Source organism: Moschus berezovskii, chromosome 12 (genome assembly GCF_049115385.1).
Source record: "Moschus berezovskii isolate FMDL1 chromosome 12, NW_MosBer_1.0, whole genome shotgun sequence".
Lineage (NCBI taxonomy): Eukaryota > Metazoa > Chordata > Mammalia > Artiodactyla > Moschidae > Moschus > Moschus berezovskii.
The window spans coordinates 18182776-18471133 of record NC_142471.1 but is presented as its reverse complement, the minus strand read 5'-3'; the positions used below and the strand labels follow the sequence as shown (position 1 = coordinate 18471133).

General features: G+C 40.9%; 1 protein-coding gene across 2 annotated transcripts; it reads right to left on the bottom strand.

Annotated features, from left to right (window-relative positions):
• Positions 1-50613: 50613 nt before the first annotated feature.
• ARID5B (AT-rich interaction domain 5B) lies at positions 50614-247305 on the bottom strand. 2 transcript variants are annotated; one of them, XM_055425649.2, is made up of 10 exons: positions 247162-247305; positions 246488-246742; positions 213564-213789; positions 151612-151842; positions 96889-97001; positions 90290-90494; positions 88300-88352; positions 77640-77737; positions 59880-60078; positions 50614-56645 (listed from the first exon to the last, which is right to left on the bottom strand). In XM_055425649.2, the coding sequence occupies exons 1-10, from the start codon at positions 247180-247182 to the stop codon at positions 54489-54491; spliced, it is 3558 nt and encodes a 1185-aa protein (XP_055281624.1). In that variant the 5' UTR covers positions 247183-247305; the 3' UTR covers positions 50614-54488. The 2 variants fall into 2 exon arrangements, with proteins under 2 accessions (XP_055281624.1, XP_055281626.1); XM_055425651.2 differs by lacking the exons at positions 151612-151842; positions 213564-213789; positions 246488-246742; positions 247162-247305 and adding an exon at positions 98420-99100.
• Between the last annotated feature and the right edge of the window lie 41053 nt (positions 247306-288358).

Sequence of the window (288358 nt, the reverse complement as noted above, 5' to 3'; positions counted from 1 at the left end):
ATCCAGGTGGGGATTCCTAGAAACTTGATGGACTTTGAATAAGGAAAGGAGGACTGAAAGGGGTCCCTTTCAGATAGGGTCCAGCTGGGACTCGGGAGACCCATCCTTCCAGGTTCTGATAAAGACCTTTTCCCCAGATTAGTATCGTATGGCTGGCTGAGGGCTTGGAGGGTTGGTTTCCAGGTCAGTTTCCCCAAGGGCCTGTTGGAACATTGACAGTTTGGTTACATAAGATTGTAGTCCTAGGGTTTCCCTGTCCATAAGTAGGTCTAATGTTAGGAAAGGATGTCTGTATAAGGCTTCATATAGACTCAGTCTGAGGGGATCCTTTGGAGTTATTCTACTTCAAAAGAGGGAAACAGATAAGGGAGTTACCCAATTTATAACTGTGTTAGTTTTCAGAGGATGCTTTTGAGGAACTTATTGACTCTTTCTACCTTTCCTGAGGATTGGGGCCTCCAGGAACAATGTATTATAGAGCAAGCCCTTGTTGAGGGCTTTGGCGATGGACTGGGTTATAGTGGAAATAAATGAGGACTTGTTATTACTTGGAAGGAAGCAGGGAAGACCAAATCAGGCTATGATTTCTTGTAGAAGTTTATTGGTAATTTCTAGGGCTTTTTCTATCCTAGTTAGGTGGGCTTCTATCCATTCTATGAAGATGTCTACAAAGACTAGTAAATACCTGTAGCCCTAGGAAGGAGGCATCCAGGTGAAATCCACCTGCCAGTCTTCCCCAGGATAAGTCCCATGTCATTGGATGGCTTGGACCAAGGCAGGACATTTATTTCCCTGGGAGTTATTATAGGAACAGGTCGGACTAGAGCTGGATACCTGCCAGATTAGTTGATTAAGTTCTTTGCCTTTTGGAACTCTAGATACCATGACAGAGAAGGCATCCCTTCCCAGACGTATGAATTCATGGAGGGCATTAATGAGTTTCCATTGGAGGCTCCTGGGGACAAGAAGAGTCCCATCAGAGGTGTACCATCCAAATGAGTCTGGGTGGAAACCCTGTTGGGCTCCCCACGCCTTTCTTCCTCTGTATAGGTGAAGAGAGGAAGTGATAGTGGGGCAGGGATGAGAACTCCCTGTCATGGGGCTGCTTTAGAGGTGGCCTGCTTAGCAGCTTGGACTGCAAATTGATTTCCCTCTGTAGTGTCAGATGACCTTTTCAATGAACTATGGCTACCTCTATAGGCAGTTGGAGGCCGGGAGTAGCTGATAAATCTGAGGGCCATATTTAATAGGGCTGTTTTTGGAGGTTAGGTATCCTCTTTCTTTCCAACCGGTTGCATGGGCATGTCAGATCAAGAAAGCATGTTTAGAATCAGTTTAAATTGTGACCCTTTTCCCCTTTAGCCAATTCTAACACTCAGGTGAGTGCAGTGAGTTCAGCAAGTTTTGCAGATGAGCTCTGAGGCAGAGCTCGGGTGTCAGCGACCTTATGGGGGAACACAATGGCAAATCCAGCCTTGTGTTTTCCCTCTGCTGTGTAACTGTTTCCATCCATGATCCAGAGCTCATCAGTACTGTCCAAAGGTTGATCCCAGAGGTCCAGGTGGGCATTTAAGGAAATTGTCAAGACCTCGGAACAATATAGGAAAGACTTTTTTCCCCTGGTACAGGCAACAAGGTTGCTAGATTTAGAGTCCTACAAACACCCAGGGCTATCTGTGGGTCTTCAGAAAAAAAAGATTTGATATCTGAGGATCCTACTGTCTGAAAGCCAGGCTGAAGCCTGGTTATTAAGTAAATCTGATACCTGATGGGCAGTGAGAACCTGTATGGGTGCTTCCAGGGCAAACTTAAGGGCCTTCTGTTAGGAGGGATGGTGCTCCCAGTGCCCCAGGACAGGAGGCCTGCCCTTCACAGTGGGATCCAATTGTTTGGAAAGATGGGCTACTGGCTGAAGAGTTTTTCCTAGACTTTGGGTGAGGACCCCTAAGGCAACATTCCCTTTCTCGTGGGTGTAAAGTTGGAACAGGTTTTATGGGTTGAGTAAATACTAAAGCTGGAGCTCTTCAAAGGAGACTTTTTAAGGTTTCTATGGCCTTCTGTTGGGATGGCCCCATGTAAAGGGTATTTGATCATCTCTGCCTTTTAGGGATTCATATAGGGGCTTCTCTGTGAGACAGTAGTTGAGTATCCAAATCCTACAATACCCAGTTAGGCCCAGGAATACTTGCAGCTGTTTATGCAAGGTGGGAGTCTCTAGGTGGATATAGCCTTTGCTATCTGCTGAAAGGCTATGCCTGCCAGGGGTCAATATCCTTCTGAGATAGAAAACTTGTTATACTAGTTGAGCCTTAGATTTGGACACCTTATAACCCTGCTCAGCCAGGAAACTGAATGGCATGTTGAATGGCCTGGAGTTGAGAGGGGGAACAAATCAAGAGATCGTCTATATACTGTATGAAAGTTCCCCCCTCAAGTGTTGTTGTTGGTCAGTCACTAAGTCTTGTCCAACTCTTTGTGACCCCATGGGCTGCAGCATGCCAGGCTCCCCTGTCCTTCCCTGTCTCCCAGGGTTTGCTCATATTCATATCCATTGAGTCAGTGATGCGATCTAACCATCTCAGCCTTTGCCATCCTCTTCTCCTTTTGCCTTCTGTCTTTCCCAGCATCAGTCTTTTCCAATGAGTTGGCTCTTTGTGTCATGTGGCCAAAGTATTGGAGTTTCTGCCTCAGTCCTTACAATGAATATTGAGGGTTGATTTCCTTTAGAATTGATTGGTTTCATCTCCTTGCATTCAAGGGATTCTCAAGAGTCTTCTCCAGCACTTCAGTTCAAAAGGATCAGTTCTTTGGTGCTCAGCCTTTTTTACGGTCCAACTCACATCCACATATGACTATTGGAAAAACCATAGCTTTGACTAAATGGACCTTTATTAGCAAAGTGATGTCTCTACTTTTTAATATGCTGTCTAGGTTTGTCATAATTTTCCTTACTAGGACCTAGTGTCCTTTAATTTCATGGCTGCAGTCACCATCTGCAGTGATTTTGGAGCCTAGGATTTAAATCTTCTAAATCTCAGGCTAGTGCCTGTCCAAAGAGGTGGGAGCTATCCCTAAACCCCTGGGACAAAACAGTACAGCTCAGTTGTTGAGGAGCTTGTGGTGGAGATTCCCCTTCAAATGTGAACAAGTGTTGTGATTCTGGGGCCAATGGAATGCAGAAGAAAGCAGCTTTTTAATCTGGGGCTGAGAACCAGCTGTTATCTGGGAGTACTTTTCCTAAACGTGTGTAAGAATTGGGGACTGTCAAGTGTAGGGCAATTTTTGCCTCATTAATGATTCAGAAATCCTAGACCAGGCAGTTAAGTACCATCTTTTTTCTTCAGTGCTAGTATCAGGGTATTGGGGATAAGGAGTCTGTGGGACAGGAATTTTGAAAATGATGGGTTGATGTCCCAGGCGGGCTTCAGACCTAAGGGGAATTGGATCTTTTGGGGAAATTTGTGTGGATCCTTTAGAGCTGTTGTGACTGGCATTGCATTTTTAGCTTTTTCTGGGATCCCCTGGCCTCAGGCCAGTGGGTTGACTTGTTGTAGCCATCTGACCTGGAGGGAGTTTTTGATATCTTCATTAGTTAAGAGAGCTCCTAAAGTTTTCTGAAAGTTGCTCCCTGGATGGGGGGTTGGTCCATGTGACCCTCCTAGGGAGAGAGAGAGAGTGGCATCCCATTTTTGTAGTAGGTCCTCTTTAGGTAGGCTAGGGCAGTCAGGCATATGTAAAAAACTGTGGAAGAATCCAAATCCCTCCCAGACACAGAAGAGCGGTTAGTAAAAGCCCTGCCATGATGGTACAGCTCCGTGAGGAGTAGGGTCCAGAGAAGGAAGTCAAGACAGAACAAGTGGCCCCAGCATCGAGTAAGAACATGGTTGACTTACCCACCACATCCGTTTGTACCCTTGGCTCCAGTACAGTGATGTTGATCTCTTGTATTGGGGTCAACTGGAGGGGATCTCCTCAGTCCTGGGTAGCAGTCAGTGGTCCTCGGTCCCTTTAGATTGAGGGGCAAAGGGCCACTCAGTGTTCCAACTGATAGCATTGATAGCAAGCAGTCTTAGGAGGTTTATCCTGATTGGGGCACTTCTGTGCCCAGTGGCCATTTGGTGACAAATGCAACGTTTGTCTTTTTTGGGCAGTAAAGTCAGGGTACTCTTGGGGACAGCTGGACCCTCATTTGGGCAACTGGCAGCCATCATTTGGGCATGCCTGGATTCCTTCCTTCTTTCTTTCTCCCGGGACTTGGCCTCAGCCTTTTGGTCTCGGTTATAGAAGACCATGGAGGCTGCGTTCACCAGTTCATCTAAGGTGACACTAGGGTCTTGCATTAGTTTTTGTAATTTGTGTCTAATATCAGGTGCTGAGTTGAAAACTGATCTTTTATAATCTCTTGTCCCTCTTAAGAGTCCAGATCTAGATTGGTATATTTAATGAATGTTTCCCTCAGCCTATTAAGGAAAGCTGTTGGATTTTCCCTAGGCTGCTGGCTGATTGCTCTTCAGTTCAGTTCAGTTCAGTCGCTCAGTCGTGTCCGACTCTTTGTGACCCCATGAATCACTGCACACCAGGCCTCCCTGTCCATCACCAACTCCCGGAGTTCACTCAAACTCATGTCCATCGAGCTGGCGATGCCATCCAGCCATTGGATGATTGCTATTACTTGGGAGTAGTTTATGACTTTATGTTGGGCTACCTTAAAGCCTGTATCAAAATAGATGATAAAATGATTTATTTCCCATTGATGTTCTTTCTGGTTGTAGTCCCATTTGGGATTAAAGCTGAGGACTGCCATTTCCCTAATGGGGTATGTAGTATAAGAAAGGTGGAGTCCATCAGAAAATTTTTTGCCTCTCTTTTAACTCTTTCTATGTCAGTATCAGAGAGGGTCTGGTTTGGAATTATGGTGATATCTTTCCAGGTCATTTCATAAGCCATAGTGATATGTTGGAATCCCTCAATATATTTAGTGGGATTGTCTGAAAAGCTACCCAATTATTCCTTAATCTGTTTTAGTTCTACCAATAAGAAGAGTTTATGGACTAGTTGTGGGCCAAATTCGCCTCCTTGTGCTTCCAGCAAGGGACAGACTTTAGCTGATGGGGGTAATTGAGGTCCCTTGTAAGGTGGTGGGGCAGTGCAGGCTGGTGACATGGCTGGTGAAATTGAGGGATTTTCCTTAAGTATCAGGATGGCAAGGGTAGTAAGTTTACTGCTGCTGCTGCTGCGTCACTTCAGTCGTGTCCGACTCTGTCTGACCCCATAGACAGAAACCCACCAGGGTGCCCCGTCCCTGGGATTCTCCAGGCAAGAACACTGGAGTGGGTTGCCATTTCCTTCTCCAATGTGTGAAAGGAAATCCTGTTTATCCCATAGGATAAAGAAAAGTTGTGCATATGGAATCTCGGACCATTTGTTCTGCATTTTGCAGAATAAGTCGCCAAAATTTGCCTTTTGGAGAATGGTGTTATAATTAATGGTTCCAATTACGGGCCTGGATACCCCATCTGAAAGGTAATAGTGGGTCCAGATCATATTACAAAAGAAAATGAGTCTCCTCTTCTGTAGCGTGGCAGGGTCAAATTGTAACCAGTTTTGGAGGGTGCATTTCAAGGGTATCCCTTAGGGACAGATGGTTGGTTTCCCATCTGGAAAATAGTAGGACAGTTAGAGAGCTTGGTGTCCCAGGATCATAATCAACAGTATGGCTTACAGTCCAGCACTACATGGGAGCTGGGGAGGACATTTTCTGCTTGTACCCAACTGAAAATGTCCCAGATGCCGGGTGGCCAGTCAGGGTCTGGGGCGCTTCTTATTCTGATGGGAAAGTGGAGGCTTACCTGAATCTCTGACATTGTCTGAAGGGGAGGAGGTTGGGAGCAAGAGTCTGCTCCACTGATAGAGGATTGAGAGAGAATGGAAGAGCAGAGAAATCAGTAGTTCCTTTGTGCCTGCACGAAAGAGAGGAGTGCTAGAGATCTGGAGAGACAAGGTCTGTTACTTAGAGAAAATCTGAATCATGGCACCAAAATGTTAGCAGATAGAGTCTGGAGACCCTTCCTCCTATGGGCCTTGGTTCTTGGTAAGGATGCAAGAACCTAGGGTCTTATCTTTGCAAGAAAGTTTATTAACAGTAAGAGAACAGGTCACAAAGAATTGGACAGGACTGAGCACACACAAAGAAAGAACAGAAAGAACACTTCAAGAGAGAGGTGGGTCTTGCCAAGGGAGGCAAATGTCCCTGGAGGGCTGGGGTACAGAGTTTTTAAGACAGGGTCATTTGCATAATCCAAGGAGGCCATTGATTGACAACCTTGGTTGACAGCTGAAGGTTATATAACCAGATACTCTACCACACATATCCTTCCCATAATTCAGTCTGTTATAATTAGATGTATGTATTCATGGAATATTTATAAGCAGTTAATAAGTCCAGTGGCCACCAAAGGTTACTTTAGTACATGATAGTGTGAAGTGTGCCCATGTGCTGAAGTAGGAAAAGTCCTGTAAGCTAGGTGGGGTGTTTTTCCTGCTCCCTGATTATTTTGGAGTACTGGTGGGGGCGTATTAGGGGTGAGGCTGGTAAATTACTGGGTGGGATTAGGCCACTATTGGACAGTTAGCTGAAGGGGCTGCCTTGGTTGCTCTCAACTAACTTCCTGCCTGTCAGGTTCGTTTCAGTCCTGTCCAACTCTTTGTGACTCCATGAACTGTAGCCCGCCAGGCTCTTCTGTCCATGGGCTTCTCCAGGCAAGAATATTGGAGTGGGTTGCCATGCCCTCCTCCAGGGTATCTTCCTGACCCAGGGATTTAACCTGGTTCTCTTATATTGGCAGGTGGGTTCTTTACCACTGTGCCACCAGGGAAGCCCTAGTTTGGAGATCAAGGACCACTGAAAATATATCATGAATTCTTCCACACTTGGTGACTGGGTCCTTTCCCCACCTGATCATCTCCTTCATGCTAAATACTTTGCTAGTCTCCAGAGATAAATACTAAAATTACCATGGGGCAAAACAGTGTGGCTTGAACATGGTCACACTAACATTACATAGACTTTCTGGAAGTTGCATTCAAGCCATACACAATCAGATTTAACATGAAAGGCAGGAATAGATTGCAAAATGCCATACTTGTTTGTAGACTCTTTTTATAAATTTTATTGAAGTGTAATTGATTTACAGTGTTGTGTAAGAATCAGATGTACAGCAAAGTGATTCAGTTAATATATATACATATTTATTCATTTTCAGATTATTTTCCTTTATGGATATTTACAGAATGTTGAGTAGAGTTCTCTGCACTCTACAGTGGATCCTTGTTGGTTATCTATTTTACGTACAGTAATGTTATATTGCGGGAGACCCAGGTTCAATCCCTGGGTCGGTAAGATCCCCTGGAGAAGGAAATGACAACCTACTCCAGTACTCTTGCCTGGAAAATCCCATGGACCAAGGAGCCTGGTAGGCTACAGTTCATGGGGTCGCAAAGAGTCGGTCATGACTGAGCAACTTCACTAATGTTATATGTTAACCCCAAACTCCTTCACAGCCCCACATTTCCCCTTTGGTAACCATAAATTTGATTTCAAAATCAGTGTATTTCCATTTTGTATATAAAATTCATCCATGCCAGTTTTTACAAGTTGGATTTACTAACATTTTAGTGATGTTGTGTGATATTTGTCTTGCATTTAGGTTGCTTCCATGTCTTAGCTATTGTAAATAGTGCTATAATGAACATTGTAGTGCATGTATCTTTCTGAATTAGAGTTTTCTCCAGATAAATGCCCAGGAGTGGGATTACTGGAATATATAGTAGTTTTATTTTTAGTTTTTAAAGAATCTCCATACTGTTCTCTCTGGTGGTTATACCAATTTACATTCCCACCAACAGTATAGGAGGGTTCCCTTTTCCCTCTCCAGCATTTACTGTTTGTAGACTTTTTAAAAAATTGAAGTATAGTTGATTTGCAGTGTCATGCCAGTCTCTGCTGAACAACAGAATGTCTCAGTTATATAGATATATGAACCTTTTTTTTTTTAATATTCTTTCTCCGTTATGGTTTCTACCAAGAGATTATAGTTTTGATTTGCATTTCTCTATCAATTAACAGTGTTGAGCATCTTTTCATGTGCCTGTTGGCATCTCTATTTCTTCTTTGGAGAAATGTCTCTTCAGGCATGCCCAGTTTTTGATTGGATTTTGGTTGTTGTTGTTGAGTTGTATAAGCTGTTTGTATGTTTTGGAGATTAATCTCATTGTTTGCAAATATTTTCTCCCATTCTGTGGGTTATGTTTTTGTGGTTAACTTTGCCATGCAAAAGCTTTTCACTTTAATTAGGTCTCATTTGTTTGTTTTTATGTCAATTTCCTTTGGAGACTAACCTGAGGAAACATTGGTCAGAGAATGTTTTTCCTATGCTTTCTCCTAGGAGGAGTTTCATGGAGTCATGTCTTATGAATAAGTCTTGCCATTTTGAGTTTATTTTTGTGCATAGTGTGACGGTGTGTTCTAACTCCATTTATTTACATGCAACTTTCCAACTTGCCCAGTAACACTGGGTGAAGAGAATTTTTCACATTTTATATTTTGCCTTCTTTGTCAAAGATTAATTGACCATGGATGTGTGGGTTTATTTATGGGTTCTCTATTCTGTTCCATTGATTCATGTGTCTGATTTTTACCCATCAGTTCAGTTCAGTCGCTCAGTCGTGTCTGACTCTTTGAGACCCCGAGGACTGCAACACATCACGCCTGCCTGTCCATAACCAAATCCCGGAGTTGACTCAAGCTCATGTCCATTGAGCCAGTGATGCCATCCAACCATCTCATCCTCTGTAGTCCCCTTCTCCTCCCGCCTTCAGTCTTTCCTAGCATCAGGGTCTTTTCAAATGAGTCAGTTCTTCGCATCAGCTGACCAAAGTATTGGAGTTTCAGCTTCAGCATCAGTCCTTCCAATGAATATTCAGGACTAATTTCCTTTAATGGACTGATTGGATCTCCTTGCAGTCCAAGGGACTCTCAAGAGTCTCCTCCAACCCCACAGTCCAAAAGCATCAATTCTTCGGTGTTCAGCTTTCTTTATAGTCCAACTCTCACATCCAAACATGACTACTGGAAAACCCATAGCCTTGACTAGACGGACCTTTGTTGGCAAAGTAATCTCTGCTTTTTAATATGGTGTCTAGGTTGGTCATAACTTTCATTCCAAGGAGTAAGCACGTTTTAATTTCAAGGCTGCAGTCACCATCTGCAGTGACTTTGGAGCCCAAATAAATAAAGTCTCTCACTGTTTTCAATGTTTCCCCATCTATCTGCCATGAAGTGATGGGATCAGATGCCATGATCTTAGTTTTCTGAATGTTGAGCTTTAAGGCAACATTTTCACTCCCCTCTTTCACTTTCATCAAGAGGCCCTTTAGTTGCTCTTCACTTTCTGCCATAAGGGTGGTGTCATCTGCATATCTGAAGTTACTGATATTTCTCCCAGCAATCTTGATTTCAGCTTGTGCTTCATCCAACCCATCATTTCTCATGATGTACTCTGTTATAAGTTAAATAAGTCAGGTGACAATATACAGCCTTGACATATTCCTTTTACTGTTTGGAACCAGTCTGTTGTTCCACGTCCAGTTCTAACTGTTGCTTCCTGACCAGCATACAGATTTCTCAAGAGGCAGGTCAGGTGGTCTGGTATTCCCATCTCTTTCAGAATTTTCCAGTTTATTGTGATCCACACAGTCAAAGGCTTTGGCATAGTCAATGAAGCAGAAATAGATGTTTTTCTGGAACTCTCTTGCTTTCTCCATGATCCAGCGGATGTTGGCAATTTGATTTCTGGTTCCTCTGCATTTTCTGAAAACAGCTTGAACATCTGGAAGTTCACAGTTCACATATTGTTGAAGCCTGGCTTGGACAATTTTGAGCATTACTTTGATAGCGTGTGAGATGAGTGCAATTGTGCAGTAGTTTGAGCATTCTTTGGCATTGCCTTTCTTCAGGATTGGAATGAAAACTGACCTTTTCCAGTCCTGTGGCCACAGCTGAGTTTTCCAAATTTGCTGGCATATTGAGTTCAGCACCTTCACAACATCATCTTTTAGGATTTGAAATAGCTCAACTGGAATTCCATCACCTCCACTAGCTTTGTTTGTAGTGATGCTTCCTAAGGCCCATTGGACTTCACATTCCAGGATGTCTGGCTCTAGGTGAGTGATGACACCATCATGGTTATCTGCTTCATGAAGATCTTTTTTGTATAGTTCTTCTGTGTATTCTTGCCATCTCTTCTTAATATCTTCTGCTTCTGTTAGGTCCATACCATTTCTGTCCTTTATTGAGCCCATCTTTGCATGAAATGTTCCCTTGTATCTCTAATTTTCTTGAAGTGACCTCTAGTCTTTCCCATTCTATTATTTTCCTCTCTTGCTTTGCATTGATCACTGAGGAAGGCTTCCTTATCTCTCCTTGCTGTTCTTTGGAACTCTGCATTCAAATGGGTATATCTTTCCTTTTCTCCTTTGCTTTTTGCTTCTCTTCTTTTCTGAGGTATTTGTAAGACCTCCTCAGACAGACATTTTGCTTTTTTGCATTTCTTTTTCTTGGGGATGGTCTTGCTCCCTGTCTCCTGTACAGTGTCATGAACCTCCATCTTTAGTTCATCAGGCACTCTATCAGATCTAATTCCTTGTATCTATTTGTCACTTCCACTGTATAATTGTATGGGTTTTGATTTAGGTCATACCTGAATGGTCTAGTGGTTTTCCCTACTTTCTTCAATTTAAGTCTGAATTTGGCAATAAGGAGTTCATGATCTGAGCCACAGTCAGCTCCTGGTCTTATTTTTGCTAACTGTATAGAGCTTCTCCATCTTTGGCTGCAAAGAATATAATCAATCTGATTTCGGTGTTGACCATCTGGCGATGTCCATGTGCAGAGTCTTCTCTTGTGTTGTTGGAAGAAGGTGTTTGCTATGACCAGTGCATTCTTGGCAGAACTCCATTAGCCTTTGCCCTGCTTCATTCTGTACTCCAAGGCCAAATTTGCCTGTTATTCCAGGTGTTTCTTGACTTCCTACTTTTGCATTCCAGTCCCCTATAATGAAAAGGACATCTTATTTAGTGTTAGTTCTAGATGGCCTTGTAGGTCTTCATAGAACCATTCAACTTCAGCTTCTTCAGCATTACTGGTTGGGGCATAGACTTGGATTACTGTGATATTGAATGGTTTGCCTTGGAAACGAACAGAGATCATTCTGTTGTTTTTGAGATTGCATCGAAGTACTGCATTTCTGACTCTTTTGTTGACTATGATAGCTATTCCATTTCTTAAGGGATTCTTGCCCACAGTAGTAGATATAATGGTCATCTGAGTTAAATTCACACATTCCAGTCATTTTAGTTTGCTGATTCCTAAAATGTCGATGTTCACTTTTGCCATCTCCTGTTTGACCACTTCCAATTTGCCTTGATTCATGGACCTAACATTCCAGGTTCATATGCAGTATTGCTCTCTGTACCAGTACCACACTATTTTGATTACTGTAGCCTTATAGTATTATCTGAAACCTGAGAGAGTTATACCCCCTGCTTTTTTGTTTTTCCCTTAAGATTGCGTTGGCAATTCTGCATCTTTTATAGTTCCATATAAATGTTTGGATTATTTGTTCTAGTTCTATGAAAAATGTCATGGGTAATTGATAGGGATCACATTCCTTCTGTAAATTGCTTTGGATAGTACTGCCATTTAAAAAAATTTATGGACTATAGTTGATTTACAATGTTGTATTCATTTCAGGTCTACAGCAAAGTGAATCAGTTATCCATATACATACATTTACTCTTTTTATTTTATTTTTTTTCATTTACTCTTTTTAGATTCTTTTCCCATATAGGCCTTTACAGAGTATTGAGTAGAGTTCCCAGTGCTATACAGTAGTCCTCATAGTTATCAATTTTATATATAGTAGTGTGTATATGTCAACCCCAATCTTCCAGTGTACCCCTCCCTTCCTCCCTGGTAGCCATAAGTTCCTTCTCTAAGTCTCTGAGTCTGTTTCTGTTTTGTAGATAAGTTCACTTCTGTCTTTTTTTTAGATTCCACATATAAATGCTATCATGATATTTGTCTTTCTCTGTCTGACTTACTTCACTCAGTATTACAGTCTCTAGGTCCATCCATGTTGCTGCAAAAGGCATTATTTTGTTCTTTTCTATGACTGAGCAACATTCCATTGTATACTTGTACACCGACCCAGGGGTCAGACCCGGGTCTCCTGCATTGCAGGCAGATTCTTTACCATCTGAGCCACCAGGGAAGTCCCATTAGGTACCACATATTCTTTATCCATTTCACTGTTGACAGATGGTTGGGTTGCTTCCAACCTGGCTATTGGAAATAGTGATGCAGAATATTGGGGTGCATGTATCTTTTTCAACTATCATTTTCATATGGCTAGAAGTGGGGTTCCTAGGTCATATGGTAGTTCTGTTTTGATTTTAAGGAACCTCCATACTATTTTCCATAGTGGCTGTATCAATATAAATTCCCATCAACAGTACAAGAGGATTCCCTTTCCCTCACACCCTCTCCAGCAGTTATTATTTATATACTTTGTGATGGTGAACATTCTGATCAGTATGAGGTGATAACTCATTGTAGATTTGATTTGTATTTCTCTAATAATTAGTGATAGTATCTTTTCGCCACTGATTGATTGGTGGGTTTAGTTGGTTTCTTTGCAAATATTTTCTCCCATTGTGAGAGCTGTCTTCTTTGTAGTTTCCTTTGGTGTGCCAAAGTTTTTCAGTTTAATTGGGCCCCATTTGTTTATTTTTAATTTTATTTTCATTATTCTAGGAGGTGAGTTTAAAAAGATCTTGCTGCAATTTATTTTAGAGGATGTTCTGCCTATGTATTCTTCTAAGAGTTTTGTACTGCTCGGCCTTATACTTAGCTCTTTAATCCATTTAGAGTTTATTTTTCTTCATGGTGTTAGGGAGTGTTCTAATGCCATTCTTTTACATGTAGCTGTCCAGTTTTCACAGCACCACTTATTGAAGAGAGAGTCTTCTCTCAATTGGATATTCTCATTTCCTTTGGCATAGATTAGGTGACCACAGGTGCATGGGTCTATCTCTGAACTTTCTATCCAGTTTGACTGATCTATATTTCTGTTTCTGTGCCAGTACCATACTGTCATGATGACTTTGTAATGTAGTCTGAAGTCAGGGATCCTGATTCCTCTAGCTCCGATTTTCTTTCTCAAGATCGCTTTGGCTACTCGAGGTCTTTTGTGTTTCCATACAAGTTGTAAATTTTTTTTTGGTTCTAATTCTGTAAAAAAAAAAAAAAATGGCATTGTTAATTTGATAAGAATTGCATTGAATCTGTAAGGAGGAAAAGGACTGTACACAGAGAAGAATTTGCCTGATGCAAGAGACACAGGAGATATAGGTTTGGTCCCTGGGTCAGGAAGATCTCCTGGAGAAGGAAATGGCAACCCACTCCAATATTCTTGCCTGGAAAGTCCCATGGATGGAGGAGTCTGGTGGGCTACAGTCTGTGGGATCACAGAGAGTTGAATATGATGGAGCACACATTGAAACTGTAGATTGCTTTGGATAGTATAGTCATTTTCACAATATTGATTCTTCCAATCCAAGAACATTGTCTATCTCTTCATCTGTTTGTGTCATCTTTAAATTCTTATCTTATAGTTTTCTGCACATAGGTCTTTTGCCTGCTTATATAGGTTTATTCATAAGTATTTAATTCTTTTTGTTGCAATCATAAATAAGATTGTTCCTTAATTTCTCTTTCTGATCTTTCATTGTTAGAGTATAAGAATGCAAGAGATTTCTATGTATTAATTTTGTATCCTGTGACTTTACTAAATTCATTGATTAGGTCTACTAGATTTTTGGTGGCATCTTTAGGATTTCCTGTGTATACTATCATGTCATCTACAAACAGTGACAGTTTAACTTTTTTCCAGTTCGGATTCCTTTTATTTCTTTTACTTCTCTGATGGCCATGGCTAGGATTTCCAACACTGTGTTGAACAATAGTGATGAGAATGGACATCCTTGTCTGGTAACTAATTTTAGAGGAAATTCTTTCAATTTTTCACCATTGAGAATGATATTTGCTGTAGGTTTGTCATATATAGTCTAATAAAGAAGTAGGTTCTCGCTGTGTCCCTTCTGAAGAGTTTTTATCATAGATGGATATTTAATGTTATCAAATACTTTTTCTCCATCTACTGAGATGGTCATAATGGTTTTTATTCTTCAGTTTCTTAATGTGTATCACATTAATCGATTTCTGTATATTGAAGAATCCTTACATCCCTAGGTTCAATCCCACTGAATCATGGTATATGATCCCTTTAATGTATTGTCGTATTTGGTTTGCTAGTTTTTGTTGAGGATTTTTTCATCTATGTTCATCAGTGACATTGGCCTGTAGTTTTCTTTTTTGTGATATGTTTGCCTGGTTTTGGTATCAGGGTGATGGTGGCCACATACAATGACGCTGGGAGTGTTCCTCCTTCTGCAGCTTTTTGGAACAGTTTGAGAAGGACAGATGTTAGGTGTTATCTAAATGGTTGCTAGAACTCACTTGTGGTTCAAGTCCATCTGGTCTTGAACATTTGTTTCTTAAAAGATTTTTAATGACAGTTTCAGATTCATTACTTCTGATTGGTTTATTCCTAGTTTGTGTTTCTCTGTGGTTCAGTCTTGGAAGATTGTACTTTTCTACAGTCTTAGCCCATTTCTAGCAGGTTGTCCATTTTATTAGCAAATAGTTGCCTGTGGCAGTCTCTTTAGTTCAGTCGCTCAGTCGTGTCCGACTCTCCACAACCCCATGAACCACAGCACGCCAGGCCTCCCTGTCCATCACCAACTCCCGGAGTTCACTCAAACTCACGTCCATTGAGTCGGTGATGCCATCCAGCCATCTCATTCTCTGTCATCCCCTTCTCCTCCCGCCCCCAATCCCTCCCAGCATCAGACTCTTTTCCAGTGAGTCAACTCGTCGCATGAGGTGGCCAAAGTATTGGAGTTTCCACTTTAGCATCAGTCCTTCCAATGAACACCCAGGATTGATCTCCTTTAGAATGGACTGATTTGAGAGTCCCTTGGACTGGAGATCCAGAGTCTTCTCCAACACCACAGTTCAAAAGCATCAATTCTTCGGCGATCAGCCTTCTTCACAGTCCAACTCTTGCATCCATACATGACCACGGGAAAAACCATAGCCTTGACTAGACGGACCTTGGTTGGCAAAGTAATGTCTTTGCTTTTTAATATGCTATCTAGGTTGGTCATAACTTTCCTTCCAAGTAGTCTCTTATGATCCTTTAAATTTCTGTGGTCAGTTGTAACTTCTGGTTTTCAATTCTAATTGTACTAAATTGAGTCCTCTCCCTGTTTCATTGTCAATTCCAGCTAAAGGTTTCTCAATTTTATCTTCTCAAAGAACCAACTTTTAGTTTCATTGATATTTGCTATTCTTCCTTTCTATATCATTTATTTCTGCTCTGACCTTTATGATTTCTTTCTCTACAAAGTTTTATGGGGTTTTGCTCCTCTTTAGTTACTGTAGGTATAAGGTAGGTATAAGGTTAGGCTCTGTATTTGAGATTTTTCTTGTTTCTTGAGCTAGGAATATTCCTGTAAACTTTCCTTTTAGAATACTTTTGCTGAACCCCATATGTTTTGGGTTGTCATATTTCCATTGTCATTTGTTTCTAGGTGTTTATTTCCTCTCTGATTTCTACAGTGATCTCTTGGTTATTTGGTTGCATATTGTTTAGCCTCCATGTGTTTGTGCTTTTTACATATTTTTTTTTCTCTAATTGGTTTCTAATCTCATAGTGCTGTGGTCAAAAAAGATACACGATATGATTTCAGTTTTCTTAAATTTACTGAGGCTTGATTTGTGACTCCAGATGTAATCTATCCAGGAGAAAGTTCTATGTGTACTTGAGAAGACAGGGCATTCCACCTGAAAGCAGCAGAGTATACTATCAGTTCAGTTCAGTTTAGTCTGTCAGTCATATCCAAGCCTTTGTAACTCTATGGACTGCAGCACACCGGGCTTCCCTGTCCATCACCAACTCCTGGAGTTGTTCAAACTCATGTCCATTGAGTCAGTGATGCTATCCAACCATCTCATCCTCTGTCGTCCCCTTCTCCTTCGGCCTTCAATCTCTCCCAGCATCAGGGTCTTTACAAGTGAGTCAGTTCTTTGCATCAGGTGGCAGTTAAACAGGGTGACAATATACAGCCTTGATGTACTCCTTTCCCAATTTCAAACCAGTCTGTTGTTCCATGTCCAGTTCTAACTGTTTCTTCTTGACCTGCATACAGATTTCTCAGGAGGCAGGTCAGGTGCTGTGGCATTCTCATTTCTTTCAGAATTTTCCACAGTTTGTTGTGATCCACAGAGTCGAAGGCTTTGGCGTAGTCAATAAAGCAGAAGTAGATGCTTTTCTGGAACTCTAGCTTATTCTATGATCCAGTGGATGTTGGCAGTTTGATCTCTGGTTCCTCTGCCTTTTCTAAATGCATCTTGAACATCTGGAACTTCTTGGTTCACGTACTGTTGAAGCCTAGCTTGGAGAATTTTGAGCATTGTTATGCTAGCATGTGAGATGAGTGCAATTAATTGTGCAGTAGTTTGAACGTTCTTTGCCGTTGCCTTTCTTTGGGATTGGAATGAAAACTGGCCTTTTCCAGTGCTGTGGCCACTGCTGAGTTTTCCAAGTTTGCTGGCATATTGAGTTCAGCACTTTCACACCATCATCTTTTAGGATTTGAAAGAGCTCAACTGGAATTCCATCACCTCCATTAGCTTTGTTCGTAGTGATGCTTCCTAAGGCCTACTTGACTTTGCATTCCAGGATGTCTGGCTGTAGGTGAGTGATGACACCATCATGGTTATCTGGGTCATGAAGATCTTTTTTGTATAGTTCTTCTGTGTATTCTTGCCATCTCTTCTTAATATCTTCTGCTTCTGTTAGGTCCATACCATTTCTGTCCTTTTTGAGCCCATCTTTGCATGAAATGTTCCCTTGGTATCTCTGATTTTCTTGAAGAGATTTCTAGTCTTTCCCATTCTATTGTTTTCCTCTATTTCTTTGCATTGATCACTGAGGAAGGCTTTCTTATCTCTCCTTTCTATTCCTTGGAACTCTGCATTCAAAGGGGTATATCTTTCCTTTTCTCCTTTGCCTTTTGCTTCTCTTCTTTTCTCAGGTATTTTTAAGTCCTCCTCAGACAACCATTTTGCCTTTTTGCATTTCTTTTTCTTGGGGATGGATTTGATCACTGCCTTCTGTACGATGTCACAAACCTCCATCCGTAGTTCTTCAGGCACTCTATCAGATCTAGTCCCTTGTATCTATTTGCCACTTCCACTGTATAATCGTACGGGATTTGATTTGGATCATACCTGAATAGTCTAGTGGTTTTCCCTACTTTCTTCAATTTAAGTCTGAATTTGGCAATAAGGAGTTTATGATCTGAGCCACAGTCAGCTCCTGGTCTTTTTTTTTTTTCTCACTGTATAGAGCTTCTCCATCTTTGCTCCAAAGAATATAATCAGTCTGATTTCGGTGTTGACCATCTGGTGATGTCCTTGTCCAGAGTCTTCTCTTGTGTTGTTGGAAGAGGGTGTTTGGTATGAGCAGTGTGTTCTCTCTGCAAAACTCTGTTAGTCTTTGCCCTGCTTCAAGTTCATTGACAAACTTGCCTGTTGCTCCAGGCATCTCTTGATGTCCTATTTTTGCATTCAAGTCCCCTGTGATGAAAAGAACATCTTTTATTGGTGTTAGTTCTAGAAGGTCTTATAGGTCTTCATAGAACCGTTCAACTTCAGCTTCTTTGGCATTAGTGGTTGGAGCATAGACTTGGATTACTGTGATATTGAATGATTTGTCTTGGAAACTAACAGAAATCATTCTGTCATTTTTGAGATTGCACCCAGGTACTGCATTTCAGACTCTTATTTTTGAATATGAGGGCTGCTCCATTTCTTCTAAGGGATTCTTGCCCTCACTAGTAGATATATATAATGGTCATCTGAATTAAATTCACGCATTTCAATCCATTTTAGTTCGCTGATTCCTAAAATGTCGATGTTTACTCTTGCCGTCTCCTGTTTGAATACTTGCAATTTTTCTTGATTCTTGGAGTTAACATTCCAGGTTCCTATGCAGTATTGTTCTTTACAGCATTGGTCTTTACTTCCATCACTGGTCACATCCACAACTGGGCGTTGTTTTCACTTTGGCTCTGAAAACAGAGCCACTTTCTGGAATTGTTTCTCAAGTCTTCTCCTGTAGCCTATTGGGCACCTGCTGACCTGGGGAGTTCATCTTTCAGTGTCAGTGTCCTATCTTTTTGCCTTTTCATACTGTTCGTGGGGTTCTCAAAGCAAGAATACTGAAGTGGTTTGCCATTCCCTTCTCCAGTGGGCCAAGTTTTGTCAAAACTCTCCACTATGACCCAGACATCTTGGGTGCCCTACACAGCATGGCTCATAGTTTCATTGAGTTAGACAAAGCTGTGATCCAATGGATTAGTTTGATTAGTTTTCTGTGATTGTGGTTTTCATTCTTTCTGTCCTCTGATGGACAAGGATAAGAGGCTTATGGAAGCTTCCTGATGGGAGAGACTGTGGAGGAAACTGGGTCTTGTTCTGATGGGCGGGGCCATGCTCAATAAATTTTTAATCCAATTTTCTGTTGATGGCTGGGGCTGTGTTCCCTCCCTGTCGTTTGACCGGAGACCAGACTGTGGTGGGGGTAGTGAAGACAGTGGTGACCTCCTTCAAGAGGTCTTGTGCATGCACTCTTCTATTCAGTGCCCCAACCCTGCAGCAGACCAGTCTTGACCCACACCTCCACTGGAGACTCCTGGACATCACAGGTAAGTCTGGGTCAGTCTCTTGTGGGGTCATTGCTCCTTTCTCCTGGGTCCTGGGGCATACAAGGTTTTATTTGTGCCTTCCAAGAGTCTTTCCTCAGAATGTGTAAATTCTGTAATCAAATCCCACTGGCCTCCAAAGTCAAATTCCCTGGGGGTTCTCAGTCCCTTTGCCAGATCCCCAGGTTGGGAAATCTTTTGTGGGTCCTAGAACTTTCTTAGCAGTGCAGTAAGACTAGGCAAGATGGTACAGTAGAAGGATGTGCATGCATCTTCTCCTGCGAGAACTCCAAAATTGCAACTCACCTCTGAACAATCAACAGGAGAACGTTGGAATGCTCTATCTATTAAATCAATGTGCTCTAATGTGTCATTTACAGGTTTGTTTCCTTACTAACTTTCTGTCTTGATGATCTATCCATTGGTGTGAGTGGAATGTTAAAGTCACCCTTTTATGACTGTTGGCTCACTTTTTCATTTTTCTGCCTCAGGTACTCTGCTACTGATTCCTTCTAGTGTATTTTTCATTCCAGTTGTCGTTCACCTCTGTTCTTTAAATCTTCTAGTTCTTTGCATCTCTTGTGTCTTCTCAGTCTGTGCCTCCATTCTTTTTCTGAGATCTTGAGTCATCTTTAGTATCATTGTTGTTCAGTCATTGAGTTGTGTCCAGCTCTTCATGACCTGATGGACTGCAGTATGCCAGGCTCCTCTGTCCTCCACTATCTCCTGGAGTTTGTTCAATTTCATGTCCATTGAGTCAGTGATGCTATCTAGTCATTTCAGTAGTGTCATTACTCTAAATAATTTTTCAGTTAGGTTGCGTATCTCCACTTCATTTTAGGTGTTCTTGTGGGTGTTTATCTTTTTCTTTCATCTGGAACATACTTCTCTTTCATCTAATTTTGTCTAACGTTCTGGGTATGGTCTCCTTTCCTGCAGACTAGAGGATCATAACTCCTCTTGCTTCAGGTGTCTGCCCTTTGCTGGGTCAGGTTGATCCTGAGGCTTGTGCAGACTTCCTGGAAAGTAGCACTGGTGTCTACCCACAGATGGGTAGTTGGATCTTGTTCCTGTGGTGGGCAGGGGCTATGTCAAGCCTGTGTTTATAGGTGGCTGTGAGCTGAATTTTCTGTGGATGGGTAGAGCTGTGTTCCCTCCCTGCTATTTACCTGGGGCCGAACTAAGGTTGGAGGTAACAAGATAATGGTGACCTCCCTCAAAAGATCCCATGTATGTACTGCTACACTCAGTGCCCCCAACCCTGCAGCAGGCCACCGGAGGCTTCTAGACACCCACAGGCAAGTCCAGGGCAGTCTCCTGTGGGGTCACTGCTCCTTTCTTCTGGGTCCTGGTGCACAAGGTTCTGTTGTGCCCTCTGAGAATCTATTTCCCAGTCCTGTGCAAGTTCTTGTAGCTCTGTTGTGGGGTTAATGGCAACCTCCTCCAAGAGGGCTTATGCCATACCCAGGTCTGCTGCACCCAGAGCCTGTGTCCCTGCGGCAGACCACTGACGACCCGAACCTCCACAGGAGATGCTCAAACACAGTTCTGTCTCAGTCTCTGTGGGGTCCCTGGGTCCTGGTGTGCACAAGGTTTGCCCTCTGAAGGTCTCTGGCCAGAATGCGGTTTGATTCTAAACATGAATTCGCCCCTCCTACCATCTTGCTGGGGCTTCTTCTTTGCCCTTGGACGTGGGGTATCTCCTCACAGCTGCTTCGGTGCCTACTGTCTTACCGGGGTTTCTCTGACCTTGGATGTGGGTTATCTCCACAAAGCCGGTCCAGTGAAGCATAGCCGCTGCTCCTGACCTTGGACGTGGGTATCTCCTCTCAGCCACTCCAGTGCCGTGCAGCCCGCCCATCAGAACAAGACTCGGTTTCCCCCTCAGTCAATCTCTCCCACCAGGAAGCTTCCATAAGCCTCTTGTTCTTCTCCACAAGAGAGCAGACAGACTGAAAACCACAATCACAGAAAACTAACCAATCTAATCACATGAACCACAGCCTTGTCTAACTCAATGGAACTATGAGCCATGCCGTGTGGGGCCACCCAAGACAGGTCATGGTGGAGAGGTCTGACAGAATGTGGTCTGCTGGAGAAAGGAATGGCAAACCACTTCACTATTCATGCCTTGAGAACCCCATCAAGAGTATGAAAAGGCAAAAAGATAGGACACTGACACTGAGAGATGAACTCCACAGGTTGGTAGGTGCCCAGTATGCTACTGGAGATCAGTGGAGAAATAACTCAAGAAAGAATAAAGGGACAGAGCCAAAGCAAAAACAACACCCAGCTGTGGATGTGACTGGTGATGGAAGCAAGGTCCAATGCTGTAAAGAGCAGTAATGCATAGGAACCTGGAATGTTATGTCCATGAATCAAGGCAAATTGGAAGTGGTCAAACAGAAGATGGCAAGGGTGAACATCTATATTTTAGGAATCAGCGAATTGAAATGGACTGGAATGGGTGAATTTAACTCATTGACCATTATATCTATTACTGCAGGCAGGAATCCCTTAGAAGAAATGGAGTAGCCATCATAGTCACAAAAGAGTCCAAATGCAGTATTTGGATGCAATCCCAAAAATGACAAAATGATCTCTGTTCATCTCCAAGGCAAACCATTCAATATCATGGTAATCCAAATCTATGCCCCAACCAGTAATGCTGAAGCAGCTGAAGTTGAACAGTTCTATGAAGACCTAAAAGACCCACTAGAACTAACACCCCAAAAATATGTCCCTTCATTATAGGGGACTGGAATGCAAAAGTAGGAAATCAAGAAACACCTGGAGTAACAGACAAATTTGGCCTTGGAGCACGGAATGAAGCAGGGCAAAGGCTAATAGAGTTTTGCCAAGAGAACGCACTGGTCATAGCAAACATCCTCTTCCAACAACACAAGAGAAGACTCTACACATGGACATCACCAGACGGTCAACACCGAAATCAGATTGATTATATTCTTTGCAGCCAAAGATGGAGAAGCTCTATACAGTCAGCAAAAACAAGACCAGGAGCTGACTGTGGTTCAGATCATGAACTCCTTATTGCCAAATTCAGACTTAAATTGAGGAAAGTAGGGAAAACCATTAGACCATTCAGGTAAGACCAAAATCAAATCCTGTATGATTATACAGTGGAAGTGACAAAGAGATAGACAGAATGCCTGATGAACAATGGATGGAGGTTTGTGACATTGTACAGGAGACAGGGAGACCATCCCCAAGAAAAAGAAATGCAAAAAAGCAAAATGGCTGTCTGAGGAGGCCTTACAAATAACTGTGAAAAGAGAAGCAAAAAGCAAAGGAGAAAAGGAAAGATATACCCATTTGAATGCAGAGTTCGAAAGAATAGCAAGGAGAGATAAGAAAGCCTTCCTCAGTGATCAATGCAAAGAAATAGAGGAAAACAATAGAACGGGAAAGACTAGAGACCTCTTCAAGAAAATTAGAGATTCCAAGGGAACATTTCATGCAAAGATGGGCTCGATAAAGGACAGAACTGGTATGGACCTGATGGAACAGAAGATATTAAGAAGAGGTGGCAAGAATACACAGAACTGTACAAAAATGCTCTTCATGACCCAGATAATCACGATGGTGTGATCACTCACCTAGAACCAGACATCCTAGAATGGGAAGTCCAGTGGGCCTTAGGAAGCATCACTACAAACAAAGCTAGTGGAGGTGATGGAATTCCAGTTGAGCTATTTCAAATCCTAAAGGATGATGCTGTGAAAGTGCTGAACTCAGTTCAGTTCAGTCGCTCAGTCGTGTCCAACTCTTTGCGACCCCGTGAATCACAGCACGCCAGGCCTCCCTGTCCATCACCAACTCCCAGAGTTCACTCAAACTCATGTCCATTGAGTCGGTGATGCCATCCAGCCACCTCATTCTCTGTCATGCCCTTCTCCTCCCGCCCCCAATCCCTCCCAGCAACAGAGTCTTTTCCAGTGAGTCAACTCGTTGCATGAGGTGGCCAAAGTATTGGAGTTTCAGCTTTAACATCAGTCCTTCCAATGAACACCCAGGATTGATCTCCTTTAGAATGAACTGGTTGGATCTCCTTGCAGTCCAGGACTCTCAAGAGTCTTCTCTGCACCACAGTTCAAAAGCATCAATTCTTCGGCAATCAGCTTTCTTCACAGTCCAACTCTCACATCCATACATGACCACTGGAAAAACCATAGCCTTGACTAGATGGACCTTGGTTGGCAAAGTAATGTCTCTGCTTTTTAATATGCTATCTAGGTTGGTCATAACTTTCCTTCCAAGGAGTAAGTGTCTTTTAATTTCCTGGCTGCAATTGGCATCCTCAGTGATTTTGGAGCCCAAAAAAACAAAGTCTGACACTGTTTCCACTGTTTCCCCGTCTATTTCCCATGAAGTGTTGGGACCAGATGCCATGATCTTTGTTTGCTAAACTCAATATGCCAGCAAATTTGGAAAACTCAGCAATGGCCACAGGACTGGAAAAGGTCAGTCTTCATTCCAATCCCAAAGAAAGGCAATGCCAAAGAATGCTCAAACTACCGCACAATTGCACTCATCTCACACGCTAGTAAAGTCATGCTCAAAATTGTCCAAGCCAGGCTTCAGCAATATGTGAACCATGAACTTCCAGATGTTCAAGCTGATTTTAGAAAAGGCAGAAGCACCAGAGATCAAATTGCCAACATCCGCTGGATCATGGAGAAAGCAAGAGAGTTCCAGAAAAACATCTATTTCTGCTTCATTGACTATGCCAAAGCCTTTGACTGTGTGGATCACAATAAACTGTGGAAAGTTCTAAAAGAGATGGAAATACCAGACCACCTGATCTTGAGAAACCTGTATGCGTGTCAGGAAGTAACAGTTAGAACTGGACATGGAACAACAGACTGGTTCCAAATAGGAAAAGGAGTACGTCAAGGCTGTATACTGTCACCCTGCTTATTTAACTTATATGCAGAATATATCATGAGAAACGCTGGGCTGGATGAAGCACAAACTGGAATCAAGGTTGCTGGGAGAAATATCAATAACCTCATATATGCAGATGACACCACCCTTATGGCAGAAAGTGATTAAGAACGAAAGAGCTTCTTGATATAAGTCAAAGAAGAGAGTGAAAAGGTTGGCTTAAAACTCAACATTCAGAAAACTAAGATCATGGCATCTGGTCCCATCACTTCATGGCAAAAAAATGGGGAAACGGTGGAAACAGTGGCAGACTTTATTTTGGGGACCTCCAAAGTCCCTACAGAAGTTGACTGCAGCCATGAAATTAAAAGATCCTTACGCCTTGGAAGGAAAGTTATGACCAACCTAGACAGCATATTAAAAAGCAGACACATTACTTTGCCAAGAAAGATCCATCTAGTCAAGGCTATGGTTTTTCTAGTAGTCATGTATGAATGTGAGAGTTGAACTATAAAGAAAGCTGACTGCTGACGAATTGATGCTTTTGAACTGTGGTGTTAGAGAAGACTCTTGAGAGTTCCTTGAACTTAAGGAGATCCAGCCAGTCCATCCTAAAGGCAATCAGTCCTGAGTGTTCTTTGGAAGGACTGATATCGAAGCTGAAACTACAATACTTTGGCCACGTGATGCCAAGAGCTGAAGACCCTGATGCTGGGAAATTGAAGGCAGGAGGAGAAGGGGACGACAGAGGATGAGACGGTTGGATGGCATCACTGGCTCAATGAACATGAGTTTGGGAAAACTTCAGGAGTTGGTGATGGACAGGGTGGCCTGGCGTGCTGCAGTCCATGGGTTCACAGGGTTCGCAAAGAGTCAGACGTGACTGAGCTACTGAACTGAACTGTGAGCTCAAAATCGCTCTGGCACCCTATTTGCTGATGGGTGTGACTGTGTTCATATCTTACTGATTGTTTGGCCTGAGATATTTCAGCACTGGAAGCTGGAGGCTGTTTGGTGGGGCCAAGTCTTGATGCTAAAATTGCATCCTTCAGGAGAGGTCAGGCCTATCCTTATTCTCTGGGGCCTCTCCCACAAGTGTCCTTAACCCCCTACCCCACATTGAGTCACAGCCAATCCCAGACTCCCTCAGAGACCCTCCTAGATTTGTAGGTAGGTCCAACCCTACCTCCTGTGGGGTTACTGCTTCATGCTGTGCTCCAGTGTATGTGAATCCTTGTGTGCACGCTCCAAGAGTGGAGAGTTTCTGTTTTCCGCAGTCTTGTGGATCTCCTGCACTAAAGCCCTGCTGACCTGCAGGACCAAATTCTTCGAGGATTCCTACTCCTAAAGCCAGACCCTCAGGCCAGGGAGCCTGAGGTGAACCTGAGGACTCTGACCTCTACAATGTAAGTATTTTTCAGTTGTGCATCACCCACCTAACGTTATTTGACTGTGTCATGAAAGCACGCCTGCTGTTTTCTTGTTGTGGCTTCTTTGTTTTGAATGTAAGTTATCTTTTCTCACAATTTCCAGTCTTTTTTATCAGTCGTTTTCAGCAGTTAGCAGTGATTTTGGTGTTTTCATGAGAGGTAGTAAGCTCAAGTCCTACTCTGTTCCTTTGTTTTGTTGTTGTTGTTTTGTTTATTTCATTGCACGAGAGTATAAACATATTTAATACCACTGAACTGTACCCTTAAAAATGTTCAAGGTGATAAATATTCTTGTTTTATTACAGCAAAAAATTAGAAAAAATGAACAAGTATCTGGTATACAAAGAAACATGAATAATTTTCACAAACCTATTATACAGTAAATGATGCAAGATATCAGTAGCACATACCTTAACATTCCAATTATGTAATGATCAAATTAGATAATATGTTGTATTTAAGAAATCTTGTTTTGGTAGGAAAACAAGAAAGAGATGTAAGGAAATGATTACTATAAAATTCTTGTTATCTCTCAGGTGAAAAGAGAGTAGTTAGGAAGGGGCATGAAAGTATCTTCATGGATGCTATCTGTGTTGCTTTTATTTTTCATCCAAATGTTGTGCTTGTAGTGGTGATTACTTTATAATATATCTCTTTGCTGCATTGACTTCTAAATTTTGTACGATCTTCTGTATGCATGTGTGTTCTCAATGGCCTTGGCTATTCACTATTTACTGTCTTGTAAATTTGTCAGTGAGACATAATATCACAAAATATGTATACTAGGAGAAGAAGAGATGGCTACTGAGGCAGCTACAGATGTGAAGTTCACAGTTGGCTACCTAGAAAACCACTCATTTTGAGGTCCAAACCAGAAAGATTGTGAATACTGCCTAAGATTCTTATAAATTACAGCCACTTTCTAGAGGATTGTAGAGAACCATCTGTCTTCAAATTGCTGGCTACTGTGACCTTTCCTATTCTTGAAATGTATAAAGAGGGTTGTGTTTTCTGGAAGAAACTGATTTCTTATCTATATTTCTATCTATAGCTATATCTATTAAATATATCTGAATACCTACATTTATCAGGGTTGCATATGAGTTATATTTCACATTAAAACATATTGAAATGTTTGGAGCATCTTGTCTTTTTGGAAATCTTGAAGTCACTGAAAAAATAAAGAAAACCAATTCATAGCCATATGATCTTCTATACAGGCTTTCTTATTATATTTTAATTACTTTCCTATATTTATATGAATGTATATCTTTTAACTTAATAGCTTTAGCATTAACTGCATAACCTGAATTTGAAATTAACTGGTAATTATTGCATTTAAAATACCTCTTTATAAAAGATATGACTTATATTGAAACAGTTTGCACATAAAAGTGTTAAAGAATGCATTCTTTTTTTGTAGCTTCTCATTAGTTTATTATTTTATACATAGTAGTGTATATATGTGAATCTCAATCTCCCAATTCATCCCACCTACCCTTCCCCACTGATACCTATATGTCTGTTCTCTACATCTCTGTGCCTCTGTTTCTGCTTTGCAAATAAGATCATCTTTACCATTTTTCAAGACTCTGCTTATAAGCTTTGTTTTCTTCTTTCTGGCATACTTCGCTGTGTATGACAGCCTTTAGGTCCATGCACATCTCACAGGTGACACACTTTCATTCCTTTCAGCTAATACTCCATTGTATATATGTACCAGATCTTTATCCATTCCTCTGTTGATGAACTATTAAGTAGTTTCCATGTCCTGGCTGTTGAAAATAGTGCTGCAATGAACATTGGGGTACATGTATCCTTTTGAATTATGGTTTTATGTGGGCATATGCCCAGTAATAGGATTGTGGGATCATGCAGTAGTTCTAGTTTTAGTTTAAGAAACCTCCATACAGTTCTCCATAGTGGCTGTATCAATTTAAATTTCCACCTTGCAGTGCAAGAGGATTCACTTTTCTCCATGCCCTCTCCAGCATTTATTTGTAGACCTTTTTGGTTTGCAGACATTTTTGATGATGGTCATTCTGATCTGTGTTAGGTGATAAATCGTTGTAGTTTTGATTAGCATTTTTCTAATAATTGGTAATGTTGAGCATCTTTTCATGGCCCTCTTGGCATCTTTATGTCTTCTTTGGAGAAATGTCTATTTAGGTCTTCTGCCCATTTTGTGATTGGGTTGTTTGTTGTTTTGATATTGAGCTTCACGAGATGTTTGTATATTTTGGAGATTATTCCCTTGTCAGTTGCTTCATTTGCAAATATTTACCCCCCTTCTGAGGGTTGTCTTTTTGACTTGCTTATAGTTTCCTTTGCTGTGCAAAAGATTTTCAGCTTAATTCAGTTCAGTTCAGTTCAGTTCAGTCGCTCAGTCGTGTCCGACTCTCCGCGACCCCATGAATCACAGCACGCCAGGCCTCCCTGTCCATCACCAACTCCCGGAGTTCACTCAAACTCATGTCCACAGAATCGGTGATGCCATCCAGCCATCTCATTCTCCGTCGTCCCCTTCTCCTCCCGCCCCCAACCTTTCCCAGCATCAGAGTCTTTTCCAGTGAGTCAACTCGTCGCATGAGGTGGCCAAAGTATTGCAGTTTCAGCTTTAGCATCAGTCCCTCCAATGAACATCCAGGATTGATCTCCTCTAGAATGGACTGGTTGGATCTCCTTGCAGTATAAGGGACTCTCAAGAGTCTTCTCCAACACCACAGTTCAAAAGCATCGATTCTTCGGCGGTCAGCCTTCTTCACAGTCCAACTCTCACATCCATACATGACCACGGGAAAAACCATTGCCTTGACTAGACGGACCTTGGTTGGCAAAGTAATGTCTCTGCTTTTTAATATACTATCAAGGTTGGTCATAACTTTCCTTCCAAGGAGCAAGCGTCTTTTAATTTCATGGCTGCAATCAGCATCTGCAGTGATTTTGGAGCCCAAAAAAACAAAGTCTGACACTGTTTCCACTGTTTTTCCATCTATTTCCCATGAAGTGATGGGACCAGATGCCATGATCTTTGTTTTCTGAATGTTGAGCTTCAAGCCAACCTTTTCACTCTCCTCTTTCACTTTCATCAAGAGGCTTTTGAGTTCCTCTTCACTTTCTGCCATAAGGGTAGTGTCATCTGCATATCTGAGATTATTGATATTTCTCCCAGCAATCTTGATTCCAGCTTGTGCTTCTTCCAGCCCAGCGTTCCTCATGATGTACTCTGCATATAAGTTAAATAAGCAAGGTGACTTAGGTCCCATTTATTTATTTTTATGTTTATTTTCATTATTCTAGGAGATGGTTCAAAAAAGATCTTGCTGTGATTTATGTCAGTGAAGGTTCTGAATAAGTTTTTCTCTAAGAGTTTTATAGTGTCTGGTCTTACATTTAGGTTTTTAATCCATTTATAGTTTATTTTTCTTCTTAGTGTGCAGTTCAGTCCAGGTCACTCTGACATGACTGATTCTTCACAATCCCATGGACTGCAGCACAACAGGCTTCCCTATCCATAACCAACTTCTGGAGCTTACTCAAACTCATATCCATTGAGTCGGTGATGCCATCCAACCATCTCATCCTCTGTCATCCCCTTCAACTCTGGCCTTCAGTCTTTCCCAGCATCAGGGTCTTTTCAAAGGAGTCAATTCTTCGGATAAAGTGGCCACGTATTAGAGTTTCAGCTTCAGCATCAGTCCTTTCAATGAATATTCAGGCTGATTTCCTTTAGGATTGACTGGTTGGATCTCGTTGCAATCCAAGCGACTCTCAAGAGTCTTCTCCAAACCACAGTTCAAAAGCATCAATTTTTCAGTACTCAGCTTTCTTTGTAGTCCAACTCTCACATCCATACATGACCACTGGAAAAACCATAGCTTTGACCAGATGGACCTTTGTTAGCAAAGTAATGTCTCTGCTTTTTAATATGCTGTCTAGGTTGGTCATAGCTTTTCTTCCAAGGAGCGTCTTTTAATTTCATGGCTGCAGTCACCATCTGCAGTGATTTTGGAGGCCCCCTCCTCAAATAAAGTCTGTCACTGTTTCTATTGTTTCCCCATCTATTTGCCATGAAGTGATGGGACTGGATGCCATGATCTTAGTTTTCTGAATGTTGAGCTTTAAGCCAACTTTTTCACTCTCCTCTTTCACTTTCATCAAGAGGCTCTTTAATTCTTCTTTGTTCTCTGCTATAAGGGTGGTGTCATCTGCATATCTGAGGTTATTGATATTTCCCCTGGCATTCTTGATTCCAGCTTGTGCTTCACCCAGCCCAGCATTTCTCATGATGTACTCTGTATATAAGTTAAATAACCATGGTGACTATATACAGCGTTGACATATTCCTTTCCCGATTTGGAACCAGTCTATTGTTCCATGTCCGGTTTTAACTGTTGCTTCTTGACCTGCATACAGATTTCTCAGGAGGCAGGTCAGATGGTCTGGTATTACCATCTCTTTCAGAATTTTCCATAGTTTGTTGTGATCCACAGAGTCAAAGGCTTTGGTGTAGTCAATAAAGCAGAAGTAGATGTTTTTTGGAACTTTCTTGATTATTGTATGATGCAGCGAATGTTGGCAATTTGATCTCTGGTTCCTCTGCTTTTTCTAAATGCGGTTTGAACATCTGGAAGTTCACGATTCAGATACTGTTGAAGCCTGGCTTGGAGAATTTTGAGCATTAATTTGCTAGCGTGTGAGATGAGTGCAATTGTGCGGTAGTTTGAGCATTCTTTGGCATTGCCTTTCTTTGGGATTGGAATGAAAACTGACCTTTTCCAGTCTTGTGGCTACTGCTGAGTTTTCCAAATTTGCTGGCATATTGAGTTCAACACTTTCACACCATTGCCTTTTCGGGTTTGAATTAGCTCAACTGGAATTCCATCACCTCCACTAGCTTTATTCATAGTGATGCTTCCTAAGTCCCACTGGACTTCACATTCCAGGATGTCTGGCTCTAGATTACTGATCACACCATCATGGTTATCTGGGTCATAAAGATCATTTTTGTACAGTTCTTCTGTGTATTCTTGCCACCTCTTCTTAATATCTTCTGCTTCTATTAGGTCCATACCATTTCTGAACTTTATTGAGCCCATCTTTGCATGAAATGTTCCCTTGGTATCTCTAATTCTTTCTTGAAGAGATCTCTAGTCTTGCCCATTATTTTGTTTTCGTCTATTTCTTTGCACTGATCACTGTGGAAGATTTTCTTATCTTTCCTTTCTGTTCTTTGGAACTCTGCATTCAAATGGGTGTAACTTTCCTTTTCTCCTTGCCTTTTGCATCTTTTTTTTCTCAGCTCTTTGTAAGGCCTCCTCAGACAACCATTTTGCCTTTTTGCATTTCTTTTTCTTGGGGATAGTCTTGATCACAGCCTTCTGTACAATGTCATGAATCTCCATCCATAGTTCTTTAGGCACTCTATCAAATCTAATCCCTTGTATCTATTTGTCACTTCCACTGTATAATCATACGGGATATGATTTAGGTCGTATCTGAATGATCTAGTGGTTTCCCCTACTTTCTTCTATTTAAGTCTGAATTGAGCAATAAGGAGTTCATTTCTGAGCCACAGTCAGCTCCTGGTGTTTCTTTTTATTTCTGACTGTATAGAGCTTCTCCATCTTTGATGCAAAGAATATAATCAGTTTGATGTTGGTATTGACAATCTGGTGATGTCCATGTGCAGTTGTCTCTTGTGTTGTTGGAAGAGGGTGTTTGCTGTGACCAGTGTGTTCTTTTTACAAAACTCTGTTAGCCTTTGCCCTGCTTTGTTTTGTACTCCAAGGCCAAATTACGTTAGCAAGTAACCAAATCATAGTGTTAGGGAGTGTTTTAATGTCATTCTTTTACATGTAGCTGTCCAGTTTTCACAGCACCACTTATTGAAGAGACTGTCTTTACTCCACTGTATATTCTTCCATCCTTTGTCATAAATTAAATGACCACAGGTGCATGGGTTTCTCTCTGGGCTTTCTACCCTGTTCCAGTGATTTATATTTCTGATTTTGTACCAGTAGCATACTATCTCAATAACTGTAGCTTTGTAGTATAGTCTGAGGTCAGGGATCCTGATTACTCCAGCTCCATTTTTCTTTCTCAAGATCACTCTCTCTATACAAGATCTTTTGTGTTGCCTATAAATTACAATTTTTTAAATTAATTCTGTGAAAAATGGCCTTGGTAATTTGATAGGGATTGCACTGAGTCTGTAGATTGCCTTGAATAATATTGTCATTTTCACAATATTGATTCTTGCAATCCAAGAACGTAGTCTACCTATCCATAATTTTGAGTTATCTCTGATTTCTTTCACCACTATCTTATAGTTTTCTGCATACAGATCTTTTGCCTCCTTCCATAGGTTTATTCCTAGGTATTTTATTTTTTCACTGCAGTAATACGTGGGATTCATTCTTTAATTTCTCTTTCTGATCTCTCACTGTTAGTGTATGTGAATGCAAGAGATTTCCTCATATTAGTATTTTTAAATCTATCTTGAAGTTTTTTTTTTAATTTATTTTTAGTTGAAGATAATTGCTTTACAGTATTGTTGGTTTCTGCCATACATCAACATGAGTCAGTCATAGGTATACATATGTCCCCTCCCTCATGTGCCTCCCTCCCACCTGCCACACCATCACAACCCTCTAAGTTGTCACAGAGCTCCAATTTGAATAGCCTAAGTCATAGAAAGTTCCCACTGGCTATGTGTTTTACATATGGTAGTGCAGAATGCATAGTTGTGAAGTTTCCATGCTACTTTCTCCATTCATCCCACCTTCTCCTTCCCCCCACCTCCATTTCCATAAGTCTGTTATCTATGTCTGTCTCCATTGCTGCCCTGCAAATAGGTTTATCTGTACCATCTTTCTAGATTCCATATATATAGGTTAATATACGATACTTGTTTTTCTCTTTCTGACTTACTTCACTCTGTACAATAGACTCTAGATTCATCCACTTCATTAGGACTGACTCAAATGTGTTCCTTTTTATGGCTGAGTAATATTCCATTGTATATATGTACCACAACTTCTTTATCCATCTGTCAATAGACATCTAGGTTGCTTCCATGTTCTAGCTATTGAAAATATTGCTGCAGTCAACACTGGGATACATGTGTCTTTTTCAATTTTGGTTTCCTTGGGGTATATGCCTACGAGTGCAATTGTTGAGTCATATGTAGTTTTATTCCTACTTTTTAAGGAATCTCCATACTGTCTTCCATAGTGACTGTATCAATTTACATTCTCACCAACAGTGAAAGAGGGTTCCCTTTTCTCCACACCCTCTCCAGCATTTATTGTTTGTAGATTTTTTGATGATAGCCACTCTAACTGCTGTGAGGTAATATCTCATTGTAGTTTTGATTTATGTTACTCTATGATGAGAGATGTTGAGCACCTTTTCATGTGTTTATTAGCTATCTGTGTGTCTTCTTTCTTTATTCCTAGGTGGCGCAATGGTGAAGATCAGCCTGCAATGCAGGTGACTTGGGAGATATGGATTTGAGCCCTGTGTCAGGAAGATCCTAGAGAAGGAAATGGCAACCCACTCCAGTATTCTTGCCTGGAAAATTTCATGGACAGAGGAGCCTAACAGACTATAGTCAATGGGGTCACAAAGAGTTGGACACAACTGAACATGAGCATACGCACATCTTTAGAGAAATGTCAGGTTAGGTCTTTTGCCCACTTTTTGGTTGGGTTGTTTGTTTTTCTGATATTGAGTTGCATGAGCTGCTTGTATGTTTTGAAAATTAATCCTCTGTCATTTGTTTCATCTGCTATTATTTTCTCCCATTCTGAGGGTTGTCTTTCCACCTTGTTTATAGTTTCCTTTTCTGTGCAGAAACTTTTAAGTTTAATTAGGTCCCACTTGTTTGTTTATTTTTATTTTCATTACTCTGGGAGGTGGGTCATAAAGGATCTTGCTGTGATTCATGTCAAAGAGTGGTCTGCCTATTTTCTTCTAAGAGTTTTATGGTATCTTTCCTTAGATTTAGTTCTTTTAATCCATTTTGAGTTTATCTTTGTGTGTGGTGTTAGGAAGTATTCTAATTTCATTCTTTTATGCAGCGCTGTCCAGTTTTCCCGGCACCACTTACTAAAGAGACTGTCTTTTCCTCATTGTTTATTCTTGCCTCCTTTGTCATGACTATACCCATATATTCTTGCATGGGTTTATCTCTGGGCCTGTTGTCTTATTCCACTGATCTATATTTCTGATTTTGTGCCAGTACCATACTCTCTTGAAGACTGTAGCTTTCTAGTATAATCTGAAATCAGGAAGGTTGATTCCTCCAGCTCCTTTCTTCTTTCTCAAGACTGCTTTGGCTTTTGGGGGTCTTTTGTGTTTCCATCCAAATTGTGAAAATTTTTGTTCTAATTCTGTAAAAACTGCCATTGATAATTTGGTAGAGATTGCATTGAATCTGTAGATTGAATTTGGTAGTATAGTCATTTTCACAGTATTGATTCTTCCAGTCCAAGAACATGGAATATCTCTCCGTTTTGTTATGTTGTCTTGATTTCTTTCGTCAGTTTCTTATAGTTTTCTGTATACAGCTCTTTTGTCTCCTTAGGTTTGTTTATTCCTAGGCATTTTATTTTTGTTGCAGTGATAAATAGGATTGATTCCTTAATTTCTCTTTCTGATTTTTCATTGTTAGTGTATAGGAATACAAGTGATTCTGTGTATTGATTTTGTATCCTGCAACTTTACTAAATTCACTGTTTAGCTCTAGTAATTTTCTGATAGTATATTTAGGGTTTTCTGTGTATAGTATCATGTTGTCTGCAGACAGAGTTTTGCTTCTTCTTTTCCAACCTGGATTCCTTTTATTTCTTTTTCTTCTCTGTTTCCATTGCTGCTGCTGCTGCTGCGAACTCCAGTCGTGTCCGACTCTGTGTGATATAGATAGAAGCCCACCAGGCTCCTCCATCTACAGGATTCTCCAAGCAAGAATACTGGAGTGGGTTGCCATTTCCTTCTCCAGATTGCCATAACTAGGACTTCCAAAACTATGCTGAATAATAGTGGTGAGAGTGGGCACCCTTGTCTTGTTCCTGATCTTAGAAGGAATGCTTTCAGTTTTTCACCATTGAGAATAATTTTTGCTATGGGTTTTTCATGTATGGCCTTTATTATGTTGAGGTAGGTTCCTTCTATGCCCATATTTTGAAGAGTTTTTTTTTAAATCATAAATGGGTGCTGAATTTTGTCCTAAGCTTTTTCTGCATCTATTGAGATTATTGTGTGGTTTTTATCTTTCTGTTTTTTAATATGGTGTATCACATTGGTTGATTTGTATATATTGAAGAATCCTTGTATCCCTGGGATAAATCTGGCTTTATCATGATTGTGTATTAATTTTGTATCTTGCAACGTTATTCATTTCTTTGATCAGCTCTGGTAGTTTTCTGGTGGCATCTTTAGAATTTCTATGTGTCGTATCATGTCATCTGCAAACAGTAACAGTTTTACTTCTTCTTTTCCAGTTTGGATCCTTTTTATTTCTTTTTCCTTGCGACTGTGGCTAGGACCTCCAAAACTATCTTGACTAATAGTGACAAGAGTGGACATCTGTGTCTTGCTCCTGATCTTAGAGGAAAGGCTTTTAGTTTCTCACCATTGAGAATAATGTTTGCTGTGTGTGTTTGTTATATATAGTCTTTATTATGTTGAAATATGTTCTGTCTATGCCCCCTTTCTGGAGAGTTTTTATCATAAATGGGTGTTGAATTTTATCAAAAGCTTTTTCTGCATCTATTGAGATGATCATATGGTTTTTATTCTTCAGTTTGTTAATATGGTGTATCACATTGATTGATTTATGTATATTGATGAATTATTGTATCCCTGGGATATATCCCACTTGATCATGATATATGATCCTTTTAATGTATTGTTGGATTTGGTTTGCTAGTATTCTGTTGAGGATTTTTGTGTCAATGTTCATCAATGATTTTGGCCTATAATTTTGTGTTTTTTTGATATTTTTGTCTGATTTTGTATCAGGATGATGGTGGCCCCATAGAGGAGCTTGAGAGTGTTCCTGCCCCTGCTACTTTTTGGAAGAGCTTGAGAAGGATAGGTGTTAGCTCTTCTCTAAATATTTGATAAAACTTGCCTGTGAAGTCATCTGGTCCTAGAATTTTGTTTGTTGAAAGATTTTTAATGATAATTTCCTTTACTTGTGATTGACCTGTTCATAGTTTCTGTTTCTTCCTGGTTCAGTCTTAGAAGATTTTACTTTTCTAAGAATTTGGCCATTTCTTCCAGGTTGTCCATTTTATTGACATATAGTTGCTTGTAGTGGTCTCTTCTGATCCTTTGTATTTCTGCAATGTCAGGTATAACTTCTCCTTTTTCAGTTGTAATTTTGTTGATTTGAGTCCTGTCCCTTTTATCTTGATTGTGGCTATATCTCAATTTTGTTTATCTTACCAAATAATTAGATTTTAATTTTACCAATTTTTTTCTATTTTCTTTGTTTCTGTTTTATTTCTGTTCTGTTCTTTATGATTTTGTTCCTCTACTAACACTGGGATATTTTTGTTCTCCTTTCTCAGTTTGCTTTATATGTAAGGTTAGGCTCTTCCTTTGAGATTTTTCTTGTTTCTTGATACAGGGTTATATTGCTATAAACTTCTCTTTTCGAAATGCTTTTTTTGGAAAAAGGTTTTTGTTGTTGTTGTTGGCCAGGAGAGAGTCTCAAGAGGGAGGGGATATGTGTATGTGTGTGGCTGAGTTACATTATTGTTTGGCAGAAACTAATACAACATTGTAAAGCAATTATCCTCTCATTAAAAATAAATTTAGAAAATTTTTATTGTTGGGTTATAATTGCTTTACAATATTGTGTTAGTTTCTGCGGTGTAACAAAGTGAATCATCTATATGTAAGCATACATCCCTCTCCGCCACCATTCCACCCCTCTACGTCATGACAGAACACTGAGCTGTGCTGCTTGTGCTGCACAGTAGCTTCACACTAGCTATTTTACACATGGTAGTGTGTATATGTCAGTGCTGCTCTCCTAATCAGTCCACCATCCCTTTTCCCCTCTGTGTCCGGTCTCTCTCTGTCTGAGTCTCTATTCTTGCTGTGTAAATAGGTCCATCTGTATCATTTTCTAGATTCTGTATATATGCATTAATATTCAATATTTGTTTTTCTGACTTACTTCACTCTGTGTGACAGCCTCTAGGTCCATCCACATCACTACAAATCACTCAATTTTGTTCTTTTTAATGATTTAGTATTATTCTGTTGTATATGTGTGCCACATCTTTATTCATCTGTTGACAGACACTTAGGTTGCTTCCGTGTCCTGGCTCTTGTAAAAAGTGCTAAAATGAATACTCAGGTGCATGTATCTTTTCACATTATGGTTTTCTCCAGATACATACCAAAGAGTGGAATTTCTGAGTCATATGGTAGTTCCATTTTTAGTTTTCAAAGGAGCCTCCATGCATTATCCATAGTAACTGTATTAGTTTGCATTTCTGCCAACTGTGCAAGAGGGTTCCCTTTTTCTCCACACCCGCTCCAGCATTTATTTTTTGTACATTTTGTGATGATGGCCATTGTGAATGATGTGAGGTGATACCTCACTGTAGTTTTGATTTGTGTTTCTCTAATAGTGATGTTGAGCATTTTTTCATGTGTTTATTGGCTATCTGTATGTCTTCTTTGGAGAAATGTCTATTTACATTTTCTCCCCATTTTCTGATTGGCTTGTTTTTTTTTATTTGATACTGAGCTGCATATGCTATTTTTATATTTTGCAGATTAATCGTTTTCTCAGTTGCTTCGTTTGCAAGTATGTTCTCCCAGTCTGAGGGTTGTCTTTTCATCTTACAATTTGCTTTGTTGTGCAAATTTTTTGGTGTGATTGGGTCCCATTTTTTATTTTCATTACTCTATGAGGTTGTTCAGAGAGATCTTAGTGTGATTTATGTCAGAGTGTTCTGCCTACTTTTTTTCCAAGAGTTTTTTGGTTTTTTTTTTTTTTTTCTTTTTTAATAGTATCTGGCCTTACATTTAGGTTGTTAATCCATTTTTAGTTTATTTGTGTGCATGGTGTTAGGGAGCATTCTAATTCCATTCTTTTACACTTAACTGTCTATAGTTTTCACAGCACCACTTATTGAAGAGGGTGTGTTTTCTCCATTGTGCTTTCTCGCCTCCTGTGTCAAAGATTTGGTGACTGTAAGTGTGTGGGTTTATTTCTGGGCTTTGTATCCTGTTCCATTGATCTATATTTTTGTTTTTGTGCAAGTACCGTACTATCTTGACGACTGTAGCTTTGTAGTATATTGAAATGTAGGGGATCCAGATTTCTTCAGCTCTGTTTTTCATTCTCAGTATTGGTTTTACTAAGTGGGGTCTTTTGTGTTTCCATACAAACTATAAAATTTTTTGTTTTAATTCTGTGAAAAATGGCCTTGGTAATTTGATACAGGTTGCATTGAATCTGTAGATTGCATTGAATAGTATCTTACAGTTTTCTGGATACAGGTCTTTTGTCCCTTTAGGTATGTTTATTCCTAGGTGTTTTATTCTTTCTGTTGCAGGGGTGAATGGGATTATTGCCTTAATTTGTTTTACTAATTTTTCATTGTTAGTGTATAGGCATGCAAGAGATTTCTGTGTATTCATTTTGTGTCCTGTGACTTTACTAATTTCATTGTTTAGCTGTAGTAGTTTTCTGGTGGTATCTTTAGGATTTTCCATGTATAGTATCATGTCATCTGCAAACAGTGACAGTTTTACTTCTTTTCCAATTTGGCTTGCTTTTATTTCCTTTTCTTCTCTGATTGCCATAACTGAGACTTCCAAAACTATGTTGAATAATAGTGACAAGAGTGAGCATCTGTGTCTTGTTATTGATCTTCAAGGAAATTTTTTCATATTTCAGTGTTGAGAATGATGTTTCCTGTAGGGTTTATTATATATTGCCTTTATTATGTTGAGTATGTTCCATCTATGCCCAAATTCTGGACAGTTTTTTTTTTTTAATCATAAATAGATGTTGCTGTGCTGTGCTTAGTTGCTCAGTTGTGTCCAGCTCTTTGCAACCCCATAAACTGTAGCAAACCAGGCTCCTCTGTCCATGGGGTTTCTCCAGGCAAAAATACTGGAATGGGTTGCCATTCCCTCCTCCAGGGGATCTTCCCAACCTAAAGATCAAACCCAGGTCTTCCACGTTGCAGGAGGAATTTTTTTTTTACCATCAGAGCCACCAGGGAAGCCTAAGAATACTGGAGTGGGTAGCCTATACCTTCTCCATGGGATCTTCCTGACCCAGAAATCAAACCAGGGTCTCCTGCATTGATCGCAGATTCTTTACCAGCTGAGCTACCAGAGAAGCCCTAAATGCATTTTGAATTTTGTCAAAGCTTTTCTCCATATATTGAAATTATCATGGTTTTTACCCTTCTACTTGTTGATATGGTGTATCACATTAATTGATGTGCATATATTGAAGAATCTTTGCATTCTTTGTATAAACTTCACTTGATCATGGTGTATGTTCCCTTTAACATGTTGTTGGGTTTGAATTGCTAGTATTTTTTTTGAGGATTTTTAAGTCTATGTTTAATCAATGTTATTGGCCTGTAATTTGTGTGTGTGTGTACTTTCTTTGTCTGGTTTTGGTATCCGGGTGATGATGGCCCTGTAGGATGAGCTTGGGAATGTTCCTCCCTCTGAAATTTTTTGAGGAGTTTGAGAAGGATAAGTGTTAGATCTTCTATAAATATTTGCTAGAACATGCCTGAGAAGCCATTTGGTCTTTGACTTTTGTTTTTAGGCAGATTTTTAATCAGTCTCAATTTCATTATTTGTGATTGGTCTGTTCATAATTTTTATTTCTTCCTTGTTTAGTCTTGAAAGATTGTACTTTTTCAAGAATTTGTCCATTTCTTCTAGATGGTCCATTATGTTTGCATATAGTTGTTTGTAGTAGTCTCTATGTTCCTTTGTATTTCTGCAGTATCAATCGCATCTTCTTTTTTACTTCTAATTTTGTTTTTTAGTCCTCTCCCTTTTTTCTTCATGAGTCTGGATAAAGATTTATCAATTTTGTTTATCATCTCAAAGAAGCAGTTTTTATTTCATTGTTGTTATTGTTCAGTTGCTAAGTCGCATCCAACTCTTCGAGACTCCATGGACTTTAGCACACCGGGGTTCACTGTCCTTCACAATCTCCCAGAGTTTGCTCAAACTCGTATCCATTGAGTCAGTGATGCCATCCAACCATTTCATACTCTGTTGCCCCATTCTCCTTTTGACATTCCCCGCATTAACTGGGTTGATATCCTTGCAGTCTAAGAGTCTCTCAAGAGCCTTCTCCAGCACCACAATTCGAAAGCATCATATTTGGGGCAGTCACCCTTCTTTCTGGTCCAACTCTCATATCTGTACATGACCTATTGGAAAAACCATAGCTTTGATTATATGAACCTTCGTTGGCAAGGTGATGTCTCTGCTTTTTAATATGCTGTCTAATTTGTCAAAACTTTCCTTCCAAGGAGTAAGTGTCTTTTAATTTCATGGCTGCAATAACCATCTGCAGTGATTTTGGAGCCCAAGAAAATAAAATCTGTCACTGTTTCAACTTTTTCCCCTTCTATTGTTATGAAGTGATGGAACCAGATGTCATGATCTTAGTTTTTTGAATGTTGAGTTTTAAGCTAGCTTTTTCCCTCTTCTCTTTTACCGTCATCAAAAGGCTCTTTAGTTCCTCTTCACTTACTGCAATTCTAGTGGTATCATCTACATATCTGAAGTTGCTATCTCTCCTGGTAACCTTGCTCATGTGAAGAGTTGACTCACTGGAAAAGACTCTGATGCTGGGAGGGATTGGGGGCAGGAGACGGGGACGACAGAGGATGAGATGGCATCACCGACTCGATGGTTGTGAGTTTGAGTGAACTCCGGGAGTTGGTGATGGACAGGGAGGCCTGGCGTGCTGTGATTCATGGGGTCACATAGAGTTGGACACGACTGAGTAACTGAACTGAACTGAACCTTTCTTCCGGCTTGTGATTCATCCAGCCTGGCATTTCACATGATATACTCTGCATAGAGGTTAAATAAGCAGGGTGACAATATGCAGCCTGGTTGTAATCCTTTCCCAATTTTGAACCAGTCTGTTTTTCCATGTCAGGTTCTAACTGTTGCTTCTTGATCCATATACAGGTTTCTCAGGAGATAGGTAAGGTGGTTTGGAATTCCTATCTCTTTAAAAATTTTCCACAGTTGTGATCCACACAGTCAAAAGTTTTAGTGTAGTCAATGAAGCAGAAGTAGATGTTTTTGGGGAATTCCTTTGCTTTCTCTGTGACCCAGCGAATGTTGCCAATTTGATCTCTGGTTCCTCTGCCTTTTCTAATCCCAGTTTGTACATGTGGAACTTTTCAGTTCACATACTACTGAATCCTAGTTGGAAGGATTTTGAGCATAACTTTTTTGGGCTCCAAAATCACTGCAGATGCTGATTGCAGCCAGGAAATTAAAAGACACTTACTCCTTGGAAGGAAAGTTATGACCAACCTAGATAGCATATTAAAAAGCAGACATTACTTTGCCAACCAAGGTCCATCTAGTCAAGGCTATGGTTTTTCCCGTGGTCATGTATGGATGTGAGAGTTGGACTGTGAAGAAAGCTGATCGCTGAAGAATTGATGCTTTTGAACTATGGTGCTGGAGAAGACTCTTGAGAGTCCCTTGGACTGCAAGGAGGTCAAACCAGTCCATTCTAAAGGAGATCAATCCTGGGTGTTCATTGGAAGGACTGATGCTAAAGCTGAAACTCCAACACTTTGGCCACCTCATGCGACGAGTTGACTCACTGGAAAAGAGTCTGATGCTGGGAGGGACTGGGATGGGAGGAGACGGGGACGACAGAGAATGAGATGGCTGGATGGCATCACCGACTCGATGGACATGAGTTTGGGTGAGCTCCAGGAGTTGGTGATGGAGAGGGAGGCCTGGCATGCTGTGATTCATGGGGTCGCAAAGAGTCGGACACGACTGAGCCACTGAACTGAACTTGCTAGCTTGTGAAATAAGCTCAATTGTATGGTAGTTTGAACATTCTTTAGCATTGCCCTTCTTTGGGATTGGAATGAAAACACCTTTTGCAGTCCAGTGGTCTACTAAGGAAAACTATTAAGTTTTCCAAATTTGCTGACATATTGAACTTTAACAGCATTATCTTGTAGGATTTTAAATAGCTCAGCTGGCATTCTATCACCTCCACTAGCTTTGTTCATAATGATGCTTTCTAAAGCCCACTTGACTTCACACTCTAGGATGTCTGGCTCTAGGTGGGGGGAGCACACCATCATGATTATCCACGTTATTAAGATCTTTTTCATATAGTTCTGTGTATTCTTGCCACCTCTTTTTAATCTCTTCTACTTCTGTTAGGTCCTTACCATTTCTGCCCTTTATTGTGCCTACCCTTGCATGAAATGTTCCCTTGATATCTCCCAATTTTCGTAAGGAGATTTCTAGTCTTTCCCATTCTATTGTTTTCCTCTATTTCTTTGCATTGTTCACTTAAGAAGACCTTCTCTTGTCTCCTTGCTATTCTCTGGAACTTTGCATTCAGTTGGGTGTATCTTTCCCTTTCTTCCTTGCCTTTCACTTCTTTCTTTCCTCAGCTGTTTCTAAAGCCTCCTCAGACAACCACTTTGCCTTCTTGCCTTTCTTTTTCTTTGGGATGGTTTTGGTCACTGCCTCCTGTATAGTATTGGGAACCTCTGTCCATTGTTCTTCAGGCACTCTGTGTACTAGATTTAATCCCTTGAATCTGTTTGTCACCTCCACTGTGTAATCATAAGGGATATGATTTAGGGTCATACCTGAATGGCCTAATGGTTTTCCACTTAAGTTATTTTCTTCAATTTAAACTGAATTTTGCAATATGGAGCTGATGATCTGAGCCACAGTTAACTCCAGGTCTTGTTTTTGCTTACTGTGTAGAGCTTCTCCATCTTCGGCTGCAAAGAACATTATCAGTCTAATTTCGGAATTGACCCATCTGGTGATGTCCATGTGTAGAGTTATGTCTTGTATTATTGAAAGAAAATGTTTGCTACAACCAGTGTGTTGTTATGACTAAACTCTGTTAGCCTTTTCCCTGCTTCATTTTGTACTCCAAGGCAAAACTTGCCTGTTAGTCCACGTTTCTCTTGACTTCCTACTTTTGCATTCCAATTCCATTTGATGTAAAGGACATCCATTTTTGGTGTTAGTTCTAGAGGTCTTGTAGGTCTTCATAGAACTGGTCAACTTCAGTTTCTTTAGCATTAATGTTTGAGGCGTAGACTTGGATTCCTATGGTGTCAATCGCTTTGCCTTGGAAACGAACTGAACTCATTCTGTCGTTTTTGAGTTTGCACCCAAGTACTGTGTTTCCAACTTTTTTGTTGACATGAGGGCTACTCCAATTCTTCTAAAGGATTCTTGCCCACAGTAGTAAATAATCATGATTATCTGAATTAAATTTGTCCATTCTTGTCCATTTTAGTTCACTGGCTCCTAAGTTGTCGATGTTCACTCTTGGTCATCTCCTGCTTGACACATCCAGCTTACATTACGTCATGGACCTAACATTCATGTACCTATGTAATATTGTTCTTTATAGCATCACACTTAGTTTTCACCACCAGACACATCCACAATTGAATGTCCTTTCTGCTTTGGCCCTGCCTCTTCATTCTTTCTGGAGATATTAGTAATTCCCTTCTTTTCTTCCCCAATAACATATTGGACAACTTGGGGGGCTCATCTTCTAGTGTCATTTATTTTTGCCTTTTCATACTGTCCATAGGGTTGTGGTAAGAATACTGGAGTGGTTTGGCATTCTCTTCTCCTACGAACCACGTTTTGTCAGAACTGATTTAAATATCCCTGCTAGAACTTCTTTTGCTGCACCCCATAGAATTTGGGTCATTATGTTTTCATTGTCATTTATTTCTAGGTATTTCATTATTTCCACTTTGATTTCTTCAGTGACCCCTTGGTTATTTAATCTTATAATATTTAGTCTCCATATATTTGTGTTTTTTATATTATTTTTCCTGTAACTGATTTCTAATCTCATAGCATTTTGGTCCAAAAAGGTACTTGATATGATTTCATTTTTCTTAAATTTACCAAGGCTTGATTTGTGACTCAAGATGGGATCTCTCTTGGAGAATGTTCTGTGTACACCTGAGTTCAGTTCAGTTCAGTTCAGTAGAAAGTTTATTTTGCCACTTTCAGATGGAGTGTACTATAAATATCAAGTAAATCTGTGTGTCATTTAAAGGCTTGTATTTTCTTATTATTTTTCTGTCTGGATGATTTATCCATTGGTGTAAGCGGAGTGTTAAAGTCTCCCACTATTATTGTGTTTCTATTGATTTCCTCTTTTATGGCTGTTAGGTTTTGCCTTATGTATTGCGGTGCTCCTATGTTGGTTGCGTGAAAGTGTTAGTTGCTCATCTGTTGGTTGCATATATAATTGTTATATCTTCTTGGATTGATGTCTTGATCATTATGTAGTATCCTTCCTTGTCTCTTTTAATAGTACTTAAAGTGTGTTTTGTCTAATATGAGTACTGCTACTCCGACTTTCTTTTGATTTCTATTTGCTTGGAATATCATACTCCATCCCCTCACTTTCAGTCTATATGTGTCCCTTGGTCTGAAGTGGGTCTTTTGCAGACAGCATACTTATGGATTGTTTTTGTATCCATTCATCCTGTCTATATCTTTTGTTTGGAGCATTTACTCCATTTACGTTTAAGTTAATTATCGATAATGCATGTTCCTACAGCCATTTTCTTCATTGTTTTAGGCTTGTTTTTGTAAGTCTTCTAATTCTTTTATGTTTCCCAGCTAGAGAAGTTCCTTTAGCATTTGTGGTAAAACTGGTTTGGTGGTGCTAAATTCTGTGAGGTTTTGCCACTCCCTGAAGCTTCTGATTTCTCTGTTGAATGTGAATGAGATCCTTGCTGGGTAGAGTAATCTTGGTTGTAGGTTTTCCCCCTTTCATCATTTAAAATATATCCTGCCATTCCATTCTGGCCTGCAGAGTTTCTGCTGAAAATGTTGATAAACTTATGGGAATTCCCTTGCATGTTATACATTACTCGTTGCTTTTCCTTGGTGCTTTTAATATTTCATCTTTGTATTTATTTTTTGTTAGTATGATTAATATGTGTCTTAGAGTGTTTCTCCTTGGCACTGTATGTCATTCTCTGCACTGCCTGGATTTGATTGACGATTTCCTTTCCCCCATGTGAGGGAAGTTTTTTTACTATAATCTCTTCAAATATTTTCTCAGACTCTTGCTCTTTCTCAATTTCTTCTGCAGCCCCTATAATTCAAATATTGGTGCATTTAATATTCTCCTGGAGGTCTCTTGAGTCTGTTTTAATTTTTAAAAATTCTGTCTTTCAACTCACTTATTCATTATTCTGCCTCAGGTATTCTGCTATTGATTCTTTCTACTGTATTTTTCATTCCAGTATTTTATTGTTCATCTTTTTATATCTTCTAGCTTTTTGTTAAACATCTCTTGTATATTCTCTGTCTGTACCTCCATTCTTTTTTTTTTTTTTTTGGTTTATTGTTATCAGTGTTCAGTATCTGTTTTTAAAAAATGTATATATGTTATTGAAGTATAGTTGACTTACAATGTTTCAGGTGCACAGCAAGGTGATTAACTTTCATGAGGAACGCTGGGCTGGAAGAAGCACAAGCTGGAATCAAGATTGCTGGGAGAAATATCAATAACCTCAGATATGCAGATGACACTACCCTTATGACAGAAAGTGAAGAGGAACTCAAAAGCCTCTTGATGAAAGTGAAAGAGGGGAGTGAAAAGGTTGGCTTGAAGCTCAACATTCAGAAAACAAAGATCATGGCATCTGGTCCCATCACTTCATGGGAAATAGATGGAAAAACAGTGGAAACAGTGTCAGACTTTATTTTGGGGGGCTCCAAAATCACTGCAGATGCTGATTGAAGCCATGAAATTAAAAGACGCTTACTCCTTGGAAGGAAAGTTATGACCAACCTTGATAGTATATTAAAAAACAGAGACATTACTTTGCCAACCAAGGTCCGTCTAGTCAAGGCTATGGTTTTTCCCATGGTCTTGTATGGATGTGAGAGTTGGACTGTGAAGAAAGCTGATCGCTGAAGAATTGATGCTTTTGAACTGTGGTGTTGGAGAAGACTCTTGAGAGTCCCTTGGACTGCAAGGAGATCCAACCAGTCCATTCTAGAGGAGATCAATCCTGGGTGTTCATTGGAGGGACTGATGCTAAAGCTGAAACTGCAATACTTTGGCCACCTCATGCGATGAGTTGACTCACTGGAAAAGACTCTGATGCTGGGAAACGTTTGGGGGCGGGAGGAGAAGGGGATGACCGAGAATGAGATGGCTGGATGGCATCACCGACTCTGAGGACATGAGTTCGAGTGAACTCTGGGAGTTGGTGATGGACAGGGAGGCCTGGCGTGCTGTGATTCATGGGGTCGCGGAGAGTCGGACACGACTGAATGTCTGAACTGAACCGAATCAATTCAGTTCAGTCACTCAGTTGTGTCCGACTCTTTGCGACCCCATGAGCTGCAGCATGCCAGGCCTCACTGTCCGTCACCAACTCCCAGAGCTTGCTCAAACTCCTATCCATTGAGTTGGTGATGCCATCCAACCATCTCATCCTTTGTTGTCCCCTTCTGCTCCCACCTTCAGTCTTTCCCAGCATCAGGGTCTTTTCCAGTGAGTCGGTTCTTCATGTCATTTGGCCAAAGTATTGGAGCTTCAGCTTCAGAGTCAGTCCTTCCAATGAATATTCAGGATTGATTTCCTTTAGGGTGGACTGGTTGGATTTCCTTGCAGTCTAATGGACTCTCAAGAGTCTTCTCCAACACCACAGTTCAAAAGCATCGATTCTTCAGCGCTCAGCTTTCCTTATAGTCCAACTTTTATATCCATACACGACTACTCAAAAAACCATAGCCTTTGTTGGCAAAGTAATGTCTCTGCTTTTTAATGTGCTGTCTAGGTTAGTCGTGACTTTTCTCCCAAGGAGCAAGCATCTTTTAATTTCATGGCTGCAATCACTATCTGCAGTGATTTTAGAGCACCCAAAATAAAGTTTGTCACTGTTTTCACTGTTTCCCCATCTATTTCCAATTAAGTGATGGGACCAGATGCCATGATCTTAGTTTTCTGAATGTTGAGCTCTAAGCCAACTTTTTCACTTGCCTTTTGCACTTTCAAGAGGCTATTTAGTTCTTCTTAGTTTTCTGCCGTAAGTATCGTGTCATCTGCATATCTGAGGTTATTGATATTTCTCCCAGCAATCTTGATTCCAGCTTGAGCTTTATCCAGCCCAGTGTTTCTCATTATTTACTCTGCATATAAGTTAAATAAGCAGGGTGACAATATACAGCCTTGATGTACTCCTTTCCCAATTTCAAACCAGTTTGTTGTTCCATGTCCAGTTCTAACTGTTGCTTCCTAACCTGCATACAGATTTCTCAAGAGGCAGGTCAGGTGGTCTGGTATGCCCGTCTCTTTCAGAATTTTCCACAGTTTGTTGTGATCCACACAGTCAAAGGCTTTGGCATAGTAAATAAAGCGGAAGAAGATGTTTTTCTAGAACTCTCCTGCTTTTTGGATGATCCAATCAGTTCAGTTCAGTCGCTCAGTCGTGTCTGACTCTTTGCGACCCCATGAATCACAGCACACCAGGCCTGCCTGTCCATCACCAACTCCTGGATTTCACTCAAACTCATGTCCATCGAGTTGGTGATGCCATCCAGCCATCTCATTCTCTGTCGTCCCCGTCTCCTCCTACCCCCAATCCCTCCTAGCATCAGACTCTTTTCCAGTGAGTCAACTCGTCGCATGAGGTGGCCAAAGTGTTTCAGACTTAGCATCAGCCCTTCCAATGAACACCCAGGATTGATCTCCTTTAGAATGGACTGGTTGGATCTCCTTGTAGTCCAAGGGACTCTCAAGAGTCTTCTCCAACACCACAGTTCAAAAGCATCAATTTCTTTTCTCAGTGTGGCTTTAGGCACCCTGTTTGCTGATGGGTGTGGCTGTGTTTCTATCATGTTGGCTGGTTGGCCTGAAGCATTTCAGCACTGGAGGCTGTAGACTGTAGGGCCAAAATGGCAACCTCCAGTGGACTGGAGAGCACAGGCTGGGGAGCACAGGGCGGCAGTGCCAGCCTTTTGTGGAGGCTGTCCCATTTTGCCTTCTGCAGACTGGTTGCTGCACTCTCCTCCTGGGTTCGAAGCTCCTCTCTGTCCAAACTGATCTCCCCACCAAAGAGCAGACTTCCTGGGGACCCTTTCCTCCTTCACAGCTCCCTCTCTGCAGCACAAGCCCTGTCCTGATTCCTTCTTTCTCATTTTATTTGTTGTACAAGGTTACATGGAGGTTTTCTTGTTCTTTCCGAAGTCTGAGATCCTCTGTTGGAGTTTAGTAGATGTTTTGTGTGAATCGTTGCACTGGTAGATGTATTTTTAATGTTTTTGTGGGAGAAGATGGCCTCCACCATCTACTCCTCTGCCATCCTGTCTCCCCTCCATAATCACTGTTCCAATTTCAGTACTTGTGATTGGTCTGTTCACATTTTCTAGTTCTTTCTGGTTTGGTATTAGAAGGTTGAACCTTCCTAAGAATTTGTCCATTTCTTCTAGGTTGTCTATTTTATTGGTACATGCTCTCCCAATGATTTGTTTGTTCATTTAGTAAGTACTTAGATGCTTGTGATGTGTGTATCCTGAGAGAAAATAGTGTTAAATCTATAGTCACCCCCACAAAGGATTAACAAAGTTTTGCCCAGAAGAGATAGTATTGCCTGCTTTAGTGTCTATGTTAAAATTTATTTGCAGATTTTTTTCCCATCTCTGTGTCTGTATTAACACATGCTCACTGGCCATTTGTACCTTCTAGGACTGTGCTGTTATACTACCTACTAGCCACATGTGGTTGTTTAAGTGAATAAAAAGTAGAATTATAGAATCAGTTCCTCCATCACACTGGGCACATTTCAAGAGTTCAACCACTTTGGCTAGTAGCTATAGTATTGGAAAGCTCTGAATTATAGAATACTTCTGCCTTCCTAAGAAGTACCATAGGACAGTTATGTTCTAGAGAAAGTCAACAATAATGAAGTAGTAGTTATTCTTGGGTGGATGCCTCAGGGAGCAGATTACCTTGTCCTTACAAGGTTGGGAATGCCTATGGTTATGACTATAATGATTAAAATTGTTTGTTTGTTTAAGCAGGTTAAACAAATGCTTTGGAATGTCATATCAGGAATTAGCTGGAGATTCCCCAGTTCAGGAATTCTCTATTAGTGGGCCCAAGTTGGTGTCATTTACTCTCTAGGTCAACCTTGAAAGCTAGACTTTTTTTTTTTTTGCATTATTTCTTGCCAGAGGTCACACCCCACTCCAACCTCCTGCCACTGATGTACTTGTTGATGTAAATAATGACCTATTTCCTGGTCACTATCAGTCCTAAAACATTTGTCAACTTTGGCCACTTTCCTAGAAAAAAATCATTGGGCAGTTTCATGGCTTTTGCACCATGAGTGACATCTTTAGCAAAAGCACCCTCCTTCCCAACAGTATTAGCCAGGTCTGGTAAAAATAGATAACTTATCATGATGTTTCCTGTTGTATATGATTCAAGTATCTGAGCTTTAATTGCTGAATGTATCATAGATGGAAGAACATTCTTTTGATATACTCCTAACAATTCATATAGTGTGGTGAAATATAGATGAATCGGAATGAGGGTGAGGAGACCATGGGGTTGAGGCTTCTTTTTATGTTTGGTGTGTTTGGGTTAACAAAGGGATAAGGACCCTAACATGTTGCTGTAAGTCCTGCTGGTGTGAGAGGGGTGGGCAGGATCCTCCAGGGAGTCAACCATGATAATAGAAAGGGTCCTCAGTCTTTTATCAAAATGTTTTCTTGGCTTTTCTCCTAGAGTTGTGATATCATGCTTGTTAGCAGTTTAGTCTGTCCTATCTGTTCAAAGTCCATCCTGACCAGATGGTACAGGCTGTAAACTAAGACCGTCACCAAAGTCTGTCCACCCTGTCCCCTGGGACCCATTAAGAAGGGAGCACACAGCATGCTACTTTTTCAGTGTGGCACTTCAACTAATAATAAGCTGAGCAAAAGCAGGGGAAAGCTTGGCAGCAGAGGGCTCAGGGGGTGAGAGAAGAGAAGTCTTTGTCCATCATCACTAGAAATCAGAAAATGCCATTTTCCTGGTTTTTCAACCCCAAATATCCATCAGTTGTTCCATTTAATCCATCAAGGCTGTCCTTCCCTGCTTCCAAGTACCTCTGAAATGTATCCAACCTTCCCCCATTCCACCAACCCAATTGAGATGACCACCATCTTAAATTAGATTGCTCTGCATTCACACAGTACCAGAGAGTGGCATTGAAAAAGACAAATCTGAGTGTATCACCTCTCCACACAAACTTATTGTTCAGTATAAAGACCAAATGCTCAACCTGGTCTCTTAGGACCCATCTGGCTGAACCCTGCTATACTTTGTAACCTCAACTTCATTCCTTATTATTATGCTTCTGTCACACAGGCTTGATTCCTATAAAAAGTTTAACTTGTTCCTACCATGTGGTACCTTATGCTTGGAGAACTCTTCTCCTAATTCCCTCTCATCTCAACTCACACTCATCCTTCAGGTATCAGTTTAGTAATCACACTCCTATCCCTTGGAACTAGGTCAGCTTGCGGTTTTATATTTGTGTGGGTGACTATTTGATTAACTCTCTTTACCATTAGTCTTATCAGCTCCAGAGATGGTATATTTTATCTTCTACTCAAAACTGTAATCCCAGCTCCTAACAAATATGCCTGGCAGTTGAGACATGAATCAATCTTTGTTGACCAAGTAAGTAGTCACTTTTGTTACCTGCCAGGAGAGGAGCGTGGTATATAGAAGAAGCTGTCGATTTAAGAGCCCTGCGTTCATATCCCAGCTCTGCCAATTTGTTAGCTAGATGATCTTGGGCAAGTTGATTTACCAGTCTAAGCTTCAGTCTTTGCATTAGTAAAATGGGCAGAACCATATTTACAGGAGGGTGTGAAGGGTAAAGATATTGTATGCCAATTGGGCACCCAGTAGGTTCTCAACAAACAGACATCATCGTTATTATTCTATTTGGAGTCAGCCTGAAGGAAAGTACTCTGGCGGAGGCCACAGGGCGCCTCAGGAGGAAGTGACAGATTACACCCGAAAGGAAACAGATAGTAACATTTTTTATTAAATATTACAGTGGATCAAAAAGTACAAAATATCTCTTGCCTGCTATGTGATTGGGAAACTATTGGCACGTAATACAGTATCAAAAGCAGTAATAAGTACAATTTGGAAAACATACAAAATTGAGTGTTTATAGTTGGCTCAGCATTTTTCTGGTAGTGTTTAAACTAATGCAAAGGTTACTCAATAACCTCTCCATTGGGAAACTATATAATATCACTGGGCCATGTTGCTATATACAAATAATCACCTTACAGAGCATAGAGGTTACATAGCTGGAATCACCAAAAGTATACAATATTTACAACACAGGAAAGTTTAAAAAAGTATAAACAGCCAAGAGATTATGCTGCTATTCTTCAGACATATTTCAACCATGGGGAGACAAGCAGAATATCAAATACATCAACAGCCAACACTGGAATTTAAGTGCTCAAGATAATCATTGCAATGGTGTGGGTCTCACCAGGGCAAACTTGTTCCCATTTTTCTTTTAAAATTGGGACAAGAATAAAACTAAACCAAATGGGACTTGGCTGACCACCACCAAATGTGACTTTGTGGGACAACAAGTGAAGAGAAATAAAAGTTCTCTTTGAAGGCACACTACATAAAATATTTTTGTGGATCACCTTGAAATTTCCATCAGACACACCAACACAGTGAAATACAGTACTTGAGAATCATGCACCAGGTCAGAAAGTTGTAAAGTCAGTGTCGAGTTTTAACAAACCCTTTTGAATATGCCCTGATAAACAAGTGAACTTAAGAGCCTCCAGCTAGTAAATAAATCAGTCAGTCCTGTGGCAAATATTACAAGTTCCAATCACTTACTAGGAGAATACTTAATTCTGAAACTTGGTTAGGCTGTTTTTTTTTTTTTTTTCTTTAATGTTGAGTTGCCAAAAGCTAAACCAGAAGTTGCACGGAAAGGTTTTTAAAAAATATTATTTAGAATCTCCAAATCTCCAGTAAATCACGGTCTTAGTGCATTTTGAATTGCAACATTTCTTGGAAGCCGCACTTAGTAAATAGATTTATGACTCCACTGCCAATTAGATTCCACAGTTTCCTTTACAGAACTACCAATAACAATGGCTTGATTGCACAAAGAAAGGCTTGTGCAATGCCATTCAATAATAAGGCCCCTTGAACTCAAACAATGCAAACAAAGCCCTATTTAAGACTTTTTAAAATGTAGTTCTCAGCCAATGAAGAATTCAATGGTCTTTTTGAAAGATTTCCAAGATCTCTGTTCAGAGTTTTAAAACAAATAACACACTGCTTCTGTTGGGAATGTATACCCTCATCTCTCTGTACTTGTCCTGATGTTTTGCCGAGGGTATGAGCTTCCTCAGACAGAAACAGTGAGTCTCCTCTCGGAAGAGATGAGAAAAACAAAAGCTGGACTATGTTAACATTGTTTGAAAATGGTGTGATCAAATTCCAACATGATGAAACCAGACTGAAATCATTGCAGTGGGGAAAACAAATGCCCCCTCTTCAGAACGGATAGGTGAGCTCCACCGGGGACACATGCCCCGGTTTAGAGAAACAAACTCACAGACCCCATGTAGGATCTAGTCCATGTCAGCTGCAGAAACACTGGAGTTCCCCCCTTCTTCCATGTCCTCTGATTCTGTGACCATTCAGTCTAGTGCAACTTTCTTATATATGTTCTAGCCAGCATTTTGCCAGCTGCAATTGAGATTTTTCCCCCCCACTCTATCTTGTGCAATAGCAGGATAATCTGCATTCACACATTTATAATCTAAATTCTACTTGTCTATCTATGGTTCTATTAAATATATATATATGTATATATTATTCCACAGGAAGGTAAATAATTAATTGAAGCAAATGGAACTCTTAACACTAGATCTCTACATTCTTTTGTTTCCACCTTTGGATATTAAGTATGTTACATTGAATATTTGGCTTCGTATCATAGAGACATTTCAATACAAATGCACGGCATGCATGGCTTGGTTTAAGAGCCACAGTTTCATTGTTTACCAGTTTTGATTATTTTGCAGTCGAGTTACCTATTTAGAAGTTGAAATCAATTTTCATAGAATTAAATATCTCAGAGGTAAAAGACTTGGATAACTACGGTTCTAATGTCTACCAGTCGTTTTGGGGCAGGGGAGAGTTGGCTGGGGAGTTCATCAAAGCAGTCTTAGCGGGGCTTGCGACCTGGAAGGAAAGTCCACTCTGTATCGATAGACTTTTAACACACTTAGAAAAATGCGTCCACCTTGATGTTACATCTTATCAGCCTATAGGATAAAGTGGCAAGAATGACAATATACATTCTTTACATCTTTAGACTGCGTGAACAGCTTAACCATTTCTTTCCAACAGTAAAGAAAATCATTCAGTGGACCGTATTGGCAGGTGGTTAAAAACATGGCACAAAACTCTGTGTGCATATACACACAAATCTCATACCCCATAAACCCGAGGAGGATGGCTTGCTTGTGAAATGAGTAATCCAGTATGCCATTTACCCCCAAAGATGTGGCCTGTGAGGTTCTTCTTGGGAATAGCAAGAAACCAACCTGATGAGGCAATGTGAACCTATTACTGGAAAGACTGTGGCCCAGGGCAGGTATCTGGCACCTGGCCTCCCGCTGCTCACTCTCTTCTGGATAGTCAAGCTCCATCCTCTTCCCAGCCCCCTTTCCCAGACTGTTTAAAGGGATCTTTGCCAACACCAATGTAAATCATTTTGGCTTCTGTTCTAATTTCTGAAATTCCTAAAATATCTGTGCAGCCCACAAATATGTCCTCTAGACTCTAGTTATTCAGCAGCTTGCTGCCAGTGAGGTTTTTGTTTTTATGATTCCTCTGGTATGTAGGACAGTTTCACAGCCTAGATAAGGTAAGTACAATGCTCCATGTTTTCACATAACCCAATACTTCAAAGCAGAGCATTTGGCAGGGTAAGTAAGCAGTGTGTAAGCTCTTTCAACTATGCCATTTATGAGGAACAAAGTCCTTAAATTGCAGATCTGCAAAGGAAAGTTCTTTGCACTGTTGTGTGCTCAACTGTTTCTTTTTTCATTTGTTCCACTAGAATCAGTTGCTTCAATTTGTAAACAATAACATTACCACCCAAAGCTGCTCAAAATAAGATGTGGGAAAATTACAAACACACATCAACAACTGGGACAGTCAGTCTTTAAAACAAAATAAGACCTGCAAATAAAAGCGAAACTGTTTAATTATAAAAAGAAAAAAAAAAAAGACAAGAAACCGGGAGGAAAATAGGACTACCTGTATATAAATTAGGTGAGCAAACAGTGATATGGGTAGTTTTTAAGAAGCAAATATATACAGTCAGTTTAACAGTGTTTACTTCTCTGGATTGTTTAATAGTGTCAAAATGAAAGATCTATTGAAGTTTCACTATACATTGCATTGATTGAACCTTGGAGAGCTTTATGAAGAGGGGGCATCCCTTGGCATGTTTGCCAGTCTTCCTTGCCCCGTCCTCTGAAATGTCTACCCTTTTTTGCCCAGATTGTTTCCTGACCGTCAGAACTCAGATGGAGTCCTCTAAGTTCTTCTGGATACACGTGAATCCCTTCACAAGACCCCCGTGCAAAGTGAACCACCTAGGGTGCGAGGGCCTCTGTGTCGGAAGGGGCTCAAGATTGACCAGCCAAGGCCAGAATCATCCCAGAAATACCAGGTATGTTCACCTCCCATCCGGGCCCCTTAGGCCAGGACTGATCTCACCCCCAGATTAGAAGAAATACTGACTTCTAATTCTCTAAGCCATCACCCCAGGCGCAGGAGTGAAGCGCAGTTAACCATGTCGCCATTTGGGATGCTGAGCAGGGCCGGGCTTACAGTTTCGTACTGGGGTGTACGGATGACAGCTGAGAAGATGGGAAGGCGGCTTGAGGATTTATAGCAGCTAAAGGGTAAATGCTGTTGTGCAAAAGGTCCCCATATGAACTTCCTACGGGTGTGGCTGCAGCCAGGTGTCTGTATAGCTGCTGAGAATTTGTCGGCGATGTAAAAATTCCTCTTTGCATCACAAGCGAGTGGAAAGCGAGGGGCTGCATGAGTGGGGAGAGCACAGCCTGGTTTTTCAAGTACTGCAGAGAATGAGAGTACCCAGCCGGGAGCCTGGAGTTGAGGCCCGAGCTACACAGGCTCCCAGAATACAAACCTGGGAAGATAGGGGAGGAGAGGGGCAGCTTGTGGCTTTCCGAGGTGCCCCCAGAGTGCCCACTGTGCGCGGCCTTGCTGCCTTCGCTCTCCTGCTCCGAGGCCTTCTCCTTCCCAGAGACGTCCTTGGCGGGGTCCAGGGGAGACACAGCCCGGGCCTTTTTCCCAGCGATTACAAGGTCCAAATCCTCCAGGCTGCGCTTGATGGGCCGCGCTGCGCCAATGTTCTGAGGGCTCATTTTCCGGTGGAGGATGGGGTGGACCATGCCGTCCATCTTCCTGAAATTCTCCAGTCTCACAGGGTGGGGCTTTCCCGACCTGGAAAGCGATTCAGGGTATTTTTTAGGGGCCGACATGGTCATAGGCGATACCCGACAGGCCTTGGGGTGACAGTCTCGACTCTGGCTATTTATGACCTGGAACTGGGAGGTGCTCTTGCTCTCCTGGGGTCCAGGAGCTGAGTGGCCCAGGCCCTTGCTGGTGGGTTTGTGGGGGTTCTTGGGAAGGCTCAGATCTGTTGGCTGATCATCTGTGGGGGCTTCCACTGCAGCCGACTTTCTGTCTTGCAGATGTAGAGATGCCAGATAATTCACGTGGAGCTTCTCTTGATGTTTGTGGGAAGGAAAAGAACTGTTTTCCGTTTCCCTGTACATGTCCCTGCAGGGGTACTTGGACGTCTGTTCACTGTGCAGATGGTGTTCGGTGTGCCTATAGAGGCTGTGGAGGTGAGGAGATGAGTAGAAATCGGCCAGGAAGCTAGGCATATGGGAGTGGGGAAGTGCCCTTTTCTCTAACAGTTTCTCCTTGCCCTCCTGTATTTCTTGCTTTAGGACATAGGAGTCGGCCAGGGGGCTAAGGTGATGCTTGGAGAAGCTGAAGCGGTGGGGCTCCGATCGACTTAGTTTGTCATGCTTAAAAATGTCACTGATGCCCTTCCTCTCCTCTGAAGGCTTGCTTCGGAAACTCTGGACGTGCTGGATCACCGATGGCCGGTTGACTGCCATGTGGTCAGTGCTTTGGCCATGATGGGCCTGGGACAAACTCGAGCACCGGTCATCCCTCGCAATCACTTTCTTTTTGCTGATCAAAGGGGGTGGGGAGCCATAGGGGTAGCTGCTGGAGAGGCTGGCTCCGCTGACCTGGGACAGAAGCTTTTTCTTGGCCAACGGGGACATGATGCCTGGGTTCCCCCTTGAGTAAAGCAGTGGGGTGTAATTAAGTCCATGGTTCTCATTCATGGGCCCAGTCAAGTCTTTGTCCTTGAACACGTCAAACGACTGGACCACAAGGACCTTCGGGGTCTGCTTGAGTGCATTGTGGATGTCGTCACTGCCCAGCTGGTCCACCTTTACGGTGCAGTTGGCAATGTAATCCGCCATCGCAGGGAGCTTGTCATCCTCCACCTCACTCTGGTTTGCCAGTGGGGGCTGCGTGGTGGAGAAGCCAGGGAAGGATGCCTCTTGGAGCTCATTTTCAGGGCTCTCTGTGAAACAGCAGGGCTTGGGTTCTTTTGAGTCCACGAGAACACTGGGAGAGGTAAGGGACTGTTTGCCAGTCCCGGGAATCAGGGCCGGATCCCTTTCAGGGGCCAGAGGGGCACTCGCCAGTGGAGGGGCAGGCCCCTTCTCTCCTGCCTCCTCTGCCACCTTCTCACTGTTGGCACCTTGATCTGTTTCACTGTCCTTTTCTGGGTCTGCTTGGGACACTAAGGGCCTTGCTGCAAAATCCTGGTACCCTTCCAATTTTTTCTTTGTGTCTGTTATTGGGAGAGGCTCAGTGATGCTTTTCTGGTTTACAGTCTCTTGTTCCTTCTCTTGCTCTGACGAAACCTGGTAAGATATTGCAAAAGATGGTCAGAAGGAAGCCAAATGCATTGACACTTTATGCTATGAAATAAAATATTACACACAGCAGTTTTCTGAAAACAGGCTTGTCAGTCAGCTCATCGCGTTTCTGTAAAGCTTTATTACTCCCCAATCATGGCTCTAAACAAAGAAATCTAAATTACAGAAAGCATTAGGAGAAATATGCATATTCACTTCAGTCCCTTAAGAGATAACTATCAAAACAGCACAGTGTTACATACTGCTGCTGTACAATCATATCACTCCTTCTTGATTCTAATATACAGTTTAATTCTGAGGTTGTCTTCTTGTCAAATCAGTCAATTATCCAAATGGGTTTTAAATTACATGTTGTGCTTTATGACACTTTGGAGAGAGATTTTTTTTTTAAAGCATCTTTCAAAATCCAACCCCATGTCAACAAGCGACAAACTTACTACAATCATTTGTTTTTCTTTAGGAGAGCAAGTATCGTCCTAAAGTATTCAATTTTATGGTGCATAAAATTAGTGATGCTTAAGTGTTTATTTTATACCCAGAGCCAGATGACATGCAGGTAAGACTAAAATACTGAAAAATTATACAGATGCAAAATCAGCCTGTCTACCTGAGGGACAGAAGGACTCTAAGTCCTTCTAGGCTGCAGCAAACTACATGTCCATTAAAGCTGAAAATGAAGTTGTCAGAATTCAAGCAGTGAATGCCACCACAAATACAGCTTTTCTGCTCATTGGAATACATTGTAGTCAATGAGATGGATGCTCTTTAAGTGTCCCCGTTGACAGAAGTTGTGGGCACAATTCGACTCATTCATTGCATTATGTAGCTCTGCAAACTTTGACCTTAGAAGGTCATCTTAACTTTCCATCTGGGACCCAGCTGACGGGCAAGTTCTTTCAAAACTTCTGTCATTCTGCCCTGACATGTCTGGGTGGAGAACAGTCACAAAACAGTTGTATCAAGCTAGTGTTTTTTTTCTCCCTCCATTTTATTCATGAATGTTTTTCTTCTTTGATGTTAAGGAAAGAAGTGTCCACCACTTTAGTATTTTTGGGCAAGACTGAGGATGCTGGTGGAGGGATGCACAGGAACAAAAGTTTTAAGGAATCCTACCCATTTCATAGAGATTGTTCCTTAAATCCACTTCAAGATATCCCTGTTTTCCAAGGATGCTCATCATCTTTTCCTTTTTGCTGTTTGTACTAATAGCTGCCTTTTCCCGTACAAATATCATTATTTGTTCTACATTAACAATCATCATTGGTCTCTGGAGCTTATATATTAATGAAAATAAAGAAAAATGAGAACGGTAAGGGGAAGAGGCAAATTGGATTTAAATGAGATTCTTATGGGGCTGTGGGGGATTCTCAGTCCCACTGATGTTTATGTGACCTAGGCCTTGAGTTGCATGAAGTTCTAGTTTTTGGTATAGACGGTCTTTGAAAGCTAGGCAGAAAAAACATTAAGGGCCCTTTTTCTAGGATGGCATTTTATGATATATCTTGGTATGTTAAATGGTACCTTCCCTCACAAAGCTTGAAATCCGATTACTTGAAGATAGTGGGTTTGACTAGAAGTGCTTTTTATTCCACTGAGTTCACTGCTTCACATTGAAAACATCAAAAATTAAAAACAATGACAATAAAAACAATAAAACTCAAACTCCAAAACACAGTCAAGGAAAAGAAATATACTTGCTCAATAATATGAGTCTGTGTAGGTGAGAGGTGCAATTCTTACCTTTGGGTCAACCTTGGAGAGGGTGTGGGATTCCAGGTAGTTTAGGTAACCTGATCATAATGACCTTAGTCACTTAGATACTCATAGTTCCTGAGGGAACTTGTTGGGGCCTATAGGAAACAGGGAGTCTTAAGGCTTTCAGGGTTTCTGTGGCTCACAGGGCATCAGGCTTGACTCTTGACAATGGTCTTTCCCCAGCTGATGGGCTCTGGGCATGGCTGAGGATTCCTCCCTCAACTCACAAATCTTCATGCCCAGAGTGGAGCCATTCAAAGGTCAACTGGCCTCTGGGTCCTCAGTTTGTCCTCTTGTGCTTTGGCAATGCTGTGCATATGGTATCTAATAGAACTCACTGATCCCAAGCCCTGTAATAAATCAGCAGGCCAACAAGATCAAGGAAGAATGGAATGTAAGCCTTAACTTGGAATTTCCTTGCTTTTGGCCATTTATATTGCAAGCTTGCAGATGTTTAAAAACCTCTGCCTCATTTCCTTCTCCCCCTTTTAATTATTAGAGTTTAAAATAATTATGAAAGAAAAAAAACAAATTTCTCTTCCTGGTATTAATATCTTCTTACACAGGAGTCAGTTGGGTAAGTTAATTTCTAGTTAGGAGATTCGGGTGTGTGTTGTGTGTTTTAAGCCAATGTTTAATTAGGGAGTCTCTTATGTGTTCATTATAAACCTGATTTTTAGGGGGTGTTTAATATCAGCACCAAAATCCCCTCAGGGGTTGAATCTTAGAACATGCTGTCTCCAAATGTGGCTGCTAAGTTTTGTTGTTTTTTTTTTTTTTAATGGGCAGCAGAGTTTTTTATTATTCATGTTGAAACAGAGCCCAGATCAGCCCCCATGACTGGCTGGACACTGACAGTATGACTTCTACCAAAGGGCTGCTGGGGGCTGTGGGTAGCTGGGACTTATTTTAAAAGGTTCAGAAACTACCTGTTAACAAGAGAGATAATCATGGTTTCAGAGGAACCACTTCAAAATTCCCCTATAAATAATATGTACTTAAGATGTTTCTAAATTGGTCTCAACCCAAGGCTGTTGCACAGAGGTCAGTTAGGAGAGGCAAACAAACCTCTGAAGTTTCCCAAACAGTTCTGCAGAGACACAGCGGATCCCACGGGTGAGTGTTTTAAAGTCACACCCACTCCTGAGACAGACTGGCTGTGAAAGGGCACATTTTTCACATCAGAGTCCCTTGGCTTTCAGAGCTGAAGCTCTGACTCCTTCTGTCTCGAAGTCGGCCTCTGTACTCAGCTTTATACACCATGTTTTTGCTTTCTTCCAGATCCTATTCTTGGTCTATCCCATTCAACACTCGCCCTACCCCAGAAGGCCCACTCCTGGGGGACCTGTGAAGTTCAGACTGGTGTTGTCTTGGACAGGGATGAGGCTTTGAGTGCAAGGTTCCAGGAGACCCCGAGGCTGGACCCACCTCCCAGAGAGACTTCTGTGGAGGAGCCCAACTCACCTCTGATGCATCCTGGGGCTTTGGGGCATTCTCTTTTTCTTTCTTGCTCTTAGAGATTTCATGTTTGATGCGTTTGGTTCCTGATACTTTTGTCTTATTCTCGTTTTCCTGTGAATTGTTCTCCTGTTTTCGAGGTTTGATTGGAGGCAGGGGCTTATCTTCCTCTCCTTTAATAAACCTTTCATACGGCAGGATTAACCTGAAAGGGCATCAGAAGAGAGGATCAGCCAGGGCTGGCAATGCCAGGACCAATGTCGATGCTGTGGGGGTGTACGTTTTTCCTCAGTACAAGCAATTTATCAAGTGCCTTCATCTTTCCCGGTCAAAACCAGCACCTGGTAACTAACATAATTCTTTAAAAGACCTCTTTCTCATTTTGCGAATCTGTACACCGAGGATACCGCGGACACATCCAAAAATCACACCATTATCACTGTCCACGGAACCTGGCCAAATTCCAATAGCAACATCACAATAACAGCTACTATAACAATAGCTGCCTTTCATTACCATTCTGCCAAAAGCACTGAGCACTGACTATGTGTCAGGCAGTGTTCTATAAACCAAGATACAGCCGTGAATGAAAGAGTAATAGTCAAAGCCCCTGAGGCTTACATTCTGCCGGGTGATGGCCGAGACACATTGTATAGGTTATTTCATGTAATATCCACAGCACGCACATGTCCCTATGGAGTATTAGTATTACTGTTGTTGTCATTCCTGTTTAAACAGATGAGGCAACTAAGGCCCAAAAAAGATGAAATAATTTGCCTGAGTTACCCTATCTGTTAGATGTGGGATTTAAACCTAGTTCTGTCTGTCTCCAAAGTTTGTTTTCATTCATGTCAAAATATAGACCAGACACTTAAAGAGGTTACGCGAGGCAAACACAGCATAGTGGAGAGGCGGCTGTCTTAGCCAGAGCCCTGAGGTGGGAAGGGGACTCCAGGACCAGGAGCTCTGTTTTGGGGTGCCAAGTTAAAGAGGGCCCCAGAGAGAAGGAAGGCGGACAGAACATTCAAGCCACAAAAATCAGAGGGCTGAAAAATTCAAGCATTTTAATTATATAACTTTTAAAACAAAGTACATAAAATTGCTCTAAAAAGAGAAACATCAAACAGCTCTAGTTTTAATCTGTTTTCCCTTTGCGACATAGTGCTTGATCTGAAAGGGAAAAATAGCTGATGTAATTAAAAGGGATGGATTGCATTACAATCTCAGTTTCAACTTCAATGATTAAAGTTTTTATAATGCATTTGGTATGATTAATGACTCACTGTGGGATTAATACAAGACTCAGCCTTAAAAATATGAACTTTAATACAGCAAACATAATTTGTTTTAAATAAGACAAGTTGACTCAATGAAGAAAATGTACTTGGCTTATAAACAACATAAATCTGTTCAAATATGGGGAACCCTAATTATTTTTAAACTAAGACTCCCAGGCAAAACCTTGTTTGGTTTGAATGTTTGTTAGCTGTTCTGATATTGGTTTCTAACTATGCAATTTGGATCTCAACTACTTAAACATATACAAGTCTTCAGGTTTGTGAGTACAAACGTGGGGATAGTTGTGATCATAATATTTCAGTCTTTAATAAAATACCAAGTAAATTATGGGAAAGTCAAATCCCAATTTACAGCACAGTAGACAAAAAATTCATTTACTGAGCATGCTCGGACAAGGTATGTGCAAGAAGGCGTGAATAATAGTTTCGAGCCCTGCATCTGGCAGTGGGCCAGCCATGAAGATCAACACAGCCCATGGGGAATAGTTATCTTCAGATCCCATTACAAACTGAGTTTAAACATGTTACAGCTGCTAAAACTGGAAACTGTTCTCTCTATGTAGACTTACTAAAATAATATGTGGCTGCCAAATACCTGCTTCCCACTGTAATATTACAGTTAATGTTTATATAATAAAAAGCATAACTAAGCAGAAGAAGAGAGAAAAAAACAATCCTGTTCATACTTGAATGTATTCCGTCTCATCTGTGAAGTCCCCAACATTCCCCTAATTGCTTTTATCTGCATAGTTCTGCCAGCGACTTCATTCCCTTCAACAGTGGCAGGTTGGGGATTTTTGTCCAGGAGCAAAATGCATTGAATATTTTAAATTAGGAAGAATATGTTAAATTGACTTTAATGAAAACATATTTTTATTGTTAGGACAGATAGGTTTGTTTTACTTTTGTTTGGTTGCCATGGGAACCCAAGGAGCATTGAAGCCTGGGTATTTCAATGGTTATTGTTTGTTGGTACCACCCTCTCCCCTCCACTCCACTCTGTAATTGAGATGGTGACACCAGGAGGGGCTGAGGGTGGGGAAGGAGAGGACTCAGGCCGACAGAATAACACACGTGGCCGTGGCACTGAGAGTCCCCACACTCCCACAGGTCCTGAGAGTCCTGAGCCAACCCAGCTTTCTAGATGGGTGCTAAGGAGATTTTAATTTCCTTCTACAGTGTTGCAAGTTGAAGAGGCAGGGCAACATTTCTATTTAATTTCTTTTCCCTTTCTTTTTTTTCCTTCCCTTCACTCAACTCAGCAGCTGGCTGGACAGCAGCAATAAAAAATACATTTCACTTTGCTGGTCAAAGGCCTGAAGCCAGAAGCAGGAAATCTGGAATTAAATGTTTCTTGTATCTGGAAAGAGGCATGACTAAGGTAAAACTGAATCCAAACACAAACGCTGCTTGTTCAAGGCTTCCAGAGGGTGTGTGTGTGTGTGTGTGTGTGTATAAAGGTCAATTGAGTGGTTTTTATTTTTTTCCTTTCTAAATCACTGAAAGATAATTATAGTGGCTCAGGGAGTAAAAGCTCCCAAAATAAAACAAGAAAGGCAGCAGCTAAAAGGAAACAAGTAGAAATATGACCAGCTAAACCCTGAAGAACAGCTCACGATCTCTCACCCAGCACACAAACCATCGCTGTTCATATAGTGATTTCCGTTTGGTGCAATTTTCACTGAATGCTTTTTCAGTTACCCTGTCATGGTTCAACACAATTACTCCACAGGATATGATCTTATCATCTGATTATTAGAAGTTTTTACAGCACAAGAGGACAAAAGCTAGTATAGGTTTCTAAACATTGAAACGTTTAACGTACATGTGATACCATTAAAAACAGGGTAGCCAGCATAAGGTCAACAATGCCCAATGCAGGAAGCGTTGTATTGTATAAAGAATTTAGTATAATGCAACATGACTGCGCCTTGCGGAAGATTATTCCTCAAATATTTGTAGTACAACAAAGATTTAATCAGCTTCTAAACTGTACAGATAAAAGCAAAAATGCATTCAGCCCCCGAGAACTCATTACACAGAAGAAATATTTTCAATGGGCTGCAACTCTTAAGAATGTGGTTTGGGTTTTTGATGGTAGAAGTAATAGGGAAGAGAAGCAATATATTCATTAGGAAATCCAGAGAGATTCCCCGCCCCCCCACCCCCAACCTAATGTAGTCTGAGGATTGAAAGCTAGGCAGATAAATGGGCCTCTACTGTTACCCAGATTTCACATTTCAGATTAGCAAAATGCTTATTTACGATGCCATTAATGGATCTGAAATAGGTGAGCCACTATGGACTAAAAAATAACATTTTTCCATAGGCATAAGATTTGTAGCAGCATGAGATTTTATTTTTCCCTCGGAATAATACAAGAACAACATTTTCCACCCCAAAGCAGAAACAGTAGGGGAGTCTTTTGCTATCATGGAGATTCTTATTAAATTCAGTCGCTGTGAAAAGCAAGATTTTTTTCCTCCTCCTCCTTTTTTTTTTCCTTAAATAAAGATGACTTACAATCAACCCAAGTTAAAATTAACAAATCAATGGCATTATAACCTTGATTTATTAGCATCTGAGCCACTAAATTATCATCATACAAGAAACTGCTGGTTTGAAAAGATTTCGGCTTTGTTAAATCTCAAGTTAAATAATGATGCTCAGTATACGAGGGTTTTAGATCTGCCTCATCTGATATTATGAAAAATTCAATACATTTCTCTACAGCAGAAGTCAAGGGTCAGCAAATCTATTACTGTAATGTAAGTAATCTGGCAACCTGCCAACTCTTTCTCCCTTTTATTATTATTATTTTTAAACACGAAGGCAGATAATTTTATATTTACAAATTCTGAAATCCTCCAGGGCCTTGCCTCTTTTTCTCAACAAAAAGCAGCAGCCTCACATTCACGAAATGTATATTGCACATGTCCTCATCATTTGCATTTCATACAAAAGAAGCAAAGACCTTCATCTGTATTAAGCAACATTCCCTCCCCTCCTCATAGGCAGAGGAAGAATAATGTCAGATCTCATCAGAATGAGTGACCACTAATGTCTCCTGTATTGATTAATGCTTGCATGGGATGACTGAACTTTGGGGCCAAAACATTTAGCAAACAGTGCTTAAGAGGAGAAATGAGAATCTATCTATTTATAGAGCTTTGAAAAATGATATTATAATAATGTCTGGGGCTGATTCAGTCTGAAGAGTAGGAGAAGCAGCAAATCTTTAGGGTTGCATTTGAACCTCAGACTCACCCTAGTTACTTCATAGGCACTTTTCTGCTATCAAATCAGCCAAAAATTCCAGGCCGAGCAATCTACCAGTGCCCTTGGAGCAGAATATTTTAGGGGCAGAGGGAAAAATGTTTTGTATGTATCAGGACACAAATGCTACTACTACTATACTAAAAACCTATAACTAGTACGTTTTTCCACGTCAGTAGAAAACAAATGATACACTGGTTCCACTGGGGCTTCAGACCTGATATGATCCCAAATGGAGTCATTATACCTTCAAGTTGACTCCAGGGCTGATAAATTCTAAGGTTTGGCTGGACATTTCCCTTCTCAGCCAGAAACTGAAAATATACAACTTTGCTGTGAAGTGTGGGAAGCAATCTTTCACCAAATATGGAGCCAAGAGAAGGCATATTTTTCTTTTTTAAAGATTTAAAAATACACAAACTTGTTAAGGTTCCAGGAAATACGGTAAATTCTAATCTCACATACTGTTCACCTCCAGCTCAAGGTGTCAGACCATGACTCTAAAAATGGAGCAAGAGCATTAGCTGGGGCGGGGGGAAGCCAGGTACCAAAACTAAAGTCTAATACACAAATGAGTGATGTCGAGGTGAGGAGAAGTGGGACTGTTTCCTCAGGGGATGCGACACTGGTTGAGTATAACGGTAATTGTGCTGTTCTTCCCTGTCCTTGTATAAGCCAAGCTCCGTCTAAGACAAATGTGGGCTCTGGATGAAGATCTCTACCGTTTTACAGTGTGAGCTTCAGTGGAGCAGAAAGAATCGGTGTGCAGTGTGTGGGGAGCAAAGTGTCAGTAACAGAGAGAGATGAGAAACAGGACTTTGGTGTCACCTTCCAGCAGAGGAAGATGTGAGTGCAAAGCTTTCAACAGCAAACCATGGAAGGAGGTGCCATGCTGACAGGCAGGCCAGGGAGAACAAGTCAATGGCAGGACCCACCTGAGCAAAGAACATGGTGGGAGAACTCAACGTAGGTTCTGTGTGAAAGACTGAGGTTAAGCCATGAACTACCAAGGGTAAACTGACCAGAGCTCTTTGCAAAGGAAGTAGGTATAAAGAGCATCATTTATATTCTACCCTAAGATACCAAAAAGGTATGCAGTTCAGTTCAGTTCAGTCGCTCAGTCGTGTCCGACTCTCCGCGACATTAACAACAGAACATGACCACTTGTCTTCAGAGAAATCCCTTCCTTAAGAGAGTGATTAGTTTACCAGGGGCTTCATTTCTTACTCAGGGGGAAGCCGAAGATGAAGACCTTTTGAAGACACTAATAGTCTCCATTTGCCCCTGGAAGTGGCAGGAGGGGTGTTTCTTAGGCCCACTGATGACTCTGATACCTTCCAGTAGTCGTGGAGTGACTGTGAAGCTAACTAAGCAATGAAAGGAAAGACGTGCTGGGATCCATCAAGTCGGTGGCTTGACTCTGATGAAGGAGGGTCAGTGTGACAGACGAAGGTCCAGGATGAAAGGTCCCTGAACTGAAGTTACGTGGGCTGTGGGGGTAGGGGATGAGGTTGGAGCGTGGGGAAAGAAACTTCTGGTTGTCTTACATATTGATTAGGCATTACAGTATTAATAGCAGCTGGGTCATGTATTAAGTTCCTAATAACACCAGGCACTTTGTATACCTTATCATCTATTTGTTAAGTGTGAAATAACTACTAAAGGACTAGTGAAAAGCATATAGCTATTGTCTGCCAAAGTTTGAGTTCAAATACGATCTGCCTCTGGCCTGTCTTCACCTCAGCAAGGTAGCTGTGTATCTTCAGAAATTACCTGGGAAGCACCAACAGTGGGAAGATACCGAAATGATCGCCCCTGGGTTAAGGGACGTCCACGCTCCTCAGGCAGAATCAGGGTGAGCGCCCTCCTTTTCTCAGAGCCAGCAGACCTACAGAATACACACGTGGCCATTCCACCAAGGGCCACTGCAGTCCCACTGGAGCAGCCCAATGGCTGGAGCACTGGCCACACTACTCGTCCAGTACGCCAGGATAACCACGCCACGCCTCTCCAAAAGGTGGTAACCCTGGATGTACCCGGCACAACCTGATGCTAGACAGTAAGAGAAACTCGGGAATCACATCTCCCACTAACCCCAGCCTGCAGCCCTTAACTTTCACCCCATCTGAGGTTCCATGGCCTCCACACCTCGTGTTTTACTCCTGCAGTGCCTCCTTGCTTCTTCTAAGAGGGTCTAGACTGGCATTAGTCAGTCCCATAGCTTTCCATGAAGACCACATTGAAGAAAGTTGCCATGGATTTAAGAAAGGCTGACTTTACATCCCAGGGATTAAAACATGTGCTCACAACAGAGGGCATGGATGGCAAATAGCAACCCAGGCTTCCACAATGCCCCAGCAAACATGGTAACAATTCTTCTCAATTCAAAAACAATGACTGTCTCAGAATCAAGTTGCATGGATCTGTTTCAAGGGCAGATGAACATTATTTCAAGAATAATAGACAAATATAACTATAGTATTTTCAACATGATGTATACCACCTTTCCCCATGAAAGCAGGCAGTGTCCATATGTGAACGCAGATAAACAACTAATGCACTGAATTCCCATGTAAGTGAGATACCACAGGTTCCAGAGCTTCTAAAATGTTCAACAATCTCCCCAAACATGTATCATTTTGATCCAACTTTGTAATAACTTGTACGAAAACAAAATGTTCCAAGAGGTTTTCAGTGGAAGAGTTAAGGATATATTTTAATGGTAAACAATTACATTCTTCTGTCATCTGATACTTTTTTTTCCCCTTTCTTTTTTGGAAACATGCTTTCTGAATTTTCAATAGTTCCTTTGTGAAGGCATCTGTTACTCACATAATTGAAAAGATGTTTGTGCAGTGGCATGCTTGAGAATACAGTTATTTAATCTTAATGATAAAGCCCCGAGGACAGAAAATCATAAGCAGAAACCTCTTGTTATTTATCAAAAAGAAAAAGGGCTAAGATACCTAATCTATTCTCAAATTTAAATTCATGCTTGATGAAAACTATCAATAAAACCTGGAATCTGCAAAGTTTCTTGAATACTACAGTGAAGTTCAAAGAGGGTTGGGTGGGGGGAGTAGCAAGAAAACAAAAATGAGACAATAAAGGAACTTGACAAAAAAACTGCTGTTTGGCAAGCCTTTTTTGGGTCAAACAAAGAACTTGCTGTAGTTTATAGCATGACATACACACTTGATTAGTTTGTGCCTGAGGGTGTTTTTACACTCAACAGTGTAAACTCCAACTTCTAATAATTACAACTTGCATTTAGAGGCAAATTTAAGAATTTTTAAAGAGAGATTTTTCAAAGGCTGTTGTTTGTTTTTTCATTTTTTAAAAAACAGAAACCAATTTTTCTACTCCAGGCCCTGGCTACGGTTTTGTTTTCCTTTTTAAAAGTTTCTTGAAAAATCCAGGCATTGGAAAGTTATCAGAGCATTTTAGGCATGTTGAGCGATACAGAGAGGTGCTCTTATGAAATTACCTGACCGTCCTTTGGGGAGAGATTCTTTACTGATGAGAAGCTGCTCCAGGCCTAAGGGCTTACATTTACCCAGTTCAGGTCCCTTATAAGAACAAGCCTGAGGGGGTACCATTGAAAAAGCAACAGCAATACCTTAGTCTGCTTATATCTCAACACTGTGTCTTATAACAGTTTGGGTGGCTGCTGGTTGCCGATAAGGGCCTTCTGTGGGTGTGGGGAAAAGGGAGGTGAGAGTGCCTGAGTGGCAATGTTACAGAAGTGCCCCAGGCCAGAGCCCCCGTTACCAAGACAGTGTTTACAAAGAAGACGCCAAGTCCACAGACTGGCTGACCCAAAATGGATGAGGACAGCGCATGCTCTCCCCGCTGGACCTCAAGGCAGGAGACTGAACAGACGCTGAGAGGATCAACTGTAATACCTGCCTTTGGTGCATCCAGCTTGGAAATTCAGCCTTAGAACTCTACTGCCAGCCCCTTCCAGCACCTCGTTCCCTACTTCTTTGTACACATATCCTACAGGAAATGGTCCTTTTTGTTTGGATTTAATTCATTCTCGATATGTTCATGTTGCTGTACTGGGTGCACTGGTAAGTCTCAAGGAAAGCTAATACCACCTGGTCCTTGCCCTCAAATATAGTTTCTTTATTGTTTTTGAGTTCTACAACCGAATTATTTTAAGCAGTATACAGTGATCTACCTTAGATTCTAACCTAATCACTTTAAGATCCAGTTTATAAACTGGTACAGCCACTATGGAGAACAGTATGGAGGTTCCTAAAAAGACTAAAAATAGAACTACCATATGATCCAGCAATCCCACTCCTGGGCATACACCCAGAAGAAATCATATTTGAAAAGATACATGCACCCCAATGTTCACTGCAGCACTATTTACAGCGGCTAAGACATGGAAGCAATCTAAATGTCCATCAGCTGAGAAATGGATAAAGAAGATGTACATATATACATGGAATATTAGCCATAAAACAGAATGAAATAATATTTTTTGCAACAACATGCACAGACAGAGAGATTATCATACATAGACCTAGAGATTATCATACTGAGTGAAGTTAAGTCAGAGAACAACAAAAATCTTATGATATTACTTAAATGTAGAATTTATTTTTTTAAATGATGCAAATGTACTTATTTGCAAAACAAAAACAGACTTACAGGTACCAAAACAACTTATGGTTACCAAAGGGGAAACATGGTGGGGAGGGATAAATCAAGAGCTTGGGATGAACATATACACACACTATTATATATAGAATAGATAATCAAACAAGAATCCCTGTATAGCACAGGGAAGTCAATGTTCTGAGATAACCTATATAAGAAAAAGAATGAATATGTGTATTTTTATAACTGAATCACTCTGCTGTATACCTGAAATCAATGCAACATTGTAAATCAACTATACTTCAATACAAAAAAAATTCAGTTCAAATTCTAGATTCCTCTGAAAGACTTCGCTCATTTCATTTGAAAATTCTCTTCTTTCTTTGATCTCTATTACTTTGTGACTTAACTGGTAAAGAATCTGCCTGCAATTCGGGAAACCTGGGCTTGATCCCTGGGTTGGGAAGATCCTCTGGAGAAGGGAAAGGCTACCCACTCCAGTATTCTGACCTGGAGAATTCCATGGACTGTAAAGTCCATGGGGTCGCAAAGAGTCAGACATGATTGAGCGACTTTCACTTTCACTAACTTATTTGGGGGCGGGAGGAGAAGGGGACGACAGAGAATGAGATGGCTGGATGGCATCACCGACTCTGTGGACATGAGTTTGAGTGAACTCCGGGAGTTGGTGATGGACAGGGAGGCCTGGCGTGCTGTGATTCATGGGGTCGCGGGCGGAGAGTCAGACACAACTGAGTGACTAAACTGAACTGAACTGAACTGAACATAAGGTTTTTATAGCCTTAAGTATTTAACCCTTTTTCATGTATGTATTCTTGCCTGGAGAATCCCAGGGAGGGGAGACTAGTGGGCTGCTGCCTATGGGGTCACACAGAGTCGGACACGACTGACGTGACTTAGCAGCAGCATGTATGTATGGACTAGAAGTTCCATCATATGATAAGATAGGTAAGCCAAAGGTCACAGCACCTCCCTGTTCTAATGAGACGCCATACTGAGAATTCTGAGACTAAGCCTCGGTTCTTAGGAAACATCATCATGTTCCCTTAACAGACTGGTAGCATGGGCACCTCCTCATTGTTTGCAACCCAATCTTGGTAGATGTTCAGAAAACACCAATTGGCTCTTGAGGGCAATAGCAAAGGAAAAAGATAATCAATCAAATGGTAAATCTATCCCACCCAAGAAAAAGAAACTGGACAATAGGAGTGGGCTTCTTACCAATTTCAAAAGTCACCTTAGGCACTGTTGATAAGACTGACACTGCCCTCATCCCAGGAAATACTATATGCAACATCTGGAACAGCTTTGGATCTTCTGAGTGACACGAATGGGAGGCATTTACATGGGAGCAAGCCAAGCTGGTGAAAGCCCATAAACTGTGCCCTGAGGCTTGGATGAATGGAACAGGAAAACGTGACGTGAGAGGAGCTTTGCCAAGCATATGAAGGCCCATCACCGAGAAAATGGAGCATGTGGAATAAGTCAGCCCCAGAAGGTAAGGTAGGGTCGATGGGAAGCCACAGGTGTCTTGCTCAGTTTGAGGAAGAGGGTACAGATGAAGAGTGCCTTCCTTGCCCTCCCACTGCAGGGCGTCTAAGCAGAGACTGGATGAGCTCAGCACCAGAAGTCATTCAGTCCTCGCACAACAGGGCAGCCAGCAGGCTACATTGCGCTCACAGGTGTGTTTAGTTTACATAAAATATTTTCAGAAATATTGGAGCCAATATTTGTAAGTTGAGTGATTTCACATAAAAATTATCTCTAAGACATGGAAGGTCTGGAAGCACTGAGACTGCATCCTCTGAAGGCAGCAAGTGTCAGCTGGTCCCACTGGGCCTCCCTGGCCGGGCTGTGTGTACCGGTTTCCTGATGCCCAGCCTGGGCTGCCTGTGCTCACCATGCTACCTGCCCCCACCAACATGTGAGTTTGCGACCACTGATGTGGAGCGTTGCTGCTCCAGTGACTCTGGATTTCCTATTTCCGACTGATACATTTGTAAAATACCATAAAAAGGAACTGGATCTTCCCGGTAGCTCAGACGGTAAAGAATCTGCCTGCAAAGCAGGAGACCCGAGTTCGATCCCTGGGTTGGGAAGATCCTCTGGAGAAGGGAATGGCAACCCACTCCAGTATTCTTGCCTGGAGAACTGCATGGATAGAGGAGCCTGGCGAGCCACAGTCCATGGGATCGCAAAGAGTTGGACATGACTGAGCAAATAACATTATAGAAAAGAATTAGCAGGAAATGAAAATTTTAAAAGACATACAAAGTGCATAGCCTCATTTTAAAAAAAATTAGACACACACAAAATTATGCTGGTAAATTGCTATGTAAGTGTCTCAATGCTTATTCAGTGCTGCCCTGTTCACAGGAGAGCCTCACTTGAGTAACACTGTCTAGAGGATTGCTAGAGGCTGCCTGAGATCCATGCAGACTGCCTGTGGCCTTCGGAACTGTGTACTGATTAACTTCAAGGGCATCAAAATGAGCAAGAACACCCCACATCTTGTCCTAGACATGAACAGTACTGTAACTCCCCTTCCCTTGGCTTTTTCCCACAATATGACTAGCTGAGTTCCTTAGAACCTGATGTATTTTTGGCATTTTACCTTAAAGCACATTCTTAACTCAAAACGTGAACCTCCCACATCCTGGGTTCCACCTTCAGAGAGAAAAAGGCCGAGGCTGCAGCTCACTGTCACTTGGGCTCTGGCCAAATGCATGGGGCTTAGGTGCAGCTCATAATCCCCCCAGCCCCAACAAGTAACTGCAAAGGAAGCCAGCGGCATGACAGTCTCACCCAAGGAATGCTTATGGGCAAAGCAAAGGGGTAGAATTGGAAATTGGGCATTACATATGCAAGAAGATGAGGCATAATTGTTCATTTCCCCCACAAATACATTTGTTTATGATTTTGATTTTCTAAGTACTCAGAAAAGCACATCATAAAGTACTTCTGTCTTAATGCTCCTTTTAAAATCCCTAGTAACAGCTTCATGTGCTCCATAGAAACAGACCATGTAATTTATTCAGGAAAATTAAAACCAGTAATCTGGTATTCTGTGTAAAGACTTTCCCCCCCTTGCACGTGCTTAAAAAACATTAAAAGAAAAAGAAAACAAATCTGCATGTGAAAACAGCCTTTAAAATGAATTACTACGCCAGAAAATCAAGCTAAGAGAACTCTGTAAAGGTAACCATTTACCTTTCTTGTTGCCTTACTGATAAAAGAAACTGATTTGGGGCATCTTAAATAAAGAGTTGGACAAGAAAGAAAATGTTCCACCTAGAATAAAATGTTCCACCTAGAATTGTCTTGCACAGGAGGAGGTGGGTATTTTTCTTTGCATTGTAATCTGCAGTAATTTTATCTATAAATCCTGAACAAGAAGTGTCTAGAATAACCACACTTCATAAGCTTTGCTGAGTTGAGATATCTACACAGCAAGTCTTTCGATGGGGAAACATTAATGCTTTTTATATTAGTGATCATCTGTAACACGAGCAATTAAGTACAGTACTAATGGACTGTGGCCAGGAACCTGTTACTAATATTAAAAACTGACAGAGATGAATAGGTTTGGAAGCAAAACTAGGCTGACAAGGACATTTTTATGAAGTGCTTGGACCTATTTGCTTTAAACCAATCAGAGGCAAGTTTTGGACAAGTCAGGCCTTCAGCGACAATGATGCATACACAGGCATTGTACCATTTCTGCTATGCCTTAAATAAAAACACTGATTCTATTCAGCAACCTGTACTTTCATTATTACACTCATTAATAAACCAAAAGTGTCCAACTAATATACAAGTAACATTTACTGAGGAACCAGCTACTTTTTTCTTGTTGAAAAAAGAAAACATTTACTGGAAACATGAACCACACTGGGTGAAAAATAAATCAGTGGATAATGCGTAGTAATCACTCACTGCTTCTCCATCTTCTAGGAAAGCAAAGTTGGCGGTAGGGAAATAGGAGGAGGAGCCAGTCTCTGGATTAGAGTGAAACTGAGAGGCCAGGTAAACTGGCAGCAGAGCACGAACGCCAATCAGACTGTAAGGGCATCTCCAGACTAGAGGTTTGCTCACAAAAGCCTGGCCCTTCACAACTCCGTGAGCCCTGAATACGATGGCCTTTCCCCAGCCTAGTGATTTCTGTCTTAATTGTGCGAGCACAGCCTATAACTCGCAAGAATGAAGGAAATCTGCCAGTATCACCCAACACACCTAAGCATAAATGGTTCAGGTTCCAGGGCAGATCTGGGTGTACTCTTCCCTTCTTTGGCAGAAACATCAAAGAGAAGACATTGAGGGCAGCAATTCCCAGACATTTCTCCCCACCACATAACACAGGAGTATGGATGATTCCTTTGAAAACATAGTTCAAATAAGTGAGAGTGGCATGATGGGAAGTACAGTCTGATTAAAAAACAACAACACAAACCTACCAAAATTTGCAGATGACTGATGTAAACTATTATAAATGATTAATTATTCATTATAGTGACCACAACAATGCAAAACTTAGATGGTGAAAGGAAATGCCTACTATAAAACTCTTTCAGGAAAACATAGGCAGAACACACTTTGACATAAATCACAGCAGCATCTTTTCAGATCCACCTCCTAGAGTAGTAAAAATAAAAACAAACAGAAACAAACGGGACCTAATTAAACTTAAAAGCTTTTGTACAGCAAAAGAAACCATAAACAAAACAGAAAAGACAACCCACTGAATGGGAGAAAATATTTGCAAATGAAGTGACTGACAAGGGATTAATGTCCAAAATATACAAATAGCTCATGCAGCTCTATATGAAAATAATAACCCAATCAAAAAAAAGTGCAGAAGATCTAAACAGACATTTCTCCAAAGAAGACAGAAAGATGGCCAAAAGGCATATGAAAAGATACTCAACGCCACTCATTATTAGAGAAATGCAAATCAAAACTACAGTGAGGTATCACTTCTTACCAGTCAGAATGCCATCATCAAAAAAGTCTACAAACGACAGATACTGGAGAGTTAGGAGGAAAGGGAACTCTCCCACCTGTTGGTGGAGATGTAAACTGGTGCAGCCACTACAGACAATGGTATGGAGGTGCCTTTAAAAACTAAGAATTGCCATATGATCCAGTAATCCCACACCTGGGCATGTATCTGGAGAAAACCGTAATTTGAAGAGATACATGCACCCCCAATGCTCACTGCAGCACTGTTACAAGAGTCAAGACATGGAAGCTACCTAAATGTCCGTCCACAGAGGAAAGGATAAAGAAAATGTACAAAATACAATGGAATATTACTCAGCCACAGAAAGACTGAAATGATACCATTTGCAGCAATATGAATGGACCTAGAGACTACCATACTAAGTGAATCAGAAAAAGACATATCACTTATGAATAGAATTTAAAAAAAATTATATGAATGAACTTACTTACAAAACAGATACAGATTTCAAAAACAAACTTACGGTTCCAAACGGAACTGTGGGAGAAGGGATAAATTAGGAATTTGGGATTAAACTATACATACTACTATATATAAAATAGATAATCAAAAGGACCTGCTGTATGGCATAGGGAACTCTACTCAATATTCTGTAGTAACCTATATGGGAAAAGAACCTGAAAAAGAATGGACATACGTATATGTTTAACTGAATCACTTGGCTGTACACCAGGGACTAACAACTTTGTAATCAACTATACTCCAATATAAAATAAAAATTATATAAAAGAAAATGCCAGGAACCGGGATGATGACCTTGCTAATCACCCGGCAACAGCTGTGCTCTAACCTGGGTTTCAGGTTCTGTACAGCGATTTCTCTGTTGAGGTGCCATGTGCCCCCCCCCCCCACATAGTTGACTGCTGTCTCTCAGCTCCAAACCTACTCTTCTGCGCTCTGCTTGGTGATACTGGGATTGGGACAACACAAATTCCAAGTCTCTTTTGTGAGCCATCTTCCTGTTGGGGTTCTGCAAATGGTCCTTGCAGGCCAGGGCAAGGGAGAAGGGACTGCCCCCCATTTTGCTTGCCCTTCCTTTCAGTGTCAAGCCAGCAGTAACTTAGTAGCAGCTGCTGGTTCCAGCCTCTCGCTTCTTTCAGCTGTCCCTGAACAGTGTCCTCTGAGATGGTCTGGCATCAGCCACCTGCATCCAGCTCCACAGTGCCCGCCTTGAGCTCCTGAAGCACCAGCACTCACTGGGTGCCTCTACCTGTGAGGGATCTGAACCCCAGTCTGCTGAGACCACTGTCCCAACTTCTGGTTGGTGATAACATAAGCTCTTTATTCTCTCAGTCCTAGGAAACCTATGGTTAGTGCCTCTGTGAGTGGACTGCTTCACACCACTTGTTTAGGCAATTCCCTATAGTAAGTTCTTTTTGTTGAATACTTAACTGTGAATTTTTATTTTCCTCCCTGGATCCTGACTGATACAATGACCAAAGAAAATTCTAGATTTGGAAGAGTAACTGACATAGCTTTTCAAAAAATTTATTCCAGTGGGAGACCAAAGCTTTATGAATTCTGCTCCCAAGAATGAGAGAAGAAAAATCTCTAAAAATCTTTAATAATGCTTTTTAGTTGCTGAAGTTGGAGGTACTTCTATTAGAATTTTCCATTTTGACTGACTGCAGGCATGTGGGATTCTGCTACTCCAGGAAGAGGTAAATCATAATACAAAGTACACAACCTTCAAAAGAACGTATCTTGGCATTTGAGATTGAAGCTATTTTTATACACACAACTGCCTGAGTAAATTAAACACACAACCATACACATGTACCTGCTGCTATTAAATCCAAGCCTTTTTCTATCCCGAACTTTATCTGTTTTTGACCATGTGACGCTTTGTGATACATTTGATTACTTTTTCACTCCCATGAGCTGAGCTAGCTCACAGCTGAGATAACACTCCTTTCTCAAATTTTAATCACTATCTGGTTTTTAAGTGTGATGGGTCACATGTTGGGGACATTTGCACATGAAGCTAAGGGAGGTTCACTATCATAATAAAAACTGTTTGAAAGTAGAGACAGTGTTTCTAACGAAAATGTTTTGATTAAAGCTTTGACTCATGATCCAAACAAGAGGACTCTGATACCTCAGATGCCACTGACAGAACACTCACCCAAGATGCCAGTACTAGAACTTCAGTGCTGTACTCACTAGCTGCAGTGAGAGTGTGGTCTTTTGTATTAAATACTGAGAGAAATACACTCACTTAAAAAAACAACAACAATGCAGTATACTGCAACAATGCTATGAACAGTAATTTGAATTTCCATTATCAATTAAAAAAAATCTTTCTGGATTATATCACTGTCAAAGTAGTTTCTTGGGAATAGTTTGTGAGGCTTTTTCATGGGGCTCTAAACCCAACTTAATTTACTATGATTATACCTATAAAAACATTGTAAGTTTCACCGAATGGCCATATGAAAAGGGACTCTGTAAAGTGCAGTGCAGATAAAAATACAGTTGGACTTGAAATATGACTAAGAGCTGGTGTGTGCGGTGACGTTATCTGAAGATGCATTTGTGTGATCCAGAGATGGGGTGAAGCTGGGATGGTAACTGATGATGTGAAGAGCAACATTCAATTTAGCACGTGTGTTGTACTTTTCAAAGGAGCAAGCTATATGGCCCATTTGCTCAGCTGTGTCTTGACTTCATCCCATCCATGGCCATTATGAAAAACACACACAGACACCTCTGCTTGGATCTCACAAGCTCTGAATGTGAAACCAAGAAGCTGAGTCTGTCCGGACTTCTGCAGGGATATGCCAGCGATAAGGAAGTTGGTATGACCTAAACGAATATGGACTGAAAACACAGACCAATGATAACACCTGATTTATCCTAACTGGTCTTCAATTTTGTGGGGCACACAGTCCCAATGCAAAGGGGAAATTTCCCATGGATACAACCCACACAGTATGCTCATTTGGCATTATTTCTCATTTGCATATTATCATCATCTCCTTTCTGAAAGAAGCTGAAATTATCACAAAACCAAACTATACAGAGCTTGGCAAGAAAGGATTCCCTGGTCAAAGCTCAGAAGGAAAACACCAAGATGGGGAAAAAGACAACAGAGCGTATCTGGGACCAAGTTTCTCATTAAAGAAATGCGTACTGTTCAATATTAGCACTTTCAACATTAATACATTTCTATGCTTATACAGTTACATGGCAACTCCACAGTAATACTGCAGACTTGTTTTCCAGAAGCTGAAAGTTCTCATAGTGAATGAACCTACAGAGTACACAGAACATACTGAATAATCCATGCTTGTGGTGGGGGGGAAGTATCAGTATTGTCAGACAGGGTTATAGGATAAAACCAAACTAGAAGAACATCTAATTCTATTAGCTCCTGTAACCAGAGAAAGCCAGGTCCCCTAAAAATCACATGGCAGTATGCAAAGTAAAATGCCAAGGATGGATGTTTCCTGTTTCCTCAAAGGTCTTATGCTTGACCCGTTAACTTTGAATTAACACACTTTTCATTAAGCAACGACTTTTCGGGAAAGGGTGTCTTACCTTTCATAATGCCTGCGGGTACAAGTGGCGGCGCTGGTGCTCCCAGGATTACCACCTAACTCATCATAAATATGTTTCCACTGACGGCGGGCTGTTATCTGAAAAAGTGGCAATGAGAAATTCAGTCTTGCATCATAAGAGATTCGCAGTGCCAGGATTCAATGCATATGCAACAGTCAGAAGAGAACAACAGCCTGTCCTGGAAACCCAGAAACAAAGAAGTCCAAATGGGTCTGTGGGGAGACTCATGGGCTTCCAGTAAGATCTCACTTTTAGCACTTTTCTTTACAGTAAAAATGGAATTCTGCTTTGGGCTCTATACTTTGTCACCCTTAGAGCATTTTTATTGAAGATATCTCCCTGGATATTCATGTAGTTATTTGCGCCCAAGGTCCCACATGCATACTCTGTTCCTTTATATAATGTGATTAAAGCATCAAAATACAGAATTTCAGCTAAAATATGTCTTAGTATATCCATTTAAATGAATCAGAATTAACATCCCTCAGAATTGAGGGATATGGTAATGAGTGGCTCAGTACACAGGTAAACACAGAATTTCCATAAAACATACTGCTGTATCTTCTGATTTTTAAACTATTGTGATGTGTTGCTGCTGCTGCTGCTAAGTCACTTCAGTCGTGTCCGACTCTGTGTGACCCCATAGACGGAAGCCCACCAGGCTCCCCCGTCCCTTGGGATTCTCCAGGGAAGAACACTGGAGTGGGTTGCCATTTCCTTCTCCAATGTGTGAAAGTGAAAAGTGAAGTCGCTCAGTTGTGTCCGACCCTTAGCGACCCCACGGACTGCAGCCTGCCAGGCTCCTCCATCCATGGGATTTTCTAGGCAAGAGTACTGGAGTGGCTTGCCATTGCTACCTACTTAAATTACTATACAGATTAATTAAAATGATCAAGTTGGTTATGAAATTTCTAGTCCTCTCAGGCTGTATTTTTATGCCAGCTATGCTAACCACCAGAACAAAACCAAAATGTTAAACTGTCTTATGTCACAAGCTGTTTATTTTTCTTCCCTCAGGTCAGGAAAATGGGATATTGATGAAACCCTATGCAAGTTAACATATTCCAAAGTTAAAATGTAAGGTCCGTATTTCACTGAGTTGGGTGAATAAAAACAAACAGCTTGCAATATACTGAAAGGCACACTATGGGCTTGTTTTTCTTTAATTTTATTTTTATATATAAATTAAGATTTTAACAAAATAACAGATGTATGATCTGGCAAATGATTACTTTGGGGAAACCATATCATCTACTACATATGAGCAATCCATTGCTTCCTTGAAAATGGAGAGACAGAGCAAGTTCTGAGATCCTTGTGAACGGTTCCAAACAGGGCTCCGAGAAAACTCTTGTTATTGGAATGTGTAGGGAGCCGGGTGTGGCAGAGGTGCCGGTGGTACTTAAAACAAGCAGAACAGGAGGCATCTTTGGAAAAACACCCGCAGAGCTGACAGTGGAGTTCACTTAGGGCTGGAGGCGTGAAAAAAAAAACTCAGTGTGTAACCAGGGGCTCCATAATTGTGAACTAAGGAGGAAACGGGTGTTTAAATATCATCGGTTAAGTGGTACCCCTTTCAAATAAAAAGAACCCCTTCACTTCCATAAGCCCTTCTTAACAGGCCCAAGTAGGACCTCGTGACGGTGTGTGTTGCCCATTGTTCACTTCCCATGAAGCATTCTTAAATCAATTTGTTTCAATAGTTCTCATTAGACTGAACCACCCCTTACATCTACTAGCAGGTATAACTAAAAATCCTCCTGTATTTGTAGCTTGGTTTAGATTATAATAATAAATGTTTTCAAGGCCCTTTAAAAATACTCAAAATACATATTTTGGTAATTATTTTATATTTAATTACAGTCTCCCTCCAACCTTTTAAATAATACAGTTACAGGTTGGTCTATTCTAGACCTGTGTACAGAAGAAACAGGATACCCTTCTTCCAAGTATCTACATTATTCCTCAGAGCTCTTAGAATATGAACGCCCTTAAACAAATCTCCATATTTCCCTCCCTCAGATGAGGTGGCAGCTCTGGGGAGTCCCGCAGGGCTAGGAAACAAGATGGTGTGTGTTCCTGTGGTCACTGTAGAAGAAATCATCACTCTTGTCATCCTGTATCTCTGATGTGCCCTGTATTTTCTATTTTGTAAAGAGTTTTCATATCCACGATATCATTTAATCCTCCTATCAGCCTGTGAGGCAGCCTACAGGAATCTCATTCACAGACAAAGGAAACAAGTCTCAGAGAGGTTGCATGATTTGCCTAAGGACACACAGCAGCAGAGTGGGAAAGACGGGACTCATACTGATGTCTTATGGTCCCAAGAGCTGACTTTTTTCCACTACGTCAAAGCAGCCTCCATATCAGAATGACCTGGTGAATGGTGTAGCAGGGTGATAATACAGAACTCCAGGGACCTTTTGCCTCAAATGAGGGAGATAACTGCGGGAACCATTGCTTTTGCTACAAATTCTAAAATTCTCACTAGTGGGAAAATAGCACAGCTAGAAGGTCAGCAAGAATCTAAGGAAGGGGGCTGGGTTAATAGCTCTCTGAGATGTTACTCTCTCAAAGTTTCTGTTAGAACTGTGGTTGCTGCCACCCTGCCCACTTGTGCCTCTACAAACAGAGATTCACCATTAAATCATGGATAAGTCCCAATTTGATCAGAATCTGTCTATTCACCCATGCATCCACTCACCAAACATTTACTGAACATCTCCCACTTGTTGGGTTCTGTGCCAGCAGCTGGGTGGCCGCAGTGCAAACCCAGCACCTGAGATGCCTGCATCCTAGTGGCAGATTCCAAAAATCAACACATGACCAAATATATAAACAAAGGAATACTGATTGTGAAAAAGGCAGTGAACAAGAGGCCACTGCTGACAGGGATATGTAATGTGTGGAAACTGGCCATGCTCCCCACCCACAATCTATCATCCGAACTGAGGTATGCCCTGTTAAACACTTGCCTATCACAGAAATGACAAAACTTCTTTGAGAATAAATAATGAATTATCAAAAGCAACAAAAACAAAGTCTTCCTCACACTAGGACTGAAACTGTGGCAGCAGGAAGCCAGCATCAGTCACCCTTCGGCGTTAATAAGCCCTGTGCAGCTGGCTAGAGGCCTATGTTAGCCCCCTACTAGCAGATTCTGCTGTTTAAATACAGTTTCATTTTTTTTTTTTTTTAACCAGTGGAGAAAAGACAAGGGCCAGGCCTTTAAGGAACTGGGCTCTCTGTTTACTGAGCTTCCACTGGCCAGCCTAGATGAATCAGGCCATTTTGAGATATTTTCTTTCCACAGGAAAGTCATAAAATGTGCTCTTTCCAACTGCTAAATGGTTTTAAGTACACAGGTCTCCTGGGTATACATCTTTTTTGTGTGTCCAGATGCGCTTTTAATTCAAACACTGACCATAGGCTCTACAGCATGAAATGTCTCGATTCTCGCCTTGTCCAGACCTACAGGGGGCTGCAGAGCCCTGTGACGGGAGAGGGGAGGACAGATCCCTCCTTCCAGGACAGCCCTGGGCACCATGCTCCCGCCTGTGTGCGTCTGCCTTCTGTTCTAATTCGTGCTTTCGTCGTGCCTAGGTGTGCCTTTGCTCAGGGTTCTTATTCTGTTGTCCTCCGTGCATCTGTGTAAGCTTTAAACCCATCTAGGGGTATGAGCCGGAGAAGGCAATGGCAAGCCACTCCAGTACTCTTGCCTAGAAAATCCCATGGATGGAGGAGCCTGGTGGGCTGCAGTCCATGGGGTCGCTAAGGGTCGGACACGACTGAGCAACTTCACTTTCACTTTTCACTTTCACACATTGGAGAAGGAAATGGCAACCCACTCCAGTGTTCTTCCCTGGAGAATCCCAGGGACGGGGGAGCCTGGTGGGCTTCCATCTATGGGGTCACACAGAGTCGGACACGACTGAAGTGACTTAGCAGCTGCAGCAGCAGCAGGGGTATGAGCAGCGTCTGTCTCCTGGTATCTGGCCCCCAGCCCCATTCAGCTGGAAAGTTTGATCTAGCTGCGGAATCAGTTTGATCAACTGTTCATAAAGCCTCAGGCTTCCTGGTCATGTTAATGTTTCAACCTGACCCATTATTTTAGGTTTTTAAGGATACAAAGAACTCTGGCTCTCTACTTCCTAAAGAAAAACTCCATCTATGTGGTGACTTCTCTTCCATTTTGCTTCCCCTGTCCCCCCGTCAAGGGCCTCACTTAGACAGTAGGGATTCCTGCAGCGTGTCTTCTGCTGCTACTGTTCTAGGGCCCGTACTGGGTACAGAGGCTCGGAGGCGGAAGGAGAGGCTGGAGGGTTGAGGGTGGGATACGGCATAAAAAGAAAGAAATGGTACTGCTTTTAAGGGTTCACAATCTTGCAGGAATCATAATCCCATATGATTTAACCATAAAGCAAGATGAAAACCGAGCAGACCACACCCAAGAAAGCCAGTCTAGGTACACATGAAACTTAACCTCACTTTGAAGACACTTGGTTACTTCTCTCCTTAGTGTGGATAACACCCAAGAAACTGTGAAAAGTACTCTCAGTTCAGTTCAGTCGCTCAGTCGTGTCCGACTCTTTGCGACCCCATGAATCACAGCACGCCAGGCCTCCCTGTCCATCACCAACTCCCAGAGTTCACTCAAACTCATGTCCATCGAGTCGGTGATGCCATCCAGCCGTCTCATCCTCTGTCGTCCCCGTCTCCTCCAACCCCCAATCCCTCCCAGCATCTCTACACCTGTCATATTCACAAAGTTTTCATTCCTTTTAAATAGTCACCCCTCTGTTTCCAAGGACCTCCCCTGCCCTGTGGATACCAAAATTCGTGAATGCTCAAAGTCTCATATAAAATTTTCATATAACCTATGTACATCCTTCTGTGTACTTTAAATCATTTCTAGATTAGCTATAACACGAAATACCATGTAAATGCTGTATAAATAGTTGCCAGTGCTTGACAAATTCAAGTTTTGCTTTTTGGAACTTTCTGGGATTAATTATTTTTTTTTTCCTGATCAAAGATTGGTTGAATTTTCAGATGTGGAATCCACAGATACAGGGGGTAGACTGGAAAGTGGTTTTTAAACTCTCTTTAGAATTCAGGTAGTGTTTTAAAAGTGGCCTGAAACTAACTCTCAACAATGCCAGTCCTTGAGAAGAAAATGGACCCAGTGAGTAGGAAAGGAATCTGTGCCTCCTCTAATTTTATTTGATGAAAATGTTCTGTCACTTTAAAAATAAAAGTGGAAAAATATTTTAACCCAAAACATTCTTGGAGCCTTGATTTTCCTACCTTTGGAGTCACTAGGATGAAATAATTTTGGTATTTTGTGGCCTCGTGAGGAAACAGTCATTGGAAAACTTTTAGGACAACAGTGCTTCCACTACTGCATGGCTTGTAAGGGTGTGTAGCATGCATTTAGGAAGTCAAAAGGAGAGTTTGCCTGTGAGCAGTGTTGCCCGGGCTGTTGTGAGAAACAGCCTTTTTCTCTCAGGACACCTTGAGGGCGGGCTGAATTCAAGGAAGATGACTTTTTTTTCCTGGTAGTACTCCAGGAACTGGAGCCTTTCAAAGCTATGTGACATCATCTTTGGCCTTGAGAATTTTGAATTAAGCAAGAGGCTTTGTCTGTCCAGAGAACTAGGGTTAGATTCAGAGGATGTCTTGAAATGATGTCAAAGCCAGAATCTGATGTCAAGGCCTAATCTTTCCAGCAAGAAGACAAGTGGCTTCTTCCAGTTGTGAAATAGTGGTCCTGTCTCACCCCTGGGGAGAGGCGGGACTGCGAGCTGACATTCTTAGAAGGCAACACACTTGCTCTTGCATGGTCCTCTGCCTCTAGGATAAGATGTACTCAGCCCATTTCCCAACTCTGCTGCTGCTGCTAAGTCACTTCAGTCGTGTCCGACTCTGTGCGACCCCATAGACGGCAGCCCACCAGGCTCCCCCGTCCCTGGGATTCTCCAGGCAAGAGCACTGGAGTGGGTTGCCATTTCCTTCTCCAATGTGTGAAAGTGAAAAGTGAAAGTGAAGTTGCTCAGTCATGTCTGACTCGTAGCGACCCCATGGACTGCAGCCTACCAGGCTCCTCCGTTCCCAACTCTACCTCTCTCCAAATATTGCCTCTGGCTCGCCATCAAATGTTTAGCCAAAGGGAAATCACTTTAGCAAGCCACCGTCAACATGCTGCATGCTGGTAATACCCCAAGCTACTCTGCAAGGCTTAACTACTTCACCAGACACTGAAGTGAAGACCTTCTTAGCTCATCAGCAAAACTTTATTCAGCTCTGCCTCCTCCACTGTAGGTGACCCAGACTCTCAAATGTTTGGAAGGAGAAATCAGATATATGATTTTTAAAGAAGAGGTCTCATTGCCAACCAATCAAAATGCCAAGATGATGTTTTTAAGGAAATCAAATCCATTCAATACGTTTATGATCTCTAAACCTAGGGATGCAGAGACACGATATGTATTTCTAGCAAAGGCAGAAGAGGCCAAGAGAAGAGAACATAGCTATTAGTTGAATGCTATAAAGGCTTAAAATAGAACTTCTGCTCTTTAAAAAAAAAAAAATTCAATTTGAGGGCTGTGAAGGACTAAAATGAAATAATCCATAATCCGCAATTCAAACCAGAAGGTTTGGAATAGTTTATAACCACAAACAAAAACAAGCCAATTAAAATGGCCTCTTCTTATAACCAGAAGGAATTCCAGAGAGATCTCTTTATCCAATCATAAGTTAACAGCAGAAGAAATATATCTACAGATTTTAAACTTGCAAGTTTTTACTATTACTGAGTATTTACATCTTCCAGACTTCTTGACCCGTCTTCTAAGGTCACACATTTTTCTCAAGAATCAGAAAATCTCAAGTAGTTAGTTGGTGTATCAGGTAAGGTTTGTGTTAAGTTCAAAGAAATGACTGAAAGATGCTACCAATAAAGGTAGGTTATTAGATCTTTTCTTTCCCCAAAGCATCACCCCCAATACATAAAAATATACATAAGAGACTGCTGAGAATTCAAGACACAAAGAATTTATAAATTTCTTCCTCCTAGTGATGATGTTACAGAGGTTGAGATAATTGTGCACGAAATTCTCAGCAGTTCAGAATTTGAAGAATGCCAGGATGACCCCCATTCAATTCATTTCATCTCCTTGTGCCTCAGTTTCCATATATGGAGCAGGGCAAGGATCTTTTTCTGCACAAAGGCCAATTCATGAAAAATAAAAATGTGAGGGGGCTACAGTTTTCCTTATTCAAAATGAAAATAGCTCATCGAGTCCCAATTTAGATTGCCACTTTACCAAATGGAAAAATAATCGTTGGAAACTTTGTGCTGCTTTTGAGCCAAGGAATGTTAATATTCTGGCATGTTTATCGTGTTTATTTAGTAATGGCCCGAAGACAACCTCCTAATCTTTGATACTTAGATGGGGGCCTCATTTTGAAAATAGGAGTCCTGAAGTTTAATAATAATCATTGTTACCATTAGCTTTGAATTAACAGAATCTGGGCAGTTTTGGGTTTTTTTGAAAAAAAAAAAAAAAAAAAGGATTCTCAAATTCTCAGGCCCAGGCCCGACTCTAAGTTAATATATGAAAGACCTAGAAAACTACTTACACTTTAAAATTCCCCATTGAAAATTTGAGCTGCGGTTCTTGAGCAGCCTCTGGGAACCACTGATCTAGAAGATTCCAAGATCTCTTTTGAGCTCTAAATGACAAGTCTACACTTGCTTCTGATATCAGATGATCTCACAGATAAGTATCCTCTAGTAAGGCTGTGATGACAACTTAAGTCCTCAGACTTTGGATATTATTAATACATCTCCTGGACTGACTTCAAAACCGAATCCCCACTGAACATCTCACAATAGTCAAAATATACTAAAGAAAAATGTTTTCTATACTTCAGAGGTTCAAAAGCTTAAAGGTAAAATCAGAGTGGCAAACTCAAGTGCCTGCAGGGCCAACAGGTATTAGAGGCAGTTTTCAGAAAGGAAGGAGGGAAAGAAAAAAAGAAGGGGGAAAAAAAACCCGCCAGTTGGTTTTATTCAGTTTATGGCCTCAAATATAGATTTTATAGTGAGATAGTCACACAGATTCACTGCTTGAGATGAGATGGAAAATGTGGCATATTGTGAAGAATGCAGGGACCCAACAAAGGATGAAGGAGCTGAAGGGTGAAGTAGAGAGGAAAGGAGGAAAAGGACAGCCCCACAGGTCACCAGTCCCCTTTGTGGCTTGGCTCAAGAGATGTGAAGCACGTAACCAGATGGAAAGCAGATGCCAATCTGGTCTTCCATGTTTCCCAGCCCAGTCTTTCTCTCCACTCTGTCTAGCAAAATACAGTGCAGGCAATATAGGTGGCAAAACATAACACTTAACTTGCTGTCAATCTTCATGATCCCAACCCCTCACTGCCGGCATCCGAGGACCTCCTTCCCTAGGCTCCATCCTTCCCTCTGAATTCCCCTTCATGGTCATTTATCCCAGCCACCTAGTGACTCTAAGTTACTCAAACTTGCTATACCCAACTTCATTCTACCTACATTGTTTGTTTCCCCATTTGATTATCTCATCCGTAGAAGACCATAATCTTTCACATCTAAATTCCATCTGTTCTCCAATATTCTGCTCAAGTGGCATCACATCTGTAAGTCTTTTCCTCATCTCCAAATGAGGAAGTACTTTACCCAAACTGATCTTCTCCCACCCTGTCTTAAAACCGATGCCTTTCCTGGGTGGTAAGCAACTGGAACCCCTAGCCTAGATATTTTTATGTCCACCAGAGTGTCTAACACTACATATTATAAATGCTCAATAAATATGTGGTCAGGTGATCTGCTGGTTGTGTGATCATTCATTCAACAAAAGAATAATCACTGTTTGTTCAAAGAGTATTGCAAATGACTTGAAAGTCATCAGAAGTTTCTTTTATATTTTCTACACCAGTCTGCTGTTGCTTATTAAAAATCCTGGTGCAAATATATAAGATACAAAAGCAGGAAACACTGAGTCAGTGAAATTTGCTGGCTCTCTCCCTATCAGTGAGTAACAAAAAAATTCCTGGGTTTGAAGAGACATTTCATAATGTTGTGCAATATCATATAACTATCCGCAGTCAGAGTTCATACGAATGTGTATTCCTATTCTGAACATTAAAGGTTAGACTTAAAAGTCTAGGCTATGGGGCGGACTGCTAAATTTATGAGACTAACACTGAGTAAGTTATCATCTTTTTCACATGCACGAAAGCTATAATTAGCTCAACATTTTACAAAACTATGAGCCACAGTGGGAAAGAGTAAATCTCCCTGCCTTATCAACAGATCCAACCAAGTGAGAAACTGCATTATTTATTTTTCAGTAGGGCACTCAGTAAAACAGAAATTTTAAGCAAATTATGTCTATGAAATACATGTTTAAATATAGTTCATATAAGTATCTGATTTCCTTATAAACGTGTATTGCCTATATAGTAAACATTTCACATGCATATAGACTCACAAAGAATTCTTAGAATACCAGACTATTAATTACAGATTAATACCAGATTAATATATTAATTAATACCAGATTATCTGACTCACGTATTGCTTGCCATCTTTTCCCATCCCAAGCCCCTGACATCAAACCCTCATATTAGTTTGTGAAATAAAATGCTATATCTGGCAAGAAACACTAGTTATTATTTTTGGTTAAAATGAGTTTCGTTTTCTTGACTTTCTGTCTCTGGCATCTTACTTTGATACAGAGATATACCCCAGATTACTCTCTAAGGAAAAAAAAAATAATGTCTTCAATTGTAGAAGAAACTGCACAACTCAATCTGATCACTACGTGGAGGAGAAAATCTTTCCAATGACGACATCTTCCTATGTCACTTGATTTTATTACAGATGTCATCTCTGTATGCTATATTAGTGCAGCTCTTTCTTCTTCTTTTCAAGATTCTAATCTGAGTCTGTTGCTCTAACATTTTATCGGTTCAAAATTCATGCTGTAAAAATCCGTGGCCATCAAATTTTCCTGTAAGCTAAAAATAACCCGTTCCTGTCAGTTAGCATTAGCTGATAAAGAGTGTCAGAGCCTGTTCTGAGCAAGTTTGATAACTTCCTGTTTATGCAGCACTGACCCTTGTCTAATAAAGCTTCTCTGCTCTAGAATGAGAGGAGATTCTGCTGCATTGGATTCCTTAATGGCCAATCCTGATTACTTCTGAAAGCTTTTAATACATTTCCCATATTAGACATGAACAGATGTCAGGTATGTTGCCAAGGGAAATTTCTTTTATGCAATCTTGGCTTGTTGTACAATAATAGCCCTTTCTCAACATGGGAAAAAATTACAGACCTAACTAATTTCCCTGACAGGGGAGAGTTACATATGTTTTCCACTTGTAGTTTTTACGACAAGTTTACAGTTTTGCCAAACCTGGAACTAATTGGGACCGCTTCCAAAAGTGGCCCAATAAACCCCCAAAAGTGTAGAGCCATTTGAAAAGGCAGTCAGTGGTGGCCATGTTTGCATTTTCTCCATTTTGGTCAAAGCAGGGTGGGGGTAGGGGGAGTCAGATTGCAAAATTATTTCATTTAAGTTGCTTAAACACTTACTGTTTCATATCCTCCCAGTTTTTGAGCAGCTTGAAACATAGTCCAAAGGTTAACTGTTAGAGGGACAATAAGTATTTAGATAAGCATTGCATTAACATATTTCCAAGAAATGTCAATTAAAACATTTTGTTTTTTCAATGAGAAAGAGAAATAACAAGAAATATTAACGTAACCCAGAGAGCTAAGTTCTTGGGAAACGATTTGCCAAAGGGTATTCAACAACAGGGTATACTAGTACCACTTAAAATATTTCTTAAGAAACAGTCACAAATACGGAAACGGTTCTAATTGTAGGATAAAGGACAACACAATTTTTAGTCCTGTTGCCATCAGCAGACCAAGGGAAGCTATGTTACAGCCTCCTTGAGAAAAGCACAGGATTTCAAAACGGGGGTTTGTCTTATAGGACCCTTAGAAAGAAGCCATTGATTAAACAGTAATATGTAATGCCTCCTTCAGAGAAGAACTCTCCATAATCAATAAATACCAGCCACTTTAATATATGATTGTCTTAACAGAATTTCTGATGGCAGCAGTATATTAAAAGCTCATAGCATATTTCACCATCACATGGTGCCTTGCGCTGAGCAGGTAAATAAGTAAGTCACCCTTGAGTGTCCAGTGATACAATAAATCAAAGGAAAAGGGGATCGTTCATTCCCAAAGGAACTGAGAAATGTGCCCACCTCGTCCCCTAACTTACTTGCCTGTGTGACAGTACAAATATGTATTTTTAAAAACAAATTTTTCTTCACAGGCCGTGCGTATGTTTATGCTATTAATCATCTGTGCCAAATTACTGGTAACCCTGTTCATTTGTACTAAATACCATGGAATGGGGCTGCTGTGGATTTGATTCTTTCATAAGAGGGGAAAATTGAACTTCAAGTAATTCTTTGGTAAAGGAAATGAAGAATAAAAATTTTAAAAAAACAACAAAAAAAGGCTCTTTGACACAACACGTTCGAAAAGCCTCGTTGAACCTTGCACTATTTCAAAGCTATCAAGAGGCCTGCCTCAGCCTTGATTTAATCTGAACCAATGCATAATGCAACAAAGCTGTTCATAGTACATTAATTTTACTTCTATTTCAAGCAGCCAGTTTTCAGACAAACATTGTAACCATTCGCAGTTATAGAAGTTTATAACGGCTGCGAGCGTTCTCTTGCAATCAGTGCCAATTGCTATTAGGTATGTAAATTGTTATGTAAAACATACAGGTTTGACATTCTTCATCAGAATGACACATGGCTTTAATCTAGGAAGATACATTTGGAGAAAATACTATTTCAAACCAGGGGTTCATCGCTTTGTATGCCACAAAATCCAGACAGAGGTAAGATATATACTCAGTTGTGAAATCAGGACAGGGTCTGGGTTTCTTCTCTTTTTATACGGAATTCTGCTCAGCCATGAGTTCCCTGTTCTCTAAAATATATGATGATGCTTACACTTACATGTCAAAGTAATTCAAAATTGGGCCCTCAGTTCAAATGTGTGTATTTCTTGTTTTCTCTGAAGTCATCAGGTCTTTGTTATCTCTTAACAAATTTGGGGCTTAGGAAATATGTTTTCTCTTCATGGTTGTTTTGTCCATCTTTAAATGTCCTCCTTTTAAAAGCTGTCTTTTCACAGGCAACATCTGTGCCTGATAAAACTACGTCATGTTATTATCTCAGAAGAAAGGCTTACAGACACTCAAGATTGACAAAACAGAAAAATGAGAAACTTTCAACATGTCTATTTCCAGTCATAATCAGTGGATTCAAGCCTATAAATATCTCACTGCAACTGCCCCAGAAGGGAACCACGCAGCAGAAAGAGGTAGGGGGAAGAAATTCCCGGCCTGGATGATTTGTAGGTTTAGTATAAACAGAGTATCATCCCCAGTAGAGGGTTTCAACACAAGCCTGAGTCAAAAATGTCCAACCCCCAATTCAAAGAATCTGAGTAGCTCTGATATTTCAGAAATGAAAACAAGTATACTTACTCTGTTTAAAACCTAAATAGGGTATTCGTTCTATTGGCGTCTTTCTTTCTTTCATGTATTTATAAAGTGCCACCAGGAAGGCCTGCTCGTCGGCCCTACACTCTTCACCAATGGCAACCTTTGGTTTTTCTTCATTGGATACTTTTTTACAATTATTATGGTTATTCTTCGGTTTGTTCAAGGCTGACCTAGCCTCACATTTCACCTGGAAAAGAGGGGAAAAAAAAGGCCACGTCAAATCCAGCACAGCTCTGGGATTCCTCCAGGGACATAGCTAGAGACATCGACCATCAAGTGGGAAGCGGGGGAACCAGGAAACTATCCTGGCCCTGAAATAGCTCCTAGAGCATCACAGACCACGGATGGTAGATTTCTGAGAAGGGCCAGAAACTGTGGTCTGCTTCGGGGTACTATAACCTTGGTCACGACTACTCAACGCTAGACACGAGAGCCATCACGCATAATATGTAAACAAACGGATGAGGCTGTGTTCCAGTAACATCTTATTTATAGAAACAGGTGGCCAGTGGGCCATGGTTTGCCAAACTGCGCCAGCCCCTTTTAGACTCCTTAGCAGCATGTTGATGTGAAACCAGAAACAGTGTTCACATCTGCTGGGACCACTCTCCTGTCTCTTTACACACACTGTTTTCCTAAGGGGCACCAGTGGTTCCTGTCCTCATGGAAGCAACCCGGCGTTCTTAGTAAGCGTCCCAGATTCCGCACTTTGGATCAAGATGAAAGGCAAGTGCATTTCTTCATAGTAAACTGATCTTGTTGCTACTCTTCCCAGCAACCTGGAAAAACAGGCCAATGCTTTGGCTGATGTTGGGAGCACCAGCAAAGTCTCTGCCATCCATCACCCGAGTGCGATGCCCAGACACACCCTCAATAGGAAACCAGACACCCCACTCTTTAATGAGGGTGCCTAGCTTTTCAGTCAGCTCTGAAAATCTCCTAGATGTTAAGTGGCCACAAAGGAAAAAGTAGAGGTCAAGTAAAAACCCAGGAGGAGGAAGTGAAAAGCTTCAGAATTAAAAAATAAATGGTGGTAAATGGGCCACATGGAGCAGCTAACCCCATGTTCCTGCCTCACTGCCACGATCTACAAGAGGCCTTTGATGGTTGTTAAATAATACGCTAAGGTGCTGAGCTGTTTTAACTGTCCAAGGGGGAAGTACAAAGGGTCAAGCTTCGAGTTCAACTGCGCTCACGGGGAACGAGTAGGTTCCAATATTCTTTACATCTCCCGACCTAACATCGGCGAGGAGAGGATGAGTGCCCGGGAAATGCGGTGAATTAACATGTCCCAGACAGTCGACACGGTTTTCCATTTCAGATTCCTGACCCCTCTCTGTCTTTCCATTCAGATTCTCCTTTGCAAGCACTGAGAACATAAAGGGCTAGGCTTATTTATTAAAGGGAAACATCTCCTCTACAAGGTTTTCTTTATTGCTTATTCTCTCACATGAACACACCAGTTTAATATCTAGATGGGTCCTGAAAAAAAATAAATAAAACTTCTTGCACAACTTATTCAACCAGGCCTCTAGACAAGATTTTCATTTTTAAAGAGCAGTGGAAATGGGATGAAAACATTTTCCTGTGTAGGATTTCTACTTACAGTTATTTTCAAACTTTAGTTACTTTGTAACATTAGATTGAGGTGAGCATCCTGGGAAACTTTATGTTATCATCATTTTTCACTGCCAAATTTTAGATTGTTGGGTCTAAAGCTCTGATGAAATCTATAACAGCTCTTTGAAATCATAAAAATCACTCTAGCTCTAATCTGTATTGCTTCCCGGCTTTTTCTGAGTGCTTACTATGTAGTCCGGCTCTATTCTAAGCCCTTTTCTGGTGTTATCGCCTTTCATGTTCATGACCCTGACAAGGCAGGTTCTCACCCTCATATCAGAGATGGGGAAACTGAGGTACGAAAGGAAGAGTAACACGTCCAAGATCATAGGATCACGTCCATCATCCAGGTTAGTAAGCAGTGAGTTGGGGATTTGAACCCTAGAAGTCTCAACCCACTCCAGTATTCTTGCCTGGAGAATCCCATGGACAGAGGAGCCTGGTGGGCTACAGTCCATGGGGTTGCAAAGAGTCAGACACGACTGAAGTGACTCAGCACAGCATGGCATGGCAGTCTCACTCAAGGACTTATGGTTTTAAACACTATCTTTTACTGACACTCATAAAAATATTAAATTGATAGTCAAAATGTTGTTATTGTTCAGTTGCTCAGTCATGTCTGACTCTTTGCAACGCCACGGACTGCAGCACGCCAGGCTTCCCTGTCCTTCACTGTCTCCTGGAGTTTGCTCAAACTCCTGTCCATTGAGTCAATGATGCCATCCAACCATCTCATCCTCTGTCGCCCTCCTCTCCTCCTGCCCTCAATCTTTCCCAGCATCAGGGTCTTTTCCAATGAGTTAAAACATACTTCCAATTAAAAAGTGTATCTTATTACTAAGCATTACAAAACCTATAGCTTAGAAATGTGATTTACCAAGTGAGAAGTAGAAGATAAAGCTAGGTGATTTCCAGAGTGTAAAGGGCTCCATTCCTTCTGTTGTGTGTTGTGCAAAGGGAAAGAAACCAGTGTGAATGGAGTAGCCACAGTGAGCTGGGAACAGCGCTGTGGGCTTCATACAAGGATCCCTGAGTCCCATTTTACAGAGGAGGAAACTGAAGCTCAGTGAGGTGATGTATTTTGGCGTGTGGCTAGTGTCAGGTAGAACTCGGAGTCTAGAACTTAGATCTCCTCACTCTAAATCCTTTAAAAACAGGAGTTGATGTCAGGCTTCCCTGGTGGCTCAGCTGGTAAAGAATCCGCCTGCAATGTGAGAGACCTGGGTTCGATCCCTGGGTTGGGAAGATCCCCTGGAGAAGGGAAAGGCTACCCACTCCAGTATTCTGGCCTGGAGAATTCCATGGACTGTGTAGTCTATGGGGTCACAAAGAGTTGGACACGACTGAATGACTTTCACTTCACTTGCATATAAATTCAGGCTGAATCTTAAGTCTACAGTTATAATAGGCCAGGAATTAAGGGAGTATGAGCTTTGCCCCTCAGCGTCTAGGGAGCTGCCTCACCCAAGCGGAAACAACCAGAGACAAAAGGAAGCATGGAGAGCACACCCGACCCAGTCCAAAGCCATCAAACCCTGATAACAGGAAAGGCTCCACGTGGAGCCTGGCTGCCGCCTCCTGAATTGCATCCTGAGCCTCAGGGAGCTCCCTCTTGAGTCTGGGGGATTCGTAACGATACGAATGGTAGTTTCCCTTCACAGACTAACTGCATGCATTTCTCAACATACATGAGCCCTCTAGAGGATAATTCTGTTTCTGGGTAGGACCAGGTCAAGTTCCTCTGTACAATTTTTCACACTTACCAGAAACTGTCTCAGCATTTTAAGCTACTGAAATATTACATGGGGGCTAGTCTTCATGTAGACCTCGAGAAAGCCCAACCTTTTGATGGTAACAGGTAATCACTACAGTCTGTTTTTCCTGACCTGAGCGCCTTACACTTGTCGAGTTCAGTAAGAGCTTTGGGGTTTCCAAAGTGATTGAGGAAGTGCTAACTAAAGGATCCACATTTACCATTTGCAGTGAACCACCGCCTATTTGATATTAACCACATCCTTTCATGGGATTGAGTTGTAACTAATCCAGCCTTCAACCGAGGCAGCAGGATGTGCTGAACCAGCAGGAAAGGAACGAGAGTCTAATTTCTATTTGGTCACTAACTTCCTCGGAAATCCTCATTTTCCTCCTCAGGAAAGCAAGGAGGATAATCCTCGGGGTAAGTTCTTAGAACCAAATGGGATGAAAAATACTGAAAATAATGAAAGTATCACATTTGTAAAATAGTGAAAGTATGTTTATGATTTCAGTGAAAGAACATACTGCAGTTTCCTTTTCCAATGGTCCTTTTAGAATATAAGCCACCTGCTGTGTACTTCTGGCCATTGCAAAGTGCTTACAGGATGTGAAAAGTCATTTGCCTTCTATCAGTGGAGGCCTTTCATTTGAAAGCCAGGCTAAGACGACTTCTCTTATATAAGTCACCATGTGAATAAGTTTTTTGCCCCAGACCTGGATTTGGGTAGGACATGTTCTCGTCATCTTCAGAGAACTGGTAGCCTCTTCTCCATGAGGCTGTCATTGTAAAGCCATGACATTCTCTGTCCCTTGGAAAACAGAGTTGCAAAGCTAGTTTCCAGGTTCTCACTGAAAGAGGGCAAACTCTGGATGGCGACAGGCAAATTAACTTGACCTGCTTCTCCAGTCATGCAGACAACAAACTGAGTGGGTTCTTACTCTGAGAGTGCTTTGCTGCATGGAGCTGCAGAAAGCTGGTACTTATCCATAGTTAGAAGTGGTCTGTTTGAGGCACTTCTGAAAAAAACAGCCACATAGGTCTCGGTTAAAAAGCTCAACTGTCACCTGCAACATTGCTTCCAGTTCAGCAAGTGATTAGATGGTCACAGGCTTGTAACCTCTCCTGTAGTATTTCCTGAGAAGAGACCACTCGAAGACACACATGCCTTTTGCATGGTTGTCCTGGCCCCAGATGTGGCTTGTTTATTCTGCAGGGACTTTGCATCCATTCGTCAGTGACAACAGAAGCCCGCCATACTTCATAGCTACCAGTCTCTCTCTTCTGTGGTGAAGTGGTCTTTCCAGACCCAGTGGAAGCTGCCAAGGCAGGACTGTAATCCAAGACTCCCAAGAAGAGCAAGGCGTTCAGACTGTCCCTGGGAGCTGACTACAGAGTGATGTTCATCCACTCGCCACTGATATCTGTGATGGAAGGGCGATCCTCCTCCTTGTAAAGATGCTGAATGGCAGTGCTGGTGCAGAGCAGGTGGAAAGGGTCACTTAGAAAACCCAGGCTAGACTACCATTCCTCCTAAGAAGGAGGTGAGCAGCAAATACAGTCTCCAGTTCTCTTCAGTTTTGTGGGTCCCAGTATGAGTCCTGGGCTGCCTGCCATGGAAGGAGAGGTACTGTTCTTTCATGTCAATTGTATGAGTTCTGTAAAACTCCCAGAGGCATACTGTGGTGGTGGCTGCAAATGACTCAGGAAGGAGCTTCATCCTGCTGGGCTCAGGTGCAGAACATGCTGGGATAAACACATGACATCACCTTAGAGGTATGGGGCAGGACTCCAACATGAGATGCTGTCAGTACAAGCTCTGCTGAGGGCTATGATCTCTCTCGGCTCCATCCTGCAGTATCTTGCAAGCCACATCATAGGGAATAAACTGTTCCCACTGACATCCTTCAAGATCACAGAAGCCAAAGTCCTGGATAGGTAGCTGTAGGGCCACGATGTCCAAATTACGAGAAAATGTCACCCTCAGTATCTACATAGAATCCCTCGCAGAAGGTCAAAGGAATAGAACAAAAATAACTTTAGGCAAAAACAGATTCGTTTTTAGCCAGAAAATATACATCTCTACTAGGTGATCTTTTTAACCCTTTGCAATTTTGAAAGTCCTCAGAACTTCCTGATGCAACAGTCACGCTTGAAGATAAGATACAGAACGCGAATGTCTGTGAATTTGCTTCTTTACGCTTGAAGAGAAGTGGAAGGCATGGCAGAAAAACAGTCGACTGCCAACATAGAACTGAAGTCATGGTTTTCCACATCAGGATCTTCTAGATTCACGAAAAATGCTCCCATTTTCATAAGTTTAGTCCTTGGATCTGGAAATGTGGTGTCAGTTGAATTCTGGGCTTCAATTCAGGTCCTAAAGGGGCTATTGCTGTCTTTGGCACAGAAACAACACCCAAACGCAAACACCCCGTAAACGGAATCATGGAAATACGATCCAAGACCGCAAAAGTAAAAAAGATAAGCCTAAAAATATGAAGTGACACTTCACCCTTTGCGGTGCTAAATTCTTCAGGCATGCACTTTCAAGATTCCTAAGAATGCTAAGGCAAAACAGCCCCAGGTCCTGAAAGAGAGTCTAGAATTTGGACTTCCATTCCACATTACGAATGATCTTTAAAAACATATAAATCTGTGTACAAGTATATGTATACATGTAAGGACTGGGCTACGTGTCTTTAATCCTAAGGTCAATTAGAGGTGATTTGGAAAAAAATAACTTGAAAAAAAAACTCATTCTAGCCATTTCTAATTCCATCCAGTTTTCACCTCTGAAGCATATTTAGAGGAATACATTCAGAAAGAGGACGGCTCATCCAGCCTGCTTTTGATACCAGCGGAGTAAACTCTGTCATTGTGTCACCGACTATGAAATCTCAGCCTCAGTGACGTGGGCGCTTAATCATCTGTCCTTTACCCAACCCTCCAAGCCGGGAGGTGGGAAGTCTTTCTGTTGACTAATCAAAATGCCTGCACTGCCCCCTCCCCCAGCTCCCCCCTCAACCCTCGCCGGGGGAGGGGGTGGTGGGAACAGGCACGGCAGAGAGCTGTGAATACCAAAGTCAGATTCGGAATTGAAAACTGCCACCGAGACACAGGCGCAGAGAGATAAAGAGGAAAAGGGAAAAATAAAAAGATGCAGCAAAAAACGAATACCAGTGAATACTGGGGAGCCAAATGACTGTACCTTGGCAACGGATTTGCCATCGGAATTGTTGTTGGGATCTTTACCACCACTGAAAGAGTCTCTTCTCTGTGGGCATGGCTTCTTTTTGCGTGGTCTGCCTTTAAGATTTGGCGCTGAAAACAAATGGAGAACAATTGAGAGGCATTTTCATTTGCGTGGGTTTCCTTATTAAAAACTGAGACACTCACTCCAGCGGCGCCCTCTAATTGTTCTGAGAAATGTACACATCTGCAGTAGCCAAGCCTCCTTTCAGACGTCCCTCTCTGAAGGGCTGCGTCTACATAGCCTCTGCACTTCTGGACATGTTTCCCAAAGCTAACCTGTTACACTGGAACATGTCTAATTAATGTAAATAAAATGAAGCCCTCGGCTTTAAAGGACGATGATAAGGAAAACGCACTTCCCTGTTGTTACACAAGAAACACACTGGGCTTGAAAGACAGCCCAGAGCCAGGCTCATTCTTCGTGTTTTGTTCTGTATCTTGTTTTCAGAAACCCAAGTGATATGCCAGCCCATTATGGCATCACAGTAATGTAACATTTGAAAACCTCTCTCTTCAAAAGTGGAAAGGTAAGCATTTTCTCAAAATATGATACAAATAAGTAAGGGAGAGCTGTAGACAGAGGCATTCAAAATAATCTGAAAAATATTACTAAATGTATTTACTAACAGTATTGCAAACAGCATGTTTCAGATCTCAGCGAATCTGGCAGGTACATTTAAGTCAGTATGCTCTTTTTCTTTTCTATATATATATATATATAATGAAGATCTTGAGGGTTATTTAAAATAACTTCCAAAGATCATACTGGAGTTAGCCTGATTCCATGGAGATTATACTTTTTAAAAGCCACAGACAAGACACACATCAAAGTTATATTTCATCTTGGATGCTGAGGTTGAATCCCTTTAAGATCCATAAAAGAAGGAGGAAAAAAAAAGGCTGCTGTTTATTGAGTGCTGCTATGACTCTCCGGCATCAGTTTTCACATTTAACTTCATCAGTTACCCAGTCAAGCAAAATTAAAACAAACCAACTAACCGACTAGCCCTTGAAGAATTTCAAACTAACCAATTACACCCCAAGTAATTTCTTCAGGCCCTTTCAAGGTACCACACTTTTTTTATTATTATTATTGCTTTAAGGTATGATTATGGCCATGCGAAATCTGAACAACTCCAACCCTCTTAATTGTTGTTAATCTTACTTATGTCATGCAGTTAGCCAGTGGTTTTAGGACACTGTACATCATACTCATCTTACAAACACAATTAATCCCACTAATTTGATTTTCTACTGTGGATAACAGTCTTGCTGTTGACAAAGCACAATAAAGCAGAGCTGCCTTTCAAATCAGGCAAAAGTTTCAAAAGTGGTTTTGGGGCTAGACTCCCCGCTTCCCAAATCTGCTCTCCTCTCATCTCCCCACAATGTCTGTCTGAAAACCCATCTCAGAAAGCGATCCTGGCATTACCAAAGGGATACAAACTCACAAACAGAAAATCAAGCAAAGAGAAAGTGGCAATTACCCATTCCAGTCGGCAAACATCTGCTTGATGATGTCCGTGCTCATGAAAGCTACAGCATGTGACTGCTCCCCGGCCCCACGTCCCTGGAAGTCTCCACTCGACTTGGTGTGGATGTCAGCTTCCCTCCGAATGCGAGCTGCGAGGCTCAGCGCTCTGCTTACAACTCCCCTCCCCCGGCAGCTCCATTACTCATGTAAACACAAGCAGTGACTAGCACGGGGTGTGTGGGATGAGCTCCGAGGACTTGGCTGGAGCTGCCGGACTGGCAGGCAGGGCTCGCCTCTCTCCACCTCCCCAAATGGGGTAGGTGACTTCACCCAGCCTGTTTTGTGGCTCCTGACCTCCTGCTCCCCTGTCAGAGCCCGAGGCCACCTTCCATGAACTGATGAGGTTCTCTGCCTGGGCCAGGGTGGGGACTATTTTGATTTGAGGACTCTCGGTGTAGCACAGAAGTGTTTCCACAACTGACCCAAGTGCTAAGACTTTAATGACGGTGAAGGAAGGATGTACTTTCAAGTCCCTTATCAAAATAACAGCCCAGCAGAGAGCTGACAGAAACTGACAGAACTTGAGGTAGGTCTGGGGCATTTCATTAAAAAGAACAAAACAACATTGCCTCTGTTCTAAGACTTCTTACTATGATCTTTCCTTCCTAACAATTTTGGCAAAAAGCATTTAAACCTAAAAGGCATTTATTTCCAGAAAAGCTTTCAAATCCCAAAGGCCTTTTAGACAGAACTCGCATTGAACAGGCTGTTTTAAATAAAGTCAGAGGTTCCGGGAACTGACAATAAGTCATCCCCAAATCGGGTCTATTTTCTCCGTTCTTTGAGCTGCTCTTAGAACCCAGAGAGGCACATGCCCTTCCCCAGCAAATTCTGAGAATTACAAATTTAGAACAGACTAGCACCTAATAGTCTGGTCACACAAACTTAAGCTCTAAGTAGAATCTGATCAAGAGAAAAAGCCTTTTGTTCCTCAGAAGGCAAGTACACTGATATTTCAGGTATGGTTAGGTAAATCCCTCCAATCCCTTAAGTATCAAATTTGAATACCTCTGTTAGTCTCAACTCTGAGCTCCTTTTCTGACCTTCTCGTATGGAAGGTATCATTGTGTTATTTGTACTGTAGCTGGCTTATTCTTATACTGAGTCGCAGAGTCCTCAATGGCAGGACCATGTCCGATTCATCTCTCTCTGCCCCAGTACCCACCCAGGGGCAGTAATGACTAATACACTGTTGAATAATCAAGTGACTGCTGGAAATAAAGATGCCCGCATATATGCCCTTGGTGTCAAGAGCTAGACCCGTCAACTTGACCATGTGTATACCCATCACACTGGGCACCTGTAAATGGCATTCACCTTTCCTGCTCACCTGTGAGCTCTGGGAGCAAACACCAGTGACAGTGGGAGATGAGCCTTTGGTTCCTGCTTAGGGTAATTGTGTCTGGCATCTCAGTGGGGCCATGATCTTGTCCCACAAGCAATGAGCAAATAAACCGAATACCAGATATTAAAAGTACTGAGGGAAGCATGCAGGACCCCATACGGGGTAAGAGCCTCCACGATACAATTAAGAGAGTTTTTATATCCACAAGACCTAAGGTGAAGCTTTGGGACTGCAGGGCTGGCTTCTGGGGACAGCAAATATTGTCCCCAAATTACTTTTCCTACAGGGTCACAAAAACAAATTATTTGCTAGGTGGATGAATGAAAACAAATGCTTTATGGTATGGTGGTGGTCAGGGATGGGCTTGCTCTAGCCTTTGACTCTTTTATAAAAGAAACAGCCCACCTCCTCTCAGCTGCCCTGGACCAACTTACACCTGCCCTCTGCTCGACAGCTAAGGGCTGCAGACTTACTGAGAGAACACAAATCCTATAATTCCAGAATCACACCAGCTCCAGCTACTTTAGAGGAGGCCAGTCTCTACCAAGAAAATGATTCTTGGAAGCTAGCAATACATGTATTGACAGCATAGCTGGTTTAGTCAGTTCTACTTTAAAAAAATACAGAGCATGAAGCAATAAATGCACAGCTACTGTGACATGTGTACAGTATATACCCACAGGCCAACCCTGGCCTGGCTCATTCATAGAGTTCAATCAGTGCTCTTTGCACGAATGTTTTCAATATTATCCACAAATATTATTAATAATAACTGATGCTTACAGAGCACTTTTTCTTGCTAGTCAGAGCTTTGTATACAACAACTCATTTAAAACTCAAAACAAGCCCACAGGAAGGCACAATTTTTATTATCCCCATTTCATAGACCAGGTAACTGAGATAGAAATTATTTTGTCTTAGGTCATACCACTGGTCGCTGGTAGTAGAAAGCTTCCCACCCAGGCAACTGACTTTATCCAGAGTCCCTGCTTTCAGGAACTTCCCGTTACCATACACACTTGCTCTGTCTTATAACGACGTATTTACATTCTTAACTTGGGCTGGCAGACTCCCGGGAGCTATCCCCAGATGAAAACACTCTCAAATATCACACAGCGCGAGGGCGCTATAGCCCATCTCAGGCATCAAACAGCATTCCACAGCCCTGCTGGTGAGCACAGGGTCCCCACCAATCCTGACCAGGAGGTGATGAGACTTTCACCAAAGTCACAGAGTTCCAGTAAAACTTAGAGCCCCAAGTACACTACCCCTTGCAGTGTGCCATCGATGGACTCTTCTGCCTGATCCATGAATGATGTCTATGGTATTTTTTTAAAAAATATCTTCTCTGACTGCCCATCTGTTCCTCTTACTCAGTGCCATGAAATTAACACGTATTCACCATTGTGAAGTCACCACTATTTCTATAGGTGTTAATCCCAGGAGAAATTGGCTATTGCTAGTGCTGCAGGCTACTCTGACATTTAACCCATGTGTTTTGTTTATTCCCTTTTTTAAAAAAAACTCCTTCAACTATTAATGAATCTTAGTCTTTTTTTTTGACAGTAGAGCAAAACATGATTTTTTTTCCCCTTAAAGAGTCTAGAAGCTCAGAGTTGCAGGCACTCATTTATGTATTTACTTCACTGTGGGTTCTGACAAGTTATGTGTCAGGCAGTGCAGGTGTGGGAAACTTTCATATTGCAATAATAATAATAAAACAAAGGAAATGTAACCAGTTACTGGCAAAGTAAATTGCTTTTGGCTTAAACGTTTCTGTTTTTTTTCCTACTGTGTTCTTCCTGTCATGACCGTCTCTTTTTTTATAACATTTATGCTCTTGGAAATACCACGAAGATAAACTGCTATAAAAGCTGGATTGACTCATCAGTTAACAACTCTTTCTTCTCATTTTGCAGAGAGGATTTTGTTGCCAACAGAGCTACATAGTCTCTCGAGAAATTCTCTGTGAGCTTCCACTCAGAGATAGGACTTGCTCATTGGTAGGGACTAGAATTAGGGGAATGGAAAACCAGGCATCATTTTCCTAAGAGTTTGACCCCCAGGGTCAATGTCTAGAGGAAGCTAGCAGAGCATAAACTCATTTGATTTGCAAGTTGTGTGTGTGTTTTTTAAACACTAAACACAAGTCAGAAAACTAAACTCCACAGACTGAAGTATTAAAATAGGACTGGCAAACATTGTGCTATGTATAGAGTGCATTACTGATAATACTTTGCATTTCTTTAATGCCTTTCCTCTGAGCATCTCAATTCTTTGGTACATTTTCTTTATAGACAATAATCTTAAAATACTCTGGCAAGTTTCAGCATGGAGCATTGCTCTTTCTGGGAGGGGGGGAACCTACCCTAATTTAGTTATCATTTATTGTGTTCTATTTTCAACGTTTCCCTTTTGACTATTTAGAAACTTCCTCTTTCACTACAACAAAAATACGATGAGTGTTTTTAAAGTTATTAACATATGAGTAAAAGATTTAGAAACCAAGAATGGCAGAAAGCTTGATCAAAGCCACTCCTGAAATTTATGGGTGTAATAAAAGAAAGGCATTTCACAGATAATCTCTCAGAGAATTTCAGTTTTCAAATACTAGGGCAAAAAGAAAAGAAAAACAGAAGCTCTCAGCTCTCATGTTGGCTTTAACTTAAAGCCAACATTTTTGCTTTTAAATTCATAAATGATTCCCTGAAATTCTGTTTCAAATCCACAGTTACATTCCATATACTCCCCATTCCACACCTCACAGATCGGGGCCGGAAAACTGCAGCCGCTGGGACTCAGTGACTGATAATTGGTTGACTCTGTGAATTCACAAAGCATTAATTATTTATATGGATTTAAGATCATGCAAGTTTACTTTTATTCTGTTGGTCTATAAATAATTTTCCACACTCAACAGAAGTGTTTGAGAAGCAACTGTGCTGTCTGAGATGTGAACACATCAGGCCGTTAGCAAGCACAACTCCATCCTGGGGGACTTTCTGGCTTAAATGATGATTTCAGAACAATAGGCACAATTTAAACAAAATTTAAAAAGAAAAAAGCTGCAAGAGTGATATCATGTCCTATATTTTTTCTGACAGTTTCCTCTTTAAGAGTAATTTTTTTTTTTTCCCTCAAATAAAGTCATTAATAAGATGAGTCCAGAGTTGCGAGGAATTTCCCAGGTGGCACTAGTGGTAAAGAACCCGTTGCCAATGCAGGAGGCTTGGGTTCGATCCCTGGGTCAGGAAGATCCCCTGGAGGAAGGCATGGCAACCCATCCAGTATTCTTGCCTGGAGAATCCCATGGAGAGAGGAGACTGGCGGACTATAGTCCATGGGGTCACAAAGAGTTGGACATGATTGTAGCAACTTAGCAGCAGCAAAGTTGTGAACTGAGACCAGAGCCAGCCTCAAATGCGCTCACTCTTAAATGCCACCCAGAACAGACAGCCCTGAACAGGGACCAAGGGGGTGTGCCCCAGGGGAATGGTCACACTCGCTACTCTGGATGTCATGGCCTCTTTGAGTTTCCAAGTTTGCTTCAGCCCAAGCCATAGCTTAATGTTGCTTGAACCACAGTGCCTACTAACTACAATTTAGCATTTCCAATGAATTACATGAACTGAACACTCTCACAGAATCCAGGTCCTCTCCAACCACCCGTGGAAGGGTAAGCAGAAGTGTTATTAGAAAGAGGATGGAAAAAAAAAATGAAGCAGGCTTTATATGAGGTCCAGGCACTTTGGCTCTTTGTCAGTGAGGTCCCTAAGAGTCACTAATGAGAGTGGAACGTATTATTGCATTTGTCATACCTGGACTGCTCAGGCAACTTAAGTCCAAAACAGCAGTCGACTTCATTGACTGCTCAACAAACCACGTAAGCAAACACTTTTGTAATGCCTTTCCAACTTGCCCTGTCTTACTCACTCCATGTTTCATACTTGTGAATGCTGGAGCAATTGTTAATGCCTCTGATCAAAGTTTTAGTAATTTCATAGGCATGTGATTTGCATAGCTATTTCCTGATCCGCCTTCTCTCTGCCCTGGAGGTCTTCATTTCTCAGAAACACTTAACAACAGAGATTATTTTACTTCTCCCCTTCCCCCAGCCTATAAATGGAACTTGACTTGCTAGCTCATCTGTATTGCTAATTAGTCTGAAACCATGTGACTCCGTGCATTCTTGCCATTTATGCAGGAGCAAACCTCTTTTTCAGTCAGGTTTTACCACCAGTGATGGGCAGATCTCTATCTTTATTTCCCTTCTGTGCCTTGAGCGGGGAGACAGGATTTAAATGGTCAAATGTTATCTATATGTTATTCCAAAATGATGTAGGGAATTCTAAAGGAATGTAGAAACATTCTGGAGGTCTATGATAGGTATGATAGGCTTGTCTAAGAGGGCACTGGGCAAAGAAGAAAGGGATTATAGTTACTTTTCACCATCACGTTGGTGGGGAAAATCTAGGAGCTAGATCGAGGTGGAGAGTGAGGAGAGATTCTGGACCTTCAGAGGATTGAGTCTTTATGGAGAGAATTCTGAAAAAGGGAAGGTGACTGAAATCAATGCCAGACCTCTCGAACGTTGGTCTGTCTGGCGACCCACAGATTCTGTCAGGGGGACCATCTCAGATGAAAAAGCCCCTCAGATGAAAAAACCTGTAAGGGGATGGAGGCGGTGGCTCATAGCTGCTCTGCAAATGGTTATTCATCTTTGGGGTGATGGAGTCTATAGACCATGGTATCAGGAGCCTGTGGAAAGACTGGAATTCCAAATATTTTGTAAAGAGACATCGGGGCAGAGTGGGTACCTGAGGGCCTACCTTGGTCCTTAAGATCTAAAGGAGGCAGGGCTGTCCAGGTGCTCTGACTGTACACAAAGGGTCCCGTTTCCTCCCCCAGCTGCAAAGTCTTGTCATGAAGTCACCAACCCAGCAAAACTAACAAGTGGACTCTCAGATACCACAGTGGCTCCAGTGTGACTTTCACATCTACCTTGCAACTCATTTCTCCTGCTATTCATTCCCCCAGATGCCAGGTATCCACCAGCCAATTCCAAACCCCCGGCTCCTCAGTTAAAACGTAAGATCATGCTGGATGCTGATACACAACTACTACACTTAGAACAAATGTGTTGTCTCACTGCTCCCTGTATCCGCCTTCTTAAGAATGTGAAATAACTCGTGTTTGCAGTTTTTGATAACTATTCAATATACACAGATTTAACTCTTTTTCAATATGATTATCTGTAATATCAACAGAATATTAACTTAAGATACTAATGCTTTGTTTTAGGCTATTTAAAGATTCACTCTGGAAATGGTTTTAAAAGACATTTTGATGGCTATAATTTATGTAGTTTATAAAGACCTCTTAAGCATAGAGAATTAATTTTTGTCTCTTTTTCCTTTCTTTTTTTACAATCAATAAGCCTGCTTATTCTACTCCATGATTGATACGTTTTATGGTGTTACTACTGTATGTGACAGCACAGAAGTGAAATCTACATTTTTGTACTGAATAATCTTACAAGGAGCAGTAAATATCAAAACAATTCTTAAACTCATATATAAACAGAACTTTCTTGTTCAGCCATTTCTCCAGGTTTGGAAATGAGATATTCCATGTTCAACATTAAGGATAATTGATTTGCTACATCTCTAAAGAAAACATTCCCCACTTGGAAATAAGTAAAAGAGAATGTGTGTGTGGATTAACATGGAGATGTTTAACTTATTATAGACTTGGACTAACATAGTATAGGCTTTTCACTTTTTCAAACACATACACATAAGGAAAAGTAAAATATCATCATATAATAGTTTTCCAATTTCTTTTTTAAAGTCCCCAAAGGAATTTGTGCTGAAAGAAGATTTTTCACTCTCCATGTTTTTCTACCATTCAGAAAGAATAATTTAAGAAGTAGGATGTATGTGCACTCAGCCACTAAGTTGTGTCCGAGTCTTTGCAACCCCATGGAATGCAGCATGCCAACCTCCTCTGTCCATGGAATTTCCCAGGCAAGATTACTGGAGTGGGTTGTGATTTCCTTCTCCAGGGGTTCTTCCCAACCCAGGGACACTTCCTATGTCTCCTGCATTGTCAGGCAGATTCTTTACCACTGTGCCAGCTGGGAAGCCACAAGAAGTAGGATAGTTTCCAAGAATTCCCTTGAAGACTCGATGCTTTAACTGCCGAGGGCCCAGGTTCAGTTCCTGGTGGCAGAACTAAGATTCTGCATGCCACATGGCGCAGCCAAAAAGAAAGTGAAAAACAAGTAGGACAGTCTCTTACTTAGAAACAAAAAGATTACTATTCCTATTTGGCATTTTTCGGAACCCACAGGTGGCAGAGAATAGTGTGTGTTGCAGCCAAGTGGCGTGAGGAGAAAGGGCCTGGGGTATGTGTGGAGAAGTGGCAATAAGATCCACAGTGCCTGGTGGTATATTAAACAAGGTCAGCTCGTTGACCCCGGTGGGGTCAACTAGGGAGCTCAGCTCCTGGGAGTGAGAGGATGTCACACTGCAGGGAAAAGCAGAAAGATACCCATAGGAATCTCACACTGAACATGGAGAACACATGGAAAATGTTAGAAGTTATCCCACTTATTTCAGTGAAAGCTAAAACGTTTCTAGGACTGTTTAGAGTTGCTGTGTCCAATACAGCAACCACTATACACATAGGGCTCTTGGGCACCTAAGACATTGTCCGAATTGAGATGTGCTGTAAGTATAAAATACACACTGAGTTTCCAAGAATATACAAAAAATATAAAATAGGCCATTACTAACATGTTATAGTGATTATATACTAAAATATTTTGGATATACTGCATTACATTAAATGTTATTAAAATTAACTCTACCTGTTTCTTTTTACCCTTGAAAATGTGGTTACTGGGAAATTTTAATTCACATATGACTTGCATTATCTTTCTCTTGGGCAATGCTGGTTTAGCCAACAGTTCAATGTTACTATTATAGATAGTCCTTACAAACGTGTGTTAAAAAGCAGGCAGAATAAGATTAACATCTGAAGCTAAAATAATAAGCAAAAAATCATGATTCAAAGTTTCAGTACAATCTAGACTTTTATTCACTTTTATTCACTCTCATGCATAGATGTTAGTATCTGAACATTTTGCCAAACCTGAAATGTCTCCTTTGTAAAATTCAAATCTGGTAATCATTGACTCAAAGTAACTAAATGGCCCTGATGAAGATGTTATTTCATTAACTTCCTTAACTAAGATGCCAAAGCAAATTTTAAGCTTTGACATCAGATTTGGGGAGTGAGAGAGTGGAGGAAGGGGGAGCAAGTGAGAAAAAGAGCTAATTTTTTATTTTACTTACTATTCTTTCCTGTTGCCAGCATGAGCTGGGCATAAGGTAAGTCATTTGCAAACTGAATGAGAGAAAATAGATTCTGAGTGATTTTGACTCACTGGAAAGTAAAAGCTTCTCCATCACAAATTGTTGAGTAAGCTCATGGTCTGGATGTGTTTTTCTTTTTGGAGTTTTCATCTGCCAGTAAGTAGAGAGGTCTGATACAGTCAGGCCCAAAGGCAAGGGCATGGCCTTCATTGCTCTCCCAAGGTACTTGAAGTCCCACAACTTCATGACAGAGAAGTTGTTCAATGAAGACAGGAGCTCCAATAAGCCCAGAGAAGTTGACAGAACAAAAAGGTTTGAACTCTAGGGGGCAGGAGAATAGATGCATTCTTTTCCCAATCTTAGCACCCGAAAGACCAGGGGGCATCACCCTGAGAAGAGGGCTGGCCTAGGTCTCATCCTCCCAAATAACTTGTTACAGCTGCTGAATTTAAAGCCTGTCCCCTTCCCCTCCTCTGAGGGGAGGAACAGGGTTCTCCAAATATAACATGCCAATCAAAGGGTTACACACCTGCCTGGGTTCTTTTATAGAATTCCCCCACCCCCTTTTTAGGGTTATCATTGTAAAAATAAAAACAGCAACGGTAGCAGTGGAAATAAAGTTAGGAAATATTTTCTTTTCTTAGAAGGCAAGAGTTGACATAGCATTTAAGGCAATGACATGCAGAGAGATTCAGACTAAAATCTCCACAACATCAACAAAATGTGTAAGGACAATTATTCATTGCACCGTCTAATACTTGTAACAATTTTTATGAAATTATTTGGCAGGTCCAACTTACATCTAGAGAAGCAGTCTGCACACCTCTGGTATGTCTCTGATATCTAACTGTAGCAGTATTTGTCTTTACCCTCCAAGCTCTTTTATAGCACATGGTATACATAGTTCAGCATCCAACATTATTAACTCACGACCAACTGTCAGTCGATGGTTATCTAACACGTGGGGTCTCCACACAAGGATTCCTTATTTGGGCAAAAGCTCTTGTCTGGGCCAGTCTGTCTATATTTTCCCTCAGAAGAACTTTATTTGGATTATTATTCGCTGTTAGTGGAAACTCGGAGGCTGCATGTGTGGCAATTGGAAGGCGGGGAAATAAATCCTTAGCAAGTTAAAACACTTAGCTGATATTAAAACCATTTCTGGCTTTGGTGGCTGAAAGGAAACTCTCGGTTGCCCTCTTGTGGTCAATCTATGTGATGTGGTGGGAAAACCATAAAAACCCAGAAACTAACAAGAGAGTTTAATCAAATTCAGGTAAGAACATCCAGCCTCGACAGAAACAGTCACAAATCACAACCTTATGTTGTTTTATGTGTTTCAGAATTTACATTTAGCAGCCCTCCTATGTGGAGAGGGAAGGAGGCTGACTGGGAGGGGCTAATATGGAAATTGGAAATCAGTCTTTCTAGAATACAGTGACTTCACTATATTTACAACCATAACTGTTATATATGTGGTAAATTGATTTTCATGAGATTTAGAACCTTAAAAAAAATCAGGCCTACATTTTAAAAGTTTCTTCATAACCAAAAATAGACTGATGTTCCAACTGGCTTGGAATTATAGGAACCAAGGAAAGAAGCCTGAATAATTCCCTAATATGGAAGAAAACCACTTTTTTTCTTTTTAAATGAGGAACAGTTTATTTGTTTCTGACAATGGGCAACATATGGAAACTCGGAATTTAGAACAAGTACACGTATAGAACTTATCGTCTAAAAATAAAATTTTATAAAAATCTGAACTCCAAATTTAATCATCGGTTACTCAATTTGGTATTTAATTTTTAAAAACACCATTTAAATAAAAATTCTGCTGTAGGCCTTTCAACAATTTCCTGCCTAACAGGCCCATCCCCAAAAAGCAAACAAACCTGGTATTAAAACAGACTGAGCAGCTTAAGAAAAAGCTGGGGGCAAAGTACATGAGAACATAAACTATTTTTCATCTTATTACCAGTAAACGTACCATTTCCCTCTTTTATGTGTCTTCTCTTCAGATAAAAGCCGCTCCTCCAACCAGCATTAACAAAAACGTTCTGTATTTTTAATGTGATTTTAGGGGCAGATTAATCTTAACTTGGCTTTTCCGCTTACACGTGGAAATTCAGTGTTGCAACAACAGTTGTTTGGTTTTGTCTTTGAATTTGCAAAGTTCTTAAAGTAATTTTACTACAAAATTAAACAGCTGTGAGTTCTTTAGCAAACATGATGATTCTTGTTCTTCTTTGTACTATTGTGCAAGCTGAAATACTCTTTCTTTCATGTCTTTTTATTCCAAAATGAATTCCCTAGTTAGCCTTGTTAGCTTTAAAAAATAAAATGAAGAAAGGGGGTGGTGTTTGCTGACCTCTGAAATTCATCAGCATTTAAGTATGGTAAGTTTACACAAGGTGCATACTCAAAAGGGCTTTTGTTTCAGTCCCATTATGGAATGAAAAATGATATTCTGCCCCAATATAATGCCAATCCTTGTGTACCACAAAGCTGTCTGCAAATATTTCTGTGGAGCAAGGGATCTTAGGCCTATTTTGCAGATGAGAAAACTGAAACATCACTTAATGTTGAGAGAGCGAGGCACGAAGGCGTTCACAGAGGCTAGAATTAAATTTAGAATTTGACTCTTAGCCCAGGACTCTAACCACGTGAGGGCTCTGACTCTTTGGAATCAACAGAAGAGCAATTTTAAAACATTCTTTCGACGTTATTAACCTCAGCCTCAGGGCTCTGGGAGGTGGGGGCGGGATGGGGAGGAAAGGGGGGCGGGGCCTGGAAACAAATGGAGCTGCTAGGTGATAGCCTCCTGTGACACCACTAATGAAGTGGATTATTTGATCTATACCACCATATCTTCCAGGAGTATTCAGAAGCTTAGCAATTCCCTTTGTATCTTAAAAAATTAAAACCTAGATTTGAGTGATAGTGTAGACAGCCTTCTAAAATATAGAGCAAAGAAGACGTGAAGTGCAGAAAGTGGCCTGTGGGTTTCCTAGTGGATCTGGAACCAAAGATCACTGCTAGGAGCTGTGATGGCGGCAGGATTCTTCATTTGAGTAATTTAAAGAATGATGAAATTCCAGCGTAAGGTGAACCTCAGACACCATTGAGTCCAAATCCGTATTCTACTTGTCAGGAAAGGGAGGCCCAGAGACTGCAAACTTCCCACAGTCACACAGCTAGCGGCAGAGCATGACAGACACCCATGTCTGTTGGCTGCGAGGGCCCAGCAGTGGTGCCTTGGCAGCAGATGGCTTTGCAACAGGCCCCGAATACCTCCTCCTGGGTCTCTCTGCAGGGTGAGCTCTGTCATCCCAAGACCACGTAACTAAAACACACTTTCCAAGGAACTGCAATTAATAAAGTCAAATGGGAGCTGACAAGGACATTCCCGCTGTGTTCGAATGCCAAAACACACAACTGAGAAAGCTTACTTGGAGCATACGACCGTGGGTCCTCTGGCGGGACTTCTGCGCACCACACTCCCAGCTGTTTGCTCAGACCCAAATGGGAGGGACTAAAAGGAAAATGCTCATGAAGCCAGCAGGGCAATACTCTGCATTTGGCGTCAGCGCCTGCCACCTGCTTGCTTTTGCTGGGCTGGGCTGAAGGCAAGCCCAGGGGCCTCCTCATGTGAGGAAAGACTTTGGGAATTCAAGACCTGCAGGAGACATGACCTACTGCCCACCTTGCCTCAGAGCATCCTCATTACCTTCCAGTGGTAACAAATGCCCTAGAGGTTCCAGGCTCTTCACAAGGCTCCACGCCTGTGTGCCTGAGCTCTGACAACAATACCCTTCCTTCTTCACCTCTGTCCTTCCTGCCCCAACTTGTACTTGTTCCCCTAGACTTGCACTGGGAATTGCATCCCCTAAAACACTTCCTTATTTTCCGCGTCTCCTGCTGGGGGAGGATTTCTTTGTAACTTCTACCCCAGTACCTGGCACCCTGTACTGAAATCATCTGTGGGTCTCTCTGCCTCACTAGACTAAAGAGATGACATCAGTCTTAGTCACAGCAGCAGCACCATGCTACTGCTGCTGCTGCTGCTGCTAAGTCGCTTCAGTCGTGTCCGACTCTGTGCGACCCCATAGACGGCAGCCGATATACACTTACAGAACAGTTGACGATCATATTTTGAAAGCAGTGTATGGTACTTAGTGAGGGTCTGCTGCTGCTGCTGCTGCCAAGTCACTTCAGTCGTGTCCGACTCTGTGTGACCCCATAGGCGGAAGCCCACCAGGCTCCCTCATCCCTGGGATTCTCCAGGCAAGAACACTGGAGTGGGTTGCCATTTCCTTCTCCAATGTGTGAAAGTGAAAAGTGAAAGTGAAGTCGCTCAGTCATGTCCGACCCTTAGCGACCCCACAGACTGCAGCCTACCAGGCTCCTCCATCCATGGGATTTTCTGGGCAAGAATACTGGAGTGGCTTGCCATTGCCTTCTCCGAGTGAGGGTCTAGTAAATGTTTATTAAATTGCACTGACTGCTGATTCCATGAGAGAAGAGAAATATTTCTGAAGAGGGGAAAGTGGCTGGGCTGTTCACCTTCCTGTCTGTAGCACCTTCCCTTGGTCACATCACCATTAATAAGAGGGGAAATATGCGTTCACATTTTAACTCCCACTGTGTAACTTTGAGACCTAGCTATTGTCAACCACTTAAAAGCTTAACAGAGATGTGCCTTGTCTGCGAAAATCTATAAATCTGACTTGTTTTGCCAAGACCCTCCAAGCCCACAGGATGATGCTGGTTCTACTGGAGAGCCTAGACAGGGTGAAAGAGAGCAACACGGGAGACAAACAAAGTTCTCTGGGGAAGATGGCACACTGTCTGGTGAGAACTACTTTTTAATAAAACCCCATCCCTGCAAAGCTGCCTAAAAAAAAAGTGTTCCTGCAGGCCAAAGTCTCAGCAAATCTATAATGTAGAGATCAAATTTAAATTCTAATAAAGATTTTTAACAAAGATCAATAAAATAGGAAATTGATCTGCAGTTAAAAGTTCCCAGTAATGGGATAGCCTAGAAATTTCATAAATAATGCTTTTATCTTGATTGCAAAATAATCCCCTGCCACAAAAACAAGGCAAATCAAGGTAGGAAATTGTTCAGCGGGAATTAAAATGTCACACTTTACACAGAATAAAGTATTGCAATCACCAGGGAAACACACATTGCAAATGTGTTAACACAAAATTACATACATCACTTAATTATATAAGTGCATAGCTCCTTGAGTAAACCATTAGCTAAACATGTCGGGTTGTGGTTGAATATATACATGCAATATTTTTAGCACAAAGGGGATGTAACTATGTCAGGCCTGGCACCATAAAGCCTGAGATGGCAAGTGCTATTAAACTGAGATGCAATCATGTTGAAAAGGAAACATTAACAAACAGCAGACAATTGAGAAGAAAATACAGTGAGCTTGTGTTCTACTACATGTGCTTCCAAAACCTTATATAACTACTCATTGTCTATTTCGTCTGGCTTGGGTCCCGGGTTTGTTCTATGTGATACTAATTTTATAATAATAAACTGCTACACCAGTTTTATGAAATCACACACATGCAGAGAGGTTGCAAGATGACATTACATATGATTATCTCTGCCAGCAAAGGACACTGTTTTGAAATTAAACACAATCTCACTCAAAATCATTCACTTTGTTTAAAGCATCCCTTAGAGTTGGCTTTCTAAAAAAAGTTATACCTTTCACAGAAGGCTGATGAAGTTGGTTAAAGCTGTTGCTGGATCCCTAAGTTTCATAAGGAGGTTAAGAAGGCAGAGGCTTTGAGAGCAGATAGTTCTTCATAAAATTCACAAACCAAGCAACTGTGTGACCCTGGGCAAGTCCATCTCTCTCTGGGGTTGAATTTGCCCATTTATCCAAAAAAAAGGATTGAACAATTATGACTGAGAAAGACTATGAATGAGATAAAATGAGACAACGTGACTAGCACATTATCTGGTATTTAGAAAACACTAATAAATGGTGGACTTCATTATTATTACTATTACATGCACAGACACATGGAAGTAACACATCACTTCAAGCATTTCAAGAGGCCAGCAGTTCCCTAGTGGGTGTATTATTGACACGGTAGAAACACTTGAACCCTTGGCATAGGGGTAAGCACCTTATAGAACCCAAGAAGAAAGAGTAAGTGCAATGGAAGCCAGAGAATCACTCCACATCCGGTATACCTCCATGGAGGCTGAATGTTGTCCACTCTGGCTGAGTCTTCCAACACAGAGACAATAACCAGAGGTTGTTAAAAGTGAGGATGTCTTGGTGATAACTGATTCCATGTTTCGGACAAGATTAAATCTCAGGACAAAAAGTAAAGAAAGGAAATTTCCACACAGTGAAGTGTTGCCTAAAGAAGACCAAATTTTTTTTTAAAAAGAGAGAAATTGGGAGATTGGGATTGACATACATACACTATTGACACTATGCATAAAATAGCTAAGTAATGAGAATCTACTATATAGCTCAGGGAACTCTACTCAATTATCTGTGGACCTAAATGGGAAAGAAATTCAAGGAAGAGGGGCATACATGTTTGCATGTAGCTGAGTCACTGTGCTGCACAGCAGAAACTAACACAGCATTGTAAAGCAGGTACACTCCAATAAAGAAATGCTTTAAAAAGTAAATAAAAAGAGAGACTATGCCAAACGTCTTCATTCTCTAAATTATCACTGAACCCTGATCCCTCCCAGGTCCCCTGAATCCCCTATGTCTTGAAATCACCATACAGAGGCCTCCGCACATTGTAGGAGCTCAACAAATAGACAAATATTTGGATGGAATTGAATATGATAGGCCAAGAAAACCTATTGTTTGTAAGAGTCCCAGTATAGACAGATCTATGGAGAGGTTGAACTCCAGATAGAATCCAGGGTTTTTCCTCTGACATTTTCACTAGAACATTCCTATTAATCAAATACCACTTTAAAAAAGCCACAGTTATGGAAAAAGAGCAAGTTCTAGCTAAATAGAAGTTAATGAAGGTCACTTAGAAAGAAAATAAAATCATTTAGGAAAAAGCATTTAAGGTCCTGATTTCTTACTGGGCAAACCAAGTCCTGGTTTAGCTTCTAAGATCTAATATTTGTTGCTTCAATAAATACTTGTGGAGTTGCCATCACATGCCTGAAACTGTGCTAGTCCAGCTGGGGATAAAATAGCACAGTTCCTCACTTTAAGGAGTTCACATATTCATTAAATTTGAATAAATGTCCTCACTCACCAGGCCTCCCTCAGTTCCCTCATCTATATAACATGACAGCGTCATTAAATAAGACTGGTTCATAGACCAAATCTGCCTGGTATCATAGTTTACCTAGTTTGTAGATTTTTTAAAAAAATTTATTTGTCATCAATTGAAAATCATGATTTTTCACATAGAAATTGATATGCCTGGCTCTTCTTAAAGAGTTGAGAGATCTGACAACTCTGGGCTCTTATTCCTACAACACAGCGAAACACTGGAGCTGAAAACCAGCTGCTCCTTTAAGCAGAGCATGGGTATCTACTGCTTCCTGATTTCTCATAAGCCCCACCACCCTTCTCCCTCTAGGTTCTCTGCTGACACCTCTGGGCACCTGCATTTGTGACCTCTGATATAGAAGATCCCATAGATTGTTTTCATTTAGAATAACATATGACAATGAGAGCCAATCACTGGTATAAATCAATAACCTGAAGAGAAGAGGTTAATTCCTGGATTAACCCATGTTCTTTACCTAGTGGTCTCAATCCAAAGGCTGCAAGATTCCAAAATGGGTTACCCAGAGGAGGTGTTATAATCCTTCTTAAGTGTTTTCCAAAACCCCATTATCTACACATCCACATGGGATTAGGCAGGAGGCAGCCGGCCTGAAGGCAGAGAAGTGGATCAAACTATACTTAGAGGTTCCTCCTGTATCTTACACATTCCCTCTTTGCATGTGATCACTGTGAACAGGATATTTCAGTGGGTCTCTAAGTATGCCAAATCAGATCTTGTTACTCTTAAGGGATATCTAGCCTGATTCCTGGGGGATCTGCTTTGAACCCGGTATCAGAAACCTGGTCATTTCAGCTGCAACAAACTGTTTTTGCTCTTCATTCATTTTTAGACCCTTTGCGCTCCAAAAATGCTTCTTGATGGTTGCTAGGCAACTTTTGTTGACTACATGCAAGAGGCATTAATCGTGTGAACATTTTTGAAAATGGGGGAAAAAATTGTTTAAAACTGAGGACACTGCCATACCTAAAATAAAACATTTCCTCCTCAGGCTGCTGTCCAGAATAGGGACACTGCAGGCTGTTGGCTTCTGTCTGGACCCATCAAAACTGGGTCTGTCTGGTCTTCTTTGATGGGTAAGAAGACCCATCAAAACTGGTATATATAGGATGGATAAACAACAAGGTCATAGTGTATAGCACAGGGAACTATATTCAATATCCTGTGATAAACCATAATAGAAAAGAATATTTACATATACACACACACATACAGATATATGTATAACCGAGTCACTTTGCTGTGCAACAGTTAAGACAATATTATAATTCAATTATACTTCAATAAAAAATACAAAAGGAAGATTCACCAAAAATTACTCATCCATACTTCTCTGTCTCTTCTATCATCCGTCATCCACCTTCGACTCACACATATATGTAGCTTCATCTCATAACAAAGTCTCGTTCGTAGGATAATTGGGACCTGTCTTATTAAATATTTTCTGCTTTTCCTGTTGTGTGGTTCCTCACTGATTACATTTTTCCTGATGTGTATTTCATACTTGCATGTCCTCAGGGCAGGACAACTTGTGACTCTTCAATTATTACATCTAGCTTTAGAACCCACTAAAGCACTCTTGCCTGGAAAATCCCAAGGACAGAGGAGCCTGGTAGGCTGCAGTCCATGGGGTCATGAAGAGTCGGACACAACTGAGCAACTTCACATTCACTTTTCACTTTCATGCATTGGAGAAGGAAATGGCAACCCACTCCAGTGTTCTTGCCTGGAGAATCCCAGGGACGGGGGAGCCTGGTGGGCTGCCGTCTATGGGGTCGCACAGAGTCGGACACGACTGAAGCGACTTAGCAGCAGCAAACTTATAGAGCCATCATCTCTTTCTCTGACCCAAATGGAAACAGCAAGGACTCTTCTATTTTCCACATCAAAGACTAAGCTTTCTGCTGATGCCAAATGCTTTATGTTTCTTACCAGTAAAGGTAGATTTCACTTTATACTGTTTTCCCCTCTCTTTTACTATTTTTGACATTCCAATGTCATGATCAAGCTACAGAGATGTAGACGTGTATAAATTGAGTCAAATGTCTCAGCTAAACAAGGGGAGAACTTGTGGTAAGGTGATCTCTTTCTTTTGTTGGATATTAAACGGAGAAAAATACTTTTCTATTAGGATGCGGTTCTAAGGGCAAACTAAGCTAATTACATACTCTTTCCGCTATCTGGTTCACACGGGCAACTAGTTTCATCCTCTGCCAAATGGAGAAAATGATTCAGGGCTCAGATGAGTGCTTGGCATATAGTAAACAGCATATAAGCATCATCACCATCCTTCTCATTATTATTTTTGGGTTTTATGTCCTACAATTGTCTCTCCACTATTTTTTGGTCAGGTATGCTCCTGTTGGTTGTTGGTTGATTCCAAGGAAAGATTGTCTTCCCTATGAAATCAGTTTAGAAAAATATTGAGGATAATAAACAAAAAGAAAAAAAAAAACAGAGGCTGTTATAAGAGATTAAAAAAAATAGTGCTGAACAAGTAAATCTGATTCTAAACTTTCAAGTTGACTTGGAAAGCCACCAAGATAAGGGAGGGCATGGCACATCTGGAGCCGAGAGTGGTCCGCACTGTTGCACGCAAGCACTGGGCAGCAGTAGAGGGGGAGAGGATAAAAATGGAGGCAGGAACACGGTAGCTCTGGAATATTCTAGACAGATGAATCCTAGCTCTGTCTGTGTGCTGTCCCACCACCACCACCCAGGGAGCAGATGGAGGCTATCAGGTCTCTCTGGACTGAGGTGAGCACTGACAGATACTGCAGGTCACTAACAAATGTCTCATGCCTGGTGCTGTGCTGAGAACACTGCATGCAGCACTTCACTTTATCCTCAAGTAGAGCTGGTCCTCCATATCCGAGTGCTTCTGCATCCTCAGATTCAACAACCAAGGATCAAAATATCCATTAAAAAAAAAAAACTTCAGAAAGTTCCAAAAAGTGAAACTTGAATTTTCCACCTGTTAGCAACTGTTTACATAACATTTACCTTGTGTTTACAAATATTTACATATCATTAACATTGTATTAGGCGTTAAAAGTAATCTAAAGATGACATTTCTAATTAAAAAAAAAAAAAAAGATGCAACAAGCAAGAAAGGTTGACTGTATAGCAAAGGGAACTAGAGTCAATATCTTGTAATAACCTATAATGGAAAATAATCTGAAAAATAATATATGTATATATGTATAACTGAATCATTTTGTTGTACACCTGAAACACTGAAGTCAACTATGCCTCAATAAAGTATATATAAATATTTTAAAAAAGGTACATATATGTATAACTGAATTACTTTGCTGTACAGCAGAAACTAACATTGTAAATCAACTATGAGTAAAAATTGCTCAGTTGTGTTCGACTGTGACCCTATGGACTGTAGCCCACCAGGCTCCTCTGTCCATGGAGTTTTCTAGGCAAGAGTACTGAAGTGGGTAGCTATTCCCTTTTCCAGGGGATCTTCCCAACCCAAGGATCAAACTCAGGTTCTCCTTCATTGCATGAGGATTCTTCACCATCTAAGCCACCAGAGAAGCCCAAAGTCAACTATATTTCAATAAAATTAAAAATAAAAAAGTAATCTAGAGATGACTCAAGTGTATGAGAGGTGCGAAGGTTACATGGAAACAATAAATTTATCGAAGGAGCTCGAGGAGCCTCTGATTTTGTTATCAGAGGGAACCCTGGAAACAATCCCCTGAGGGGACCAAGAGATGACTATAACATCCCCGTGAGGTGTGTAGCATCATTACTATCGATTTAAACATGAGGAAACTGAGCCTTAGAAAGGTTAAGTGATTTCCCAGGAGCACAAAGATGGTAAGTAACCATGAGGGGAGACTGAGAGCCAGACGCTCATGTGTCTTTGGCGCCACGCTACCTGCTGGATAGAGCAGCCGACTCACAGGCCCTGCTGAGGAACAGACTCTGGTCCCTGAGGTGTGGGCCACGGAGGAGAGGACTGTCAAGCAGAAGGCACTGACTACTGGCACGCCGTCCGCAGGCGACTGCTCATTCAGTTCTGTAAACCAGCGATGCTCTGCTTATGTAAGTCCTCCCAACTAAGAAGGAAACAAGCCCGAGCCCGTTCATCCTCTCCACGTCCCTCACATCATTCAAGGAAACTCTGCTCAAGCCTAGTTAAGGTAAATATAAAAACAGAATTAAGAACTGTTTTCCAAAACATTTCTTGGGCACCGATTAGCCTTACAAGGGTCACCAAAGAAGCATGAGACAAGATTCTTGCTTTCCAGGGAAGCAGAATTGAGTTCGTTTGCTGCTAGTCAGAACTGAAATATCTTTCCAACATATGTTGGTTTCCTAGGATATGTAGGCTATATACTGGGTACACGGGTTCCCAAGACGTTCCTTGGTCCTACTCTCACAAGGCTGAGGTTCTAACACGGAGAATAGAGAGACAGGGTAAAGTCGGTGGGTAGATGTTATCAATAAGCAAGAGGAGAAGCTTTGAGAATACCACAGGAGTGCTGAAATCATGGAAACATCAGAGAAGACCGGTCTTAGGAAGTGATGTTTAAGCTGAGATCTGCAAGACAGAAGAGGCCGGCCAGTTTGAAGGGTGAGAAAATGATGACATGGCTTCTTTTCCAGGAAGGACATATGCCGAGGTTTAGAATCAAGGGACAGGAAAGCAAGGTCAAGAAACTGAAAGCAGTCGCATACTGCCTGGCTGGACAGAGCACAGGGGAGGGACCAATATTCTCTTCCTGGTCTCCATGAGACAAATGCACCACCATGGCACAGACCTTCTACGCTGTAGATCTTCACAAGCCACAGAGATGGACCCAAAGAGGTTGGTGCAGGACTTGTGACAGGAAGGGGCTTGATGGACAGGCAGGATAGGAGAGACAGCGGGAGGAAGCTTGGAGACACAGACTCTGTTTCCTTCCCTGCTCTTTCAGTTTGTATTATGGACACAGTGGGAGATGAGGCTGGCTGCCCGCCCTGCCAAGAGCCTCCTTACCCGACCCCCTGTATCCAAGTCTACATTTGTATGTGTCATCCTCGGTGATAAAGGGCTCACAGTTTCTCCTCTCATTCCCCATTAGCCATGTTCAGCTCCTTATGCAGGCTGATGATGCCTGTTTTAATATGTGATTCTTCATTTATTCATTTCCAGCTAGCAAACAATTTTTAATTAGCCTGCTCTTTATTAAGGACATGGAGCAGGTTATTAACTAGGTGTATCGTTGGGTCTTTAAAAAGAGTGAAAAAGACCTAGTTGATCTGTGTGTCATGTTTAGGGGTTTAACTGGTATTAGTCAACATCTTTAGAACAAATCTCATCAAGTTCCATTTTTAAGCCCTGACTCAACTGACAATCCCACAAGGCAGAAGGGAAGAGTGGGATTAATATATTAGTCACTTGTAAAACTTGCCAGTCCCCTAATTATATTAGTTGTAGTAAAATATTCCAGGGAATAAATGAAATTAAAAATTAATAAATATTTCCCTCTCTTCTATTGAATCTGAGAAGGACTCAGTTCTATCACAGCACTTACAGCATTATAATGTAAGTGTCTACTGAATCCAAGGGATCCCCCATGAACATGTGTGTGCCTCAAAGGTCAGCACTATGTTGTGTTCCTTGCTTTTCTCATCCCATATCCTTTACACAGGGCTACATACAATGACAAAGTTGGTCATCGACACATGTTGGTTGGCCACATAGATAAATGAACAAACCGACTGCTCTCCCCACAATTATCTGCTAGTACATAGAGGAGAAAGAACCATGTGAGCTCCCCCTGAGATGTAGGGGAAGGCCTTTCAGTCACACCATTGGGCAGTCCTGCCTTGGCTAGTTGTTCTGTGTGGTTCTGTTTCTTGCAACAGGGATTGGGTATAACTACCCAGTATGACTCTGCCTTCACTTATGGAAAAAACCATTTGAAATCTGGTCCCAACCAAAGGAGACGAAAAGGAGAGAAATGAATGGTATCATCACCTTATTAGAAAGCTAACCTTCTTGAAGTTACTCATATTTCTCCATTATCCATTCTGAGGCACAAGTTAGAATTTACAAGACCAGGGTCTTTGGTATATCTTCACCAGACACAAATACCTCTTGAACATCCACAGAATGAAAGGCATTCTGGAATACATTTATCAAAATATTAGAAATTCTTCCAACTTGCCAAAGTTAAAAATGCAAATTTGCTTTTCCTTTGCTTCAGTTCCCTAATCCAGTCTACTTTGGAATGACCTGCTTGATTATACATATAAAACTTAAAGGATTTATATAAGTATAGGCACCACTATATGGTCCTAAGTTAGTTCTGCCTATATTTCTCAACATGCAGTGACTTGATCAAGAGTGATTTGTATTTAGCATGTTTTTCTAATTATACCTCTGTTGTAATATCGAGCATCTATTGCGGGAAGTACGCAAGCAAACACAGGTCATCTACATAATTTCAAGGCAACACACGCCAACTGGGGAGACAGTATCAAGACCCAACATAAGTACAAATGCCCAAGCTTGTTACAGAGACATTTATAACGAGTAAAGGCAGACAGACAAAGACAGATTACCTTTCCAAAAAGCCTTAGACATGTGCCCAGATCTTCCCCACTCCAAAATCTTTCAAGATCCCCTAGTCATTCCACTCAATGGCAAGCCACTCCAGTACTCTTGCCTAGAAAGTCCCATGGATGGAGGAGCCTGGTAGGCTGCAGTCCATGGGGTCGCTAAGGGTCGGACACGACTGAGTGACTTCACTTTCACTTTTCACTTTCACGCATTGGAGAAGGAAATGGCAACCCACTCCAGTGTTCTTGCCTGGAGAATCCCAGGGATGGGGGAGCCTGGTGGGCTTCCGTCTATGGGGTCACGCAGAGTCGGACACGACTGAAGTGACTTAGCAGCAGCAGCAGCAGCAGTCATTCCACTCAAAATAATGTCTCTGAATTCTATGGCCAAGATAAAGAAGTTCCTTTACTGTGAGATTTACTGTGGCAAAAAACATGGCACAAATGAATCACAAAGATGCAAGATGAGAACTGTGTGGAAAACACTGATAGATGACGCATCTCATCAAATATAATTTTATGTGATCGGTCACTGAATTGCCCTGTTTAACTGATTTATATACACTTTAGGAGGCTTTTTACTGTTCAGAATGTAATTATACACTTTATAATTGAGTACATAGTTGATTAATTGCAATGTTTATGGTCATTTCAATTAGAAGCTGGATATCAGGCCCATGGTCAGAAACCTACCTTCCCCACCTTTCAAACACTGCTTCCACAAATAAATGAATTATACTTAACCTGTGAGACTCTGCTTACAGCACTTTTCCAATATGGCACTTGTATGCAATAACCAAGAAGGTATCTTTTCTTAGGTTATCTGTTCCTAGGTATCTTTGGTACAGGGTCATTTGTAATATCTTTAAAGTTCTTTCCAGACAATTTCAGAACAAAAAAGAATATCAACACAGATGATAGTTTGGATCGGTGGAAATTCATTCAGCATGTACCCATAATTTTTTTTTTTTCATTTTCTGCAATTCTGTAGCTTTTGTGCTCTTTAAGAAGAACAATGAGAAGTTAATCTCTCTCTTTAAAGGAAAAAAAAAATCAGAAAACATAATTTTTGTCAAATCTCCTTCAAAGGAATTTCTTTTCTAGCTTCTTATCTGTTCAAAGCTGCTTAAGATATGGTAGTCAATATCAATCAGGAAACATTTGACCCAAAGAGATAAAGTCCGGAGGTATGATCATTTGATGAATGGTTTGCCCTTATCAGCTTGTAATTGCTATTATAAACTCAACAGAAAGGTTCCCTTCCACTCTCTGAAATAAGCCTCAAAGAAAAAGGAGTGGTGGTGTCACCAGTAAACCTTAGGCGCTGAGCATTTGTGGTAGCCACTGGCTGCCACAGGTGTTGAGTTAGTCAAAATAAAGTCTCTGAAGGTCTACATTTTATAGCCAATGACGCGTTTTCACATACATTATTTCTTTTAATCTAGACAGCAATCTTTTGGTGTTTGTAGCTCTTATCATGGCCTATAATTCTCTTGTGTGGGTGCATGTGTGTGATTTTGTATATATTTGCTTACCATTCACATCCTTAGATTCTAGTCTTCAGAAGAGGAAGGGACTTACATCTGTTTAATTCATTAAGTTTGGCTCCAGATCTCATGCAGGGATATACATTAAGTTCTCTGTAAATCTATTTGTTGAACTGACGAATGGTAACCGTAACCAAAAGAAGAACGAATGGATGAAGACCTCTGTGCTGAGGGTGGTTATCGCCTAGTTTTATCTGGGCCATGCAGCACAGCTTGTAGGATCTTAGTTCCCCGGCCAGGGGTTGAACCCACACCCCCTGCAGTGGAGGTGTGGCGTCCTGATCACTAGACCATCAAGGAATTCCCTATCTCGCTCATTTTAAAGCTGAGGAAATTAAGGCTTGAACATGAAGCTGCTTATATGGAGGGGGCAGACACTTAAATCATATCTTTGTGTGGAAGTTGCTGAGGATGCTAATAAGTCTCTTATCTTTATCCAAGACACAATAGAGGTTAAACAGGTATACCACCAACTCCATCTCTGTGATCTTGATCATGACTACTATTGCTCTTATTTTAAAACTACCATATCAGAAGCACAGTTCTAAACATTTCCTATACATTATCCTGTCCAATCCTTAGGACAACTATGGGAAACTATCATTGTTGGATACAAGATGAGAAAACTCAGTAAGGTTGACTACATTAACAAACAACAAAATGAACAAGAAAACAGGCCAAGAATTAAACCCAGGGGTAAATTTCTTAAATATCTATTATCTAACCTAAAGGTGAGTATACAAAAACAACCTTTTGTGAGTACACAAAACAAAGAAGGGGCGGCTTCTTTTTTAAGGGCCATGAGAAACATCCCATCGCTAGAACACAAGAGTAGCAGCAATGGTTGAACCAGGAACCAGTTTATTCCTGATTCTTCCATTAACACATCTCATTCTACAAGTTCTAATAATGCAGTTTCTGCATTTGTGATAATGGGCTTGTATTATTTCCCTTCATCCACTTAGAGGACTCCTGGAGGGACAAAGATAAGCATGTTTACCAGATAAATGCTACTGTGACAATTCAGACTGGAGAATAAAATGGCACCCCACTCCAATATTCTTGCCTGGAGAATCCCATGGACAGAGGAGCCTGGTGGACTACTGTCCATGGGGTCACAAAGAGTCAGACATGGCTGACTGACTAACACTGTGACAATTCAGAAGGGAAGTGGGGCACTGGTGTGAAAAATTACCCATAAAGTTCTCATAATCTCCAATCAAAGGTCTCATCTCTATGAGATTAGTGTCTTTATATTCTGTAGCCTATTTCACCCAAAACTCCACCAACCCCAGTAGGTTCTAAATACCAGGTGCTCTGACTGCCTTCCTGTAGGGGTGAGATATAAAGTCTCATCAGGTTAAAAGCTACCGTAAACACAAATGTGCCAAATGGTGAGAACATACCTAAGTCTTCTCTATCCTCTTTCAGTATTTTCGTTCTTCTGGTATAAAAATGTGCCTCAAAATGTGGCAATGACCTGCCCATGTTTGTATAAATATGTTATTTGGTCAAGTTGGTATGAAGAGGACTCTATGCATGTTTACATGAAACTCTGAAGACAGCAATACTTCTTTGAGGGCTGGTCAATTTTATATTCTGAATGATGGCTAAAGGAGCTACTGTGGGGAAGAGATCTGTCACTTACGGAGCAAAGAAACCATGGACAATCTAAACTCCTGTGTATTTAATAAGTATTGTTACTTTCAGATATTTGACTATATGCTAACCCATACTTCAATGACCATGTAAGAACTGTCCATTATAAGGAGCATGAGCTGTCAACATCAATGGACGAAATTCTCAAAACAGTCTTCTCTGAGTCATCCACCAACATGTGGTTCTATTAAACCTACTTGGTACTTGCCCCCGTGTGTTGAAAGTCCAGGCAGGAGAGAGAGTTAAACACAGAGGCATGTCTCTTTGGCTTGTTTACCATTGATCTAGAGACCTCACTGAAATGCTTAAGAAAATGGATGGTAATTTAATGACTCTGGTTCAGTGGGTTTAGCTACCTTTGTCAACGAACAAATTTAACCTTGTACTCCAGTTGTAGGAGATCTCTGTGGATTGTTCACATTGAGGTTTGTTTTGTTTTTTTTTGGGGGGATGTGGCAGGTTGTTTTTAAATTTTGAGCTAATTTCCTTGCCAGAAGGTTTATTCCCAGCTCCTTTCTATCATTTCAGTTCATTAAGATCCAGGGCATATTTACCCAAAGAAAACACACTGATTTTACTAGTCCTCTTGTAGTAGTCTCAAATTTTGAGACCATAGAGGCTAAACCTTTGCCACTGGTACTTCAGCCCAACTGGCTGAGTTCATAGCCCTGACTCGAGCTTTAGAGCTGGGAAAAGGAAAAAGAGTAGCTATTTACACTGACTCCAAGTATGCCTTTCTGGTGCTACCTGCACATGCACCTGTTTGGAAAGGAAGAGGCCACTTGACCACCCAAGGGTCCCCAATCAAATATAGTGATCAAATCCTGAGATTCTTGGAGGCAGTCCATCTACCCGCTGAGATTTCAGTCTCCCACCGTAAAGGACACCAAAACGGGAGAACAGAAGTGGCATGAGGGAACCAAGCAGCCAATCAGGAAGCTAAGAAAGCAGCATTACAGAACAATGACCTAATGGAGCTGCCACCTTAGTTCCACAGACTAATTTGCCAAAAACTCCTTCATATACTGAAGATGAGACTCTTAAAGCTAAGAGTGAGGGCTTTCAAGATTGTATGGGGGTTACAAAAGGAGGGACTCCTTTTTCTGCCTGGGAATCTCCAAAGGAAGTTGGCTAACTCCTTACAAGCCACCACTCATTTAAGGGAAAAGGCCCTCCAAAGATTACTAGAAAGGTACTTCAGAGGAACAGGGCTTCAAACGAGTATAAGGCAAGTGGTCTCCTCTTGTCCCACTTGCCAATTAAACAACCCCCAGCGATCTCAAACACCCCAGCCGGCCCAGCCTGTCCAACGACGTGGGACCTACCCAGGAGAGGACTGGCAAATGAACTTCACCCAGATGCCAGTTTCTCAAGGGTATAAATACTTATTAATCAAGATAGACACATTCACAGAATGGATTGAAGGCTTCCCCACCCAGACTGGGAAGGCTGAGGAGGTGGTTAAAAACTGCTCCATGAAATCATTCCAAGATTTGGTCTGCCCAGGTCACTACAAAGTGACAATGGGACATCATTTACTTCTAAGGTCACCTAAGAGGTCTCTAAAGCATTGGGCATTACTTGTTATCTCCATTGTGCTTGAAGACCTCAGTCTTCAGGAAAAGTAGAAAGAGCCAACCAATTCTTAAAATCAGTGATAAAAAACATAACCCAGGAGATCTCCCTGGGATGGAAGGAAGTTTTACCAATAGTTCTCCTCTGCACCTTTAATACCCCTAAGGAACAGGTTGGTCTTAGTCCTGATGAGATGCTATATGGAAGACCTTTTATTCATGTCAATGACCTCTTCCTAGATCCAGAGGCTCAGACCCTCCAGTCTTATACCATGGCCACTGGGCAATTCCAACAGGATATACACTTGTGGGGTATCAACCAGGACCCAAAAGATTCTAAAGAGCCACCACCATATGCTCCAGGGACTCAAGTCCTAATTAAAGTCTGGAAAAATGGGTCCCCAAAGGCTCAACTCCAGACCACATGGAAGGGCCCTTACCCTGTAATACTTTTCTTTTTTTAATTTTAAAATTTAATAAATGGTACAAAGCACAATGCCATAAACATTAACAGTTAAAATATCATCAAATGAAAAAAATACTATAGAATACACAGTTACCCCAACAGCAGTCGAGGTACCAGGACATGACTCCTGGATTCATTACTAATGAGTCAAGCCGTGGCAGAAAACAGAAGACGACACTCAATACACCTGTGAGCCTCTGGGAGATCTCAGATACCTATTCAGAACTACAAATGAGTGTCATTCTAATGAACCCCCCCAAAATTAAGATTCTGGGGATAAGATTTCTCAGGACAGCTCTAAAGAGCCATCACAACTTGGCAGGGGTTGTACTCCAAAGCAGAGAGGAGACAGATCTCCTGATCCCTGAACAAGGAGTGACTTGAGCCATCTTGAATGAGACATGTTGTTTTTTGGGTAAATACCTCCAGCTAAGTTAAAGAAAGTCTCACAGTCCTCAAGAAAAACATTCAGACCCTACATGATCTCAAAGAATAAGCTGGAGAGTTTTTGGGGTGGCTAGTCTCTCTTTGGGGGATCCTTCTCCTGGCAAGGGGGAATTTAGAGTTGGCTAATACCTCTACTAATCCCTGTTATCACCATATTGATGCTGCTTATGATTGCTCCACATATTATCAATTGTCTAATCCATTTTGTCTCTGCTCAGGTCAACAAACTACAACATACAGTGCCAGTTCAACAAGGATATATAAAGCTACAGCCGACCAGGGAAAATATCACTCACCCTTAGATGGACACTGCTATAAGGACTCATCAAATTTGGAAAACTCAGCAGTGGCCACAGGACTGGAAAAAGTCAATCTTCATTCCAATCCCAAAGAAAGGCAATGCCAAAGAATGCTCACACTACCGCACAATTGCACTCGTCTCACAAGCTAGTAAAGTCATGCTCAAAATTCTCCAAGCCAGGCTTCAGCAATATGTGAACTGTGAACTCCCAGATGTTCAAGCAGGTTTTAGAAAAGGCAGAGGAACCAGAGATCAAATCGCCAACATCCGCTGGATCATGGCGAAAGCAAGAGAGTTCCAGAAAAACATCTATTTCTGCTTCACTGACTATGCCGAAGCCTTTGACTGTGTGGATCACAATAAACTGTGGAAAATTCTGAAAGAGATGGGCATACCAGACCACCTGACCTGCCTCTTGAGAAACCTGTATGCAGGTCAGGAAGCAACAGTCAGAACTATACATGGAACAACAGACTGGTTCCAAATAGGAAAAGGAGTTCGTGAAGGCTGTATATTGTCACCTTGCTTATTTAACTTATATGCAGAGTACGTCATGAGGAATGCTGAGCTGGAAGAAGCACAAGCTGGAATCAAGACTACCAGGAAAAATATCAGTAACCTCAGATATGCAGATGACACCACCCTTATGGCAGAAAGTGAAGAGGAACTCAAAGGCCTCTTGATGAAAGTGAAAGAGGAGAGTGAAAAGGTTGGCTTGAAGCTCAACATTCAGAAAACAAAGATCATGGCATCTGGTCCCATCACTTCATGGGAAATAGATGGGGAAACAGTGGAAACAGTGTCAGACTTTATTTTTGGGGGCTCCAAAATCACTGTGGATGCTGATTGCAGCCATGAAATTAAAAGACACTTGCTCTTTGGAAGGAAAGTTATGACCAACCTTGATAGTATATTAAAAAGAAGAGACATTACTTTGCCAACAAAGGTCCATCTAGTCAAGGCTATGGTTTTTCCAGTGGTCATGTATGGATGTGAGAGTTGGACTGTGAAGAAGGCTCATCGCCGCAGAATTGATGCTTTTGAACTGTGGTGTTGGAGAAGACTCTTGAGAGTCCCTTGGACTGCAAGGAGATCCAACCAGTCCATTCTAAAGGAGATCAATCCTGGGTGTTCATGGGAAGGACTGATGCTAAAGCTGAAACTCCAATACTTTGGCCACCTCATGCGAAGAGTTGACTCACTGAAAAAGACTCTGATGCTGGGAAGGATTGGGGGTGGGAGGAGAAGGGGACGACAGAGAATAAGATGGCTGGATGGCATCACCGACTCGATGGACGTGAGTTTGGGTGAACTCTGGGAGTTGGTGATGGACAGGGAGGCCTGGCGTGCTGTGATTCATAGGGTTGCAGAGAGTTGGACACAACTGAGCGACTGAACTGAACTGATAAGGACTCTGAAGCTTGAGACTAGCAAGAAGGGGAGGCCCAATGCCCCTTGCCATCCTAGTTCAGCAGGAAGTAGCCAGAGAGACCTCGATACACCTATTTCCAAAGAACTAGGCCTCCCATCTCTTGAGGGGAGAACGTTAGGTAGTTAAGAATAGGAAAAAGTAGTCCAGAATGACGTGGCTAAAAGGAAGGGAGAAGCCCGTGAAAATACAACAAAGGAAGGTCCAAGGACGAGAATGAGAACCTCAGGTAAAACCAACAGCACTTCTGGCTGGCCCAATTTACATAGGGCAGGCCCAGGGGAGAAGAAAAAAACATAAAAAGAGGAGCCAAAATTGGGCTGAGGGTCTCTCTTCTTTTCGGATCTTTTGGGTTGGCATGTCCTCATGCCTCGAGGATGTATTTTCCTTTACTTTCTAAGTAAAACTGAGCTGTAACGCTGGTCCATCTGAGGGTTGTAATGCTGGTCCGTTGCTTCAAATTTTTGTTGCGATGAGACAGAACAGAGGAAATTACAAACTCCCCTGACACTCTGATAAAGGTCCTTGAATCCTATCAAATCCAAAGACAAGCCACAAATGAGGGATCATGGCGGTTGTAACACACAAGTAAAGCAATGAGGTTTTCAAAGGACCCCATTCCCTAGAGGGTTAAAATAAAGAGAATGTCCCTTAGCTGGAAACCCATGGGCTTCTAAAGAACCTCCTCCACAGAATGGGTTTTAGAATCTCAAGAAAGTGGTGTTTGGGGGATTATAGATCTCATCTTACCAGGGCTTCCCTGATGGCTCAGGTGGTAAAGAATCCCTCCACAATGTGGGAGACCTGGGTTTGTTCCCTGGGTTGGGAAGATCCCCTGGAGGAGGGCATGGCAACCCACTCCAGTATTCTTGCCTGGAGAATTCCATGGATAGAAAAGCCTGGCAGGCTACAATCCATGGGGTTGCAGAGTCGGACACGACTGAGCAACTAAGCACAGCATAGAGCTCATCTGGTCCAGTCCACTGGACTAGACCAACAAACTTAATTATATGAACTCCATTTGTATCACAGAGAGTCTCATTTCAGAAAAAGAAGAGGATTAGAGAACACGGGGCAGGAAGAATTGCCTGAGGCTTCCAAGCTACTACAATGATTACAAAATGTGAAATTTATAAGCACTGAAAAAAGCTATGTGATATTGGGGCTTATTTCTACTTCTCCTTAAAAGGAGAAAATTACAAATCACTGGTAACTTCCCCTCCTTTGATTCCTCTCTGTATTGTGATATTTCCCAATTACTGAGATTGTGGTGATGCTGCCAATTTCTTAGAGGCTGGTGAGAAAATATATGGACTAATTGTTGAGCAGAACCAGGGAGTTATTGGCCCCTCTGGTTGTACTCTGTTATACCTACGCCATGGGGTTTGCACAGCTCCAACTCAGGACTTAAAATGCTGAAATAAATTAACTTCTTTATTTAGACATAAACATCATATCACACCCCAGAAGGGGCCAGAATGGACGTTTCTGGTTCACACATTCAGTCCAGGGCAAAGAGGGAGAGATACTACTTCCCTGTAAATATTGCTAACCATAATCTGAATTCTCTAATTTCAGAAACCCACTCCTCCAAGAGAGTAATATTTATAGAAAATGAAATTTGGGTTTTCAGTTATGCCAACTCTCTCTTTCATATTCAAATGCTACATATATTCCAGAACATGTTTACAGAATTTTCCCATATTTCTAAATAAATACACAAAAGAAGTCCTGAAATATACACATTTTAAAGATGACTTTGCACACACCAACTTATTCCCAGATGTTTTACATTCCGAATTTCTCAATAAATGAATAACATGCTAGGAAAGCAAACACAGGCTGACAGTATTTAGTCTAAGTTCTTAAAGTGGTATAACATGTGGAGCTAAAAATAATTTTCAATAACTGTATTTCACTATCAGCAGTTATTAAAGAATTGAAAATGAGCACTCGTAGGCTTCGCACTGATTCTTACAAACGTGGTCTCTAGGAAGGTTTTAATTGTTTTGGGTTTCTCACAACCACATGGCAGCAACAACTCTTCTATCTTTTAAGTTTTATACATACACATATATTCATGTGACAAACCCATGATCCCAGTTCACTGCCACAAGAGCTCATTAACAAGCCTCACAGCCCCCAAGTCAGTTCTGCAAGCTCTGAACCAGTTCCAGAACAAGGGCTACAACAAATGGCAGCCTGGCCTTTTCACTTCTTCCATGTCTTAGATTAAAAAAAAAAAGCAAAAGAACTTCCAATAACTGCTCCTTTCATACCTTTTATCTCCTTTATAAATTGGTAATATTCACTCATTAAATCTCAAACTTTGCTACATTCTTATGTAATGCTTAATTCTCTTCTTTCTCTGGGGTTGGCTTGTGAAATGTCTTTAATTAAAAAAGCTAAAAGCTCTCTAAATCTGGATGGCAGACTCATTTCCAGGGCATTCAGGCATGTTGTCTAATTTTAAAACTCTGACAGGATACATGTAAATTTATGCAAGTTTCATAAAAGTCACAATTTCCTCCTTGAATTCTAGCTAAAGAAAATGCCCCCAAGCTCTTTTCAAAGCTGTTTGTTTTACTGGAAAGCTCATTTTGCCTATTGTGTTGAAGGTGATTATTCTAAAGAATATCCAATGTCAGAGTCCCATCAGGCCACTGAGAATTAAGGAGTTATATTTCCCTACTAATGATCAAATAGGCCCTTTGATCACTATTTTATGGCTCTTAGACAGAGTGGGGAGGGGAAGGGAAAATATTATCATGCAAATTATTTTGGCTGACAGTAATTAAGAAATTATATGTTAAGAAAATCAGTAATTGTTCACATGAGTCATTAATGTGTTTTCATTCTTTGTAAAACTTTCTGGCACGCCCTTCCTTTCTTGCTTTAAATAAGCAGGGACTGGAAAATATGCATAGTATTTGGAACCCAGGGGAGTGACATACTAATTCAAAGTTTGCTTGGAAGTGTAGCTTTGTGGAAACTCAAACATGTTCCCCTCCTTTTTATTTCTACCACTCTTTACCCAAGACTTCTCTCCAGGATGTTGGGATAGGCTCTTTGAACAGTGAGGCAGGGTCTTCACTGGGCTGGACTCTCCTCATGTCCAGAAGATCTAGATTTCTTCTAGGAAATCTAGAAGAAAATCCACCAAATGGGGGAACCAAACCCAGCTCAGCCATGGGCAATTAACCAGTCTTTGCTAATTCTGTTGCTCCCTAGAAGCAAATCTTCACTCTGAATTAAACCTTGGCCAAGGTTTGTTTTGGAAAGGTCTTAAATTCACAGGAAAGAGACGAACAGTGAAGGCTGAGACAGGCTCCCTCCCCAATGGTTGGGACACCTTCGAATGAACTCAGGTTAGCTTACAAATTGTCGATCCCTAAAAGAGCACAAACTAAAATTACATTTGTTTTTACTGAAAGGCAGCCTCAAGTGCTGACATGTAGTGTATGACATGTGATACATAATAATACTCTTAAACTAGTTCTGACATAATATCTCCAGCGGCCTAATAACCACAAATGATTGCTTTAGTTAAGAACTAGCCAGAAGCAAAATAGATCCATGTAAAAGTAGCTCGAACCATAAATACCTCAACAATATTCTATGTCACTTTGTAAAAGTTAAAGGAGTCTTATAATAATTAACAACAAAAACGCCATGCTCTTGACTATTGTGCATTGGTTGTGAAAGGTTATTTCATGGTCCCGAGGCTGCCAGTGCCGTAAATTATGCAGGCACCAAGAAGCATTAAGGAGAAATAATAGCAATTTAAACGAAGGCTGACGTAATTCATGATAAACAGTCATTGGAAAATATTACAATGTTGTCTTTTTTGAGTGGGTTTAATCAGAAGAATGTGACCATATTCTAACATAAACCACTTCTCTTTTCCATTGTGCTCTCACTTGGAATGCTGGCACTCACCCTAGCGCAAGGTTCTTATTCACAATAATTGCTGAATCCAGAGCTCTAACACCTCCAGGGAACCTAACAATGTAAATTTGGTATTCTGATTGATGGAAGGAGCTTCCAAGACAAAGCTCAAAAGCTCTGGGCTGCCTGGTGGTCCAAGAGAGGGGCTGACATTTGAGATGCATGTAGCCAGGATACCCTAAAGAACACACATCCAAAAGATGGCTAAGTAATGCAAACGCTGAAGAATGACTTTATTGTCACGTCCTATAGAACCCTGAGATGTGGTATAAATCTGGCAGCTGTTCTGATAAAAGCAAACCTTTGTCACAGATTGTTCTGGGTGAACTGTAAGTATAACAACATGGTCAGAAGTAAACACGATGACGGAGGTTAAATCTGCCAACATTCAGTAACACAAAATATCACCAGGTCAGGATCATAAGACATGAGTTTAAGTTACGGTGGCCAAGCAGATGTTCATATCAGAACCCGTACAAATAACTGTTATCTTTAGCATGGGGGGAGGGGAATTTTGTGCATAAAAACTTGTTTAGGGGAAGGTTTGAAAAAAATAAAAAAAGCTCAGGAACAGGACAACAGGACAACAGGACTGGGTAATATTTACCTCTTGGAATTCGCCCATCTTTGGGAGTGTAAAGAAAATAATGATATTGCTATTATAACTGCAAAGCCTTCCGATGTAGAGTTCATTTAAAAGTTTTTAAGCCAACTATTGATTATCTGTGTTGACGAAGGAAGGCAAGGATAAGAGAAAACAGAAAATCCAATAGCTTATTTTTCCCACTGGTTTCTATTTCATTCACAATCCATTCTTTCCAAAGACCATTAAGAGCAGCAGAAGTGACTTCATTTTTTCTTCCTCTCCTTTTCTCTGCCAGCCTTCGGGTGGAGGTGCTAATGAGCTGGAATAAACTCAAAAGAAGGCAGAGAGGACCTTCCCAGGAAGTCGGGGGCTTGGATAAACTACAGAGTGGGACCCCTGTCCCCGATAATCAAAAATTAATTGCCATCTCCAAAGATCATTTGAAATATCCATTGTATAGCAAAACAGACTATTTTTGACTCTAGATCTCTTTTTCCAACTCAGTCTATTTAAATAGTCCCAGGGGTCAAATATCTGGCCACTCCTTTAAAAATACTCTTTCAAAATATGATAAATGGCTGTCTTTGGCATTTAGACCAATAAAAATGTATTTTATCTCCTCTTACCACACAAACCCTACTTTCTCTAAATAGCCCATTGCGAACATTATCAGTGAATTTTGCTCAGTGTACAAATATTTTATGTATTACAATGAGTAACAGAACGCAAAACTTGCAAATATTTATTTTTAGACATATGGGAAAAAAAGCAATTAGAGCTAAAAATGTGAAGAATGAAGAGCTCACTTAGAAGCAATTACATTGGACATGCAAACTGTTCTGCCATCAAACTTTGATTCAGATGCTATGGAGCATATTAAGAAATATCACTTGCACACACACAAAAAAGAAAATATTATTTCACAACTGAAAATATCCAATCATTATAAACAACATCTGGGGGTCATTAATAACTTACTCGGCAGCTGAATTAGCCAAATAAGAAGTGGCCTGACTCAGAATTCCTAAATTTCTATTTTTGGAGGAAAAAACAAAACATGACTTATATGCACAAATACAGATGCTCTCTGGACATTTTATGTGACTGTGCAAGTGTGTATAAGCATAACGGTGGATGTGTGTACACATAAAGAGGCAAAGGCTTTCTGTGCATTCATTGCTACCTCCCCCTTAAGTGGTGTCCTGTTTTTGTTTTGAGGAAGTTTAAAATTGGAATACTGAGTTCCCTCTCCTTGCTCAGAGCCTTGTATGTAATTAGCATATTTTTCAGACTGGTAAGAATCTGACCATAGGCAGCATCTGAGAAGTTTTCCATTCCAAACTATTACAAAGCCTTTTGTACATAGCCTTATAACATGGTTTAAGAACAGGCATGCTCTTCAAATATACCAGCCCTAAGAGAAAAGAACTAACAATTTTACTGCCACATAAGCCACTGTACTGAAACACCCTAAATATTTATACTAACAGTTGAAAATAGTATCGGAGAACAATGCCAAAATATTTCTTTTACTCATTAATAGCAGCAGTCTTTGGGAAGACAGATGCCAAAAAGCCAGCACTTTTCTAATTCACTGGGCCCCATGAAATGGTCTGTTACTACAGGTTTCACAAGGAGTCAACAGACTGGTTGATTTACGGGCAAACGAATATAGTCTTTAAGACGATCCACATTTACATTAAAAAAATATCTAAAACATCTCTCCAAAAAGTACCAAATTTTGATTGTAAAATGCACAATTCTTTTCAGATTTCAGTTTCTCCAAGAATTGGTGGTCTCCCAGTAAACGGTGCCTCACAATTATGCTGTTTTAATTCCAAGCGGTACATGTAAAAATAATCTGTATTACAAACATATTGTCTTAGATTTGATGAACTACAGTCCCAAGTTGTTTGGTCGGTATCGAGGTCAGAGGATTCTTCTCGTAAGGGTCAGAGCATAAATATTTTCAGCTCTGTAGGGCATGCTCAACTCTGCTGCTGTGGCACCAAAACAGCCATAGATAAAATGTTAAGCGCATGAGAGTGGTGAGGCGGTGTTCTAATAAAACACTATAGCGCAGCAACAGGCCAGATGTGGCCGTGGGTATGGGACACCCTGTGTAAACTAGATTGTCAACAGCACCCGATGAGAATGGGCCCGGCGGGGCACATGAATAGAACATCAGGCCTGATGCTATTCCTGTTGAAGGCACAAACTCATGCGGTCTTCCTGCTCTAACAACTCACCTGCAGCAGGACATCAGGACAGGCCAGACAAGGCTGAGGCCACTGACCACGCCTCAACTTATCTCAGTCACCAAGTGGACACTGTCCAGGGTGGGGAAGAGGACGGGATGTGTAGGTGCATGTGGAGAATGTGGTTGGCTAACCCCTGTAGGAACACAGTTTTTGTCCTTTATGTCAAAAATTCTGCACACGAGTTGGATTCTGCAATTATTAAGTAAATCAGAGGAGTCGGCAGTTTACTAACAAGAGCAGCAGGCACTGTAAGAGCACCCGCTGTGCAGTCCACAGAGCTGGGTTCAAATCCCATCTCCACCCCCGGAGGAGCTCTGGGGGATGACTTCCTTCAACAGTTCTGAGCCTCGCTTTTCTCATCTGCAAAACAGGGACAACAACACCTACCTCCAAGCATGGTTGCAAGAATTTAAGGAGATAATGCTGGGATTAATATTTAATAAATGGTAAAGTTGGCTTCACCAAGCCTTTTACATGACTCATTACATGGATTATCATTCAGGGACACAAACTATATTTAGCGACCTAACACTGTGCCTGACAATACAGTACTCTCTCAATACAATAAAAGGTTATGAGCTACTGCTATTATATATATCTTAACTGGAATTCTCAGGAAATGAGTTGCCCTAGTTAACAAAAAAATAAAGATTACAGGGTATTATTACAAATCATTATTTCACAGATAGAATGCAAAAATGTGAGGACAAAAGGGGTTCTTAAAGATCATGCAGCCTTAGGGTTTTTAACCCAAGGTTTCACGTTGTCTGTGAATCCTGAAAAATTTTCTATATTTGCTTGATATGTTAATTTTTGCTAATAATATTGTTCAGAGCCATCATCATCATTATATTTTCATGCACATTTTTATCAAAAGATGACTTATAGCTTTCATCAGATTCTCAAAAGGGGCCAAAATCCCCAAAAGCTCAAAAGTCCTGTCCAGCCTTCTATTTCACATGTAAGACATGGAAACAAGGAGTCAACTGAGTTGCCAAAGTTCCCTATTTAGTATGAGGATTAGATCTGATCCCAAGTCTCTCGACTTCCAGCCAAACGTCTTCTCTAGTGCATTATGTTTTGCCTTAGTTTCTTGGGAATTAATACACCAGCATGTATCCCTCCAAAATCCTGGCTCTGTACTTTTACTTAAGGCAAGGTCTCAACTGAGCCACCTGCCTATGGAGGGAGCTTCCTAGGTGGCTCTGCTGCTGCTAAGTCACTTCCGTTGTGTCCGACTCTGTGCGACCCCATAGACGGCAGCCCACCAGGCTCCCTCGTCCCTGGGATTCGCCAGGCAAGAACACTGGAGTGGGTTGCCATTTCCTTCTCCAACGCATGAAAGTGAAAAGTGAAAGTGAAGTTGCTCAGTCGTGTCCGACTCTTTGCGACCCCATGGACTGCAGCCCACCAGGCTCCTCCGTCCATGGCTCAGTGGTAAAGAATTCACCTGTCAATGCAGGAGATGCAAGAGACACATGCTTGATCCCTGTGTTGGGAAGATCCCCTGGAGGAGGGAATGGCAACTCACTCCAGTAGTCTTGACTGAGAAATCCCACAGACAAAGGAGTCTGGTAGGATATAGTACATGGGGTCTCAGAGTCAGTCATGGCTGAGCAACTGAGCATATATACATGCACACCTGCCTACGGAATAGACCCTACCTTCTACTGCTACTTCTTGCCACACTCTACCACTCATGTTGGCACCAATTTCAGGCCCAGGTTCCTCCATCAGGCCTGGACAGAAGCTAACAAGGAAGAGCTGGCAGTAATAGTTAGGTTGTCAACTTCTATTCTCCACTACCATTACCACGGACTCCAACTTTAGGCAGTCCCACGACACTGACCCTCAATCTTACGTGTGGAAGTGTAATTAAAATAATTGGTAACAGGACATTCCACATGCAAATTCAAAAGGTCTGAGACTAAAATAAAAATTTGGGGAAGTTCTTCTGGAGACTTGATAATGAGGTGAAAAATCTCCGCTTAAGCTCAGTTTCTTGCCTAAGCACAGTATTCACTGAAGAAATGTTTTTTTTCCTGTTGTGCTTTAGAGCTATATAGAAACCCTGGGTTCTCATTCTGAGCACTGCTTCTCAGTATCTTCAGCAAGAGTTGTGGAAAGTTCTGTAGACAGAGCTGATCATAAACTAAGCACATAGCAGGCTCTGATTATCTGATTTCTCCACTACTGCTCAGAAGGAAAATACTTTTGGCAATAAGAGATTCCTGGAATCTATCCTAAAGAAACCATCAAAATGCTGATGTTTTTATATATAAAGATGTTCATTACAATGTTAATTATACATTATACATTAAAGTGACAAACAAAACCCTGGAGGAAATGATATAAACTTCTTATAGAAAGGGAGTATGTAAACTCTGATACATTCATTTTATGTACTATTATGCAAACATTAAAATGGTGTCTATAAAAATGTTTATAATGAGAAAAGGTTTATTTTATAATAACTGAAATTTTAAGATATAATAATTGCATATATAAAATATTCTCTCTAAAAAAATGCTTTGGAAAGACTGTAAGGAAACATAAATACTGGTGAGATTATTGGTGCTATTCAGGGAGGCAATATCAAAGTGTGGATATCAAAGCATAGCAGCTTTGAAGCCAGACAGACCTGACCTGGAATCCAGTCTGACCACTTACTAGCTGTGTGGCTTCCTTGCTGTAAACTTTCTGAGTGTCTGTTTCCTCCCTTGGTTAATACAAGCCTCCTATAGGGGTGCTATAAAGATTAAGAAAATGTATGGAAAGGGCTTAGCATAAGGCCTGACATATGGTTCATGCCCACAGAACAGTGGCAATTATTATTATTATTATACTTGCGTTTTCCATAACGGAAATAATTTCATAATGAGAAAAATATTTTGAAAAACATATGAGCTGTTTTTTACTATTTACTTTTTTTTCCTTCTTGAAATATAATAAAAAGGGGATGAGGGATGGGGAGCATCTGGTTAACTGAAGATTCTGGTTAATTAGGGCTTCCTGCATATAATCCTGCAACTGTGAAGCCATACGCTCAGCACTGGGTCACATTCTGGGGGAGAGCATTAAGGGCATGGCACAAGAAGCTGAGGCCCACGTCCTGTTGAGGTCCCACCACTACTGCATGCCTGTTTAGTCACCGGCTTTCCTGATCAGTTCAACCACCCGATGTGGCCAGTGACCCCTGTGCTCCTGGTTTTAGAGTCGTTGCTCTTGGTTTTAGAGAGTCGTTCTGAGGTAAAGCATCAATGAGAAAGACATTGTGAGGTGTGAACGACAGAGCTAAGAGTAGGATGAGCAGTTAGCAGGGCTGGCAGTGGTGAGACCATTTCCTCAGCTCAGGAGATGACCTTAGCATCCAGTGTCAGCAAGTCCATTTAACGGGGGGTGTCCACAATACTCCCTGTTTCTCCAAGTCCTGACACATTTCACTTTCCTTTCTTTCAAGAACTATGGGACAGAATGCGCTTCCCGGAGCATAAGACCTGTCAGCTGTATTACAATAAAAGCAAACCTCAGAAGAACCAACGATTACCAGTCTCCTCCCCCTTTCTGAAAGCGCATGTGCTGAGGACGGAACAGGAGGCAGTGCCCTGTGAGCGTAGTTTCTGGCACCATGTATATATGATATATTTGTTAAAATATTTTATCTCTTATTTTAAAGACCCAATGCTCCCACGTGGAACCATGAGGAAGACAGTGTGATCTGCCTGTTGTGAACTTGCCTCATGCGGGATACTCTGTGGAGAACTCTTACGGGAGATAGAAGACCTCATCCTCAATAACACAGGGCCAGTCGGTGATCCATAGAGTATACTTCAGGCCTAAGTGCCATCCACCAAGCAATCTTCCTAATCATGAACATTATACTGGCTGAACCTCTTCTTTCCCAACACTTTCTGACATTATTCCAGGCTGAACTGTAATCTGTACTATGTTTCGGATCCACAGAACCCACATTTCAATAGAACTTGTCAATGTCCTGTATGCTAATAGCCCCATCACTGTTCCTTGATTTCCACAATGAATTCTGATATCTACAGGTAGAGGTAGGAAGGGTGGATGCACTGACCCTGGAGACAGGCTACCATTTGCTCTAACTTAAGGATGCTTCTCAGCTTTCTCAGAAGGAGCAACCTGTAGACCGTGCAGACTCCAGGGACTGTGAAGCATCATAACAAATGAGCAATCACCGACCACAGACATGGACTGATTTATGAAGGCTGTTCCTCTGGTGTGGAAAGGTGAGTACACGTTGGAGAGAACCCAGCTGCTTTGAACTAGACAGTTTCCCTGGAGAATTAAATCAACCGGCAGTGAGCTACTATTAAAGGACCGAGGTCAAGAAATACTTGACACTAAGGAAGGTGGTAAGATGAGGGACACTTGAAGCCCTCTGGAATCCAGCGAAGTTTTTATATCATCTCAACAAACAGGCGAGCATATGTGCTCAGTCGCTTTAGTAATGTCTCTTTGGGACCTCATGAACTGTAGTCCACCAGGCTCCTCTGTCCATGGGATTCTCCAGGCAAGAATACTGGAGTGGGTTGCCATGCTCTCCTCCAGGCAATCTTCTGGATTGAACCCGCGTCTCCTGCATGGCAGGCAGATTCTTTACCACTGAGCCACCAGGGAAGCCCTTCAACAAACATATATTGATACAAACATGAGAAAGGCATGATTCTTACCTCTTTAGGAGCTTCGAATCTAGTGAAGAGAAATGCAGTTGACACTGTTAACTTTAGTACCAAGCAGAAGGAAAGAATAACCCAAAGTACTGAGTAACACAGAAGGGACAGGAGCAGAGTGCCCCAGATGATGATTCTGAAGCTGCTGGTCCAGCCTGGAAGCAGCCCTTTACACAGCCAGGAAATCAGCCGCCTCGCTCCTCACTCCTCTACTCCCTGCCGCAAAGTTGCTGCAGCCCTTCCTTTCTTTCTGATGGACCCAAGGGAACATTTCCAATTTAATAAGAGACAACTTGATTTTTCCTCCAAGAGACTTCCTCTGTGTCCTAACCACAACGGGGCCGTGAGAGTAGGACCCGGAACTACGTGTGCCCCCAGGGGAAAGGGACATCTTCTAGGAGGAAATTTAAAAAAAAAAAAAAAAGTTTTGCTTATGGAGGCTGAATTTTGTCTATGCTGAAAGCTAAAAACGGCAAAGAAAAAAAACAACCCTCATTCTCTGAGCTTCAAAGTCCAGAAGTCTATGTCTTCACCTGAAATAATGTTCTCCTTTCTGAATCTGTCACCGTCCAGTTGAAGATCCACTTCCTCTAAGAGTCCTCTCCTGACCTCCAGGCCCTCTTTCATTCATCTTTCAATTTCAGTGGCACCTAGACTTTGACCTCCTCAGCCCTTTGCAGATGCCTGGCAGCATCCTGAGAGGGCAAGGTTTCCCATTTGCCAAGCTTGGCAGATAGCATCTCCTTTGAATGACAAAAATAACTCTAGACTCCTTAGTGCCACGCTTGTCTCACTTCACGGAAGAAAAGTGAGTCCATGGGGGTCAACAGCCTGGGTGGGGGTGGCGTGGGGGGTGGTAGTACTGACTGGTGCATCTGCAGCATGCTAGCTCTGTGACCCTGCAGCAAAGGTCACTTATGGGTCAAACGTGGGACTGTTAAAAGGACCACCAATAATAGCGGCAGTGACCATTTGTTCTAGGTTTTATTTCAACCAACTTCATTTTTAAGGGCCTTGAGAAGACAGACCAAAATCCCAACAACATCTGGAGTTCTGCTTTCAACAGTGTTCAGTGAATGCATGGATAAGCACCCAAGAAGCATTAGAACACACAATCTTCTTTTGCCCAAGTCCCAGGTTCTTTCATCCTCCAGGATGGTGACTGGAGAGCCAGAAAGGCGGTCCAGAGAGGAGAGTTAAGGGCGAGAATTTCTAGGTAACTTCCAAAGGGAGCATAAAGCCCAGATGATGGAATCAAAGCCCACACCAGCCAGCAGTGAGAAGATTTCCTGAGCAGGCAGCACAGCTGGCTCCTGACCCAACAGCTTGGCTACTCTGCCTCCTTTGAAAACCCATTAACAAGTCATGGCAAGCAAAATTTAATTTTAAAAAGGGAAAAGATTTATGTGCTACAGGAATAAAGAAGTGACAGAAGCAGGAAAGCTTGCATACATTTCATTTTTTTGAAATTAGACCTATAATTTTTTCATTAAAGAAAAAAAAACAGATGCCAAGTTGGGAAAGCCAATGCATTCTAAGCAGAAAATGCAGAGAGGTGTACAATGAAAGTCCTGTCAGTGTCACCGCCCCATGTCTTATAAAGAATGTGGGAGAACACAGCAATAGGTTGCTACTGCCCTTTTCAACTTCTAAAGAGTTTCAGCTCTAAAAGGTATTCATTATCTGCTTCTCTGATTAGGTGGGAAGCCACTGGGAGATTTGAGCAGAGAAGTGATCAATCTGGCTGGTATGTTGAAAAGAGACCATAAGATAGCAAGGGCCACGACAGGGAGACTGCTGTAAGTCACACAGACAAGAGAAGACACTGGCTGCCTTCAGACTTGATCCCAGTCCAATGGGATTTCGAGTCTTTATCATCATTCCTTTCTTAACCACTCCAACACACACCAACCCCTTTAAATCCTACAGATCCTATTTACAGGAGAGACCTGGTGCTCAGCTATCTGTTCCTGTCTGCCTAATGATGTCAGGAAATCTGAAAGACCTTTCTGAGCTGGGACCAAGGTGAGCAGCATGCTAGTGTTAACGGTTAAGAGCACGGATATTGAGTTACACTGTCTAGGTTCAAGTCCTGGTTTACCACCTGTGGGCAGATTCTTCTAACTGTACCACCAGGGAAGCCCTTACCACTTGCTAGCTGTGGAACATTGCTGTGCTTAAGTGTTCTTATCTGTAAACTGGCAGAGAGCAATGACAGATGCACAGTATGCATGTATTTGTTCAACATACATACATATATATATATATATATATATATAATTTTTTAATGTTTTGGTCATGCTGAATGGCATGCAGGATCTTAGATCCCTGACCAGGGATCAAACCAGCACCCCCCTTTAGTGAAAACGTGGAGTCTTAACCACTGGAACGCCAGGGAAGTCCCCACTTAATCAATATTCAGTTCAGTTCAGTTCAGTCGCTCAGTCGTGTCCAACTCTCCGCGACCCCATGAATCACAGCACGCCAGGCCTCCCTGTCCATCACTAACTCCCGGAGTTCACTCAAACTCATGTCCACAGAGTCGGTGATGCCATCCAGCCATCTCATTCTCTGTCGTCCCCTTCTCCTCCCGCCCCCAACCTTTCCCAGCATCAGAGTCTTTTCCAGTGAGTCAACTCGTCGCACGAGGTGGCCAAAGTATTGCAGTTTCAGCTTTAGCATCAGTCCTTCCAATGAACACCCAGGACTGATCTCCTTTAGAATGGACTGGTTGGATCTCCTTGCAGTACAAGGGACTCTCAAGAGTCTTCTCAAACACCACACACCTACTATTTGCCAAGTATTGTGCTAGTTCCAGGCATATTGTTGTGAAAAGACAGACGAGTTTCTTGCTCTTAAAGAGCTTATATATGGCACGAGGGGAGAGTGGGGAGACAGACTAAAACATGTAAAGAGACGAATACAGGAGTTCATTTCTGAAAGTGATGAATGGATCAGAAGATAATGGTACATTGGGTGATGGGTTAGAGCAGATCTATGGAAAGCGGATGGTCAGAGAAGACTTCTCTGGGGAGGAGACATTTGAGATGAGGCTGGAACGAAGAGAAGAAGCCAGACCCATGATATCTGTGGAAACACATTCCAGGCAGAAGGACAAATAAACAAGTATTTCTGGAATGAACGTATGTCGGATGAATCTGAGTAGCAAATGATACCTCATTTTCACTAGCAGTCTGTAAAGGAGGGAAACAATTTTGTGCGTGATTTTTGTGGTTAAGTTTGTATTGGGTAGAGCAAGGGGTACAAGAAGATCCGTGAGTACTTAAGCAGTACTTGCCATGTTCCATTTAAGTGCTTTCAGTCATTAACTCATCTAATCGTCACAGCAATCCTGTGAGGTAGGGTCTATACCTAGGATGTATGGTCCATGGCCAGCTCACATTTCGCCAATACCCTTCCCACATGCCATGCTGTATGCTCCTGAAGAATGGGGAATTTTCCTGTCTTATTCACAGCTTTGTGTACAAGGACCACATCAGGACTTGCCCGGTAGGTACTGAGGAGACACCAGTGAAATGAATGAGCAGATAACTGCATACTATGTATCAGGCACTATGCTGAGACCTAAGTAGCTTGGACAGCCTGGCCTACAGTCCAAGGATCTTAACCCAGTTTCCCCAACAGGACAGACTAAAGGAGTTTACAGAGAATATTCATTCATCATGAGGATTTTAGAACTCAAATGAATACAGACTTACTCAGAATCTCATCCTACCAACCCTACCCCAAAGCAGAACTTTTTTGTCTGTGATTTTTCATTGACCCAGCTCTTTCCCATAGAGTGTGTGTTTTAATTTAATTAATAAAAATATTTGTTTCATCCTAGAAAGCAGTTAGAAAAGACCCTGATCCTGGGAAAGATTGAAGGCAGGAGTAGAAGGGGATGACAGAGGATGAGATGGTTGGATGGCATCATTGACTTAACTGACACAAGTTGGATGGTGAAGGACAGGGAAGCCTGGCATGCTGCAGTCCACGGGATTGCAAAAAGCCTGAACAACAAGCAGAGAGCAATATGTTCATCTTGCTAATGTAATGGGATATAACTTTCTTGCTTTTCTCTATGAAATCCTACATGAAACATTAGCCAATATAGACACAAATCCTTTCTTCTGGGCTGACAAGAGTTTATTGAACCCATGAGTCCAAATCGTTTTTAATAACCCATTGAATCCACTCAGCTACAAAAGGACTCCAGAGTTATTTTTAAATATCCTTTCAAGTTTCAAAAATAGAAAAGAAATCCACTAATCCTACCCATTCCATACATCATAACTTTAAATTAATTTACAATAGCAACATTAAAATTCTTTTTATTAACCGCCCCCCCCCCCGAAGAAAAGGGTTGGCACCCAGCTTCCAATGCCTGTGCCTGAGGAGGCCTGTTCTCCAGCCCTCTTGTGTTCTACTGTCCTGGAAGCCAAAGCTTGGCTGTCCAATGACTGGACAGTCTAATCATTCCATGGACTCTAGAGCATATTACACACAACTTGACCAGCAGCTGTCTTGGGGTTTGGTTTACTATCTGGCACAATGAACTTATCATTCTCTCTGTCCCTATCTCAGCAACTACATGCAATAAAGAGGAGGTACCAAGGGTGGCCTTGGTCAGACCACGCTCTAACGATAAACAGAACCTCTAGAAAATTTCCAAGACAAAGCAATCCTTCAAGTGAGAACTCTGAAGGTAAAGGTCTTCCTTTACCTTCAGAAACAGTAATACATAAGAAGCACAACTCCTTTTCCACTTGGCTTCAATTAAAGAGAAACATCTGCCTTGTTATCATTTGGGAGGTGGGTGGGCATGGTAGGCAGGCAGGCCGGGGAAGCCTGAGTGTATACAGGAACCAGGAACAAAGCCATTTGATCGTCAAAATCCACTGAGACCACGAAACCTACTTTGGCAAGAAAAAAATGTTTACTCACTTACAAATTCCCATGATCCTTAACAAAACAACTGCCTTTCCTTTCATTTCCAGCAAAACATGTGATTAGTTTAGAGGGGAAGGGGCAGAGTCCAGTTCATCCTTTAAGCTTCAAAATAATTTTATATATCCTGAGTTTTCTTTCATAGAAAGGCAAGGTTTTATCCCCTCTTCTGTTTCCCTCCCTCCCTCTGCTTTTTCTCCTTTTGCTTATAATGTCATTATTTCACCCAACAGGAAAATGGAAAAATTCAGGGCAGAGTCAGAAGTGTCTTTAAAACATAATGTAAAAAGTAGAAAACTTCTTTTCCATTCAGGTTCCAGTGAGAGCCCTGGAGCCTTAGGAAAACGGTTCCTTTATTATTCAAAGAGCAAGGTGGGTTTAGATGACGGCGTACAAGTTGTCTAAGGCCTAAGACTCTAATAGAAACAGCAGGGAATCTTCATTCATCAAGAGAATGTCTTTGCAAAAAATGAATGAATACAAACTTTTTCTGAGCCCAGCAAGTGGGCTGTTATTGCAGGATTTTATAGATGGGACAAGTGAGGGGCCTTGTGTCACCTGCCCAGAGGCACAGCAAGCCAGACGGTTGGGCCTTGATTAACCTGGGTGACATACCTATAAGCCTAAAACCCTTCTTACTACATTGTGTTGTCCTCCAGGCCCTCAGCAGAGTATATGTCTTAATATGGATGTAGCCAACTTCTCCCTACAGTCAGAGCTCATGGTGCTCCATACACGGACCAAACACCAAGATGACAGTCCATCTCATCTCTGTTCTTTTTAGGTGACTTACCGCATCCTTCCTTTAACCCCATCCCACTCCTTGGTCAAGACACCCCCACACGCGGGCACACACCATCTGCCAAAGAATTTAGAAGCACGACTACTGTCTCTCTGCAATTAAAAACTCAAACCAAAAATAAACCATATTTTTATTATTTTTTTAACCCACCATGTCTTAATCCATTTAGCCTCACCCACCTTTAAAAACAGATTTCATCTCATTTACATTGGGTCTGCCTCACACCTCTGATAGGAGTCAATACCTTAAAGTTATCCATTTATCTGCCACGGGTGCCTCTGTTTGGGTTTGGCTGTCAACACCTCGCACATGTGAAGTCAATCTATGTGATATTAATGTAAACACTGTGCATTACAAACTGGTGGACATTTTATTCTAACAGGAAAAACAGACAGTTTGTTTGCATGTGTGGGTTTCCTCTACAGTGGAGACAATAACACTATAAATGAAGGTAAGTGCTTTGCCAAAGGATCATCAAATTAAAAAAGAGGGAAAGGCAAGGTAGGGGGCTGTCAGAAAATGCTTTATGCTAGCAGATTCTAACAGGACAGTGGGGCCAGGAATTTTATGTAAAGATTTTTATCTCTACATACAATGGAAAAAAATGCCATTCGTAATGTCACTTTCCCCTCATCGTTATTATAAGCTCATTTCCTCATTGCATGTGCAATACAATCAGTTTTCTTAATGCTTTCGTGTGGAGTCCATTGCTTTAGCTTTAAAATAGCCAATTCTCTTTTGCTAAGAAAACAGCGTATGGCCTTTAAGAGCATTGTAACTGACAAGATGGAAGAATGCAGGCAGGATGTCTAGGCTGAAGCTTTTCTATCACCTGCCATTAATATGATTCAATTTATGCTTATGTCATAGGTTTAGACATTGTGCTGCACTGTGAGCAAAGAAGGGACTTGAATAAAATACAGTGAAGAAAGCAGATGGTATGCTATCAAAACCCTTCAAGCCTAAAATAACCTTTCCCAAGTAAGGAGAATAGTTAATTAAAACCAGGATATATTTACTCTATTCTGAATATCTCAATGTAAATAAAAATCAAAATGACACCACTGTAATGTGGGTCTAAATGATGAAAATTTCATCTATTCTATTTTTCTTTAATAGTTTCTAATCAAACTTTTCATTAAACAGCTTCATAAAATTCCACAGAGAATTTATTTACAGGGACTCACTGTAGATTTGAAAGCCTTACTTTTATTGTTCAATTAAATCTGTTATTCAGTGGACGACATTAGAACAATAGAGGTGGTGGAAGGGGAGGAGAGGTGTCCGGCCAGCTGGGCAAGGCCGTCACAGGAGCGAGGTCCACGTTCAGAGATGAGCCTGGGGAGTGTGAATAAGCTGCAAGGCTTGCAGAGGAAATGTGGGCGCAACCCTGCTCGAGAAAGAAAGCCCAGTTCCTTTTTAAAGCCGTGGACTGGGTTTGTCCCGGCCCAGGTCCTCTGACTCACACGCATGTCCTACTGGCAGACAGGGCACCGGCCACTTATAAAAACCGCCTGGAGGGCACAGACTCGGGAGAGTGATGACTGTGGGCAAACAAATCTAAGAGAGACCAACAGCTGTCCTAGGGTGAAGACGGTCATTCCTAGTGGTGTTGGAATGTGAATTTTAAATGATCCAGGCATGGCCAAAACTTTTCTAATACCCTCTCTCCCTATTTGTATTTTATTTTTTAAAGTCTTTATTGGACTATAGTTGATTTACAATGCCATGTTAGTTTCAGGTGCACAGCACAGTTAATCAGTTATATGTATACACATATCCACCACTCTTTTTCTTAAAAGACTTTTCCTACATAAGTCATTACAGAGTATTGAGGAGCGTTTCCTGGGCTACACAGCAGGTTCTTATTACTTATCAGTGTATATGCCCATCCCAATCTCCCAAGTTATTCCTCCCTCACTATTCTCTATTTTTAGAAACCAGACCCAGCCCTGCCTTTACCACGAGGTTTCTCCCGACCCCTCTCCATGCTATCTTCTCCAGCCAGGCCACTTCCTCCACGCCTCAGCTCCCTGTGAAATGCCTCCTGAGCTTGCTTTCTGCAACACTCATCCAATGCTTCGTCCCTGACTTTCCTGTAACATTAGTTAGCCTTTCAGTTGGGTTAATCCTGTCTTCCCCAATTAGGTTTTAAATCCTCAAAATGAGCGAGGACTGCCTTTTATTTATCTTTTGAAACCCCTCTCTCACCCCCACTCTGTAACCCCATTTAATAGAAGAGAGCAAAAAATATATTAGTTAATAAAATAAACATTATTTAATCATAGGAAAGCAGACACTGTCCTTTTGAGAAGGGCCTTGGAGGTATTTTATGGCAATTTATGAATTTCATGTGTCAAAGGTGTAGCTGCTAAATGCTATAAACTCTTTGCCATCAGCTCTACCATTCATCCACCTGGTGATATGGCTAATAAAATTTGATTTTTACAGCCTAGGCATACTGTTACCTAAATTACATTTGACCAATTACTGAAGTCACCAAACGTGTGGTACAGAATATATACTGTGTAGAAAATTCATCTGTGGGCCCCCTGGCACTCATGGTAATCTGACAGAAGTGTTTCAGTCATCTGGCAGTGTTTAATATTAGGAACATTTGTTTAATGCCAGTCACTAATTAAATTTATGTTCTTCCACCAACTGTTAGTTGGTTGAAGAAACCCAACCCCACGTTTTAACAAACCCTTTAACCCATGCTGATTTCAAATAGCACCGGTTGGAGGTTTAAAAGAATTTCTCTGGAAATTAAGATGTATGACCAAAAGTGGAAAGTGAAGGAGGAATGTAGGTGAAGGTTTTTGAATCAGGTCAGAATAAGTTTTTTGGGTTTTTGTTGTTGTTGTTCTCTTACTAAAACTAAAATGAAATCCTATAAGAAGTACCAAATATTTGAAGTACAAACTTAACTACAAAAATACTAATATTCTAATTTTTAGACTAGTCATCTAGAAGCTCTTTAACAAAGGTACCTTTATTCTAAAAGAAAGCTTCCACTTTAAGAGACTGGGGAAGAAAAAGCAGCATTACCAGAAGAAAGTTCAGGAAAATATTTAAAAGTCAGATGCTTGTGTTTGTGAGAACATTTAAAACTAATTTAGTAACTCTTAACAACCATTGTGATCACTGTTAAATTGGAACTTCTATTACCAGTTCTAGATGCAACAGCTTTGAAACTCAATGACTAATAACTCTTAATTTAGCCAAAAAGGTTAAAACATTTTTTCATTATATTACATTGTGAAACTCTAATTCTGAATACACTTAAATTAGGGAAAGTATTTTTTCAGTTCTATTTTGCGTCAAGAATTTAGAGACCTCTTGAGTAGCAAGCAGGACAGAGGATTTGGGAGGAGGGGCTAGAAAAGGAAAAACTCAAAAAAGTATTGAAAAGGGAAGATTTATAAATGCTGATCTGGAAAGTATTTTTTTTTAATGTATTGGATACATTCAACTACTTGAATAAAAAAGGTTATTTCAATATTATGAATGACAAGGAAATCTTTCTGGAAAAAGGAAAAAATAACTTGCATAAACACTATTACTCTCTTACAGACTGATAAGCCAGAGTTGTAGAAGGCATCTGAAAAAGACAGTTTGTAACCCCAAAAGAGTCATGTCTAATGAACTGACGTCCCCTTCTGCTCTTTCTTCCTCTCCTTCTTGGATCCAGGTAAACCATCTGGTCACCCTCACCCTCCTCTGCCCGCCACACCTATTTACAACATCCCACCTACTCCTGCTCCAGGGCTGCTGGTGGCACGAATAATCAGCCTCGAGAGGTCACCGTGGATTCCCCAAGCCACAGCGAGGCCTGTGATGACTGAGAAGAATAATCTGAATCTGCATACTTTGCAAAAGGAGGCATCCTTGGAAAAACATTACCCAACAGAATCAAGGAATGCTCCTGCTCAAAGGGCCCTCGTACTCTCTAGGCCACAGGTCTCCACCACTTCTCCACCCAGGTGCCAATGAAGGAGTCAGCGTGGCTCAGTTATCACGCTGCTTGCTCTATGGGGTGATTCCCAGGGACGGGACAGGGTGAGGTGGGCGGTGTTCTTGCCTCCGTAAATATAGGAACTTCCAGGTAACATGTGTACTATGATGACGCACCCCCAGAATATTCTGATATCCCTGCCCAGCCTATCAAGAACCTCTGATATGATCCAATATCTTCAAGGAAGATTTGAGAAAGTGAAGATTTGAGAGATGTGATTTTATCTTGTCTCAAATCTTTCACGGCATCATGCAAGGATTCCTCAACTGAGGATGTGCTATCTTCTCCTCCTTTCCTTCGGTTCACAGAGAACTCATGCCAGTCAGCGAAACAGAGATGCAGATACAGATACATGGACACATATCCATCTTTGATGGATACAGTGTATAAAGATATTATCATTATTGTTTAGTCACTCTTTGTCATGTCCGACTCTTTGCAACCCCATGAACTGTAACCCACCAGGCTCCGCGGTCCATGGGATTCTCCAGGCAAGAATACTGGAGTGGGTTGCCATTTCTTTCTCCAGTATTACTTACACATGTAAGAAAATAGATGAAGAGTCAAGCAAAACTTACAAATTTGGCAATTTCTTACTCTCCAGATATTTTGAACACATCCAAGAAATAAACGGATAGGACAGCATATGATCTCAAAGAAGTGAACTAAATACAGTATTATGGAACAGTGAAACGAATTAAAACCAAGGCAATTATTTTGTTGATGTTTTCAGCCTCTTAACTAAGACCTAAATAGTTTAATTCTATCAGCTAAATTGGATAAGGAAATGGCAACCCACTCCATTACTCTTGCCTGGAAAATCCCATGGACAGAGGAACCTAGTAGGCTGCAGTCCATGGGGTCGCGAAGAGTCGGACATGAATGAGCAACTTCACTTTCACTTTTCACTTTCACGCATTGGAGAAGGAAATGGCAACCCACTCCAGTGTTCTTGCCTGGAAAATCCCAGGGAAGGGGGAACCTGATGGGCTGCTGTCTATGGGGTCGCACAGAGTCAGACACGACTGAAGCGACTTAGCAGCAGCAGCAGCAAAATTTAAACCGAGTTAACTTTTTATTTACTTTACAATCTTTTATTCATACCAAGTATTTGAAACTGATGTGATCTTTACATATACAGCTCATAGCAATTCAAAATTCAGGGACATAGGGATCTATTACATATCTATCTATCTACCTTATAGTAATGAAATGGTTAAAATGGTGTATTCTTTTTAAACTAGTGCATTTTTATAGTTCTTTATGGTGGCACTAGTGGTAAAGAACCCGTCTGCCAATGCAGGAGACATAAGAGATGCAGGTTTGATCCCTGGGTCACAAAGATCTCCTGGAGGAGGGCATGGCAACCCACTCCAGTATTCTTGCCTGGAGAATCCCATGGACAGAGGAACCTGGAGGACTATAGTCCATAGGGTCACAAACAGTTGGACACGACTGAAACAACTTAGCACGCAGGCATACCATGGAAAAGGGAGTGATCAGTTAAATTTAAAACAATCAGTATTTGAAGAGCCAAAGCATTTTAAGAAACGACTAGCATAAAAGCTTCCTGTCCTATAAAGTCCAATTTCAAGGTCGACCAAGCAGTTTCAGACTCTGTCTTGAACAACAAATTCTAAATAATAATCCTGTGCCCTGGGAAACAGAGGCTGCCAAGGAGGCAGTGACGTCTTATTGCGGCAATCACTGGGGGAAGAGGGCAGTGGGGGCGGCACACCAGGCTTGTGAAAGTCAGCCCCGTTCCCCACCGCTGCTCCTAACAAGAACTGAAAACAACCAGCCACACACGCACAAGTTTCATGTAGGAAAAAATAATCAAGAAAAGACTCACCAAATTCATCGCATATGCTCTCATTTTCTATGAGAGTCGGGTGGTCGAAGGTGTCCCGACAGTACAGGATCTGAGGGTTCTTGCTGACCACTGCGATGCCCCCCAGGGCTAACGCAAACTGGTCCAAGAGAATGGAAGACGGCTTATCCTGGATGCGTTTCAGCATGGAACGGTAGCGGCAGTACTGAGGGTAGCTGAGAACTATGACGTTCATTTCTTCCTCATCCTCCCCTAGACAAACGAGAAAACACTTCCGTTACTTTCTTCCCTCCAACAAAGAACTGTGGCAGCCATGGCATCATTTCAATGCTCACCTCTGGTTTTGTACTAAAAATATAGTCTTCAGCAAGATTCTTGTATTGCTTCATTTTTAGCACAGTCTGGCTGATGCTAGCCTCCTCTCAGTCCCATTTCTCATCCAGCTCCATGAAAAAGCCTCAGGTACCAATAAAGAAAGAAAGGGTTGGATCCATAATCCCACAGACAGACTGAAGAATGTTTAGGTCACTGGCAAGCAGCAGAACCAGAAAATTGTTTTGAAAGAATCTGATGTGCATAAATATATTATTATATTTTATTTATAATTAATATCATTATTTTATCAACAGGAAAATTCAGAATTTTGCTGAGCTTCTTTGTATTTCTTTCCACAGCTTCGTGTTGGTTTTATTTTGGATTATATAACCTTTCAGTGCTTGAAGCCTGTCTAAAGGCCATCTGGCCCAAGAGAGATATCCATGGGTCTCCAGAACATCATCAACTGCTCTGCTGGTTGTTAGTGCTATTCACTGGATATATCTTGCTCCCTTTATGGTTCTGTGGAAAGACCACCCATTGAAGACAAGTGGCCATGTGACTGGTTATGGCCAGTGAAATATGGCAGAAGTGGGTGGCACCTTTAAGAGCCAGAGTGCAACTAACCATACTGTCTCCCTCCCTTTGTTCTGGACATCTGCAATGGTTCAGATAGTGGCTGCTCAGCCAGTTTTGGTCTTGAGTGAGGATAACATGGAATAAAGCACCTGCTGCTGCTGCTAAGTCGCGTCAGTCGTGTCCGACTCTGTGTGACCCCACAGACAGCAGCCGGCCAGGCTCCGCCATCCCTGGGATTCTCCAGGCAAGAACACTGGAGTGGGTTGCCATTTCCTTCTCCAATGTGTGAAAGTGAAAAGTAAAAGTGAAGTCGCTCAGTCATGTCTGACTAGTAGCGACCCCACGGACTGCAGCCCACCAGGCTCCTCTGTCCATGTGATTTTCTAGGCAAGAGTACTGGAGTGGCTTGCCATTGCCTTCTCCGAATAAAGCACCTGGTTGGTCCAAATGGATGTACAACATAAACACTTGTTTCAAGTGAGTCTGGTCTAGCGGTGGTTTTTTGTAGTGTGATATATCTCAGTGTGATTGATACATCCACCTTCTCCACCCTCCCCCGACCCATACCCCCTGTCTTCTAATGTTCCTCAAATCCATCTGGTAACTTGGCACAATTCAGAGAACCACACGGAGAGGACTCTCCAGGCATCCTCGTGAGAGCTCCATCAGAACCACCTTAACTCAGGAGAACATTTCAGCAACTTCAATGAAGCTCCCTCTTATAATGATCTTAACGCTTATTTCCATGTCACTATACTTACAAAAACTAGATTCTGCATGGATTAATCCTTCTTTCATCTTAAGCTTGAGAAATGGCAACCTCCCCCTCCCCTTTGGTATCCTGCTACCGGCACAATGTCAAGCTGAATTTGGGCTCCATGACCCAGTTTGCCATCACTCTCTATAACCACACCATCGGGGCGTTTGCAAGCAATTCCCAGATATGTCACTTGCTTATCCAAAGGGAAAACACTCAATATTTCGAGCCTTTACCATGCTGCAGGGAATTGCACAAAACAGTTGTTAAGGATACCAACATTATCATGGCCATCTGGCAACCAGTGGGAGACGAATGAGGAGGGACAGAACATAATGATGGAACATAACCAGTACCCATGGAAGGTGTGCATGTGACCTTTGCAGACAGGAGGCCAATACCCAGATGTATTTCTAATTATGTTCACTTAGTTCCTCAGGCTGGAGGCTTCTTCCAGAATGGAGATGTTTAGCTGCTTTCAAGATGACATCTTTTAACAGTTTATGTTGCTTAGACTCCTGCCTGGTTTGTGGGTAGCCACTTCATCAGCTGGCACACTTAATTAAATGGAAATATGTTTACACTGAAGGCAAGTCCCCAATGAAAAATAGTTTGAAGATGCTGATACATGTCCCAAGGCATGCCAACTTGAGATTTCTATAGTAGACCACGACACTAGGTCAAATTTGTGCTTTCTATAGAGTTAAAGTGAAAAAAAGTTTTAGTGAAAATATTTATGAAAACATCATCAGAATTCCAGAGTGTCTGAGTACTATTTGAAGAAGCAGCCTCTAATGTGTCAATTGCATTATTGCACTCTATTTGTCCAAGATGACCAAGATTTGCCCAAGATCATCCAAGAAGAGAGCCAGGGAGTATAACCATGAACCCCCAGGATTTATTTCAGCATGCTCAGCCCCTAACACCATCTCTGGTACATAGTAAATACCATAAAATGCCCGCTGATTTCACTTCTGCGATGGGAGTGGTGTTGGGTGTGTCGGGGGAGACACTGTACTACTGTCTTTACACGTTCTTGAAATGGAGAAAGTCATACTTCTAAGGTTGAACAACAGAGAAAAAAATGGATGTTTCAGAGTTGGTTTTATAGCAGAAGATGTCACCTGGACTCTTGGGACTACTTCACTTCCTTCCTATTCCTTCATTCTCCATGAGGATGCCATCTCTAGGTTCTTCTTAATATCTATTCTGGATAAAATCAGTTCCTGGCTATGTTCTGTACTTAGAAATGACTTTTTTTTTTTAACTCCCTCATCCTTGCAATATTTGTCTCTATTTCTTCACACAGTCTATAAAGCACTAACCAAACCTTGAGTCCTTTTCTTTCTATTGGAAGAAAAAAAGCAAATTTCCTCTGATCCCAAGTCATGGAAACACATGCTATGAACGATGTCCATTCATTCTGGAGACAGCATCTCTAAGAATGTTCTGGGACTGCCCATATCAGAATCACACGGGAGAATGCAGGAAGGCCGAGAACCTTAAGAACCTCTGATTCAGAATCTCTAAGGCAGTGGCCCAGGAATTTATTATATCTTTGACAAGTTCCAAGATAGTTCATGTACATTAAAATGTGAAACCACCACCTGAGGTTAGCTTTTTTGCATAGACTTACAATGACTTACTCAGTTGGGTTTTGATCTTTCTTTCCACACACACACACACATATTTTCCTATTTTCAGTTACATATTCCTATCCAAAACCCCACTGTACCTGAAACAATACGGGACCAAATTCCCTTTTCCTTGCCACTTTACTAACATTGTTACAGGCATCACAGAAGACAACAAATGTAAAAAAGCACTCTTAAAAATAGGAGGAACTGCTTTCCTGCTTAGAAAGCAGAGCAAAAATATTACTGCGATGGCTGGTGCTAATAATAAAACATTACAATTGACAAAGGCCTTTCACACAACATATCTTTTGTTGCTGTTTCTCACGACAACCCTATTAGTGCCATGACACCTTGTTAATATTCCCTTAGAGATGGGAAAGTCCAGATTCAGATTCTCAAGTGACTACTCTACGATTTCAAGGAACTAGAAAGTGAGAGGTGAGATTATAACTCAACTTTTTAACTCCAAGCTTGATGGAGCTTTTCATTATGACAAAATGTCACTAATAATAACAACATTATCCTTAGGGTAATATCTTGATTTCTTTTCCTCTATGGGTGTGGCTGAAGTAAATTATCTTTCCTTTGGCATATTGTTGTTGAAGGGATTTAACTAATTTACAACATTAGGAGTGAGGATGGTGGTCTTTGATCAAATGAAATAGGAGACGTCTGTATCATCCACAACTGTGGAATTCAGCCTGTTCTAAGTTAGAATTCTTCTACTCTGGTTACGTTAGTGTTATTTTGGAATACCTCAATTCCCATTGTAACAATTTAACAATATTGACACATCTTCACATTTATCAACTTTCTACTTTCTATCTACATGATAGGAAATCAAGCCAACTCTTAGGCTGTGCAAGCCTAGAATCCCTACCCCTGGCTGAGAGGTTAGCACAGCTGGGACCCTGTGTAATGTGGCAGTGCTTACTGATTAAAAAAAAAATCATTATAATTTTGTTGTACATGAACAGAACCATCTATTTGGAGCAGAATTTCAGCATTGTTTCATTTCAGTTCAGTTCAGTCGCTCAGTTGTGACCAACTCTTTGCCACCCCATGAATCACAGCACGCCAGGCCTCCCTGTCCATCACCAACTCCCGGAGTTCACTCAAACTCATGTCCATCAAGTCAGTGATGCCATCCAGCCATCTTATTCTCTGTCGTCCCCTTCTCCTTCCGCCCCCAATTCTTCCCAGCATCAGTCTTTTCCAGTGAGTCAACTCATCACATGAGGGGCCAAAGTATTGGAGTTTCAGCTTTAGCATCAGTCCTTCCAATGAACACCCAGGATCGATCTCCTTCAGAATGGACTGGTTGGATCTCCTTGCAGTCCAAGGGACTCTCAAGAGTCTTCTCCAACACCATTGTTCCAAAGCATCAATTCTTCGGTGCTCAGCTTTCTTCACAGTCCAACTCTCACATCCATACATGACCACTGGAAAAACCATAGCTTTGACTAGACGGACCTTGGTTGGCAAAGTAATGTCTCTGCTTTTTAATATACTATCTAGGTTGGTCATAACTTTCCTTCCAAGGAGCAAGCGCCTTTTAATTTCATGGCTGCAATCAGCATCCACAGCATTGTTTGGACAGAGGCAAATTTCCAACCTTACAATTAGATGTTCCCAGAGGAGCTGTCTTTAATCTTTACAAAAAGCAGAGGAAGCCCATGAGACCCTGAGGACTCCTGTGCAGAGGTGAACAAGCATTCTAGGTGAGCGTCAAGATAAGATCCAGTGTAAAGGTGAGATCTGGGAGAACCAACAATTCATCTAGGTCAAAGTTTCACTGAGTGAAGAAGATACCCTGAGTCTCTTCTTTGTGGTTTAGGTAGAAGCTTCATGAACCGAAGAAACTTTTTTTTTTAAGGCAAAGTGTGGTCACTTTACTATGAAAGGTGAATATAAAACTATGGGTTTGGATGTGCTTTCCAAGTCCAAAATTCTATGATCCTATAACTCCCTCCTAAGCCTTCACATTAAATTAACTTCTTCCTGACACAGCTACAAAAAAGTAAATTGTTCAACAGCTGTCATATTTTATTTTGCCCTAGTATGCTAAGAAACAAATAAAGCCAAACAATCCTTTCAAGAATTCTTCCTTAAATTCCTCAGTTACTTCCTACCTCCTATGCATTTCATACACACATAAACAGACACTCCTATACAAAGTTACGCATGAAGCTGACAATAAGGCTGTGTAGGACATTTCCCCCTTTCCAATTCATAACAGGTCTAGCAGATAAATATAGAATGAATAAAGAGTGGATAAATTGCACATTTGTTTAGCAAAAGACAAACAAAGTGTTCCTGGAACAAAGATTATCTTTCAGCCACACCCACATAGGGAAAGAAATCAAAGTATTACCCTAAGGAATCTTTCTCTAACACACACTAGTTGGCTGCAGTTGGTTGGGTTATATATACATTATTTGATTTCTGTCAACAGAAAATGACCAGCAATAAATTAATGGTACCAAAGACTGAAATTTCAGACCATAATTATGATATTCTATTAAAATGTCATCCCATTCCTCAAGTACCCCCTCCACCAAAAAAAAAAGTGAGTGAGTATGCTTATGAGTATGCCTATTTTAAAATGAAATATTCAAAGAGAATGAGTCCCCAAATTACTCAACCTCATTTCAACTTCAATGAAAAGAACTTTGCCTATTAAAAGTTAATACCTAAAAGTACACTGCTTGTAATGCTCAACCAAAATTACTCTAATCCTGCACTTATATCATAATTACACGTTTTGTTAACCTCTCTCAATGTCAATTTTTCACTTATTTATATATTTTCAAAGTCCAAAACAGAATTCCACTGAGAAACTATAATTACAACGAGAGACTCCACCCAAGCTTTTCAAACAGTAACTGTATACCATTGCTTTAATCCTCAGCATTGGGCTGGGGGTGGGGAGAGGGTGGGGGGAGAGGGTAAGAGCCCGCATTCATTCTGAATAGCATGTCGCTCAAGTTGTCTTTGTAAAAAGAGAGATGCATGAAATAGCAAACACAATGAATTAATGGAGCATTGACTTTCAAATATCCATAATGCTATTTTTTAAAATAGATAATGGTGGCCAAATGCACAGAAGGCTGAAAACATAAATTCCGGAGGAGAAATTTGCTTTTATCTCTTACACAACAATTTAGAAATGTAACTTTCTTTTTCATTCTAGGGGGAGGAGAGAAGGCTTGTTTCGGAAACATCACACTAGTATGCTTACTGAAAACCACTATAATCTACTTCTAACATCACAGTAAGCTTAAAAAAAAAAAAAGCTTAAAAAACCCTCGCACCAGGATTTTATAGAGCCTGGTGGAAAAAGTATGCATGTTCCTTCCTGCACCTAATTACCTCAAGTGAAAAATCTGCCAAGTATTTTGCCCTTTAGTTCTCTTAATCGTATTAGGGCAAATGCATTTGGATGCCAATAGAAACAAACATTTAAAGATTTTCACTTAAAAGATTCCAAATATGTATGAAGGTTATGTTTGAGACACAATGTCCCTAGTCCTTCAAGGATAATATACAGTGTTCTTTTTTTTTTGTTCCCCAAGCAAATATGAATTTGCTCATGTTATAAAACTTGATGTCTAGTTTTCAGACAATTTAAGTAAAATAAATGTCAATATGAGAGGCTCTTACAAAGATTTATGTTTCTTTCTGTTACTTTATTACATTAGGCATTCCTTTCTCAAAGCTTTATACTTTTCACTGTGCTCCTAGCAACAACCAACGGCAAAGCATCAGCTTTATATACCTGGCACTGCTCCAATTCTTACTGCTATTGACAATTATATTGAAGTTTCCACTTAATTGCTGCTCTGTTGTGACACTGAATATTTGTCATAATTAGGCATTTCCTATTTTCCATCCATTCATTTCTGATTACTACTGAAAATGAAATTTTTTTATTCCAGAAAACCTAAGCATGAAAATTCTACAGATAAGAGTAGCTACAGCTGTTACTATCATTACCAACATTGTAACATGCAGCAAAAAAAAAAAGGCATATAATTTCTCGGAAGGTAATTTTCCTTTCAGTCTAAGTGCTCTTATTCATCTTACAGTTACTCAATGATTTCCTGTTCTAATTACAGGACATTATACAGAAAGACATTTGTAAAAGGAAAATGCAGCAGTGCCTATGACTAAATAGCCTGAATTGGCTGAAAGCGTTTAAAATTCAAAGCTGTATGTCAACTTTATCAATTTCTGATTACAACCTGTATAAATGTGTAATGTGTCCCTACATCTCTCATAAGGCAGTCAACTTAGTACCCAAAGGGGAAAATACAGTTACAGTTAAACTGATGCTGAAGAGTTGGGGTGGGGAAAGATCAGGTTGTTTTTTTTTTTCCCCTCATCAAAGCTGTTAAATTGGAGGCATGCCAAGACAAGGAGTGGAAAATATTAATAATAAAAATAAATTAAATGCCTGATTAACAGGGAGAGAGAACAAGATTCCATCCGGAATAGAAATGAAAATGCCACAAACTATTTCATAAAAACAGACTGTGACGTAAATTGCACATCAGTATTGCACTGTTGTGGTTATTTTGAGAAATGGTTTGTACTGTAAGTCAGCTGGTGCTGCCCCACCCTTAATGGTTTTGTAATTCTCTACACAGTAAGCAAGTGGGGCAGCCCTCAGATCGCTAAGACAGAAAACAGACCTAGCCAAACAGAACTGACAATAAAAAGATAATGTCCTTTTAACATAACAGAACAAGAAGATTGGCTTTATTAACTAAAAAAAAAAAAAAACTATTTTAAATGGTCCCAAGCTTGCCATTTATTTTGATAAATGAAAAGACATATCTTCCCAGGATAGGCAACAAAAACATCACTTTAGAACTTATAAAATGTGGGAAAATATGCCGGTTCAGGGTTGCAAACAGAACAAAGAATATTTCAAATGTAAAAACCCAGGGTTTTAACCAGCTGTTTCCAAAAGCAAACCACTTCAAATGGATGGCCACACAAATATAAAAATATGTGTTAATATGTTAATATCAGCTTTTGCCCTACTATTACTTCATCACCCAAAAAAGAAAACAACAGAAAGCTACACTAAAACCAAGCACGCCATCATTTCAAGGAACAAATGAACCCACTGGGAGGCAAAGCCAGCCTCTACCACCAAGCATCCACCAAGCAGTCACTGAATTCTAAGCCACATTTAAAAGCCACATTAGATTTCTTCCTGAGAATTATGCATGTGATACCCACATGGTTCATCTCAGACAAATTTAAAGGTCACACAAGACAGGGATTATGCAGCAGGTGTATCTACTGGTGAGACCACATGCCTAGACAGACCTGTAGGTAAAAGTGGTAACCACATCTGGGGTGTAATTCTGAGGGACCTGACCTGCCTTGACCTGCCTCCCACTCACAGGGTTAACTGTTTAGCTTCAAGTCAACTATTCACTCTTAGTGAGTTTCAGTGTCTGAAGAAGAGACTATAAAGAGCCCAGGAGACCACATAGGAGCCAGAGCTTGGACAAAATTTCTCCTACCCTAAAACTGTGCCAAAAGTTTTCTCAGAGATTAATTTATGCATTTATTTATTTATTAGTGACCCAAGTAAGGCTATTATATTGGCTGTGAACTTAGTTTAAATAAACCCTCTCTTGGCTGACAGGAAGCTACTTTTAAGATTCAGTTAGCCCCTCTGGTTACCATAGCAAAGTTGCTGTAAGAGAGGGAAATCAGACCATCATTAGTACAACTGGTCTTAAAAAAAATAGCTACACAACTTTCTATTTTTCAGTTTTTAGTTTATGTCTGCTGTCATTGTGAGAGCCATAATACCATTACTGCAGCTGCCTTGTAAGCCTCTGACATTTGAGAGACCCTCCTGAACCCCCAAACTTACGAATAAACCTAACTAAAGTGAGATGCTGGACAGATCAATAGCTAAATGATTTAACTTCCACACGTTAGTTTCTTAGCATGTAAAATGTGAATTTGTGCCTTAACAAAATGACTAATCACTATTTGTCATGACTTCCATGGACATGATTATTTCACAAGTAGTCAACACTGATCAGGTTAAATCTCATCATTTCCCATATGGTTTATATCTTGGGGGAAAAGCCTGTGTATGGAGCACTAATCCTAAAGGAAATCAGTCCTGAATATTCATTGGAAGGACTGATGCTGAAGCTGAAACTCCAGTACTTTGGCAACCTGATGTGAAGAACTGACTCATTGGAAAAGACCCTGATGCTGGGAAAGATTGAAGGCAGGAGGAGAAGGAGACGACAGAGGATGAGATGGTTGAATAGTGACACCGACTTGATGAACATGAGTTTGAGTACGCTCTGGAAGCTGGTGATGGACACGGAAGACAGGCGTGCTGCAGTCCATGGGGTTGCAGAGAGTCAGACACAACTGAGCAACTGAACCGAACTGAACTCGTGGAGCACTAAACACCAAAAAGTGTAAATTGATTAATGTTGATTACTAATGCCTAGCATTTTGAAGCCCCATTCTATATACATACATACACATGTGTATGTGTGTGTTTATATATACTGTATAACAGAACATATATTATATCTGGAAAAATAACATCAAAGTATGGCTACTTTCATTAAAACTCTGTGGTCATTAAACATAATAAAATCAAATAACATTTAAGATCTTGCAAAGATGCTTCTGTTAGAGTCAGTGAAAATACAGGTATGAAATAATAATATGCTCACCCTCTTGTCTTTTGTTTAATAGCATTATTGAGATAGAATTCATGTAACAAATAATTCATTCATTTAAAATGTACAAGCTTTCAGTATATTTAAGTTTGCATCTATCACTATAATTAAATTTATAACATTTTCATTTTCCCAAAAGAACCCCTGTATCCCCTCATTCCACATCTCTTTGCCCCTCACCAATTCTAGGCAACTACTAACCTACTTTCTACCTCTATAACTTTGCCTAGTCTGGACATTTAATATAAATGGATTCACACAATATGTAGTTCTTTAATAACAGCTTCTATCACTTAGCATAATGTTTTCAAGGTTCATACATATTGTAGAGTATATCACTATTTCAAGGCTTCCCAGGTAAAGAATCTGCCTGCAGTGCGGGAGATGTGAGTTCAATTCTCGGGTTGGGAAGATCCCCTGGAGAAGGAAATGGCAACCTACTCCAATATTTCTGCCTAGGAAATCCCATGGACAGAGGAATCTGGTGGGCTACAGTCCTTGGGTTGCAAAAGAGCAGGACACAACTGAGTGACTAAACAACAATCAGCATTTCATTTCCTTTTATTCTTAATAATATCCCATTGTATGGATATACCACATTTTATTTATCCATTCCATCAAGTGATGAGACATTTGGATTATTTCCACTCTTTGGCTATTTATGGATAATGCTGCTATCAACATTTGTGTAAAAGTTTTTGTGTGGGTATATGTTTTCATTTCTCTTGTGTATATATACCTAGGAATAAAATTGATGGGTCATATGGTAATTCTACATTTGCCCTTTTAAAGAACTGCCAGACTGTTTTCCAGTGTGGCTACACCATTTTACATTCTCTTCAACAGTGTATGAGGTTTCTGATATCTTTTCTAACACTTGCTATTATTTGTCATTATTTGTCTTGTTGACAGCCATCCTAGAAGGTGTGAGGAGATATCTCCTGTTGTCTTGTCTAACGCCTAAAAATCATTAACAGTGGGTACACCTAGATTGTGACATTATCTGGGATTCTTATTTTCTCCTGTTTGTCTGCATTTTTACTGTACAACTTTTTTTTAAAAGATGTGGACATCTGGCAAAGTGTGTTAGTCGCTCAGTTGTATCTGACTCTTTGTGACCCCATGGACTGTAGCCTGCCAGGCTCCTCTGCCCATGGAATTCTCCAGGCAAGAATACTGGAGTGGGTAGCCATTCCCTTCTCCAGGGGATCTTCTGAACCCCAGGTCTCCGGGATTGCAGGCAGATTCTTTACCATCTGAGCCACCAGGAAAGCCCAGGAACATCTGGCAAATTTATATGGAATTTCAAGAGATCTCAAGTAGTTAATCTTAAGAAAGAACAAAACTGGAGGACTTACACAGTCCTATTTCAAAACTTACTACAAAGCTACAGTAATCAAAGCAGTGTGGTACTGGCCTAAGGCTCAAATGTGATCCAATAGAATAAAGAATCCAGAAATAAACTTTCAAATCTTTCAACAGGGCGCCAAGACCATTCCAATGGGAAAAGACAGTTTTTTCAACAAATGATGTGGGTGAAAACTAAGTATTGATAGGAAAAGAATGCATTTGACCCTTACCTCACACCACATATAAAAACTAACTCAAAATTTATCAAAGACTCAAATTTAAGAGTTAAGACTACAAAACACAGGAGGAAACCTTCATTACCTTGGATTTCACAATGGTTTCTTAAGCATAACACCAAAAGTGTAGGCAACTAGAACAAAATATAAACTGAACGTCATCAAAATTTAAAACTTTTTTGTACCAAAGGACACTATCAAGAAAGTGAAAAGATAACCCATAGAACAGGAGAAAATATTTGCAAATCATAAAGTAAATGAAGGATTAATATACAGAAAACAAATAGCTCTTAAAACAGCAAAAACAGAAACAATTCCATTTAAAAAGACTTGAATAGATATTTCTCCAAAGAAGTTATACAAATGGCACATGAAAAATTATTCTATATCATTAGTCACTAGCAAAATGCAAACCGAAACCATAGATGCTACTTCACACCTACTAGTAATACTATTATTACTTAAAATATAAATAAAAACAAAAACAATAAACTCCAAATGTTGGTGAGGATGTTGAAAACCTGGAACCCTCATACTTTGCTGGTGAAAATGTAAAGTGGTATAGCTACAGTGAAAAACAGTCTGGAAGTTCCTTAAAAAGTTACATATTGAATAATCCTGCTGCTAAGTCACTTCAGTCATGTCCGACTCTGTGCGACCCCAGAGACGGCAGCCCACCAGGCTCCCCCGTCCCTGGGATTCTCCAGGCAAGAACACTGGAGTGGGTTGCCATTTCCTTCTCCAATGCATGAAAGTGAAAGTGAAGTCGCTCAGTTGTGTCCGATTCCCAGCGATCCCATGGACTGCAGCCTACCAGGCTCCTCCGTCCATGGGATTTTCCAGGCAAGAGTACTGGAGTGGGTTGCCATTTCCTTCTCCAGTGAATAATCCTATGACCTAGTAATTCCACTCCTAGGTATATATTCCAAAGAACTAAAAACAAGACCTCAAACAGATACCTGTACATCAACATTAACAGCAGCATTAATCATGAGAGCCAAAAAGTAGAAACTCAAGTGTCCAACAACAGATAAATAAACAGTGTGGTTATGCATACAATGGAGTATTATTTAGCCATAAAGAGGAATGAAGTTCTGATACATGCAACAATGATGAATGAATTTTGAAAACATTATGCTAAGTAAAATAAGCCAGACAAAGGCAAGATAATGTATGATTCTATTTTATATGAAGTATCTAGAATAGGCCAATTCTGACAGACAGAGAATAGAGGTTTCCAGGGCCTGGAGCTAGGGTCAGAGGCAGGGGATGGGGAGTTACTGCTTAGTGGGTACAGAGTTTCTGTTTAGGATGATGAAAAAGCTGGAAATAAACAGTGGTAATGACTGAACTGAACTGAATGGTTGTACAACACTAGGAATGCATGTAGTGTCACTGAATTTTACATTTAAAAATGGTTACAGTGGTAAATGTTATATGCATACATTTTATGCAATTTTTTTAAAAAAGGAGGACTTCCTGGCAAGGGTTATATTTTCTACCTGGGTGCACTCTTCATTGCTTCTTGAAAGGAAAAGAGGTGTCTTTTCAACCAGTAACTAAACTATCAACTCCTGGAGGGCACAGTCAGTGTCCTAATTTCTTCTTATCCCTCCTAGATCTTTGAAGGGCCATTGACAAATGCCAACTGTCTATAGACAGTATTGCAGTTAACATCTGAACGTCTTGTCAACAAGTAAGAGCTGTCATATGTCATTAGTTCACTCTAGGCTCTGGACCAGCAGCTCTTCCCAAAAGGCTGAAAGAACCTCGAGAAAGTTATCCTCCCAACAGTGCTGCATCCACTGCCCTTTTAGATGATGGGGCCTGAGTTTAGGCAGTCATCTCATTATTTGACTTTTTAAGAAATAACTTCACCACTGAAGGGTGCGTGGACCACCCTCAAAGAGCTGAGCCATCTCCACACAGCTGCACTGACCTCTAGGAGTTCACATCCTCAGGTGACAAGAGACACCTGGATTCCACTGTTTCCTTGTAAATCATCATAGGCCTTCTGGAGTGGCTTAATGAGGAGGGCAAAATGCCTTTCTCCTACCACTGGCTCGTCTTAAATCAGAGGTCTTCAAACTGGTGAACCCCTGGACCCAGAGGGTCCAGGAAGCCTTTCCTAGGAGATTCTACACAGGTATGGGACACATGTTCAAGACACGTTTCACTCCCTACTCCATTCATTTCCCAACAGTGAGCCTGCACTCAAAACAGCCCAACCTCCTTTTCTATCTACTATGCCGTCTTATGACCACTGAAGAGATCAATCAAAATACCGGTTTTGGAGAAGCCTACTTTATTAATATATTAAGGGACAGTAAACCATAGGCTTTGATCTTTCCCCCCTTTTCACATATTTCCATTAAAGAAGAAGCTTGGCAGCAGAAATAGAGTACTTTAGCCTGCATTAAGATGCTCTGAATTCAGAAAAGCCAGAGCAATAAAGGTTAATGATGCTGATCCCTTTAAAATGTAGCTGGAATGTTCTGCAAGACTACCAGATTTTTTAAAATAATCTAGATAAAAACCTAAGGATAAAAACTTACATGATTTATATCAGAACTGTTGTACTTTAATAAACATAGATTTTAATATTTAAGATTTTATTGATATATAATATTTATTCTAATCAGTCACTCACCATCTTATTCCATCCCATATCATGTTTAACACTTTCTTTGCCCGTTAACAAAAAATTCATTCAAATTTATGATAAAAAATGCTAAATGCCTACTCAAAATTGAGAAAAGACATATATATGATTTTTGACAGCTCTTTTAGAGCAGCGCTATTCAATAGAAACATTGTTAGCCAAATATGTAATTAAACATTAAAAAGTAATAAAGCAGATGACATTAACTTTGATAATCTATTTTTATCCGTTTTAGCACTGCTGCTGCTGCTAAGTCGCCTCAGTCATGCCCAACTCTGTGCGACCCCAGAGACGGCAGCCCAACAGACTCCCCCGTCCCTGGGGTTCTCCAGGCAAGAACACTGGAGTGGGTTGCCATTTCTTTCTCCAATGCATGAAAGTGAAAAGTGAAAGTGAAGTCGCTCAGTCGTGTCCGACTCTTCACGACCCCATGGACTACGGCCCACCAGGCTCTTCCACCCATGGGATTTTCCAGGCAAGAGTACTGGAGTGGGGTGCCATCGCCTTCTCCAGTTTTAGCACTAGTCTTTTACTATTAAAAGTAATAATTCAATGAACATTTTGTCTCCCCCTTTTATTGATATAATTGACGTACAACAATTTAGGCTATACAACATAACAACTTGATATATACATATATATCACATAGTCAGAACACTTTGTCTTATGTCATGGTGTAAATTCAAGTTTTTTTTAGGGTACGTTTTAAAAATTAGTTTACCTAACTCAATACATCAAAAACAGTATTTCAACATGAGCAATGCAAAGAATTATTAATGAGATATTTTACATCATTTTTTCAAATTAAGTTTTAAAAATCTGTATTTTACATTTGCAGCATCTCAATAAGGACAAGTCACATTTCAGGGCTTTGGAGCCACATGAAGCTCGTAGCTATCATATTGGATGGCAGAGCTTTAGAGAGTCCACCAGGAAGGAAACCTTAAGACCACTATGTCAGACAACTTGGACCTAAAAAGGCAGCTGGGATGACTGGCCTATTCTGGGTACTTGGCACAATCCCCACAGTGCCTTTCAGTCCCGGACTCTAGGATCCCACCATCTTAAGAAAAAGGATCAGAAACCCAACTGGGAGAAGAGAACAAAACAGGAAGAAAAGCCATTACTGTGACTGTTATTTCATTGTTCTAATAACCAAAACCCCAGTGAAGGCCAGAGATAGCAAGCAACTCTGTGCCATTATTTTAAGAGAGATCCTCACTTGCCACCCTTAGTTTTCAGTGAATGATAAAAAGCAAATCAAAGTTAAAAAATGTTAAAGCTTCAGCTATAAAACCCAGCGAGAGCCCTCTCCTCTGGGTTCTACCTATTCTCCTGCTGACGAGCTACAAGTTCCTCAGCGCCAGGTCCACAGACTGTCTGTCCTGTGTCCTGTCACAATGCCAGAACATTGGTTGTTCAGAATGGGTATATTTTTCATCTTTTTTTTCTCCTAGTGTGCACAATACAAAAATTAGTTTAAGATCTGAAAGAATGAAATACTTCTAAAACCTAATGGAAACTGAAACTGCTATTCACTCTCACAGCAATGCAGTCATATAAAAACTCTGGCACCTTCTAATGTGCTCTCAACAGCGCACTGAGGGGGAACAGCATTGAAAGGCACTGATGTGGATATGCTCTGGTTTACTTCCCTTTGTGCAGGGTTAGTAGTGAGCATGCCAATGTAAGATCCGGAGGAAGAATCTGGTTTGTTCACATTTCCCATAATACTTGTCATCCACTGAAAATCATTTCCACTGCAAATGTCCTCCTTTCCCTGAGTTCTAATATCCAAACCTACTTCCCTTTTCTCAAAAAAGACACAATAAACAAATTGCTGGTGACTAATATATTAATTCCAGTATAATTCTGTGGTTTCATACATGAGTTACTGGTCCTACCGATCTCTGTTCTGGGCACCTGTTAGATGTTTCTGTGATATGGTTTATGATAAGAGTTCAGTTCAGTTCAGTCACTCAGTTGTGTCCAACTCTTTGTGACCACATGAATCACAGCACGCCAGGCCTCCCTGTCCATCACCAACTTCCGGAGTTCACTCAAACTCATATCCACAGAGTCGGTGATGCCATCCAGCCATCTCATTCTCTGTCGTCCCCTTCTCCTCCCGCCCCCAACCTTTCCCAGCATCAGAGTACGAACTGCCAAATCCAGCCTGAAGTCAGTTTTTGTAAATAAAGTTTTATTGCAACACAATCATGCCTATACATTGATACACTGCGTACAGCTGCTCTCATGCTATAGCGGTGGATTTGTGTAGCAGAAAAGACCTTACGGCCATCAGTCTGAAATACTTACTCTTTGTCTCTGAGAACCTCTGCTCTGGATAATGGATGATTGTTTCCAGAAACTTGTTATCTTGGATCACTGACATCACCTTAGCTCCTAAGATACACTACACTGATCTTATTTGTTCATGTTGGGCTCCTCTTTCTAGTCCATGGGATCTTGGAGGTCAGGAAATGGGTAGAAGTTCTACCCATTCTACCATGTCCTAACATCACAGATAAGTGAAGCACATGGTAGGCTTCCAATTCACATTCATTTCAATTAATGTTTCAAATTAGTGTTTTCTGGTTATTCACCATTTGGCGTACCCTACTTATACCCTCCGTCTAGTCAAGGCTATGGTTTTTCCCGTGGTCATGTATGGATGTGAGAGTTGGACAGTGAAGAAAGCTGATCGCTGAAGAATTGATGCTTTTGAACTGTGGTGCTGGAGAAGACTCTTGAGAGTCCCTTGGACTACAAGGAGATCCAACCAGTCCATTCTAGAGGAGATCAATCCTGGGTGATCATTGGAAGGACTGATGCTAAAGCTGAAACTGCAATACTTTGGCCACCTCATGCGATGAGTTAACTCACTGGAAAAGACTCTGATGCTGGGAAAGGTTGGGGGCGGGAGGAGAAGGGGACGACGGAGAATGAGATGGCTGGATGGCATCACCGACTCTGTGGACATGAGTTTGAGTGAACTCCGGGAGTTGGTGATGGACAGGGAGGCCTGGCGTGCTGTGATTCATGGGGTCGCAGAGTCGAACACAAGTGAGCGACTGAACTGAACTTATGCCCTACTCCCAGATTCATTTCCCAGTCCCTCTGTCTTGCTGTGTGACCCCTGAAGGTTGTATCACAGGTCTCCCTTGCACCCTGGCTTTTGCTTAGTTGAGCAGATGGAAGACACAGCAGGAGATCAGGTGGAGAAAAAGAGAGAAGTTGGGCTATTTCTCCCCTGCTGCCCTCCTCTTCAGCACCACAGTTCTGGCTGTGGCTTCAGGCCCGTACCACAGCAGGTCCCTTGTGATTCCCGCTTCCACCAAAATCCCTCTTGATTCCTCTGTATAGTCCCTGGGTACCTCAACTGTTCCTTTTGTTTTTTTTTTGCCCTAACCACACCTCTATAAATCTTCTCAATTAACATCTCTCCAACTGAATCCTCAGAGGAAATCTGTTTTTCCCTTAACCTGGAAAGCGATTCCTCCATGCTTCTCATCTGGCAAGTGGTAGGATGTTCCCATAGAGAAGGGAAACGCTACCCACTCCAGTATCCTTGCCTGGAGAATCCCATGGACAGAGGAACCTCATGGGCTAGAGTCTATAGGATCACAAAGCAGTTTAGCGTTAGGTTAAGATTGAAGCAATTTAGCACACACAGGATGTCCCCATTCTCAGAGGTTAAATGAAACCCAAGAAAGGACATGTGTCCTGTGAGTGATCGCATTAGAATCACTGAGGGGTGTGTTAAAATAAAGATTCCTGGGTCCCCCTCCTGCCATGCTGAACAAGGATGCCTGAGCTGTGTCTCTGTATCTGGGTTTTGCAACAGCTACTCTTGGGGTTGTCACACCCCTATTGAAACAGATGAAGACACTCAGGTGTTGGGGCAGGATGGAAATATAAAACAGAAAACCAGTTTGAAGCAATTACAGTGTATCTGAAAAGTCCCAAAGTCAGGTGTATAAATACAGAACTATTAAGCCGAAAAGGAGGTGAGAGCTCACTATCAGAAGGTCACAGGGATTGGTAATGTTTACCACGGGAATTACCCACTTCTCTTGATAACACAGGTTTCCCAGGCAGCACATTGGTAAAAGAATCCACCTGCCAATGCAGGAGATGCAAGAGACACCTGTTTGATCCCTGGGTGGGGAAGATCCCTCAAGGGAATGGCTACCCAATCCAGTATTCTTGCCTGGAGAATTCCATGGACAGAGAAGCCTGGCAGGCTATAATCCATGGGTCGCAAAGACTCCGACACCACTGAGTAACTAAGTACACGCGCATACACTTGGTAACACAAGTTAAGCCCTTTAAAGGCTACACATTTAAAAATCACATATTCCATAAGACTAGCTTCAACAGCTTACCTACTCATGGGTACAGGAACAGCAGTGGGCAGAAAGATCAATTGCTCAGAAAGTTTAGAAACTATGAACCCCATAAGTTCAACCATTTGTAGAATTCAACAAGGTAGAGGGTGTGAAAGACAGGGTAGCAGGGCGACATGTTTACCAACTACTAAAGATATGATCTAGGAAGTGAGAAATGATGACCTCTCAGAGTCTTGGTTTCCTAGTCTGAAAAATGGGCATAAAAATTGTGCTTCCCAGGAGGATAGACTGAGTTGAAAGATTGAAACGTATTGAAGCTAGGTACTTCCCTGGTGGTCCAGTGGCGAAGACTCAGTGCTCCCAATGCTGGAGGCCCGCATCTGATCCCTGACCATGGAACTATTATAGAGCCCACATACCACAGCTAAGAGTTTGCATGCCACAACTAAGACCCGATGCAGCCAAAGATATAAATAAATATATATTTTTAAGTACTGACTCTAGTGTACACTCTATAGATAATCACTATTACTAGTGAAAGTTGCTCAGTTGTGTCCAACTCTTTGTGACCCCATGGACTATACAGTCCATGGAATTCTCCAGACCAGAATACTGGAATGGGTAGCCTTTTCCTTCTCCGGGGGATCTTCCCAACCCAGGGATCGAACCCAGGTCTCCCACATTGCAGGCCGATTCTTTACCAGCTGAACTACAAGGGAAGCCCAAGAATAGTAAAGTGGATAGACTATCCCTTCTGCAGCGAATCTTCCTGGCCCAGGAAATCGAACCAGGGTCTCCTGCATTGCAGGCGGTTTCTTTACCAACTGAGCTATCAGGGAAGTTGCAGATCATCCCCTCAAATATTCCAAAGAACATGAGCTTGTGGGGATAAAAGGGAGCACGTTATCAAAAATTTTATGAAAAAGGGGTACCATAGTGTGAAAAACATTGAATTTAACACAATTCCATACACAGTCTCCTCAGGGCATTTGACAAGCGACAGGGCATTTTAGCCAACAGGAGGAATTAAACTCCCTCTGCTGAATTTATTTTACCATGAAATCCTCTCTCACCTGTTTCCTTTTCCTCCTTGCCAACACCACTCCCCCCCACCCCCACCCCTGCCTCCTTTTTTGTTGGTCATTCATGGCTCCTCTCAACAGGCTAGTGTTTCTCTGATCACATTTTGGGGACAGGGTGGGAGTATGCACCCAAATGTTGATCATGGCAATCCCTCAAGCCCCCTTCACTCCCCTCCGGCACACACAGCCTGCTTAATGCTGTGTAATTACAAAGAGTTTATCATGCATAGTGTAGTCACTCATTTGTATAACACTTCAGAATTTATAACACCCCTTCACATGCTTAGATTCACTTAATCCTCCCAGAACCCCCTGGAAGTCCATATGGATACCCCTGTTTTATACAAGAGGACAGAAACACAACGAGGTAAATAACTCGCCCAAGGCCACCCACCTAACAGCAGGGATAGGTCATCAAGCATTAAGGGTCACTCCATCCCCATCACACTCCACCTGCCTTCTGCTTGGCCCCCAGCCTCTGAGAGGGGTTACAGCAGATTCATGAGAATCTGAGAGAAGCTCTGAGACTGTCCAGTGGGTTGATAACCTTGAAAATCCTTGTGCTTTTCTGAACAAATGAGAAGCACACTTCTCATGTCAGGTTGTACTATTCAAGTAGTCTTTCCAGTCTCATGTCTCCAGGCTCAAAACAATCCCCCAAGGAAGCCTGATTTTGCCTTATTTGGAAGATAATCTTGGAAAGAGACTGCTGTTGTATAAAACACCCTTCATTGGCGCACTTCTCCACTTTTAACCCCGCAGCAAGTAAACTATTTAGGCTCAGTGAATTCAACGGCACTATTTCTCTCTATAATTCTCTCACTATATTCTCCTCCCCTGTTTGGATCCCAAGACCAAGACCCACAAACCATCCCACCTTCATCACAGACATGGCTCACACAACTGCACCCTCTGCAACCTGGAAAAGATAGCATTCAACGTTGAAATGGCCATCCATCCACTGGATGATCAGACACCACTTCCTGTGGATTAGGAGGAGACAATGGAGGAGGACAAAGATCAAAGGCCTGGTGGCCCTTCCCTCAAGGGCACGCAGCCTAGTCTACCAGGCGGCAGGCATGTGAACAAACATACCAGCAAGTGCTCAGACGAGTCACGGCAGAGGGGACATACTGTTGGTGCCAAAGGAGCATCAAGAAGGCCTTCCGGGGACTTCCCTGCTGGTCCAGTAGCTAAGACTCTACACTCCCAACATAGGGGAACTGAGTTCAATCCCTGGTCAGTGAACTAGATCCCATAAGCTAAATAAATAAACATTAAAAAAATTTTTTTAACTTAGAAATGAAAAGAATAGCTTTCAAAAGAGAAAGCTTGAGCTGAGGTTTGAAGAATAAATGGACACTCTCTAAAGCCTATAAAAACACCATCCCTTCCTGAGCTCTTTCTATGTGGTGGTCATAAACACATCTTTCTCCTCCTCTAGACAACCCTACAGCAATTATTACTGTCCCCATTTTCCAGATGAGGAGACTGATGCGTAAAAAACATGAAATGACTTGCAGCAGTGGCTCTGCTCAGGAGGCTGCAAGAATGGATTTGAGCCCAGGTCTGCCTGCCATTACGGACTCAAAAGGAGAATGGTGGTGGGTAAAATAGTTTCAACAAAAGGAGGCGTTTCAAAAATACAATTTGGATTCTGATCAAGTTTACAAAGAAAAAAAACAGATATTCTTCTTTCTGGCTTACTTCACTCTGTATAAGAACATCAATACCGTACATTAACGCATATATATGGAATTTAGAAAAATGGTAACCTAAACCCTGTATAAGAGACTGCAAAAGAGACATAGGCATTTAGAACAGTCTTTGGGACTCTGTGGAAGAGGGTGAAGGTGGAATGATTGGAGAGAATGGAATTGTAGCATGTATATTATCATAAGAGACCAGTCCAGGTTCGACGCATAAATTTTCCTCTGTTCAAAAAAAAATAAAAAATAAAAAAATAAAAATGAACTCAAAAAAAAAAAAAAAGAAAAAAAACAGATACATCGGCTAGGTTGCCTACAACTTAAATGCTTCCTTTTCCATTTTTATTTCTGGTGCTTGGCTTGCCACCTTCATCGGGGTTAGCCCAGCACACTCTGTCCACATAAACAGTCAAGATCGCTTTTAATCAGGAAGGGTATTATTAGTATATTCTGCCTCAACTGAAATGCAAACTCAATTTGAGCTTTTCCTCAGCTGGGAAGTGGACAGAGGCCATCCAGATAATAGGTGTTATCGTTCATGAGGCCAAGGCAGAACCAATATGTAGCTAAATGCCATTCACAAAGCACAATTTAACAGCTCCGTTTAGCAATTCTTCAAAACCAAGATGATTTCAACAGTCTCTGAACACCAGCCAAGATGCCACCAAAGCATACTTAAATACCAGCAAACATTACATAAGATAAAAATTCCATGTTCGTCTCCTTCTTTGACTTAAAACCACCTCTCTCTCTCCTACCTTAAGACACTGTCAGTAACTCAGTCGTGTCTGACTCCTGTGACCCTCTGGACTTCAGCCTGCCAGGCTCCACTGTCCATGGGATTCTCCAGGCAAGAATACTGGAACGGGTTGCTATTTCCTTCTCCAGGGGATCTTCCCAACCCAGGAATCAGACCCAAGTCTCCTACAACGCAGGCAGATTCTTTACCCACTGAGCTATGAGGGAAGCCCAAGATAAAGCCACTGCAATTCTTCCATTTTCAATGGGAGGAGGGAGGAAAGGGGGTTGCATGAGGAAAACAGAGCTCGGGTCTTGCCGAAAATTAGCATCCATCTTCCACCAACACTTTTTATTGGCTGCTAAGCTCTCAGGTCCTTGCTTCAAGTCCAGTGGGACACCCCAAACACCCTTTCCTTGCTCCAGTAACAAACCTTGAAGCTTAGAGGACCTCCAACACCAGCTGTTCTAAGGACTGAGTCAAAGGCACATCTGAGCAGCGTCTGAAAAAGCCTCAATACTTGAAAGCCAAGTAAGCGGCCCTGAGATTCATTAGTCTTTCCGTAGCCTTCGAATCAATTAGATTCTTTAAAGGCCTCCCTGTTCTTTCTGTTTAGGTAGCCTATTTCTAGATTAACAAGCAACATAATTTACCATCTTGGGGAGTAATATTTTGTATTAAAAGTTTGCTCAAGCTTTGGAATCTGGAGATAAAAATCTCATCCTTCCATGCACAAGAAGAACCCAAACAAGGGGCTTCCAAGCCCACCATGTAACCAGGAGGCTGCATCTCGTCTCATCTTTCTCTAACAGAGCAGGACTTCAGAGCTTGGACAAACGTCTTCATGCACAGGCCAGTGGCAGAGATTCTTCCAGTGTATCTTCCCACCACGTGGTATCTTGGGTTAAGATGCTCTTCTGTAAGCGCTCCTCAACGAGTTATTTCTTCACATATAACCATGAAGAGACCAGGTTTCTTCAGTCAGAAGAAATGAGATGATTCTTTGCTCACACGGTCTTTAGAAAAATTTTTAAAATTTCAGAATGAATATATACATATATGCTTGTTGTAAAAGGTAATGTGAAGAGTTCCTTGACCTCAAACCTGACCTCACAAATCCTCAAACTTTAAGGGAACGTTTCACTTCCATTCAATAAAGCCTTCTCGAAAACAGCTGGTCTCAAATCGCAAGGGGGAGTGCAGGGGAAGGACAGAGAGCTGGTCCAGTGATGCTGCTCCACCAAAGGTGTCCGACTCTTCAAAACATCACAGTAAAATGATGGCTCCCTCAATTCTTGCAGGGTACAATTTACTTAATACAGACCCCAACAGATCGCCCCTACACAGCACACTGAGACAAGCCTGAGCACATAGCAGAATGCCAGTGTGTGTGAAGGGACCCAGCTCCATCTAACCCCTACTCCCTAGCTGTGGCACTGCTTCTTCCAACACATGCAGAAGTGAGAATGATTACATTTTGTTCAAAGTGTCTCATTACACTGATTTAAATAAGATTTCTAAACCTGCAAAGAAAGGAAACATTTTGAAATGCCATTTGTTTCAAACAAGCCTCTCTTAAGACAGTTAGTGAGATTTTCCAGAAACTCAGGTTGGCAGGGACCGAAGTCATCTCCTCTGACATGGACGGCTGACAGAAGATAATGGAGTTTAGTAACACCCGAGTCAGGTGTTTCTTTTTGCTTAATGCATCCCCTTACGCCCCAGAGAATGTAACAGACAGGTGTTAAGAGACCTGCATTGAAGAATATTCAGCCTAGGCTTTGAGGAGATGGTAAATCTGGTGGCAAACTTGCTTCATCTCTGACAACATTCAAGTGCCACTGACTTGGAATCATCTTCTGAGAAGATCTCACCCACTTGGACAGGTAAGATATAGTCTGGTTTGCAAAATGCCAAGGACGTTTCCTGATGTTTATTAACACTGCTGTCACCGCAATGCTTGATGCCAAACTAAAGTAAAATACAAATATTAATAAGAATCTTTGGGCTTGCAGTCAGAATGTTCAGTGATCTAACAGTGCCCTCCTAGAGTCCAGCTGCTTTGTACTGAACACACTACTGACAGACCAGTGCTAAGCCTTTAATGTGTATTTAATCACTGCAGCAACCCTGGGAGGGATACATTTACTGCTTCCATTTTATGGATGAGGAAATTGAGGCTTAGAGAGATTAGGCAGCTTGGTCAAGGTCACTCTGGAACCCAGGTCTGCCTGATTCCATAGCCCCTGGCCATAACCACTGCTTAGGACTTCTGAGAGAAGTCTACCCCCAGATAAGCCTGTGACACAAAGGGACCTGCCACTGAAGTAGCGCTCAGCATGGAGCCTTGAGCTCACCCTTGGCAGCAGAGATACCCAGAGGAGCGGCCTATTCACCGAGTGATGACATCTGGGATCCAGGCATCCTGTAAGATGGAGGGCTGGAGTCCCTTTCCTGGGCAGCCACAATCCTTCCCATCCCTGTTCAGGGTCAGCACAGAACCTGCCATCTCAGAGGAGGAGGAGGCAGGAGGAGGCCATTCTGGTTTTGCAATTATAATTCCTTCACTGCCCACTAAGTGGAGGCAGGTATTTACTAAGCGGGAGACACTTACTATTATTTTAAGAGAGGCCTTTGGAACCAGGAAGCTCGATGAACTTATGAGATCAGCTGCTATTTTTCCAAGATGGTTATAACGCAATTCATTTCATTTGCAGCTGGTTTAACATGAAACATTAAGAGAGACAAATAAACAACAATTCACGTTTGCTGGGCTTCTCTTCTCCCCACCCCTCCCAGTTGTTCCACAGGAAATTTTTTATTGATTAAAGTACAATTACATTACGGTTAGGAAAAACCAGCCCTGGAATAAATTGTTTTAAGAAGAAACCTCCCTGATGGCCTAAGAGAAAACAGCCTTCACAGGGGGGCAGCATATCATGCACCGGCTCTGGGAATTCGGGACCAATCCCTGCCCTTCTCTGGGCTTCATTTCTCCTTTGTAAGATGATGGGGGCCCTGCCTTCCAAGGAAGGTGGCACCAGGTCAGGGCAGAGCGCCAAAGGGACTTGCCATGGCCCCTTCCTCCATAGGAAAGTACTAAAACTTGCATTGGTATAAAGGTGAATATTTAAAAATTATATATTAAAACATTTTCTTCGACCAAAAAGCTGAACTTGAAAGGAAGGTAAACATTTGTGACCCCCACCAAAAGTATCAGGGGCCCTAGGCACTGTGCCCGCCATTGGTCTGTATAAGCCGGGCCTGGATGAAGATCTAGCCCCTGGTTTGCTAAGGGCTGCAGTACGAGAAAAAGGGCTCTGTGTGGGAAAAGGGTGGAGAGGACAGCTTCTATTATTTGGTGACCAGGTGACGAGACGGGAGAAGAGAGGAGTCAGGTGTGACCGATGACACTGGATGGTATTTGGAGCAAGGAGTGGAAACAAGCCCCTCTGTCATCCCTCCCGTCTACTCTGAGAAATCCTTAGTCAGATCCTCATTGCTCAACCAGGAACACTGAATTTCAAAAATAAAAATAAAATAAGGAGATTGGATTCCATGATGTCTAAAGGCTCTGTGTTCCCATTCTAATATTAGACTTCTCACCACAAGTATTTAAATACTGTTCCACAATGCCAAAAGCTGCTTCATCTCCCAGAGGAAACCCACTAATATAGGAACCAAGAATGGACTTTGAGGAACCCGATCATTTGCAGCAATGCCGTATGGTCTGCAGAGGCTGGGCTGCAGCATACTCCCCAACCCCGAGAGCAGGCCGAGAGCACCCTGGCTGCACACCGCCTTCTCCCCTCGATCTGCGAGTTCAAGTCTCGGACAGCTGCACTTCACACCCAATACTGTTGGACTTTTCTGCTCCACAGATATGAATGAATTCTGGATGACTCAAAGAGAAAATGTGAAGCGCTACATTTTCTCAGTGGGGCAGGGAGTTCCTTACTCTGTGGTTCAATGTTTATAAATCCCGCACTTATTTTTTAAAGTTTTTAATTTTTTGGCTGCACCACAGGCCATGTAGGATCCTAGTTCCCCAACCAGAGATAGAAGCCGTGCTCCCTACAGTGGAAGCATGGAGTCCCAACCACAGGACTGCCAGGGAAGTCCTCGTAAATCCTGCACTTAAAACGATGGGGCATTGAGGCCCCTCACAACACCTTCGCCCTCCTGCTGACTTGGGTGGGGCTTCCTCCCACTAGTCATCCCCTGTCAGCACTGCCACCATGAGCGGCCTCACCAGAGGTTGGGTCCTGAGTATTTTATTCATTTTCCGCGTCAATACATACCAACTCCCTGTTTTAACAACATACACACCAAAAAGTGACTCGTCCATTTTGTCCGCTAGCATCATGCAAATAACCGGGGTTTTCTTGAGCTTTGGCACTGCACCTCATTCAAGAGAAGAGAGATGTGGGTAACTTAGTCTTCATTCACTTACAAAATATTGAGGTTTACTCCCCAAGCTGGCAGATAACCAGCAACTCTTTACTCTAGAGTTGGGCTGTCCAATAAAGTAGCTGCTAGCCACATGTGCCTATTTAAAGTTGAATGAATTAAAGTTAAATCAAATTAAAAAAAAGTTTTAATCAGTTTCTCAGTCACACTAGCCATAGTCAGGTGGTCAACAGCCACAGATGGCTGGCGAGTCCTGAGTGGAAGGCAGACTTGGGAAAGATCCACTACCACAGAAAGTTCTATTGGAAACTGCTGCCTGAGGCTCAGACACTTGCAAAGGCAAAAACTGTACCCCTTTCACTGCTGATGCTCAACACAGGCTCGGCCTGACATGCAGTAAAAGCTCTAATAAATGCTTAAGGAACCAAGATTCTTCATCTTCAAACATAGGAACAAAATGCGACCCCCAAGACATGTTGAATTAGACAAGGAACAAGTAAAGACAAAAAAAAGAAAAGGCTTTCTTGGGGAAATTGTTTCCACACACAAAAACTAGAATTCCAGCATCACTGCACAAAAAAACTATTCCTAGACCCCTCCCTTAGGCAAGCAAAAAGTGAAGGAGACTGCTGCTCAAAATTTACATTGATGAGCCACTCACAATATAAACGGTCAGGAAAAAGTGACCAAAGTCAATATACTAATAACAATAGCAAGAGTAGTAGCAATAATCATGATGATGGTGATAACGATCCTGGGTACTTCACCTTTACAGAAAAGTCTTTCATGTCCAGTGTCATTCAAATGCCATAACTTTGTGTGGTTGGAATTCTTATACCCATTCTATTGGTGGGGAAAAAAGAGTTCTGGAGACTCAGTGACTTGTGTAGGATGACTCAGCTGGTGCATCCAATACTTGGAAAGAGACACCTAAGCTTAGGCTTTCTGACTCCAGATCCTTCTGTTCCATCACAGCTGCTCTCCTTTGCCCAGAAAGTACCACTGGGCTATCCCTACTTTTCTACATGCCTTTAAATGAATTGAGACCCCTCAACAAAAGCAGACTTCTACTTTCAATGCCCCAGAAGGCCAACTCATCGACTGTCTTCCTTAATAATCATTTTTGGCTCCTGTAATATCGAAGGGCTAATCTTTGGTAACCATAGGCTCCAGAAAACATTATTAATTTATCATCCAAGAAACCATTTGTTCTGTGGATTATCAATCTCAAACAGTGGTTCTGAAGCCTGAGCATGATATACTACGCTCTGGGTTGCACAGCTGCTTTGCATTTTGAATTCTTTATTTATAGAACAAGTCAAATTAATAACTCAAAAATGTTGTTTCAGGCAAAGTAATGGACACACAATAAAACTATTCATTTCCTAAAAGGTCACTCCAGGAGATGCATACATTGTTTAAAAGCCTACCAACAATGCTATTATTCCTTCGAAAACTGAAAATGTATAATAAGCAGTTAGAGCACAGATCTGCCCCTGAGACCCCAGGCTAATTTAAAGTACAATCACAAGGCAATCAATCATACTCCAAAATTACTTCATTTTCCAAACTGTTTACACTTTTTAAGTTACAAATCCACTTTCTGCTATTTCAACTCACGATTTACAACTACAGATTTAGACCGCTTGGCAAGCAGCCAAGCACTAGTCATGAGGGAACTAATGATATGAACAGATCAGTGTTTTATAAAGGAGAAAAGCGCATGTAAATTTCCAGTGTGTCTGCAAGTAATCAAGGCACTGCTGACTATAAATGAGACCGTCTTAAATTTATTTTAGGAGAAATATCTTAAAGCTGCACTTTTTATCCTGGCCAAAAAAAGCCTTTAGGAGGAACTCTGAGATTACTCAAATTATTGTAAATAAATGGTTATGTGAACAATATGGAAAGAATAGTGAAATAAGCAACTTATTTCAATAAGTGACTTATTTCAACATTCCTGTCCCACATGCCTTTATCATGATTTCTGGAAACCTACAGTTAATGGAAAGATAGAAAGAGATCTGCCAATCTCTCTCTCTCTTTCTCTCTCTCCCCTCTAAAATTGCTGTTGTTAACCATAGCAGCAAATCATGTTTGTTTTAGTAGCCAAAAACACTCTGAATAAAAAAGAAGACCCTGGGGGATACTGTTTTAAATTAAATATGATCTTTATTGTTTCATTACAACAGCACAGCCAAATAATCACTTTGTGTTATTTGTACAAATAATGTAGGATGCTCATTTTCTTGCGGAAATAATTACTCTAGTCTATCAAATCCTGCTCGTCGTCAAAACCTCCCCTTTTGCTGTCACCAAGCATGTGCATTAGACTCGAGAGGCTAAATTTAGCCAAAGTTTCATGTGTTCTTACATGTTAAAGAGTAAAGCCAAGTAAGCATATTCAGATGTGAGGATGCCTTGAAGAGAGTAGCTCAAAATAGCCTCATAGTATACACACTGCATGAGTCCATTCACTGTGATTGATATTTTACTTGGAGAATCATTACATGACTAAACTCAATTTTATAATTGGATAAGGCCAGATACAATGAACCAGCACTGCAGTGTTAAAGCATATTACATCTTTAAACTATCTATAATCATAAATCAACCTAATTATTTGAAATACTGTCATGAAATGGAAAAGAAAAGAAATTAAAATAAACTAGTTGCTTGAATATCTCATTTTATTTTCTAAGGACCAAAGCTTTTTATTGGCCTTAAAGCTCAGCCTCACAATGGCTGGTAAACCATATTCTTTAGATAAAACTGTACACACAGAAAATCAATAACAAAGATTAAAAGCTTTCCCCCTCCCCATTTTTACATCAGTATCTGTGTGTGTGTGTGTTAATTTCACTGTACTCAAAATAATGATCTTCAGGAACCTGGAGCAAGACACATAGCCCTATTTTATTAAAACTTCAATTTATCCTTGTTTTTGACACTCAAAAAATAAAAAACAAAACACTAAGACTGGAATGAATGTTTCCAGTTCTGAATAATTTCAAAATAAACTCCCTGGAGCCTCTGATCTCACCACTGTGACATCATCAGGATAAATGCTCATTGGCTGCAAGTCTCTTGGGTTAACCCTTTCACAGGAGTCCCAGCCTATCACTGGCTAGTTCTCCCATGCCAGTCCCCTACATTTTCCTGTGAGAGCAGAGACACACACACATAGCATAGACGTAAAACATTCTAGAAGGCAGGGGGTGTGTCTCTTCCACTGGAATTCTTGGTACAAATCAAATGCAGGACCTCAAAGGGGCATTGTGGGAAGTTCCAGCAGGTGGAGCCAGTCAGGAGCTCTCTTAGAGTTGAATATATTTCCCAATCACAGTGTGAGAGCTGGGAGAGAGAATTTTGGGTATAGAAATGTGTTCTACACACAAAGCACAAGTCTACCCAAATTGGCTATATCTAAATTTGCCCAATTTCTCTTGAAACTTAGTAACATATTTTTTGCTTTACATTGGCTACAGCAATGCCAAGAACTGAGGGATTTTCAATATATACTATATCCTAATTCTACTTTTCTTTAGTGTCTATATTTGTTCTTTACTTTTTTTTTTTTGCCATTTAACCAATACTTAGCAAAAGCCTTAGAATTCTGCTTTGATCTTTGACCTCACAAGTTCCACTCCTAGGAATTTATTCTAAGGAAATAATCAAGAATACAGACAATGATATATTTTCAAGACTGTTCCTGAGAAAAATGTTTACAATAGTCAAAAGTGGAAAAAAATCTCCAAAGTCCAACAACAGGAGAATAGCCAGATAAATTATGGCACTTCTGTACAGGGAATACAGTGGAGTGCATTACCAAAAATGATATTGCAGGTGAATATGTTTTGTATAAAGGGCATATTAAGTTAAAAAGTATTATAATACTGAAGATATACTACAAATCATTTTTAAAAACTTATGTATAATAGGCAGAGAAAAAAGACTGGGATGATAGAAAAATAAATATCAACACCAGTTATTTCAGCATGGTGGTATTATGGGCAAGCAAAATTTTTTCTATTTCCTTGTATCCTCCCAACATGATAAATGTTTGCTTTTATTATAAGAAAATAGGCACCACTAAAAGAGATGAAGAGAAAACGTGGACATAGAAAATGACCCCATATAAATTCTTTAATGTTGGATAGTCCAAACATCTGATCAGACCTTTTTGAAATAATATACCCAACTTCTACATTTTTGTAACTGACAAATCTCTCCCAACATACCTAGTAAGGGACTGACAGTCAATGAATATATTTAGTTGACAATAGTGATTAAAAAGAAAAAGCTGTACCAAACTAAGGGGAAAATGGATTTTGGTAATCATACCACTTACAGATCTTTCTAAAACGATAAATATCTGCTGGTATCTTCATGCAAAACATTTAATATCTTGCATTAGTGTGGTACATTTATATCAACTTATGAAGCAATATTGATACATTATGACTCATCGTATTCATAGTTTACATTAGGGTTCACTCTGTTGTACACTCTTGGGTTTTGCCAAAGGCATAATGTCAGGCATCCATCATGAAAGTATTGCACAGGCTACTTTCACTGGCTATCTATTTTTTTAAATGAGATTGAAAATGTCCTTCTAATAACACGTACTGACCTTGAGCTATTAGAATGGACGCAACGTATCAACAACCCTCAGCATGGTCCAAGGTACAAAGACAGCTACACAGTCTCATCAAAATTAATCATTTTTTGCTGCCAGTTCGAAGGGTGGATGTAAAGGGAGATGAAACTTTGGGATCAGCTAGGCCTTTCCGCTGAAACAGGGGAGCACGAAGGGGAGGAGGGAGAATCGGTGGAAGAGACCCACTTAAATTTCTTCCTTCTCCAGCCCTAAGTTCAGAATGACTATTCAATTATAAGACAGAATGTCAAGATGTAATAAACCGAACTGAAAAAGGGAAAAGAAAACATGCTCTTTTCTCCCCCCCTACAAATGAGGTTCAGAGCTTTTGCCCATTAAAGTAAACCAAATATGTTTCTCTCAAAAATTCCAGCCAAAAGGCAGCATGCCAAACACACTTAACAGATAAATCACTGTTTCAGGGTCTCTCTTTTACTCTCTCCCCCTTTTCTTCTTTCTTTGGCTATACACACACACACATACACAGACACACACACACATTTTAGAAGCAAACAGAACACCCCTCCCCCTTCTCAATCTACTTACAGAAAAATAACCAAAGGAAACAATTACTTTTGTTGAAGAAGGCATTGTTTAGGGGAAAAGGCACATTAAAATAAGTTCTGCTTTCTTCTCAGAGATTAGCATTTCGTATCTTGGGATCAAGCCATTGTCCTGTACACTATGCATAACTTATTGTAGTTAATTTATCACTAAGGTCATTGTAAACTAGGAGGGAGTTTGTAAACAAAAATGAATCACAGGTTTCATTTTTGTATCCTTTTCAAACTGGAAGACCTAACAGTTTCCTGTTCCAACATACAAAATAGTATTGCTTCTATCAACCTCCTCAGCACTCTTGCCAGCAGTTTCCATTTAATTAAACTGACAGCAAAACAGGGCCTTTCGCTAATGGGATCCAGACCATTTTTCCTTCAATGTAAATTCTCAGGCATGAAATTACATCTGAAACAGACACAATAATCCTTCTATATCTTCGACATACATTTAATCTATAATAACAATTCCTTTGTCTATATTACAGTGTGTTTTAGATTTTAGTCAACCTTGTTTTAACTAGAATTCTCCAGCATTATCCAATTTGAATTCACCACAATGTCCTGCCTACATGTAGCCATAGATTATGGTTAAAGACCAGATGCCAAAGGCTAATGTCCACAGCAGGGAGGAAAAATGATAAAATGAATGAATAATGTCTGTTTGCATCCTTGTTCTCAATTTATTTAAGTAAGAGCTTTTTCATCAGTTGTTGACTCTAAGTAAATAAAAGCTATTGGCATTTATAAGTATTTCACATTACAAGTCAGGGTTTCAAGTATTTCAATATGGGTAATCAAAGCAGAATATATTAAGTACATCTTGGAGATGTGATCCTAGTAACATAATTAGTGGACTGGCTAGCCATTTTTTTCTGCTTGGATGTTAGCCACTTTTCTGGTATTGCAAGCCATGATATATGCTTGAAGTTTGACTTTTTCCAGTTCTTTAGGCATAATTATTGGAGAAGGAAATGGCAACCCACTCCAGTGTTCTTGCCTGGAGAATCCCAGGGACGGCGGAGCCTGGTGGGCTGCCATCTATGGGGTCGCACAGAGTCGGACACGACTGAAGCGACTTAACAGCAGTAGCAGGCATAATTATATAAAAAAAATCTCCTTATTGGATGTATCGGTTTAAAAAAGGGACTCAAGAACTTAGCATGGAAATCAAGAACTTCAGGGCGGGGGAAAAAAATCCAAAAGAATCCTGAGACTATCTCTAAACAAAATTAAAGCACCTACTAAACTGAATGGTGAAAATGCTAATTTACTCTGATTGTGAGACAAAAGAACATGATGATTCTTGAGTGAAAACTGGCTGGGTCAAGTGTCCTTAAAAAACAGAGCCTTTTTCACACTCAAGATAGGTCTAGAGCTCAAACAAAGCAGGGTGTAGCAGAATGTAAATAATTTGAAAATGCTATGCCCAGGGTCAAGGAAGGCTGACTGATAAACTCAATTTGTTCTCCTTAACACCTTCACCAAATGGCAGTTCCCTTGGTACGGTTTGTCCAACTATCAAGAAAAGGCCCATCTATTTCAACAAAGGAAGGGAGTTCTGTCGCAGATATTCACTGACCTGACCGCCCAACTCCACCCCCAAAACAGATAATTGTTTGCATGCATGCAATATTTTAGGTTCAATTCTTACTCCATTTCCAAAGGGCCCCTGTCCTGTTTGACCTTCCCATAAAACTGGCAATACTTGGGAGTTAGTAAATCAAAGAAGTGAATCCTATGAGCAACTTCATGAAACAAAGAAACTGCTATAAAATAATCATTTTAGGACTTGCTGAAAATCATATCTTCCAACATAAGAAATAATGTCATTGTTATCTTGGAAAATACAAAGCAAAGCACTTTATTTTGGGGGTGGGGAGGTGGGTGCAGAGCAGTGAAGGAACTGTCTTCAGAATATCCTGAGAGTCACTTTGAAAATGAAACATTTCATTTATATAGCAGAAGACAGTTGTGGCAAGATTAGAAATCATTTCAAATCTCCCAGGCAATCAAAATACAGTCTTTTCATGTGGATGGAAGGTCTCTTGTTTTACCGAAAATGCTAAATAAACAATTCTATGGGTAGAAATGTGAAAGCAATTTATTATTGTTCTATTCACTTCGGTTAAAACTTTAGAAACCACATGAAGCCTATAAATAGAACCTTTTCTTTGTCTTTGGGATGCTGAAAGCAGTTTCTCTAAGGTCCAAGGCGAAAAGGCAGGAAATTATTGCTCTTTCTCCACCAAGGAGTAACACACCAATTCAGACAATGCTTAAAAGATGGATTCAGTAAAAGCACTGTATATGGGAAGAACGACAACACTGTCCTCATTTTTTGAAAAATCAAGGGCATTGTGTTATAAATTGACTACACTGAGATTTTCTTTTTATTTTGGACATGGGCAGCTTAATTACTTATGACAATACTTTACATTAGATTACCAAAAAGAGCATAGAACTGTACCAGTAATGGTGCCTTAGAAACAGGATACTTTAGAAAGGTTCACTTTTAGACTTTGGAAAAGAAATACAAGTTCTGTAGGAACTGTTATAGGGTTGGGAGAACCTAAGTAACAGTTGGCCACTTTCAGATCCATAAACACTTAGTTAAGTTTGGAAATAATGTGCTTAACCAGAAAGAAGACCTCATGCAAAAAGATTACTTCTAGGTCAGTGTTTTTAAAATTGAGGTTTGCAGCCCATTCGTAGGATTACAAAACCTCTTAGGTGGGTTGCAACTAGCATTTTATAAAATGAAATAGAATATAATAAAAAAGAAAATGCTAGAATTCATCATTCACAGTAAAGTCAGGTTTGGTGGAGACAATGGTTCAAATCTATACATATATACATACATATATGTAACAAAGATATTTCTGTATATGTGTATATTATTAGACATTAGATTGGGTATATTCATACACCTACAAAATTCTTACCTATGTAATTTTCATGAGATCGTTCATCCCCAGTACTTCCATACAATAAGAAAATTAATATTGATGAGAATCTTTCTAAAAGCTAAAGTCTAATGGAACTTGAGCAGAATAGGCTCTTGTTTACTGAATAAAATAAAAGAATAAACAAATATAAGAATGTACAGATTATTATCTACATGAATACAACAAGCATATCCAAACCAGAAGGTTACATGAATTACTTCATGAGCCTGAGTAGCTCCCCTTGATTACTTTGAGCTGTATTTTCAACACTTTGTCAAAATAAAATGCCAGTATCATTTTTCAATTATAAATAGCACACACATTAACAGAGACATTAATATTCACAGGCCAGAAAGGTATCGTTCTGGAGGTTGTGTCTATATTCGAGCAAAACATCTACTAGGGAAAAACAGTTAAATAGCTGGGAAGTTTGTCTACACAGTATAAATCATCTAGCTGAAAGATGAGTATTTCTCCATAAACCAGCTGTTTATCATTCTATAAGAAAATACATGAATGAGAGAAAAGGACTTGTTCTGAGTTAGGATATATGACACTGTCTGCACCATCTCCACCTAGATCCACTGTGTGTTTAATTTCTCCTTGGCTCACGTACCAAGAATTGTGGTCGTGGCTGAAACACAAACATGATTCACAAACATACAATGAATCCATCAAAAATTCACTCTGAACTAGGCGCTCTAGACATTACAAATATTGACCATTTAAGACCTGCTTTTTCCTACAAGACCCTTGGAGTCAAGTTAGGAAAATATACCTTAAAAAGAAATGCAAGTAGGAATATGGTCATATTCAAACAGTAATAATGGTTTGTGTTTATCTGGGGGGTGTTGCTTTAATCACTACTTGAGTAAAGATACAGAATATTTCTCAAACTTGCAGATGGGGCAGTTGGGAGATAGGCTAAAAATGTATGAGAGTCAAGAGTAAAAAGCTCTTAAAAGGCTGAAAATTGGCTGAAAGTAAATAATGCTAAATATGATAAAGAAAAAATGTAGTCTTACACTTAGTTCTAAAAAAGAAAAAACGATTGTACAAGAACAGGATGGTGGTCGTCCATCTTAACATTTCATGTTAAAAAAGACCCAGTTTTCTTAGCTAACTATAATTTCCATAAGACTCAAAAGAGAGTACTTCTTGGGAGAAATAATAGAACAGGCACAGAATTCATGGAAATATAGGTCCAAGATAAAGAACTCAATGCTCTTATTAAACATGCCACATTGCTTAAACAACTTAGTCTGCGGACAGTATCTTTAAATGTGCAGTGATTAATCGAAATTCACCAACAGGAGCATAAGAATACTCTAGGTTGAAAGCACCAGGGGTAACTAACCTAGAAGTCAGAAGATGTCAGAAGAACCAGGAAGACTTCAGGAGCTCTTGAAAGTAACATGAGAACTGCTTTTAAAGTATCAAAAGGACTTTTATGTGGGAGAAGAGTCTATGCCCCTGTCTTATGGGGTTTCTTAAGGAAACTGGTCCCAATGGGTAAATGTAGCAGAGACAGAGTATTCAGTCCAATATAAACACAAAATCTTCCTAAAATTCAGAGCATGTAAGAAAAAAAAATCCAGGGCTGGGGGAACAGTAGAAGGATTACAGTGATGGATGTAAAATGGAATTAAACTGAATAATTAATAATTGAGGTTCCTTACTACACTAAGAGTCTTGGACTAGGGCAGGAGTCCCAGTGAGCTGGGAATCCAGGGTGTACTACAGCTTCATGAGGAAGGATGGCTAGAGATGGGCCTTTAAAAATCAATTCTAAAATGCATTTCCTGGCCCCCTTCACCACTTTGTAATTTTCTGAAATCAGTATATCTAAAAATTATGTCTAAATGTGGAATGAAATTGTTTCTTGATCCCCAAAAGCCATTGTGGAATCAATGATGCATCTTTACAACCAGTGGCTCTTAGAATCAAGAAAATACAGTAAATTGGAATTAAACTGTTAACAGAGGTAGCCTCTGGGTAGTGGGACTAAGAAACATTTTTATTTTTTCTTTTTGCATATTTTTACTTTCTGCATAAAAAACATATTATATTTGTAATGGGAAAAAACGTTTTAAAAGAATGATTTAGAATTAGATTAGATTTTTATCTAGAAAAGTCCCACTGGTGAAAAATGAAAGTGGTGTTTAAATTATGACATTTCAGTGTTTCCCAGAGAATCTACATTGTTTTCATTCAGCCAAAGCATTTACTTTCGTAGACCGTGAAGAACAACCCATGGCCTCAAATCTAATTTCAACATCAATGACTGAAAAGTTGCCTTTATGTTGCTACTCCTCAAACATACCCACATGTTAACATTTTAGTGGGCAATGTTCTACGACATTCTTTTATTTACTAAAGCAGTTAATCTAAGTTGTAAAACTAGAGCCCCGGGGGACTCAAAAAAGCCATTTTTGTTTTAAATAAGGAAAAAAATGCAACCCGTTAACAATTTTACTTTTCTGAACTGGATTATGCTCACAAAAGCTTTTCACTTTCAAGAAGGATGTATCTTGCCTTTACTGTAGCAATGATATACCAAATGCTAACTCACTGACTTGATAAAACAATGGTACAGCTCTTAATTTTCAGGCTGGGTGGGGTGGGGATAGGGTGGACATTTATTATTATATCCCACTCTGTGGGTTCATAAACTATATTTTTAAAAAAATAATTGTATTCCTCTTAATATAATGTTAAAACCAGTATACATTTAAAATCCTCCTCCCCCTACAGCATATAAATTAGTGTGGAGAATATTTGCTATGATCTTTAAAGTAGGATGTTCAAAGGAGGTGTAAGTTTGAAATATATAACTCTGTACAATGTTCTTTCAATAAAGGCTGGGCAAGGGTCATAAAACTATAAAAAAAAAAATATCCTGCCCCTTTGGACTATAACAGCTAATCATTAGCCATCCGTTCGTAATGTTTACCTTGCAGTGTGTTATTTTCGCATTTTTCTTCATGGGGACTAACCATTAGTATCCCCCTAAGACTAACAAAAGTACATTCATTGCCTGCTGGCAAATGATTTCCGGCCCCAAAGCATTTACTGGTAGAAAAAGTTAAAGTATATCTAGGCTTATATTTCTATTATTCTTGGGCATTAGCAGCAGCATAAATTTCTCTTCTTGAGAATTTCATTCTAACTGGCTTCACATATGATGTTACGTAAAGATTCACACATACTATTCAAATGTTCGTGAGTCAAATTTAGGAAAATAGAAAAAGTTAAACTGTAGATGTCTCAGAAATCTTTTACTAAATGGACATATTTTAAACTCATTCTCTATTCAACCTCTCCTCCTCTCGCCTCCCCTCCCCACATACACACACACACACACACACAGACTATCCCAAAGCCCCATTAACTCCCAAATTAATATTCTACTGCATTTTAAAAATGGAGCTTGTTTGCATTTAAACATGCCTATGTAAACAAGGTGTTTGAAGGAGATTTTCTTCTTCAGAGTATTCAAGAGCTGGAGTGAAGCTATTTAAAGAATGGAGTATTCAATTCCTTAGGCCAGATGCTAGTATAAATATGAAACTATGTTCACACTGCAGATGAAACTATTTTTAGTCAATGCATTTTGAAGAGCACTATTCAGTTAAGCATTGTATAGTGGGCTTTCAGCAAGCTACAAACAGAATCTAGAGAGTTTTTTGCCCCCGTGTTCACACCCTGACACTGGGGCTTATGGGGGTGGTGGCGGGGTGGTGGTTGCCCTTCCGCTGGTACACACCAGGGCAGCCTCACCAGATCAAAATACCAAAGACTTTCAAGCAAATCAGTAAACAGCCACTGCTCCCAACCCCTCTCTTCCGTGCTCCCTGACACCTCTCCTATACCCCTGGATCTTTCCTTAGGAGATCTACCCCTTCCCACTCCCCAGTCACTGCAGAGTTCATTCCTGGCCAGTCCAGGGGTCCTGGTTTCTCCCCCAGCCCTGAGGTGCGTATCCACTTTGCCTGGTGCCTGCATCAGTCCTGCATAGTTGTTAACGTGCTGATTTCCACTGTTCACTCTAATTATCCTGTAAGTTGCACCGTTATTCAATTCCAGACTTCAAAATCAAGAAAGGTGCAAATCTACAAAGGGAGCTGAGGAGCACAGAAATGCACGAACATAAAGATACTCTGGGCAGAGCCCGGCCATGTTTTTCACACCAGGCACATGCGTCCCTGTGTATAAACTCGGTCAACTGACGGTTGCTAACGACACCAGTGTAGGTGTGTAGACTGCACAGGTCAGGTCTTTCCCAGCGCCTTGCACATACTAGACACAAATACAATAAACACGCACAGAAGGAGCTCAAGAAAAGCTGCAGTCAAGGATGATCAGTCTCATGAACCTGGGATATGGGTACAGAAACCAAGGGTGAAACTAAGATGCAGCAAGCAACACTCAGCATCCACCAGTATGGGGCACGCATCATTTTCCTTGGAACTTTCTGGGGGGGCTAATGGACTTGACAATGACTTGTCTTGCTTTTTGCTCAAATATAAGCTGTTCTGCCAGGCCAGTCCTGCCGAGCAGTGACACTGGCTTGGACCTCAGCTGTTGGGCTCAATCTTCAACCAATTCGCCGCCATAATTCTCCAGGCTGTGGATCTGGGCACAGTCCAGCTATCCTGTCCTGGTGACGGGCCGCCGTTCCTGTGACTGTGAGTGAAGCCAGGAGGCAGGTGTGGCTCGGTACCCCTTTCCACATCTCTGCAGACTGCCAGGTAACAACAAGGCAGGGAAACAAAGTCTAGGGCTAGAATGATGAATGCTTTACTTTTTAGAATCTGAAGAGATAAACCAGTCAAGTAGCTGAGAGGCCTAGGGCCTTTCCACTGTTGTCTTTTTTCACTTACACAAAACTTATTCAAAGGAAAGGACCCAGAAATGAAGGAACTTAGGAGAGGGAGGAGCCAAGAGGGAACATTATATTTTTCTTTAAGTATTGGGTTGGCCAAAAAAGCTTGTTCAGGTTTTTCCGTAACCTCTTATGGAAAAGCCTGAATGAGCTTTCTGACCAACCCAAATATATTCTGTTTGTTAAAAGATTAGTGCATTATACAAAACAAAGGTTTAATCTCCTCTCAACAGTCAGATACTCCCATTGGCCCTAATGAAAAAGAGTTGCACATTTTTTGATATAATATCAGCTGCTATTCCTCTCACCCCTAATTAAGGAAAAAAAACAAAACTGTGGTGCTGAGAACACAGCTTTAAATATTTCTCAAGGTTCTACTAACACTAGAAACCTCTCGAGCTTCCCCCATGGTTTACTATATCACCAAATCCCTGCTATGTATTTACAGCCTGGTAAGTCCTAATTACCTTGGCCACCTCATGCGATGAGTTGACTCACTGGAAAAGACTCTGATGCTGGGAAAGGTTGGGGGCGGGAGAAAAAGGGGATGACGGAGAATGAGATGGCTGGATGGCATCACCGACTCTGTGGACATGAGTTTGAGTGTACTCTGGGAGTTGGTGATGGACAGGGAGGCCTGGCGTGCTGTGATTCATGGGGTCGCGGAGAGTCGGACACGACTGAGCAACTGAACTGAACTGAACTGAATTCCTAATTACCATTTACTTTAAGATCATAAGTGTGTTCTGGTGTCTTAAATGGACAACTAATATTGCTTGTCAATGGACTGAGGTGCTGCTCACGTGATGGTAAAATTCATTTTCGCCCAAACTCCAGGAGTTCATTTGTGAGATATTTTATGTTACTATTCTTTCAGTAATTCATTCACCTGTAGTAATATTTGTATTCAGAACTGTGCTGTTTATAGCCAACGGCACAGTGCTTGGCTGAATTATCTTTTTCTTTCACAGCATAACAGAGACGAGCACAGTCAAATTGAGGATGGTCTTCAGGACACTGTTGGAGTCAGACTGTCTGGTGAACACATCCAGAGCTGTTTCTCAAACCACATGAAATGTTCTGACTGCAACGTGCCTATCGGGTCATTAACAAGCATCCTAGAATGTGCGGTGCATATTTAAATGATTAGGCTCATGCATAATGAGCCTGTTTCCAATGGTGCTTTAACTTTTATCAATTATGCAACACAACATGGATGCATGATTTCACCTTTGTTTCTTTTGTGTGCCACTGCAGTGCACTTCCTTTTAGAGCAATGTTTATGTCCTTTTGCTTAGCTTAAACCCAAGGCTAGGGCAGGTTGTTCTAATCTAGACAACCTGAAGGATTTTATCTAAGCCAATCTAACTTTGGCTCGACAAATTTCTAAAGAAGCTAGTTTCACCCAGGACTCAGATGTGCCAGGTTACTGCATCACTGTGTTGGGCCAGTTGGTAGTAATCCCAGTCGCCCTTTTACTCACACGACTGGAATCTGTGTTCAGAAACTGCCGAGCGTTGAGACTCTTGAGTCCTCATCCCCAAAAGGAGCTGAGTATGAAACCAATCATGTGAGTCTAGGCATCTCAAAGGTAAGAGTCAAGCCTTTATTCTATTGTTCTTACAGTATTTAATCTATTTTGCTTAATTAACTCCATAATGGACACACAAAAGGGGCAGGTGAATGGTGGGTTATTTTCAGACTTCACATCTGTGTGGCAGTTATACTTCTGAGCCTATACGTTAATTCAGTGCAACTGGTTCCAACCCTTCCCAGCCTGCTGTTGACATGAGGCTTGCCACAGTCCGGGCAGGTCTCACTGCTGTCAATGACCTAGGCTGGGCTGTTGCCCAAGAGAAAAGCCTCAAAGGAAATGACTTAAGTGTGGTATACTCTAGGAGTACCCAAGTCAATTTTAAGTTGATACACGGATAAACTTTTTTTTTTTAATTTTGAGAATTATGTATTTATCTTCACTGTTATTTATAGCAAGTGATATAAGTTTTCCATTTGCAGTAGTGACATAAAATTTCCTATTATAGTTGTTTAAGTTTAAAAAAAAGCAAAGAAGACAATATTAATAACAAAACAGCAATTTAGCAAAATGGCAAAAATGTTGATGTTGGTTTACAAATGGCTAATGTCTAGGATATCCTAAGTTAAGGCCTAAGACTTTAATAATGCTACCATTTATCAAGTGCTTTATTGTGCCAGACATTGTCTTAAGCACCTGGAATTCAATGCATTATTAAATCCTACAACATCTCTGTGAGGTGGGAATTATTATATAGATTTTTTAAAATTGGCAGTACAGGGTTCAAGTTCAGGTCTGCCAGACTACTACCATTGCACTGTGCTGCCTCCAAGTGTGAGATTTAAAGCCTCATCATGCATCCATTAATCCAGTGTATGCACTGAGCGCCTACTACATGCCAGACACTACCCTAGATTAAAACTGGGCAAGGGAGGGACCTTTATCCCCTTTCCTACAAGGAGTGGCAGATGGCATATGGAAGTCTTAATCAGGATAAAAAAGAAAATGTTTCTTTTCTTGGGCTTCCGCTCATGCTCTCTGAAAATAGACCAAACTTAGACCCATAAACAGTACGTAGAGCTCCATTAGTAAAACTCAAAATGCTATTATTTTACAAATATTTACAATACCAAGCATGAGATTGATTCATGTAATAAACAAACTGCTATTAGAAGTGGCCACTGGGGACCTCCCTGGTGGTCCAGTGATTAAGACTCTGCTTTCCCAATACAGGGGGTACAAGTTCGATCCTTGGTCAGGGAACTAAAATCCCACATGCCACATGGTCAAAAAGCATGACAACGAGGTCGATGTGACAAAAAAGCTTTCAGAGTTGGCAGGCCTCGTTTTATGAAAACCTGATATATAAAAATTAAGCCATAGGGAATATATTTACATTACAACAGGGGGCTCTACTTCACCAAAAGGAGTTTTCAGAGGGCTTCCTAAAGAGGAAGTAACTTCTAAAGTTATAATGTATATACAGCCTATCTTGATTAACCAGACAGGAGCAAATATGAATTACCCAGTGCCCATTCCTGCTGTCAAAATTAGTAATTTGAAAATAGAAAAAATACACAACATGAGAGAAACGTTCTTTCTTGTCATACATGCATGGGAACCAGAAATCCTCATTCCTGAAAACAGAATCTCATCATCCTTGAGGATGGACACATAATCATTTTCATTTTTCTTCATAGCACAATGAATCAATACTCTTTAAAGGGAATCAACCAGCAGTCTTTAACCAAGAGTTCAAAGACCAATTTTAGGAGGGGTCCATTAGCGTCTTCAAATGTCATATCAATTTTGTGGATGCATTTTTTCGGTAGAGAGTCCATAGTGTTCTCCAAATTCTCAGTCATCTATGCCAAACATCCAAAGATTAATAAGCACTATCAGAAACAGGCGAATCCAACTACCTTTCCTCCCTATCACATACGCACAGACTTCAAGGAAAATGCAATAAATAAACCTTGGTGGTAATCCCCGATGGGTGGTATTTTGAGCACAGTGATAAGTGATAGGCACTGAAAATGTATTTCCTAACTTTTTATTTTTTTAAAATCATTGTAGACTCCTTTCAAAATGAGATGAATGCTATGACTGGGCTCCCAACAAATTGTATGTTTATATTCAGAAATCTGCATGAAGACTTAGGGATCGAGGCATCCCCACAAAAATTTATCCATCATTTCTTAATAAGTATTCATGACTCGGATGATTCCCCAGCAGAATATGTAAATATCTGACTTACAGCCTAAGCTATGGGTTTTATGTTGTGGCAGTGAGGCAGTGGCTAGGGGCAGCTGATGACCATCAGTAAACCTCCTGGCAAACCATGAATCTGCTATCTATAGAACAGATTCTATGCCCTCCCTATCTTCACTCCTAGAACTGATTTGACAGGGAAAGTTTTACTCAGCTAGAAAACTCTGCCAAGGGTAAATTCTCAGATTTTGTAAGACCCACTCTAACACTGCTTTTGGGAGAAATTGTTTTCTATGAATTGATTTGATTAACCACACTAGCACCACTTACAACCAAGAATAACATAATCAGGCAGAAAGTTGATATTTTCATACAAAAGTTTTATCATCTGCAATCTAAAATTGGTAACTTTTCACCTTGTATTATATACAAGCTAAGAATATGATATGAAAATATTGCTTTGATGAATCAAGGACACCCAATGAGAGGATAAAGACTTAACACTGAGTTTCAACTGGTATTTCTTTATCACCACTGCACGCATTGGAAGACATGAAAAGTCTGCATAGTTATGAAATAAATGAAACTATAAATCCAAACAAATCAAAAAAGAGCCTTAAGCTTAATTACCTTCCCTTCAACATCTCAGAACATTTTCTAGATGGAAGTGCTAAAGCTCTGGCAAAATATTAGGAATTTCAATAAGGGATATATAAAATATGTATTTCTTCTGCTAACCTGCTAGGCCTGATATGAACCACGAGGTATTTACCAGAGATAATGAAAGGTCAGCATTTAACATCAAGCATGGACATTTTATCTAGAAAGCCAACTTTGCACTAAATCCAAGTTCCTAGAGGGACAAGTAGGCACTTCAAAGGAAAATCTAAGCTGAAGATGACTACTACAGTCTTCAAGTCTAACAGTATCTCAGAAGAGCAAAGATCACATGGGATAGGAAATCTCCTCACTTACTCAGCAATCACACACGAGACTAAGCCAAAGGAATGGGCATCATCATCCCTGCTCCTTAAGCATTTACGAGTTTGCTCACATGCGAGAGCCACTCAGGAACCTTTCCCATGCTCCCAGTCCTCTCTGCTTACGCTTTCATCTCTGCACTGGCTAAATACAATCTTGTAAGCTCGGTGTGCCTGTCCACCCCAACTACACCACGAGTTCCTAAAGGCAGAGACTGGATCTCTTTCATCTTCCTTCTGCAGCAAATTCAGTGCCCTGGCTTTCTTAATCACTCACTGGATACAACAGGGATGCTATTTCGTAAATTCCCTACATACGAATGAGCTCCATTCTGAGAGCTGCTGCTACTGCTAAGTCGCTTCAGTCGTGTCCGACTCTGTGCGACCCCATAGACGGCAGCCAACCAGGCTCCCCCGTCCCTGGGATTCTCCAGGCAAGAACACTGGAGTGGGTTGCCATTTCCTTCTCCAATGTGTGAAAGTGAAAAGTGAAAGTGAAGTCGCTCAGTCGTGTCCAACTAGTAGCGACCCCACGGACTGCAGCCCACAGGCTCCCCTGTCCATGCGATTTTCTAGGCAAGAGTACTGGAGTGGCTTGCCATGGCCTTCTCCGATTCTGAGAGCACGTTCGTTAATTCAAAGTTAGCCTAGCTAACCTCGCAGTACCGGCTACATCACTGCTGCTTTTGCACTTGCCTCCTGACATCCTGGGCTTGAAATAAAGATACTGTACTCTAAACACATCCATTTATGATAAAAACCCTCCAGAAGGTGAGAATAGAAGAGCCATATCCCAACATAATAAAAGCTATATATGACAAACCCACAGCAAACATTATCCTCAACGGTGAAAAACTGAAAGCATTTCCCCTAAAGTCAGGAACAAGACAAGGGTGCCCACTCTCACCACTACTATTCAACATAGTTCTGGAAGTTTTGGCCACAGCAATCAGAGCAGAAAAAGACATAAAAGGAATCCAAATTGGAAAAGAAGAAGTAAAACTCTCACTGTTTGCAGATGACATGATCCTCTACACAGAAAACCCTAAAGACTCTACCAGAAAACTACTAGAGCTAATCAATGAATACAGTAAAGTTGCAGGATATAAAATCAACACACAGAAATCCCTTGCATTCCTATACACTAATAATGAGAAAATAGAGAAATTAAGGAAACTATTCCATTCACTGTGGCAACGAAAAGAATTAAATACTTAGGAATATATCTACCTAAGGAAACAAAAGACCTGTACATAGAAAACTATAAAACACTGGTGAAAGTAATCAAAGAGGACACTAATAGATGGAGAAATATACCATGTTTGTGGATTGGAAGAATAAATATTGTCAAAATGAGTATACCACCCAAAGTAATTTATACATTGAATGCAATTTCTATCAAGCTACCAACGATATTTTTCACAAAGCTAGAACAAATAATCTCACAATTTGTATGGAAATACAGAAAACCTCAAATAGCCAAAGCAATCTTGAGGAAGAAGAATGGAACTGGGGGAATCAACCTGCCGGACTTCAGGCTCCACTACAAAGCCAGTCATCAAGACAGTATGGCACTGGCATAAAGACAGAAATATAGACCAATGGAACAAAATAGAAAGCCCAGAGATAAACCCACGCACTTATGGATACCTATTCTTTGACAGAGGAGGCAAGAATATAAAATGAAGAAAAGACAGTCTCTTTAACAAGTGGTGCTGGGAAAACTGGTCAGCCACTTGTAAAAGAATGAAACTAGAACACTTCCTAACACCATACACAAAAATAAACTCAAGATGGATTAAAGATCTAAATGTAAGACCAGAAACTATAAAACTCCTAGAGGAGAACATAGGCAAAACACTCTCCGACATAAATCACAGCAGGAGCCTCCAAGACCCACCTCCCAGAATATTGGAAATAAAAGCAAAAATAAACAAATGGGACCTAGTTAAAATTAAAAGCTTCTGCACAGCAAAGGAAACTCTAAGCAAGGTGAAAAGACAGCCTTCAGAATGGGAGAAAATAATAGCAAATGAAACAACTGACAAAGAATTAATCTCCAAAATATACAAGCAGCTCCTGCAGCTCAATTCCAGAAAAGTAAACGACCCAATCAAAAAATGGGCCAAAGAACTAAACAGACATTTCTCCAAAGAAGACACATAGATGGCTAACAAACACAAGAAAAAATGCTCAACATCCCTCATAATCAGAGAAATGCAAATCAAAACCACAATGAGATACCATTTCACACCAGTCAGAATGGCTGCTATCCAAAAGTCTACATGCAATAAATGCTGGAGAGGGTGTGGAGAGAAGGGAACCCTCTTACACTGTTGGTGGGAATGCAAACTAGTACAGCCACGATGGAGAACAGTGTGGAGATTCCTTAAAAAACTGGAAATGGAACTGCCATATGATCCAGCAATTGCACTCCTGGGCATACACACTGAGGAAACCAGAACTGAAAGAGACACATGTACTCCAGTATTCATCGCAGCACTGTTTATAATAGCCAGGACATGGAAGCAACCTAGATGTCCATCTGCAGACTAATGGATAAGAAAGCTTTGGTACATATACACAATGGAGTATTACTCAGCTGTTAAAAAGAATGCATTTGAATCAGTTCTAATGAGGTGGATGAAACTGGAGCCTATTATACAGAGTGAAGTAAGCCAGAAAGAAAAACACCAATACAGTATACTAACGCATATATATGGAATTTAGAAAGATGGTAATGATAACCCTGTTTCAGTTCAGTTCAGTTCAGTTCAGTCGCTCAGTCGTGTCCGACTCTCCGCGACCCCATGAATCACAGCACGCCAGGCCTCCCTATCCATCACCAACTCCCGGAGTTCACTCAAACTCATGTCCACAGAGTCGGTGATGCTATCCAGCCATCTCATTCTCGGTCGTCCCCTTCTCCTCCCGCCCCCAACCTATACGAGACAGAAAAGAGACACAGGTGTATAGAACAGTCCTTGGGACTCTGTGGGAGAGGGTGAGGGTGGCATGCTTTGGGAGAATGGCATTGAAACATGTATATTATCATATGTGAAACAAATCACCAGTCCAGGTTCGACGCATGATACAGGATGCTTGGGGGTGGTGCATGGGGATGATCCAGAGGGAGGATAAGGGGAAGAGGGAGGTGGGAGGGGGGTTCAGGAAGGGAAACTCATGTACACCCGGGGTGGATTCATGTCAATGTATGGCAAAACCAACCAATATAATATTGTAAAATAATTAGCCTCCAATAAAAAAATAAATAAATAAAAGTTTCCTAAAGTTTTCAGTACCCACATTAAAAATAAAGAAAAATGTAAATGACAATACTTTTATTTAACCCAACATATCAAAATATTATTTCAACAGGTGATCAATATAATATTATTAATGAGATATATTTTATGCTAAGTTTTTGAAACCTGGTGTGTATTTTACACTTACAGCATATCTAACTTGCATGCTAAATATTCAGTTAAAGTGATATAGTCCTACCGAAGCAATAAAGTTATGTTTAACAAAGAAAATTTTGCACCGCTTTAGTTTTTAATTTCAAACTGAAATTAATTAAAAAACTCAGTTCCTCTGTTGTAGTAGTCACATCTCAAGGGCTCAACAGCTATAAGTGGTTAGTGCCTACCATGTTGCACAGCACAGTTCTAGGCTACTTAACAGTAGCTGACAAGGCAACTTGCAAAAATAATGTACACAGAGTAAGATCTTATATTTAAAGCAAGACAGTTTACACACATGCACACAAACAGGTAGCTAGAGGAGTAACTACTGATCATTAGCAGTGTGTTAATTCTGGGAGGAGTGGAATAAGAAAGGAGGTAAAGAAGTACTTTTAGGTTTAAATTTTTTGTATAAAAAGTAAAATTAAGAGGGAAAAACAGATTGAAGTATCTACTTTTCTTTCAATAGAAGACACAGTTACACACTGAGAGCGAGACAACTTAGATATCTTTAGATAAAGGCTACTAGAAAGGTAGCCAAACCAGCAGGCATGCTGAATAAGGAATGTAGATTGAGGGTGTTTGTGTTTGACCTGGAGAATGGAAAATTGGAGATATGGGCAGTTATTTTCAAATATTTGAAATGCTATTAAGAAAACCAAAGTTTGATTTGTTCTCTGTTGTCTCAGAGAACAGCACCAAAGACAACAGAATATCATTAATATAATCACTTATATGATAAACCATGCATTTATAATTTAATTCATCAAAATTTCTAGCACAGAGACAGATAAAAGATGGAATGGAACTGTAAAGTCATGAGTTTCCTCAATCACTGAAAATATTAAAAAGTCAACTAATTTCTGCAGAGACATTTAAGAAGTATCAAGTGCAGAAAAGAGGTCATAACTAGAATTCTGTAACTAGATTATCAATCCTGATATTTTATTATTGTATGGGATTTACCATTATCCAAAGGGCATGTGTGAAATATTACAAATGTTCACCCAACATTCAGTTTTCTATCCTCATTTCTCAGAAGTAAAACATGACCAAGGAATTAATCACTTTGTTGATTAATGAAATGTGAGTAGAAGCTGATGCCTGACACTGCATGTTTCTATATTTAAGTTGCAACTGTCCACTTTACTTTCTTGGGGAAGAAAATAGCATTTCTTAAAGTTTACTTTTCTAAAGAGGAAAGAACACTAATGTTCTTGAATTGACTAAACACTCCCCCATAGGTAATCTAACCTAATCTTCCCCAGTTCCCTGAGATAGGTGTTAACTGTTTCACAGATGAGCGATCAAAGCAGAATTAAACATTTCAAGGGTTTGAATTCAAGTCTGTCTTATTTCAAAGTTCATGCCACAGAGGTTTAGTACAGTGGCCAGAAAGAAGCCACCTGAGAATGGTAGTTCCTGTGTTTGCTCATTCTTCTAAATCTTTGATTGAAAACATTAATACAAAACAATGGAAACTAAATGAGTACTCTTAATGTAAAAAAAAAAATAAACCCACACAGAGGCTGCACATGTGAAAGCCTATATTTACACACAGCCATCACGTGATAGGTAATTATCCAGGTAACTATAGGTTTTTCTCTGCTAGAAAAGTATATGTTTCATCATGCTTTGAAATCTGCCTTATTATCAGCATGGCTGTGAAAACAATGTTTTATTCCTTATTGAGTGAATAGGCCAGGAATGGAACATTATTTTTGTAGAAACTAACAGAATACTTTTCTTTGTGAACCAAAGAAGTGGAATGGATGGTTGGAAGGTGGAAAATATCCTCCACCATGATTGGGGAGTAACCATCATAATTAAGGGAGGTTAGGATTAAAACAGTACAATTGCCTAGAATAAGAAGTATTAGATATCTTACTAAAATCGTTTCCTTAATAACCTGTCACCTAAAAAGAAAAAGACTGCAAACAAGCTAATGATTAGGGGAAAAAAAAAAATAATGCGGAGCAAGTCCAGTCTGGCTTTGTTTATTTCCCTGTATGTTTTTGTCACTGCTATAATCCTGACACATGAAATAGATTCCCTTGAGCAGGAGAGGAATTAATAAACATCAGTAATAATATGTAAAATGTCCACACACAAACTCCTACTACAACACTACTAAAAATCCCTGGGCTAGCAAGCCAGCTTTGAACATGTTTGAAAGCTCTCAGTAAATTTCCTTGAGTCAGTCTATAGACGGAGAAGGAAATGGCAACCCACTCCAGTGTTCTTGCCTGGAGAATCCCAGGGACGGGGGAGCCTGGTGGGCTTCCGTCTATGGGGTCACACAGAGTCGGACACGACTGAAGTGACTTAGCAGCAGCAGCAGCAGCAGTCTATAGACATAATATGTGTAATCCGTGTGTGCTCAGTTATGGCCAACTCTCTGTGATCCCCATGGTGGACTACAAATGAAGCCAAAAATAGAAATGAAATACTACAAGTACAGTCATCTCTTCTTGGTATCTGTGGGGGATTGGTTTCAGACACCCTCCCTCCTCCCCAGCTCCTGGATACCAAAACCCAAGGATGCTAGTCTCTTACATAGAATGGTAGAATATTTGCACATAACCTACACACATCCTCCTTTATACAGTTGACCCTGGAACAATATGGGTTGGAACTGCGTGGCTCCACTTACATAGGAATCCAAGGCTGGTTGGATCCATGGATATAAGGAACTAGGAAAATGGAGGAACCACAGCGGAAGGCCAAGTATAAGTTATACTGAGAGTTTTGACTGCACAGAGGGTTAGCACCCTAACACTGGTGTGGTTCAAAGATCACCCCTAGATTAGCTGTTACACTTAATACAATGTAAATGCTAAGCAAACAGTTGCTGGAATGGGGCAAATTCAAGTTTCACTTTTTTTAAGTCTCTGAAGGTTTTTTTTTTCTTCTTTTCTGAGTACTTTCCACCTGAGGTTGGTTGAATCCATGGATTTGGAACCCATAGATGTGGAAGGCTAACTTTACACTGCTTCTCCTTCTAGGTACCAATAAGAAGCCCCTCCACTAGAGGGTGTCCTAGGAAGTGCCAGAGAAGAACACATGTCAACCACCAAATCCACACAGGTGTCCCCATCACGCAGAGAAGAGAACGCCAGAGATTTCAGAGGAGGTTGATCATAAACATCGCATGTTTACTTAACCTACTAAATATAGCTTTGAAGTTAGAAAGCCTACAGGATAGTTAGGACTGTTACTGGGAAGATAAGGCAAACACATAATATACTGCATTATATTGCTAGCTATAGCATAAGGTGCTCAATCAGGTGGTAGAGACACCAAGTGTGATAAGAGCTCCGTAAGCAGGGAAAATCCTTTGAGCTGGATGCCGAACAAAGGCTTCAGGGGCATAAACTGAATCTTCATGAAAAGAGAGAATTCCTTCAGGTAAGAATTCTGGAAGGGGCATTCCAAGAATGAGTAAAGTATGAAACTGACTGGAGGGCTGGGGAGCGGGGGAGTGGGTGCATGTGGTTAAAAAGAAAGAAGACCAGGCAGTTAGACGAGTCAGGCGAAGGCAAGAGGTTTACATAAGCGATAGGAGATAAGAGAGAGATAGGCTCTCTTAGCTTTCTGTGTGCACTTTGAGCTGGCAATTCTACCTCTACAAACGTATGAGGAAATAGTCATGGATGTGGGCAGAGTGACAAGAATTTCAGAGTTTGTGGGAAAACAGAAGCAACTGAAATGTCCAAACAGAACCACATCTACAATGAAACTTCATGCAGGCAGAACGAAACAGTGGAGATACAGTGGTTTATAATAGGGGGCACTGTCATAATACACCTCTACAAATGTAAATGGGGGAGGGGCAGACATTTTATTTTTACAGGGAAAACGACTATACGTATTAATTCATACCTAAAAACACATTCGTATAGATTAGAATATTGATATAAGGAATGCTAACAACAGTTACTTCCGAGTGGAAGGAAAAGCATCAACATATTTTTCTGCATTTTGTTGTATTGCTTGCGTTTTCTGATATGAACATGGATAATACTGGCAATCAGAAAAACAACAATGAACGATAACAATATTTAATACAAAAGAAGGACTTTCCTAATGGTCCAGTATTAAGACTTTCAACTTTCAACGCAGGGAATGTGGGTTCAAACCCTGGTCAGGGAGCCAAGATCCTACATGCCTTGGGGCCAAAAAATCAGAACATAAAGCAGAAGCAGTGTTGTAACAAAGTCAATAAAGACTTTAAAAATTGTCCACATCAAAAAACATGTGAAAAAAAATAAAAAAGAAAAAAAAATCTGGGGTTTGGGGCTGAATAGTTCACTGGATGCTTGCCTACAACATTTGCATCTTATCTAGTAGGCATGAAGTTACAAAGAAAAGGGGACTACAGGCTGAATGCCAGTACTTTTAAAGGGTCAGAAGTATAAAAGATGCTAGAAATGCTTTAAAAGTTATTAGGTTGGTGAAAAAGTAATTGCAGTTTTGCAATGTTGAAATTTGCCATTTGATAGTGGAATACATTTTTAAACGTGGTTATGTCATACCTCATTTTAATGCACATCTCTTGCTTTATGTTTTTTGCTAATGAATTATTACTTGCTGTATATTTTCTGTGTATTGTAGACCATAGAAATAATATTTGACAAAAAGCAAATTCGAGCAGTTTTCTAAACCAAATTCAAAATGGGCCATAAAGCAGCAGAGACAATTCAGAACATCAACAACACATTTGGCCCAGGAACTGCTAATGAATGTACAGTGCAGTGATGGTTTAAGAAGTTTTGCAAAGGAGACGAGAGCCTTGAAGATAAGGAGCACAGTGGCCAGCCATCACAAGTTGACAATGACCAACTGAGAGGATCATTGAAGACTGCCCTCTCACAACTACACAGGAAGTTGCCAAAGAACTCAATGTCAACCATTCTATGCTGTTTGGCATTTGAAGTAAACCGGAAAGGTAAAAAGGCTCGATAAGTGGGTGTCTCGTGGGCTGACCACAAATCAAAAAAATTGTTGTTCTGAAGTGTTGTCTTATTCTATGCAACAACAACAAACCATTTCTCAATTGGATTGTGACATGCAACAATAAGCGGATTTTATACAACTGGCAAAGACCACCTCAGTGGTATGACTGAGAAGAAGCTCCAAAGCACTTCCCAAAGCCAAATTTGCACCAAAAAAGGGGTCATGGTCACTGTTTCATGATCTGCTGCCACTCTGATCCACTACTGCTTTCTGAATTCCAACAAAGCCATGACATCTGAGAAGTATGCTCAGCAAATCAATGAGATGCACCGAAAACTACAATGTCTGCAGCCAGCATTGGTCAACATAAAGGGCCCAATTCTTCTCCACAACAATACCCAAACACACATCACACAACCAATGCTTCCAAAGTTGAACAAATTGGTCTACAAAGTTCTGCCTCATCTACCATATTCACCTGACCTCTTCCCAACTGAAGTATCCTGACAACTTTTTGCAGGGAAAATGTTTCCATAACCTGCAGGAGACAGAGAACACTTTCCAAGAGTCTGTTGAATCCTGAAGCACGGATTTTTATGCTATAGGAGTAAACAAACTTATTTCTCATTGGCCAACATGTGTTGATTGTAATGGTTCCTATTTTGATTAATAAAGATGCGTTTGAGTCTAGTTATAATGATTTAAAATTCAGACTGAAACCATAATTACTTCAGCACCAATCTAATAAAAAGCAAGTGGAAAGGTCCAAAGAAAAAGAATTCAAGGCCAGGCACATCTCTGGGATTTTAGGGTGAAACAAAGAGAGGTTGCTGAAATCCAGCACACTAGCTGAAAACACACAGGGCAAGGCAACTAGGAAAACCCCAAATCCACAGCACTGTTTTCTCGACCCCCACTGTGCGTAAAGCATTTTGTAAAGCCTCTGAAAACCCACTATTACTCCAATCTGTCCTAAATAAATATATTCATTAAAATGGGGTAAAAGCTCAAACCTCAAATTTTCTCAGAAGTGACCTGTACAAACTACAGACTTAAACACACGATGTTAGAGGAGAGAAGAGGAGTGGGTCTTTGACAGGAAAATTACTGTTTTGCAATAAAACCTCACATTTAAAGTACCTGAAAAGACAAATGAGCAGTTGGGAAGAATCAGCATCAATACTAAAGAGAATTAAGCCTAAATGTCCAAATCAAATACCTGTTCACAAAGCCCTCAAGAATAGCTACATCAATTCACATGTTGGATGTATATACGATTGGATTCCATGGTGATGCTATCATGGTAACAGCTATAAGATGGCCTATAATCATGTAGTGGCTAAAGAAATGAGAGGTGGAATGCAAACTAAAGTATTTTAGAGTTACAATAAAAGAAAAGCACATTGCACTTCCAGCTCAAGGGGAATGTTGAATCAAACTTCATTTTTAAAGCACATTTGAGGCACAGTGTTGCACTGTTCAAGGGTGTTTAACAGACCACGTGGACCAGTCAGTTTGTTCTTCACAGTAGGCTCCTATCACCAGATGCAGATAAAAGTATTGCTCCAAGTAGGCCAGTCTGTCTATAATACCAGATATTTATGAGTTTGCAAGAAGCCAAGGCTGCCTAAAAGATTTTCCAAAAGACCCCGGGTATGCAATCAGAAACTAAAGGTGGTATATATATATATAGCAAGGGACTCAGACCACAGCTGAATTCCTTTCATCTTTGGTAATCTTCCTATCAGATGGTGACTAGCACAGATATTTCACTGTGAAATTCACATTTCTATTAATGAGACTGAAACAAAAGTATGGGTTGGTTGCCTTCTCCATCATAGTCTTTTTTTATCATAGATATGGCCATACACCAGAAAACAGAAAATGAAAAAAAAAAAAAGGCAAGAACAGCTAGAGTCCAGAAGGATGATAATGAACTAAACTAACACATATGATAATTTAGGGAAGACATGCTGGTCTTTTATCTTATTTGATCAGAACAGCTTAAACAAAGCTGGACTCCAAGCTGGTATTCAACTGTGGCTCTTTATTGAGGCAAATACACTACAAACCTACCCTAAATGCTACAATATTTAACTATAGGAATTACAGAAGCTTGAAAGGCAAGTCAGTGATACAGAGCCACAAAACCTTCTGCCATATTAGCTGATGATGGTGCTCATTAGATAATAGTTTACATTTAACACTACTGATTTTTTTTAAAAAAGATAACTAAACTTCAGGAGGTATAGGGGTTCAATAACATCTTTTCCCTCCTTTTTGCCCTGAGGAGTAAAAAGTCAAGGCCATACGGCTTTAGGGAAGATATTCTAATAGTTTTGCCTGTGTCAGTCCTATCCAGAGAGTGCCAAGCCTGACGGATGTGCCATGGCTTTCTTCCTCTGGAAGCCCAGGGTTCTTAGCAGAGATGAACTTGCAAAATGTAAATGGGTAAGACGGTATAAAAGAACAATCAGAGTATGTCCTGGTGAGTAATCAGGATGGGGAAGGATTCTGAAACCATATCCTGGTGAAAAATTGGAAAAAAAAAAAAGGGGGGGGGATTATTTGGCTAAATAAAGAGAGGATTGAGGATGATATCAAGGAAAGGGGGAGGAAATATCAAGTGTACCAATGGCCAGCCTGACAATATTATGAAGAGCTCCTAAAAAGCATGAGTTTCTTACTTTGTTCAACTATTGCATCCAAGAGGTAACCTGAATACTAAAAATAGCCCTTAAGTTCCAATTTCACTTTCTACTTCTGCCCCAACATCTCGAACTCTAACGTTTAGAACAAAGTCTTAAATTCTATAAACTTCTCTTCAGTTGACTATCCACCTTAAATCCATTATCAAAAGATATGAATCTGGTGTTCCAGAAAGCATTCATCACTCTAGGTAACACTAAGAGATCTGAAAGTCAATAAAAATTCCAAATGGAAGGAACTTGAAATGAGCCTTCAGGAGGGATGGCAGTATGAATATCTAGACAGCAATATCAAGGACCAGCTGTCGACTGGCTCACACACAGATTTCACAGACTTCCCTTCCAGCAGATCTAGCCAAGATGGCTGAGTAAAGACAACATACATCATTGTTATTTATTCAAGACACTTTTTATATGTTCATTTTACCATTATTTCAGGACAGTGTTCAACTCTTTGATTACATGACGAAGCTGAATTTTAACTTTGAAAGGAATGGAATAAACTCCCATCTATGTTCCCAGGTCCTTAGAAAATAGCTTGTCACCACATTGTTCTAAAGCTCTGAATGTCTCGGGGACAGACTCTTGGAAGTGTGAACTTGCTCCTATCAGAGGTTCTTTGGGCTGTCATTTGACAATGAAATGAAGCAACCTTTTGAAGAAAGAGCCATGTTGGCACGTGGATAGCATGCCTCTCCCGTGTTCGTTGTGCTAGAATTAGATTGTTTAAAGAATGCATGGTTCACACAACAATATTGTTGGAGGAGCCTGTGACAAAATCCTTTGGAAATTATCTTTACAAATTTTTGATAAGCTTCAAGTGTAATTGATTTCTATTTTGAACTCAAGGACACTGTAAAGGCTAATTTGTTTCAGTGAAGAGGCCTTCTTGAGGGATTTCTCATGATATCCACAAACAGCATAATTCAACAATATATCATCCAAGAAATTTCCCAAGTTTCTATCTTAAGAAAAAAAATAGTTTGGTAGCTCAGCAATGAACGTTAAAACATAAACAACAAATACCCTCAGAAGACTGTTAACATACAAACAAAATTTACATCTAGGAAGGAAGTAAGGATAAAAGAAAAGGATCGTCTTAGTAAGAATCATGTCTTCAATCCTAAGAAGTTCATTAGATGTCTCCGGTGAAAAATACTTACTATGACAAACTGTCAGCACCTTAGCATGCTTCTTATTAGAGACATTTATACTGTTTTCTGCAACACAAAGCAAGAATCCTTCCCATAGCCACATCCCGGGAAGCAGCTTGACATATCAAACTCACAGTTAAGTTGAAACAACCGTTTGAAATAAAAAGCCTCCAGAAATTCCAAGCAAAGACTACAGTCAATTTCTAACTAAAAGTACTAGAGAAGATGCCACACATCACTGGCCACTGTGGCCCAGCTTATTTAGACAGAATTTAAGAGGAAAAGTGTTATATAAAATATAAGTACATGTTTTTACATAAACATAAAAATATATATATTTGTATTCTTTCTCAATATAGATGTAGTAAATATAATATATACAAAGTGCGTGTGTAGATATAAAGTATATATAAGTAAAAGCAAGAACCTAAAGGATTTTAATAACAATCTTCTATCGAGGCAGATGGTGAGAGTGTAAACCCTGCCCCAAACCATCAGAACATGAGTTAGGGATGTTCTTAAGAGACAAATTAGCTAATATCATACCGCTTAGCTCCACTTTGATATAGAACCTCCTTCTCATAATAATAATATGATGACAAAACCATCTCAGACTTCAGCTTCACAAATGCTTCCATAGATACTTTTTTCTCCGTCTCTCTTCCCAAAAAACAAAGCACACACTATTACCCATTTCACACATGAGGGACCTGAAGGTGTAAACACACAGTGACTGGTGCCCTGAGTGATGTCTCCAGGGCAGGAAAAGCCAAGATTCTCCTGACCACCAAACCATGGCTCCTTGACTACCACCACGCTGTCTATTCCCCAAGGTACAGTAAAAGTCCCAACAAGAGAAGAGACAGGGGAAGGCACTCTTTCTCAATTTGATGGGACTTTAGAAACAGAAATTGAACTGAAGGAACCCCCATCATTAAATTCAGCCATACCCACACCCACATCTTTTGGTCTCTTTTCTCAATTTCAGCTCAGATTCCCCTATCTTTTCTTTCTTTTTCTAGAGACACATTTGGAGATGAAACCATTCATAGCTGCCCATTCACAGACAATTTGTGGCAGCATAATTGACAATGAGTCTGCTGCAAAAAAAAAAGAAAATGCTGCTTTAATAACCTTGGCCTAAAATACATTCTGTTGTATGCCTCAAAGGGTTTCAATAAAAAGTCAACCTGTAGAGACATATTTTCTTGGCTTAAACAACAATCCAAAGCATATAAATGTAGTCCAACTATAATGACATATTTATAGGCCAATAAAGCTTACACTGCAGCTTTCATACTTCACTTAAAGGAACTCTGTAAGAAGCAGTGTTATATAAAATAATTTGATTTTTTTTTCAAACTTTAGCCCAAGGAATAAAAAAAATGCAAGTATGCTATGTTTAACTGATAGTGTTTATATTCCTTAGTTGCTAAAAGTTTCGTAAAATGAAATAATTCTTCATTTGACTAGTTCCAACTGCCATACCAAATATGGGTATCAGGTCCACTTTATTACAAACGCTAAGTACTGTAATTCTAAAGACAAAAATAAATAACTAGAGGCTTGTATAGTGAACGATTTAATCAACCCGATTCTTCTGGAAAAACAGGTTCCTGTGTTCATTATGCTTATGAATAATACATTCCTTAACCCTTCTATTTTAACATAGTTATTTTTTTCCTCCTTTTTCTATAAACTTCAGTATGAAACTGTCTGAAAGAAGGTAAAATATTTCACTGAGTAAAGTCACAATCTGAATTGGTTTCATATTGAACTTTCTTTCTTTGAAAAGGACAAAGAAGGGGGAAAGGGACGAATGTACTCGCACATCTCAGAAGTGTTTTTTTAAGATTACTACTTTCCACACTATCTAGATCTGCAGTTTTAGTCATCATTTATGATCTTAAATAGGTTTTTTTTTAAAAAAAAGCAAACATGACATGCGCAAATATTGTCCTTGAAGGGCAAGGGGATTAAAAAAATGAGAGTTGTGATTTGATGATTTGAGTCAGAGCAGTTATTGGAAGCTGCCATTTGGGGCAGAGTTTCTCTTTGTGGAGTATTAATTTGTTGGCAGAAACACATTTGTGAGAACATTCTTTTTTTTTTTTTTTTTTACTATTCAGAGAGACAGGAAGTGACAAACTGGGATTAAAGGGAACTGATTCTAACTAAACATTGAACAAGAAGAGTTCTTTAATTAGCTTTTATATGGTAAAATCCCTTCTTTAAGAGTCAGCCAAATTATTTTGTTATTATTGATATTTTAACATGGCAAAATAATTCAGTCAGAAAAATAACCTATTGGAGTTTTACTTTATCCACAGAAAGGTGAGATCAGTCTATTCTTTCCTTACTTCTACTAGAAAAAAAGAGGGAGGGGGTCTTAAGTAATCTCAGAGTTCATCTTCTTTCTCTGGTAAGAACAATGAGGAGCTGGAAGGGTTCTACAGAAGGAAAAACCTAATAAGTGTGTGAACTTCCATCAACAATGTGGTATTGGAAGTGGTTTCAGTGTGGCCAAGAGAAAGGGAGATAAGAAAACCACTGTGTAGAAAGAAAAGTGCAGACAACAAATATTTTGATGTTGCAGACAGAAAAAGTAAGAGGTTGAAGAGAAAGTTGTTGGGACAGGAATGCACACAGCAAAGGACACCCCCAAACTCCCCAGTATAAATCCTCACAATGTAAACTAGGAACCCTTAGATCAAGCAGATAATGGAAACTCATTACATTAAGGAAAGTTTTTGTTTCTCTTTCCACATTATTACAACACAGTGTGCATTCCAATTACAAAAGCTATTTGTCTCAAATTCCCCACAGTTCATACCAACTAAGAATTTCAAGGCCCCAAATTCTATCCTTAAAGAGGTATTTTACATTAAAAAAAGAGAGAGGAAAAATACACAGTGTTCCTTATTCTTCACAGAGCTCTCCCAGTCAAATCTCCTGTTGCTTATTTTCCCTTCCTCTGCACTAATCATAGAGCTGTTTCCCAAATGAGACCACCCCCCCCCAAAAAAAAAAAACCAGTCATCTAGAGATCCTTTTATCAGGTCACATTCCTTGGCCTTGCCTCAATCTTACTGAATGAAGAATCTGGGAAAACTGGCCTCAGTAATCAGTATTATTATTTAAAAATTTCTCTAAGTGAGTCTAACAAACAACAAGATTTAAAAACCACTAAGTACTTTGAATATGCACTACAAACCAATTTCTTCTGGAATCAATTATTAAAAAGTTACATTATGGACATTTTTAGAATTCAGGAAGATCAAAACCTCTAAATATCTTGATGAAATTAAGAAGTTGGGTTTCTTTTCATTCATTAATAAACTATCAATTTTAAATACAAAAACAGCTCTGCTATAAATACTCTTGTTTATATGCATGACATCAAGCCTAACCATCTACACATCCTTTTGTCGTCCCCCATGGGTTTCCTGTTTAGTTTTTTATTAGTAACAGTATATTTCATAACTTAAAAAAAAACAAACAAACAAAAGGAAGGTTTTAATGTTAAGAAAAACATGACAATAGCAATACAGCTTAGATCATATATTAGGCAAGTAACACAACAGCTGTATTATTCAGCATTACCACATGTCAGAAGGCTAGTCACATGTGTTCACAAAATTGGCCTTGTAACAGCCTATATAAGAAAATCAGTAAAAAAAAAAAGGAAAGAAAGAAAAGAAAGAAACTCGTTCATTTTAAAATAAAAACCACTAGATTAATAATTTTCTCTAAATGTGCACATGACACCAGGCCCTATGACCAAAATATTATTGTCTGACATTTAACAAAAGATGCCAAGAAACTGTTGATTATTAAACTCAAACTGCAAGAAAGTATTAATGCTATTCCCCAAATACAGCACAGCTCATCACAAACCAGAATCACACAAAAGACAAGTCAGTTACGGGCGTTATTCAGTCTCATTATGCCAATTAAAATAGTCTAAGTTTGTTGTAGTAGTTAAAATCTAGGTTAAAAGAAAAAACAGGAAGTTGTCACATTAACGCATAAAATAGGACTATGAAAATCAGCATTGTGCTAGAATGAAAGAAAAAGATGCCTTAATATGTTAAAAGTGAAGTTCCTCTTTGCCTAAAGAGGAAATAACTGGTCTAAATCAGAGGTCAACAACATTGGTCTTGAACAACGCTAGGAAAGTAAGTCAGTGAATGCCACCTGGAAGACACAAAAGAGAAAAAAACAGGAAAGGACACAAAAAATTCATTGGAGAAAACAGTGTTAAGAAAAAGCAACAGAATTAATTATAGAGCTCATCAATATACACCTATCACTGGGTGTTACATCTCCCAGTGACCCTGAAAAGTCTCCACATTTTCCAGGCTTGGAGGTTAACTTGTCCAAGTCCACACAGCTAAGTAAGCAAGAGAGTCAAGATTCAAACACTAAACAGAATAATGACTCTAAACTCCAAATTCTCCTTTAAAGTTGTAATGGAATAAAGGGAAGGAAGGAAAGAAAAAACCATATAGTTGATGGCGAGCACTGAATACTAAAAACTCTTGGGGGACCTAGGCCAGGAGTTGCCAACCAGCGGTTCCCCTGCTCTGACGTTGCTCCCTTGAGCCACATTAAGTAATTCATCTGTCTTCCTCATTTTGCTTTCCTGACACAGTCCTAATAAATGTCATATTATCTATGCAGAACAAATATTTAAACTCTCCATTCAATTTTAGGTGCCTCAATTAAGACTTACGCCTTGACAGCAATTGAAAGTGAAAGTGAAAGTCGCTCAGTTGTGTCCAACTCTTCAGGACCCCATGGACTGTATAGTCCCTGGAATTCTCCAGGCCAGAATACTGGACTGGGTAGCATTTCCCTTCTCCAGGGGATCTTCCCAACCCAGGGGTCAAACCCAGGTCTCCTGCATTGCAGGCACATTCTTTACGAGCTGAGCCACAAGGGAAGCCCAAGAACACTGGAGAGGGTAGCCTATCCCTTCTTCAGTGGATCTTCCTGACCCAGGAATCGAACCGCAGTCTCCTGCATTGCAGATGGATTCTTTACCAACGAGCTATGAGTGAAGCTACTGGAAGCTGCTAAATGCCACGTGTTATATCATCCATTTTCTAGCACAGGGCTCCACACATAGAAGGTCTTGTGACCCAACAGGTAAGATCCATTTCTTATACAACCACTCATCTATCCATTCATATTCCCAGGTCCCTTTGAGATTAAGGAAATTACATACATATATATATATGTACACATACACACAGATATGAATGACAGTGTTTCCAGAAAAACCTACAATAAAAGAAGTGGTTAGTCCATATGCCCACATTAGATTTAGAAGTACAAACGTTAATTACCAAGGTCAGCCTTTTCCTTGAGAACATCTTTGAAGTTGAGCCCACTGTTCAAGGTTGACTGCCGGTACTTCAGCAGAGCTTCCTTCTGTCCATTCCTTCCCAGGGACTCCGTTTTCACTGACCCAGCTTGGAGACCACATCTCCACTTGGAGAAATCAGAATGTACCCACTTGACCAGGTCTTCAAGCTTCACAATCACCTTTTCGGAAACAGCAATGACTTCATCCTACAAGAGGTAGTTGGGAGAGAACAACAGTATTGGTGGTTCTGAAGTAAATAATACATTTTTCAATAAAGCCCATCTGAAATACCATTTGAGTGATTTAATCTAATGCGAGCAGACAATGTGCGGTTTTTTTTTGGTGACAGGGGACCTTCAATAACTCACTTCATTTCAAAGGTTTTTCACTGCTTGTTGTCTAGCTGAGGAATAATTTATAGGATTTTTTGTTTTGTGCTTAGAAAATGTCCAAAAATTGGGCAGTAATTCTAATAGCCATTTTTAATGCCAGTTGCCAAAGCTCAGTCTCCCTTTTTGACCACTTGGGTGAAAGCTAATTTTTAGGTGCCATTAATTACAAAAGTAAAAAGCAAGTAGATGACTAATGGTTAGCCTGTCTCTATATAAATGGTCTAAGTAAATCTGGGATTCTTGGAACTCTGACTCACCCCCAAATTCCTATGTTTATGGTACATTTTCCCTTGGCTTATACACAAATATTGAATTTAACTTTTGTCCTAAAATTAAATAAAACTGTGATGTAATCCCCAAAGAAATACTTCATAAATGTTATGTGCTTCCCACTGAAAGAAACTTACACATTCTCATGTTTCTTAAAAACTTTGTAAGTTGAGAAATGAACTGATTTTTTCTCTTAATACATATGGGGTAAGAGGCTAGAGGGTGGGTGAGGAGAAAGCCTTTGAATCTAAGAAAAGTAGTTGAAACTTAAGTTTCTCCTATGGATCATAAATTTGAATTTTAAGCATCTCTAATTGCTTCCAGGAAACAACCAACTTTTCTGACTCAGAATTAATCCAACAAGATATTTAATAGAGATCCATCCATGGAGCAAAGGAGGGCCTCTCTTTCCTGAAGATTCTTTGGGAAAGGCTTAAGAAGATCATCTCACTAGGTTTAAAGTTAGATTATATTTGAAGCATTTGACATTTCAACTTGAACTGACTTCTTTCATTTCTTTTACTTCACGTTTCTGAAGAAAGCTGAGCTGTGAAAACCCCTAAGCTTACAAAATCTTAGAAATATTTTTTGACAAACAACAACAGGAAGATGTCTCTGAGCTATTAAACAAAGGGAATTCACAAGTGATTTTGGCTAATTTTTCTATAAAACATGACTCTTTCCTTCTTCTCTCCCACCTACACACACACACACACACTGTACACACTACTCCAAAGCAAACAAAAGAGGGTTTATTAAGATAAGCTTCATACGGTAAAAAGCCCTGGATTTGAAAACATTTAGTCTTTTTAAAATGTTTTAAGGTAGGATCTAAAATTTCACTTTTCCTCATCCAGTTCCAAGCTGCCTCTGAGCAGAGTTTGTTAGGTAGCAGCAAAATAACAAATCTCGATCAAAAATGAAAAGTAAAACTTTTATAATGGAATCCTTTCCCTTACCATGATTAAATATGAACTTCCACTAAATGGGAGACAAAGTGGGAACTATTTTTATCTTTTGCTCAAGAAAAAAAAAGTCAATACTTTATAAACAATGGGGCATATTACAAAGTACAATTTCAATGGATGACTTCACTCAGACTCACTACACCATCCTCTTGAAATAAAAGATCTGTAGTTGTCACGCATTTTATAGCTATTACATGGTGATTATTAAATGCCAGAATAAAAATTCAGGCTGGGTATTGTTTCAAAGCATATGGGAACAGCTTCTGGAAAGGGCAAACCAGAAATCAAGTTTAGAATATACTGGAAAATAATTATCATGGTATATAAGTCTAAACATTAGCAAAAATGGAATTTGGCAACAATTTTACCAAATATGGTTCCCTAGAAGAGACAAGTCTGGAGATGAGTGTTATTTTCAAATAGCTCTAACTATGATCAAATGATTATCATTTCAATTACCAGTTGCTTCAGATCTTTTCCAAGAAATGGCATGACTAGCTCTGGCTGGCTTCCAACACCCGCCAAACAAATCGTTTATTAACCAAGAGAAAATACAATCCTTATGATGTCATTGATGAATAAACCCATCTCTCAAGATCCAGTCTATAGATTTAGTCCTCCTTCCTTTCTCCCTGAAACAGACTTTCTGAGTACTATGTATATACACAATACATAAAAACAAATGCAGGAATTCAAATAAACACATATTAGCCGTAAACCCAAGTTTGGATTAATTGTGAAACCACCAGTATGTCTCACTGTGGATTCAGAGAAACTAGCCCTACAACATTGTCAAATGCCAGGATTTAGAAGGAAATCTGATAAGCGGAGCAGGGGGAAGAAACTAAACAACCCAAAAGAGCAAAATAGCCAACATATATATAGAAAATGTCTCAGGAAACATTACTTTGTATACACAATGGCATAAATCACATGTTCGTATTTACTATTCTGAGCCAGTGCTGACTAAAGTTCCTAATACCATTCTTGGGCAAGTCTCTATGTCTAAGAAAAGAATTTCAATAAGCTCATCTAATGATCACATTAGCTCTCTGCAAATCAAAAATCAGCACTAGGTAAGTATTGCTGACTTACTCTCAAACAACACAACAGGAACATAAAGAAATACACTATTATTCTATTAACGCACCTTAGCTCTTTTAACCCGGAGCCGAATCAATATTTATACAGACTGAGTTGGGACACTTTCTAAGTTCATATCCCCTTTCATCATTGTTTTAAGCTGCCTATTTCTGTCATTTGGATTTTGTTTCTCCAACTGTGTAGTAACAGCACACTCAATCACAGATTCCTCTAAGTCAAAGGAGATCATCTGGTCATATATCAGCCAGCTCAAGTGTGTGGCTGGCCTCTCCAAGAGTTGTACAAATTGAGAAATTTTACACAAAGTCTCCAGACTTATAACTCCTTTTATAAAATAAAATAGTGCTATCTGAAAAAAAAAAAAAAACCACCAGAAAACCCCTCTCAAATCAGAAAAGTTGAAACTGAGTAAGGGTTGCTTTGTTAAATGGAAGGCAAGCCCTCTAGTTTGCCACTGACCCCACCATTCCCTGTCACCTTACATTCAGCCCACCATTCCCGTACCTGCCTGGGCCCTTGGACAGGCACCCATCATTTAAACTCCCATGCCCTAATTTATCCCGCCTCCTTCACTTCAATGATGAGGACAGTAAGACTCAGTGACGTGTCCTACTGCCAACTTCAGGTGGAAGTTGGACAAGAATCCAAGTTTCCTCTCTGCCAACACAGCATTCATCCTGGACTCTGGAGCCAGACTGCCTGGGTTCAAATCCCAGCCCCGTAATTTACTCCCTGTGGAACACTGGGCAACTTTAACTTTCTTGTGCTTCCATTTTTCAAACACACATTTTTTTTTTTAAAGTTTAGTAATACTGTCTATCTCTGATGGTGATGGTGTGGATTAAATTTGTTAACATAAATGAAGTGGCATGTCACGTCATTGTCCTTGTTTCTCTGTATTAGTGTTTTCCAAAGAGTACCACACAGAGATGAGTTTAGATGGTTCACAGATAGGTCTTTTAAAATTCAATAAAACTTACTCACTGCGTATTTATTCTTGTAATAACTTTCCACTTATGGGGAAGTGGTACTGGCTTCCCATTTATAGGAGATATAGAAAGTTTCTTTTTTAAAAATGTGTTATTTTGAACAAAAGCATTAAATAAACATAGGAGATATGGGTATGGCAAAAAAAAAAAAAAGTCTTGATGCTATGAAAATAAAATTTGGAATGGTACATTATATATCAGTGGTTCTCAAAGTATGGTCCAGGAGCCCTGGGGAATCCCCAAGACTATTTCAGGTGGTCTATAGAGTCAAAACAATGATCATAATAATACTAAGAAATTATTTGCTTTTTTCACTCTTATTCCCTTTCAAGTGTCTAGTGGGGTTTTCCAGTGACTATATGACAGATGGTACGGCAAAAGAGTGAATACAGAAGGAGATATGAGAATACAGCTGTCTCTGTTAAGCTCAATGGTAAAGAAATTTACAAAAATGTAAAACAATGCCACTGTTTATACTAATTTTTTTGTTTTTGAAAATATGGTTAATTTTCATAAAAATGTGTTACATTTACATAATGGGTTTATATTGCCATTTTCATTTTATTTTTAAAATTAACTTACAGTAAAACTTCCTTTTTTGGTGTACAGTTCTTTGTACACATGGCAACTACTGATCTTGCTTGGTATGGTTTTCTCTTCTGCAAAATGTCATATAAATTAAATCATACAGTGTGAAATCTTTTAAGACTGCTTATATTTCACTCAGCATAATGCCTTTGAGAGCCACCAGGCTGCTGCCTGTATCAACAGCTTGTTCCTTTTTTTCTGCTGAATAGTACCCCATGGTATGGATGTGTTCTGTTGAGGAACACTGGGTTGTTTCCAACTTTGGTGATTACAAATAGAGTTGCTATAAATATTCATGTACAAGTTTTCGTGTGAACATGCATTTTCAGTTCTCTTGAATAAATACCGAGGAGAGGGACTGTTGAGTCATATAGTAAGTATATATTTCAATTTGCAGAAGCTGCCCAACTGTTTTCCAGAGTGGCTGTACCATTTTGCATTCCCACAATGTATGAGAGTTCCAGTTGTCCCCTGCCCTTACCAGCACTTGATACCACTACTGTTAATTAACTGATTATTTCCATTTTAATATGTATGTAGAGGTCTCTCATCATGTTTTCAATTTTCATTTCCCTAATGGCTGATGATGTTGAACATCTTTTCAGGTGCTAATTTGCCATCCGTATATCCTTTCTGGTGAAGTGTGTATTTAAGTCTTTTGCCCATTTTTAAACATTGGGTTGTTTATTTTCATATTGTTGAGTTTTGAGAGTTCTTGTACCCTCGTGATACGTCTTTTATTAGACATAGGGTTTGAAAATATTTTCTCCCATTCTGTAGCTTGTCTTTTCATTCTTTATCAGTGTGTTTAACAAAAGTTTTATACTTTGATCAAGTCCAATTGATCATTTTTTAATTTTATGGGTTGTAATTTTACTTTTATACCTATTAATTCTTTGCCTGATTTTTGGTCATGAAGAATTTCTCCTTTGTCGTCTTCCCAAAGTTTTATAGTTTTACATTTACAAATATAATCCATTTTAATTTTTTGTAAAGTATGAGTCAGCTTGACAATCAGTTTTTGCATATAAATGTCACATTACTTTTATTTTTAAATAAATTGAGCATTTAAAATTATTTTAAATTTTAATTTCTAATACCAGTAGATATAATCCACACAAACCAAAGCACCTCTGTGGTCCTAAATAATCTGAGCATAAATGGTCTTAAGTTTAAAAACTTTCAAAACCACTATATCATTAACCAAGACTATTCTTAACTTTTATACACAATGGAATATTACTCAGCTATTAAAAAGAATGCATTTTAGTCAGTTCTAATACGGTGGATGAAACTGGAGCCTATTATACAGAGTGAAGTAAGTCAAAAAGAAAAACACCAATAAGGTATATTAACAAATATATATGGAATTTAGAAAGATGGTAATGACGACCCTGTATGCAAGACAGCAAAAGAGACAGAGATACAAAGAACAGACTTTTGGACTCTGTGGGAGAAGGTGAGGGTGGGATGATTTGAGAGAAGAGCATTGAAACATATACTACCATATGTGAAATAGATGATCAGTCCAAGTTTGATGCATGAAGCAGGGCACTCAAAGCTGGTGCACTGGGACAACCCTGAGGGATGGGATGGGGAGGGAGGTGGGAGGGGGGTTCGGGACAGTGGGACACAAGTACACCCATGGCTGATTCATGTCAATGTATGGCAAAACCACAATATTGTAAAGTAATTAGCCTCCAATTAAAATAAATTAATTTTAAAAATAACTATTTAATAATAACTGTAGCTGTGTCTTGAAACTCTCCCTCTTGTTAATAACTGTGAAGAATCTGAGATTTTATTCTACTTCAAACTTATAATCCGTCAGTTTCATGTATGCTTATAGAAGATAGACTGTAAGCAGAGACAAAGGATGGTTTACAGTTCATAGCAATAGCTGCAATCAAAGTATCACCATCTGTGTTGGATGTTTGATACCCAGCTCCCAAAAGGAGATTCAGAGAGGCCTAGATGAGACATATACATAAGAGTGGGGTGCATTTCAGGAGAGGAACCCCAAGCATAGGGAACCCAAATCTTTTAACACTGAGCAATAAGTATGTCTGCCCTTTGTTTTGGAGGGAGACACAAGCTCCATCTTCCAGGGCTCTTCACGACATAAACTTCCTTGAAAAGATAGCTGGAACAAAGGCAGTCAGTAGTTCTGCTCACAAGATGTGCAGATACTCAATGGACCCATGAAGAACACCTACCCAACAACTATTCAATTTCTCTCCTTCCTCATTCTATTTCCCTACAGGGAAAATGTAGGAAAGCATATATCCTTAGGTTCCTTCTGGGTCCAGTCTTCTTTCTCTGCATATCACTCCCTGAAGAAATCATTCTCCATGGAGATTCCAACGTTAATCTCTAAGCCCATGACTACATTCAATAGATTGGTTCCAACTAGTTGGTTTAAACCTTCATCCAGACTCCAGTCCTTTGTTCAGTCCTCAGTATATAGATGTCTCAAGAGTCAACTCCAGTTCAGTGGAACTGCACCACCCATTTGGCTTATATGTAAGAAAAGAGCTTAGCTGACACAAGAATTTAATATTCCCCACTGTGGTTAACTTTTTGCCTGTATCTATTCTTCCTTTCTTCTTTAATAAGAGATTGCTAATTTGCTGGGCACAGAATAAAGACATCATTCCCCTGCTTCCCTTACAGCCAGATGCAGCCACCTGACCAAGTTTGGACCAATCGGATGTGAGTATCAGTAATGTGTACAACTTCCGGATCAGGCCCTCAACGGGGATGAATATGCCTTTGGATCATACAAAAGGAAGCAAATCTCTGAGGAGAAAAAAGATAGAGGCAGTCAAGTCTCAGAGATTTCATGGAGCAGAGTTACCACATTAACCCTGAACCACTTACCCACGGGCTGTGACGTAAGAGATTTTGAACTCCCAGGTTATTTAAAAAACTTTAATTCTGGGCCTCTGTTAGCACAACTAAGCCTATATATATATATTTATATATTTTACTATCATTCCTCAGGAGAGAAGATGTGAACAGAACCTTCCCTATAGCACCACGTGGTCCCCAATAACAGACCTTCGCTGAGGAAAGCCATATTCAGCTATGTTAACAGAGCCCAAAGGACAATAAACACATTAGTGTATTATGTGGGGGTTGGCAGGGAGGAGAAGGGTTAAATGAGAATAGGAAAACATGGCTTATTCACCCTAATCATCCTCAAACATCCTGTGTTTTTAAAATGTTCTTTGTAGAGCAATTGAAATGTGATAAATGTCAGGAACACAAAACACATTAATAGGTGATGTTAGCTAAAAAAAAATTGTGAAACCAAAATAACAGTCTACTTGGTTCCACAAGAGTGGGTAATTTGAAAAAAAAATTTAATATAGACCATTTTAAAGTCTTTATTGAATGTTACAGAATTGCTTCTATTTTACGTTTGGGGTTTTTTTGGCCTTGAGCATGTGGGATCTTAACTCCCCACACAAGGGATCAAACCGGCACCCCCCCTCCCCCCGCCCCGCACTGGAAGCAAAGTCCCACTGAATTGCCAGGGAAGTCCCAAGAGGGGGAGTTTTTCATCAAGACAGAAACTAAAACTGAAGACAAACTTCTAAAAGTTAGTGATGCCCTAACCACTGGAGCGGGCCTGTATGCCCATGGTGTGCACCAGCGGACTCAACCAAGGAAAAGAAAGCGCCCCACTGAGCCTGGTTACACTGGCCACTCACTCCTTTATATCCAAGCCTCCCTCAGATACCTGCCATTCAAGACCCTACCCACCTGCCCCCTCACTCTCCCTGTAACACATCTGTGTGTCCTGCTAATAGGCTAACTATGCAGAGTTAAAGGTTTCCCTCGGCAGGCACGTGGGTGTCAATCGGAGATCCAAGAATATCCAGCAAGAGAGAGTGGTGATGTGGGTCAACAATACGAAGTTTTCACTGATCAATAGTGAAATGAGAACGATGAAGACAAAGCAGTGTACATTTCAAGACACTAAATATGCTAGATTCCAAGGACTATTCTTGTATCCATCAGAATCCCAACAGGCAAAAGATGGAATATTTGAATAATGATAATCACAAAGGGACTAATAACAAAGATGTTGGTGGGTGTAAAAGAACCCTAAGACAGCGATAGTCCAGGAAAGCGGGCTCATAGCAGCTCACCTGTCACCATTCCTGGGTGAAACTGTCAAAGGTGGAGGGAAGGGTTACAGGATCAGAGCAACTTTCTACCAGTGGTTTGACTCTTTCTCAGCAGGACACCGACAGTCTGTGGGAACCTCACAGGAAAGAACAGGATAAACACCTGCCTTCACTCTCCTCCATCCCTCTCTCTTCTATAGGGAACCTTGATAGAAGCGGGGGCCCAGGACCTCTGCTAATGGGGCCACACAGGCGGGCCCTCAGGGCAGAAAGAAGGGAGCAATGCTAATCGAGAGAGGCTCCATACACACTCTTTTCTATTTAAGACTTCATATCTCTTTCTTTCATCTGGTGGTGGTTTAGAGAGGGAAAAAAGATATTATGAGGATGGCAATGGATAGTAGTAGCTGTTTTTTAATGTCCTTAACTTGACAAAATAAAATGATACCAACACTAACTTGGTCCCTGAAGTGGGAATTACCGAGCTTATTACTTGTGACATGCTAAATCGTTGTTAGGTGTCAGTATTTGATGCTGAATTGCATCATTCTCTCTCCTACAATAAACACCTTTTTAATGGCAAAGATGTTTGTTTAACTTTTACTTCTCTTGCGCTTTCTAAGGAGCCATGGACTGTGCTGGGCCCAGAGCTTACAACAAGTACTTCTGCTGATGGCCCCCACCCCTGTCTGGACGCTCCATGCTAGAACAAACTAAGAGCTGAGGAAGTACTGGCTTCTGAGTCTCTCGGACTCAGGTTCAAATGTAGCTCTACTGTGTTTAATGTTAATGTTGGGGTGTGACATTATCTTGCCCAGCTCTCATCTTAAAAAGGCAGGGTGGGGGGAGGTGAATAGGACAAAAGAACCCACCTCATAGCGTATCTAGCCTATGGGGTAATTCTAGAACAACTGTCAACACAGGCATCCTAGAAACCATGGCTATTACTATTATTACATATAACATCACTGTAAGTGAAAAGGAGTGGGGCTGGTCTTCACATGTCGCCTGCAAGTACTGTGTGCTTCCTAACTCTTAATTCTTTGTCTGGGGATGATATCCCTGTAACTCCTGATGGGTGCCTCCAAGGCAAAGACAAGCCAGAAGCGATAAAGAATGTTTGGGCTTCTAAGTTATACTCCTCAACTCTCAAGGATACAGCAGTGAAACTCTGAGGTACTTTATTTTACCCACACTAATCTATGAGTTCAACAGATATTATCTTATCTAATCCCCATAAGGACTTGCAGAAGTAGGTGTTCTCAGGCCCATTTTAGTGATGAGAAAACTGAAGTCGAACCAGAAACCAGCTTGGTAACCCTATGGTCTCTGGGAAACTGGTCTCTTTTTTTTTCCGGCTGTGCTGCACAGCATGTCCAATCTTAGTTCCCTGACCAGGGATTGAATGCATTCCCCCTGCAGTGAAAGCTGGATTCCTAACCACTGGACCACCGGGGAAGTCCCAGAAACTGGTATCTTAAGCCTTTACAGTAGTAACACTCCAACCTACTCCTATCCTGGAAAAAGTAAACCTTCCCCATCTCCCACCAATTTCCTAGGGTGGGTGGGATTTAAAGTCATTTTGCAACAGAAAGTATTTTAATTTTTATTTTGTTTTTGTCCCCAAAGTAAGACTATATGGCTTAATTTAAAATGTGAAGAATTTTCTGTTGTCTGAGGGATGAAGACATCCTCTCAAGTATGCTAAGGTTTAATGTGACTCCCTTAACATGATGAAATGGATTTGCCATGGAGGCTCCCTAGTGTATTGGGTTCCAATTTCCCAAGCCAGTCCCTTCTCTTTCAACCACTGCCCCCTCCACCACCAGATGTCTGGGTGACTTTTGTGGCTCAGTGGATTTTGGAAATTCATCCTGGCACAATTAGAGAGAGTAAGCAAACACAAGACTGCTCTGAGGAGCGATTTGTCAAATGTAATGTGACCATCCTTCATGGCTTTGCCAAAGGCATTTGAGTATCAAACAAGTAATTCAAAAACCCTAAATATTTTATGTTCCTAAATACATTTTTAATACACGCTAATCTAAAACCTGTTAGGCAGCAGCCTGCTCCCCTACCAGAAGGCCATCTCGAAAGAAAACCTCAGAAACATCCTGTCGTTAATTCCCAGTTCCATTTCTTTTCTTTTGGATTTACCATGCATTCATCGTTTTTCCTCCCTAAGATTAAAAAAAAAATTACACAGAAACAAGAAAACACATCCCAGCATTCTCTCTAAATAGGGAAGCATTTGATATGTAGAAAAGATGATGCCTTCAGTCAATGGTTGAACCAGCCTACCCTTTCTTTAGCCAAATTGATAGGGTGTTAACGTCACAGTCTATTTTTTCTTAACTACTTTCAGGCTTCCATAATAAAAACTAGCTTGGCACTCATATACTTAGCTCTGGCCATTAAAACAGAAGCAAAAGAAGATAAAGGAGCACAATTCCAGTGTTAAGTAAAGAACATTCTCTAAAATCACAAACAGTAACAACAGAACTCAGATTCAACCACCACCCAACCCAGAAATTCTAACACCCTGAGTGACTTCAACTCATTACTTTCGCATCTCCTGATCTTTTTTTCACCTAGTTTTACAGGCACATGGCACCCTGCCCAGGTACGAAGTTCAGTGGGGCCCATATTCCTTTGAGACCCTAAAAGGAAGAATAAAATTCCTTGTCCCTGTTGGTATATGAAAATCACAATGGGAGCCGTCCAAATTAGTCAAAGTTATTGGTGATCTGGCAACAGCATCTTGATATATGGCTGCCATTAATGAGAAGAGCAGTCTTCACAGACAATCATTGAAAGCCTTACGCCTATTTAGGACACTTTAATGTAGAAACCAAGTAAATCTTCCTATTTTGTGCAGCTTTTATTTAAACATAAACATATGATTTTGACATGCTCCCTCCTGTTAAACTTTTTTTTTTTGCTCTGTTCCCTCAGCACAGTTCACATTATTATCTTCACATGTACAATGGCAGTGGAATAATTTGAGACCCAGGGCTTTATTTAATAATGTAATTATCCTATATTGGATTACTTAAAAGGGGCTTTGTATTTTAAACTTCTAGTTTTTCCCATTCTGGTGATATGCTCTGACACAGTAAATGATTCAGGCTTTAGTCAAAAGCTCTAAACTCAGTTTGGAAAAATATTGAGTGTTTTTGAATAAGACAGGATTAGCATAAGAGCCAATTTGCAACCACAGTTGGTGACCTTTCTACTCCTGTTCAAAGACTGTGGTGTGGAGGCCAGCACAGAGGACAGACCACGAGCAACTACAACCGCCTTATTCCAACTCTCCGCCACCTCGGGGATGGTATATAAACCAGAGAATAAAGCCCACGTTTTCCTCAAGGTACACTTCCTGAAGGCAGGGCTATAACTTGTCTTCCATACCTCTAATATTCTATGTACTACCAGGAGGAGCTGAATGAATAAACCAATGAGTGAGCGAATGAATACCACTGGGTGTTCCGACAAAACAGCTGCAGAAGGGAATCCAGAAGGAGCCATCACAAGCTGAGCATTCACAAACTGAGCTCCGTCCAATGCTATTGTCCGGAGGAATTTTGTTTGAGTTTTTCCCCAACTCAACTCAATCTGATCCAATTAACCCGCATTCTGCTGTGTGCCAGGTATTGGGCTGAGGACCAGCCATGGACAGATAAGGATGAAGATGACACTGGTGCTGCCCAGGCCTCCTGTTTCTTGCCTAGGAAGTGAAGGTTACTTTCGTAACCTTTGCCAGAGAACCCATTCACTCTCTCACGTTCAATGTCCAGGGCATATCCTTGAGCCGCCACTCTCGGCACAGCAGGGGGCCAGGGAAGAGCAACAGTCTAGCGGGGGCAAGGGACTCAGGACACAGACAGTAAACCACAGTCCTCAGCGAAAAGTAACTTATAGAATGAGAAACTGTCATAAGTGATCTCATTCATTCAACAAATATTTATTGAGCGCTAACTATATGTCAGACGTCCCTGGGGCTCAGTGGTAAAGAATCTGCCTAATGCAGGAGACGCAGGTTCAATCTTTGGGTCAGGAAGATCCTCTGGAGAAGAAAATGGTAACCCACTCCAGCATTCTTGCCTGAGGAAGCCCATGGACAGTGGAGACTGATGGGCTACAGTCCATGGGGTCGCAAAAGGGTCGGACGTGACTTAGCACCTGAACAGCTATATGTCAGGCTTTGGGATTATCATCAGGAACGACATAAAAATCCCTACCTTCCTGGAGCCTACAGTTGTGGCGGAGGGGTACTGTTTGTGTCTGTGTTGGGGGAGAGGGATATAGGGAGTCAGATAATAAAATATGAGGCAAAAGAACTAGAAGAGGCCATAATGGGAGACAAGGGGTAGGACTGGGTATGATGTCAAAGCAATGGTCAGGGAAGGTCTCTGCTGAGACCCTGAGGAAGAGGAGGAACAGCGAGGATAAAGGGGAGAGAGGTGGGAGAGGAACGGTGGACACTGCACACAGAAGGAACGGAGGATACAAAGGCACTGGGAGGGCCGTGGTGTACTGTCAAACTCAAGGTGAAAAAAAAATGAAAAGGAAAAAACACACAACATACACACATCCTTGAGCTGATGCGTGCTTCTAAATTTAAATCCAGACTCCTTTCCTCTAAATTTCCGGCAGGTTTAGCACGGAAGCTGCTCCATAAATCAACTTCCATTATTAAAATACTGACTAGAATCTGCTTAATGTCACCCTTTTCTCAAATCTTTAATGCCTACATAGGTATGTTTTAAACACTTTATCAAAAACCAAGTTTCATCTTCCCTGAAACAGATGAGTTTTCCTATGAAAACAGCTAATTTCCGCAGAATTTAAAAGATGGAGGGCCAGCTGCTCCCTGACATATGCATGAAGTTGAAGGGTGGCTTAGAGATGCATGTCTCCTATAGATACACTTGTCAGGAACACAGACTGGGACAGCAATCCCTTTCATTTGGATGTTTAGGTCTTCTTTACATGGCTATATGCCAACCTGATTTAATGCCTCTCCTTAACTATGGCGCATGGGACGTACTTATGCTTTTACACACTTAGGAGCCTGTTTAATTATACTAGTTATAGCTCCCCATTCCCCTTCTCCCTACAGACTCATCATCACACCAGAAACAAGGCCCTTTCCAGCAAAACTCCCCTAATTCACTGGTCAAGACAGGAAGTTTAAGAAAGACTCGATATAACTTGTTGACATGGTCAAAGACTAACAAACCTTTGACAGATTAAAGCGATCGGCTATCTACTCTTAATACATACATCAGTTCAGTTCAGTTCAGTCGCTCAGTCGTGTCCGACTCTCCGTGACCCCATGAATCACAGCACGCCAGGCCTCCCTGTCCATCACCAACTCCCGGAGTACACTCAAACTCATGTCCACAGAGTCGGTGATGCCATCCAGCCATCTCATTCTTTGTCGTCCCCTTCTCCTCCCGCCCCCAACCTTTCCCAGCACCAGAGTCTTTTCCAGTGAGTCAACTCGTCTCATGAGGTGGCCAAAGTATTGCAGTTTCAGCTTTAGCATCAGTCCTTCCAATGAACACCCAGGACTGATCTCCTTTAGAATGGACTGGTTGGATCTCCTTGCAGTCCAAGTGACTCTCAAGAGTCTTCTCCAGCACCACAGTTCAAAAGCATCAATTCTTCGGCGATCAGCCTTGTTCACAGTCCAACTCTCACATCCATACATGACCACGGGAGAAACCACAGCCTTGACTAGACGGACCTTTGTTGGCAAAGTAATGTCTCTGCTTTTTAATACACTATCAAGGTTGGTCATAACTTTCCTTCCAAAGAGTAAGCGTCTTTTAATTTCATGGCTGCGATCAGCATCTGCAGTGATTTTGGAGCCCCCAAAAAATAAAGTCTGACACTGTTTCCACTGTTTTTCCATCTATTTCCCATGAAGTGATGGGACCAGATGCCATGATCTTTGTTTTCTGAATGTTGAGCTTCAAGCCAAACTTTTCACTCTCCTCTTTCACTTTCATCAAGAGGCTTTTGAGTTCCTCTTCACTTTCTGCCATAAGGGTAGTGTCATCTGCATATCTGAGGTTATTGATATTTCTCCTGGCAATCTTGATTCCAGCTTCTGCTTCTTCCAGCCCAGCGTTCCTCATGATGTACTCTGCATATAAGTTAAATAAGCAAGGTGACAATATACAGCCTTGATGTACTCCTTTTCCTATTTGGAACCAGTCTGTTGTTCCATGTACAGTTCTGACTGTTGCTTCCTGACCTGCATACAGGTTTCTCAAGAGGCAGGTCAGGTGGTCTGGTATTCCCATCTCTTTCAGAATGTTCCACAGTTTATTGTGATCCACACAGTCAAAGGCTTTGGCATAGTCAATGAAGCAGAAATAGATCATCTATAATTAAATGCCCAGAAAAGTGAGTAGGTGTTTGGAAGGAGTCACTCAAGGAAAATACATAATAACAAGAAAAGGAGGAAAAAAAGCAGAGCAAGACAGGGTAAGAAGATTATCTTCCAATCTCACCAGACTAGCTTTATGCTAAAGTGACTGGTTCCACTGACTGTAGTGGGCATCCTCTATGAGGGTGCCCAATGATCCCCACCTATCTGTATTCGTGCCCTTGTGTGATCCCCTCCCCTTGAATGTGGGCTGGACACAACATCTTACATCTAACAAATAGACCTATGGAAAAGTGATAGGATTTTAATTCTGAGATGAGGTTACAAAAGGTCTGTGGCTCCTGGTCTGCTCACATACTGTGTGGGAAGTCAGTTCCCATGTTGGAGCTGGCCTGTGGAGAAGCCTGTGAGGCATGACAAGGAACCAGGGAGGTCAAGGTCCGTGACTAATAAGGGAGAAGGACCTCAGTCCAACAGCCCAGGAACAGACAACTGAGTAAACTCAAAAGTCGATTCTAGCCCAACAGAGCTTTGAGACGAGTAAGGCCCAGCCGGGCACCTTGAATAAGAGACCCTGATTCAGACACACCTAGCTAAACTTTACCCAGACTCCTGACCTACAGAAACTGTGAAGATAATGTTTCAAGATGTGAAATTTGGAGTAAGTTGTTACACAACAATAGAGGGCCAGTATACTAGTTTTTAAACACAAGACACTTTTACACATTTTTGTGTGACAATGAAAGTCTGTGAAACAAGTTGCTAAATAACAGTTTCAACTATGTCTGGAAATTAATTTCTGCTAAGAAACTGACAAGCCAATGGAAAAAATGCTTTATGCAACTGCCTAAATCCTGGAAAAACTGCCTTCACAAGAGATATTTTCTTTTGGGTGGGTAGCCACAAAAATTTCCCAGAATACCATAGAACAATGTAGGGGCTTCCCTGGTGGCTCAGACAGTTAAGAATCCACCTGCAGTCTACGGCCATACCACCCTGAACGCGCCCGATCTCGTCTGATCTCGGAAGCTAAGCAGGGTCGGGCCTGGTTAGTACTTGGAAGGAAGAATCCACCTGCAATCCAGGAGACCGGGTTTGATCCCTGGGGCGGGCCGATCCCCTGGAGAAGCAAATGGCTACCCAATCCAGTACTCTTGCCTGGAGAATTCAATGGACAGATGAGCCTGGTGGCTGGGCTATATAGTCCATGGGGTCTCACAACTGAGGGACTGAGCACACAGAACTATATACATGTACCTGTCAGGATGGAAGGGCCAAAGTAAAATATAAACCTGTCACGTAAAGCTAACTTTATCTCTTCTAAGCAACTAGAGGAAGACGAGCCAATCCTACTCATCTCTTTATCACGCCCAAAGTACTCTGTACTAATAAATATTGGTTGAATTGAACTGAATGAGTTTGCAATCAAAAGCCTATATTTAAAAATAGAAATGGTGTGCCTTTAAGAACAATATTATATCCTCAGCTATTGCAGAAGAATCCCAAGAGTTGTCTCTCTTGTCCTCCTCTCACCTTTTCAAGGGCCTTAGCACAGGTGACCATTTAGACACTGTGCTGCGTACACATGCAACCTACAGGTCCTGCAAACACATAATCCGCTAGTCCTCATGGCCAAGATCAAGGCAAGGCTTCTCTTTGCTTTAGCCAAAGAGAAAAAGACAGAAAACAGCCTTAAAAATTAAGGTGAAAAAATATTAAGACAACTGAGGTACTTCAATATTCTGACATGCTGAAAATGTTTTCACTCCGTTGCCTTGAGGGGTCATTTAAGGAATTCTGGGGGTCAGGAGTGATTTGAACACCTGCTTGGCTGTCTACTGAATTACTGATCTAGTAACATCCAAAATGTGGAGAAATAGTACCTATAAGTATAAAGAAAAAAGCCAGAGCTCACTGATCATTTTAAAAGACACTTCCATGTGTGTGATTCATATAATTTGCATTAGAAAAAAACATCTTCAACCTTTTTACTAGAACCTCCTCCTTGCCTGCCCAGATCGTTGGGGCTGCATATTTTACAACCCGATGCATTGTTGCTGAATTCACATTCAGCCCCCAGGAGCACAGAACACAATTAGACTATTATGAAGAAGTCCACAAGAAACAGAATGGAACAGATTATTTCACTTAAGACATACAGAATTCAATTATTTTCTGTATTTACAACCCATGTACACTAGATTTTGGAATAATTTGGTGAGGAGTTTGAGTACTATAGCAGTGTTTTCATCTGAATTCTAGTCATCTGATATGCACTGTGGGATTACCCCAAAGCTAAAGGATTTAATGCCCCAGCAGGCAGTCTCTGTTTTGAAGATCCTTCTTCTAAGCTCCCCCAGCCATTTTGGCTGGGACCCTATCCCTTTATATCCATTTGCTGATGCTTTCTGCTTTTTAAAAGAACCTGGCATTACACATCTTAAAGGAATTGGTTTGGAATGCACTCCCTACCACCACCACCAAAAGAAGAAGAGGAGATGACAGAGGGTGAAACTAGTTTCCAAATTAGGGGTGTTTTGAAGAATAGGAACCAGGAGAGACTTTTTTAAATGGTGGGAAAATAAGGATATTTAAAGTAAATTCAGTGTTGTGACATTCAGCACATCAACACCAGGTTTCCTGGAGGGTGCATCATGAATTTGGGAAGCACCAGGTCTGAACTTCCTTTGGCACACTGAGATGGGACATCTGGAATGCAGGTCTGGTCTTTTGATTCCCACTGCATTTTATTTTGTTGTGGCTGATGGAAGAAATGCCTCCTCAAGGTTCTTTAAGACCCAAATGGAACCGAGCTCAACGGGCTTGAGTGAGCCCAGTTCACAGTGACTGGAAAACTCAAACACGCATCAAAACACAAGAACCTAAACACAAGAAAAATCTTTTGGAGAACGGAGAACCAGGAAGTTTAACTCTGTTTAAAGTGATAATTTTCTTATTTTTTTTTAAACAATAGTTAGAAATCCAATGACTCAACCAATAAATTACTTATTAAGGCGCTATTAACAGTCTTAGCAATGTGACAGACTTCATGGAGACAACAAAGTTAGGATTTCGTCCCGAACAAGGAAGGGCAGGGTCGGTAACTCACATCTGCCAAAGGCCTGGGTCTGCTATTAGCCAGACCACGGTTTGGGGCTTTCAGTTCAGTTCAGTTCAGTTCAGTCGCTCAGTCGTGTCCGACTCTCCGCGACCCCATGAATCACAGCACGCCAGGCCTCCCTGTCCATCACCAACTCCCAGAGTACACTCAAACTCATGTCCACAGAGTCGGTTTGGGGCTTTATGTACATATAAATCACATTTGATAATCACAGCCCAGCAAGACTAGCCTATTTCACAGATAAGGAAACAGGGACCACAGAAAAATTCAGTAATGGACCAAGATGACATGCAGCTAAGAGGCAGAATACACATGCACGTGTGGTTCTACCAAGCTTCAAGACGAAGAGTTTATATCCTAACTAGCAAGAAACAAGACATGTGAAATTACTAACCAGCCCTGCCTCCAGGTTCAAGTCCAACCTGACCTGCTAGACAACCCCAGGTCCAGCCCCAGTCTACCTCACTGTCCATCAGACCCATGCTGCTCTGCCAAGGGCAGACCACTTCCAATATTGGAACGTGCTGCCCTTCTATTTTTCTGTGGTTTCTTCTGCCTCCTCTCTCACTCTCTTCGAAATCTCCACTCATGAAAGCCCTAGGTATTTTCAAGGGCCTGATGTACACAAGCTCCCCTTCTCCAGGGTGCCTTCAGCATGGCTATAGGCCACTCCCAACTCACTCACTCCTTCCTCTCCACATTTCCATCCCTGTTCCCTTCCTGACTGTGGGCCCTAGCTTGTGCATCCATCCGTTCCTTCCATCCCTCCAGACTCTCTGGTTGGAGAGAATCATGAGGGTTTTGTCCACCAGGCTGCCTGAGCTCCTTCCTTTGCTGCCCCTTTAAGACCAAAAGGTTCCTTCTGCTTCGCTACACAAAATGGGCCGAATATGAGAAAGTTTTTAAAACTGTAATACTCCAAAGCTTTGCTCTGCAGTATGCAAGGTGGCAGCCCATAGGCCACATCTAGACTGAAGACACATTTTGTTTGGCCCACAGTGTTTTAAAAATTGGACGGAACTGCCAACTATAACTACACAAAAATATGGCTTTTGGGCACTTCTCCTGAAAAATGGAAAGATCTGGCAATATCAAATGACACTGCTGCCCTGCAATGATGGGCAGGACCTGAGGAGCAACGTACAGACAAGTCACTGCTCCCTGGTTCTTCCAAGCATCACGTTGTCTCCCAGCCTTGGCTCCACCCACTTCGGCTTCCTGACCAGGCCCACACCTGTGCCTCTGCTCTGGGTTCCCCTCTCCCCTCATCAGGGAAGGTGGATTTTGAACAAGACCTTGAAAGATGGTGGATACAGAGGTTGTGCTATTTTATTACTTTATGGGGAAAAACCTCAGCAGATTTTATAACCCCTTTCTGATACGGCCCCATTTCTTCGGCTTGTTAGCAGGACAGCACGAGGGTTTTGCCTTCTGTGTTCTGGAATCAAGACAGCTCAAGCTCCCATTTAGTCTCATTCATCATTTACCTGATGAATGCATTTAGAAACCTGGATGGCCTAGCCTCTTAGGTTGCCCTCTTGCAAAATGAAATGACTACCTCATAGTATTATGGTTACACGAAAGGTCCAAGTGAAGCTGTCAGCACTAGTTTTACTACTACCTTTACTAAGACCATTTTAGTACAAATACCGAGAGTCTGTCATAAAGAGTGAAGAAACAGAAAAACAAATATCGTCCATTAACTCATACAAATGGAATCTAGAAAAATGGTACACGTGTACCTATTTGCAGGGCAGGAATAGAGATGCAGAGCGGACATGTGACATGGGAGGAGGAGGGAAAGGTGAGACAAATGGAGAACAGTGCTGATATATATAACTACCATGTGTAAAAGAGATAGCTAGTGGGAACCTGTAGTACAGCACAGGGAGCTCAGCTCGGTGCTCTGGGATGACCTAGTGGGGTGGCATGGGGTGGTGTGGGATGGAGGTTCAAGAGGGAGGGGATACACACACACACACGCACACACACACAGCTGATTCACTCTGTTGTACAGCAGAAACCAGCAGCATTGTAAAGCAATTATATTCCCATAATAAAAAAGAAGCCATTTAACACCTGAAACTAACACAACACTGTAAATCAACCATACTCCCAATAAAATTTTTTTAAAAAAGAAGCCAAAAGAAATCATTTTAGACCAGGGGTCAGGCAAATGTTTCCTGTGAAGGGCCAGACAGTAAATATGCTAGGCTCTGTGCATATGTTCCAACTACTCAGCTCCTCCAGGGTAGTGTGAAAGCTGCCAGAGACAATTTGTAAACAAGTGGCTGTGGCTGTGTGCCAATAAAACTTTATTGACAAAACAGGCAGCAGGTAAGATTTGGCCCATAAGCCTTAGTAGGCCTGTAGGCCCCATTTTCTACTTGTCTACAGCCATTCTGATGATGTAAATCAGCTCTGAAGATGCTACGAGGGGGTTAATGGGATCTAGAACAGTAGCCCTCTTCGATGGGTGTCAGTGGGCAATGTCTAACCTGTTGACTGGATTCACCAAGATTAGGTTCAGCTCAGAAATCATGCCAAAAGGAGAATGCTCCCACCTCTGCATCCTACCAAGAAACCTCATTCCAATCTTCACCAGAATCTCTCTAGCCCTGAGTTCAAAATGCCGCCACAGATCTTCCAAGTAAGATCAGGCACCCGTGTCATAGGTCCCTGTATTTTGCCTTCACCAGGCTAACCGGGCCACAAAATCACCTGTTTATTTTGGATTGTTTGATTAGCCGTGTCTGTACTCCCCACCCAACAAGATGGCAGGAGCTGCCTGGTTTTCTACCTGTCTCTCCAGGAACCAGCATGACCTGCACACAGATGCCACTCTGGAGGGACTGAGGCTGGGTCTCCTCGCCTGTGAAACTGCAGAGGTGCCCAGCGCCTCGCGTGGGCTTGTGGGAGCCGGTGACACGCCTTAGTGCACACATGTGTGGTATTACCATCAAATTAACGTATGTCTCAGTCAACAGCCATTCTGACCGCTTAGTTCTGAGATGGCAGGATAGAAGCTTTTAAGAACCATATGCTGAATAAATCAATAAAAGACCAAAAGAAACTTTTCATAGGCTCAAAGTATAAGTATATAATCAAAAGCCCGATTTTAATTCTCAATCTATTCTAAATAGGGGTACACGAAAATCACCTGGTGGAATTCAGAACCAGGTGTTTTCAATTCTGCCTGAGTCTTACCTATATGTGACTTTGGGTAAGTTACTTAAGACCTCTTTCAGACTCAGCTGCCTCATCCATCAAGTATGGAAATATCACAATGCTACCAACCTTGGAGAATTTCTTTGATAATTAAATGAGTATTTGGTTTATATCTTAATATATATGGGGCTTCCCTGGTGGCTCAGAGGTTAAAGCGTCTGCCTCCAATGAGGGAGACCTGGGTTCAATCCCCGGGTCGGGAAGATCCCCTGGAGAAGGAAATGGTAACCCATTCCAGTATTCTTGCCTGGAGAATCCCATGGACGGAGAAGCCTGGTACGCTACAGTCCACGGGGTCGCAAAGAGTCGGATACGACTGAGCGACTGAACGGAACGGAATGCCTGACACGTTATAGATACTCAATAGTCAAAAATGTTGTAACTTCATTGAAAACACTGTGGGTGAAACTTTTGCAAATGGTTTTGGAAAAGAGCAAGTTAGGACACTTTCTTTGGGTTGTGCATCTGGAAGAAGAAGGTGTGAATGTGGTTTCAAGATGACAATGTATGGAGATGGGGTTTCTCTGTTCTGGATAAATCAATCAGGCTGCCTTTTCCTTCTTCCTATGGGAGAGTGAGTAACATGAAAACAGAAATCTTTATTTGGGCATTAGTCACTGTGTTCACTGTTATATCCCAGTGCAAGGAACCTGCACATAGTAGGATTGCAACAATCATTTCTGAATTAAAGAAATCATCCATGAATATCAGATGGTGGCAGAAATGCCAATTCCATTTATCACCAAGAGTGCCATCTTGGCAAAGCTTTTCTTGAGACAATATAAATATCCCTATCAGAGGGCCCACCTGGCTCCAGGAAAAAAATTGGAAATGAGGATAATAAAGGTGAGGTCCAGAGGGGACCCTGAATATCAAGCCTGGTTTCCGTGTAATCACTCACTCTTTGGTAAGTATCTCATCATTAGAGTAAAGGCCACACCCTTCATCAGTGATTTCATAAAAGTGATGTCCCACAAAGCCACCACTAAGGCGTACTGGTGTAAGCCTGCTGATGCAGGACAGGGCACTGGGATGGCCCACCTGAGCACACCCATGGGAAACACTTGCCTGCTTTCCTCAGACCATCACCTCAAGAGAGCAGTCCTGTCCCGAAGCAGTAGCCCACTGAACCTGAGGGACTGGGTTCTGGTTCTACTCGTCACTCACTAGCTCTGAGCACATCCCCAAGATTGTTCTGAGCCTCAGTCTCTTCATCTGTTACATAAAGGGGGCTTGACTTGAATAGCCTGTGTGGCTGTTAAAACATCCAAGGCTCATTAGACAGGAGCCTTTTTCTTACACAGCCATGGCAAGTCTTTGTGGTCATCTTAATAACAATCCAAAGAGCTGTCCGGCCAGTCCTGCCTACCACCACACACACCTGTACAGATGGCAGAGGCAGAGGGACCAGCTGTACCCATGGACAGGCCAATGTTCCAGCCAGGAAAAGATCGCAGGACATTATCACAACCAACTCTGCGTCAGACTCCTTCACCACAGGTCAGTGGCCCTCATTCCAGTGTAGGTTTCCAATGAGAATGCTGCCAAAGTTGGGTTGTCACAGAAGAAAAACAACTAAACCTGGGCCTTCATTAAGGAAAGTCTGCCATGCTGTGCTAAGTCGCTTCAGTCATGTCTGACTCTTTACGACCCTACAGATTGTAGCCCAACAGGCTCCTACAGGTTATCATGCCCTCCTCCAGAAGATCTTCCTGACAAAGGGATCAAACCTGCATCTCTTGAGTCTCCTGTGTTGGCGGCGGGTTCATTACCACTAGCGCCATCTGGTAAGGCCCAAGGAAAGTCTGAGGACAAGGTAATAAGTGACAACGTTTTTATTCTTTGGTACAGTATCTTGCCACTTTGCCTTTTTTCCCCAATGGTACTCAGAGCTGAGCTCAAACTAGGTGATGGCAAGCAAAGCTTGGACTAAAAGGAAAACCAAAATGATTTCCATTTCTGATGTCCCATGAGGAACGTGGAGCGACAAGTAACAAGTCTGTTATCTCTGTAGTGTGCATGGCTTCCCTTGTGGTAATAAAACACACACAAACACACAACACCATATATATATATCTGTATACACACACACACACTTTAACATATATATATATACACACACACACACATTTTTCACCTTCCCACATGGCTCACTGGTAAAGAATCTGCCTGCCAAACAGGAGATGCAGGTTCGATCCCTAGGTGGAGAAGATCCCCCAGAGAAGGAAATGGGAAACCACTCCAGTATTCTTGCCTGGAAAATTCTAAGGACAGATGAGTCTGGTGGGCTACAGTCCATGGGGTCACAAAAGATTTGGACATGACTTAGCGACTAAACAACAACAAATACATATTTTTAAACATATTCCTTAAGAAGAACATAAAAAAATAGCAAGATTAAATTATTTGCACTTAGTTCTTTGTCTCTAGTTATACTGTGTTCTTTTGTGCTGGTAAAACAACATGTGCTTTAATTAGCAAATATCTGTAAATAATTTACTTGCTTTTCAAATCCAACAGAACAATGGGGTCGATTTTCACATACATTTACCCAGCATGCATCTCCCATTGTTCAATAACTACATCAAGCTGTCCAACTCTTGCTGCCCTCCATGGTGCAGGGGTTGGGGGGTAGGGGGCTAGAAGCCCAAGTCTCAGAAGCCACTTGCCATTTTGCAAGACCTCAGAAGGCAAGCACATAGTGCTGTCCAGCCCAAGCTACAACAAACTCTTATGATCTCCAACCCTGGAGCCTTCTGCAAGGGAAGTGGAAGTGCCCCAGGGCTAAGGGCATTGGAGTAATGGCTGCGAGATGCAGGCGTTCTGCTGCCCTCTGCCCCCGGACAGCATGAGCCCCAAAACTTAAGATACAATGTATGAGGTCCGTGAATCACAAACCTCATCTAGGCTCTGCAGGGTTAAAACTGGGCGCTGTGTGTGCAGTGCAAAGAAAGATGTTAAATCAAATGAGAATGACTGCTCTAGGACTGGAGGCACTATTATTTTGAATAAGATTGAAAAGGCCAGAAAAAGCAATTCAAAAACATTTCAATTATGTATTTCCCAGAACTACATCTTTGAGCAACTAATGCAAATGTTACCACCACAATAAAACTTCTTCCCACATAAAAGCATATAAAACAGGTTGAACAGCATATACTTTATATATCATATGCATATTTTTGACTATTAATAAAAAATTCAAAATCTATGTATGCTTTACTCTCCTAAGCAATACAGTAATTATGATTAAGGGACAGGCAGCACAAAAAGATCCAATTTATCTTACTCGTGCTCAGGAATACTATTGTGTAACTAAGCAACTAAAGACAAAATATGGTCTAATTAATTCACTCCTATGCTTATTTAAAAGACACAATTAGAACATTTTTATTTTCCAGCCTGCACAGTAGCTCAACATGCTTGAGGGTGTAGAAAGCAAAGCCTATTATTCTCAAAGACAAGAGTTTAATGTTTAGTGCCACTGATCAGCTTGGAACTCAACTCTGGGGAGGAGGGGTGTACATCACAGTCAGGGTGTGCTCCAGTCATGAGAAAGGAAAGGCAGTGTGGGAGGCGGGGGGAAATTTCTGGGGCCACTAGATTGACCAGCAACATGTGGTTTCTACTCCCACTTTTTCTCTCTGCACACAGATGGAGATGAGACCCTGAACATGATGGTCATGTGTGCAAGGACACTCACCACTGTGCGTCAATTTTATACAGCCACCAAGATTCTACAGGAAATTCATGCAATTAAACCACACATCCTGGTCTGTGTGATAAATGTCAAATATCCATCTTTAATGCAGCTAACAGTGCATCTGATTTTAAAAGCAGAATTAATTTAGGCAAGTATGTACTGGAGACTGATGCCATTAGCATGTTCTAAAGCACCCTTTCAATAATTGCATGTTTGAAATGTGTCATCCAAATGGACACTCACAGTCCAGGATGTTAGCCGCACTCTTTGAAGGCCCAAGCCTGGCCCAAGTTCTAACCTCCAGGAAGCCAGCAAAGATCATGGTACTGCTAGAAAAAGCCAAGCCATCCTCACGCAAGGGCACGGGAGCAGATTTTTCAAGAAATGCAGGAATCCATGACCACATTTCTGAGAGGCCAATGAATCCTTAAGCCAACAATCAATAAATTTATTTTAAATTTATTTAAAAGCCAAGCCAACGGGTAATCACTAGCTACAATATTGTTCTGAGTGGAAGATGGCAAATATCCAACCATCCTGGCTGTAAAAAAATGACAAGCAAATGCATTTGATCCCAGCGATTATATCCCGGATATTGGTTAAAACTAGACTTTGATAAATGAGCCTGAGTCCTATAAAACTAGATGCCACTATGAACAATGTTATGCTTTATTAATAATTAATAACAAAGTATTTACATGTATGGACTCATGTACTTCATAAAAATAACATTTCCTTAGTATGTGCCTGACAATGTCAAGAGAGGTTTTAATTGCTTACAATTTTGATTTGTCATCGGACATATGGCCTCATCAAGACCATCAGTCTGAGAAACATGCTAGTTTGCAGGAACTGCCAATCAACACTCAGGTTAAGAAGTGACTTCTCTTTCCTCAAGTTTTATCTTTTCACAGTTTGCCACCCAAAGCCTGACTTTAAAAAAAAAATCTTTACTTATTTTTTAATATAATTGCTTTTGGCCATCCCACATGGCTTTGGGGATCCTAGTTCCCTAACCGTGATTTGAACCAGGCCCTTGGCAGTGAAAACAAGGAATCCAAACCACTGGACCACCAGGGAACTTCCCCAGAGTCCTGACTTTTTAGGGACTGATAGCTGAAGGCTGAAAAAGTGCTCAAAGAGGTGGGAGACGCTGGCTCTTGCCTGATCATTCAGTCCCATGTAGTCACTAATTTCTTTGGTAAGTTCTCCTAAAAAGAAAACTTTCGCACTTCTTCGCACCTTATGGTGCAAAATGATAATAGATTTTAGAAGAGAAAGAAGTGTGACGTGGGCTGCTGGAGCTGGGCCACAGGTGAATGACCTTCTGTGAGAAAGAAAGAAATTGGGCCAAGGTTGTGGGGAAGACAGCATTTTAATTATGTCATTTAGTCCCTCGATAGATACTTGGCAAATCCACTGAATACTGTGCAGAGACCCAGAGGTGAGGAAGGCACAACCTTCCGCCCCTGATAACAGCACTGCAGTGGGAGCAGGGATGATGGGGGTGATGAGCACAGAAAAAGAATACAGGTAACACAGATGGCACATGAAGCACAACGTACAAGCTACATGGGCGGTTAAAACGAAGCACTGGACTAGAAGCCCCCCGACGGCAGAGGTGCTTGTCTGTCTTGTTCACTGCTGTATCCAGGGGCCTAGAACAGGCTCGGGCACAAAGTAAGTGCTCTATAAGTATGCCTGGGTTGAATGAACCTCAAAGGTGAAGGCAGTACTTCCTAATTTCCAGAAAGATAATGAAAGACTACAAATAGTGACTTCAGTTCATCTCCACTTAACTAAGGGACACGGAATCCGACAGCTTTTCTGTGACCAGTATCTGTCTATGGGAGCAGACTAAGAGACTTTTGAAGGCTATTCTCCATTCTCTCTCTACCTGGCTGTCTAGCATCTAGTAGGTCTTCAGTCAATGTTTGAGGAGGTTAATACATTCATTTTCCAAAAACATGTAGACACTGAGCTTTCTTTTGAAAAAATATTGCATTTATTGTCTGCACAATTCACTAGTGTGTTATATAACATATTGCTTTTACATTTTTAAAAAACGTGTTGATCTCATCTCTCCATCAAGATTGATAAGCTTCTTAAGAAAAAGAGCTACAACATGCATTGTTTCACATCCTTCTCTGTACCTAGCAAAGCACTGAGCACATGGTTAGCACTCAACAAGTAGCTTTTATTAACTCAGGATAGATGAATCCAACATTGGCTGGAATTAGGATCTTAACCACACAAAATAAAACTTAGTGTACATTTTACTGATTCTCAAATTTTAACATCCTAGGCTCAAAACTGAAACAGAATTTTGTATATATGAATGTTTTTGACATATTAAAGCATTCCTTCTATTACTGGATCTTGTTCCAAAGCCAAGTAAGAACGACAAAAAGGTACACAGTCATATTCCTTATTTCAGATCAACTCTATAGGCCAGGGGTCAGCAAGCATTTTCTGTAAAGGGCCAAAGAGTAAATATTTTCCACTGTGTGGGCCATATGGTCACTGTCATAACTATCCAACTCTGACATTATAGCCTGAGAGCAGCTATAAACAATATGTAAACAGTCTGACTATGTTCCAGTAAAACTTTATTTACAAAAGCAGACAGTGGGCCCGGTTTGGCCCTCAGGCCTTAGTTTGCTAATGCCTGCCACAGTCTAGTAAACTCTCTCCATATAATTCACTGGTTTTCACCCTGGTTCTAAAGGGTCTGCTATGTAAAGTATAAAGATATTCCTTCTCTTAGCTTAACATCATTACTAACAATAACTATTATAACAGCATCCATCATTTGTTTCAGGACTTTCAGTATTACTAATTCTCCTGGCAAGGTAGAAACCTTTAAATCCATTTGACAGAAGAAGAAACCGAGGCTTAGAAAAAGTTAAAGAAATTGACCAAGGCTAGTGACGACACTGAGGTGATCTCTGCTGCTGCTGCTAAGTCGCTTCAGTCGTGTCCGACTCTGTGCGATCCCATAGACGGCAGCCCACCAGGCTACCCCGTCCCTGGGATTCTCCAGGCAAGAACACTGGAGTGGGTTGCCATTGCCTTCTCCGAGGTGATCTCAGAAACTTCTAAAAAATCAGCTCATGGAAACAAACCAGAGGCTGAGAGGCCACCCACGGGTGAAGCAAAGACAGTCCGGCACCTGAATTTCAGAATGTATCTGTGATACGATCAGGCAATCTTCTAAAAAATCCTGCTGATCCAGTTAACAGCATATTTCAATAATAAAATGTAAATCCTTAAGGAGCCTTTTATAATGGCAACATAGCTAAATCCACCATATGGATGAAAGCCAGCCTGATCTGGGGTGACTTGAATCAGCTATATGTTCTAGTAAACTATCCTATATGTCACCCTCTCATAGAGAAAAGCTTTCTTTAGGAAGGTCCAAAGCAGTGGTCTCAAACTTTAATGAGAACAATAATACTAATATTAATGATAGTAATAATAAGTAAATTATTTTACCAACTCTACTATTTCCCACCTTAGGTGTAAGCACTTTATATATATTAGCTCATTTAATCCTTAAAATAATCTTAGGAAGTGGATACTCTATTCCCATTTTACAGATGAGAAAACTGAGGCACAAGAGTTTAAAACTTGCCCAAGATCCACACAGAGAAAGCAAGACAATTTAAAATGCAGAATTCTGGATCCCAATTCTAGAGATTCTATATAAATTAATTTCAATAAGGGCTTGGGTATATGCATTTAAACAGCTTTTTAACTAGTCAGTAAGGCTGGTGATAGTCAAACCACTGTTAGAAACCCTGGCTGCATGCTAGAATCTATAATGACCAGATATGCTTGATCCCGACTTTGACAACACTGGCTTACTCATCCACACTCATATTGCAGGGGACCAACAAGCCTTGTAGAATCCACCCCATGAAATTCAAGCTCCTACATCCACCTATTTTAAGAGGGTATATTGCCAATAGATGAACCACTTGGCAATCTGAAAAGGAATATAATCAGAAGTTACCCAGTAACAGAGCCAATTACCTGCCTACTTTGCCATTTTCCTCCCCTGAAGAGTTACTGGCTGAATATGGCAATTGTAGGTAATTACCAGACACTTAACTCCTTGCATATGGCCCTGCTTTTCACTTTCATAATTCAAAACAGTATCATGATGAGGCCCAGAAGACTCCACAGAGACCTACGTTATTATGTTTCTTATTTATAAATTAAGAATATCTAAAGACCCCTATAATCATAACTCATTTCTATTCATTTAATTTATAGTGACAAAGTAATTTTGCCCATAATAATGTCTCAGTATATATAACAATCTCCAGTCAGCCTTACTATTGTTCCCTCCCATTTTGCAGCTGAAGAAACTGAGGCTCAGAGTATTTAGGACTGTTCAAGGTCAAACAAATAGTAAACTGTAGAATCAACATGTGACTCTCTGGAATGCTTCTCCTTCACACCAGCTGCCAGTACCCTAAGTACGTGCAGGAAGCAGTGATATAAGCAGTCCAAATATTATAATAATTACCTAAACTAGTAATAACTTGTTAATGATTATTAATAATGGTATTAAATGTAACTGTTACTGTTATATGCCACTGACTAGGTTTATCTGAACTTTATAGAATGATTCTGCTACCTAAATATCAGGTGACCTTTAGCAAAGCTGACTAACTAGTCATAGTTTTAAAATGTACAGGAACTGCCCACATGAGTACACAATTCTAGAATGTAACATGATGTATTCAAGCTCTAGTTTCAAGAGTAGGTTTCAGCGGGAAAAATACACCAAACCTAAAATTTAAGAAGGTCTAGATTCTAGCAAGTGACCTCTGACAAACCACATAATGTCTGCAAGCCTGTCTCCAGTTGTAAAATGGACATACAAAGTCCTGCCTTATCTAGCCTCCTACAATTACTGCAAAGATCAATTGAAGAAAATTTCCCTCCCACGCCAAAAAAAAAGTGTTCTGAAGATCACAGCACACCACACAGGGACGCTATTTCTAACCTCACACAGTGATAATTTTCCTGTTTTTAGAACTGACGTCTTCATATTTCAAGAAATCATAAAAAGACAGAATGGTTCTCTTAAACCAAAAAACCATACTGAGTCCTGGCTGTCCTTTCGAAATGGATGCTGATGTCAGCTCAATCAAGAAATTATTAACCTTCATTTGGCTACTTTAAATAAACTGCCCTGGCTGATTAAATGTGCTAAACATTTTCTCCAAGTAACAGTGCACATCACCATGAAACCCTCCTCTTCCAGTTATGCACTGCAAATAGCAAATGCATCATACAAAACCATTTAAAATCAATAATAAAATCATTTCACTGTATAAAAACAACTTAATAGAGTTAAGTGAAAACAAAGCAAAGGTCTTAATCAGAGGGCCCTGTTGCCCCCTCTAGGTGCCAGAGGTAAATGCTGGTTTCTGTAGGCTCTCCTCCAGAGAAGACTGCTGTTGCTATTCTGCTAATGAATGACTAACTTAGGCCAGGGGGGAAATGACATCACCAGGGTGGAAAACCGATCTGCATTGGGAAACTTTCTACCTGCCTTACATTTGTCATAATTATTTTGCACAGTGTAGTCTGTATTTGCATAATTTTGAGGCGTGCCATTATCTCAATTGAAAATTGTTTTAATATGGCTGAATAATTCACAATGACATCAGCCAAAGTCCTAATGAAATATACAAGTATAATCATACAGCTAATTACCAGCCGTGTTAGCATTAAAAAACAAATCATGCATAATATTAGGCGATGTATACGCAGCTGAGGATTATAAATAGAGCCATCTCCCTCCCCCAACCCCCTAGAGTTTACTTTTAAATAGCAAGATTAATTTTCTCAGGTATGGCTCATACAGCAATAACGAAATGCAAAGATCATTAAAATGGTTCGCTTACATTTTCCCATAAAGAGTATTTTTGTAAAAAATCGTGTATTTAAAAATATATCTATTTACTATCAGCAGTCTACCAGATGCAATCTTTGCCTAATATTTCTTTTACTCTTAAGTCAGAATTCACTACTTAATTACACAACAGAAATTAAAACTGGACCAAGTGGGGTCAATTCAGGGTCTTTAAAAAATATTCCACTTTCTATTAAAAAAAAGAAGAGCGTGGCCACAAAATGTCCCATAAAACACTGAATAATTTCCTTCTGGGTTTAGTCAGAAGTCTATTAGGCACCAGCTCTTTTCTGGATATTTAATCCTTCCCTTTTCCAGATCACAGGCCATGTTGAAGTAATAAATTTGAAAAGCAAATAATAAGAAATCAGGAGGGGGAGGAGGAGGAAGACAGCTGCGCAGGAAAGTTGGGTCGGGGGAGGGGGCCCGAGCTAGACCTTGGCAGGAGGAAAGAGCTCAACCTGTTGGTAGCTTGCAGGATTTTTCACAGTATTTCCAAACAACACCTTTGTAAAATTGCCGGCAGACGTCGGGAAATGTGAACGTTTAAAACCCAGAGCTGGCGGGGAGGGCGGAGGGCCGGGGGTGGGGGTTCGGGGAGGAGGGAGGGGCTTATTTCCGAAGAGGCAGATCGGAGGGCGAACGTTTTGACGAACTCCAGTAATTAACCGGCAGAGACCACTGATGGGTAATTCGATTCCCCGGAGAAGGAGTGAACTGGAGATGCCAAAAGTACAATCAACTCCATCAGACCAAGGAATTCTGGAAGGACTGGCAGGCAGCTTCGAGCTCCGCTCCGGGATGAGTTAAATGGGGAACCATTCATTTAACAAAAAGATCCTTACACCTACCTCGAAAGCTCGAGAGCCTGGCACAGGCAGAGCTAGCCGCCCTCAAAAGTCTGACTTTGATTACCGTGCTCTCGCTTGGACAACACAAAGCCGTGCCAGGCGGCCGCGCACCCTCCCTCCCCGCCGCGCGGTGGGCACAGCCTCCCCAAAATAGTTCCCCCGGTAGGTACCACGGCGCTGAGGTCGGTCAGCTGACGAGGGGAGCCCGCAGAACTGCGGTCACACAAGAAATGACAGAGCCGAATAGAGGCGGCCGCCCCGGCGCCCGGTGACAGCGGGCTCACCTCGGGCGTTCTCCCAGGAACGCGACGAGCGCCCCCGCGGCCGCCCAGAAACGTGCCGGGGAGGCTCAGTCCCTCCCCACCCTCCCCGGGAGCGCCGTCTGGGCACCGAGGACGCCAGACCCGCAGGGCCAGTGGGCGAGCACACACCCCTCTGCCTTTCCCTCCCCGGTCCGCGTCCCCCACATCCCCAAAGATCGCGCTGGAAGACGTCCACTTTGCGTGGAGTAATTGAAAAGTAAAACATCAAATGGTCTGTCCGGGGAGAGGGGGTGGGGACGAGAGATAGTTGTTAATGCTTAACGTGTTTGTGCCGGTTACACGACCGCTTTGAAATCCGCCCGGGCAGATCTGCAAGTTATTTGAATGTATTATTCCAGTACCTGTCATTTATCACTTTATTCAACACGTCTTTGCCAACTCAATAGCTTTTGATCTCACTCTGCCTCCATTTCGTAATTTCCGCCCTCTTAAACATATCAAATACTTACTTTAAAAAAAAAAAAAACGTGAACAATATCGAAACCCACCGAAAGAAATCCACCCATCCCCGACCGAGCCAGACTCGAAGGTAAATTTTCAAAAAGCAAAAATATAAAAAGCATGTGATGTTCAAGCGGCAACAGAAAGATCACACACACGCGCACACACGCGCGCACACACACACACTCACACACACATCCTTGAACAAAACCCTTCTCAAACAAGTTATTTGATCTTGACTAAAATCAGCAGTTGGATCCTCTTTGTAAAGCTGACAGCCAAACTCTGACAATGGCAAAATACTCGAGCCCCAGCTAGTGGCGCTACCCCTTTAAAAAAGAAGTCGATCTTGCTCGCCTGCAGAAGTGAATACAGTATTTTCAAGCTTGCCCTGTAATAAGCATTACTACGGGAAAAAAATAAGAAAGAAAGAAGAGAGGGAGATATAAGTTTACCACCTCGCCATGGTCGCTATTTCTGCCCTGGGGAGTGTCTTCTGGGAGGAAATAAAGTTTAGAGCTGGATAAAAGTTGCCGGCTGGTCCTCTCTTCCCACAACAGCTGGAGCTCCGCTATGCAAATCGGATCCTTTGGCGTACATCTTACAAAGAAAAAGTCGCCAAGGGACAAAATTCTTGGTTTGCCTTCAAGGTGGAATTGAAAAGCCTTGTAGAAAATGTAAGGTCCGTGCAAGCCACACGGTGAGCCGACCCACTGCAGGGGAAAAAAAGCACCAAATAAATAATGTAGCCATCAGAGCACAAACGTCTATTCCCAGACACATTTACACACAGACATCCACTCTTAATACAGAAGAGCCAACAGATATAAAGCTGGGTGGAAAAATAATAGAGACCACAAATTTTCTGCCTCCCTTAAAAAAAAAAAAACCTCCGGCCCCCCCACCCCCCGCCACCTCTCCCTACCTTTCCATCCGAGGCAGTAAAATTACATTATGTATGTATGATCAGGGATTTTTTTAAAACAATAAAAATGATTTGGGGGATGTAGAGGGTAAAAGTTTGGTGAAAAGTTTGTGGGGGGCGTGGGTGGGTGCAGAGGTGTGGGTGAGCCGGGGGGCTGGGGGGTGCCGGGGGGTGTCGGGATCGGAAGAGCGGAGGAGAGCGAAATACCTGGAGTGAGTTGGGCTCCATCTCGACGTTCTGAATTGATTGAACTCAACATTCTCTCCAAACTTGTTGGCTTGAATGGATTGCATCAGGTCCTGGAAGGGAGACACATTCTCTGCCTTCAGCCGGCGTACTGTCTCAATATAAAACTAAGTTCTTGCCTCTCCTTCGGCACTAAAATGATTGGAATTATGTCCTAATATTTCTCTGACTTCTCAATTTTCAGCTCCTGTCAGAACTATGTAGGTTTCCTTCCAAATGTAGGTTGATCAAATTCATAATCGACAGAAAGGCTCCGTCCGATCTCGGCGGGAAGCGGATGGATCAAGGCAAAAAAGGTATAGGGAGGTTTGTAAAAATAAATTCTACCCTAAAATTGTGTGAAAATGCGATCTCCCTCTTCCCAATCTCCCATGTCTAGCGATGTCGTTTGATGAAATTTTTGGAGGAGACGAGAGCTACCGAGCTCCGCTGTGCATCTGACAGGACCTGCTTGTATATGTCTAATATAAAGAACATTTCCTGCAGAGATTCCGGGGCGCTGCTCCTCTTTCTAATGCTCCTTAGCAGATTTGCTGTTATTAGACATGTAGATTTGTTTGATAGTTAAATTACGCTTCCTCACTGCCATGTTTTCGAGAACTAATCTGTTAAATTATCTTTTGATGCCTATTTACGTGGAAGGGAAAAGTGGGTTATCGATTATATAAACATATAAATATTAATGCATTTGTTCGCTTCGCAAAAAAAAAATACTCAGAAAAAAAACAAAACAGAACAGAAAGACAAGTGAGCAGCGCACACACATCTCAGGATTTTGCAAACAATATTGAGCGGACAGCGACTGCATTTAGGGACTGGAACAATAAACGATGCATGATAAATCAATAAATGCGAGCAGCGAGTCTGCTCGGAATATGAATTCAGGCTCCTGGTTCTGCGTGTGCATTCTTTAATTTTGAAGTATATACACTAGTACGTGTTTACAATGCTGATGGACGCCAAGGGCGCTCTCAAATGATAATGTGTTTATATAACCCAGCGCTACAGGAATAATATACTGACTCCTACCCCACCCCCAACCCCTCCCCCGCCAAAAAGGGAGGGGAGCTGCCTCAATAATAGTTTGAAACTGAAAAAATCCATTTGCAAACTAGTTAAATACAACCAGAAATTAAGCTGTTGAAAACCGGGGGCATGAACCGTAAGACAATAAAGGCTTTAAATGTGTATATTTATTGTTCTGGAGCCCTGGAGCATTGCGAGGTTTGCATGCACGGCTATTATGCAAACACAGAGAAACTTAAGAGCGACAGAACAAGGAACAGGCAGAGACTGCAAAGCCCTCGCTCGCTCCGACCCAGCTGCCGGTCCTTCGCCAGGCTAGATTGCATTTTCGCAGTGTTGATGTAAAATGGTGTACTCGCTTCCCCCACGCTCCCCCACCCCCTTCTCCGCTCTCCTCCCACTCCTTTCAGTATCAACCGCCCCCCCCCCCGATTTTATTATATTGGCACCAATCTTTCCAAAGTGGGTCTGGCACGCTGAAAAGTAAACATGTACTATATGGGGAATAAGGTCTGTATAGTATGACAGTTGAAACTTGATCTGTGATAAAATTACAGGATGTTGAAATTACTAGTAAGCTATTTTTAACGCTTTCGCAACGTTTCACCTCTAGTCACAGCATCTAGTTGAAACAGGATTACTTTAATGAAAATTATATTCACATGGCTGAAGTTAATACACCGGGCAGAGCACAAATGCCTAATATTCAGTGACTTGAGGTGGAAAGACCCTCTGTGTGTATTTTTATGCTTTTTCATAACGTCTGCGTCCGCTGCAGTAAGAATTAGGGCACTTAACATTATCTAAACCACATTTTTGATTCAGAACATGGGGAAGCAATAAAAGGCAAGATCTATCTCGTTTCTATACACACAGAGATAAACCCAAGAAAATGGCAGATCCTCCAATTACAATAAGTAATAAAAGCCCATGCCAAAGAGCCAGTATTCTGAAAGATGTCGAAAACTATTTTAATAATTTAAAGTAATATCACAACTCTGCACCATGAAGGACAGTGTAACAATTCGCAGCCTCCCATCTTTTGCATTAGCCAAATTATGACTTGCACATCACTCTTTAATTATCTTCCTTGAAATTCCATCTGATCTTTCTATTTTATAAACATGGGTTACAAAGAAAAATTACAGCTCTCTGGCGCTTTCTCTCTCTTTTTAAGTTTATGATGCTTACTGCAGACGTTTGATTAGAATAACCCATTTTGTTCATTTTTTAACATATGAATGGATTTGACTGAAGGGCATTTTACATAATTTTTTAAAAATATATGAGAGACACCTAAGGCTTCAGTTAGTCTCTGTCCTGTTAGTGTAAATATACACATTCAGCTCAAGAAATCCTCTGTTAAAAAACTTGAGTTGCAGTATTTTGACAAGATCATATTTGAGATCGACTGTGAGTCAGTTTCCTGTATGACCAACGCAGCAGCATTTATGCAGGAAACCTCAACAGAATGCCTGAGGGTATCCCTCCATTGTATATTAAATCTCTCTCTTTAAAAATACATAGCTCCTCATAGCATCTAAGCAACTTCTGTTGGTTTGGGTGCTATTAAGTCTTTAAGGGTCTGTAAGGAACTTCACTTAATTAGAAACCCTGTTTCTATGTCTCTCCAAGGTAGGTGCTGAACTAGGCTGCATGTTGCCCGACTCTCGACAAGGTTTTTGAGATGTTAACAATTGCAGCGATCTAGGTCTGAATATTTTTGAATATCTACAATCTTGTAATCAGATGGAAGCTAAATTTCAAAACTGAATCACAGGGACTTCTTCCCTCTCTTATTTTAGCAGCAGCACCACCACCCCCATGAACATAATAAAATCTAATAAATCTAACTTCAGGTTCAATCCTGTGAATGACTTAAAGTTACAGATCACAATGGTGTGTTTACAAAAACAAAACAAAAAAATCCTGTATTGTATTTCTTTAATATTATGCTTGATAGGCACCTGTAAATTATCTATGTAGCAAATATCCATACAAAGAAAGTTTCAATTAAGATAAGGAGATTGTATTGAAACAGTTCTTTGAAGTAATGTAGTTAATAGCCTGTTTGATTTCTGCTTGTGAGAGAGTAATAACGTGGATTCAAGGCTCCATCAATCACAGAGCAGATGTAAGACTTGAGACACCGACACCCAGGGGAATAGAGGCAAACTCCTGCAGTGCGGGGTCCTTGGGCTAATGTAAAGTAAATACTCATAAACAGATTGAATGTTGTAAGAAGACAATCCATTCAGGACAGTTATAATCATGAAAGCAACTGCTTTATTTATCTATAAAAAAGCTTGTACACAGCTGGGACTCACTGTGTATAAAAGAAGAGTAGGAAAAAAGCAGTGTATGTTTATACCACACACTATTTCTGGGTTCTTTCTTCCACCAAAACACAGGAGCCTATACCCACATATCTATATCCCTGCTGCTTTGCTAGCCCAAACCCCAACTCTGATTTAAGTTATTTGGTTTATTTAAAAGGTTAAAAAATTAAAAATCATACCCGCCCCTCAAGGGAGTGGGGAAGCAGTAGACACATTTTTCAGTGTCTGCGAATCATTTCATAAAGGATCAGGAGGATTAAGTTAGTTGCAAGAACCAGCAGTGACATAATTAGGCAGCTTGGACTATAATAAACAGGATCATTAAAAGAAAAAAAAAGTACAATTTGAAAAATGAAGGCGACCATTTCAAAAATTCAACCCACTCTGCGCACCTCTGGGACTCCCCCTCCCCCAAGTTGTAAAAAACAACTGAAACATTTTTGACCTTGGCTATAATAATACTTCATGTTTTAGCACTTTAGTCAGCATTTTATCTACTAATTGCTACACACTACCGCATGTGGCTCGAATCTGCCACTGCAGCTTTCTTTCATTGGTAAGCGAATTGCTTGATAAAGACTGGGAATTCAACCTGGCTGTTTCCTTCCTTGCTCCCCCTCGGCTCCCCCCACCACCTTTTTTTTTTTTTTTTTTTTTTGCCTTTCCTTTTCTATCTAGAAGCCGCTATATTTTTCCAGAAAATACCGCATGGGTCAGAACAGGGCCGGTGAATGGTCCCCTAATCTCTTTCCACCGGTTAAACTCGGGCCACTTTGGCGATCGCAAGGCATAAGGAGAAGGTGAAAGGGGGCGGGAGGAACGAGTGGGGCGAAGCTGGGGGAGGGCGAATCCTGGCCTGCTGATGGACCTGATGCTAAGAGGTTCTGAACATCGGTCCCTTGGCTGGTCCACAGCTGGTTAGAAGTCCGTGGGACACCGCGCTGCCCACCTGGGGACTAGAGGCCCTCTCCCGTCTTGCTTGGTCAAGAAGTGGGGTTCGAGGCGGGTGGCCCCCGAGTCTGCAGACTGATTCGTGGGTTGAAAAGCTAAGACAGTCTGCGTGTCAGCCACGACCCAGTCCCCTCCCCCTTCCAAGCCTGGCGCCATCGTGAGGGGTGGGGGTGGGTGGCGTTATTAATAAGGCGGCCTCCAGCAGAGCAGGCTCGCCCGAGTCTTAGTTCAACAAGTCTATTGGTTTGAAGAAGGATAAACCGGGTTATATGGGTCATTGCTTTCCAGGAGACCTCTAGTGGTCAAAGGTTGAGCTACATCTTAAATTTGGGCCTCCAGCTTGTCGCCTGCCTCCTGGGCTGTGGTGGGGGTGGGTCTCTAACTCAGGTCTAGACAGTAAAGGCCGGCAGCCTGGAACAGATTGCTCCAGGACTGGAGGCCACAGCCAACAGAGAAGTGGGGAACTCAGAGAAAAGGGTCGCCTCCCCCTCTCCCACGCCCCCCTCCTGGTCATGTGATGTGCTTTGTGGGTACGGGAGGGCCCAAGTTCCTCTGCCCTTAGTACAGATGGAGGAGACTTCCTATCTTATCTTGATTTTCTTCCCCATTGGGAGACTAATCAAGAATTTTCAGGGACGTTGGATTAAATTTGCCCAAGCCATTTCTAGTTACAATAGCAATGTTGAGTCAATTTATTTTTTTTCTGATTTATAAATTAAAACCAAGTCCCAATGCCTCACCCTAGTCACACATAGACCCAAACACCCCTTAATTTTAACAATTCATTGCCTTCAAGGGTCCTTGACATTTCTGGACTATTTGGTTTAGAAGTAGCTGAAGTTCTTTGTTTTTTCTTCTTCTTTTCAAAATTGCATGCCTTGCAGTAGTGGATGTATGACTTTTGACTAAATTGTGACCTTGTTCCTCTATCTGAAATGCCGCACCGTTCCATCTCAGGTGGACAGCATCCTAAGGGAGAGGGTGATGGTGACTTACAGGCTCCTTGTTATTCAGATTCATTTATGATCCACATACTAATAAAGAATTTTATCAAATTGACCTCTAGCATGGTACTCAAGGGGTTGTTGGGAACAGCTATCTTAGATCATACCAAAAACAGAGGTTCCAGCCATATGAGGTTATTAAAACGTCTTGTCATACCTGATTTTTAAAAAAGAAGACAAGAAAATGTACAGACATGGAGTATTGCCTCCACTGGGGGACTCATATACCGCCTACTAAAAATTTCTCTGTGCAGTTTCAAATAGACGTTAATGATGCCGTGTATTTAGTGATTTACAACTTAAAAATACTTGACGAGCATTAAGTAACTCATTACTTAGAAGCAGAGTGGGCATTTTAGGTAAATCACTAGACTGAAAGTCAAGGGGCCAGTCTTCACTGATTTTCTGTGTCTCCCTGTCCATGGCTATAATTATCCACAGGACTCAAATCCTAATTCCAGCTTTGTCAGAATTTCTCAGATAATTGTGGCAGAATTATTCAGACTGGTCATCTGTGCAGTGGCAGCCCCCTGTGCTCAGCCATCAAGCGAACCCATGGAAGTAGTAGCAAGTCCCTGGGCTGCCCCCACCTACGTTTCGCCATGGCCACAGACTGATAATTTTATGACTTGTTATTTCAGGTTGAAATATGTAAGTGTAGTTATTCACTAAGAGTTTAAAGAGATCTGAACACTTCAGGGAAAAAGGAATAACAAGAAGAGAAATGAGATTGTTTCTCGTCTCATCTTCAATAAGCTGTGGCCAAAATGGAATTGGGCAGACTTTTCACAGAGAAGGTTAGGGACCACATGAGCCTCAATCAGTTTACACAATGCTGTTCTCAGGGTGTGCCGGAAGCACCTCTTATGGACTTGCCAGAGCTAATTGTCTGGAATTTTGCAAACTGGCTGTTAAACACAACTATTTGGTAAATATTAAATTATATATATTTTATATAAACTATAATTCAATAAAAAATAAATTATATAAATTCACAATACTTTATATTAAAAACAAAGGTAGTACATACTGAAAGTTCATCACTTTCTCTCTTACTACATTTTAATATTCTCTATCCTCTTCAGGTTTTTATACCTTTTGTATTTTGATGATTACAATACTATATAATGGTGTGCTACCACATGTCTTCTCAATCCATGACCGTTGGCATTATGTTGGTAGCTTGAAATTGGCTGTGATGAGGTATTTAGCCCATGGAACTCAGCAAAAATTACAAATCAGGGCTTGATTGTTATATTGTTGTCGATTGTTTAGACTTAAGAAGGGGAAGGGGATGGAGAAAATGTAAATATTGCTGATTGTGATGATTACTTTTATCTGTCAACTTGACTGGGTCATGGGATACCCAGATAGTTGGTCAAACATTATCTTAGATGTGTCTGTGAGGATGTTTTTGGATGAGATTCACATTTGAATCAGTAGACTGAGTAAAGCAGACTGCACCCAGCCTCTTTGGGTGAGCCTCATCCAATCAGTTGAAGGTCTGACTAGAACAGAAGTCTGAGTAAGAGGAAACTCTTGCCTGACTAATTGAACTGTCACATGGGTCTTTTGTAGCCTTTGAACTTGGACTGGAACACTGGCTCTTCTTGAGTCTTAAGCCTGCAGATTTTCGGACTGGAACTTAGACCATTGGCTGTCCTGTTTCTTGGATCTTTGGACTCATGCTGGAACTAAAGGTCAGTTCTTCTGGGTCTCCATCTTGCTGACTACAGATCTTGGGGTTTTTAGCCTCCACAAATTGTGATATATATATATATATATATATGTATATCTCCTATTGGTTCTGGTTCTTTGAAAAGCCCTGACTAATACATGGATTAAACTTAAACATGTGTCAGATCTGTAACCAATAATATTGTGAATAGCACAAAAAAAGGAAGGAAATTTTTGAAAGCTATATAATTCATCAAAGAAGTTGCTCATGTCGTTGATGAAAGACTGAAATTCTTGGTTACGTCTTTTATCTTCACTTTTATTTTACTCCTCAATTTAAGTGAAAGTTTCAGACATTCAAGTTGGAACTACACTCATTTGTTATTCCAATTGTAGGTTAGCTATGGATACAAGAGTTCGGCAAAGAGTTAACAAAAGCATCCTCTGAGAATAGATTGGCTCTGTGGAATTTACAGTGAAGAGTGTGGCATATTTTATTATTATTTGTACATTTGTGCTATACTACCTGTGTATCAGCAAAATATACAATGAAGTTACATACCTACATATATATATATCTAATTTTATTGAATGTATTCCATATGTATATATCTGTATCTACATCTAGATATATAAAAACTAACGTAGACATACCTCTTTTGGTTTGGGAAGCTAGTTAAATATTTAGAAGTCCATGTCTGTCTAAAGCTGATCTTCAGCCTGACTCACAACTCAAACTTCTAGAGTGGGGGTTGGAAAACTGTAGCCTACTACCTGTTTTTGTACAACCTATGAGCTAAGAATGTGTTTTACACTTTCAAACGATTGGAAAAAATCACTAGAAGAAGAATATTTTGTGACAAATAAAAATTATATGAAATTCAAATCTCAGTGTCCGTAAATAAATTTTGTTGGAACTCAGCCATGCTTATTCATTTATGTATTGTCTGCGGCGTCTATCACGCTAAAATGGCAGAGTTGAGTAGTTGCAATAGAGACCGTATGGCCCTCAAATCCTAAAATATTTACTCTCTTGCCTTTTGTAGCAGAAACTGCCTGTTCTAGAACAGGTAGGTACGTGCCTTGACTGGAAGTATTAGACACAACCAAATGACCTTTTGAAGTCTTTTCGTGTGCTTGGCCCTAAAATGCTTCCTTAGTAAACAGAGAAAATGGAATACCCAGAGTTGCGAGGGGTTCAAATGGCTGACTCAAGGTCAGGGAGAGTCAATGCCATCAAAAAAGTAGAGAAGGAGCATGAGATTTCCCCACTCCTTGGTTTGTGTTCCAACCACTGGATCACAGAGTCTTTCTTCTGGACCGCTTATCCTAAAGCACTGTATAATTTTGTTGGGCATGGTTAAATATTTATTGAATTTTCTTGTCCAATGTGGTTCAGTTACTGTGTGTCTGTGTGTGTGGTGGGACTCTTCAAGATTAAAGGTGCTATATAAGTTGAGGATTATTTTATGACTTGTTATTGCAGGTTGAAATATGTAAATGTGGTAATTCACTAATGTTGTATCGGTGCATATATCTGGGAAAGGGAAACAAGAATGCATTATCCTTCCTTTTGAGTATAACATCATTTGCATCCTTTTAAAAAAAACAACCAATCAATTTTTTTTTTTAAATGAGGAAACGCAGTGGAGGAAAAAAAAATTCCTTTAATGCAATACTTCAGCTGAAAGTTTAATGACACAAAAGGCAGGCAATTCAAAGTTACAGTTCCCACAGCAACTGTAACTCTGCTATATAGCACATTTAGGCATAGATTTCACAGCATGTACTGCAATACAAAATACTCCACACTGGGCATGCAAGGGGGCAGAGTTATGGTTGCTATGGGTACCATGACTTTGAATTTCCAGATTTTTTGAGAGTTTAAATTCTCAACCAGAACATCACATTAATAGTTCATTTTTTTTTTGCATTGAAAATAATAAAGATTGTATCACTGTTTCCACTGTCAAAACTATCTCCAGCTCAGTCCACTGCTTAGTATAAATACCTACCCAAACATATTCACCCTACTTGCTAAAATTAAACACATGACCTCATCCCAGGGAGTATTTTAGTTTGCAAATTTATATGTGATGACTTTCACTGGATTAACTAAATCTGCTCCCTCCTCCTTTCCAAAAATCACCAAGAGATTTGGGTTAACTCTTTCAGCATTTTAGCATAGTTTATCTGTTACTCATGGGCTGAGAGGATATGGTAATCATACTCATTGTGTATGAATGTGTGATGTGCATATTTATAATTTATACTCTACTCCGAAAAGAACTAGATGCAGCTAACTGCATGTATTCATTTCTTCCTTGGACACAACATGCAATTTTATGCCTGTATGCTAGTGGTCTCAGGACCCTTTCACTTAAAAAATTGTGGAGGACCTCAAAGAGCTTTTGTTTATGGTGGTTTTATATAAATATATGTGTGTGTATTTACCACATTAAAATTATAATTTAAATATTTTAAGTAGTAACTCATTTAAAATAACAATAATAAACACATTACGTGTTGACATATGTGTATTTAAAAAATAACTATAACTTAGTGGAAAGAGAGGCATTGTTTTACATTTTTACTAATCTCTTTAACAGAAGACAGCTGGATTCTCATAGCTGCTTCTACATTCAATCTGTTGGATATTACAAATCATGTAGCTTCTGGAAAACGCCACTATACTTTTGTAAGAGTATACAAGTGAAAAAAAGCAAACAATGTCTGAGTATTATTATGATTGTTATTTTAACCACCTGAAATGGTCTCAGGGATTTTCATGGATCCCCAGACTGTACTTTGAGAACAAGTGCTCTGTGCATTTGCTGATTCTCTTCTTCTAAGCATATACCTCTTCCTCATCCACAGGAAAACTCCTATTCATGCTTCAGGGCACTGGGAAAGATTAATTGCTCCCTTAGCTATATTCTCATAACAATCTGTACATATTCTGATATGAGCATCTATTTTTGTATCCTTATGATTGAATGTTCAAATGTCTGGGGGTTTTTTTTGTTTGTTTGTTTGCTGTTTTAGACTATGAGTTGCTCAAAGGGGAACCATGTCTTATACATTTTTTCCTCATTTTCTAGCATGGTACCTGGCATTCCATATATATGGAATATAAGGATTCAGTTCAACAAACAAGTAATAAAATATTTATTGATTCCATAATATGTGTTAGGAACTATGTATGAATCATCTCAAATGTAATCCTAATAATAATGCTATGAAGGTACTATTATTAATATTTTCAGTGTTTTTTAAGTGAGGAAACTAAGGTTTGCTCAAAGTTGAAGTTATATACCATGCCAAGAAATATAGGGGACAGAAAACCCGGAATCAGAATCTTTGCCTTAAAGGCATTTATAATCTACTGTGGGAGATAAGACAAAAATGCACAAATGAAAGGCAAATAACAATATCAAACAACAGACCACAAAGACTATAATTAAAGAAATGCCCACTTAGTAGAAATGGCTACTTACCCAATGAGTTATTTAGATGCAAACTTTTGGAGGATGCACTTCTATTAGAAAACCTTTGTTTTAGGATGCACACCAATATGCGTGTGTCAATAAATTATATATTTACTACTGCACTAATCTGTAATATACAAATATACTAATATACACTAATATACTCAAAATATAAATTATAAAGGATTTTAAAATAATGAGACAAAAAATATATATAAAGACATTCAAAATTTCTTTTTCAGAATCCTGATGAATTATGGCCCCACTTTGAAGCCAGTTCATCTAAATTGGTGGCCATCAACTTTGGCTGCACGCTGGGTTCAATTGGGGAATTTTTAAGATATGGTGCTCAGGTCCCACATTCAGGTTACTGGAATCAGAATCTCTGAGAGTGGGTAAACAGGTCATATGAATTTTTCCGCCTTTTCCCCCAAACAAAGAATTCTAATGTGCAACCAGAGATGAGAATCCCAAGTCCAACCACTATGGTCTGTGGTAGCATGGAGAGAAGGTGGAGAATGTAGCCATTTGGAAGACATCATAGAAAGATGGTATGGAAAACAGTTTTGAAAATTTTACTTGGAAGTATTGAAAAGTTACATTTATAAAATCATGTAAGCTGAGCTTTTAAATCCCCCTTGCCTAAGTTAGTATCTATGTTTTTATTTTTGGAAGCGGTACCCATTTTGAATGTACCTGGTTTGTCAAAGTGTGAAAGTGAGAAGCTCTGAGTTGTATCCTGTGCCTGGCTGAACATTTGTGTGGACCCCTTGGGCTGTTTTTCAATAATAGGATTTATGGAGGTGGTGATTTCTGTTGTGGTAAAGTATTTTGTTTCACAAAAGTACAGTCTTTGAATAAAATAAAAATAAAGGCCCTTTGAATAAAATAAATAAATAAAGGCCCTTTGAATAAAATAAAAATAAAGGCCCTTAAATGGAGTCATGACATGTTTGTTCTGGAAAGCATCTTTTAGGAGAGTACCCTTGTGTTATATATGAGGAAGCTGAGACCCGCAGGTGGGAAGTGATGTCAGGTGCCTTATGTAAGGCAGAGTTCTGAGGAGAAAAGTTTGGGAAATTGGTGAGGGTAGGGTGGGGGAGAGATATGATTGTCCGTAGACAAATGGTTCTCAAGTGCATGCTATGAAATTCCACCTTAGTGTCTTGAGCTTCCCTGGTGGCTCAGACGGTAAAGAATCTGCCTGCAGTGCAGGAGACCTGGGTTCAGTCTCTGGGTTGGGAAGATCCCCTGGAGAAGGGAATGGCAACCCACTCCAGCACTCTTGCTAGAGAATTTCATGGATACAGGAGCCTGGTGGGTCATTCTAGGACAGGGTGTGTGAGCAGCATGGACTAGAGTTAATTGTGGCTCCATCGTTAGCTAATCCTGTTAATGCTGGGATTGGCTTTAAACATTTTAAAACAAATTACATGGAAGACTCCTAAACTCCAAAAGTTAGGAAGCTCCCTGAGCTCTCTGCTTTTCCATTCTTGATCTGTTGTGACTACAGTGATCCAGAACCTTCCCTGTGAATAGGGAGGCTCAACTAGATGAGCTCTGAGGTTCCTTTTGACCCTCTATCAAATCTCTTGGACTGTGTGCATTTTTAGATAGTGTCACTCAAATCTGAGGGCAACAATAGAGCACAAAATTGGATTCTGAAGTTTCCTCTTTGTGCGCATGACAGGGACAGGACAGGTATTCTTAAATATTCTTATATAATTTGCACCTTGAGATCCACAGGCTGGGAGCCCCAGAATTCTGGGACAAATGTAGCCATACTACATTCACCACGTCTGTTCAACATGGGTCATAGGTGAAAGACAGCACAGCCTGGGAGTTGCTTTACCTGGGGGACAGAGACCTGTATAAACCAAGAAATCTCCACATTGATGACTTGTCAAGGCTTTAGTTCATGTGGGTTAAATGTGTTTTCATGAAGTGGGAAACAATGTATGAAACCATTCTTGTTCTTCAGTCTTTAAAACACATGAAAGTATTCAGTTCAGTTCAGTTTAGTCGCTCAGTCGTGTCCGACTCTCTGCGACCCCATGAATCACAGCACGCCAGGCCTCCCTGTCCATCACCAACTCCTGGAGTTCTCAAACTCATGTCCATCAAGTCAGTGATGCCATCCAGCCATCTCATTCTCTGTTGTCCCCTTCTCCTCCTGCCCCCAATCCCGCCCAGCATCAGACTCTTTTCCAGTGAGTCAGCTCGTCGTATTGGAAAGGTTCAAATGTAGGAGCTAGCATGACACTTCATGGATCTTTATGCATTCTGTTTACCTTGTCACTTCTGTATATCCTTCACTTTGTCTTCTTCACCATCTCCACCTAAAGAAGTCTAAAACACTAAGTGAAAAGTGGGCAAATATTAACAGTAGCTCATTGTCCTAAACGGAGAAGGCAATGACACCCCACTCCAGTACTCTTGCCTGGAAAATCCCATGAGCGGAGGAGCCTGGTAGGCTGCAAGTCCAGGGGGTAACTAAGAGTCAGATACGACTGAGTGGCTTCACTTTCACTTTTCACTTTCATGCATTGGAGAAGGAAATGGCAACCCACTCCAGTGTTCTTGCCTGGAGAATCCCAGGGACGGGGGAGCCTGGTGGGCTACCGTCTATGGGGTCACACAGAGTCAGACGTGACTGAAGTGACTTAGCAGCAGCAGCATTGTCCTAAATGCTTGCATGAACTTAACTGTATATGGTAAACACTAGTATTAGCCACGTTTTAGATGAAGACACTGAAGCACACACAGGGAGGACAAGTAACTTGCCTGAGGTCACATAGCTAGAAAGAGATTCAATATGGATTCAAACTCAGGTCATCAGTCGAGAGAGCCTGCTTTCAGCCACACATTTTACCATCTCTTTGTTGACACTGTCGGGGATGTCACAAAAGAAAAGACTTCAACTGTTTGGTGTATGTATTAAGTTTTCATCATTACTTTTGATAAAAAATTTTAAATTAAAAAATGAAATTAGGTAATATTCATCAAATTGGCAAATACTTTATGTAGTAGCCAGTATTTGATTGGAAATGAGAACATGAAATTTGCCCTTTTGGGGAGACTGCCAGTTTGTACAGTTCATCTGAAAGACAATTTGGCAGTATATAATAAATCCTTAAGATATAGCATTCCCTCAAACCCAGAAATTTCACTTCGATGCATTTATGCTAAAGAAAATTGGGGGGCAGGTTCACAAAAGGAATATAAAATTTACACTAGAGCATTGTTCAAAATAAACAAACTCAGCTAAATAAATTATGGGGCAACACTAATACAGAAAAATATGCACATATTAAGAGTGCACATGTTTATTGACCTGGAAAGACATTAAAAATATTCTTTTTTTTTTAAAGGAAATACCTTTACCTTAAAACATGCCAGTTAATATGGATAGTAGAATTAAAGCAATTATGTTTCTTTGTACTTTTTGGCAGTTTCTAAATTTTCTACAATGTATTAGTTATGAGATATTTATAGAAAGAAAAAAGTACTAGAACTTCCTTGCCTTAGCCACTGGAAAACTTTTTGCAGATATGCAAAACAGTGACTGCAACCAGAGAAGGTTCAAAGTAAAATTAATAGCTAACATTTATTGAGCACTCGTTATATGCTAGGAGTTCTAATAAATGCTTTGAATTATTTCTTTTAATCCTTCCAACTCTTATGATATAAGCACTCCAGTAGTCCTTTTTAGCAGCTGAAGCACGGGAGAGATTATAACCTGCCCCAGTTCACTGAAGAGGAAGCTTCTAAGGGGATGTGAATAATTTGTAGGATTCAGAAATGAATAAAGTTCAGGCTTGGATGTTAAGGCACCATCTTCCAGGAAAGGAACATTAGCTAGCTGACCCAACAAAGAGCATAAGTTAACCTAGTTAAAACGAAAACCATCTATTACAGGAGATTGAGCCCTGAGAGAACCCAGAATGGGTAGATAACTATACTATGTAACTTCTGATGGGGCGGTTAACTTTTCTGCCAGATAGGAAGTGCTTTACTGGTAGACTTTTTTTGGGGGGGGTGGGGTGGGGGTGGTGCCATGCAAAGGGTATCTGATCTGAGAAGCAGCTTGGGAGTAAAACAGTTGAATTCATTTTGATAACTTGGGGATTTTGCTTGGCTTGGCACCCAGTCCCTCACTTCCCAATACCTCTCTCAATAAACATAGATCTGCTCATCTACTTCCTCAAGAGTCTCCTCCTTTGGTGTCTTGATCTTCTGCATCCTTTTGTAGTCGGGAAATAGAGACACAGATATCCTCAATGCTCTAGCATCTCTAGAACTTAAACAATAGTGCTCTACAGGTGGTGGCACTGTTGGAGAGAGGTGTCTGAGGCTTTTCTTCAAATTGTGTTTGCATAGCACTTAGTATGAGAATGAAAACACATCTGTTGTGTAAATCAAAGAATTGGCCACTGATAAGCGACTCAGTCCCAAGAACAAATCATGCAATTTCTTTGCAAACTGGTTTGCAAAGAAAATGTGCCTGGTGCTTTAATACCTGGTTCTCTGTTGAAACTTGGGGTGCCTTTAGACACAGGGAAGTTGCTTACTATTGCTTTTGATGAACCTAATATTCTACCTAAATAGTGGGAACCAGGATCTTGAAAGGACAAAACACTTTCATGATTGTCATGTTTTTGTCCATGACATTTATGTTCCTGGAATGCCTCTACATGTCTTTCCATTCCTCATCATTCATTGAAACCCAACTCAAAGTTCCCTCTTCTATGAAGAATTCCCTGGTGCTAGCAACTGAGAATTAGCTCAATATTCTTGGAACTCCATAGACAGTGTATACTGCTTTCCTGGTCTGTGACTTTTTGAATAAGTTTTATAGTTGTATTGCTCTTCCCCTGAGGACAGGAACTCCACTAAATAACAGTGATGATAAACCAACAGCCATGACTAGAGTGGTGCCAACCTATTTATTTTATTTTTAGATTTTTTTGATGTGGACCATTTTTTAAAGTCTTTATTGAACCTCTTACATTATTGCTTCTATTTCTTTTTTTTTTTTGGCTGCAAGGCTTGTGGGATCTTAACTCCTCCACCAGGGATTGAACTCCTTGCAATGGAAGGTGAAGTCTTAACCACTGGACTGCCAGGGAAGTCTCCCAGTCTATTTATTTTAATAGAGAGAAAACTAGTGTTTTAAAGCTAGACATCCTCTACCAGACTGAGCCTTTAGTGTACAAGGCTTCAAGTGTTTTAAGAAGTCCAGTGTATTGGGAACCTATTTTGTGCAAGGGTTTAGTTGGTTTCAAGCTCAAGATTGAAATATAAGAGGTACCAGTTAAAGGCTTGTTTCCATCATCACTGAGACATATTCTCAGTTACCTCTTGGAGCCTCAGTTCCCTTATTTATCAATGGGACAGATGACACAGAGTCACTCATACCTGATAGAATTATTGTGAGAACAAAATAAAATCGCATTTATGAGAAAGCCTTTATCCAAAGCATTATTGTAAACTACAAACCTAATCCTATGTCATAGAGGAGATTGCGATTATGAGGGTGGGTGATCAATACCTAGAATTCACACATGATCAAGGAGACCAACTATCTGGAAATGACATTCACTAAGAAAAATCCTGAGTGGCCAAAGACGTTATAGAGAGATGCTCGTATCCAATCAAAGGAGAATATTAATATGGTATAAAATAGTACTCTGGTAAGGTTTCCTACAGTATTGACTAAACTGATCCACAGAACAGGTTTTCTTCAGGAAGAAAAAAAGGTTAAATACATTTGATAGAGACAAAATCTGATAGTTTTTTTTAACCCACAGCTTTTAGAATGCTGATGTGACTCTTTGAGAGGACGGTACGGTGTTCTCTTTTCTCAAGGGCAATTGCCTGGCCAGAATGGAGACTCAATTCCCTGTCTTAAGATCTGATGGAAGGAAGAATGTGTTCATGATCTGCCTGAAGTTTCTGAGATAAGAATCCAAAGATGTTTATCCAGCATTACAAAGAAGAAGACGTTGATTTTGGCAGTTATAGGAACATCAGTCCTTGGAAAGCTGGATTCTGTTTTCAGGGAAAGGGTTACTCAGGCATGCCTGGGTTGGGGAGAACTCTTTCCTCCAGATGACTGCTACCTTGGCCCCAACTCCACACTCATGCACCAGCCTTCTGATTTCTCACTCAGCTTCCAGGCACTCTGTTCATGGTGAGAAATCTGGATAATAGGCAGCAACATCCTGTGGCCAGGAAAAATAAGACTGTGAATTAAAAACTATTCCATCACAGTTCAATTTTTCTTCTGAATGATTAATTGTAAGAGTACATTTAAATTCACTTTAATTGCAAATAGAAGAAATATGGACTAAGTGGAACTTCCTTTCTCAGCTATCCTCATGCCACTCACTGCACTGTCATAGAAATACACCATGCAAAAGAACAAAATGACTGCTCCATAATGTCCCATAACTCTTTAACCATTTCTCTATTTCTGAACATTTAGGTAGTTTACAGTTTTCCTTTAGGTGTTGCAATGAACTGAACATATATTTGTACATTTTCTGTAGGATAGATAATGCAGAAGTGGAATACCATAACAGAGTAAATACTTTTACAATATGGCTGTATGCTGTTAAACTGGCCCATAAAAGATGGTACCAATTTATACTTTCAACAGGAGCATAAGAGAGTTACTTGTGAGTTGCTTAAAACAGATTACGTCTGAAGCAATGACAAAATTGGTTCTCTGGATTGCAAAGTCTCTAGATCTTGGCAATGACAATTGCCTCTCCTGTGTAGAGTCTTGTCTAGGGGTCAGCTTGTTATTGTTTAGTCACTGAGTCATGTCTGACTCTTTTGCGACCCCATGGACTGTAGCCCACCAGGCTCCTCAGTCCATGGGATTCTCCAGGCAAGAATACTGGAGTGCATTGTCATTTCCTTCTCCAGGGAATCTTCCTGAGCTAGGGATTGAACCTAAGTCTTCCATTGCAGGTGGATTCTTTACGTTTGAGCCACTGGGGAATCCCATATATATGTAAATGTGTAACTAAATCATATTGCTGCATACCTGAAATAACACAGCATTGTAAATCAACTACATTTCAATATAAAATTAAAAAAATTTTTTCAGTTGAAATGGGAGAATGCAAGTTATATCTGCTCTGAAGTGGGTTTCCCCATCCTTACCTCTGGCATCAGTGAAACAATACCCATCTTAGGCTGTACTGGGTCACTGCAAATCTCCCCTAAGGCCAAGGCTTTCACTGATGCATTCATTAACTGGTCTAGAAAAGTCAGGAATATATTCTGTCTCAGAGAGTGTGCTTGGCAACGCATGGCTACTATTTCTTTCAAAGCTCACCTATCAGGTTATGTCTCTTTCCTTCCCTGGGGAAGAAAAAGTGAGGAAATAGCGTGAAGCCAGAAGTGTTACAGGAAAGACGCTTCCTCCATAAGAGAGAAGCATGAGGGACAGGAGAAATTCTTGCTGTTTTTGGCCTTCCTTCTCTAGCCCCATTCTAACAGGAGAGTTACATGATGGATTAATAATGCCTGCCATAGTCTGGGTGAAGGAAGTCAGGGCATATTTGGCATGTATTTCTAATCCTGCAATAATTATGCAATGAGTAATATGTGGTTAGTACAAAAGTTAGATGCAATTGTGTCTTCTAAATTAAGAAAGATTTCATTACAGACCAACTCCCCATACAGACTTTCTGTCTCTATTCTCTGCATGTTCTGAGTCTCTGTTCCATGGCAGGGTGGAGAGATAGTCTGCTGCCAGTAATTTGCAACCGTCTCGGTCTTGATACCTCTTGGTGCTATTCCCAACACAGAGCTGATATTTTTCTTGTATAATTCAGGACTCACATATCCAAATGCCTAGCTTCTGCATTGGCTAACAGAGACAGAAAAAAAAAAAATCAGTGTTTGCCAAGTAGCCAAGGATTAAATTGGTAGTGGAAAAAATTAGATTTTCAGGCTATTAAGAATTTATTACAAACAATGGAGCATTTAAATAAAACGAAGCTGATGTTGTGTTTCTAAATGCCTTTTCTACTTTGTACTGTAGTTTATGTTCTTTTTTAGAAAAGGAATTTTTATTTCCTTATTATTTGTATGTAGATACTTTCCATTCGCTTTACTGAGGAAAGGAGAAAATTTCTCTTTGAGTTGAGTGATTTTGGGGCTCAAGAAAGAAGCCAGATATCTTGGTGACCCATTAAGCAGGAATTTAAAATGCATGGGCTTTCTAATAGAAAAATAATAGATGCTGGGTGGGCTGAAGTTGGGGAATAGGATGGAGGTATACTAAGGAGGAAATGGGGAAAAACACTGAGACAAAAAGAGAGGATTTCTTTGATGAACATCATTCCTTGTTGACACTTTATTGTTTCTGGCCCCTCTCCCTATTCAGCCAAAAAGACTGCCACTTCCTGAAGAAGGATTTTAATTGCCATGTAAATGGCTCAGTGGTAAAGAATCTGCCTGCCAATGCAGGAGACCCCAGAGACACTGGTTCAATCCCTGAGTCGGAAAGATCCCCTGGAGAAGGGAATGGCAACCCACTCCAGAATTATTGCCTGGAAAATTCCATGGACAGGGGAGCCTGGCGGACTTACAGTCCATGGGGTTACAAAGAGTCGGACACATCTGAGCACACACAAGCGATAGAGCCAGCCCCTCTCAAGAGTCCTGACCGTGGACTTCCTCCTTCAGACTAGTGTTCCTCCAGCTTTAGACATCTGCACGATTTGTTTTTGATTTTTGTCTCAACTTTCCACCTGCACTGTTTCTCACCTGATTGTAACTTATTTATATTGACTCACTTTCAGAACTTGATGTGAGTAAAAGAAAAATCAGTGTAACTTGCAGTGAACAGAAAAGTGAAAAGTAAAAGTCGCTCAGTTGTGTCTGACTCTTTGCCATCCAATGGACTATAGAGTCCATGGGATTCTCCAGGCCAGAATACTGGAGTGGGTAGCCTGGCCTTCTCCAGGGAATCTTCTCAACCCAGGGGTCGAACCCAGGTCTTCCGCATTGCAGGCAGATTCTCTACCTGCTGAGCCACAAGGGAAGCCCAAGAATACTGAAGTGGGTAGCCTATCCCTTCTCTAATGGATCATCCTGACCCAGGAATCGAACTGGCGTCTCCTGCATTGCAGGCAAATTCTTTACCAACTGAGCTATCAGGGTGATCATAAAAATAAGTACAAAGTCAACATGTAGTTGCTCAATTGTGTCATGGACTGTAACCTACCAGGCTTCTCTGACCATGGGATTTCCCAGGCAAGAATACTGGAGTGGGTTGTCATTCCCTTCTCCAGAAATAAGTACAATGGGAACAAAAACATTGTTAAAAAATTTTTTAATGTAAAACTCAACAATGAAAAATAATTATTGATAAACCTGAGAGATTTCTAAACCCAAAATAAGTTCCTTGATGAACTTATTTACTAACAGTCAATAATGAAGGAATATTCAACTCTTTAGTGCTGACTTCTACCTAAAATCATGTAACTATCTATAGTTTGGGAAACACTTTTTGAGGAGGCCAAGAGGTATGGTGGGAAAAGCTTGGTATTTTTAATTAGACCACACTGAGTTCCAGCTCTTACTGGTCTCTCACAGTAAAGCAGGATTATAATAACTATTTCACAGGGTTCCTGTGATGTCAGAATGTAACCATATTGAAAAGCACTTAGAGTATTTTTAGGCAATTTCAATTTTATTATTTTCTACAAATATGATATTTGTAGAATAACTCATTTTAGAGTATTTTGTTCTGGGTGGGGAAAGACATAACAAAATACAGAATCACAGAATTTGAGAAATGGAAAGGATTACTCAGAAAAAAACAAACAAAATTTATGGGCTGTATTTATTTTCCATTCAAAATAAAAATAGCTTTATTGAGTCCCACGGGAAAAATGTACGGTCTTACTTACACTATCTACTTCATTGACTAGAAGAATGTCAATGAGAAAAGTGTTAGAGTTTACAGACATTCAGAGTTAATATCTGGGTGTATTTGAGAAGCAGCCACACAGAGGTAACATTCTTTCTTTATTCTTTTTTTTTTAATGTTTTTGTAACCAAACATGTTGATATTTTTTAAATTTTGTTTTTAATTGGAGGATAATTGCTTTACAATAATGTATTGGTTTCTGCCCTCAACAATGTGGATTATCCTTAAGCAGACATATATCCCCTCCCCCTTGAGGGGATATCTTGTCCTCCCACCTCTCTAGGTCATCACAGAGCACCAGGCTGAGCTCACACAGGTAGCATTCTAATCCTTTAGCTTTATATTCAAATGAGGCTGGTGGGTTGCATGGAACCTCTGGGTCTCATGGTCCCTTGATTAGTAGCCCTTTCCCCTCATTACTTGCCATATTGGTGCCTCTGGTCTGGTCCAATTGTCTTCTATCCAAGATGAGGAAATGGAGGCCCAGAAAAGAGAAGTGACTTAACCAAGGTCATATCATTAGACTCTCTTCTACAATCTTCTACAATGAAAAGCTGACAGATCATTCTTTTTTAAAAAGTATGATGAAATAAAACTGGAATTGGATTAGCTAGAGAGCAATATTTCTGAGCACAGCTCTTTGTGTAATTGCCTGTAACCTATATTATCCAAGCTGGTGAACACATGAAGTTAAGAAAGTGAGCCACTGCCATAAAGAGTTGGTAGGGAGAGTTTAAAAATTAAGTATTTGTTGGTGCAGGATGTTCCCAGAGATGAGTTACTATTCCAAAATTATGGACCAGCAGTTAAAGTAATATGGATATATGTTTACCCCAGGTTTCAGAGAAAAAGTAGAGTGAGATTATGAGTATCATTTGCAGCTCCATGGAAGGAAAACCCAGGCATATTTTGCTTTAGTCTTTGAGATAGATAAATTAATTGATGATTCATGTATTAGTGCCACGAATAATGATTGACCTCTTACTGTGGACTAGTCATGGTTCAGGCACTAGGGGTACAACATGAACAGGAAAAAAATTTCCTGCCCTAATGTGACTTATGTCTTGGTGGGTTGAATGAGCTGCTTAGGCAATTCTCTACTGGCTAAATAATGGATCATCTCTTCCATCCTTTTTAGTCATGCTGACAAGAACAAGAAAGTTGATGGTGGCATTGGGAACAAAAAGTTGGCTCCTCTGCTCCTAGGCCAATACTGTATCACCATGGTAATGATATGCTCACTGGTCTGGATTATGGCATAGACTTTCGTATTTTGAACCAGAGCTCTAAAAATACCAGGAGGTGAAAGATACTATTAACGGGACAAGGCAGGGGAACTGATATCAATTTACTTCTTTGTTGCCCATGCCTCACTTAAAAAAAAAAAAATATATATATATATATATATATATATATATATCTGAAACCCAGCACAAGCAGGGCGTGCACCTAAATTAAGCCTGTGGTCAGCTTTGCTGGGGAGAGACGACACGTTTCTGTATGTGATTCGTCTTCAGCTCTGTTGGCTCTGGCAGATTTATAGGGGTGATATTTTCACACATAAATTGTCCTTGAACAATTTCTCCACTACCTGGAACATTGTTCCCTCCTCCTTGCCCCCAGTTAGATGTGCCCATCTGCTGGCCCCATCCCAGATTTTTTTCTTTAATAACAAAGTACTTGTTGACAGTGTAAGAAAAATCCAATTCTTGGTTGACGTTTACGATCCAGAGGGTCTCTCTTTGAGGATAAAATTGGCAGCAGATAGCGTTGCCCATTCCTGACACTGGGGCCAGCTTCTTCGAAAGCCTGCATTACTACAAAACAACCACACTGCCCTTTACAGCTGGTTCTCTTTTCTTTCTTGGGAGGTATCAAGAAAGACTAATGCTTTTTGCCCTTTATCCTCCCTTTAAGCACCAGGGCTGCTGCATGGAGCAAGGTCAGAAGACAATCAAGGGGAAGATGGTTGATGAGCCTAATAGCCCCTGAGTTAAACTTCCATGCTCACTCCCCATGTGCTCAGAAGTGACCTTGCATAGGTCATTTCTTAAATGAAACCGTTCCCTAATGATAACAGGAACTTGGAAGTCATCATGAGCATCAAACCTCCCCTGGCATCCACAGATGATGACACCCAGCCAGGCTGAATGGACTTAATAAAGATTTGGTCAAGGGTGGCCACTCTCTTCTAGGAATGTGCCAGCTGATGGTGTGGACACTGACCCTTTTAGTGAATTTCATTGCAGCATAGTCTCTACTAAATTGTCCTAACTGGATTAAAGTTAATTAGACAAAATAGAAAAATATTTAGGAGAAAGTGCTTTCGAATCAACTAATCTTTGGTTTGTATCTGTGCTGTAGCACTTACTAGCTTTAGGACGCTGGATAAGTTAATTAAACTCTCTAAGCTTGGCTTTCCTGTTGGTAAAGAAAATAATAATAATAGTCTCCTCTACAATATATCATGGAACTTTCATGTAGGCATAAAGGTTAAATGAGATGATATGTGGGAAAACTCTTAAAAGAGTGGCCCAGCATCAATGAGGACTCAACAAAAGGTACTTTTCATTCTTGGTATAAATTGTAAGTTAGAGAATATTTTCACCAGTACATTTTTAGTTAAGGAAACTCAGTTAACGAAATCTTCATGAGTAGGCCCTTATGGGACTTGCCATAACAAAGAGGTAAGAATATTTCAGAATTGCAGTATTACTTATTTATAGGAAGAGGTTGCTTTGAAATAATTTTTAAAATTCTGAGCAAAATGCTTTGATGACTTACTTGAGAGGAGGGTCTGTACTCCCCTTTAAGCCTTGTTTACATGTTAAGTTCTCATTGTATAATTGGTAAAGGTATATTTTAATTTAGTTCCCTCGAAGGGGTGATATATTTCTGAATTTGCTATATCTAACATTTCTTAGACTTTCCTACCATCCAAAGTTTTAATTTCAGAAAGTTCCTATATATTTTAAATCTGAAATAATCTAGTCTTTTATTCAGTAAGGTTGACCTAGAATCAGCTCTGCTGATGACTGATTTTGAGGCTCAGGCCTTGGTACTGGTCTTTAGGAAGGTAGTGATAAAGAAAATAATGGTAATACCTCCTGCATCTGTGGAAATGATTTCGTTTATGCTCACCACAATCCCATGTGGCAGAAAGAAACACATATTATTTCCCATATTTTACAGTTGAGGAAATTGAGGACTGGAGAGTAAATCATTTGCCTCCTGACACTTGCTTCAGTGGTTTACAAACCTTTATGTAGCTATTTAGTTGCAGGATTCTTTCAGAAACTGAAATGTTTTCTGTAAGAGGAAAGAAAATTGAACCAGAGAACAGCCTACCATCCTCAGCCTCCTGTCCTGTCCTGATGTTCACTGATCCCACATCTGAGGTAGGATGCAGCCTTCTCTGACAGTGACCATGGAGGCCCTGGCAGGTGGTCATGAGAGAGGAAACCTCTTTGCTTCTAGATTTCTACATGGCCTTGGGATCTAGTGACAATTACAGAGATGAGATCTGCCTATCTAGGACAGATGGAGCTGCTTTGGTGGGCCCAACACTGACCCTGAAGGTGCTTTGACACAGAGGCAGCAGACTTATGAGCTCTGCCCCCTGCTCACCATGGCTGCAGTTCTGTTTCTTGCCTATTTGATGTACTGGGGTGCATAGCAGAGTCTGCACAAGAGCCCGAGTGCTGGTGATGCTGGCACATAAGGATGGGGAGGGGAAAGAAACCAGTGTTTCTAGGTGAAGAAATCACAAAGTAGCCAGTGGGACATGAGGGAGCCGTTTTATAAAGTCCTTTTTAGCAGTCTCCCAGATTGACTGAATCCTTTGGTCATAATGATACTACATATTCATAGCTCTCACTGGTTTCAAATGCAGACAGACTTTAGCAGAAATGCAGCTAGTTAGAGAGATACAGAGACAGCATCATCAGCCATTGGTGAGTGCTTTATGGCTTACAAAGCAACTCCAGATACAAGTGCTCATTTCATGTGGCATCACAACCTGTTCAGTGCTTCAGTGACGTCATTTGAACAAATAAACAAATTACATTGGCCGAAGAATATCTTTATCATTATTTTTCAAATGAGGAATTTGAGAGATTAGGTAATGTGCCCGAGGTCACGCAGATGAAATAAGGTTATCTGCCGCTGAATCTGGTAACCTTTCTGTTACATCAGTGCACGTTCTCATTGACACCTTTGTCATTGCATCGCAGAAGCAAACTTGGTATGCTATAAGGGGGCCCAGGCCATGTCTCTTCCATGCTCTTCTGGGTCTATAAAGGAAAAGGGGCCCAAAGGAATTGAGAGTAAATATCTATGGGGAAAGATGATCTCTTCCTCCAAAGACACTTGGATTTTATCTTCTTGTTTTCCGGAGATTGTACAATTTATGGTATTCAAAAGATCAGAGGTGTACAAAAAGTACTCAGGAAGATGTAAAGGTATTCAGCAAATAGAAATGTAAGGTGGCTCTATTCAGAGAAAAGAGATCTGTGTTGGTTAGGGTTGTAACAGCTGTGCAACAAATTCTAAAATAGTCGAAGTTTAACATCATGAAAAGTTCTCGTTCATGGGATGGTCCTGCACAGATGCTGCTCATTAGCAATGATGGGTGGATGGTCCATGTTGCTACTCAGGTGTCCCAGATGAATGGAGTTTCTGCCATCCTCAACGTGTGGCTTCTCAGCACAGATCATGTGAGGCAAGCAAAATAGAGAGGAGAATGGGCCAGGTCTAGAATATCATTACTTTCCACATATCATTGCTAGAACCCAGCCACGTGGTTTATCTGAAACAAAGGAGGCTGAGAAACGTAGTTGTGTTTACAGTGAGAAGAGGAAACGCTGTTGACCAGCCAGCAATCTCTGCTACAGGATCCAAAGGCAGGATGGTCATTATGGGGAAGTGACAACTTCAAAAGACTGAAAAAATTCACACGTCTGCCCTTTAGGTGGAGTTCTCAGATGATGATGATTCTAAACTATAGCTTTGACAAGGAAGGGTGAGTAGGTGGAGGTGAACTTATGTTCCCCTTTATTACCAAAATGTTGAAGACTTTCCTGGTCAGCTCAGCCAGAAGTAATTGTTTCCTCCTCTGGATTACCAGATGCCATGATCTTTGTTTTCTGAATGTTGAGCTTCAAGCCAACCTTTTCACCCTCCTCTTTCACTTTCATCAAGAGGCTTTTGAGTTCCTCTTCACTTTCTGTCATAAGGGCGGTGTCACCTGCATATCTGAGGTTATTGATATTTCTCCCGGAAATCTTGATTCCAGCTTGTGCTTCTTAAAGCCCAGCGTTCCTCATGATGTACTCTGCATATAAGTTAAACAAGCAGGGTAACAATATACAGCCTTGACATACTCCTTTTCCTATCTGGAACCAGTCTGTTGTTCAATGTTCAGTTCTAACTGTTGCTTCCTGACCTGCATACAGGTTTCTTAAGAGGCAGATCAGGTGGTCTGGGATTCCCATCTCTTTCAGAATTTTCCACAGTTTATTGTGATCCACACAGTCAAAGGCTTTGGCATAGTCAATGAAGCAGAAATAGATGTTTTTCTGGAACTCTCTTGCTTTCTCCATGATCCAGAGGATGTTGGCAATTTGATCTCTGGTTCCTCTGCCTTTTCTAAAACCTGCTTGAACATCTGGAAGTTCACGGTTCACATATCGCTGAAGCGTCTGGTCCCATCACTTCATGGGAAATAGATGGGGAAACAGTGGAAACAGTGTCAGGCTTTATTTTTTGGGGCTCCAAAGTCACTGCGGATGCTATTGCAGCCATGAAATTAAAAGACGCTTACTCCTTGGAAGGAAAGTTATGACCAACCTAGATAGTATATTAAAAAGCAGAGACATTACTTTGCCAACCAAGGTCCGTCTAGTCAAGGCTATGGTTTCTTCAGTGGTCATGTATGGATGTGAGAGTTGGACTATGAAGAAAGCTGATCACTGAAGAATTGATGCTTTTGAACTGTGGTGTTGGAGAAGACTCTTGAGAGTCCCTTGGACTGCAAGGAGATCCAACCAGTCCATTCTAAAGGAGATCAGTCCTAGGTGTTCATTGGAAGGACTGATGCTGAAGCTGAAACTCCAGTACTTTGGCCACCTCATGCAATGCATTGATTCACTGGAAAAAGACTCTGATGCTGGGAAGGATTGGGGGCGGGTGGAGAAGGGGACAACAGAGAATGAGATGGCTGGATGGCATCACCAACTCGATGGACATGAGTTTGAGTGAACTCCTGGAGTTGGTGATGGACAGGGAGGCCTGGCGTGCTGTGATTCATGGGGTCGCAAAGAGTCGGACACGACTGAGTGACTGAACTGAACTGAACTGGATTACCACGTTACTCTATATCTCCACCTCCCATGCACTCTTCAGCCTTCACAAGGCAGTTGTGAGTGTAAATTGAGATGATATGTGTGAAGTTAGAACAATGGTTGATACCTAGTGAATATCACATATTAGCATTAGTTATTAGTATATTTATATTGAGGACACGTTTCTGAAATCTCTTCCCTTGCTTTCCATTTATGGCCCTTTCGTGTCTTTTTCTTCTTTTCAGTCTCTGGTAGGCTCTCATTCCACCACTGGTAACTACATTTGGAATTCTAAGAATGTACTTTTCTAAGTCTTCATCTCTTCCTCATATTCCCTGGGGAGCTCATCCACTCCCTGTGACTCCTCCATACACAGTCCGCATGGAAGTGACTCTGGACCTATATCTTGGCACAGTTGTTGTCTCTCAAGTCCAAGTTAGGGAAACAGGGTGCCAGACATTTCTAACAGAGATTTCACAGCCATCAATAACTCAGCATGTTCAAAGTGGAATCCATAATCTTTGTCTTCATCACTTGCTCCTCTGGCTATACTTCTGGACTGGAGGAATGGCTTCACCATATGCTCTACTCCCCAAACTAGGAACATGGGGCTCCAGTCTCTTCCTCATTTCCAATATTCAGATTTTAATTGAAGAGGAAAACATCATTACTTTTTCTTTTCCAAAGTATTTACTACCCTTTTTACTGCTCCTATCTCTGTAGAATTTCTTCCTCTCTAGGATCTCCTTCTCTGTGGCAGTAATATAGTCCAACTTTATTGGCTACAGGCTTTGCCATGTGAATTGCTTTGGCCAATGGAATGTGAGCAGCAGTGTAATGTGCATGATGTCTGAGCAGAAGCTTTAAGAAACACTGCTTCTTTTCCTTCTGCAATGAGAATGAAATGTCCCAAATAGGGACTGATCCCTAAGCCTGGATGCTAAAATAAAGAAGACTTGTGGAGCAGAGCTGCAGCTGTCCTGCTGCTGATACGTAATATGACTGAGAAACAAACCTTTATCATCATAAGCCATGAGATTTTTACAGACACTTCTTACTGACACAGTCAAACCATGTGCTATTTGGGGCTGGGTAAGATGTTTATTTAACTTATATGCAGAGTACATCATGAGGAACGCTGGGCTGGAAGAAGCACAAGCTGGAATCAAGATTGCTGGGAGAAATATCAATAACCTCAGATATGCAGATGACACTACCCTTATGGCAGAAAGTGAAGAGGAACTCAAAAGCCTCTTGATGAAAGTGAAAGAGGAGAGTGAAAAGGTTGGCTTGAAGCTCAACATTCAGAAAACAAAGATCATGGCATCTGGTCCCATCACTTCATGGGAAATGGATGGAAAAACAGTGGAAACAGTGTCAGACTTTGTTTTTTTGGGCTCCAAAATCACTGCAGATGCTGATTGCAGCCATGAAATTAAAAGACGCTTGCTCCTTGGAAGGAAAGTTATGACCAACCTTGATAGTATATTAAAAAGCAGAGACATTACTTTGCCGACCAAGGTCCGTCTAGTCAAGGCAATGGTTTTTCCCGTGGTCATGTATGGATGTGAGAGTTGGACTGTGAAGAAAGCTGATCGCCGAAGAATCGATGCTTTTGAACTGTGGTGTTGGAGAAGACTCTTGAGAGTCCCTTATACTGCAAGGAGATCCAACCAGTCCATTCTAAAGGAGATCAATCCTGGATGTTCATTGGAGGGACTGATGCTAAAGCTGAAACTCCAATACTTTGGCCACCTCATGAGACGAGTTGACTCACTGGAAAAGACTCTGATGCTGGGAAAGGTTGGGGGCGGGAGGAGAAGGGGACGACGGAGAATGAGATGGCTGGATGGCATCACCGACTCTGTGGACATGAGTTTGAGTGTACTCCGGGAGTTGGTGATGGACAGGGAGGCCTGGCGTGCTGTGATTCATGGGGTCGCGGAGAGTCGGACACGACTGAGCGACTGAACTGAACTGAACTGAACTGAAAGATGTTCAAGCTGGTTTTAGAAAAGGCAGAGGAATCAGAGATCAAATTGCCAACAACTGCTGCCAAGATCATCAAAAAAGCAAGAGAGTTCCAGAAAAACATCTATTTCTGCTTTATTGACTATGCCAAAGCCTTTGAATGTGTGGATCACAATAAACTGTGGAAAATTCTGAAAGAGATGGGAATACCAGACCACCTAAACTGCCTCTTGAGAAACCTATATGCAGGTCAGGAAGCAACTGTTAGAACTGGACATAGAACAATAGATTGGTTCCAAATAGGAAAAGGAGTACGTCAAGGCTGTATATTGTCATCCTGCTTATTTAACTTATACCCAGAGTACATCATGAGAAACTGGGCTGGAAGAAGCACAAGCTGGAATCAAGATTGCTGGGAGAAATATCAATAACTTCAGATATGCAGATGATACCACCCTTATGGCAGGATGTGAAGAGGAACTCAAAAGCCTCTTGATGAAAGTGAAAGAGGAGAGTGAAAAAGTTGGCTTGAAACTTAACATTCAGAAAACTAAGATCATGGCATCTGGTCCCATCACTTCATGGGAAATAGATGGGGAAACAGTGGAAATAGTGTCAGGCTTTAATTTTGGGCTCCAAAATCACTGCAGATGGCGATTGCAGCCATGAAATTAAAAGATGCTTACTCCTTGGAAGGAAAGTTATGACCAACCTAGATAGCATATTAAAAAGCAGAGACATTACTTTGCCAACCAAGGTCCGTCTAGTCAAGGCTATGGTTTTTCTAGTGGTCATGTATGGATGTGAGAGTTGGACTGTGAAGAAAGCTGATCACTGAAGAATTGATGCTTTTGAACTGTGGTGCTGGAGAAGACTCTTGAGAGTCCCTTGGACTGCAAGGAGATCCAACCAGTCCATTCTAAAGGAGATCAATCTTGGGTGGTCATTGGAAGGACTGATGCTAAAGCTGAAACTCCAATACTTTGGCCACCTCATGCAAAGAGTTGACTCACTGGAAACGACTCTGATGCTGGGAGGAATTGGGGGCAGGAGGAGAAGGGGACGACAGAGAATGAGATGGCTGGATGGCATCACTGACTCGATGGACATGAGTTTGAGTGAACTCTGGGAGTTGGTGATGGACAGGGAGGCCTGGTGTGCTGTGATTCATGGGGTCGCAAAGAGTCGGACATGACTGAGCGACTGAACTAAACTGAATGAGCAATTAATTATTACTGCAGGACAGAAAAGTGACAACCCATGTTATACAAAGATAAAATAATATAATGTGTGTGTGCATGCTAAGTCACTTCAGTTGAGTCCAACTCCTTGGTACCCTATAACTGCAGTCTGCCAGGCTTCTCTGTCCATGGGGATTCTCTAGACAAGAATACTGGAGTGGGTTGCCATGCCCTCTTCCAGGGTTTCTTCTCCACCCAGGGATCAAACCCGAGTCTTTACGTCTCTTGCTTTGGCAGGCGGGTTCTTTACCACCAACACCACCTGGGAAGCCCCCAAATAATATAATATACAGGGTTAAAAAAAAGCTATCTGAAATTTCTTGGAAGTATGGATTGAAGGCAAAAGGAGAAGAGGGTGGCAGAGGATGAGATGGTTAGAGAGCATCACACTGACTCATTGGACATGAATTTGAGCAAACTCTGGGAGATAGTGAAGGATGGGGAGTCTGGCATGCTTCAGTCCGTGGGGTCTTATGTGACTTGGCAACTGAACAACAACAACAGCCATGAGGATTTGGGAAACAGAGTAATGCTGCCATGCCTTGTTCTATCAGCTGCGTGTGACAGAAACGAGAAGAGCTTGGAAATGAGATAACAGGTCAACAAGCAAAATCTAAAGGGTATGTTTAAGCCTCCAAATCGCATAACTTATAGAAAATAAAAGCATTTGTCACCTGCACTGAGAAAACACAAAACTAAGAAGGCAAAACTTAGGGACAAAATCAAACTAAAACTTAGTCCCTTCAGTTCAGTTCAGTTCAGTTCAGTCGCTCAGTCGTGTCCGACTCTTTGCAACCCCATGAATCACAGCACGCCAGGCCTCCCTGTCCATCACCAACTCCCGGAGTTCACTCAAACTCACGTCCATCGAGTCGGTGATGCCATCCAGCCATCTCATTCTCTGTCATCCCCTTCTCCTCTTGCCCCCAATCCCTCCCATCATCAGAATCTCTTCCAGTGAGTCAGTGCGTTGCATGAGGTGGCCAAAGTACTGGAGTTTCAGCTTCAGCTTCAGTCCTTACAATGAACTGGATGATTATTTTGGAGTAGTGCTTACTGGGCAACTGCTTTCTTTTAAATTTTAAAATTTAAAATATTTTATTGAGATATAATTAAAGGGCAGTTGCTTTTGACCAACCATCTCCTTTCTCTTTTAGTTCTTTATAAAGTTTCATTTGAAATAAGAACTCTGCCCTTAGAAATGTTTGCATGTTTGTATTAAGCACTTCCAGGCACTGTGGTGTTGGAGAAGACTCTTGAGAGTCCCTTGGACTGCAAGGAGATCCAACCAGTCCATTCTAAAGGAGATCAATCCTGGGTGTTCATTGGAAGGACTGATGCTAAAGCTGAAACTGCAATACTTTGGCCACCTCATGCGACGAGTTGACTCACTGGAAAAGACTCTGATGCTGGGAAGGGTTGGGGGCGGGAGGAGAAGGGGACGACGGAGAATGAGATGGCTGGATGGCATCACCGACTCTGTGGACATGAGTTTGAGTGAACTCGGGGAGTTGGTGATGGACAGGGAGGCCTGGCGTGCTGTGATTCATGGGGTCGTGGAGAGTCGGACACGACTGAGTGACTGAACTGAACTGAACTGATAAGGGAGGCACTGTGCTAGGGAATCAGAATGCTTTCATGAGCAAAACACAAACATTTCTGTTGTAATAAAGCTTGCAATCTACTGTAGCTGAAAGACCAACAAAATTTAGCAGAAAAAAGACAAACTCTGGAAAATGGTGGAAGAGCAGAAGGGGTGGTCAGGCTGGTTTTGACTAAAAAGGAGATGGCATTTGTTGACACTTTTCCAGAAACTTAAAATGTGGGAGTGGAAATGTATTAACATGATGAAGATGTTGGGGTATTGGGTGACTGAGCCTTTTTGTTTCTTTGTTGTTTGGTTCATTTGTTTTTAAGATGTGAGATAATAAAACATTTTTTTAAAGTGCTCAAGGAATAATCGACAGAGAAGGAGAGACAGGGGGTGCAAGGGAAAAAGGGGCAACTGAGGATGCTTTTCCACTTCACAATATGTCCTGGGGCAAATCATTTCAATGCTGGTCTTGGTTCCCCTGTTTTTAAAATAAGGAGATTGGACGAGCTCAGTTGTTTTCAAATCATATTCAGGGGTTTTACAGCCATTTGAGTTTTAAAGTATACTTCTATTCAATTTTAAGAATTACAGTAACAAAAATTATATTCCCCCAATTTCTATAGGTTAAAGTCTATCAACTCATATATATATATATATATGTATATCCATATATATGTATATACATATCCGGGCGTTTTTTTTGTGAAGACCTTGGAACAGATTGTCTTCTGACATTTGAAATGGTAAAATTAAGTTTCCTGATTCCATTTTTTTAAAAAAATAAAATTTTTACTGTCTTATACTACTTATTTCTGTGAGAAATGATGTTCTCAACAGCAACAAACTAGATGCTGAGGCAGGTTTAGGACTGTTAATAGTCATTTATAATCCCAAATTTCCATATTTTGGCTTTATCAGATCAGTCATATCATTCTGACTTGACTTTACAAAAGGTAAATGTTAAAATTAGGACTATTTCTTGCTTGCTTTTAAAATAAATTTATACTAGTGAAATACTATTAAAACCTAATTTATATGCTAGAGTTCTATGTATGATTTCATTAGCAAAATATTTAAAGTTTGAAAGCTGTGGAATAGGATAATCTCTAAAATTCCTTTAAGCTCCATCACATCTATAATTTTGTTGACCTAACAACATAACCTGGATTTATAGGATAATTGCCAACTTCCCACTTTACTTTGTACTTGGAACCAGTTTTTGAAGCAAGAAGAAAAGGGAAAAAAATGGCTGTGTGGAGGAGGAGAAAATTCAGCTGCACTTATTTGAAACCAACTCAGGCTTTCCAGAAAACACTAAAAAACCAGTGGCCAGCTTTAAATTACTGCTTCCTATAGTGAATTAGGAAATGGATTCCCCTTAGTGGGCCGTATCTGTCTGTTATAAATGACTCTAATTCAGATGGTCACATGAAAATAAAACTGCATCCAGGGGCTGTTTTGAACTGTACCAAACTGAATTCTACTCTTATCCAACCCAACCCCTAATTTTCAAACTGTCAGTGTGTAAAGTATATGCTTTTTGCTTTCTCTGAATTTGCATAAACTCTAGTAATCTTTTTTTTTTTTTTTGGTTGATAACAGTGTTTGTGTTAAAATCACACCTTCTTTTGATTTCTTTCATGCATCTAGGCTTTTCTCCTGTTTGTGGACATAAGTGCTTTTATCTCACTCTGCAATCAGTCACGACCCAGGGTGGAGGGAGGGAATGTTTGGTACAATATTTCCTATATAAACAGTTTTGCCGTAAAAGGAACAATATGGCTCTAATTTTGATGTATGATCAGTTTAGAAACATGCAAACACATTGAATATACATCCTGTACATGACAATAGCAATGTGAAAATGATGCACAAAAGGATTTTTCTGTTTTTTCTTTTGCTATAGTGATTTCCCTTGCTTTCCCCCAACCGGATAATATCAGCTTCATTTGTAAGCTTTTAAGTGAAGATGACTGCTTTGATAGCTTTCCCAAATGGATAAAAATATATGTCGTCAAATAGAATTTTTTTTAATGGTCAAGTTGTCCCCTGGTGCACACTCTCTATCTTGGTCTAAATACAAATAGAGGCAGCCCAAATTGAAGAGGATTTAAAATTTTCCATTGTAGCTGTGAAGTAAAATTGGAAGCATCAGTGGTAGACACACAACTCAGGGATAGTCCAGATGCATTTGTTCTGTGTGAGAAAAAAGCACTTGGATCATTAGATCTTATTTGATGGGCCAGCTGGGAGGAGCAGTTTTTACCCTCTGGCTGGTTACAAGTGGCCCAGGTGTGGGTTAGTCTTGACCGGAGAGCCCAGTGGTGGCAGTGCCTTTGTTTTTGTCTCTCTTTCTCACAGTACAACTTCGGGGTTGAACAACAGAAACTCAGTGAATGTAGTTGTAATTTGGCTACTGGAAGTTTCTATTATTGAACAGAGATCCTTTCTTCTCTTTATTTTAAAAATATTTATTTGTTTATTTATTTATTTGACTGTGCTGGGTCTGAGTTGTGGCAGGCAGGATCTTCAATTGTGACATGTGAACTCTTAGCGGCGGCTGAGGGATCTAGTTCTTGGGCCAGGGATTGACGATGCGTTGGAAGCGTGGAGTCTTAGCCACTGGACCACAGGTGAAGTCCCCAGAGGTCCTTTCTTAAATGGGACAAGTATCACCATAATCCTATCACCCAATATCAGTACTGTTTACTGTAAATTTACTAAATAATAGAATTTACAGGTACAGTTAAACCAACCTATGAAGTTGATAATACAATTAATATCTTATTTTTCTGAAAAGGAAACTGAAGCTCAGAGACACTATGTAATTTAGTTAAAGCCCGGTTTCAGAGTTAATGTTCTTAATTTCAAACTGCCCCTCAGCTCTTATATACGAAAAGTTTCCATTTTCCCATGTTTTTAATCTGTCTTTGTACATAAAGATGCATAAATTTTCTTATGTGAAAGTAAAGTGAGTCTACACACAAACATACTGGAATACATTACAGTTGGAATATTAGGATATTTGGAACTATTTTAAAATTATCTTGAGAATTTTTAATATTGCTTGTATAGTCTTCATTACTTTTTATTGTTCCAATGGCTAAAAAATTCATATTGAAAATATATTTACCATGTAATTTCAAATTATGTGCTAGGCATTGTTTTATTATATACACTAGACATTTTGTTTTCCCCCCAAAAGGAAATTGTTAGAGGTATGTGTCATTATCTCCATTTTACAGATATGGAAGCTGAGAGTCATAGGATTTGTGCAACTTACCCAAGACCACACATAGGGTCAGTGTCTGGGCTGACTCCATACTGTGGCTCTGTTCATGATCCCATACTTGCCTTCAGAAATGAGCAAATTAAAAATTAGCAAGTCAAAATGTGCAATATTTGGGGCATGGATAGGCATCATATGCTCCACAGTCAATACATTTACTATGTTGATGGCAGCTGAATGTACCAACGAGCACTGATTTTCTTCCTAGTGGAAGCATATATTGTGGACTACAATGATAGGATCTGTGCTTGGATGGATGATCCAGTGGATCAGGATGCAGTTAGGGAGATTTACCCAAGCCCAGCAATCTGTCAAACGGTATAGGTTTATAGAATCTGGGCATTAGGTTTCCTGGGGTTTGTTCTGGGAACAAAAGGCCATCAGACAGGGAAGGAGGCATCATTTGGGGTGTGTGTGTGTGTGTGTGTGTGTGTGTGCGCGCTGGTAGGAAGTTCTTATTACCTCCAGACTAACACTGGAAATTCTTTTTCTACAAACGTGAAGTCCTTGCTATCTATTTCTCATTCCTTCTCCTTCCTGGTTTCTTTACCTTAAGGCAGAGGTCTTCATCAGTACAGGCTATTAAGACAAACTTGCTATAGACTGGGCAGTTTAAACAGAAAAAATTTACTTCTTACAGTTCTGGAGGCTGAGAAGTTCAAGATCAAGGGGCTTGTGGACCCAGTGTCTGGTGAGAGCCTGCTACATGCTCCATAAATAGCCTGCTGGTCTTCACCTGGTAAAGAGCAGAAAGCCAGAGCAAGCTCTTATAAGGCCACTAATCTCACTCACGAGGGTTCCACCCTCAAGGACCAATTATTTCCCAAAGTCTTCACCTCCTACTCCATCACATGGGGGATTAGGATTTCAACATGTGAATTTGGGGAAGGGGAACACATTTAATCCATAATAGCAGGGTTTCCCAATATGTACTGTGGCAATGACTGGTAGACGGTGATTGCAGCCATGAAATTAAAAGAAACTTGCTCCTTGGAAGAAAAGTTACGACAAACCTAGACAGTGTGTTAAAAAGCAGAGACATTACTTTGTCTACAAAGGTTCATATAGTCAAAGCTATGGTTTTTCCAGTAGTCATGTATGGATGTGAGAGTTGGACCATAAAGAATACAGAGCACCAAAGAACTGATGCTTTCAAACTGTGGTGCTGAAGAAGACTCTTGAGAGTTCCTGTACTACAAGGAGATCAAACCAGCCAATCTTAAAGGAACTCAACCCTGAATATTCATTAGAAGGACTGATGCTGAAGTTCCAGTACTTTGGTCACCTTATGCGAAGAGCCAATTCATTGGAAAAGACCCTGATGCTGGGAAAAATTGAAGGCAAAAGGAGAAGGGAGCGGCAGAGGATGAGATGGTTGGATGGCATCACCCGCTCACTGGACAAGAATTTGAGCGAACTCTGAGAGTGGCGATCAGAGGAGCCTGGCATGCCGCAGTTCATGAGGAGGCAAAGAATCAGACAAGACTTAGCGACTGAACACCAAACAATGACTGGTGGTATGCGTGCATGTCTGAGTTAATTTTTAGGGGTACCCAGGTGAAACATTTAAAACATTTTAATAGTTATGTACTTAATTTATAAATATTTGAAACTATATATAGCACCTCATTAAATGGTGACTTCAACCAGTATTATTGCTTGTAGTGCTGTGCTGTGCTTAGTTGCTCAGTTGTGTCCAACTCCCTGAGACTCCATGGACTATAGCCCGCTGGGCTCCACTGTCCATGGGGATTCTCCAGGCGAGACTGCTGGAGGGGGTTTACATGCCCTCCTCCAGGGGATCTAAAATAAAAAAGTGAGTCATTTAAAGAAAAGTGTTAAAAAAAAAATACGGGTGGTACTAGGATGTGCAAAAATCCCAAAGGTGGCTGGTGAGGAAGGGAAGTTTGGGGCAATTTACTGTTTAAAATAGTGGTCCCTAATCTTTTTGGCAACAGGGGCCAGTTTCAGTTTGTAAAAGACAATTTTTCCACGGACTGGGATGTAGTGGGGGGAAAACAATTTGGGGATGATTCAAGTGCATTACGTTTATTGTGCACTTTATTTCTATTATTATTACATCAGCTCTACCTCAGATCATCAGGCCTTAGATCCCAGAGGTTGGGGACCCCTGGTTTAAAAGACGTTACCTTCTTCCTTTTCATTCTGCACTGCTGGTGCAGTCTGGTACTCCAGGATGATGCTTTCACGATCTTTCTGACTGGAATCCCTGTCTTTTCTGCTCTTTGAATCCACCACGTCTCTGCCCCAGCACTTGGCACAGAGCCCAGCACAGAGTAGGAAGTTCATTTGAGATCCTCAGTTTCTCTGCCCGTACAACGGCAAGGGCAAGCAGCCCAACCTGTGGCCTGCCTCCTGGAAGCAGGTTCTGGGATCCAGGGCTCTCAAAGTCTGATCTTCTGCTGAGAGAAGGAAACAAGGGACAGAAATAGAACAAGAAATCTTGAACACAGATAAAAGGCTTTTTGATATTTGCATGAAATATGCTTCTTAAAAAGGAACTATTTTTATAGTATTATCTATAAGAGATTATAGGCAAAAATTAATTTTCTAAGTCTTTATAGTTAAAACAGTCTGTGCACAGAAGGAATTTAAATTCCTCTTTTAATAAAAAACCATGTATTGTCCTGCAGGCAAAGGGCTAGGGTTTGCTTTTTTTTTTTAACGTGATTATTTTGTGATTTCTGAGGCCAAGAGAAATTTGTAAAATGCTATAAAGACTGCTGTGCTTACCTCACTGCATTCCAGACTGTGTCTATGCTTCCTCATAAAGGATTTTTTGGGGGAAGGGAGAATGGCAGAAATATTACAATATAGCAATTCAATAAGGTATTATAAAGCCATAAAATACAGCAAAGATAGGACTAAGACTTTTTAGCTGAAGGAATTAAGAAATAGGACAAACTGCCTGAGCCAAAGGAATAGAAGGCAAATAATTGAGCTTAGAACTAACTAAAGGTTGAACCAAAGATATTTAAAGTGTTAATTTATTAAATAATCCTTTGCTTTCATGGCGTACAATAAAAATATTTGTGGTCAGGAAAGTTAGAAGACAGGAAGTTGAAGTCTTCTAAAACCATTTTTGTGCTTGGAATGAAACCAAACCTTTATCCAATCATAAACCTTATGTGTTTATCTGCAAGGGAATAGAGTGGGGAGAGAGAGGGGTGGTGTTTGATTTCTATTTAAGGTACCTCTTTTCGCCCTGGGTTTTGGTCCTGGTGGGGTGTCCTCATGTAGCTTAGAGGAGGCAGCTGTCTCCCCTGCCTTTCCCCTGCCTTGATCCACAGCACCCACCCCATGAGCTGACGGGTATGTACTGGCTCAGTTTCCCCGCCTTGGTGAAAATTGACAGGGAAGTAGGAAACAGTTTAATGATCAAAGCTGAACTTGATCTTTATCAAAAGGATCCTTTCCATCCTGGAAATCTGAGTCACTTGAAAATAGTTTAGATACAAGAGAGAACCTACCCAAATGTCCACACAGGCCAGCTTGAAAGGAGACTGGGGCAGATGACCATACATGACCTGTTTTTAACAGGATGCCCTGAAAATAGAGGGCTTGAGAACAAGCCACTGCGCTTAGGCTCTTTTCACTCATGCTGCAGCCTGGTCAAGTCTCAGTGAAGAATGTGATGGGGAAAACCCTAGAGGACAAAACATGAATTTCTTACATGGCTGGATATTTCTAATATCTTTATTGGATGGATGAAGAATATGAGACCCTAGGTAGTAGAATCACTTGCTGTGATGTGAATCTGTTGAGGAGTGAGACTCTGAGTCCTTCTTGAGAGCAAAGTGATTTTGAGCAAGTGATTTAAGCTCTGGAAACCTCAGTTTCCCCATCCTTAACATGGGGTCAATGATAGTTTGTACTTTCATCGATTAATTATAAATGTCCGAGTGTTCAATTCCCAGTCCAGGGCTAAATGCAGTATAGTTTGGCCTTCTTTTTTTCAAAGCTTGGAGAAGGAGTGTTTGTAGGTTTGGCATCATCTGCTCACTCTTCACCCAGTGACCTGAGGTGAGGTTGACCAGAGGTTATATAGGAATTAAAAGACGCTTACTCCTTGGAAGGAAAGTTATGATCAACCTAGATAGCATATTAAAAAGCAGAGACATTACTTTGCCAACAAAGGTCCGTCTAGTCAAGATTATGATTTTTCCAGTGGTCATGTATGGATGTGAGAGTTGGACTGTGAAGAAGGCTGATCGCCAAAGAATTGATGCTTTTGAACTGTGGTGCTGGAGAAGACTCTTGAGAGTTCTTTGGACTGCAAGGAGATCCAACCAGTCCATTCTGGGGCAAATCAATCCTGGGTGTTCTTTGGAAGGACTGATGCTAAAGCTGAAACTCCAATACTTTGGCCACCTCATGCGATGAGTTGACTCACTGGAAAAGACTCTGATGCTGGGAGGGATTGGGGGCAGGAGGAGAAGGGGATGGCAGAGAATGAGATGGGTGGATGGCATCACCGACTCGATGGACATGAGTTTGAGTGAACTCTGGGAGTTGGTGATGGACAGGGAGGCCTGGTGTGCTGTGATTCATGGGGTCGCAAAGAGTCGGATACGACTGAGTGACTGAACTGAACTGAACTGAAAGGAAATTAAATTTACACAGTGTGTATCATATATCAGGTACTTTATGTGCATTATCTCATTTTAAAAAACAAGAAAATTTAGGATATGAGGCTTATTATTCTCATTCTCACTTGGAGATATTCAATAGGTTGTATGATAGGTTCCAATAGGTCATATGATAATAACTGAGGTATCACAACTGGGGCAGACCAGGTCCCAAACCAGGTGGCTCTTGTCTCCAAACTCTAGGCTTTTCCACCTGTGGTACATCACCTTTGGCGGTAGAATGGTGGTGGAGGGAGAGAAGGTGGTGGAAAGTACCCACTGCTCCAGTGGCCTGAGATTTCCTCTCCATTAGCTACCAAGAAAGGCACATTGTGATTCAGAGCTCCTGAACATTCAGATTCCATGTTCAGTTCCTGGGGCAGATGCCCTAGGGCTTTCAGGGACTGTACACACATATGGTGGTGATTCACTGAGCATCACTTAGAGGCCTGATTTAGAGGCTTAATGAATACAGTGACATGGCTCTCTTTAACTCTCACACTGGCACAGTGAGGTGGGCGTTATGGCAAATTGATATATAGACATTAAGTGGGTGGAACTTCCCCAGTGATCCAGTAGCTAAGACTCCACATTCCTAATGCAGGGGGCCCAGGAATGATCAAATTGCCAATAACCACTGGCAGAGAAAAAGCTAGAGAATTTCAGAAAAACATCTACTTCTGCTTCATTGACTATGCTAAAGCCTTTGACTCTGTAGATCATAAGAAACTGGAAAATTCTTAAAGAGTTGGGAATACCAGACCACCTTACCTGCCTCCTGAGAAATCCGTATGCAGGTCAAGAAGAAACAGTTAGAACTAGACATGAAACAATGGACTGGTTCCAAATTGGGAAAGGAGTATGTCACGGCTGTATATTGTCACCCTACTTGCATGCGTGCTAAGTTGCTTTAGTCATGTCCGACTCTTTGCGACTCTATGGACTGTAGAGGGTCCTCTGTCCAGGGAATTCTCCAGCCCAGAATACAGGAGTGGGTTGCCATTTCCTTCTCTGTCACTCTGCTGATTTAACTTATATTCAAAGTACATCATGTGAGATGCAGGGCTAGATGAAGCACAAGCTGGAATCAAGATTGTGGGGAGAAATATCAATAACCTCAGATATGCAGATAACATCACCCTTATGGCAAAAATGAAGAGGAATTAAAGAGCCTTTTGATGAAGATGAGAGGAGAGTGAAAAAGCTGGTTTAAAACTCACCATTCAAAAAACGAAGACATGGCATCCAGTCCCATCACTTCATGGCAAATAGATGGGGAAACAATGGAGACAGTGACAAAGTTTATTTCCTTGGGCTCCAAAATCACTGTGCACAGTGACTGCAGCCATGAAATTAAAAGACGCTTACTCCTTGGAAGGAAAGTTATGACCAACCTAGATAGCATATATTAAAAAGCAGAGACATTACTTTGCCCACAAAGGTCTATCTAGTCAAAGCTATGGTTTTTCCAGAAGTCATGTATGGATGTGAGAGTTGGACCATAAACAAAGTTGAGCTCCAAAGAATTGATGCTTTTGAGCTGTGGTGTTGGAGAAGACTCTTGAGAGTCCCTTGGACAGCAAGGAGATCAAACCAGTCCATTTAGGAAATCAACCCTGAATATTAAATGGAA

Bases quoted from the DNA above. Each gene is read 5' to 3' on its own strand.
- ARID5B (XM_055425649.2), bottom strand. From the start codon at position 247,182: ATGGAGCCCAACTCACTCCAG. The intron at 60,079-77,639 runs GTAAGACACCCT...ATGCCCTTTCAG, and splicing joins ACCCGCAGGCATTATGAAAG to GTTAATCCTGCCGTATGAAA. The intron at 56,646-59,879 runs GTGAGTTGGGCT...ATATCTTACCAG, and splicing joins AGCCCCAGGATGCATCAGAG to GTTTCGTCAGAGCAAGAGAA.